General features: G+C 36.2%; 1 protein-coding gene and 2 long non-coding RNA genes across 3 annotated transcripts; 1 reads left to right on the top strand and 2 right to left on the bottom strand.

The window, feature by feature from the left end:
• Positions 1-30,143: 30,143 nt before the first annotated feature.
• Positions 30,144-45,046, bottom strand: LOC145687646 (uncharacterized). The gene is made up of 4 exons (XR_014131699.1): positions 44,938-45,046; positions 43,181-43,321; positions 34,889-34,996; positions 30,144-30,548 (listed from the first exon to the last, which is right to left on the bottom strand). It is a non-coding gene; the product is annotated as an uncharacterized LOC145687646 (long non-coding RNA).
• Positions 45,047-60,688: 15,642 nt separating this feature from the next.
• On the bottom strand, positions 60,689-264,137 carry LOC145687645 (uncharacterized). The gene is made up of 7 exons (XR_014131698.1): positions 263,936-264,137; positions 129,341-129,451; positions 105,516-105,650; positions 90,121-90,261; positions 88,031-88,163; positions 74,278-74,412; positions 60,689-60,824 (listed from the first exon to the last, which is right to left on the bottom strand). It is a non-coding gene; the product is annotated as an uncharacterized LOC145687645 (long non-coding RNA).
• Positions 232,795-250,455, top strand: LOC145687809 (uncharacterized). The gene is made up of 6 exons (XM_081761232.1): positions 232,795-232,914; positions 236,715-236,792; positions 239,312-239,614; positions 241,132-241,434; positions 243,037-243,098; positions 249,742-250,455. The coding sequence occupies exons 1-6, from the start codon at positions 232,795-232,797 to the stop codon at positions 249,755-249,757; spliced, it is 882 nt and encodes a 293-aa protein (XP_081617358.1). The 3' UTR covers positions 249,758-250,455.
• Positions 264,138-288,358: the final 24,221 nt, after the last annotated feature.

Raw genomic sequence — 288,358 nt, 5'->3', positions numbered from 1 at the left:
ATGATGGAAATATGAGCGGAAGGTGATCACGTATTCGGAAATCTCCAAGGAGTTATCTAAAGCGTCAAGGAGTAGTGTGTAACAGTGGTTGATAGTAATATTGATATCTAGGTGGTGAAGGGTGGAGTGGCAAATGATGCAAAGCAGGCGTCAGTGTTGGGCGCTATGGTTCATAACGTTTACGTATATATCAGAAATATGATAATTTGTTGATTTATTACGTATCTGGTACAAATAGTGGTATTTCATTAGTAGGTGACACGTTTTCTATAAACGTGTTTCCGTTTGTGTGTAAAAGCTTCTAATATGATAGAAGTTGTAAAAATGTATTTTCACTGCTAATAAGTGAAACGAAGACATGTTCTGGAAGCTTGTTCCTTTCTTGCCCTGGTATTCCAGGATGGCTACGACGATTCCCAGGAGTTCCCGGTGAAGATGAGGATCAATGTGGTGATAGTAAAATTCTGTGTGACGGTGCAAGTTGCAGACCTTAGCACTGATGCTCTAATCCCTTCCCTGAACTCAGTTGTACAGTACGGGACAGATCATATAAATTGATGGCGACTTCCAGCTTTGGTCACTTCAGACCGCATTATAGTAACATGGGATCTTTGCAAATTACCATCTATCGTGTTATTGGATATGCAATGCCCTTTATGTCAATCGTTACGATTTTGGAGGTTGTTCTCTGCTGGATGCAGGTGGAAAATCAGTAATGTCCAACTTTCCTTTTTCCCCTGTGGTCTTAAAATGCTAATGTATAGAAACGTGTGTGTATCAAAGTGAGAGCAATAAGAATAAAGAGAAAACAGTTATATATTCTGTTTAATTTGAGACGCCATCTGGAACTAACCTCGTCTATTCGAAACACAGCATTAATCTTGTTTCGGAAATTTGTAAACATCTCAACCTTTAAAACATTTTATACACAGACAGTAGGAGAACGCCATTGAGGTCACCACTTTAATGGACATTTTGAATGCCCAACATTTATCATCTAGAGTGAACACAACTCGCAAGAAATCACAATTTAGCGGAAGAAGTGGTGAGATTAGCTTGATATGGAGAATTCAGAAACTGTGATTCACAACTTATGTTCTATTAAGCCACGGAGAAAGATTCTCCAAAAAGCCAAAATATATGACAGCTGCGCTTAGAACACGTCACCAGAATGCAAATGAAACTACTCCAAATTAAAATGAGAGAGAAGTCTTCCAACAAAAAGACAAGTGGCGATTTGACTAAATGAGTTTTCACAAACTTTCTACAACACCTTGCACAAAGAAAAATAGTGTGCCACAAATTATAAATCGCTAAAGAATATGGGACCAGGTGAGATACTGACCTCAGAAAACAAAACTTAGAGGACAGAATTGACAATATCAAATAGAACAAACTCCTAAAGTAATTTGAGTATCAAAATTGCTCTAACAGGTAAGAACTCGTATTGATGTGTAGCTTACATAGGAGAATGTTCTGATAAAATCGATTACAATATTTAACAATTACAGTGTTAAATGTAGTACTATGGCCTCTATATCAAAGTGAGAGTAATACGAAAAGAGTGAAAATAATTATGCATTCAATTGATTTTGTGACGCCATCCACAAAAAATGGCACTCATTCGTAACTCAGCATTATTCTTGTTTCGGAAATTTGTTGAGAAAATATCTTACTCTTTAGAACAGCTCATACATCAGACGGTAGAAGATCGACATCAATACAACTGAAAGGAACGCTTTCAGCGTGTTTCTATAGCAGAAGAAGATACATGGGCAACTATACAATGAAGACGATTAGGAAGTTGGTGGTGTATTTGTATTAGTATTTAAAAAGAAAATCCGTTTAAAAAGGTAGTCGTGTGTGTTCTTTCTTACTATTGGGATTGAAAACATTTCAACGTGATTCGAATCCCACTGGGTGCTTTTATTTAAAAAATAAACTTTTCTGCTATTTTTGCTTTACAGTTTGTGATTTTAAGATTCATTTTCTATCAATTTCTTCAGGAGAAGTCATTCTTTCGAAATTCAATAACTGATTAGCACTTTTATCCGAGGAATTCCCGAACACCAAGGAAATGAATAATCTCAACTTTTTTTTCAGTATGTAGAGAATAAAATTTAGCAATCGAGTTGGATTACCTAGGCAATAATCAAACCGGTACTACATACAAAGAAATACCGGTTTTTACATTGATCACTATAGACGAGAAACGGTAACACATGTACGTGGAGATGATGTATTCTGCTATCAATTAAGCCTCCCAAGAGTACATTTTATCTACAATCCTTTACTCTGTACTAAAACCGAAAGCAGTAGAACTCCATTACAATTTTCGTTTTCAGTATTGCTCTACACAGAGCAAAAATGATAAAACCTACCATTAAGCGTTTTAGTTAGAAATCGATTAGGCGTCGTAAGAATAAGAAATATCTTCTCTCTTAACCCTATTTAAACCTAAAGTTTCAGGCATAAACCACTTTTGGGTTTAACGTTATAATTCGCCAAAGAATTAAAACCCGTAATATATAGTAAAAAGCGGTTTCTACTTAATATCATCATCTTCTTTTTCCTCTTTATAGTCCATTATTACAAACGGAAATAGGCAATGAAATAACCACATCATCTAATTTGACAGTTCTTTTCACTTACTTTATGTCACACCAGTAATATTGAGTTTGGTTCAACCACAATAAAGAGCACTTGTGTTGAAATAACGCGGTTAAGTGGTATAATCAGGCCAGGATCACTAACCTGTGTTAAAAATACAGTTACACTAAAAGCATAATATTATGTTGTGTAGAGAATGTGCGGTGATAGTGGATAGGAACGTCTCCAGTATAACTGCCCTCCTCTATCTGCAAGAATTAGGTGTTGTATACGCACTTATGTGCGCTACAGAAATACATTAATCAGGAGATTGACGAAAGTTATCGTTTTCTGAGAGCTGCTCATATTTTTGGAATATCATCATTATCATTACCTTCCTATTCGTAGTTCATTATTGGAAACTGAAATATGCGTTGTTCCTATTTCTGCGTTTATTCACCTAGTTCTTTATCACCGACGCGGTGTTATTTCCACACTACAAAATTGACTACGACGTCTAATTTGAAAGTGCTCATCGCATACTTTGTGTCACACTAATAATATCGGGCTTGTGTTAGCAACAAGGGCGGGCGCTTGGTGTTGAAATAACACGGTATGTTGGTAGTCAGCCTAGAACCACTAACCTGTGCTCTAAATGTAGTTATATTAACAGCATAATGTCTTGCTGTGTAGAGAATGTGGGTTGATAGTGGATAGGATTTTTTCTGGAACGATTTGAGAGGTTTAGAATCAAGTGCTAGAAAATAGTAACGTGTTAAAATGATATTACAATTTTTCTCTTCGAGTTGAATGAAAAGTACATTACGAATGCTCTCTCTGTTGTAGAAATCTAAAGAACAGTTACCTACCTTTGCCGTAACTGTGCTAATTTGGACAGCGTGCAAACGGAAGCACTGATTATCGCAATGAATAGAAATAGCCTCTACGTAGGTGGATGCTAGACGTATTTTGTCGTTTGTAAAGTTAAAATTTGTACACGAGTGCAGCAAAGTTCAGAATAGTGTACCAAAGACAATCCCTGTTTTTAGTATCACTGAACGAAAATGAGTAACTTTAAGAGAAGAGAAAGCGGTTTTAATGCAGGACATGAGGTACTGCAGTTCTATCATTAAGACATTCCACGGAAATCCAATGGTAGGTATCTGAGGAATTATAATATTATCACATTTGGTATATGATTTAGGAATGCAAAAATATATATATATGGATTATCATTGCATCTAATGTATGAGAAATAAGAGTGTCTAAAATTTTTCTGATATTCACGTATCAGAAGTGCATATGAGCAAATTCTGAAGTAAGCTGAACATTTTAAAACACTTCCAAATATTAAAAAACTGTTCAAATGCCAGGATACATTATTTTGTAAACTTTCTGGATGTTTTCCATTTCTCGCTTCAACATTACCTTAACTTGTGTTAATTTCAGTTTTAATATCGCTAGTGAAACAATATGAATACGTTAACGTTGGTTTCCTGCATCAAAGGTAGCAAAGAAAGGCTGTAAATGATGTTCTTATAATACCTACGTATTATATGTGTACCTATAAGATTGGAAAGCATGCAGAACATATTTCTCTATTTTGAAACGATGAACAAGTTTGTAAAACAATCATAATACATCAATAAGTCACACAATATATAATTACATGAGGTACATGATGTACATTACATGAGATAAAATAAAGAATCTAATCTTGTACTAACATTTTCCGTATAGTGTCAAGAGTTTATTTTTATAGATGTTATTTGTATCAAATATATTTTATGTTTGTAATCAAACATGGTATGTAATGTTTTATATTGTGTTATTCGGTCATTATTGTAGTCCAAACAGAAAATTTCTTTTAAATGAAATTTTCACGATGTAGCATATGATATCCTGCAGTCTAAACACGTATGGCTTATTCTTTCAAGATCCAATGAGCTACCAATCGTAGCATTTTAAGATATAATATGAACATTATACGAAATTTTCACTTGAGGCATGTGCCTGAGGAATTGAAATTATTTATAGTCTTCTTCAGTTTCTCTTTCAGTCTTCACTTATTGAATAAAACTGACTAAGGGATAAGCATTATCCAGACAATTTATAGTCATAGACTTCAAATTTGAGAAACATTGACTTTTCACTACATGAGTCTGAGCGAAAACCCATTGTTTCACACTCGCTAATTTCCAAGTTTATGCTAAATGAAATGGTGGCCTATGTAGTGCAGACATAGAAGGAGATTAGAAGCATAGTTTAGGTTTGATTTCCAACAGCTGGCTAACAACACTAATCGCCAAACAACGATATTCTTTTAGAATTAAATTACAACCTGACTATATTGGATAGGTAAAAGAGAATATGGAAAACTCTTCTGGTGACGAGTAAGCCATTTATCATTGAGGAGAACTTTAGTTCTAATCGTTATATTGTTTGGATGAGAAAGTTCGTTTTTGATACGTAGAGAAGAAAAAGATAAATGTCTTTTCTATTTCTATCAACATACCACGCTTATGCTTTATGCTTAGTATGATCTTTAGGCTAAAGGTGACAGATGATTTAAAAAAGTGAACCTCAGACCACGTACAACAAAGGCACAAGCACCAGCCACTAGACCAATGAGGTTGATGTAGAGGAAAAATTAAAGATATTTGAATACATAGTTTAAACTAATGTTTTGGAGAAGAACGTAATAGATACACGTGCACAACTTAGAAAGCTACGCCATGCTGAACTTCACAATAGCGATAGATTGCTAAATATCTAAAAACGAGTAAATCAAATCAACACTCTTCGTATGCGGAATACGAGACGATTTCCTAGCGCTCTAAGTCTCGTACAGCTCTTTAGATAGACAAAGAAGACGAATGGGTGATGTAAAGTGTTGCTTGAGGTTCATTGAGATAAGAAAGACCAGACTTCCGATTATTACGGTAACGTCGTTATGTCGTCACATGAGTCAAAATTTTCTGTTGAATATTACGAAGAGACATTATATAACAGCAGCCTTAAATAAATTGTCTTGGCACAAAACAAAATAAAATAAAACCGATTTGTTCATGAAACCAACTCTCTAATTCACTGCATGTTGTATTCTACTGTCGCTTGCTTCGTCCGGAGGTTATCTTTACCAGGAGTTAACGTAGACAGCTTACAGATTTCGGGGTATTTTTCTCAGTATATATGGATTACAGTTTTCAGATTCCATCTGAAATTGGAGATACATGTCTTATTTTCCTCAGCACTAAAAAGAGGGGATAATTAAAAAAAGAAATAATAATAATTTATAAACAGATGGTTGAAAAATGTATAAAAATTTTAGAAGGAGAGGGAACTCTTCAACGTTTCTTACAAAGATGTTTACTCACTTGGTATGAATGTTAGAAGTCAATTTAAAGCTTTCAATTGACTTTGCATATCTACACGTTTACCATAAGTACTCAATATATTGGCCTTTACCATCCTTACACATAGATAGCAAAAATAATTTCACTAATTTCGTTCACAGGCAGTGTTGAAAGTATAAGGCGTAGAATATAGAAACATATAGCATCGAAAGAAATTCTCATTATGTTTCGTTTCAGATATGGTAAGAGGTCTTATTTATCAGTTTTGGTACCAAGATTAGAAATGGCAGCGACAAGAGAGAAGCATGAATATTGAGTTCTTAAGTTTCATAAGAGATCAGCATTTTTTTTCGAAAGATAGTTCCGTACAAGATTTCTTGAAGGACGAATTAAAGAGACAATACGTACTTGGTATCCCAATTTACAACTGGGTGTCTCTGTTAGAAGAAATCCACGAGATACCAACCTGTTTCCGATTACCATAAATGTTGGGCAAAAACAAGAGAAAAGCTTAAGTGCGAAGCCCCAGCTAAACAACTGTAAAGGCATACGTAAAGTTTGGTATACCACAAAAAACAGTGTGGAAAGTGCTGAGAAAACCATTCTTTGAAGCTAATCTTGATGACCAGAAGACTTGGATCTGATGGACTGTGGGAAGAGTTGACCAGGATATGTTCCGACGTAAGTTGTGACTTGCATGTGAAAGTTTGTAGCTTGACAAAAGAAGGTTATATCGAGCACTTGTGACATTTGCATCTGAAAGTTACTGAGGTTTTCTTTTCAACTATATGTTATATAAAAAATTAAAATGATTTTTTTTTAGTTTAACGTTCCATGTATATGTATGCTGTATGCTTAGTATGATCTTCAACCTACAATTGACATATTATTAATGAAAACGAACCACAGATGACATGCAACAAAGGCACACACATCATCCACTAAACTAATGAGGAGGACATAGAGAAGAATAAAAATTAAAGACAGGAGAGAAGCATATATATTGAGTCCTTGAGTTTCATACAAAATCGGTAATCACTGTCGAAAGGCATTTCAGTTCACGATTTCATAAAGAAGGACAAAGTGAAAAGACAATACGTAATTGGTATCCCAATTTACAATTGGGTGTCTGTGTTAGAAGACATTCAAGTGACCCCAACCTGTTTCCGATTAAATGCTGGGCGAAAAGAAGAGAAAATCTTATCTGCGAAGCCCCAGCTAAACACGTGTAAAGGAAGACAGAAAGCCTGGTATACCACAGCGAAAAGGGTAAAAAGTTCTGTGGAAACTATAATTAGCAGCTAATTGTGAGCGACCAGAAGAATTGGATCCGAGCGTGTGTAGGTAGAGTTGACCAGATATGTTCCTATGTGAGTGGGTGGAGTTGGGACTGGCATGTGAAAATGAAATGAAATGAAATCTTTGAGTTTTACGTTCCACGGTTATGCCGGCTAGGCTAAATGAGAGGAGATGATGAGAAATGAATGAAATGGTGGAATGAAGAAAGTGGGAGTAAACGGGAGAACCTCGACAAATCCTACGCACACGGTATTTTTCCATTGCAAAATTCAGCTGGCACGAGCAGCGATCGCGCCAGGGACCCCAGGTGCCAGAGGTGAACGCTCTACCACTAAGCCACCGCGAAAATGATGGAAATATGAGTGGAAGGTGATCACGTATTCGGAAATCTCCAAGGAGCTATGTAAAGCATCAAGGAGTAGTGTGTAACAGTGGTTGATAGTAATATTGATACCTAGGTGGTAAAGGGTAGAGTGCCAAATGATGCAAAGCAGGCGTCAGTATTGGGCGCTATGGTTCATAACGTTTACGTATATATCAGAAATATGATAATTTGTCGATTTATTACGTATCTGGTACAAATAATGGTATTTCATTAGTAGGTGACACCTTTTCTATAAACGTGTTTCCGTTTGTGTGTAAAAGCTTCTAATATGATTGAAGTTGTAAAAATGTATTTTCAATGCTAATAAGTGAAACGAATTCATGTTCTGGAAGCTTGTTCCTTTCTTCCCCTGGTATTCCAGGATGGCTACGACGATTTCCCTGGAGTTCCCGGTGAAGATGAGGAGCAATGTGGTGATAGTAAGATTCTGTGTGACGATGCAAGTTGCAGACCTTGGCACTGATGCTCTAATCCCTTCCCTGAACTCAGTTGTACAGTAAAAGTTTGAATAGACTTTTGCCCCAAACGGGACAGAACATATAAATTGATGACGACTTCGAGCAGAGCGCATTATAGTAACATGGGATCTTTGCAAATTAGCATATATCGTGTTATTGGATATGCAATGCCCTTTATGTCAATGGTTACGATTTTAGAGGTTGTTCTCTGCTGGGTGCATATAGAAAATCAGTAATGTCCAGGTGTCGAGGAAAGTGTCTACCTGATCACCAGCAGTTCTTATTCTATGATATAGATGTTCATGAGCACCAGCTACTTGACGAATCATGATTGAGCAGTTTCATAAAAAATTTAATTTTTATTATTACTAGTAGTAGTAATAGTAGAAATAATAGTGGTAGTAGTAGTAGTAATAATAATAATAGTAATAGCACTGTGTATGTATGTACGTATGTACGCATACTCTACACCTTACTTCGAAATTGTCAGCGTTGTCTCGCAGGAAAGAATAATTAAAATGGACCTCAAAATAATTCTGCTGATTCTCGGCAAACACATAAAATCCATAAAAGTAGAATCGATATTACGTCCTACTACAGCTAAATTGGATACAATTGCAACAAGACTTAATAATAGAAACTGTGGCTATGATTTATGCTTGGCCTAAGAGTTTGCCTTCAGGTAACTTGAAGTGTGTAAAAATTACTAGTTATTTTACACAAGTGCCTGGTGCTAACATTATTTCTTAAAAAAAAATAAATTTTCCATTTTTTCTAGTGACAGTTTATTGCTGAAATGCGATGATGTAAGACGTCAAAACCTGCCGCAATATGAGATGAATACAGAGAATAGCTTCATCGAGACATTGCAACATTGGAGAAGTGCTGCAGTATAGACTGAAAGTATGGTTGTTGAACAATGCTGGCCTATCAGATATGCTCCAAGAGATGTCTACAGGCGTAAACGACCAAAAGTGCAGCAATAAAGACTGAAAGTACGCTTGTTGAATACTGGTGGCCTACCAGATAGACTCTAAGTGATGTCGACAACTGAAAAAGATAAAAGTGTAGGAGTATAGACTGAAAGTATACATGTTGAATATTGCTGGCCTATGAAATAGACACTAAGAGATGTCTGCAAGTCTAAAAAACCAAAAGTGCTGCAGTACAGAGGGAATGTATGTTTGTTGAACACTGCTGGCCCATCAGATAGGCTCTAAGAGATGTCTACAAGTGTAAAGGACTAAAAGTGATGCAGTATAAACGGAAAATATGCTCGTTGAATACTGCTGGCCTATCAGGTAGACATTAAGAAATGTCTAAAAGTGTAAACGATCAAACGTACTGCAGTATAAACAGAAAGTATAATGTTGAATATTGCTGGACTATCAGATAGACTCTAAGAGATGTCTACAAGTGTAAAAAGACCAAAAGTGCTGCAGTATAGAGGGAAAGTATGCTTCCTGAATACTGCAGGCCCATCAAACAGACTCTAAGAGATGTCTAAAAGTGTAAAGGACCAAAAGTGCTGCAGCATAGACTGAAAGTATGCTTGTTGAATATTGCTGGCCTATGAGGTAGACACTAAGTAATGTCTACAAGTGTAAACGATCAAACGTGCTGCAGTATAGACTGAAAGTAAGTTCGTTGAATACTACTGGCCAATCAGATAGACTCTAAGAGATGTCTACAAGTGTAAAGGACCAAAGGTGATGCGGTATAAACGGAAAGTATGTTTGTTGAATAGTGCTGGTCTATCAACTAGACTCTAAGAAATGTCTACAAGTGTAAACGATCAAAAGGGCATCAGTATAGACTGAAAGTATGTTCGTTGAAGACGACTGGCCTATCAGACAGACTTTAAGAGATGAGTACAAGTGTAAAAGACCAAAAGTGATGCAGTATAGACTTAATGCATGCTTGTTGAATACTGCTGGCCTATCAGGTAGACTCTAAGACATGACTGCAAGTGTATACGATTCAAAGTGCTGTAGTGTAGACTGAAATTATGCTTGTACAATACTGCTGGCCTATAAGATAGACACTAAGAAATGTCTACAAGTGTAAACGATGAAAAGTGTAGCAGTATAGACTGAAAGTATGCATGTTGAATACTGCTAGCCTACCAGATAGACACTAAGAAATGTCTACAAGTGTAAACGATCAAACGTGCTGCAGTATAGACTGAAGTATCATGTTAAATATTGCTGGAATATGAAATAGACTCTGAGATATGTCTGCAAGTGTAAAGAACCAAAAGTGCTGAAGTACAGAGGGAAAGTATGTTTGCTGAATACTGCTGGCCCATCAGATAGACTCTAAGACATGTCTGCAAGTGTATACGATTCAAAGTGCTGTAGTGTAGACTGAAATTATGCTTGTACAATACTGCTGGCCAATCAGATAGACTCTAAGAGATGTCTACAAGTGTAAAGGACCAAAGGTGATGCGGTATAAACGGAAAGTATGTTTGTTGAATAGTGCTGGTCTATCAACTAGACTCTAAGAAATGTCTACAAGTTGTAAACGATAAAAAGTGCTGCAGTATAGACTGAGAATGGGCTTGTTGATTACTGCTGGCCTATCAGGGAGACTCTAAGAGATGTCTACAAGTGTGATCGACCGAAAGTGCTGAGGATAGACTGAAAGTAAGTTTGTTGAATACTGCTGGCCTATCAGAGAGACTCTAAGAGATATCTACAAGCGTAAACCAAGCAAGTGCTGAAGTAGAAACAGTACAGACTGAAGTACAGAACTGTTGAATATTGCTGGCCTATGATGCAATCTCTAAGAGATGTCTACAGTGTAAACGACCAAAAGTGCTGCAGAATAGAGTGAAAGAATATGCTTGCTGAATACTGCTGGCCTATCAGAGACTGAAACAGATGTCTACAAGTGTAAAAGACCAAACGTGCTACAGAATAGAGTGAAACTATGCTTGCTGAATTCTGCTGGCCTATCAGATAGACTTTAAGAGATGTCTACAAGTGTAAAGGACAAAACGTGATGCCGTATTGACGGAAAGTGTGCTTGTTGAATACTGTTGGCCTATCAGGTAGACACTAGGATATGTCTGCAAGTGTATATGATTGAAAGTGCTGCAGTATAGACTGAAAGTATGCTTGTCTAATACTACTGGCATATCAGATAGACTTTAGGAGATATCTACAAGCGAAAACGATCCAAGTGCTGAAGTACAGACAGTACAGACTGAAGTACAGAACTGTTGAATATTGCTGGCCTATGATGTAATCTCTAAGAGATATCTACAGTGTAAACGACCAAAAGTTCTGAAGAATAGACTGAATGTATATGCTTGCTGAATACTGCTGGCCTATCAGAGACTGGAACAGATGTCTACAAGTGTAAACGATCAAAAGTGCTGAAGAATAGACTGAAGGTATATGCTTGTTGAATACTGCTGATCTATCAGATAGACTAAAAGTGATGTCTGCAAGTGTAAACGATCAAAAGGGCTGCAGTATAGACTGAAAGTATGAGGTTGAATACTGCTGGCCTATCAGATAGACTCTAAGAGATGTCTAGAGTGTAAACGACCAAAAGTGCTGCAGAATAGACTGAAAGTGTGCTTGTAGATTACTGCTGGCCTATCAGAGAAACACTAAGAGATGTCTGCAAGTGTAAACGACCAAAAGTGATGGAGATTAGACTAAAAGTATCCTTGTTTAATACTGCTGGCCCATCAGAGACATGGGTGCCCACAGAGGGGGGCAAAAGGGGGCAATTTCCTTTCCCTCTATTTTCGAAAGAGGTTAACATTTATAGGCTCTTCCAGTGACAATCGTTTGCTTTTAAAATCAACATTCAAATAAAGTGTAAGGAATAACAAAATTTAGATGAGCCCATCCAAAAAATTTTAACCTACAGTGTCTTCCTTTGATGTTTTATATTTTTCTTTTCAGTAATGATTATATTCAGCCTGATGAATGCAACGGAAAAGTATTTTGAATGATAGGATCCGTCAGTTGAGTTGAAAAGATAATTTAGCCTTTTGTTGTTTCTTTTGCCAACGTCAAGCTAAAATCTCTTAAAGTGATTGCGTGAGGGAGAGTGGAATATATGCAGGAAGCAAAATTTCAAAGTTAGACGCACTCGCCAATAAAAAAATGATGGTCGTCAGTATCTATCACGTATAAATTATTAGAGGGCCCCTCCCCCCTCCCAAGGCATTCTTTGATTTGACAAAGAAAGAGATTTACATCAGGGCATAAAATTTCAAAACCACACAAGTTGAATCAGTATAATCTATTTTGAATTGGACAATTCATATACATATTCAAAAATATCTTAACAATATCACGTTTGTGTAGCGCTCTTTCTCTATCTACACTTAAGTATCAGGGGTCGATTGAGTTCTCGGATCTAAGTCCTTAAGTGAAGGATTATTAATGGAAATTGTCAGCAAATAATCCAGTGTCGTACTTCAGTGAATTCCTGTAGGCAGTCTCAATTCTGTTGAGAGTGCCGAAGCCTCTCTCACATAAAGCCTACTCACAGGTAAAACTGCACAAAATGTGACAATCGGAAGGAGATTTGGGAAACTCGTAATCAAGTTTTTTCTGTAAATCTTTTTCAAGAAAACAAAGTTTATATTCTAGCCACTCTACTAAGACACTCTGAAGGCAGGAAAGGAGGTGCAAATTACAACCCTGCGAAGACTTCACTTTCCATGTCCGTTGCGAAGACTTCACATTCGGAGTTTTCTCTCACTCAGCTTCAATTATTTTCGTGGGAAACAGAAACTGTGCATTCCTGTGAGTTTAGGGAGAAACCATTTCTACTGAACATTGGTCGGCAGCTCTAAACTTCTGGCGACCGGAAATTTTGGCATATATATATGTACTTCCCCCCATGGAAAAAAATCATGGGAGCGCCCATGATCAGAGAGACCCTAAGAGATGTCTACAAGTGTAAAGGACAAAAAGTGATGCAGAATAGACTGAAAGTCTGATGTTGAATACTGCAGACCTATCAGATAGACTCTAAGAGATGTCTACAGTGTAAACGACCAACAGAGCTGCAGAATAGACTGAAAGTATGCTGGTTGAATACTGCTGGCCTATGAGAGAGACTCTAAGAGATGTATAGAAGTGTAAAAGACAAAAAGTGATGCCGTATTAACGGAAAGTGTGCTTGTTGAATACTGCTGGCCTATCAGGTAGACATTAGGATATGTCTCCAAGTGTATACGATTCAAAGTGCTGCAGTATAGACTGAAAGTATTCTTGTTGAATACTGGTGGCCTATCAGAGAGCCTCTAAGAGATGTCTTCAGTGTAAACGATCAAAAGTGCTGCAGAGAAGACTAAAAGTATGTTTGTTGAATACTGGTGGAATATCAGATATACTCTAAAAGATGCTGTAAGTGTAAAGGATCTAAATGCTGAAGTAAAGGCTGAAAGTATGGTGTTTGAATATTGCTGGCCTATCAGATAGACTCTAACAGATGTATAAAAGTCTGAACGACTGAAAGTTCTGCAATATAGACAAAAGGTGTGCATATTGAATACCGCTGGCCCATCAGAGAGACTCTAAGAGATGTACAGAAGTGTAAAGGACAAAAAGGGATGCTGTATTGACGGAAAGTGTGCTTGTTGAATACTGCTGGCCTATCAGGTAGACACTAATATATGTTTATAAGTGTATACGATTCAAAGTGCTGGAGTATAGACTGAAAGTATGCTTGTTGAATACTGCTGGCATATCAGATAGACTCTAAGAGATAGCTACAAGCGTAAACGACCCAAGTGCTGAAGAACAGACAGTACAGACTGAGGTACAGAACTGTTGAATATTGCTCACCTATGATGTAGTCTCTAAGAGATGTCTACAGTGTAAACGACCAAAAGTGCTGCAGAATAGACTGAAAGAATATGCTTGCTGAACACTGCTGCTCTATCAGAGACTGAAGCAGATGTCTACAAGTGTAAAGGACTAAAAGTGAAGCAGTATAAACTGAACGTATGCTTGTTGAATACTGCTGGTCTATCAGGTAGACTCTAATATCTGTCTGCAAGTGTATACGATTGAAAGTGCTGCAGTATAGACTGAAAGTATGCTTGTTGAATACTGCTGGCCTATCAGATAGACTCTGATAGATGTATACAAGTGTAAACGATCAAAAGTGCTGCAGTATAGGCTGAAAGTAAGTTCGTTGAATACTACTGGCCAATCAGATAGACTCTAAGAGATGTCTACAAGTGTAAAGGACCAAAGGTGATGCAGTATAGACTGAACGTATGCTTGTTGAATACTGGTGGTCTATCAGGTAGACTCTAAGATCTGTCTGCAAGTGTATACGATTGAAAGTGTTGCAGTATAGACTGAAAGTATGCTTGTTGAATACTGCTGGCCTATCAGATAGACTCTGATAGATGTATACAAGTGTAAACGATCAAAAGTGCTGCAGTATAAGCTGAAAGTGTGATGTTGATTACTGCTGGCCTATCAGATAGACCCTAAGATCTGTCTGCAAGTGTATACGATTGAAAGTGCTGCAGTATAGACTGAAAGTATGCTTGTTGAATACTGCTGGCCTATCAGGGAGACTCTAAGAGATGACTACAAGCGCGATCGACCGAAAGTGCTGAGTATAGACTGAAAGTATGTTTGTTGAATACTGCTGGCCTATCAGAGAGACTCTAAGAAATATCTACAAGCGTAAACCACCCAAGTGCTGAAGTAGAAACAGTACAGAACTTTTGAATATTGCTGGCCTATGATGTAATCTCTAAGAGATGTCTACAGTGTAAACGACCAAAAGTGCTGCAGAATAGACTGCAGGTATATGCTTTCTGAATACTGCTGGCCTGTCAGAGACTAAAACAGACGTCTACAAGTGTAAACGACCAAAAGTCCTACAAAATAGAGTGAAATTATGCTTGCTGAATTCTACTGACCTATCAGATAGACTTTAAGAGATGTCTACAAGTGTAAAGGCAAAAAGTGATGACGTATTGACGGAAAGTGTGCTCGTTGAATACTGCTGGCCTATCAGGTACACTTTAAGAGATGTTTACAAGTGTAAAGGACAAAAAGTAATGCCGTATTGACGGAAAGTGTGCTTGCTGAATACTGCTGGCCCATCAGGTAGACTCTAAGATCTGTCTGCAAGTGTATACGATTGAAAGTGCTGCAGTATAGACTGGAAGTATGCTTGTTGAATACTGCTGGCCTATCAGATAGACCCTAATAGATGTATATATAAGTGTGAACGATCAAAAGTGCTGCAGTATAGGCTGAAAGTGTGATGTTCATTACTGTTGGCCTATCAGATAGACTCTAAGATCTGTATGCAAGTGTATACGATTGAAAGTGCTGCAGTATAGACTGAAAGTATGCTTGTTGAATACTGCTGGCCTATCAGATAGACTCTAAGAGATGTCTACAAGTGTAAACTACAGAAATTCTGAAGTACAGACTGAAAGTTTGCCTGTTAAGTATCGCTGGCCTATCAGATAGACTCTAAGAGATGTCTACAAGTGTGATCGACCGAAAGTACTGAGTATAGACTGAAAGTATGTTTCTTGATTACTGCTGTCCTATCAGAGAGACTCTAAGAGATATCTACAAGCGTAAACCACCCAAGTGCTGAAGTACAGACAATACAGACTGAAGTGAAGAACTGTTGAATATTGCTCACCTATGATGTAATCTCTAAGAGATATCTACAGTGTAAACGACCAAAAGTGCTGCAAAATAGACTGAAGGTATATGCTTCCTGAATACTGTTGGCTTAACAGAGACTGAAACAGATGTCTACAAGTGTAAACGATCAAAGGTGCTGCAGAATAGACTGAAAGTATTCTTGTTGAATACTGGTGGCCTATCAGAGAGACTCTAAGAGATGTCTTCAGTGCAACCGATCAAAAGTGCTGCAGAGTAGACTAAAAGTATGTTTGTTGAATACTGCTGGAATATCAGATAGACTTTAAAAGATGCTATAAGTGTAAGGGATCTAAATGCTGAAGTAAAGGCTGAAAGTATGCTTGTTGAATATTGCTGGCCTATCAGATAGACTCTAACAGATGTATAAAAGTCTGAACGACTGAAAGTTCTGCAATATAGACTAAAGGTATGCATGTTGAATACCGCTGGCCCATCAGAGAGACTCTAAGAGATGTATAGAAGTGTAAGGGACAAAAAGTGATGCCGTATTGACGGAAAGAGTGCTTGTTGAATACTGCTGGTCTATCAGGTAGACACTAGGATATGTCTGCAAGTGTATACGATTCAAAGTGCTGGAGTATAGACTGAAAGTATGCTTGTTGAATACTGCTGGAGTATCAGATAGACTCTAAGAGATGTCTACAAGTGTGATCGACCGAAAGTACTGAGTATAGACTGAAAGTATGTTTGTTGATTACTGCTGTACTATCAGAGAGACTCTAAGAGATATCTACAAGCGTAAACCACCCAAGTGCTGAAGTACAGACAGTACAGACTGAAGTGAAGAACTATTGAATATTGTTCACCTATGATGTAGTCTCTAAGAGATGTCTACAGTGTAAACGACCAAAAGTGCTGAAGAATAGACTGAAAGAATATGCTTGCTGAACACTGCTGCCATATCAGAGACTGAAGCAGATGTCTACAAGTGTAAAGGACCGAAAGTGATGCAGTATAGACTGAACGTATGCTTGTTGAATACTGCTGGCCTACCAGGTAGACTCTAAGATCTGTCTGCAAGTGTATACGACTGAAAGTGCTGCAGTATAGACTGAAAGTATGCTTGTTGAATACTGCTGGCCTATCAGATAGACTCTGATAGATGTATACAAGTGTAAACGATCAAAAGTGCTGCAGTATAGGCTGAAAGTAAGTTCGTTGAATACTACTGGCCAATCAGATAGACTCTAAGAGATGTCTACAAGTGTAAAGGACCAAAGGTGATGCAGTATAGACTGAACGTATGCTTGTTGAATACTGGTGGTCTATCAGGTAGACTCTAAGATCTGTCTGCAAGTGTATACGATTGAAAGTGTTGCAGTATAGACTGAAAGTATGCTTGTTGAATACTGCTGGCCTATCAGATAGACTCTGATAGATGTATACAAGTGTAAACGATGAAAAGTGCTGCAGTATAAGCTGAAAGTGTGATGTTGATTACTGCTGGCCTATCAGATAGACCCTAAGATCTGTCTGCAAGTGTATACGATTGAAAGTGCTGCAGTATAGACTGAAAGTATGCTTGTTGAATACTGCTGGCCTATCAGGGAGACTCTAAGAGATGACTACAAGCGCGATCGACCGAAAGTGCTGAGTATAGACTGAAAGTATGTTTGTTGAATACTGCTGGCCTATCAGAGAGACTCTAAGAAATATCTACAAGCGTAAACCACCCAAGTGCTGAAGTAGAAACAGTACAGAACTTTTGAATATTGCTGGCCTATGATGTAATCTCTAAGAGATGTCTACAGTGTAAACGACCAAAAGTGCTGCAGAATAGACTGCAGGTATATGCTTTCTGAATACTGCTGGCCTGTCAGAGACTAAAACAGACGTCTACAAGTGTAAACGACCAAAAGTCCTACAAAATAGAGTGAAATTATGCTTGCTGAATTCTACTGACCTATCAGATAGACTTTAAGAGATGTCTACAAGTGTAAAGGCAAAAAGTGATGACGTATTGACGGAAAGTGTGCTCGTTGAATACTGCTGGCCTATCAGGTACACTTTAAGAGATGTTTACAAGTGTAAAGGACAAAAAGTAATGCCGTATTGACGGAAAGTGTGCTTGCTGAATACTGCTGGCCCATCAGGTAGACTCTAAGATCTGTCTGCAAGTGTATACGATTGAAAGTGCTGCAGTATAGACTGGAAGTATGCTTGTTGAATACTGCTGGCCTATCAGATAGACCCTAATAGATGTATATATAAGTGTGAACGATCAAAAGTGCTGCAGTATAGGCTGAAAGTGTGATGTTCATTACTGTTGGCCTATCAGATAGACTCTAAGATCTGTATGCAAGTGTATACGATTGAAAGTGCTGCAGTATAGACTGAAAGTATGCTTGTTGAATACTGCTGGCCTATCAGATAGACTCTAAGAGATGTCTACAAGTGTGAACTACACAAATTCTGAAGTACAGAAGGAAAGTTTGCCTGTTGAATATTGCTGGCCTATCAGATAGACTCTAATAGATGTATACAAGTTGTAACCGATCAAAAGTGCTGCAGTATAGATTGAAAGTGTGCTTGTTGATTACTGCTGGCCTATCAGGGAGACTCTAAGAGATGACTACAGGTGCGATCGACCGAAAGTGCTGAGTATAAACTGAAAGTATGTTTGTTGAATACTGCTGGCCTATCAGAGAGACTCTAAGAGATATCTACAAGCGTAAACCACCCAAGTGCTGAAGTAGAGACAGTACAGAACTGTTGAATATTGCTGGCCTATGATGTAATCTCTAAGAGATGTCTACAGTGTAAACGACCAAAAGAGCTGCAGAATAGACTGCAGGTATATGCTTTCTGAATACTGCTGGCCTGTGAGAGACTAAAACAGACGTCTACAAGTGTAAACGACCAAAAGTGCTACAGAATAGAGTGAAAGTATGCTTGCTGAATTCTACTGGCCTATCAGATAGACTTTAAGAGATGTCTACAAGTGTAAAGGACAAAAAGTAATGCCGTATTGACGGAAAGTGTGCTTGTTGAATACTGCTGGCCTATCAGGTAGACTTTAAGAGATGTCTACAAGTGTAAAGGACAAAAAGTAATGCCGTATTGACGGAAAGTGTGCTTGTTGAATACTGCTGGCCTATCAGGTAGACTCTAAGATCTGTCTGCAAGTGTATACGATTGAAAGTGCTGCAGTATAGACGGAAAGTATGCTTGTTGAATACTGCTGGCCTATCAGATAGTCTCTAATAGATGTATACAAGTGTGAACGATCAAAAGTGCTGCAGTATAGGCTGAAAGTGTGATGTTGATTACTGCTGGCCTATCAGATAGACTCTAAGATCTGTCTGCGAGTTTATACGATTGAAAGTGCTGCAGTATAGACTGAAAGTATGCTTGTTGAATACTGCTGGCCTATCAGATAGACTCTAAGAGATGTCTACAAGTGTAAACTACACAAATTCTGAAGTACAGACTGAAAGTTTGCCTGCTAAGTATTGCTGGCCTATCAGATAGACTCTAAGAGATGTCTACAAGTGTGATCGACCGAAAGTACTGAGTATAGACTGAAAGTATGTTTCTTGATTACTGCTGTCCTATCAGAGAGACTCTAAGAGATATCTACAAGCGTAATCCACCCAAGTGCTGAAGTACAGACAGTACAGAACTGTTGAATATTGCTCACATATGATGCAATCTCTAAGAGATGTCTACAGTGTAAACGACCAAAAGTGCTGCAGAATAGACTGAAGATATATGCTTCCTGAATACTGCTGGCCTATCAGAGACTGAAACAGATATCTACAAGTGTAAACGATCAAATGTGCTGCAGAATAGACTGAAAGTATTCTTGTGGAATACTGGTGGCCTATCAGAAAGACTCTGAGAGATGTCTTCAGTGTAACCGATCAAAAGTGCTGCAGAGTAGACTAAAAGTTTGTTTGTTGAATACTCCTGGAATATCAGATATACTCTAAAAGATGCTATAAGTGTAAAGGATCTAAATGCTGAAGTAAAGGCTGAAAGTATGCTTGTTGAATATTGCTGGCCTATCAGATAGACTCTAACAGATGTAAAAAAATCTGAACGACTGATAGTTCTGCAATATACTAAAGGTATGCATGTTGAATACCGCTGGCCCATCAGAGAGACTCTAAGAGGTGTATAGAAGTGTAAATGACAAAAAGTGATGCCGTATTGACGGGAAGTGTGGTTGTTGAATACTGCTGGCCTATCAGATAGACACTAGGATATGTCTGCAAGTGTATACGATTCAAAGTGCTGGAGTATAGTCTGAAAGTATACTTGTTGAATACGGCTGGCATATCAGATAGACTCTAAGAGATAGCTACAAGCGTAAACGACCCAAGTGCTGAAGTACAGACAGTACAGACTGAGGTACAGAACTGTTGAATATTGCTCACCTATGATGTAGTCTCTAAGAGATGTCTACAGTGTAAACGACCAAAAGTGCTGAAGAATAGACTGAAAGAAAATGCTTGCTGAATACTGCTGTCCTTTCAGAGACTGAAGCAGATGTCTACAAGTGTAAAGGACTGAAAGTGATGCAGTGTAGACTGAACGTATGCTTGTTGAATACTGCTGGCCTATCGGATAGACTCTGATAAATGTATACAAGTGTAAACGATCAAAAGTGCTGCAGTATAGGCTGAAGTGTGATGTTGATTACTGCTGGCCTATCAGATAGACTCTAAGATCTGTCTGCAAGTGTATACGATTGAGAGTGCTGCAGTATAGACTGAAAGTATGCTTGTTGAATACTGCTGGCCTATCGGATAGACTCTGATAAATGTATACAAGTGTAAACGATCAAAAGTGCTGCAGTATAGGCTGAAGTGTGATGTTGATTACTGCTGGCCTATCAGATAGACTCTAAGAAATATCTACAAGTGTATACGATTGAAAGTGCTCCAGTATAGACTGAAAGTATGCTTGTTGAATACTCCTGGCCTATCAGATAGACTCTAAGAGACGACTACAAGTGTAAACTACACAAATTCTGAAGTACAGACTGAAAGTTTGCCTGTTGAATATTGCTGGCCAATCAGATAGACTCTAATAGATGTATACAAGTTGTAAACGATCAAAAGTGCTGCAGTATAGACTGAAAGTGTGCTTGTTGATTACTGCTGGCCTATCAGGGAAACTCTAAGAGATGTCTACAAGTGCGATCGACCGAAAGTCCTGAGTATAGACTGAAAGTATGTTTGGTGAATACTGCTGGCCTATCAAAGAGACTCTAAGAGATATCTACAAGCGTAAACCACCCAAGTGCTGAAGTAGAGACAGTACATAACTTTTGAATATTGCTGGCCTATGATGTAATCTCTAAGAGATGTCTAAAGTGTAAACGACCGAAAGTGCTGCAGAATAGACTGCAAGTATATGCTTTCTGAATACTGCTGGTCTATCAGAGACTAAAACAGATGTTTACAAGTGTAAACGACCAAAAGTGCTACAGAATAGATTGAAAGTAGGCTTGCTGAATTCTACTTGCCTATCAGATAGACTTTAAGAGATGTCTACAAGTGTAAAGGACAAAAAGTAATGCCGTATTGACGGAAAGTGTGCTTGTTGAATACTGCTGGCCTATCAGGTAGACTCTAAGATCTGTCTGCAAGTGTATACGATTGAAAGTGCTGCAGTATAGACTGAAAGTATGCTTGTTGAATACTGTTGCCCTATCAGATAGACTCTAATAGATGTCTTCAGTGTAAACGATCAAAAGTGCTGCAGTATAGGCTGAAAGTGTAATGTTGATTACTGCTGGCCTCTCAGATAGACTCTAAGATCTGTCTGCAAGTGTATACGATTGAAAGTGCTGCAGTATAGACTGAAAATATGCTTGTTGAATACTGCTGGCCTATCAGATAGACTCTAAGAGATGTCTACAAGTGTAAACTACAGAAATTCTGAAGTACAGACTGAAAGTTTGCCTGTTAAGTATTGCTGGCCTATCAGATAGACTCTAAGAGATGTCTACAAGTGTGATCGACTGAAAGTACTGAGTATAGACTGAAAGTATGTTTCTTGATTACTGCTGTCCTATCAGAGAGACTCTAAGAGATATCTACAAGCGTAAACCACCCAAGTGCTGAAGTACAGACAGTACAGACTGAAGTAAAGAACTGTTGAATATTGCTCACCTATGATGTAATCTCTAAGAGATATCTACAGTGTAAACGACCAAAAGTGCTGCAGAATAGACTGAAGGTATATGCTTGTTGAATACTGCTGATCTATCAGAGACTGAAACGGATGTGTACAAGTGTAAACGATCAAAGGTGCTGCAGAATAGTCTGAAAGTATTCTTGTTGAATACTGGTGGCCTATCAGAGAGACTCTAAGAGATGTCTTCAGTGTAACCGATCAAAAGTGCTGCAGAGTAGACTAAAAGTTTGTTTGTTGAATACTGCTGGAATATCAGATATAGTCTAAAAATGCTATAGGTGTAAAGGATCTAAATGCTGAAGTAAAGGCTGAAAGTATGCTTGTTGAATATTGCTGGCCTATCAGATAGACTCTAACAGATGTATAAAAGTCTGAACGACTGAAAGTTCTGCAATATAGACTAAAGGTATGCATGTTGTATACCGCTGGCCCATCAGAGAGACTCTAAGACATGTATAGAAGTGTAAAGGACAAAAAGTGATGCCGTATTGACGGAAAGTGTGGTTGTTGAATACTGCTGGCCTATCAGGTAGACACTAGGATATGTCTGCAAGTGTATACGATTCAAAGTGCTGGAGTATAGACTGAAAGTATACTTGTTGAATACTGCTGGCATATCAGATAGACTCTAAGAGATGTCTACAAGTGTAAACTACACAAATTCTGAAATACAGACTGAAAGTTTGCCTGTTGAATATTGCTGGCCTATCAGATAGACTCTAATAGATGTATACAAGTTGTAAACGATCAAAAGTGCTGCAGTATAGATTGAAAGTTTGCTTGTTGATTACTGCTGGCCTATGAGGGAGACTCTAAGAGATGTCTACAAGTGCGATCGACCGAAAGTGCTGAGTATAGACTGAAAGTATGTTTGTTGAATACTGCTGGCCTATCTGAGAGACTCTAAGAGATATCTACAAGCGTAAACCACCCAAGTGCTGAAGGAGAGACAGTACAGAACTATTGAATATTGCTGGCCTATGATGTAATCTCTAAGCGATGTCTAAAGTGTAAACGACCAAACGTGCTGCATAATGGACTGCAGGTATATGCTTTCTGAATACTGCTGGTCTATCAGAGACTGCAACAGATGTCTACAAGTGTAAACGACCAAAAGTGCTACAGAATAGAGTGAAAGTATGCTTGCTGAATTCTACTGACCTATCAGATAGACTGTAAGAGATGTCTACAAGTGTAAAGGACAAAAAGTGGTGCCGTATTGACGGAAAGTGTGCTTGTTGAATACTGCTGGCCTATCAGGGAGACTCTAAGATCTGTCTGCAAGTGTATACGATTGAAAGTGCTGCAGTATAGACTGAAAGTATGCTTGTTGAATACTGCTGGCCTATCAGATAGACTCTAAGAGATATCTACAAGTGTAAACTACACAAATTCTGAAGTACAGACTGAAAGTTTGCCTGTTGAGTATTGCTGGCCTATCAGATAGACTCTAAGAGATGTCTACAAGTGTGATCGACCGAAAGTACTGAGTATAGACTGAAAGTATGTTTGTTGGATACGGGTGTCCTATCACAGAGACTCTAAGAGATATCTGCAAGCGTAAACCACCCAAGTGCTGAAGTCCAGACAGTACAGGCTGAAGTACAGAACTGTTGAATATTACTCACCTATGATGTAATCTCTAAGAGATGTCTACAGTGTAAACGACCAAAAGTGCTGCAGAATAGACTGAAGGTATATGCTTGTTGAATACTGCTGATCTATCAGATAGACTAAAAGTGATGTCTGCAAGTGTAAACGGTCAAAAGTGCTGCAGTATAGACTGAAAGTACGAGGTTGAATACTGGTGGCCTATCAAATAGACTCTAAGAGATGTCTACAGTGTAAACGACCAAAAGTGATGCAGAATAGACTGAAAGTATGCTTGTTGATTCTTGCTGGCCTATCAGAGAGACGCTAAGAGATGTCTACAAGTGTAAACGACCAAAAGTGATGGAGATTAGACTAAAAGTATCCTTTTTTAATACTGCTGGCCCATCAGAGACATGGGTGCCCACAGAGGGAGGCAAAAGGGGGCAATTTCCTTTCCCTCTATTTTCGAAAGAGGTTAACATTTATAGGGTCCTCCGGTGACAAACGTTTTCTTTTAAAATCAACATTCAAATAAAGTTTAAGGAGTAACAAAATTTAGATGAGACCATCGCCAAAATTTTAACCTACAGTGTCTTCCTTTGATGTTTTACATTTTTCTTTTCAGTAATGATTATATTCAGCCTAATGAATGCAACGGAAAAGTATTTTGAATGATAGGATCCGTCAGTTGAGTTGAAAAGATAATTTAGCCTTTTGTTGTTTCTTTTGCCAACGTCAAGTTAAAATCTCTTAAAGTGATTGCGTGAGGGAGAGTGGAATATATACAGGGAGCAAAATTTCAAAGTTAGACGCACTCGCCAATAAAAAAATGATGGTCGTCAGTATCTATCACGTATAAATTATTAGAGGGCCCCTCCTCCCTCCCAAGGCATTCTTTGATTTGACAAAGAAAGAGATTTACATCAGGGCATAAAATTTCAAAACCACACAAGTTGATTCAGTATAATCTATTTTGAATTGGACAATTCATATACATATCAAAAATATCTTAACAATATCACGTTTGTGTAGCGCTCTTTCTCTATCTACACTTAAGTATCAGGGGTCGATTGAGTTCTCGGATCTAAGTCCTTAAGTGAAGGATTATTAATGGAAATCGTCAGCAAATCATCCAGTGTCGTACTTCAGTGAATTCCTGTAGGCAGTCTCAATTCTGTTGAGAGTGCCGAAGCCTCTCTCACATAAAGCCTACTCACAGATAAAACTGCACAAAATGTGATAATCGGAAGGAGATTTGGGAAACTCGTAATCAAGTTTTTTCTGTAAATCTTTTTCAAGAAAACAAAGTCTATATTCTACCCACTCTACTAACACACTCTGAAGGCAGGAAAGGAGGTGCGAATTACAACCCTGTGAAGACTTCACTTTCTATGTCCGTTGCGAAGACTTCACATTCGGAGTTTTCTCTCACTCAGTGACAATTATTTTCGTGCGAAAAAGAAACTGTGCAGTCCTGTGAGTTTAGGGAGAAACCATTTCTCTCGAACACTGGTCGCCAGGTCTAAACCTCTGGCGACCGGAAATTTTGGCATATATATATATATATATATATATATATATATATATATATATATATATATATATATATATATATATTCCCCATCCCTTGGAAAAAATCCTGCGAGCGCCCATGATCAGAGAGACCCTAAGAGATATCTACAAGCGTAAACGACCCAAGTGCTGAAGTACAGACAGTACAGACTGAAGTACAGAACTGTTAAATATTCTTCACCTATGATGTAATCTCTAAGAGATGTCTACAGTGTAAACGACCAAAAGTGCTGCAGAATAGAGTGAAGGAATATGCTTGCTGAATACTGCTGGCCTATCAGAGACTGAAACAGATGTCTACAAGTGTAAACAACCAAAAAGCTACAGAATATAGTGAAAGTATGCTTGGTGAATTCTACTGGCCTATCAGATAGACTTTAAGAAATGTCTACAAGTGTAAAGGACAAAAAGTGATGCCGTATTGACGGAAAGTGTGCTTGTTGAATACTGCTGGCCTATCAGGTAGACACTAGGATATGTCTGCAAGTGTATATGATTGAAAGTGCTGCAGTATAGACTGAAAGTATGCTTGTCGAACACTGCTGGCATATCAGATAGATTTTAAGAGATATCTACAAGCGTAAACGACCCAAGTGCTGAAGTACTGACAGTACAGACTAAAGTACAGAACTGTTGAATATTGCTGGCCTATGATGTAATCTCTAAGAGATGTCTACAGTGTAAACGACCAAAAGTGCTGCAGAATAGACTGAAGGTATATGCCTGTTGAATACTGCTGATCTATCAGATAGACTAAAAGTAATGTCTGCAAGTGTAAACGATCAAAAGTGCTGCAGTATAGACTGAAAGTATGAGGTTGAATACTGCTGGCCTATCAAATAGACTCTAAGAGATGTCTACAGTGTAAACGACCAAAAATGCTGCAGAATAGACTGAAGGTATATGCTTGCTGAATACTGCTGGCCTATCAGAGACTGAAACAGATGTCTAAAAGTGTAAACGATCAAAAGTGCTGCAGAATAGACTGAAGGTATATGCTTGTTGAATACTGCTGATCTATCAGATAGACTAAAAGTGATGTCTGCAAGTGTAAACGATCAAAAGTGCTGCAGTATAGACTGGAAGTATGAGGTTGAATACTGGTGGCCTATCAAATAGACTCTAAGACATGTCTACAGTGTAAACGGCCAAAAGTGCTGCAGAATAGACTGAAGGTATATGCTTGTTGAATGCTACTGGCCTATCAGGAGACACTAAGAGATGTCTACAAGTTTAAACGACTAAAAGTGCTGCAGTATAGAGTGAAAGTATGCTTGTTGAATACTGCTGATCTATCAGATAGCCTATAAGAGATGTCTACAAACATAAATGATCAAAAGTGCTGCAGTACAGACTGAAAGTATGCTTGTTTAATATTGCTGGCTGATCAGATAGACTCTAAGAGATGTATAGAAGTGTTAACGACCACAAGTGCTGCAGTATATACCAAAAGGAAGCATGTTGAATACTGCTGGGAAATCAGAGAGACTATAACAGATGTCTACAGTGTAAACGATCAGAAGTGCTGCAGTATAGACTGAATGTATGCTTATTGAATAACGCTGGCCTCTCAGAGAGACTCTAAGGGATGTCTACAACTGTAAAGGACAAAAATTGATGCCGTATTGACTGAAAGTATGCTTATTGAATACTGCTGGCCTATCAGGTAGACTCTAAGATATATCTATAGAGGTCCAATCCCCCCTCCCAAGGCATTCTTTGATTTGACAAAGATAGATATTTACATCAGGGCATAAAATTTATGAACCCTGTTAACCGCTCTTTCTCTATCTACACTGAAGTATCAGGGGTCGATTGAGTTCTCGGATTTAAGTCCTTAAGTGAAGGATTATTAACTGAAATTGTCACCAAATAATCCAGTGTCGTACTTCAGTGAATTTCTGTAGGCAGTTTTAATTCTGTTGAGACTGCCGAAGCTTCTCTCACATCAAGCCTACTCACAGGTAAAACTGCACAAAATATGACAATCGGAAGGAGATTTGGGAAACTCGTAATCAAGTTTTTTCTGTAAATCTTTTTCAAGAAAACAAAGTTTATATTCTAGCCACTCTACTAAGATACTCTGAAGGCAGGAAAGGAGGAGGGAATTACAACCCTGTGAAGACTTCACTTTCTATGTCCGTTGCGAAGACTTCACATTCGGAGTTTTCTCTCACTCAGTTTCAATTATTTTCGTGCGAAACAGAAACTGTGCAGTCCTGTGAGTTTAGGGAGAAACCATTTCTCTCGAACACTGGTCGCCAGGTCTAAACCTCTGGCGACCGAAAATTTTGGCATATATATATGTATTCCCCCCCCCCCCTTGGAAAAGATCCTGCGGGCGCCCATGATCAGAGAGACCCTAAGAGATGTCTACAAGTGTAAAAGACCAAAAGTGATGCTGTATAGACGGAAAGTATGCTTGTTGAATATTGTTGGCCTATCAGATAGACTCTAAAAGGTTCTACAAGTGTAAACGACCGAAGGTCTGCAATATAGACTGAAAGTATGTTTGTTGAATACTGCTGGCCCATCAGAGAGACTCTAAGAGATGTCTACAATGTAAACGACGAAAAGTGCAGCAGAATAGACTGAACGTATGCTTGTTAAATAGTACTGCCCTATCAGAGAGACTTTAAGAGATGTCTACAAGTGTGAGCGACCAAAAACATAAGCTTTTTAAAGTGTATTTTTACAAAAATGAATATAAGTTTAATGTGCTTTGCTAATCTCAATTTCACAGAAAAAAATGTGTAAACATGTACAGTGTTGTTTAAGAAGCGTGTCAACCCATTTCTTTTCAATAAGTTATACATTCTTACCCAGAGTCGTAATTACGTCAAAGAGATAGGCATGTTCTTTGCCCAATCAAGATCTTTATTTGAAGCCGGAGAATTCAACTTCCTACCTGTGGTTTCTAGAACACGGACTTTCAAAAGAAGGTGGATAACCAAGATTTTTAGAAAAAGACTGTATCTTAAGTATAATGTGTAATAGACTGTCCAGCGAAAACGAGACGTTTCGGAATATTTCGGTTTTTAGCAATTAATGCAACAACTGTCTTTTAGTTTAAATCACATAATTCCATTTGAGAGAAAGAAATCAACTTCAAAATGTTGATACTGTGTTAGCTGTATGGTTTAAGCACGAGCTTCCTAATATATACACCATGAGTCAAAATCTCAAATTCCTTGCATTTTGTTATCAATGTATCATTTCGACTGGAACTTTAGTTTATCAAATATAATATCGATTAGTACACAAATTGGGTATTAACGATGCCTAAAAATAGACAGAATCTTGTAAGAATGCACAACATTTCTTTGTTCTTAGATTGAAATATTGAGGCATACTTTTTCTGATTTTTAGAACACAGCGTAAGATTTATGCTGTAATCGCAAAAATGGATGTTTTTGTTTGAAAATGTGCCTAACAATATTTCCTTCTATGTTTACCGACCAAAAAAAATCTCAACATCTAAGACCGATTGATCCTTTATTACGACAAGTGCATAGAAGTTCATTTTGAATTTGGTTCAATTTAGCTGCGAAATATTATTCTGTCACCAATTACAAATTAAATTCTTAACTTGTTTTTAAGCACTGCTGAATTTTGACGTTTCAACAGAGTTTTGTTACGTGATATTATCTTAAATCATCTAAAAAAAGAGAAGTACATTTGAGCGGCTCGGAAGAATATAATAATATCTCATATTTTCTAACTTTTGAGTTAACTGGGAAAAAGGTTGACCATTACCATGTAAATGTATGCAATGACACATACCAATCTTCCCCTGCCATCTGCAGGTACAGTTTCGAAGTTAAACTACCTACATACTCTTCTGTAGTCCGATCGCAGTCCATTCTATCCAACAACTGAATTTCAAGGAACTGCCATTTATAATTATTTTAGTCTGAGCTGCTTATACAATTCTATCATATTATTGAACTCTTAAATAAGTATTTTTTTATTAATAATATTAATATTTTCAAACTTCCTTTAAGAAAATCTAAATTGAATATTGCTAATCTGTTTTGGCTTAATATCGTTGCAAATCAAATTATACCTTATTATTATTATTATTTACAAATTATAACTTTATGACCTTAAAAGGAGTTGGTCGATAAGCCATAGGGATCTTCCTAGTGACCTGATAGCTATACATTGCTAAGAATAGTACTCTCAACAAATTAGAACATATACAGCAAACTATCAGTGAATTTCGTATAACAATAGAAAATGTTTGACTTGGACTGGAAGCTAACCGAAAATCTAAAGATATATATTTGTAGTAAGGTTTCAAACGTTAATACGAAATAGTAAACCTGGACTATTTCTGTTTGTCTATTGAGAAATATATATGCAATGTTTCCGAATGAAGCTCATATTAGTGTTACTTGTTCGTTTTTTGATTCCTTGAATTTGTCAGTATATTCCTTTATATCCTCCATCTCCTTTAATGATTATTAAGAAAGTCTTTATGAGTGTTCTACAGCATCAGATTTTGATGGAAAACTCCACGCTCTTTAGAAAATATAAAAAAACTCCATTTTTTGCTGACAACTTTCCAAAGATATATTAAATTACAACTGAAAATGAATATTTCAAGGTATTCTCCATCGTTTATATCAATGATTTTTATATCTATCCGTATATGTTATGCTTCATGGCCCTAAACTCAAGACAAAACGCTTTGTGCTAACTCTGTACGAAACGTTCTGCATACAAAGTAATTTCGACCAACCCCCTTTCCACAGCTTTGGTGCTTGTTTTTTAAATATTGCAGAATCCTTAACTATAATAATTGAAGGGGTGGATACCAAAAGAGCCTAAGTCAATTTTTGTCAATTTTGAGATATTTGTTCTCTTGTCAATTTTGAGATATTTGTTCTCTTAAGTTCTATTTCAGCATCTCCGTATATTAAATTGGATTTTATGCCAAAACTCCATAAATCAAGTTACTTGTAGGCAAAAGAAAACAGTGTTGTTTTCCAAAATGTACTTAGTCAGCAGTATTCTCTGAAGTTATTTTGTGACTCATGCCTAAAAACGCTTATATAACTCTTGCTATAGATGATAATTTCACAGTTATCTTATGAAAAGTAGACAATTACAGTTTTCTTTTGCACTTTTCTTTCACAGAAATAGAATGATGGAAACACACACAAAATAGTCTCCTGAAAAAATGACTTTTTTTTTTTTACTTAGGCTCTTTTTGAATTGAGCACTTCAATTGTTTTTGGTTCTATTTAGACAAGCAAGCTCAATACAAAATTCATAAATATCAAAATAATTTCTTCATTTACATACTGCGTTGAGATACCATGATTTGCTGTACACTCAAAGTGCACGAGGGTCCTTAGATCGATCTCACAGAAGATACGTCCCGTTGCACAATTCTCTATCCAATACATAAGCCATCAAGATTTTTTTTCTCCTTGGAGAATTCGCTTTGATAGACCTAACAAAAGAAGAAAATAATATACATATATAACTTGGTTAGATTAATTTTATATGCATCAGTAATATAAGATTTATACTACATTTGCTTTTACAATGTATTTGCTTATAGATGTGTACAATTTTAAGCATTCAGAGTACAAGGGAAACAAGTCCAATTACCGAACTTGTGAGAATTTGTATTTTCTTTTTAAGTTTAACGTCCCACGTTTATGCCTGTTAGGCTAAAGGAGACGGTGATAATGAGTGAAATAGTGAAGAAAGTGGGAGGAAACGGGAGAACCCCGAGAAAACCCACGAGGACGGTGTTTGTCCACCACAAAGTCCACACGGCGCGAGCTGGGATCGAACCAGGGACCCCAAGCACCGGTGGTGCACGCTCTACCATTGAGCCACCTCGCCCCCCGAGAATTTGTATAGTAGGTTACGCTTAGGTGTATGGAAAAGTGCACATTTATTTTTAACATTGTAAGAGTAATTTACAATATCTAGACATGAATGTTTTATGTTTGAAAGAAGCTGCGAATAGATATTTTAAAGATGAAATGTGTCCAAACTGACGCAAACTGGACTTGTTTCCCTTTTGCACTGAATGTGTTATTTGTTTCAATTGCTTTAGTTTACTGAAAAATTCTTTCACTTCGTATTACTTGTAAGGGTTTATTTAAAGACAGTTCGCGATTTGTACAGAAATACCTTACATATCGCGGTATTTCTGAAGTGGCAATAGGTTGGTGTACTCAAACTCTTTAAAATAACCACATACAAGTAGTAAAAAACACGTCTGCTTTTGTGCGCAGTATATAAATACTGTACTAGTGAAGTCGGTCATTGGCTTGTTACATGACGATATCAATTGCAACTGACAAATAAGAGCACAGTGGCTCAATGTTAGACCTCTTCCCTCTATTACGCGGGGTATCTGGTTCAATCCCAGGCTACGTGGGTTTATGGTGGAAAACAATCGTTTTTTTCTCGAAATCATTTCGTTTACTTTCACAATCTAATTTCAATAATTGCTTCCGTATGTCCAATGTCCGTATGTTTCGCTATGTCCGTATGTCTCTATGTTCCGCTGTCCGTATCACCTATGTCATTCATGTCCGTGTCCTACAAAACACGTTTATTATCCTAGATTATCACAACGAACAAGTTCGATTTTTAAACTTATTGTAAGTTTATTTCAAACAACACGGTTTACTTACAATGGAATAAAAAATGAAATGAAATCTTTCAGTTTAACGTCCCACGATTATTCTCTTTCGGCTAAGGGAGACGATGATTAAAGCAAGTGAACGATGATGGAACAATTGGTGGAATGCGAATCTCGGAGGAAATGGGAGTACCCCGAGAAAACCCACGGACACGATGATGTGTACCACAAACTCACTTCGCTAGAATCGAACCGTGGACCCCACACACCAGAGGTAAGCCCTCTATTACTGAAGACGGAAGGGCGTGATGTCACTCAGAGATAATTACACCATATTTGGTGAAGGAGTATGTAATGGGAATAGAAAAGAACGTTCGTTTCGCAGGCGTTCGAAATCATAAATTATAGGCTCTACAGTTCTGGAGGAGTATGGCTTGTCAATCAGATATTGAAGGGACGTAGCCTTTCCTCGCTGTTACTGCCAACGTAGAAGAAGTTAAATAAAATAGAATGAAAACAAAAAAGATGAGCTGAACAGAAAATGCACCAATATTTGCCCTCAGTCCCATCAGGTCAATGCTGGGATGCAAAATCTATCAGCTACCCTGCCCTTGCCGTTACCAATTGGGTGTGCATCACTAGTTTGCTTAATTAAACTATATTAAAAAAATAAAGAAAATGTATACAGAAATTAAATCATGGGGGTCGCCAGAAGTTTTCCAGGGAAGAGGTCGAAATGAAGTTGCTGTATTTCTTCACACTATAAGATGTTGTCAATACGCAAGTATTAAATGTTTGACCCCACCAATATTAATATATCTCATTTATACGGGTATTTGATATCTACAACGTGGCACCCACCAAAATTAAAATATATATACATATATACCAAATATATATATATATATATATATATCGGGGTTAGTGATTAAAATGGAAACTTCTCTGGACGGCCATGCTAAAAATAACCGTTTGAATACATACAAGACTGCTCATTAACATAACTATGTTAACGCAAAGGATAAAGGAAATATTTGAATTTGGTCTACTCACCACTAGAAAGCAGCAAAATGTATTGGACAGATACAGCTTCGTAAAAACTGCGTTCAAAACTCGAAATATAACTCACGCATGTTTCACAAACACTGTACTTTAATAGTGTGAATACAAAATGAACATGAGCGTTTCACTTCTGTTGCCTAGCGTACATGAGACAAAACATATTCACTGTTTACACACATGACATATTCGTATAGTTAGTTTCCAAATTGGTCTCAACAAGATTAGAAAACACCGTAGTTAACCTTAATAGACTGTACAGTGATATATATATATACATATACATACATATATATATATATAAATATATATATATATATATATATATATATATATATATATATATATATATATATATAGATAGATAGATAGATAGATAGATATAAATATAGATATAGATATAGATAGATATAGATATATTGACATAATGAAAAAGTTGTTAAGAGAGACATTAAAAATGTAACAGGCACACATAGTACCAGGAATTGTATTCAAAAAATAAATATGCTAAAGAAAGAACACACGTTCAGTCTGAAACAGGTGAGACTGCTTTCTAAAACATTTATTTTAATTCCTCTTTATAGAAATAAGGTGGGTAACGGCAAGGGAAGCTGATGATTTAGTATCCCGGCATTCGCCTGATGGGACTGAGGACGGACATTGGCGCATTTTCTGTTCAGCTCATCTTTTCTATTCTTATTCTACTTTATTTAACTTCATCTGCATTGGCCGCAACAGCGAACAAAGGCTCCGGCATCCCATCAATATCTGATTGAGAGGTCATACTTCTCCAGAACTGTATGGTCCATTATTTCTTATTCTGAACACCTTTGAAAGGAATGCTTCCACACGTTCTTTTCTATTCCTATTACCTACTCCTACACAAAGTTTGGTGCAATTATCTTTGAGTGACATCGTACCCTTCCCTTGTGAGCCACCGTGCCCCCATAATGAATTTGAATTAAGAAGTGTCGTACCCTCGTGTCCATTTCGTCGATACACAAGTCACAATCACAAAATGCAAGTGAATAACACAAAGAAGCCAAAAAAAATCTATTTAAGCCTCTCATTCCCGTTTTAATACGCAATACCCGAAACTTTGCCATATTTACAGTGTAAATTGTTAAGAGAATATCTATAAAAATCAAGGTTGTATGCTTTATAGTTTCGGCAATTTGGTGAGTGGCAAAAATTATTTAAAACACCATCCCCGTTTAGATGTACAATTCCCAAATCCTTGTCTATTTGAAAACTACGGTGTTACAATACACAAAACTTCAAGGTTTTACCCTAATGGTTTCAGAGATATGTAGATGAGTTGAAACATTGATTTAGTCAGTGGATTCACTCCTTTATACAGGGTGTTTCAAAACAACACCGGCAACTTTTGGGAGGTGATTCCTGACACCAAGATAAGACGAAAATATAGACGAACCTGGGTGCACAAATCCTTCCTTTCGGAGTTATAGGGTGCTGAAAACATGAAAAAATGAAGTTTAAAGGTCCATAGCTCCTAAACTATGGGACCTTCCATAGTCGGGTCAAGACTTCACTTAGGAACTAATATGTGCACTATCCAAAAATTCGTGTTTCAGAATCCTAAGGTACTCACGCAACAATATTTATGAAGGCAGTTTGGTTACGGGCATATAATTTGAAGTACTCCCAACTAGCTCTATAAAAATTGTTGCGGAAGTACCGCAGAATTCTGAAGCTTGGATACTTGGATAGGGAACATACCGACTCCTAAATAAAGTCTTGACCCGACTATGGTAGGTCCAATAGTTTTGGAGCTATGGACCTATAAACTTCATTTCTTCATGTTTTCGGCAGCCTGTAACTCCGAAAGGAAGCCTTTGTTCACCCAGGTTGGTCTAAACGTTTCGTCCTATTGTCCTATTTTGGTGTAAGGAATCATCTCCGAAACGTTGTGGATGTTGTTTCGAAACACCCTGTATATACAGTATATATATATATATATATATATATATATATATATATATATATATATATATATATATATATATATATATATATATATATATTAAAATAAAATTTTCTTCATGGACATTAGTATTTCAATATTATCATATCCCTATAATGTAATCAACAAAAACAGGTATACGTACATTATATATTCTTTTGTCGATAAGTTCGGAACGTGTAAACCAATCTTTATTCTGTTTCCTTTAACGTACAGAGAATGCAGTTTCCTTCAGAGTGGTATAAACTGGATTCTAATTTGAAAAAAAAAAAGTGAAAAATTTTGGTTAAAAAGGTGCAACATTTTGGGGAAAAGGGTAAATTTCAAATGTAAATATTCACACAAACAGTACTAAAACTATTTACATCATATATAAGAAGTCAAAATTCACTCTTATATTAAAACATCCACCTAAAATAGGTTCCGGAACACAATAAGTCACAATTTCAAATAAATGTTATAATAAACATGAGTTAATTTTTAAATGAAATTCCCAAGTTCAGAAGACTATTATAACAAATAATAGTTAAGATTTTTATGTTGTTTTTTTTTTTCAGTGAGGGTGCATCTCTGTTCACTAAATAAAATTGTAGGTAGAAAAGGACTTAACATTACAGATTAGTGATAGTCGTGATTAGTCAGGTTAATGTTAGCACTTTCCTTTTACTTTTTATTCAATAATTTTCACCTAACGGGATTGCACTGAAGAGACAGTAATTCTATGTCGCACATGTTTGGTGAATTAGAGGAATAAAACCTAGCACAAAAGCCACACACACATACACAAAAACTTTCGAAAAGTGCAAATAGGTAATGACATTGAGAAAAGACGCTAGCACTGAAAAAAACGTCCAAGAACGTGCAACCAAAACACACTTATGGTTGTTTATTTACTTTTTTTTTTTTAAAGAAAAGTTAATTTGGGGAATTTTAATGGTAATAATCTAATATAAATAACAGAAAGAGTTCGTTTGCGTATCTGTGTGTCTGTCTGTGTGTCTGTGTGCGGCATAGGGACCAGACGAGTAGACCGAGAGTTATCAAATTGTGGTCACGGGTACCTAGGTCCAGGCTCCAGACCAAGACGAAACTTTTTCTTTTTACAAAATTCGATCCAGGGGTCTCAGGGAAGACGTTTACTGGGACATGTAAAAGTAGTAGAACATGGCTGATATTAGTGTAAAATCCATAGTTTTCGCGGTCGCTGAGATCAATGGCTACACTCCCATTAGCGATGACTTCCAAATTCAGCTAACATTGTATGCGAGGCGAAGATCACCCACGAAGAGTGGTTACGAAGATATGTAAAAATAATCCAAAATGACCGATATTAGTGTAAAATACAAAATTTTCGCGGTCGCTGAGATGAATGGCGTTTACTTCCAAATACAACCCCCTCCTGTTTCAAATTTTTGAAAAGCGTTTTGTCTTGGCCTGCGACCTGGACCAAGGTACCATGACCAAAATTTTTTAACACTAGTCTGTTTCCCATGCCACACACTGACACACAAACTAACTCATTATTTTATTTATATTAGATTATTTGGTGAAAACTGCACCGGTCTTGAAGAAAACATAAATGTTGGTTTTCTTGTTTTTCTGCAAACGGGTGTGAGGTTTTCATAAAATTCTGTTTGTTCCATTCCTATTTTATTTAATATCTGTAATGAATTTTTCCAACTTCTCTAATTTCAAAATACATTATTCCAATATGTAAGCTCACACATTGTCCTTTCTAAGGACATGTTACATAACTAACAGAAGTTCATTCAAATCTTTTGCAAAATTATATAGAAATGTAAATACTCAAACTTGTTGGTATAAAGTCAACAGAACACCTAGTTGTCTGCAACCAACAACACTTCTTTCGGGATTTGAGTTCTATAAACAGCAAGTGCTCGATAATTATTTCTTAATGACTAATTGTGCAGAAAAGCAATAAGCTAGAGGAAAAAATTATGTGAACTAATTGTACTGTCATTGGGTTTACCCATCTGTGCAACATTTCAGAACTTTGGTTAGTATGGAAATATAAATTGCAAGATTTGCCTCTAACAAAAGTAAATAAATAAGGTATCCTACTAGAAACACTATAACAAAACAACATACTATTTCTACAAAATGTTACATTAAGGCACACTCACAGTGAATGTACATATTATACAATTGCATAATAATTCTGCTGCGTCCATTGTTTCCTTAATGTTCTTTTAAATAAAATGAAATCAGAGGAAGTTAATAAAGCCATAAGAATTTTGAAATCCAAAAAATCTTGCGAAGCCGATGGCATACCACCGTTCATTTTTAAAAGAAGTATCGATTTCTAAACATCCCCTGCATACTAACAGAAATGTATCATTAAAAGTATGAATGTTTCCGGACAGGTAGATAAGTGCTATAATTTGGATGCGGTCCCTAAAGCTTGAGATACAAGGAATATGTAGAATTTTCGGCCTATCACTATGTTTATCACACGTTACCAAGGTATTTAAACAAGTAAAACTCAAGAAAAATGTGCCATGTAAAACTCGTTCTATCAGCATACCAGCATGACTTCTTGAAGAATTCATCGACATCCACTAACTAAGCCATTATTGCAAATGATTCCATACAGGGGGTAAAATGGATGGGATTTATCCTGATTTCTCAAAAGTCTTTTATTTGGTACAACACGATGTATTCTTACAAAAAGTTACGTCTTTTAATTTCTGTATTAAAGCAAGAAAATTTTTTATGTCTATTTACACAGACAAAAGATATGTTTCTGAAGAAATCACACCCTTATCTGGTGTGTAGAGACGAAACTTTTTCGCAACAATTTTGATATTTGTAGCATTAATTATCACAATTTTAGCATTTATGTCGCATTTATTTTTTAATGTAGCACAAGTATTTTCTAAAAAAAAAAAAAAAAAAATGGAACTTGTAAACATTACCTATATTTTTGATAGTAAGGTGTATAACTAATACAAAAATGAGGCTATACCTTGATTAGGTGCATATTCCAGCTAATGTACTCACTGAAATATAAAAATTAATACAAAAAGTTAAATATTTCCTCTAACCTCATCCTTAGTTAAAGGATAACATGCAGCAAGACATTGCCAATTCTTTTTTTAAGTTTGTTCTTCTGTCAATAATAATCATATACTTGGAAAAGATTCTCTCGGCATCAACACTCGAGTCTGGCAACCATATTGAACGTAACGAGCTGACAGCAAAAGACGTGTAGTTAACTTTTAAACTCTTTAACAATGATACAATGTCAACTTCCTTATCTTCATTGTTGAGAGCTTCACTAACCTTACTTTTAAATTCATGGTAATCAACCAACAGATCATGAACATTTTCACCATAAAACACAGTCAACGATTTAAACAACAGTTCAGTTTTGTTGATGTCTACATCTTAATGAAGTAAAACTGTTTCTGCATCAAATAACTCGCAGAGCTTTTTTGTAAATGCAATGTTTTTTTTAAAGTTAAATAATATTGGAAATATGCTTTTTAGTTATCATTGGCAATAATTAACAAGAATTCCACTTTTTTTCGTTTTCAATCGCATTTATTGCAAGTAATGTCGAATTTCGTAAAAATTTGCGATAACGTGATTTCTTTCTCTGAAACGAAAAGTTTGAGGTATTCTGAAACACACACACATTTTCTAACGTTTTGCACATATCGCATTGACGAAATAGTTTCATCTCTACTGATGTGTCTCAAGGACCGAATCTTGGCCGCCCTCTTATTTATTTTAGTTATAAATGACCTATCGTGTTGCATTCACTTTTCTAATGTGATTGTATTCGCGAATGATCTTCCAAAATTAATTCGACTGAGGACTGTGTAGAAAATTCAAATGAACTTGTGAAGTATTAAGAACTGGTTTGACAGTAACAAGATTAACTTGAACATGGATAAATGCAAAACGCTCTCTTTTACCAGTAAAGAAAACAGTCTTATATATGACTCCTATATTACCAGAACTATTTAGGATTCACCTTATTTAAGATCGAGAAGTCCTATTTGATTCTAAATTACCTTCTACTTATCATATTAACAGGATCATCATTTATATAAAATTCCTGATTTTGTTCTGGGAAACGATGGTACATTAATGGAACTCTATTTCTATTTTGTGAGGTAGCAATTGGAATATGCGACTTTGTCACCAAAAGCACTGAAACACATTTATATGATTGAAAGAATGCAATAAAAATTCTTGAAACTGCTGCTACTAGTAGAAAAATTGGTCTTTATTCTAAATATGAATCATATTCAGAAATAAAATTAATACAAAATTGCAATATGTGCACTTTCAAACAGTAGAGAGAACATGTGAATCTTATAATGTGACACTGAGATAAATCCGTTCTCCGACAGCGGTATATTCTACAAATATATGGAATCCTTATGTTTACTATGGAAATCAGAACGGAGCATACGGTATCCATATGTTAGATACTTTTCCCGCTCAGATATTACACCATGCCGTTGCAGCATATATGACATCTAACAGTCTTCCGTATATTAGATACATATACATATGTTATAGACGTGAACTATATGTTACATACGTCCACCTGTATGTGAGATCCTGACCACCTATATACAGTTCTTTCGTTAATACGGAAAGTATGTTTATTCAGAACACTTGTACGGAAAGTATACTTGTAAAATATACTTTTTCAGTTATACGTTTGCTGTATATCAAGTCTAAAAATTACAGGATTTACACATGCAACCTACGTTTTTACGTACGCCACATGTTTTTTTTTATCAGTGTATAGAAATAGCTAGATGGTTAAATTGACTGTCCTGATCTTACTTCGAAGGTTTAATTACATGTCCCGTAAGGTGAAATCCGGGTAGGAAATAACAGTATATTTCACTGTAAGAAGACAAGAACAAACACACTCACTAAGTCTCTTATATGGAGAGTGAGTGCTTCCTACAATGCAGTTGAAAGGATATCTGCTATAAATGTTTCTGTAATGTACAAGGCAACAAAATATTTTATTTTATATGATATTTACATCTTATTATTCACCAATCACAATGGAAACTAAAACAATATATTTTTTTATATTTGCCAAACAAACAGACGCTTTAAATTTAAATATCCTTAGTGGCTGTAGGTTGTAAGGAAATTTTAGTTTATCCCGAAATTCACCACCGCTAACGCGCCTGCTCCCTATAAATAGACACTTGCGCTACTGAGCGGTCCCACTACCTTCTATCTCTTCGGAAAAAATGCATAAATTTCTCTCTTGTAGTGTCCAAGAAAGTTGCCTGCGTGTTTTGCACATTAAGATCGTTTTCACGGTAAGTCAATTTTGAGTCCTATTATCAATTTGTACTCCGTTATTTGTGCATGCACCAAGAAAAGGATAATCTAGAATACTGAAAGCATGATTCAAAGCAGAAAAAGTGGTGTGAAAGAATTTTATATAGCTGCTCCTATATTCTTAATCTGCACGATCTTTTCCCTATATTAGAATTAAGGTATTTTGTAAACATAAATTGATATCTATGACACATTTCAAAGAGAGGTAATATATAGTCAATAACTTTCAAGCGCGGGCTCATTTTCAATATGAACCCATATAATTACTGTGGATTCAAGGAACATTTAATTCATTCTTTCTAAAAAAAGAAAATAAATAAATAAGCTTCACTCACATATTCTCTCCGCTGTTTCCTTTGTTGAATCGAGTGCTCTTTAGTAACGAAAGTTTCTCTCCTATAACTATTGATTTGCTACATATATTCTATGCTTCTTATTCTCCCTTCATGGAGCTCCCCCAAGGCAAAGCGGTTAGAGTACACTGTTCTGCTAAGCGAAAAGGCCTTATCTCCATTTCACATACTTTCGAGAAAATAAGCAAAACGCGTTTTGGCTTAGGCTGTACGTACAAATGTGTTGTATTTCAGTAAAACTTTACTAAATATATTTTCCGGATCTAAATTTTGCGTGGTGATACAGTTAAATATTTTTTGCTAATAAATTGACACTTAAGGTCTTTTTTTTCTTATTTTCAGTTACAATTTTGAAAAAATGAAATGAAATGAAATCTTTGAGTTTTACGTCCCACGGTTATGCCGGTTAGGCTAAAGGAGACGGTGATTATGAGAAATGAATGAAATGGTGGAATGAATAAAATGGGAGGAAACTGGAGAACCCCGAGGTAACCCACGCACACGGTGTTTGTCCACTACAAAGTTCACTTGGCGGGAGCAGGGTTTGAACCCGGGACCCCATGCACCAGAGGTGAACGGTCTACCACTGAGCCACCGCGTAAAATTATTTTTAAAAAATGACTTGCTTCCTTTTTCCCCCTGTAGCTTTCAATTGAGGAGTTTGATGCAATAAGGGCCTAAGTCTGAAACATGTTGGAGAAAAACAATGTTGAAAATTAAGTAGTGTTTTCTTCTTACATAAAACAATGTAATATGCAGCATTTTATTCCGATATTGAATTGAAATGTTACCAGGAGGGTAAACAAGCATGGCAAAAGCCAGAAATGCGTTTGATGCGAAAAGGGCATAAACTCGCTTACGCCCTTATAACATCAAACTCCTCAAATGATAGGGGGAAAAGCAAATTAACACTTTTATTCTTAACAGATTCTGATCCTAAACTGCAAGAGTGATCAAAACGCCAAAAGAAAACTGTGCACTATATTGTTGTTGTAAACGATTTTTTACAGGGCTTATATTGTAGGTTTTGTTGCATGTATGTATTCAAACGTACAACACAGCGGTGAGTTTTACCCTGTTTATCCACTTATTCTTGATGGATTGCAACTACAAACAACAGAGATTATTTTTGCAAGCTCCGTATCCCAAATGTCATTAAAATCGAATACGTTTAAGATAGTTATCGTGGATTCGACAGACGGACGGACTGACAGACAGATAGACACTCAAATCCCGATCGAGTCGAATGATAAAAGCTTTACTAACGAGCAGTTCAATAATTTTGTTAAAAGATACAGTTATGAGTAATTGTATTTATAAAGGCACAATCCTGAAATTGGACCTGTTGTGTTGAGTTGAATAAATAAATAAATAAATGTATAAAATCTTTTGAAGGTGTTTTGGCTTTTAAGTTCTTGTCGAGAGAAATCTTGAAAAACTACATGTAAACATATTTTTCCCTGAAGTTGTACGAAAAACATCAGCTGCATTCGGAATAACCTTTCCTGCTCTGTTTTCAAATTGGTGTTTATCTCAGAGACCCTTATAATTTAAGGTAGATTTGCGAACAGTTCACAGCTACAATCTGATGACATACAAACTGAAATTAAAGATTTCACACGCGAAACTGAAAATTATGGAAAATTACCTGTTACTACTACTACTACTAGTAGTAGTAGTAGTATTTCTAATAATAATAATAATAATAATAATAATAATAATAATAATAATAATAATAATAATAATAATAGTTGCAATAATGTAAAAACACGAAATATGAAGATTTTGAATTGCTTTTTCCTTTTCCAGAAAAAACAGACAAAATAGTCTCCTGAGATATTGAAACTTTTATTTTTTAGTGACTTTTAACTTTAGCTATGGAAGTTTGCACAAAAAATTCTAAATCCCGGGAAGAGAGAAGCTGGAGAGAGCGACAACCAGGAGGGGTATGCAAGTAGCATAAGAAGATTAGTGTGCCCAAGGCATAGGAGTGGGCGATATTTACAGTTTGAATTGCTTATAGTGGAACAAAGATTTGTTACACTTAGGTTACCTTTCCTTACGTTTGTTAAGATTATCTTTACAGTAGATTAGACTAGGAAAGTTTTACTTCTTTTAAATTGGTTGCGTGTAGGTTAATGTAGTTTCGCGTAAGGTAGTTAGGTGTTGGTTGCTATCTTGTACGTTGCATTATAATTTAGGTAAACTTGGGTTAAATACCAGGTTTATACTGTTTTCCTACATGCAACACATACTAAGTCTGAAGCAAAATTGACATAAGAAATGTTAATTCGATACATTACCAAATATAGTTTTCTGTGGCGCCAAAAATAACAAAAATATCAGACTTTAGCTACACACATGAACCAAATCTGTAAAGTATGACTGAAAGTAATATCATTGGTGCAAAGTAGTTTATTCTAGATACTATTTTATCACTCGAAGTAATAACGTTGTTCCATAAAATTATCATACTTCTTCCAACAGCTCGTTACTCTGCACCGACCAATTGTGATTATTTTAATATCTACCATACCCTCCCATTAGCTTAAATCCTAATTTAACAAAAAAAAAAATTGTCACTGATTCCCTGTAATCTTACTGAAAAATGCCACAATACAGTTTTAGTAACAACCAACAGCTAATTAACTTGAGGAGAATAGTTCCTTTAAGTAAATAAACAATGAAACTTTCATATCTAAAGACAAATGATAATTACAACTTCTGGGAATGCTTACCTAGGTACATCTCGTTGATTAGCATATGCACAGGAGTCACCGGATACAATTTCTGAATTTTTGAAAACTAGGTTAAAATTCAATCCCGACGACTTCGAAATATAGGTTACATGTGAGCGTCATATTGATGTGGAAATTTACCTTAAAAAATTTAAAAAAAAATACAAATGAACTATTTATTCAAAACTAATTAAATATAATCATCAATATTGTTAGAAATTTGATATTTAAAATTTTACATACTGTAAACACTTACGGTGACATTTACTGACCCACTACCGTCAATTCTGACTGCCAACCGATTACCCTAAAATTTACTGTATTAGTGTTAAAGGTATGGTAATAGGGCATAAATACGGATTTTTTATGACCTATGACCATAAATTTTGCAGTAATACCGTACATTTTTAGAGTAATCTGTTGGCATTCAGAATTGAGGGTAATCGGTCAGCAAATATGACCGTAATTGTTTACAGTGTAGAGTTAATAAAGTGATAAAGAAAAATGTATTGTTGTGGTATCTAATTGTTTGTTAACACGTGTTTTGAGGGTCACCGTGGGTCAGTGGTAGAGCATTCACCTCTTGTGCTTGGGGTCCCTGGCTCGATCCCAGATCGCGCCAAGTGGGTTTTGTGGTGGACAAATACCGTGTTTGTGAGTTTTCTCTTGGCTCCACCTATTTCTCGCAGTTCCACCCGTTTCCTTCCACTTTCTTCATTCTACCATTTTCATTCACTTCTCATCATCGCCGTCTCCTTTAGCTTAGCCTGCATAACCGTGGAACGTAAAACTCAAAGATGTAAGTGAGTGTTTTCTTTCTTTAAAAATATGGAACAGGAGCAAAAATAGTATTTTAAGAGTTTAAATTATTATTTACTTTCAAAAGTCAAGCAAATGATATTTTCAAAATGTAATCTACATCCAGTTTAGGGTCACACCTCAGAATGAAACCATGTTTGTCATGGGTGTTTAACTAAAGGAAATTAAAACATCACCTTTCTCTTAAGGGCTCAAGTGAGAGAGTCCGTATGAATATATATCTCTCTTACAGCTACTACAAACACAAAATAAAATACGAGAACTTAATGATAGGTCTGCCTTTCTCTTACATTGGAAACCAACCTGTTTTCCATTTTGAAATTTTTGGGAATTTCGAAACTCAAATCAACACGCACCTCGGGTGTGGGAGATCCGGCTTTGGTTCCCAGAGGGAACTCATGTGGTTCGGATCGCACGTTAAAATGCAGGTCCACGACTCATACAGCCTCGCTGCTGAAAGGGACGCTAAACCCAAAATCCAATTCAATATAGATAACATTGGTTATACATAGCATTGAATGCTTCCATACTTTGTCATATCATTACAAGTTACAAATATAAACACAAAGTTACAAACATTTTTACGAAAAGCGAAATGTTTCCTTAATAGTAAATTTAGCTGCTTAAGTATTCCGTTTTTCATTCATTATATATTTCAGAAATGAAATATTTCAGTTTAACATCCCGCAGTTATGTTCTTTAGATTAATGGATATGTACACTAAGGCAAAAGAATGATAATGAAAGAATTGGTGGAATGGAAACGTGGGAGGAAACATGAGTTCTTCAAGAAAACTTGGAACATTTAAGGTGAAACTTCAAGGACTCATAAAAAAAGAAAGTTATTGTAAATTAAGTTGAGTTAGAGAAAATACTCCAAAAATATACTAATTTTTTGTACCAATTTGACATTGGTATTTAGTATTATGGCATAATTACCTGCTACATTTTTTTTCCAGGTTACGTAGTTGCATCATTATCCAACGAAGTTAGTTTTTTAGTTTCCCACACCAATATAATTTCTACAATGGATCGACACAATCAGTACGTCCGTAACCACGGAAACAGATACCATTAGAATCTAAAAATGCATAAATTTCAATTAAAAACTAATAAATTGTGTTTTAAAATATTAAAATACATTACTCTAGTCTTAAACTGCTAAAATAATTTACAAATAATTTGGTTTCAGACTGCGAAGAGCTTTCTAGTTATAATTAGCAGATTTCTCTGACGCGTCCAAACTAACTTGTTTCCATATTTGTAATTTCTGAAATCTTAATATGTTCCTAGAATACAATATCTTTATCATGGGTTTCCATGAATAAAAAACTCACGGCTCCTTATAAGCGCAAACAATACTTACTTACGGCATTGCCTTATCAATCAAAACACATTATTTGTGTTTGTTTGATTCAGGTAAATTTAAAAACCATTTCGAATAAAAATATCCGACATCTGATGATACGTAATTCTTTAAAATATTTACGAAAATTTTAATATGTCATAGAAAACGCGGCTATTTTGTGACGTAGCAAGAATCTAAGCCTTAGACCTGATTCATTATTTAAAAACAATAATGCGCATTCTAGCCAACGTGATTTCCCTAAATTATCCTAAGAAATAATCCAGTTTAGATACTGCAATAACACACTTGTATTTTTAAGAGCGCTAATCACTGCGGAAATAAAATACCCCTAATTTTACAGTAATTATGTGGTATATTCAAATAGACAAAAGATAATTGAAATATGGAACAAGAGCGCGCTAGACAATATTATTTTGCATGAGGTACCGTTATCACAAGTCACCTAGTAGCTTTCCGTTTACAGCCATTTGTAAAAGCGAAAATAAATGCCGATTTTCTAAATGGCTGGAAATCGAAAGCAGATACGTGAGTCATGATAACGACATCTCATGTAAAATAATATTGTGTAGCGAGCTCTTGTTCCGCTTTTTGATTATATTTTATCTATTTGAAGATATCACATACTGTAAAATTAGCGGTATTTTAATTTCGCCGTGATGGGGTGTCTTAAGATGTTGCGCTGTGTAATGGTTTACTTAAAATAAAGGACTCTTCAAACTTTTCCTAATCACAGAATATTTACCCATACTATTTATGTATAAAACGAAACTAAAAATTTCAATAACGGAATCAAACAATAAGCTAAAATATAACCACTTCTTCTACTCGAAACTATATATGTTTTTCTAAGCAACCAACTTCTAACATGCATGATTTTGTCGTTTTCAAGAACACTTTTCTCAAAACATGTCGCCACAGAATTTCTAATAACAACTTTGTACTTAGAACATTAAATAAATCTAAACGAAAAGAGTTAAGACAATTAAATTTCGATTACAAATTAACAGAAGTTCTTTTGAAAACGTTAAAATATTATTTCTATATTTTTTCACTCTTACCATGTGACTTTAATAGACAAAATTTGTTCCCAATGGCTTCCGTGAAAAAAAGAGAACTTAAAATTCTTTTTTAACACAAAGATCACTTTTATGTATTATTCTTGTTTCGGTCAACTATAAATACACAAACTTTCTGCTATACCCAGGTGTTAGGAAGAATAAAAATCTGCTAAGAAAGATGCGTCTTCTTTTATGTTACTAAAACATTACAAAATGGCGTTGCCCTAGCATTCCCCAAGAAGTTCACATTTCCGGAATAACACAAGTCACTTCACAACAAACTTTATTCATCATTGGATGACACAATTCCTTTCTTCTATTTCTTCGATTAACATAAATTGATTTCTGTTCTATAAACCTCACAAATTAAATACATTTTTTTATTAAAAGATGGCAGAAGTTCTTGCTTCTGCCTAAGAAGCTTCCATTGCGTCAGTCTTCTCAACGTAAGCGAATGACGTCACATGACGTGAAAAACCATGGCTACCGCATGACGTGGTAAAAACATGGCTACCACATTACGTGGCAAATAAGAACTATGCACTTTTTTAGTTTAAAAAGAAAACACTTTTCCAACAAATGTTACACCGAACAATAGTCGCATTATACACAAAAAATTCCCGTAAATCTACCTAAGAAATAATGATATTCTTATTCTAAGGCTGTTAATATTATACTCATATTTTAAACAGAAAATAAGTTTGCAACGGCCTTTGTTAAACCATGAATTTCCATACCTCTACAATGTAAACAATAATCGTTTTATGTTATTTACGCCTCGAAGGAAACTAAGCACTTGAATACTCAAACTAGAGAACCAGCTTAATAAAAGAAATTACCTTTATATTGTAACTATTTTTTTCCCTGAAGACTGAAGTTCTCACAGGCGTCTGTGCTTCACTTTCCAACAACACTGTTTTCTACACGTGTCGCAACAAAATTCCTGATAAAAATGTCTTCTCCACCATATGAATTCGTTGTATACAGCTTGAACTATTATAATGAATAATTTTTTTCTTAAAAAATAGAAAATCTTACTTTTAGAAGCGTTCAGATAACTGAGCGTTTTCCGCCGATCCACTCATTGAAACATTACGCAAGAGTGGAAGCGTCGAGAACGACGCTCTAAGAAGAGGGAGTCACTGCAGTAGATCGGCGACGCCTATCGTCGTCTGCATCTGTTTGTTTAGAGTTAATTATTTTTTTTTTTAATCTCAGCATTGAAAGTATGTATGTTTGAATGTACTTGAAAAATACAGTATAATTGATAGGCTTGAGATAGAACTGCGTAGCGAACACAACTATGGAAATTAATATTTATCTATGTAAGAAAATTGCCAATAATATGCTTACATGAATATCTGTATATCACTTCTTGGTAGTAACAGATTCAACTCGGAGGGAAAAGGGAGCAACAGAAAGGCGCCAAAGTCAAGGTCAACTTCAACTATCCAACGCAAAAGCCTTAGGAGGGCGCCACCTTCCCCAGATTTTACCACCGATTTGCATCTCTTCCTAGATTGTAGGCTTCTAAATATTTTCTATCTATTACCAAATAACGCTATAATAATCTATTCTAGGCAATGAAAAGTCGAGTAATTTCGTCAATTTCGATGTTAGTAGGGCTCCAAATTACTGGATCCCAACCTGGGTTACGCGACCCCCTGGGAGACACAAGCTACTGACAGAGATATACTACAATCCTAATGTATTATATAAAATGAATACATTATATAAAAAGTAAAATAAAAATATTTCTTAGAAACGTACATCATATCCAAAATGATTGTCGCATATCTATAACTATCTTCTTGTAAGAATATAATTTGATAATGATTTATCAGGGTACTTTTAATACTGATACTATGTGTATAATCGGGAAATGTATATTTGTGCTAAATTTCACAGGAAAAGAATGATAAATACAAAAATTAGAATGAGTAAAACAAAATGTTGCCTAATGGACAAGAAAGTTTTATTTTCGCTTTATTGTTCTTATTTACTGCTCTTTTGACATAAAATGTGCCACATACATATCTTTGCCGATTACTGTGCCATTTACGATTACACATACTAACATTATAAAAAATACCGGGCGAATTCGTTATCAAATGATATTCCTACAACAACATATTTATAGACATGCGGCAATAACTTTGGACATGAGTGTACTTCATTTAAAAATACAACATAGCGGATAAAACATTAGAAAAGGTGAAAAATAGTTGTTTTCAGGAAAACCACTTAAAACTATTTATCCATGGCTAAAAAGAAAAGCATGGGAAGTGCTCTCATATATAATCACTTGATTGCATGAGAATTGAAAGAAATAATTATCCTTTCCATTCCCGTCAGAGTTTTGAACGAAATCGTGGATCTCACGTTGGGGGCCCCGGTTATTCCCTCTAATTATTAGTCATGATTGATACATCGTTGGAAAGCTTATGGAGCACAAATTCCAATGAGATAACATTCTTGCAATTCGCGCCTTATTCGTAGAAAAAAAGAAGAAACAAAAATGTCGTAAAAATTAGAAAAGTAATAAAATTTGAGGGCCCCTGGCAAACCTTGCAGCCACCTATCGCTGACAACATTATGCTGATGTGTAGGCAACACACTTCTGACAATAATATAAAAATGGTGGCCATTTCTGCAGTACAAAGCGAGAGAAATATTCAGAACAAAACTCATAGCAAAAAAATGTACTTACCACTATTCGGTAATATGGAACCACCGAGAGCAGGATGGGACGCAGAGTGGGACTTTGCAGCCAGTAAAAAAGATCCAGGTATCTTTACGAACATTGTTACCCACACAAACTCGACAGCGTCTACGTCTGTCGAGTTTTGTTGCAATGTGTTCCAAGATGTTGCTGGACGGATTGTTTCTAAGTACATTGAGAAAAATCCGTTATCCGGACAGCGGACGCCACATACGTTTTTATTTCAGTGTACGGATCCACGGCCTGGCACAGATTTGCGGATTTCTCTTATCTTCCTACAAGAAGTTATTGTGTGTGTATGTGTGTCAAAAAAAGTAGAATTTTTGTATTTTACTTAAAAGTTAACCATAACAAATTCGTTTTATGTAGGAAATATTCTCAAGAAAGAAAAAAATGAAATGTTATGTGTAGAAGAAAAATCACTGAATTAGACAATGAATCCGCCCACCCTAGCATACTAACACGTTATATGCACACATTACGTACACAACAAGAATTATGCTTGTAGACGAATTAAGTGAAAAGATATCGTGTCTTTTATGGAACCATCCTGAAAATAATGTAATTTACTTTTTAAAAAATGGCCAAGTTTGCCCCTCCTTTCCACCCATAAAATTAACAAGTACCAGGTATTACCACGTAGTGGACTACTTCATTGCTTCGCATACAAATAAAAGTTGTATATACTCCGAAGTTGGAAATAGTCCCTCCAAAAATGCTGATGCAAAACAAAAACTAAAAAGTAAAAAAAAAAAAAAAAAAAAAAAGAACGAGCTTCACCCTCCCTCTCCATCTAGTACCCCCACACAAACACAAAATGCATATAACCGGAAAGCTTTATCTTTCAAACACAAATTGATATCAAAATTCCCTTCTTAGCTCAATTAAGTGCTGAGCTATTAAGTTTTAAATCCTTGACCCTGCAGTTGCGTCAATGGGTGTTTAAAGGCTATTTTTTTATATACAGTGGACTCTTTTTAATTCGAAGTCCAAGGGGATACGAAAAAACTTCGAATTATGCAACAACATTCATTTTCACATATATAACAACAAACAAACCAAAGTACTGTGCATGAAAAACATATTCGTATGGTGTAGACTATACTTTTAAAGCAGCTTATTATTTGCGTGATCGAATACCACAAACTAATAAACGATATTGACTTCACATAATTCAAACTACGCGTACAATGGAAAATATATTTACGTACAACACTACAACATACATTGAATAGCGCAAACAATTAAACACCAGTAACAATTTGAGTATTCTGTTCTCACTTTTAAGAAGTCGTAAACCTCATTTGCTTAAATTTAATTATTTTTGTATGGTCAATAAATCTTGAATTTCATGTATTGCGTGGAATACGATATTAATAACATTTGATCGACTTTATTAATAATTCATCTTAAATTTTCAACCAATTCTGAAACAAGATCAGATAGGCACACGTTCTCTATCTTTACTTCTTCCCCAACTCACCTTCATCTTTAACATTACATATATTTTCTATTTATATTTTGTATTACTCTTTCCTATGGCTGCATCTGGATTACTAAAAACACGTTAGAACTATATTTCTCTGTTTACATCTGTCCAAAGTTAAAAAAAAATCAACTGTATTTACTTCGAATTATTCAAACCTCAGGTTCAGAAGTTCGATTTATCCACGATTTTTTCCATTGTTTTCAATACAGTTTTCAAGGGGAATAGACTTCTGTTCGAATTATCCAATATGTCGAATTATCCAAGTTCGAATTAACGAGACTCCACTGTATGTGATCTTTCCTTGTTTTTTCCTTTTTAACCATGCATAGATTTTTATATAAAAAGTAGTCTTCTTGAAAACAATTGTTTTATACTTTTTAGAAGAACTTATTTTATTTTTTAATTTTTTTCTACATTGTTTTATTTTTAAGGAAAGTTTTTTTTAAATATTTGTTTAATTTTTCCTTTTCTACTTTCTACTACGATGTATTTTATTACTAAGTAAACCGTTTTTAAGAATATATTATTTTTTACTTTCTATTCGTAATTGAAAACATTTTCTAATTACATATTATTTTATTTATTTATATTTTATTTACATTTTATTTCTCAATACCTGAAAAGGCCATTCTTTTCACGAAAGGCTAGCTTTAAGAAAAGATGTTGGAATAATGAGAATAGGAGAAGGTCTGTCAATGGAGATAGTCATTTACAAACTTATTTCCATCAGTTGTTCTGGATTTGATATTTTCGTCTACTTTCGAGCATTTTCTGATTCATGCGTGGTTAGTGTTTTTATTTCTTTGAATATACACTATATAACGAAATAATACATTGCTAACACAGCAATATTGAGATTAATATATGGTGTTCTTTGGAAAACACGCTCCTAACCATAGAGATTCATCTTAGAATAGAGAACTGTTTTGTTAGTCACCTACTTTACAATTTTACCTGCATAAACACTTGGATCAGGGCTACCAATTGCTATTAGTGCCGAGAAAAGTTTCGTGTAAGTTGGGTTGCATCTGTCTAGGCGTTCTCATATTCAGATATGCATTATTATGTTTACATGTCACTCACTTCAACCCCTTTCCGCTAGGGGTGCTGGGGGTGTCTTATCCCAGCGGTATTTTTTCCAGATTGTAAATCATATGTGCACCAAATGAGGTTTAGAAGATAATTGTCAAATCTGTAGTTCCTAGAATCTGAAAAACGACTGACTCGTTTGAAATGGACTATGCGAGGTGTGATCAAAAAGTTAGGTGATTTATTTTATTACGAACAAAGTAATAAGTTTACATCAAATATGAATCAATCTCCTTGAAAGTACTCGTCTTGACTTCCGATACAGTTATTCCAACTTTGATTTCATGAATTCGAGCTCTTCTGGAAGTGTTCTTTCTTCAAGGATCTTCAACTGCGCAGTCATCACACTTTCAGTGTCGGGAGTGTGTCAAAAAGTCTTCCTTTTACCACCGTTTTGATTTTGGAAAAAGAGCCAAAAGTTGTGTGGTGCTATAACCAGAGAGTACGGCGAATGTGAACAGACGCACACATATATATATAAGGCGTTTTTTGTTCGAAAACCTTCATGTATTGATGTGTACTAACATATTTCATTGAATAGGTAAATTTATAACCTGAAACATGTAGAATTTAAGGAATATCTCTTCTGGAAATACCTGACTCTAGAGCTCAAACAGAGGTAATCCTTTTCTAATATATTTTTCAAGAAAATATCGGAGCATCTTTCCGAATGTATATATCATAAAACTTATGTAAATTTCAAACGTATCCTTTATTATGAAGACAGTGACGTAGAGAGCACCGACCTAAGTTAAGTGAAATGGAAGCAGCAGGTTTCTAACTTTTATTATCATTATTATTAATTTATCATACTAGCGAGGTATGAATTGAGTTTAATTTATATATTTGTAGCTACTAATGGAATCAAGATCTCTCTTTCCTCATTCAATTTCATTACTATTGAGTAGGAGCATTATATCCATCACAATATTAGTATCTGAAACTGGAAGTATTCTATTTTAAAGTCCAGTAAGGGTGTTATATATTGAAAGAAATCATATACAAACGAAACTTTAAAAAAAAAAAACAGGAAAACGAACCATTTACCCTACCGTTTAAAATTTTCGGATATTTTGCAAAAAAAAAAAAAAAATCTTAAAGTTTTACGCTTTACGGTTATGCTGGCTAGTCTAAAGGAGACGGTGAAGTTGAGAAATGAATGCAAAGGTGGAATGAAGAATGTGGGAGGAAATGGTAGAACACCGAGAAAACACAGGCACACGGTGCTTGTCCACCACAAAGCTCATTTGGCATGATCTTGGATTGAACCAATTTCCCTATGCACCAGAAGTGAACGCTGTACCACTGAGTCACCGCGACCCGGATATTTTGCAACATTACGTAAGGCTAACCGTGGTAATACAATATCTAGAGAACTAACAATAAATATGCACTAGGTCTGGTAACGACACCAGCTTTAACTTTTGGGAAAGTTGGCAGAGGGATAAATGCATTTTGGGTACAAGCTGTTTTTTTTTTTTTTTTTTTTTGTATACCGAAAATAGTACTTTTACATTACTTGACCTACTGTAAAATTCAACATGGATGGGGTAAGTCGGGTGCCGGACAATGCCACACGAGGGCACACACCTCCCTTGATCCCTCTAGTGCAGCCACTAACAAGATCGTTTAGTTATTTTTTAACACTGCCTCGATACACTTACATATATAGTAATCTATTATCTCCGCTGTCTGAAAGAAATTTTACGCTGAATATGTAGACTTGTGACTACTGCAGTTCACTGTGCATCATTTGACAGATACAATATCATCAGAGCAATACAGCGAACACCAATTCTACTTTACGTCATGACTTGTATTATTTGTATACCACAGAAGGTGTTCTTTTACAAATTCCAAGTGCTTCACAGCTGTGGGTATCGAAATACGTTTAAAAGGTGCCAACATAGATATAATATTATGGTATTATACGCTATACAGATGACCTGACGAGGGCGGATAATGACACAAAGTGCGTCATTTAAATTTTAAGGAATCAAAAATGAGTAATATAAAACAAGTTAGTTGTAATGGTGGGACATGGACTTTGGAGGGTAATGCGCAGGGTCACAATTAAGTGGGAAACTTGAATTTTTAATGTATTATTCTTCATATTCTGCATAATTCACAAATCATTATTGCATTACACTGCTACACCAATCATCTGGACTAAGCTGGACAATCCGGATAATCGAAGCAATCGTCTCTATTTCTATGAATAAAAGCAGAGCGGAATTCCGATAAATTTTCTTACTTCTACTTCTACAACATCTGTTAGCAATATCCAACTTTTTTTTTTCACAATTTGAATCCAATCTCAATTTCTTAAATACAAATGAAATCTTCCGATCTATCAGTGGTTCTAGTAATGTAAAGGAAATTACATTTTTAGCAGCGAATATGAACATTCAATAAGATTCCTTTTTCTTTCTTTCTTTTCTTTTAAAAATGTAATGTTTATTTTGTTTTCCATAAAGATAACCAGGAAAGGTTTGTCTCTTTTCGTGGAGGTGTGCGTTCAATTGGCCCTCACACCGTGAGTTGAATGCGAATGGAGGTAAGGCGAAGGCGAGTTGTTGGTGTGGATATATACAATATAATACCTGGTTGTGGCAGTTCAGTTACACCGTGAACTTGCGTAAGTACAGAGTGAACATGGGACAACCACAGAGCGTCATAAGTGGGGGTATGCTGTACGAGTTCAAAAAGGGGTCAAACGCAGCTGCAGCGGGACGGAAGATATGGAGGCCATTTGTGAGGACATTTCGACTACGCGGAGAGTGCAGTGGTGGTTCAACAAGTATATGGACGGTGAAGAAACACTCGAAGACCTACCATGTGCCGGAACAACAACACATGTACAAAATAAATATCTTCAGGTACCAATTGAAGCAAACAGTGGCCGAGTTTGTGAGACACTGAAACTACAATTCAGCGTGAGTGCAGAAACCATCCAGCAGCACCTCCATCAACTTCCAAACACTACAGGTTTGGTCGATGGACCTGAAGCACTACAGGTTGGGTCACCCACATGATTTGACTCCGGGCCAGAAAGCAACGGGAGCAAACACCTGTGCTTCTTTCCTATCTCGTCTGAGGAAGGAGCCATTTCTGGACAGGGTGTTGGCACGTGATGAGATGTGGGTCCTGTACAAAGCTCCACGGCGACATTATGACTTGTTAGCATCGCATGAACCGGTTCCAAAGCAGTCGAAACAAGCACTACACCAGAAGAAATTTCTCCTCTGTGTTTGGTGGACTGCATCGTGGATCGAGAACTGCTACCAGGTGGTCAGAACATCAATGAAACTATGTACTGTCAGCATTTGAACCGTGTTCAAAAAAACTCAAAACTCTGGAGGTAGCACTTTTGAATCGCAAAGAGGTCCTCCTGTTACAGGGTAACGCTAAGCTCCACGGGCTCACTCCTCCCTTGGATGACCCGAGAAACCATTCTATACCTTGGATAGTAGACCCTATTGCTTCAGTCATACTCTTCGGACATAGCAGCGTCTAATTGTCACCTGATCCATTCCCTGGACAATAACCGAGGACGCCATTTCAAATCCACAGTAGAGGTGACAAAAAATACACTTGATACTTTCTTCACTTCACGGCCCACCAAGTTCTACAGCGATGGAATCCATGGCCTTCGAAAACGTTGGCAGAAGGTCGTCGATGCTGATGGGGAGTATTTTTCATCTCCCAGGTAAGTCTTAGGTGACATATCAATGTTCAAAGGTGGGTGAAAAAGCGACAGAACTTTCTGGGTTATCTTTATAATATCGTTCCAAATAGCTGGGTTATATGATTCAAGTTCACTATATTTATGTTAATTCACTATTCTTAATGCATTATTATGTTTACTTAGGAACGCTACGCCCCTACTCGTGGTTATCACTTCTATTTATATTTCATGATTATTATGTATAAAACCAAATTTCTAATTTACTCTCTCTCAAAATTCCTGCAGCTGTCGATAATTTGGTCAGTATTATACATCGATGACAAATTTATTTTCCCCTTGAAAGCTGTCCTAAACAAGCAACATAGGAAACAGACAATAAACATTTATTTTATTTATCGACTATAACTTCAAATCACAATTAGAAGTTGGCATAACACAAGTTGATATTTAAAAGACCGGCTAACTCCGGACCCGAATAGTCCTAGATTTTGGAAAGTTATAAATTCTTAACTGAAAATACCTGTACACATCTTTAAAGAAAGAAAAATCAGCTAATAAATTATAAAAGGTCAAGATATGCATGTCGTTAGATGTATGCAAAACATAAAATCTTGAATTTTGACTACAGTGCGATAAAAACATAAATGGCGCCTCCAGAAAAGACTTTCGCGCCAACGCGGTAAATTTGAAAATGCTCTAGGGAATCTGAAGGAATCGGATTATCAGTGACCGACTTCTTGAATGTCAACCTATATAATGTCCCTATATGAGGATAGCAAAACATGATAATGTAACTTTTGGTAAATTCTGATTTTGAGAATGTCTTAATTTAAAAATACCCGTTTTAGCAGTATACTGTATATTTCGTTTTTATGAGTGAACTAAAAGAATTTTAATTTAATTCAAAACCTTTTAATTGGATTTATTGAAATAAATGTACCTATTTTGTTTTTTTACCCTCGTATAGATTTTTCGAATATGAAATTTGAAGGGCGAATTTCTGTACATCTGCATCTGAACAAGCGAGAAGAAGGTAATGCTTTTGCGTTTGATCCATGAACCTTAGCTTCCTGCTTTCTCCATCTAACAGAAATTCAGCTGATGTTAAGCTTAAGATTTTTCTAGGTAAAAACACATGACATGTAAGTTACCACTTATATTTCGGTTCACGTATACACTGTGTAAAATGTTCGAAATTATCTAAAAGTTATGAAATGCTGTTTTCAACTGAAAAGTAATATTTATTTTTAAGAAAATCAAACAAGAAAGTTTTTATTTTCGGTAGCAAACATAAATGGAAGAACGGGCACTGGATGATGCTGTTCCAAGTAGCGTTGTCACCCTCAACTCCTTCAAAGAACGCAGTAGACGCGATGTTGTAATGTTTCTATGCCAGAGTCAGTTGAAGGTCCAAATGTCACCAAATGAACATTTATGCATTTCAACAGCTTTTAAACGGAATTTGTTACTTTTTAACGAGCAATATAATTTCTCTTGTGTCTTTAGTTGAACACTAATCCTAACTGAAGTCTAGTGAAACCAGAAACGAACAACAAATGCGCCATCTTAAAATGAAATGAAATCTCATTACGTCCCACAGTTATGTCTTCTAGGCTAAAGGAGACGGTGATGATGAGAGATGAGTGAAATGGTGGAATGAAGAAAGTGGGAGGAAACGGGAGAACACAGAAAAACCACGAGCACGGTGTTTTTCCACCACAAAGTCCACACGACACGAACTGGGATCGACCCAGGCACCTCAAGCACCGGAGGTGAACGCTCTTCCACTGAGCCACCGCGCCCCCCGAGCTTATAATGAAAGTTTTTTTTTTTTTGCATGTATGTATTCAAACTTTCAACACAGCGGTGAGTTTTACCCCATCTAAGCACTTATTCTTGTTGGATTGCATCTACAAACAACAGAGATTATTTCTGCAAGCTGAAAGAAGACTATCCCAAATTTCATTAAAATGGAATACGTTTTAGGATAGTTATCGTGGAATCGACGGACAGACAGATAGACACTCAAGTAATTGTATTTTTAATGATGAGTAATTGTTAGTAATTGTATTTATAATCATTAGTAATTGTATTTATAAAGACACAACACTAACTGGAACCGCTGTATTGAGTTGAATAAATTGATAAATGTATAAAAGCTTTTGAAGATATTTTGGCTTTTAAGTTCTTATAGAGAGAAATCTTGAAAATCTGCATGAAAACATGTCTTTCCTTGAAGTTGAACGAAAAACATTAGCTGCATTCGGAATATTTATTTCTGCTCTGTTTTCAAATTGGTGTTTATCTCAGAGACCCTTATAATTTTTAAGATAGATTTGCGAACACTTCACAGCTACAATCTGATGACATACAAACTGAAATTAAAGATTTCACACGCGAAACTGAAAATTATGGAAAATTACCTGTTACTACTACTACTACTACTAGTAGTAGTAGTAGTATTTCTAATAATAATAATAATAATAATAATAATAATAATAATAATAATAGTTGCAATAATGTATAAACACGAGATATGAATATTTTTAATTGCTCTTTCCTTTTCCAGAAAAAAAAAACAAACAAAATAGTCTCCTGAGATATTGAAACTTTTATTCTTTAGTAACTTTTAACTTTAGCTATGTAATTTTCAACAAAAAATTCTAAATGCCGGGAAGAGAGAAGCTAGGAGAGCGACAGCCAGAAGGGGTATGCTAGTAGCATAAGAAGATTAGTGTGCCCAAGGCGCAGAAGTGGGTGATATTTGCAGTTTTTATTGCTTGTAGTGGAGCAGAGGTTTGCTACCTTTAGGTTACCTTTCTTTACGTTTGTTAATATTATCTTTACAGTAGATTAGACTAGGAAAGTTTTCCTTCTTTTAAATAAGTTACGTGTAGGTTAATGTAACCGTAAGGTAATTATGTTTTGGTTGCCATATTCTACGTTGTGTTATAGTTTAGGTAAACTTGGGTTAAATACCAGCTTTATAGTGTTTTTCTACATGCAACACATACTAAATCTGAAGCAAAAGACATAAGAAATGTTAATTCGAACCATAAAATTATTATACTTCTTTCAACAGCTCGTTAATGTGCATCAACAAATCGTGGTTATTTTAATATCAACCATCCCTCCTATAGCTTAAATCCTAATTTAACAAAAAAAAAAAAAATGTCACTGATTCCCTGTAATCTTACTGAAAAATGCCACAACACAGTTTTAGTAACAACCAACAGCTAATTAAGTCGAGGAGAATAGTTCCTTTATGTAAATAAACAATGAAAATTTCCCATCGAAAGACAAATAATAATTACAAGTTCTGAAAATGCTTACCTAGGTACATCTCGTTGATCAGCATATGCACAGGAATCACTGGATCCAATTGCTGAAATCTAGGTTAAAATTCCATCCCCACGACTTCGAAATGTAGGTTACATCTGAGCGCCATATTGATGTATAAAGTTTCCTTTAAAAATAAAGAAAATACAAATGAACAATTTATTCAAAACTAATTAAATGTAATCATCAATATTGCTAGAAATTTGAAATTTAAAATTTTGCACACTGTAAACACTTACGGTCACATTTACTGCCCATTACCGTCAATTCTGACTGCCAACCGATTACCCCAAAATTTACTGTATTAGTGTTAAAGTTATGCTAATAGGGCATAAATATAGCCTTTTCATGGCCTATGACCATAAATTTTATAGTAATACCGTACATTTTTAGAGTAATCTGTTGGCAGCCGAATTGACGGTAATCGGTCAGCTAATGTAACAGTAATTGTTTACAGTGCAGAGTTAATAAAGTGAAAAAGAAAAATGTATTGTTCTGGTCTTATCTAATTGTGTTGTGAACACGTGAGTGTTTTGACTACCACGGTGGGTCAGTGGTAGAGCCAATCACCTCTGTTGTTGGGGGTCCCTGGTTCGATCCCATCTCACGCCAAGTGGGTTTGTGGTGGAGAAACACCATGTTCGTTAGTTTTCTCAGGATTACACCCACTTCTCAGAGTTCCACCCGTTTCCTTCCACTTTCTTCCTTCCACCATTTTCACTCATTTCTCATCATCGCCGTCTCCTTTAGCTTAACCTGCATAGCGTGGGACGTAAAACTCAAAGATTTACGAGAGTGTTTTGTTTCTTTAAAAATATGGAACAAGAGCAAAAATAGTATTTATTTTCAAAAGGCAAGCAAATGATTTCGTCACCAGTAATCTACATCCAGTTAAGGGTCACACCTCAGAATGAACCCATGTTTGTCATGGGTATTTAACTAAAGGAAATTAAAACATCATCTTACTCTTAAGGGCTGAGGTGAGAGAGTCCGTGTGTATATCTATCTCTCTTAAAGTTACTACAAACACAAAATAAAATACGAAAACTTAATGATACATTGGTTAATGAACTTAATAAACTTAATGATACATTCCTTTTCCTTACATTCGAAACCAACCTGTTTTTCATTTTGAAATTTTTGTAAAATCGAAACTCATATCAACATCATATGCTTCCTAATTTTACAAGATTATACAATTTCCCTCAGCAGACAAATCAATTTCCAGTTTCCAATTTTCAGCAATTCGTTACCTTACACTAACAGGAAAAAATGTAAAGATAAAATGAATTCAATATGGATAACGAGTTCCCTCGCGGTTGAGCGGTTAGCGCACGCACATCTGGCGTGGGAGATCCGGCTTTGGTTCCCAGAGGGAACTCATGTGGTTCCGTTTCCACGTTAAGATGCAGGTCCATGACTCATATAGCCTCGCTGCTGAAAGGGACGCTAAACTCAGAATCCAATCCAATATAGATGACATTGGTTATACATAGCGTTGAATGTTTCCATACGTTGTCATATCATTACAAATTTCACACATTAAGACAAAGTTACAAACATTTTTACAAAATGCGAAATGTTTATTTAACAGTAAATTTAGCTGCTTAAGTATTTCATTTCATCATTCGTTTATTTATTTCAGTAATTAAATATTTCAGTTTAACATCCCGCAATTATGTTCTTAGACTAAGGGATACGTATACTTAAGACAAAAGAATGATAATGAAAGAATTGGTGGAATGAGGGCGTGGGAGAAAACAGGAGTATCTCAAGAAAACTTGGCACATTTAAGGTGAAACTTCAATGACTCATAAAACCAAGAAATTTATTGTAAATTAAGTTGACTTAGACAAAATGCTCCAAAGATATACTAGTTTTTTGTACCAATAAAAGTATTGACATTGGCAATTAGTATTATGGCATAATTACCTGCTACACTTTTCCAGGTTACGTAGTTGCATCATTATCCAACGAAGTTAGTGTGTTTAGTTTCCCAAACCAATATAATCTCTACAATGGATCGACACAATCATAACATCTCCAACCACGGAAACAGATGCCATTAGAATCTATAAATGCAGAAATTTCAGTTAAAGACTAATAAATTATGTTTTAAATTATTGAAATACATTACTCTAGTCTTAAACTGCTAAAAATAAATTACAAATAATTTGGTTTCGAACTGCGAAATGCTTTCTTTTTATAATTAGCAGATTTCTCTGAAGCATACAAACTAACTTGTTTGCAATTTTTGTAATTTCTAAAATCTTAATATATTCCCAGGATACAATATATTTGTCATAGGTTTACATGAAATCAAAAACTCACGTCTTCTTACAAGCGCAAACAATACTTACAGCATTACCTTATCAATCAAAATACATTATTTGTGTTTGTTTGACTCAGGTAAATTTAAAAACCATTTCGAATAAAAATATCCAACATATGATGATACGTAATTCTTTAGAATATTCACGATGATCTTAATATGTCATAGAAAACGCGGCTATTTTGTGACGTAGCTAAAACTAAGCTTTAGACCTGAATCATTATTTAAAAACAATAATGCACATTATAACCAACGTGATTCTCCTAAAAATATCCTAAGAAATAATTCAGTTATTATTTAGATACTGTACACTTGTATTCTTAAGAGCGCTAATCACTGTGAAATTAAAATACCGCTAATTTCACAGTAATTATGTGGTATATTCAAATAGATAAAAGATAATCGAAATGTGGAACAAGAGCGCACTAGATAATATTATTTTGCATGAGGCACCGTTATCGCATGTCACCTAGTAGCTTTCCGTTTACAGCCACTTGTGAAAGCGAAAGTAAATGCCAATTTTCTAAATCGCTGGAAATCGAAAGCAGATACGTGAGTCATGATAACGGAATCTCATGTAAAATAATATTGCGTGGCGAGCTCTTGGTCTGCTTTTCGATTATATTTTATCTATTTGAAGATATCATATACTGTAAAATTAGAGATATTTTAATTTCGCCCTGATGGGGTGTCTTAAAACGTAGCGCTGTGTAATAGCTTCCTTAAATTTAAGGACTCTTCAATCTTTTTTAAATCACAGAATATTTATCCACGATACTTACGTATAAAACAAAACAAAGAATTTCAATAGTGGAAATAAACAATAAGTTAAAATGTAACCAAATCTTCTCCTCAAATCTACTTTTTTCTAAGCAATGAACTTCTAATATGCATGATTTTGTCGTTTTCAATAACACTCTTTTCAAAACATGTCGCTACAGAATTTCTAACAACTTCGTACTTAGAACATTAAAGAAATCTAAACGAAAAGACAATTAAATTTCGATTACAAATTAAAAGAATGTTCTGTTGAAAACGTTAAAATATTATTGCTATATTGTTTCACTCTTACCATGTGACTTTAGTAGACGAAATTCGTTCCAATTGCTTCCGTGGAAAGAAAGAACTTAAAATTCCTTTTTAACACAAAGATCAATTTCATGTATCATAGATTCCAATTCTTTAGATCAGGTATAAATACACAAACCTTCTGCTACACTCAGGAGTTAGCAAGAATAAAATTCTGCTAAGAAATGTGTGTCTTCTTTTATGTTACTGAAACCTTACAATATGGCGTTGGCCAGTCCCCAAGAACGTTCACATTTCCAGATTAGCACAAGTTACTTCACAATTAAACCTATTCATCATTAGATTACATAATTGCTTTCCTCTATTTCTTCGATTAACATAAATTGATTTCTGTTCTATAAATCTTACAAAATTAAATGCAATTATTGACTAAGTCCTTGTTTCCGACTAAGAGGCGTCTATTGCTTCATTGCTCTCAACGTCAGCGAATGACGTCACATGACGTGGAAAAATATGGCTACCGCATGACGTGGTAAAACATGGCTACCACATGACTATGGCAAGAAAAATTATTACATATTTTTAGTTAAAAAAAAAAAAAACTTTTCCATCAAATGTTACAACGTACAGTATTCGCACTATACACAAAAAATTCCCATAAATCTACATAAGAGATAATGCTATTCTTATTCTTAGTCTATCATTATTATACTGATATTTTAAATAAGAAATGTGCTTGCAACGACTTTTGTAAAATAATGAACTTCCATGTCTCTTCAATGTAAAAAATAATTGTTTTATTTTGGAAGAAAACTCAGAACCATGCATACCCAAACAAGAAAATAAGTTTAATAAAAAAAATTACCTTTCTATGGTAACAAAACCATTTTTCCTGATGACTGAAGTTCTTATAAAAGATGGCGTCTATCCTTGATTTCCCAATAACACTCTTTTCTCTGTCACAACAAAATTTGGGATAAAGATGTCTTCTCCACCATATCAATTTATTGTATAAGACTTGAACTAATATAATGAGTAAAATGTTGATTAATCACTAAGAAATTTTACTTTTAAAAGTGTTCAGATGCCTGAGCGTGTTCTGCCCATCTGCTCGTTAAAAGATTGCGCAAGAGTGGAAGCGTCGAGACGGACGCTATGAGAAGAGGGAGCTACTGTAGTAGATCAGCGACGCCTATCGTCGTCTACATTCCTTTCTTTACAGTTAATTATTTTTTATCTCAGCATTGAAAGTGTGTATGTTCGAATATACTTGAAAAATACAATATAATTAATAGGTTTGAGATATAACTGCGTAGCAAACACAATTATCAAAATGAATATCCATCTATGTAAAAAAAAAAAAAAAATGCCAATAACAAACTTACAAGAACAGCCGTTGGTAGTAAAAGATTCAACTTGGAGGGAAAAGGGAGCGACAGAAAGGCGGGAAAAGTCAAGGTCAACTTCAACTATCCAATGCAGAAGCCTTAGGAGGGCGCCATCTTCCGCAGATTTTACCATCTATTTCCCAACCTGAGTTACGCGACCCAATGTGATACACAAGCTACTCACAGAAATAAACTTCACTCCTAATATATTATATAAAAAAGTAAATTTTTTTTTTCTTAGAAACGTACTTCATTTCAAAATAGAACAGAGCGGACAAAAAAGTAAAAAAAAAAGTGGAAAATAATTGTTTTTAAGAAAACCAATTTAAAAAAATATTTATGCATGGCTAAAAAGATAATCATGGGAAGTGAATCACTTGATTTACATGAGAATTGAAAGAAATAATTAACCTTTCTATGCATGTCAGGGACTTGAACGAAATCGTGGACTCTCACGTTGGGGGCCCTGGTTATTCCCCCTAATTATTACAGAGTGATGACTGATACATCGTTAAAAAGCTTATGGAGCACAAATTCCAAAGAGGTAATATTCCTGCAATTCGCGCCTTATTCGTAGGAAAAAAAGAAGAAACAAAAAATGAAATAGCAGAATTTGGGGAGCCCTGAGAACCTTTTGTAGTCATCTTCCGCTGACAAAATTAAGCTAATGTCTTGGCAACACACTTCTGATAATAATATAAAAATGGTAGCCATTTCTGCAGTACAAAGCGAGATAAAAATTCAGAACAAAACTCATAGTAAAAAAAAAAACTACTTACCACTATTGGGGACTGTGGAACCATCGATAGCAGGATAGGACGCAGGGTGGGACTTTGCAGCCAGTAAAAAAGATCCAGGTATTAAAAAAAGAAAAAAAAAACACAAATTCGACATCGTCTACGTCTGCCGAGTGTGGTTGCAATGCGTTCCAAGATGTCGCTGGACGGATTGTTTCTAAGTAAGTACACTGAAAAAAAATCCGTTATCCAGACAGCGGTAGATTTTATATACAATTATACGGTATCCTCATATTTACTACATAAATAATTAAGGAGCATACGTTATTCATATCTGCATATGTGCTACCCTTTCTCCCCCTTTGATGTTACATCATTCCGTTACAGGGTGTCTGACGTCTACCAGACTTCCTTAAATTACATAGGTATACGCATGTTACATACGTTAGCTATATGTTATCTACGTCCATTTGTATGTGAGACACTGACCACCTATATACAGTGCTTTTGTTCGTACGGAAAGTACGTGTATTCGTATCACTTAAACGGAAAGTATGTTTAAAATATACTTTTTCAGTTATACGTTTGTTGTGCATTAAATCCCAAAACTACTGGATTTACACATGTAACTTACGTTGTTACGCACGCCACATACGTTTTTCTTTCAGTGTACGGATCCGCGCCCTGGCACAAATTTGCGGATTTCTCTTTTCTTTCCAGAAGAAATTATTGTGAGTGTGTATGTGTGTGTGTGTGTCAAAGAAAGTACCGGTACTTTTTTTGTATTTTACTTAAAAGAAAACCATAACAAATTTGTTTTATGTAGGAAATATTCTCAAAAAGAGAAGGAGAAACGCAATGTTATGTGTAAAAGAAAACTCATTGAATTAGACAATGGATCCGCCCACCCCACCATACTAACACGTTATATGCACACATTACGTACAGCAACAAGAATTATGCTTGTATACGAATTAAGTGAAAATATATAGTGTTTTTTTATGAAATCGTCCTGAAAATAAATGTAATAAATATAACTTACTTAAAAAAACTGAGATTCAAAAAAAATTTCAAAGTCCTGTCCCCCATAAAATCAACAAGTACCGGATATTACCACGTACTGGACTGATTCATTGCTCCGCATACCAATAAAAGATGTATATAATCCCAAGTTGGGAATAGTCCCTCCAAAAATCCTGATGCAAAACAAAAAAAAACTAAAAAAAAAACACGAGCTTCACCTTCCCTCTCCATCTAGTACCCCACACGAACACAAAATGCATATAAACGGAAAGCTTTATCCCTCAGAAACAAACTGATATCAAAATTTCTTTCTTAGCTCAATTAGGGACTGAGCTATTAAGGTTTAAATCCTTGACCCTGCACTTGCGTCAATGCGCAGCTATTTTTTTTTTTTTGCGCTATTTTTTATTGTATATGAGAGCTTTCCTTACGTTTTTTTTCTCTTTTTAGATATGCTTAAATAGATTTTCTTAAAAAGTAGTTTTCTTTAAAACAGTTGTTTTATACTTTTTAGAAAAACTTATTTTATTTTTTAAAATTTTTCTACATTGTTTTATTTTTAATGAGTTTGTTTTTTTAAATGTTTTTTTTTTTAAATTCCTTTTCTACTTTCTACTATGATGTGTTTTATTACTAAGAAAACCGTTTTTAAGAATATATTATTTTCTACTTTCTATCCGTAATTGAATACATTTTCTAATTACATATTATTCTATTAATTTATATTTTATTTACATTTTATTTCTCAATACCTGAAATGGTCATTCATTCGCACGAGAGACTAGCTTTATGAAAAGATGTTGGAATAATGAGAATAGGAGAAGGTCTGTCAATGGAGGCAATGATTTACAAACTTATTTCCTGTAGTTGTTCTAGATGTGATATTTTCATCTACTTTCAAGCATTTTCTGATTCATGCGTGGTCAGTGCTTTTATTTCTTTGGACATACAGTGTATAATGAAATAATACATTACATACACAGCAATATTGAGATTAATATATGATGTTCATTGGATAACACTATCCGAACCAGAGAGATTCCTATCAGAATGGAGAACTGTTTCGTTAGTCACCTACTCTACAATTCTACCTGCATAAACACCTGGCTCAGTGCTACCTACTGCTGTCGGTACCGAGAAAAGTTTCCTGTAAGTTGGTTTGCATGTGTCCAGGCGTTTTCACAACGGCAAATGTTCTGGACACAATGGAATAGAATTAAAGCACTCAGGGAGAGTTACTTCGGCTAGTGACTGTACATAAATGACACTGAGCAAATCACTATTAAAATATTAAAAAATGTTAAAGCAAGATATATTAGGGCTTTAAAATAAAAATGAGTGGCCCCATTTAAAAATGCAATTTATTATTATTGATTTGTATAGAAGGAAATAACATTTTTAAATTGCATGTATAGAAGAAAATAAAATGTTTAAATTTGCAAGTATAGCATAGTGGGTTGCGTGCCACTCAGGAGAATTACACCCATAATGATAAATGACTCGTTACATGCCAGATGGCAGAGTTTTTGCTGAATTTCCTCTCCAAAGTGGAAAGGGATATTGAAGTGAAGAAAGGATACTTACAAGGTATAAGTTTTAAGCTTCATGGCTGCTTTTTGAAGTTTTGACCCAAACTGTATGGAACGAAGGATGGATTAATTTTTTTTTGCCTCTTGCCCGTGCTTTTTTATATTATTGAATTTTGTGACGTATGATGGTGAAAAATTTAAAAATTGTTTTTAGTAAGTATTTTTGTTTTTATTTTTTTTTAGGAAAGTCCATCACGTCACGAGATGTTTGTCTTGGAAAAAGCAACGGGCCGAGAAGCTTATGTAAAGTATTATATGACACTATTTATCTCAGCAAGCTCGAAAACTGGATTTCGCACTAACATAAGATATTCATTATTATGCTTACATGTCACTCTCTTCAACTTCTTTCCCTTAGGGGTGCTAGGGGTGTCTTATCCCAGCGGTATTTTTCCAGATTGTAAATTATATGTGCACCAAATGTGTTTTAGATCCTCTAGACAAAAATGTGCATATCTGATGGAATAGGAATTGACAGAGGCAATGATAAACGCGTTGTTTATACAGCTATATACGAATGTAAGTATGTGTGTCTCTGAACATAACACTGGAACGACTTGAAGAATCTCAACCAAACTGGTACACGTATGACTTACAATCTGAAAAAATGGAAGTAAGAGATTTATCTAACCCCTAAAACCGGGGTGCGAAGGATAAGATGTAAAAGTAAACGAGAAAGACCGATATTAGAGTTGAATCACTGTTTTCGTGCTTGCTGAAATAAATAGTGATACTACTGATGTTACTTAAGACGAAGTTCAGCCCCAATGGGGTAAATCACCCCTAGCACAACTTGGGATTGGAAGATAGTGTCATAGTGATATGTCGGTTAACACCAAGTCCAGTTCCCATCGGCGTAGATGTTGAGAAGGATTAAATAATAATATGTCCAATAATGAATAAGATTATTGTCAAATATGTAGTTCCTAGAGTCTGCAAAACGACTGACTCGTTTGAAATGGCGTTTGGACTATGCGAGGTGTGATCAAAAAGTAAGGTGATTTATTTTATTACGAACAAAGTAATAGGTTTACATCAAATACGAATCAATCTTTTTCTCCTTCAAAGTACTCCCCTTGACTTGTGATGCAGTTATTAAAACGTTGATTCCATGAATGGGAGCTCTTCTCAAAGTCTTCTTTCCTGTGGCGGATCCAGGACGGAATTCTGGGGGGGGGGGCAGTGGGCTGTAATACTGCTACTTAGAGCTACTTTTAAGAGCTCCAAATTCTGGGATGTGTTTTATTTATATATAAAATAAAAAAAGATTCCTCTTCCGGGGGGAGGGGCGATTGCACCGATCGCCCCATGGATCCGCAACTGCTTCTTTCTTCAAGGATGTTCAACTGCGCAGTCATCACACTTTCAGTGTCGGGAATGGTAAAAAAGTATTTCTTTTAGCACCGTTTTGATTGTGGGAAATAGCCAAAACTTGTGTGGTGTTATAACCGGAGAGTACGGCGAATGTGAATAGACACACATAGGGTCTATAAATAGGGTCTATATATAGGGTCTATAAATGGTGTTTTTGGTTCGATACCTGCATGAAATGATATGTACTAACATATTTCATTGAACTAGGCAAAATTATAACCTGAAATATGTAGAATTTAACGGAATATCTTTCGTGGAAATACCTGACCCTAGAGCTCAAACAGATGTACTCCTTTTTTAAATATCCTTTCCAAGAAAACATAGGAACATTTTCCAAAATGCATAGATCATAACACATATGAAGAATTCAAATGCCTGCTTTATTATGAACACAGTGACGTAGAGACCACCGACCTAAGTTAAGTAGAATAGAAACACGAGGTTTCTAGCTTTTAGCATCATTATTATTAATTTATCACACTAGCGAGGTATACATTGAGTTTAATTTATATATTTATACCTACTAATTGAATCAAGGGAAGAAACGGGAGAACCCCGAGAAAGCACAGGCACACGGTGTTTGTACACCACAAAGCTTATTTAGCGCGAGCTTGGATCGAACCAAGGACCCGATGCATCAGAATAGAACGCTCTACCACTGACCCACAGCGACCACTCGGATGTTTTGTAACATTACGTAGAACTAACCGTTCTAACACAATATCTAGAAAGCCAACAATAAATATGCACTAGATCTAGTAACGATACATGCTTTAACTTTGGGGGAGTTAGCACAGGGGTAAATGCATTTTGGGTACAAGCTGTTTTTTTTTTTTTTTTGACATTACTTGACCTACTGTAAAATTCAACATGTATGGGGAAAGTTGGGTCCCGGACAATGCCACCGGAGGGCTCACACCTCCCTTGACTCCCTCTAGCGCAGCCACTAACTAGATCGTTTAGTTATTTTTTAACACTGACTTGATACACTTACATATTTAATAATCTATTATCTCCGCTCTCTGAAAGAAATTTTACGCTGAATACGTAGACTTGTGATTACTGCAGTTCACTGTGCATCATTTGAAAAATACGATGTCATCAGAGCAAAACAGCAAACACGAATTCCACTTTACGTCATGACTTGTATTGTTTGTATACTATAGAAGGTGTTCTTTTAAAAATTCCAAGTGTTTCACAGCTGTGGGTATCGAAATACTTTTAAAAGGTGCCAACATAGATCTAATATTATAGTATTATACGCTATACAGAAGTCCTGACGAGGGTGGACCATGACACAAAGTGCGTCATTTAAATTTTAAGGAATCAAAAATGAGTCATTTAAAACAAGTTAGTTGTAATGGTGGAACATGGGCTTTGGAGGGTAATGCGCAGGGTCACAATTAAGTGGGAAACTTATTTTTAATGTATTGTTGTAAATATTCTGCATAATTCTCAAATCATTACTGCATTATACTGGTTCTAGGAATGTCAAGGGAATTGCATTTTTAGAAGCAAATATGAACATCCAATAAGATTCCTTTTTCTTTCTTTCTTTTCTTTTGAAAATATAGATGTTTATTTTATTTTCTATAAAGATAACCAGGAAAATTTTGCCCCTTTTCGTGGAGGTGTGCGTTCAATTGGTCCTCACACCGTGAGTTGAATGCGAACGAAGATAAGGCGAAGGTCAGTTGTTGGTGTGAACATATCCAAGATACTACCTGGTTGTGGCAGTTCAGTTACACCGTGAACTTGCGTAAGTACAGAGTGAACATGGGACTTCCACAGAGCGTCATAAGTTCGTGTATGCTGTACGAGTTCAAATCGGGGTCAAACGCAGCTGCAGCGGGGCGGAAGATATGCCAGGCCTATCGAGAGGGTGTCTTGACTACGCGGAGAGTGCAGTTGTATTTCAACAAGTTTATGGACGGTGAAGAAACACTCGAAGACCCACCACGTGGCCGAACAACAACACATGTACAAAATAAATATCTTCAGGCAGCAATTGAGGCAAGCAGTGGCCGGGTATGTGAGACACTGGAACTACAATTCAGTGTGAGTGCAGAAACCATTCAGCAGCACCTCCATCAACTTGAGAAGCACTACAGGTTTGGTCGATGGACCTGAAGCACTACAGGTTTGGTCGCCCACATGATTTGACTCCGGACCAGAAGGCAACGTGAGCAAACACTTGTGTTTCTTTGCTATCTCGTCTGAGGAAGGAGCCATTTTTGAACAGAGTGTTGGCATGTGATGAGATGTGGGTCCTGTACAAAGCTCCACGGCGCCATCATGACTTGTTAGCATCGCATGAACCGGTTCCAAAACAACCGAAACCAGTACTACACCAGAAGAAATTCATCCTCTGTGTTTGGTGGACTGGCCACGGCATCGCGCATCGAGAACTGTTACCAGGTGATCAAAGCATCAATGCAACTATGTACGGTCAGCAGTTGAACTATGTTCAAGAAAAACTAAAAAATCTGGAGGCACTACTTCTGAATCGCAAAGAGGTCCTCCTGTTACAGGATAACGCCAAGCCAAACGGGCTCACTCCTCATCTGGATTACCCGAGAAACCATTCTATACCTTGGATAGTAAACCCTATTGCATCAGCCATACTCTTCGGACATTGCACTGTCTGATTATCATTTGCTACATTCCTTGGATAATCACCTTCGAGGACGCCAGTTCAAATCCATAGTAGGGGTGGAAAATGCACTTGCTGATTTCTTCACTTCACGGCCCATCAAGTTCTACCGCGATGGAATCCATGGCCTTCCAGAACGTTGGGAGAAGGTCGTCGATGCTGATGGGGTGTATTTTTCATCTCCCAGGTAAGTCTTAGGTGACATATCAATGTTCAAAAGTGGTGGGTGAAAAAGCGACAGAACTTTCTTAATTATAACTAATTAAGAACTTTCTTAATTATAATATCGTTAAAGATAGCTGGGTTATATGATTCAAGTTCACCATATTTATGTTAATGCACTATTCTCAATGCATTATTATATTTACTTAGGAACGCTACGCCCCTAGTCGTAGTTATTACTGCTATTTATATTTCATGATTATTATGTATAATACCAAATTTCTAATTTACTCTCTCTCAAAATTCCTGAAGCTATCGATAATTTGGTCAGTATTATACATCGATGAGAAATTTATTTTTCCCTTGAAAGCTGTCCTAAAGAAGCAACAGAGGAAACAGACAATAAACATTTATTTTATTTATCGACTATAGCTTCAAATCACAATTAGAAGTTGGCATAACACAAGTTGACATTTAAAGGACCGGCTACCTCCGGACCCATGTAGTCCTAGATTTTGGAGGGTTATAAATTCTTAACAGAAAATACCTGTACACATCTTTAAAGAATGAAAAATAAGCTAATAAATGATAAAATGTCAAGATGTGCATGTTGGTAGGTATATGCAAGACACAAAATCTTAATTTTTGACTACAGTGCGATAAAAACATAAATGGCTCCTCCAGAAAAGACTTTCGCCCCAACGCGGTAAATTTGAAAATGCTCTATGAAATCCATGCCAGGAATCTGAAGGAATCGGATTATCGGTGACCGAGTTCTTGAATGTCAACCTGTACAATGTCCCAACATGAGGATAGCAAAACATGATAATGTCACTTTTGGTAAATTCTGATTTTGAGAATGTCTTAATTAAAAATACCCGTTTTAGCAGTGTACTGTATATTTCGTTTTTACGAGTGAACTAAAAGAATTTTAATTTAATTCAAAACCTTTTAATTTGATCTACTGAAAAAATGTACCTATTATGATTTTCTATCCTCGTATAGATTTTTCGAATATGAAATTTGAACGGCGAACTTCTACGCATCAGGACCGTAGCAAGCGAGAAAAAAATGCCTTTACGTTTGACCCATGAACCTTAGGTTCCTGCTTTTTCCATCTAACAGAAGCTCAGCTGATTTCAAAGTTAAGTATTTTCTAGGTAAAAACACATGACATTAAGTTGTTAGCACTTATATTTCGGTTCACGTATACACTGTGTAAAATGTTCGAAATTATCAAAAAGTTATGAAATGCTTTGTTTTGAACTGAAAAGTAATATTTATTTTTAAGGAAATGAAAGAAGAAAGTTTTTATTTTGGTTAGCAAACATAATTGGAAGAATGGGTACTGGATGCTGCTGTTCCAAGTACCGTTGTCACCCTCAACACCTTCAAAGAACGCAGTATACGCGATGTTGTAATGTTTCTATGCCAGAGTCAATTGAAAGTCCAAAGGTCACCAAATCAACATTCATGCATTTCAACAGCTTTTAAACTGAATTTGTTACTTTTTAATGAGCAATATTATTTCTTTTGTATCTTTAGTTGAACACTAATGCTAACTAAAGTCTAGTGAAACCAGAAACGAACAACAAATGCGTCATCTTAAAATGAAATGAAATCTCATTACGTCCCACAATTATGGCTTCTAGGCTAAAGCAGACGGTGATGATGAGAGATGAATGAAATGGTGGAATGAAGAAAGTGGAAGGAAACGGGGAAACCCAGAGAAAAGCCAAGAGTATGGTGTTTGTCCACCACAAAGTCCACACGGCGCGAGCTGGGATGGAACCAGGAATCCCAAGCACCGGAGATGGACGCTCTACCACTGAGCCACTGCCCCCTAAATGCGCTTTACAATCAAGCCGGATGCAAGCTTGCCGACTTCCAATGCAAGTTTACAGCAAACGGTTTGCGAGTTGACTGTGCTACTATGGCAGAAACGTGGTCAAAACCCCCTAAATCGAAGTTTCTGTTTGTAGACTTTTAAGATTCTAAGTTGTCAGTTTGGTATGATTACCGTTAGGAAATTACCATTTTTAGGCCCAGATACACATACCTGGATATCGAATCTATTTCAATTTAAGCGTTGAACTAGTCACTTCAGATGTTGCTCAGAATGCAAATAAAGTAGGTTTCAATCGCACTCAATTTCGGTCTATTTGTAGTCTTTCTTCCTTTTATTTTATTTTCAAATGTAATCAACGACTAAAAGTAAGTAAATTGTAATTATGTAAGTAAAGTGCAGTAAAATTTGATCGTTATTATATTACTGGAGCATTTAGAATATTCTATTTTTTATTCGCTTCAGGTTGAATCCTAAACATTAAGAAATACAGAAGTCAAAATCCCACGAGATCGCACTCTCAAACAAATTTTCCTGAGTTTCTAAATCATTCTTCATTTATCCAAAATTAAAAGTAGTTGGCCCCGGTTCCCTATTTTATTTTATCTATACTTTTCTATAGTGATACACTGTACATAAATTTGATTTTAGTCGCTCATTACGATTTGTTTTTGTTTTTAGTTGATTCACTAGAAATGAACAAAATGCTCAATAATATGTGACAATAAACTCATTTTATCATTAATCTGTCTAAAATTCAAAATGAGTGACCTGGAAAACTCTTCAATACGATTTCTTTTGAAATCGAATTATTCTTTTAAGACGGCCATATCACATCCGCCATCTTATATTTTCAAAAAATAATATGAAATTCCAAATTAGCGACCTCGAAAACCTCAAATAAAACGTTTTAATGAAATCAAATAATGTTTCGTAACAAAACTGGTGGGTAACGGTGCAGGAAACATCCAATTATGAGTGGTTGAACATTAGATTATGACATTTACGATACTGTAAAAGATACCGACACTAATGAGTCAAATTTTTCTACTATTCGTTACATTTAATATCCAACAATGAACAAGGTGAGTATACTTTAACACTAAATGTAACCTCAAAATATACATCAGAGGAAAAATTAAATTTTGCATAATTGTATTAGTCTTTACTCATTTGAGTTATTATATATGACGACATAAGTGGATGTCAGCGAGAGAAGGGTTGACGTATGACATTCATTTTCTACATATAGAATGTAACTTTTTTCCTGCTAAGTGCTTAAATGGTTATGGAATAGTATAGTGACGCTAGTCATATAGGTTTCAAGAAGTATTTTAAATTTTATTTTTTAAAATGCAATTTGATTAATAATCAACATTTTGGAATAGTTACCTGCTATTTCTTGCCAGGCTGAGTCGTTGCAACATTATTCAATGGACTCATTCTTCCAATTTACAACCCATACAATTTCCACAATGCAATTTACCATCAAGTGTCTCTCCCTACGAGAATGAATATTACTAAAACCTAGAAACGAAAACAAACGGTTAAGAACTAGCAATAAATGTAGCTTTAAACATATTAATATACATTTTATTTCTACTCTAGTTCTTTAGAGTTTTACAGTGCTCTTTTTACTCATTGCACGATTATTAATGACGTGGCACATATGGCTACTATATGATATGAAAATTACGCATTACTACTAAGTTGTCCTAAAATAAACTACAAATCATTTTGTTTCAGACAGCCAAAGGTTTTTCTCGTTTTATCTAACAGGTTTCTATGAAGTACCGAAACTAATTTCACTACAATTTATAGAAGTTTAACATAATCGCAATAAGTTCTTACGATAACTTATCTTTATCATGGATTTCTATAAATCCAACAACTTACGGTTTCTTATCACCACAAAGACTCGTTGTTAGCATATCAATTAACGAAAATCATCTTCGTATTAATTTAGTTTCGAACAGAAATGTGGAAGATCTTGTTGCTACGTCACAAGTATTGGTTCCGTAATTTTTAAAATATTCATGAAGTTATAGAAAACCACTTCGTCTCCTGATAACTATTTTTATTTACTAAGCAGTGAGGTTCTAATATGACACAGCAGTATCATTCCTCCCCCCCCAAAAAAAACTCTCTTTCCTAAACACGTCGCAATATACGAGTAATTTTTAATAACTTCTTACCTAGAACGTTAAACAAATATATACGAAAAGTGCTAGAAAACTAAATTTTGATGACGAATTAACAGAATGTAATGCTAAAATGTTAAAAATATTATTACTATATTGTTTCATTCTTACCATGTGATATTTTTACGACGAAATGTGTTTCCAATGGCTTTCACGAAAGAAATAATTAAAATTACTTCTTAACACAAAGATCAGTTTTCTGTATTCTTCTCCTATCAAATATAAGCATAAACTTTGTTTCACACGCAGAAATAAAAACGAATAAAAATCTGCTAAGGAAATATTTTTCTCTCTGTTTCTGAAACGTTACAAAATGGCGTTACACCGTCATTTCCCAAGAACATTCTCCTTCTCGGAATAGGACAAGTAGATTCACAATAACATCAATTCATCATTGGATTATATCATTGTTTCTCTATTTCATCGATTCACATAAATTGATTTATCTATTTATGAATCTCACTCATTGAAAGAAGTCCTTGCTTCTGCCTAAGAAGCTTCCATTGCTCGTTACACTGAAGGACACGAATGTCAAATGACGTGAAAAACATGGCTACCGAATGACGTGACGAATGAGCAATGTGCATAACTATTTAGTTTTAAAGAAATATTTCTTCTACTAGTTTTAATAAAATACATGATATCGTATTGTACATAAAAGAATTCCCATAAATATATTTAATAAATTTTATATTTGTTTGTTCTAATACTATCCTAAATATGGAGTACTGCAATTCTTATGTTTACAATGCCTTCCGTAAAACAAGGGATTTTCACAGCTCTACAACGCAATGGATCTTATTTACGTAGCTAAGAAAATTGAGCGCATGAACAACGAAATTAAACAATTTAAAATTCAAACGATTTTAGCTATCATGCTGAAACACTTTTCCTGACCGTTGAAGTACTTCTACAAATATGGCTTACTTTCTTCAGTTTGTAATGTCACTCTTTTCTACACGCGCCGTAACAAAATCTGTGACAAATTCTCTTCTGGTACATGAATTCAGTAAGAACATAATTACAGCTACACAATGTTTAAATTTTTGATTACAATAAATAAAATTTACTTCTAAAAATGTTAAAATACCTGAGAGCTCTGCACTGGTCATCCCACTATAGTTATTAAACTATACGTCACTGCGCAACCGTCAAGATGGACGCTGAACGAAGAGAGCGTGATGATGGCAGATAGAACGGCGACGATCACCATCATTTCCACCCGTTTTCTTTGTACTTAAACTTTCTTTTCTTTCTTAGCAGCAAAAGAACGTATATTCGAATTTATTTGAAAAGGACAGTAATAAATTCATATAAAAAGCAGTCGATGATCTTTTGTTACGAAAAGATTCAACTCGGGGAGGAACGGGTGTGTAACAGAAAGGCGCCAATATCAAGGTCAGCTTGAAGTGTCCAGAGCAGACGCTTTAAGAGGGAGCCACTTTCACTACGTTTCACCATTGGTTTACAACTGTTTCTGTGTAAATATTGTCAATCTACTGTTAGATGATTGTCTCCCCAATGTTTCTGCACAACCGTCTTATATTACCATGGACCGCGGTGGCTCAGTGATAGAGCGTTGACCTCTGGTGCTTGGGGTCCCGGGTTGGATCCGAGCCCCGCCAATTGAACTTTGTGGTAGACAAACACCGTGTGCGTGGGATTCCTTGAGGTTCTCCCGTTTCCTCCCACTTTCTTCACTCCACCAATTCATTCATTACTCATCATCACCGTCATAAGGGACGTAAAACTCAAAGATTTCATTTCATTTTTTTTTCATATTATATTACCAATGGACGAGTCTGGTTATTGCGTCACTTCCGATGTTAACAGAACTCTACGACTCGTTATTGTTATCATCGTCATAATTATTCTGCCATTATTGGTTGGTCACTTGCCGTAAATAAGAAGCTTCAATGCAGGGCGCAAAATTTCAAAGTTAGACGCACTCTCCAGTCCAATATAATGGTCGGCTGTATCTGTCAACGTACAAACTATCAGAGGGTCCTTCCAACGGCCTTTGGTTTGACAAAGAAAGAGATTACATCAGGGTACAAAATTTCAAAATCAGACAGTTAGATTCAGGATAATAAATTTTGAATTTGAAAATTCATATACATATTAAAAAAATATCTTATATCTTAAGATTGAGGGTGGGAAAGGAGGGGCCAATTACAACGTTGTGAAGACTTCACTTTCCATGTCCTTGTAAAGACTTCACATTTCGTGTTTATTCTCACTCAGTGATAATTGTTTTCGTGCGAAACAAAAACTGGGCAGCCCGATATATATATTTAGGCACAAGCCATTCCTACTGAACACTGGCCGCCAGCTCTAAATTTTTAGTCGCCAATGGCAACCTGGCAACCGGAAATTTTGCTCCCTGCTTCCATGAATCACGGTCTTTAGATAAGTCTTTTGTCTTCGCATACAATTTTTCTATTTCGATACCATCGATCAGATATGGATTCCTTTGTCTCTCCCTCTCTTTCCTAACACCACACCCTCTAGCACGTCCTTCATGATACAGTTCCATCTTGGCCAATGTTGCAACCAGTTTCTTTTCCTCTTTTCAACAATAATCTAATTCTTTTTTCTCCTCCATTATCCTTACACACCCTCCTTTGTTTTCCGTTCAACCCAGCTTAGTTTCTCAATTCTTCTCCATACTCACATTTCAAAGAATTCCAGTTTTTTCATCACTTTTGTGTAATGCCCATATTTCTGCTTCATATAGTAAACTACTCCACACAAATCATTTTATGAGTCTTATTCTCAACACTTTATTCAAGGAGTGAATTTGTGGTGGACGAACACCGTGCTTGTAGGTTTTCTCGGGGCTCTCCCGTTTCCTCCCACTTTCTTTATTCCACCGTTTCATTCATTTCTCACCATCACTGTCTCCTTTAGCCTAACCGGCATAACGGTGGGACATAAAACTAAAGATTTCAGTTTTTTTTACTTTATTCAAGGACTTAAAAAATTATGTTTTTTTCCTTCTAGAGGTTTTTTTCGCCATTCCTATTTTTGCTTTGATTTCACGTTCCACTTCATATCATCACTAATAATACTACCCAGGTACCAAAACTAGTCACCTCTTCTATTTTCTCCCCACCTATTTCTATATTTGACTCCGACCGCTTCGATCCAATCGCCATGGCTTTGTCTTTCTAACAATTTATTTTCATCTTATATTCTCCACACCCTGTCCTCAAGTTTTCTAACATATTGATTTTTCGATCAGATTCCGCTACAAGCTACATATGATCTGCAAACCGTATACACATAACCATCCTACTTCTACCGAAACATTGTCTTTATTGTGTGGGCTCTTCTTTACTATCTCTTCTAGTTTGATATTAAGTAACCTCCGCTAGAGTCAACATCCCTGTGAAGCTTCCCTTCCAATTGCACCTTCCTCTATCATTTTTCTCTCCTATACTAACAGTTTCCTCTTGGTTCAAATATAAGTTTCTTATGAGTCTTCGATCTTTCCATTCCAACCCAATGTTCTTTAGAATTCACAACAACAATTTCAGTTTATGCTGTAAAAAGCCTTTTTTAGGTCAATAAATACAACAAAGACCTACTTCCCTTTTTCTTCCCTAGGCTTAATACGCGGTGTAATATCCGGGGAACATGGCGGATGCAATAGTGTTTCCTATCCAAGGCGTAGAATGGTGTCCCGGGTCATCCGAGCCCTGTGGGACTTAGCGTTGTCCCGTTACAGGATAACCCATTTGCGATTGCACGATAGTTTTGAGTTCTGCTTGAACTCGGCAAAAATTTAAACATTTCTTCTAACCTCATCCTTAGTTAAAGGATAACATGCAACAAGACACTACCAATGCAACTTTTAAGTTTGTTCTCCTGTCAGTAACAATCATATACTTGGAAAAGAATCTCTCGGCATCAACACTCGAGACTGGCAACCATATTGAAAGTAACGAGCTGACAGCAAAAGACCTGTGGTTAACTTTAAAACTGTTTAACAATGATACAACGTCAACTTCCTTATGCTCACTGTTGAGAATTTCAATAACCTTACTTTTAAATTCATGGTAATCAACCAACAGATCATGAATATGTTCACCACAAAACACAATCAAAGATTTACACAGCAGCTCAATTTTCTTGATGTATACATCTTTATAAAGTAAAACAATTTCTGGATCAAATAACTCGCAGAGCATTTTCCAAAATGCAACGTTGTTTAAGTTAAATCATATTGGAAATGCGATTTTTAGTTATCATTAGCAATAATTAACACGATTTCCACTTTTTCGTTCTCATTCGCATTTATCGCAAGTAATACCGAATTTCGCAAAAAGTTGCGATAATATAAACGTGATTTCTGGTTCTGAAAAGAAAAGTATTTTTTAATGTTTCGCACATATCGCATTAACGAAAAAGTTCCGTCTCTACTGATGTGATTGTATTCGCGAATGATCTTCCAAAATTAATTCGACTGAGGACTGTGTAAAAACTTCAAATGGACTTATGAAGTATTAAGAACTGGTTTGACAGTAATACAGAACTTATATATGGCTTCTACATTGCCAGAACTATTTCGGACTCACCTTACTTAAGATCGAGAAGTCCTATTTGATTCTAAAGTACGTTTTGCTTATCATATTGACACGATCATTAATAATTTATATAAAAATCCTGATTTTGTTATGGGAAAAGATGTTACATTAATGAAACACTGTTTCTGTTTTGTGAGGTCGCAATTGGAATATGCGACTTTGTCTTTGTCACCAAAGGCACTGAAACACATTTATATGATTGAAAGAATACAATGAAAATTCTTGAAACTACTTACTAGTAGAAAAATTGGCCTGTGTTCTAAATATGAATCATATTCAGAAATAAAATTAATACAAAATTGCAATATGTGCACTTTCAAACAGTAGAGAGAACATGTGGATCTTATAATGTGACACTGAGATAAATCCGTTCTCCGGACAGCGATATATTCTACAAATATGTGAAATCCTTATGTCTACTAGGGAAATCAGTACGGAGCATACGTTATTCATATGCTAGATACATTTTCCGCTTAGATGTTACATCGTACCGTCGCAGCATATATGATATCTAACAGTCTTCCGTATATTAGATACATATGCGTATGTTATATACCTCATCTATATGTTATATATGTAAATCTGTATGTGAGATCCTGACCAGCTCTATACAGTTCTTTCGTTCCAACGGAAAGTACGTTTATTCGGAACACTTGTACGGAAAGGACATATAAAATATACTTTTCCAGTTATACGTTTGGTGTATATTAATTCCAAAAATTACAGGATTTACACATGTAACCTACGTTTTTCGTACGCCACATATGTTTTTTTTTTTTTTGGCTTTGTATACAAATTATAGATGGTAAAATTGACTGTCCTGACCTTACTTGAAGGTTCAATTACATGTCCCGTAAGGTGAAATCCGGGTAGGAAATAAGAGTATACTTCACTGCAAGAAGACATAAACAAAGTCTCTTAGTCCTAAGTCTCTTATATGGAGGGTGAGTGCTTCCTACAATGCATTTGAAAGAATATCTCGTATAAATGTTTCTGTAATGTACAAGGCAAAACATATTTTATTTTATATGATATTTACATCTTATTATTTACCAATCGTAATGGCAACTAGAAGAGTATATTTTTATTTTTCAAACGAACAGACACTTTAGTTTCAGATATCCGTCGTGCTGTAGTTTGTAAGGAAATTTTAGTTTATCTTGAAATTCACCATCACTAAGGCGCCTGCTCGTTATAAATAAACACATGCGCTGCTGACCGGTAACGCTACCTTTTAAATTTTCTCAATAAGAATATATAAATTTCTCTCTTGTAGTGACCAAGAAAGTTGCTTGTGTGTTTTGCAAATTAACTTCGTTTTCACATTAAGTCAATTTTCAATCCTATTATCTATTTGTACTCCATTATTTGTGCATGCTCCAAGAAAAGGATAATCTAGAATACTGAATACATGATTTAAAGCAATGAAAAGTGTTGTGAAAAAATTTTCTATAGCGGCTCCTATATTTTTAATCTGCACGATCTTTTCCCTATATTAGAATTAAGGTATTTTGTAAACTTAAATTGACATCTATGACACATATTTCAAAGAGAGGTAATATATAGTCAACAACTTTCAAGTGCGGCTTATTTTCAATATGAACCCATATAATTACATGGATTCAAGACACATTTTAATTCATTCTTTCTAAAATAAACAAGTAAATAAATTTCACTCACATATTCTCTCCGCTGTTTCCTATGTTGAATCGAGTGCTCTTTAGTAACGAAAGTTTTTCTCCTATAACTATTGATTTGCTACCTATATTCTATGCTTCTTATTCTCCTTCTTTCATGGAGCTCCCACGAGGTTAAGCGGTTAGAGTACATGCCTTTGTTGGGGGGGGGGGACCCGAGCCGATTTCCGGCTGGAGCTCCTGTAGTTTGAATTTCACGTTAAGCTGTAGTCCCAAGTCTCATATAGCCTCGTTGCTGAAGAGAACGCTAAACGAAAACTCAAATCAAATATCCTTGTTTCATAATATTAATTGGGTTTTGTACCTTTAGGTACAGGCCTAGGACCCAGTCACTTACAAATAATGCTGGTACCTTTATAAAAATTGATGTGAATGAAGGGTAATGATGAAAGATCGTGGATGAATCTCATAATCGATTGAAGGGGAGGATGAAGTGAATCCTCATTTTTCACTAACTTCAAGCAGTTACTGATTTTAGCTTCGTACATTGCAAGAAATGAGGTGTTGAAACAACACAAAATGACTACCACTTTAGCGTGTTACTTGGGTGTTAATTCATCACCAATCATATCGCCTTCCGAGCATATCGGAAATAACTCGTTGCTACCTGAGAAAATTTGCATTGGTATTTATCGTGTAATACGAGCAGAGCTTTGCGAAGTATATTTGGCACTTATGATAACTAACGAATAATGTTCTATGTTTCCTGTAATCGTTACAATAATATTGCTGTAAACATATGAATCGTCTGACAACAGTTACATAGGCAACAGTTCTGCCATCTTCTGTTCATACGTGCTAAGACACAAGAATAACGGATAAAGAAAACAGATGCAAGCATTTCTATCTATGTAACTGTTGTCAGATGATTCACCGGTTTGCAGCAATATTATTGTGACAGATTACAAATAGCATAGAATGTTATGAGTTACTTGCCATAATATGAAATATATTTCGCAAAGCTTTGCTCACACCAAACACCAAAAAACAATGCAAACACACACAGCCAGTAACGAGGAATTTGGTATGCTCTGAAGGCGATGTGCTTGGTGTTCGCATCACTCATAACTACATAATCGCATACAAACACCTTCACTGGACGAGAACTTGTAATAAACTCAACGAAACATCTCATCCTACCAAATATTGGCAACAGTTCAATCAACTCGTTCGCAAATTTCAAAGGACATCATACCCACTAGTTGTAAACCAGCAAGCACTCTCTTCTGATCAGGACAAGGCCAATATCTTTGCCGCACACTTCCAAAATATCTTTACTCCATTGCCTGGCTGTCATACTCCACAACGTTTACTTACAGAAATCGATCGGTTATCTGATCCTAAATTAACACATTTGCAACCACATCATAGTCACGCTCTGGAACTAAATAATGCACTCACAGTACCCATCCAACACCAAGACATCCAGTCAACTCTCCTTAAGAAACGAAATACAGCACCAGGCTTTGATGGGCTTACCTATACTCTTATTAAAAACGCTCCTCCTGTTGTCTTCACCAACCTAAGCTTTATTTATACATTTATACTCCGCACTGGTTTTTTCACCATCACTTGGAAGTACTCAAAAGTATTACTCTTTCCCAAAACTAATAAACCGCCCTCTGATGTTACCTCTTATCGACCTATACAACTGACGTCCACGTTCAGCAAAATATTTGAACGTATATTAGTGCTTCGTATCCACGATCACTTACAGACTAACGCTCTTCTTCCATTGCATCAAGCTGGAATTCGTCCCAATTTCAGCATTCTGGACCCCATGTTACATCTCAGCAACTCTATATACAATCAATTCAACCAGAGTCATCCTTCATGTCTGGTTACATTCGATCTTGAAAAGGCATTCGATAAAGTTTGGCACCAGGGTCTTATATACAAGCTATACACTTTCCAACTTTCTCTCTCTCTTACATACGAACTATACACTCCTTTCTCACAGCCCGACTTGCTTACGTATCGATGAATGATGCTCTGTCGTTTCCAATATTCCTGAATTCTGGCGTTCCTCAAGGACCTTCTCTCTCTCTCCTGTTGTATTTGTTATACGTGTTCGACTTACCAACCACTCCTGGGATACAGCTTTTCCAATTCGCTGACGATACTGCATTTCTCGCTGTCGGAAGGACAATTACTGGTATCCAACATCGCCTTCAACAGGCAATTGACGCTTTTATTGACTGGTGCAACGTTTGGCGTTTGGCAATCAATGCTACTAAAACGCAAGCTATCGTCTTCTTACCATCTGGACGTCCATCTCGAGTACATCGAAATCCTCATTTATTACGAGTTCATGTTGATAAATCACCAGTCACCATACATAACACTCTTAAGTATCTAGGCATTGTGTTCGATTCCAAATTTACTTGGACACCGCACCTTCTCACTGTCATCGAGAAAACCAAAAACAGACTTAACTTACTGAAACGACTAGTTGGTACCACGTGGGGTCTACATTCAAATCTCCTCCTAAACACTTACAAAGTTTTCATGCGCCCGGTCTTAACTTATGGTCACACAGCTTGGTTGCCGGCTCCACCTAAGTACTAGCGAAAGTTAGCAATACTCGAACGCTACGCTTTTCGTTTAGCATTTCGTATCCAGCTCCCCCACCCAACCCGTCTACTCTACGACCGTATTCATTTTCCACCGCTCTTATCTCATCTTGATGCTCTCCGGTTAAAATACATTAAGAAACGCATTGAAACTGCTCATCCAGTATTTCTGAACCTTATCCGCTTTGATAGAGACTTTGATATCCCTGCTGTTGATTATCCGACACCTTTACAACATCTGATGACCCTGTATCATTTGAACATCGGCCGCGAGAACGTTGATCCGGAAATTTTCGACATTTATCATCCTGGCACAGTTTCAGCGCTTATCTATCCATCTCATGCAGAGTAAACCACCCACCAACAGGGCTCCCTTTGTTTTCCTTAGTTCCTGAGTCGCCCCAGGAACAGAAGCTAACAGCATTCGTCTTACTAATAATACCCATGTGTTGTGAGGTCGTAGCACTTCACCTCATGACATCTACCACTCCTCTTGTCTTGACTGCCGTTTCTTTCTGTGATTGAACCGCATGTTTTATAGCTCCTGGTGAACCTGAATCACCGCAACTGTATTTTGGCATTTTCTCTTCATTTCAGGCAACGAAGTTAAAGAACGACTACGACTTATATGTCAGCCAGACGATCTTCCTTAGCATTCATGGCACATGAAAATTGCCCTCACTTAATTGATGCCCATCCCTCTGAGTAAACTGAATAAAATGTTAAATAAAGATGACTAAACAACACCTAGACCCTCTCATGATAAAACTGTTGCTCCTACACCATTCGACCTCTTCCCGAAGAAAGAGCGCAACCCTTTAAGCGCGTAAACGTAAAAAAATGCTTGGTGTTGAACACGAAACTAGCCATTTTAGAGAGACATGCTTTTCGCATTGAGTTCCGCACTTCTCTCCCCAGCCCAACCCGTGATTTATACATCATTCCCTAAACTCAGCTACCATCTCGAAACTCTTCGTTTAAAATTCATTACTCAATGCTACACACATCACCATCCTCTACTGTTTGAAACTATGCACCATCTTGCACTTCACTCCTCACCTGCACGTTACCACAATACTCTGCTTCATCTCCTCTTTACATTATATTGCTACACAGTCCCTCCAGACCATCTCGATCTACAGATCCTCCAAGACTACCGTTTGCATGTACATCTTCCTCATCTTATTCCCATCATATGCACAGTGATTTCCTTTCTCTAACAGGGTTCACCACGTATCCATTAGCCTAGAGCCACCCCTAGGCAGAAGATAACTATATGCGTCTTTCTAACATTGTGTTGTGGCGTCATGTGCACTTCACATCATCACTCATTTTCATCATGCCTTATGATTTGTTTCTTTGCTCTTTAACTTTTGTATTAGATTTCTCACAAACAATATCTTGACTATGTTTTCTACTGTATTTCTGCCTTATATACTATGTTGTATTTATGCTCACATCTGTATCTTGTTTATGTTCCAGTGTAACCTCAAGTATGTTTATGATCGCAAAGATCATAATGGCCTTTCCTCCAAATGATGATAAGAATAATAAAGATTAATAAATAAATAATACAGCCCAACAACCAATCCTTCAGTCCTCTAGTAATCCTCTCAAAACTCTTCCCTAAAAAAGAGTGTAGCCCTCTTAGAGGTTGCTAGCCTATGGCTAGTCTTTAAAAAAACTTGGTGTTGAGTTGACACACCAAGTAACACACTTAAGTGGTAGTCATTTTGTGTTGTTTCAACACCTCATTTTTTACTGTGTACAGAGGGAATGATTGTTAACCCTCTAACAAAATGTATGACGTATTACACCAACGTGGATTTTTTCTTTTACAAAAGTTATTGTGAAACTTGAGGAGTTTGATGCAATATGGGCGTAATTCTGAAACATGCAGTTGGAGAAAAACGATGTTGAAAATTTAAGTAGTGTTTTTTTTTCTTACATAAAACAATGTAATATGCAGCATTTTATTCCGATATTGAATTGAAGTGTTACCAGGAGGGTAAACAAGCATGGCAAAAGCCACAAATGCGTTTGATTCCAAAAGGGCGTAAACTCGCTTACGCCCTTATTACATCAAACTCCTCAATTGATAGGGGGAAAAGCAAATTAACACTTTTATTCTTAACAGATTCTAACAATAAACTACAAGAGTGATAAAAATGCCATAAAAAACTGTGCACTATGTTATTGTTGTAAGCGATTGTTTTTTTTTCAAAGCTTATACTGAAAAAATGAAAGAAAATCTTTAAGTTTTACGTCCCACGCTTATGCCGGTTAGGCTAAAGGAGACGGTGATGATGAGAGACGAGTGAAACGGTGGAATGAAGAAAGTGGGAGGAAACGGGAGAATCCCGAGAAAACCCACGAGCACGGTGCTTTTCCACCACAAAGTCCACACGACGCGAACTGGGATCGAGCCAGGCACCTCAAACACCGGATGTGAACGCTCTTCCACTGAGCCACTGCGCCCCCAGAAGCTTATAATGAAAGTTTTTTTGCATGTATGTTGCATGTATGTATTCAAACTTTCAACACAGCGGTGAGTTTTACCCCATCTAACCACTTATTCTTGATGGATTGCAACTACAAAGAACAGAGATTATTTCTGCAAGCTGAAAGAAGAAGTATCCCAAATTTCATTGAAATCGAATACGTTTTAGGATAGTTATCGTGGAATCGATGGACAGACGGACTGACAGACAGATAGACAGTCAAGTAATTGTATTTATAATGATGAGTAATTATGAGTAATTGTATTTATAATTATTAGTAAATGTATTTATAAAGACACAACACTAACTGGAACCGCTGTGTTGAGTTAAATAAATAGATAAATGTATAAAAGCTTTTGAAGATATTTTGGCTTTTAAGTTCTTATAGAGAGAAATCTTGAAAAACTGCATAAAAACATGTCTTTCCCTGAAGTTGTACGAAAAACATTAGCTGCATTTGGAATATTTATACCTGCTCTGTTTTCAAATTGGTGTTTATCTCAGAGACCCTTATAATTTTTAAGATAGATTTGCGAACAGTTCACAGCTACAATCTGATGACACACAAACTGAAATTAAAGATTTCACACGGGAAACTGAAAATTATGGAAAATCAGAAGTTACTACCACCACCACCACCACTACTACTACTACTACTACTACTACTACTACTACTACTACTACTACTACTACTACTACTACTACTAATAATAATAATAATAATAATAATAATAATAATAATAATAATAATAATAATAATAGTTGCAATAATGTATAAACACGAGATATGAATATTTTGAATTGCTCTTTCCTTTTCCAGAAAAAAACAGACAAAATAGTCTAGTGAGATATTGAAACTTTTATTCTTTAGTAACTTTTAACCTTAGCTATGTAAGTTTTCATAGTAAAAAATTCTAAATCCCGGGAAGAGAAAAGCTGGAGAGAGCGACAGCCGAAAGGGGTATGCAAGTAGCATAAGAAGGTTAGTGTGCCCAAGGCGCAGGAGTGGGCGATATTTGCAGTTTTTATTGTTTGTAGTGTAGCAGAGGTTTGCTACCTTAAGGTAACCTTTTCTTACGTTTTTTAAGATTATCTTTACAGTAGATTAGACTAGGAAAGTTCTACTTCTTTTAAATAAGTTACGTGTAGGTTAATGTAGTTTCATGTAAGGTAGTTATGTTTTGGTTGTCATATTCTACGTTGTGTTATAGTTTAGGTAAACTTGGGTTAAATACCAGATTTATACTCTTTTCTATTTGCAACACATACTAAATCTGAAGCAAAAGACATAAGAAATGTTAATTCGAACCATAAAATTATTATACTTCTTTCAACAGCTCGTTAATGTGCATCAACAAATTGTTGTTATTTTAATATCAACCATCCCTCCTATTATCTTAAATTCTAATTTAACAAAAAAAAATGTCACTGGTTTCCTTCAGTCTTACTAAAAAATGACACAATACAGTTTTAGTAACAACCAACAGCTAATTAACTAGAGGAGAATAGTTCCTTTAAATAAATAAACAATGGAACTTTCACATTGAAGGACAAATAATAATTACAAGTTCTGAGAATGCTTACTTAGGTACATCTCGTTGATCAGCATATGCACAGGAATCACTGGATCCAATTGCTGAAATCTAGGTTAAAATTCCATCACCACGACTTCGAAATGTAGGTTACATCTGAGCGCCATATTGGTGTGTAAAGTTTCCTTAAAAATAAAGAAAAATACAAATGAACAAATTATTCAAAACTAATTAAATATAATTATCAATATTTCTAGAAATTTGACATTTAAAATTTTGCACACTGTACTGTAAACTGTCGCGGTCACATTTACTGACGATTGCAGTCAATTCTGACTGCCAAACGATTACTCTAAAATTTACGGTATTAGTGAAATGAAATGAAATCTTTGAGTTTTACGTCCCACAGTTATGCCGGCTAGGCTAAAGGAGACGGCGATGATGAGTGATGAATGAAATGGTGGAATAAAGAAAGTGGGAGGAAACGAGAGAACCAGAGAACACCCATGCACACGGTGTTTTACGTTATTAGTGTTAAAGTTATGGTAATAGGGCATAAATACGAGAATGGCCTTTTCATAGCCTATGACCACAAATTTTACAGTAATACCGTAACTTTTAGAGTAACCTGTTGGCAGCCAGAATTGACGGTAATCAGTCAGCAAATGTGACAGTAATTGTTTATAGTGCAGAGCTAATAAAATGATAAAGAAAATGTATTGTTGTGGTATTATCTAATTTTTTGTGAACACGTGAGTGTTTTGAGGACCAAGGTGGATCAGTGGTAGAGCTATTCACCTCTGGTGCTTGGGGTCCCTGGTTCGATCGCAGCTCGCGTCAAGTGAGTTTTGCGGTGTACAAACACCATGTTCGTGAGTTTTCTCGGGGTTCAACCCATTTCTCAGAGTTCCACCTGTTTCCTTCCACTTTCTTCCTTCCACCATTTTTACTAATTTCTCATCATCGGCGTCTCCTTTAGATTAGCCTGCATAACGTGGGACGTAAAACTCAAAAATTTACGAGAGTATTTTGTTGCTTTAAAAATATGGAACAAGAGCAAAAATAATATTTATTTTCAAAAGTCAGGCAAATGATTTTGTCAAAATGTAACCTACATCCAGTTTAGGGTCACACCTCAGAATTAAACCATGTTTGTCATCGGTGTTTCACTAAAGGAAACTAAAACATCATCTTCCTCTTAAGGGCTGAAGTGAGAGAGTCCGTATGTAAATCTATCTCTCTTAAACTTACTACAAACACAAAATAAAATACCAAAACTTAATGATACATTAATTAATGAACTTAATAAACTTAATGATACATTCCTTTTCCTTACATTCAAAACCAACCTATTTTCCATTTTGATATTTTTGGAATTTTGAAACTCAGATCAACATCATATGCTTCATAACTTTACAAGATTATACAATTTCCCTTACCAGACAAAAGCAATTTCCAGTTTCCAATTTTCAGCAATTCATTACCTTATACTAACATGAAAAATGTAAAGATAAGATGAATTCAATATAGATAACTAGGTCCCTCGCGGTTAAGCGATTAGCGGACGCACCTCTGGTGTTGGAGATCCGGCTTTGGTTCCGGGAGGGAACTCATGTGGTTCGGATCTCACGTTAAGATGCAGGCCCACGACTCATACAGCCTCGCTGCTGAAAGGGACGCTAAACTCAGAATCCAATTCAATATAGATAACATTGGTTATGCTTCCATAGTTTGTCATATCATTACAAGTTACAAATATAAACACAAAGTTACAAACACTTTTACGAAAAGCGAAATGTTTCCTTACTAGTAAATTTAGCTGCTTAAGTATTTCATTTTTCATTCATTATATATTTCAGAAATGAATTATTGAAGTTTAACATCCCGCTATTATGCCCTTTAGACTAAAGGATACGTATTCTTAAGGTAAAATAATGATAATGAAAGAATTTGTGGAATGAGGACGTGGGAGGAAACATGAGTTCCTCAAGAAAACTTGGAACATTTAAGGTTAAACTTCAATGACTAAAAAAATTACAAATTTATTGTAAATTAAGTTGACTTAGACAAAATGCTCCAAAGATATACTATTTTTTGTACCAATAAAATTGACATTGGTATTTAGTATTATGGCATAATTACCTGCTACATTTTTTTTCAGGTTACAAAGTTGCACCATTATCCAACGAAGTTAGTTTTTTAGTTTCCCACACCAATAGAATTTCTAGAATGGATCGACACAATCAGTACGTCCGTAAGCACGGAAACAGATGCCATTAGAATCTATAAATGCATAAATTTCAGTTAAAAACTAATAAATTATGTTTTAAAAGACTAAAATATAATACTCTAGTTTTAAACTGCTAAAACAAATTACAAATAATTTGGTTTCAGACTGCGAAAGTCTTTCTCGTTATAAACAACAGATTTCTCTGAAGCGTACAAACTAACTTGTTTGCATTTTTTGTAATTTCTAAAATCTTAATATGTTCCTAGGTTGCAATATCTTTATCATAGGTTTACATGAAATCAGAAACTCACGGCTTCTTACAAGCACAAACAATACTTACTTACGGCATTACCTTATCAATCAAAATCCATTATTTGTATTTGATTCAGGTAAATTTAAAAAAGATTTCGAATAAAAATATCCTACATCTGATGATACGTAATTCTTTAAAATATTTACGAAAATCTTAATATACCATTAAAAAACCTATTTTGTGACGTAGCAAGAAACTAAGCCTTAGACCTGAATCATTACTTAAAAATAATAATGCACATTATGGACAACGTGATTCCTCTAAAATATCCTAAGAAATAATCCAGTTATTATTTAGATACTGTCGTAATACACTTGTATTCTTAGGAACGCTAATCACTACGAAATTAAAATACCGCTAAATTTACAGTAATTATGTGGTATATTCAAATAGATGAAATATAATCGAAATTTCGAACAAGAGCGCGCTAGGTAATATTATTCTGCATGAGGTACCGTTATCACAAGTCACCTAGTAGCTTTCCGTTTAAACCCATTTGTGAAAGCGAAAGTAAATGCCAATTTTCTAAATCGCTGGAAATCGAAAGCAGATACGTGAGTCATGATAACGGAATCTCATGTAAAATAATATTGCGTAGCACTGTAAAATTAGCGGTATTTTAATTTCGCCGTGGTGGGGCGTCTGAGGATGTTGCGCTGTGTAATGGTTTACTTAAAATAAAGGACTCTTCAATCTTTTCTTAATCACAGAATATTTACCCACACTATTTATGTATAAGACGAAACTAAAAATTTCAATAGCGGAATCAAACAATAATCTAAAATATAACCATTTCTTCTACTCGAAACTAACATATGTTTTTCTAAGCAACCAGCTTCTAACATGCATGATTTTGTCATTTTCAAGAAAACTTTTCTCAAAAATGTCGCTACAGAATTTCTAATAACAACTTCGTACTTAAAGCATTAAATAAATCTAAACGAAAAGAGCTAAGACAACTAAATTTTGATTAGAAATTAACAGAATGTTTTTTTTAAAAAACGTTAAAATATTATTGCTATATTGTTTCACTCTTACCATGTGACTTTAATAGACAAAAGTGGTTCCCAATGGCTTCCGTGAAAAAAAAAAGAACTTAAAATTCCTTTTTAACACAAAGATCACTTTTATGTATTATTCTTCTTTCGATCAAGTATAAATACACAAAACTTTCAGCTATACCCAGGTGTTAGAAAGAATAAAAATCTGCTAAGAAAGATGCGTCTTCTTTTATGTTACTGAAACATTACAAAATGGCGTTGCCCTAGCATTCCCCAAGAAGTTCACATTTCCGGAATAGCACAAGTGAATTCACAATAAAGTCTATTTCTCAATGCATGACATAATTTCTTTCCTCTATTTCTTCGATTAACATAAATTGATTTATCTTCTTTAAATCTTAAAAAATTCAATTCAATTATTCACTAAAAGGTGAGAGAAATCCTTGTTTCTGGCTAACAGGCGTCTATTGTTTCATTGCTCTCAACGTCAGCAAATGACGTCACATGACGTTGTAAAACATGGCTACCGCATGACGTGGTAAAACATGGCTACCACATGACGTGGCAAATAAGAACTATGCACTTTTTTAGTTAAAAAGAAAAAACAGTTTTCCAACAAATGTTACAAATGTTACAGTATTAGCATTATACAAAAAATTTCCATAAATCTACTTAAGGAATAATGGTATTCTTATTCTAAGGCTGTTATTATTATACTCATATTTTAAATAGAAAATAAGTTTACAACATCCTTTGTTAAACAATGAATTTCCATACCTCTACAATGTAAACAATAATCGTTTTATGTTATTTATGCTTCGAATGAAACTAAGCACTTCAATACTCAAACTAGAAAATCAGCTTAATAAAAGAAATTACCTTTCTATTGTAACTAAAACGTTTTTCCTGAAGACTGAAGTTTTCACAAAAAAATATGGCGTCTGTGCTTCACTTTCCAACAACGCTCTTTTCTACACGTGTCGCAACAAAATTCCTAATAAAAATGTCTTCTCCACCATATGAATTCATTGTATACAGCTTGAACTATTATAATGAATAAAATTTTCCTTAAAAAATAGGAATTTTTACTTTTAAAAGTGTTCAGATAACAGCGTTTTCCACTGATCCACTCATTTTAACATTACGCAAGAGTGGAAGCATCGAGAACGACGCTATAAGAAGAGGGAGTCACTGTAGCAGAGCAGCGACGCCTATCGTCGTCTGCATCCGTTTCTTTACAGTCAATTATTTTTTTTTATCTCAGCATTGAAATTATGTATGTTCGAATGTACTTGAAAAATACAGTATAATTGATAGGCTTGAGATAGAACTACGTAGCGAACACAACTATCGAAATTAATATTTATCTATTTAAGAAAATTGCCAATAATATGCTTACATGAATATCTGCTTATCACTTCTTGGTAGTAACAGATTCAACTCGGAGGGAAAAGGGAGCAACAGAAAGGCGCCAAAATCAAGGTCAACTTCAACTATCCAACGCGAAAGCCTTAGGAGGGCGCCACCTTCCCCAGATTTTACCACCGATTTGCATCTCTTCTAGATTGTAGGCTTCTAAATATTTAATATCTATTACCAAATAACGCTATAATAATCTATTTTAGGCAGTGAAAAGTCGAGTAATTTCGTCACTTTCGATGTTAGCAGGGCTCCAAATTAGTGGATCTCAACCTGGGTTACGCGACCCCCTGGGAGACACAAGGTACTGACAGAAATAAACTTCAATCCTAATATATTATATAAAAATGAATCTACTATATAAAAAAAAGTGAAAGAAAATTTTTTTCTAGAAACTGACATCATGTCCGAAATGATTGTCGCATATCTATAACTATCTTCTTGTAAGAATATAATTTGATAATCATTTTGCAGGGTACTTTTAATACTGATACTATGTGTATAATCGGGAAATGCATATTTGTGGTAAATTTCATAGGAAAATAATTATAAATACGAAAATAAAACATAGCGGACAAAAAAAGTAAAAAAAAAGTGCAAAATTATTTTTTCAAGAAATCACTTTAAAATATTTATGCATGGCTAAAAAGAAAAGCATGGAAAGTGCTCTCATATATAATCATTTGATTTGCATGAGAATCGAAAGAAATAATTAACCTTTCCATTCCCGTCAGAGATTTGAACGAAATGGTGGATCTCACATTGGGGGCCCCGGTTATTGCCCCTAATTATTAGTCATGCTTGATACATCGTTGGAAAGCTTACGGAACACAAATACCAATGAAATAACATTCTTGCAATTCGCGCCTTATTCGTAAAAAAAAAAAAAAAAAAAAAAAAAGAAGAAACAAAAATGTCGTAAAAATATGAAAAGTAATAGAATTTGAGGAGTTCTGGCAACCTTGCAGCCATCTAACGCTGACAAAATTATGCTAATGTGTAGGCAACACACTTCTGACAATAATATATAAATGGTGGCCATTTCTGCAGTAAAAATCGAGACGAAAATTCAGAACGAAACTCATAGCAAAAAAAAAATAAATAAATAAAAAATAATAAAATAAAATAAAATAAAATAAAATAAAATAAAAAATAAATAAATAAATAAAATAAAGTACTTACCACTATTTTGGACTGTGGAACCATCGATAGCAGGATGGGACGCAAAGTAGGACTTTGCAGCCAGTGAAAGAGATCCAGGTATCTTTACGAACATTGTTACCCACACAAACTCGACATCGTCTACGTCTGTCGAGTTTTGTTGCAATGTGTTCCAAGATGTCGCTATACGGATTGTCTCTAAGTACACTGAGAAAAATCCGTTATCCGGACAGCGGTATATTGTATGCACAAATACCTAGGTATACGGTATCCTTATATTTATTACAGAAATAAGTACGGAGCATACGCTATCCATATCTACATAGCTATGTACTGCCATTTCTCCCGCTTAGATGTTACATAAGGCCGTTGCAGGATGTCTGACGTTTACCAATCTTCCGTATATTACATACGTATACATATGTTTCATACGTCAGCTATATGTTACATACGCCCATCTGTATGTGAGATCCTGACCGCCTATATACAGTTCTTTCGTTCTTACGGAAAGTACGTTTATCCGGAACACTTATACGGAAAGTATGTTTAAAATATACTTTTTTCAGGTATACGTTTGTTGTAAGTTAAATCTCAAAACTACAGGATTTACATATGTAACTTACGTTGTTACGCACGCCACATACGTTTTTCTTTCAGTGTACGGATCCGCGCCCTGGCACAAATTTGCGGATTTCTCTTTTCTTCCCAGAAGAAATTATTGTGAGTGTGTATGTGTGTGTGTGTGTAGTGTGTGTATCAAAGAAAGTAAATATTTTGTATTTTACTTAAAAGAAAATCATAACAAATTCGTTTTATGTATTATGTACTATCCTCAAAAAAAGAAAGAAAAACGCAATGTTATGTGTAGAAGAAAAATTATTGAATTAGACAATGGATCCGCCTACCCCACCATAGTAATACGTTATATGCAAACATTACGTACAGCAACAAGAATTATGCTTCTAGACGAATTAAGTGAAGAGATATCGTGTCTTTTATGGAACAATCCTGAAAATAAATGTAATTTACTTTTTTAGAAAAAACTGAGATTCAAAAAATTGGCCAAGTTTGCCCCTTCCTTTCCACCCATAATATTAACAAGTACAGGGTATCAGCACGTACTGGACTACTTCATTGCTTCGCATACCAATAGAAGTTGTATATACTACCAAATTGGGAATAGTCTCTCCAAAAATCCTGATGCAAAACAAAAACAAAAAAAAGAACTTCCCTCCCCCTCCATCGTAGTACCTCCACGCAAACACAAAATGCATATAAACGGAAAGCTTTATCCTTGAGAAACAAATTGATATCAAATTCTCATCCCCCTTGCGATACGCATTTCAATGAAAGGGTAATAATAAACATCCATAAGATAATAAGCTATGAATGCGATAGCATTATCAGTAGTTTTGTATATTTTATTTTTCACTCCGTTCCACCTTCATGTGTAAATGGATGTTCAATTTGTACAGTCACCAGCAGAAGTAGCCCTCCCCCCCTCGAGTGTATAATCCTAAATGAAACGACTTAATTAGTTAACAGATTCTGTGTAAGGAAAAGTGACACTGTAGGCTAATAAACTGTCATTTTGGAGAACTTCGTTCGATTCCAGCAACGTGCATTTCTTTAAATGCATTAATTTCAATTTCAATGCATACTCAGTGTGACAAGCAGCACCTTCTCGTCTCCAGAAAGAAAAAGATGTTGCAATTAGGAGAATTGGAGAAGGTCTATCAATGGAGGCAATTATTTACAAATTTATTTTCTGTAGTTGTTCTAGATTTGATATTTTCGTGTACTTTCAAGCATTTTCTGATTCATGCGTGGTAAGTGCTTTTATTTCTTTGAATATACAGTATATAACGAAATAATACATTACGTACATAGCAATATTGAAAGTAATATAGAAAATATGTTGTTCATTGGATAACACGATCCGAACCAGAGAGATTCATCTTAGAATGAAGAACTGTTTCGTTCGCCACCTACTCTACAATTTTAACTGCATAAACACCTGACTCAGTGATACCTATCGTTGGCAGTGCCGAGAAAAGTTTCGTGTAAGTTGGGTTGCATATGTCCAGGCATTTTCACAACTGCAAATGTTCTGTACACAAAGTAATGGAATTAAAACACTCAGGGGGGAGATACTTCGTTTTGTGACTGTACATAAATGGCATTGAGAGTATCACTATTAATCTCAGCAAGTTCGAAAACTATGGATTTTGCACTAACATAAGATATTCATTATTATGTTTGCATGTCCCTCCTTCAACCCCTTTGCCTTAGGGGTGCTAGGTGTGTCTTACCCCTGCGTTATTTTTCCAGATTGTAATACATATGTGCACCAAATGTGGTTTAGATCCTCTAGACAAAAATGTGCATGTCTCATGGAATGGGAATTGACAGAGGCAACGACAAAGGGGTTGTCTATACAACTATATACGAATGTAAGTATGAATGTCTATGAACATAACTCTGGAACGCCTTGAAGAATCTCAACTAAACTGGTACACGTATGACTTACAACCTGAAAAAAATAGGAGTAAGAGATTTATCTCACCCCTAAAAACTGGGGTGTGAAGGATGAGGTGTAAAAATAAACGAAAATGACCGATATTAGAGTCGAATCACAGTTTTCGAGCTTGCTGAAATAAATAGTGATACTACTGATGTTACTTAAGATGAAGTTCAGCCCCAATAGGATAAAGCACCCTTAGCACCCCTTGGGATAGGAAGAGAATGTCATAGTGATAGGTCGTTTTTACACCAAGTCCAGTTCCCATCGGCGTAGATGTTGAGAAGGAGTAAATAATAAAATGTCCAAAAATGACTAAGATTATTGTCAAATCTATAGTTCCTAGAATCTGCAAAACGACTGACTCGTTTGAAGTGGCGTTTGGACTATGCGAGGTGTGATCAAAACGTAAGGTGATTTATTTTATTACGAACAAAGTAATAGGTTTACATCAAATATGAATCAATCTCCTTGAAAGTACTCCCCTTGACTTCCGACGCAGTTATTAGAACTTTGATTTCAAGAATGGAAGGTCTTCTGGAAGTGTTCTTTCTTCAAGGATCTTCAACTGCGCAGTCGTCACACTTTCAGTGTCGGGAGTGTGTCAAAAAGTCTTCCTTTTACCACCGTTTTGATTTTGGGGAATAGCCAAAAGTTGTGTGGTGCTATAACCGGAGAGTACGGCGAATGTCAACAGACACACACATATATAAATGGTGTTTTTGGTTCGAAAACCTGCATGTATTGATGTGTACTAACATATTTCATTGAATAGGTAAATTTATAACCTGAAACATGTAGAATTTAACGGAACATCTTTCGTGGAAATACCTTACGTTAGAGCTCAAGCAGAAGTACTCCTTTTTCTAAATATCCATTCTAAGAAAATATCGGAACATTTTTCAGAATGTATAGATCGTAACACATATGCAGAATTCAAACGCCTGCTTTATTATGAACACAGTGACGTAGAGATCCCCGACCTAAGTTAAGTGGAATAGAAGAAGGAGGTTTCTAACTCTTATTACCATTATTATCAATTGATCACGCTAGCGAGGTAAGAATTGAGTTTAATTTATATATTTATACCTACTAATTGAATCAAGATCTCTCCTTCCTCATTCAATTCGATTACTATTGAGTAGGAGCCTTATATACATCACAATAGTCGTATTTGAAACGGAAAACATTCTATTTTAAAGTCCAGTAAGGGTATTATATATTGAAAGAAATCATATACAAACCAAACTTAAAAAAAAACACACAGGAAAACGAACCTTTTACCCTACCGTTTAAAATTTTCGGATATTTTGCAAAAAAAAAAAAATGAAATCTTAAAGTTTTACGCTGCATGGTTATGCCGGCTAGGGTAGAGACGGTGATGATGAGAAATGAATGCAAAGGTTGAATGAAGAAAGTGGGAGGAAACGGGATAACCCCGAGGAAACACAGGCACATGGTGTTTGTCCACCACAAAGCTTATTTGGCGTGAGTTTGGATCGAACCAAGGACCCGATACACCAGAGGTGAACGCTCTACCACTGAGCCACCGCGACCCCCGGATATTATGTAACATTACGTAGGACTAACCGTGGTAAATATCTGGAAAACCAACAATAAATATGCACTAGGTCTAGTAACGACACCAGCTTTAACTTTTGGGGAAGTTGGCAGAGGGGTAGAAGCTGTTTTTTGTATACCGAAAATAGTACTCTTATATTACTTGACCTACTGTAAAATTCAACATGTTTGGGACAAGTCCGGTCCTGGACAATCCCACTCGAGGGCACACACCTCCCCTGGTTCCGTCTTGTGTCGCCACTGACTAGATACACCTACATATTTAATAATCTATTATCTCCGCTGTCTGAAAGAAATTTTACGCGAAATATGTAGACTTGTTGGGATTACTGTAGTTCACTGTGCATCATTTGAAAAATACAATGTCATCAGAGTAATATTCACAAAACAGCGAACACCAATTCCAATTTAGAACATGACTTGTATTGTTTGTATACTACAGAAGGTGTTCTTTTACAAATTCCAAGTGTTTCACAGCTGGGGGTATCGAAATACTTTTAAAAGGTGCCAACATAGATCTGATATTATGATATTATTCGCTATACAGAAATCCTGACGAGGGTGGATCATGACGCAAAGTGCGTCATTTAAATTTTAAGGAATCAAAAATGAGTCATTCAAAAAACAAGTACAGGTAGTTGTAATGGTGGAACATGGGCTTTGGAGGGTAATGCGCAGGGGCACAATTTAAGTGGGAAACTGTTATTTTTAATGTATTATTGTTCATATTCTGCATAATTTTCAAATCATTATTGCATTACACAGGTACTCCAATTATCTGGACTAATCCGGGCAATCCGGATAATTGAAGCAATCGTCTCTATTTCTATGAATAAAATCAGAGCTGAATTCCGACAAATTTTCTTACTTATACTTCTACCACATCTGTTAGCAATATCCAACATTATCTCATTTTCACACTTTGAATAAAATCACAATTTCTTAAATAGATATGAGTTCTTCCGATCTATCATTCGTTCTAGGAATGTCAAGCAAATTACATTTTTAGCAGCGAATATGAACATTCAATAAGATTCCTTTTTCGTAATTTCTTTTCTTTTGAAAATGTAGATGTTTATTTTATTTTCTACAAAGGTAACCAAGAAAGTTTTGTCTCTTTTCGTCAAGGTCTGTGTTCAATTCACCCTCAGTACGTGAGTTGAATGCGAGTGGAGATAAGGCGAAGGTCAGTTGTTGGTGTGGATATATAGAACATACTACCTGGCTGTGGCAGTTCAGTTACACCTTGAACTTGTATAAGGACAGAGTCAACATAGGACCTCCACAGAGCATCATAAGTGCGTGTATGCTGTACGAGTTCAAACAGGGGTCAAAAGCACCTGCAGCAGGGCCCAAGATATGCTAGTCCTTTGGTGAGGGTGTCTTGACTACGCGGAGAGTGCAGTGGTGGTTCAACAAGTTTAAGGACGGTAACGAAACACTCGAAGACGCACCACGTGCTGGAACATCAACACATGTACAACATAAAGTTCTTCAGGCACCAATTGAGGCAAACAGTGGCCGGACATGTGAGGAACTGGAACTACAATTCAGTGTGAGTGGAGAAACCATTTGGCAGCGCCTCCATCAACTTGGGAAGCACTACAGGTTTGGTCGATGTGTCCCACATGATTTGACTCCGGGCCAGAAGGCAACGCGAGCAGACACCTATGTTCCTTTGCTGTCTCGTCTAAGGATGAAGCTATTTCTGGACAGGGTGTTGACATGTGATGAGAAGGCGGTCCTGTACGAAGCTCCACGGCGGCATCAAGATTTGTTAGCATCCCATAAACCGGTTCCAAATCATCCGAAACCAGCACTGCACCAGAAGAAGATAATCCTGTGTGTTTGGTGGACTGGCCACGGCATCGTGCATCGAGAACTACTACCAGCTAGTCAGAACACCAACGCAACCGTTTACTGTCAGCAGTTAAACAGTGGTCAAGAAAAACTCAAAACTCTGGAGGTACCATTTCGCAAAGGAGTCCCCCTGTTACAGGATAACGCTAAGCCCCACGGGCTCACGCCTCCATTGGATGACCCGGGACACCATTCTATACCTTGGATAGGAAACACTATTGCATCAGCCATACTCTTCGCATATTGCACCGTCCGATTATTACCTGCTCCATTACCTGGACAATCACCTTCGAGGACGCCAGTTCAAATTCCTAGTAGAGGTGCAAAATACACTTGATACCTTCTTCCGCCAGGTTCACCAAGTTCTACCGCGATTGAATCCATGGATTTTCAGAACGTTGGCAGAAGGTCGTCGATGCTGATGGGGGCTATTTTTGATCTCCCAGGTAAGTCTTAGGTGACATATCGGTGTTCGAAGATGGTGAGTTAAAAAGCGACAAAACATCCTTGGTTATCTTTATAATATCGTTCCAGATAGCTGGGTTATATGATTCAAGTTCACCATATTTATGTTAATGCACTATTCTTAATGCATTATTATGTTTACTTAGGAACGCTACGCCCCTACTCGTGGTTATCACTTCTATTTATATTTCATGATTATTATGTATAAAACCAAATTTCTAATTTACTCTCTCTCAAAATTCCTGCAGCTGTCGATAATTTGGTCAGTATTATACATCGATGACAAATTTATTTTCCCCTTGAAAGCTGTCCTAAACAAGCAACAGAGGAAACAGACAATAAACATTTATTTTATTTATCGACTATAGCTTCAAATCACAATTAGAAGTTGGCATAACACAGGCTGACATTTAAAGGACAGTCTACCTGCGGACCCGAGGAGTCCTGGAGTTTGGAAGGTTATAAATTCTTAACAGAAAATGCCTGTACAGAACTTTAAAGAAATACAATTCAGCAAATAAATTATAAAATGTCAAGAAATGCATGTCGGTAGGTATATGCAAGACACAAAATCTGATTTTTGACTACAGTGTGATGAAAACGTAAATGGCACCTCCAGAAAAAGAGTTTCGCTCCAACGTGGTAAATTTGAACATGCGCTATGAAATGCATGCCGGGAATCTGAAGGAATCGGATTATTGGTGACCGAGTTCTTAAATGTCAACTTGTATAATGTCTCTATATGAGGATAGCAAAACATGATAATGTCACTTTTGGTAAATTCTGATTTATTTTTCTCCGATAGCTGGAAAACTTGATAGTTTTAATTAAAATTACCCTATTTAACAGTATACTGTATATTTTGTTTTTACGAGTGAATTTTAATTTAATTTTAATTTAATTGAAACGCTTTTAATTTCCACTACTGAAAAATGTATCTTTGATGTTTTTCTATCCTCATATAGATTTTTTCGAATATGAAATTTGAAGGGCGAACTTCCGTGCATCCGCACCATAACAAGCGAGAAGAAGGTAGATGCCTTTGCGTTTGACCCATGAACCTTAGCTTCCTGCTTTTTTCCATCTAACAGAAGTTCAGATGATTTCAAGGTTAAGAATGTCCTAGGTAAAAACACATGACATGTAAGTTAGCACTTATATTTCGGTTCACGTATACACTGTGTAAAATGTTCGAAATTATCTAAAAGTTATGAAATGCTATGTTTTCAACTGAAAAGTAATATTTATTTTTAAGAAAATAAAACAAGAAAGTTTTTATTTTCGGTAGCAAACATAAATGGAAGCACGGGTACTGGACGCTGCTGTTCCAAGTAGAGTTGTCACCCTCAACTCCTACAAAGAACACAGTAGACGCGATGTTGTAATGTTTCTTTGCCAGAGTCAATTGAAGGACCAAAGATCACCAAATGGAACGTTTATACATTTCAACATCTTTTAAACTGAATTTGTTACTTTCTACCGAGCATTATTATCCCCCTTGTGTCTCTAGTTGAACACTAATGTTAAGTCTGGTGAAACCAAAACGAACAACAAATGCGCCAAACAACAAATCTTATAGTGATTGTAATGTATTCTAACTTATCGTAAAATGGATATCTTAGTACAATCGGGAAACGACCATTAGGAAGACCTAGGTGTAGATGGGAGGACAATATTAAGATGGATCTCACAAAAACAGGAAAACAAAGTAGAAACTGGATCAAGTTGGTTAAGGATAGAAGTCGTGGAGAGCTTTTGTGAACGTGGCATTGAACCTCCGGGTTACATAGGCCATAGAGTTAGTTTTTCTTTTTTTTTAAGTTTTGGTATCGCAGTGATGATCATCTAGGCTCAAACATGCTGAAGTCAAATTCTCTGGCTTAGTCAGAGCTGGAGTACGCTGTATAGCTATTTACACAGAGGAACTCAGGTCTTTCTTCGAACATACATAAATTCATTTCCAATACTGATAGTGCAATAAAAATTTTCTGCTTTACTAACTTGTTTTAGAGCATGCTTTGTATATAACTTCAATGTTTTATCTCAAACTATGTATGTGATGGAGGCTTGTGGAAAAAAAAACTAAAATTTTGACACTCAGTTATTCACTAATTCATCATTACCTTTCCCCTACTTGCTGTAGACGTAGAAGCTTGAAATTTTGGGCAAAAAACATAAAATTTGTGACGTAAATAAAGGAGAAAAACTGGATATCTATGCCTCCAAGGAGGAACATTAGCGGGGAAGAACAAGATTTACTTTAATTATAGTTACGTTACTTGATTCAAAACCTCTAGGGCATTTCTTCTAAACACGGAAACTTGAAATTTCGTGGAAATGTAGGATTTGCAACACAAGTAAAGAGAAAAGTCCGAAAACCCGAAATTTCTCCCTCGAGGGAAGAAAATCAGGGGCAATGGTTATATTGTGGGCAGTGTACAGTTTGTCACAGATGCTTGTTTTCACAATTCGATTTTGTTGTTACTAACCACAACATTTTTACTCCAGATTTGTCAGACATCAACACCATGAATATAGACACATACCTGATGCAATACGCAAGGGTTTTCAGGCATTGCTATTTTTCTATTCCCATGGAAAACTATAAAGGTAACAGATTCCACAGGATCTCAGAAATGCCTTTTTGAATCAAGAGATAAAACATATTTCAACTGCATATAGTGTTGCCAATCCCAAACTTTTACTTAATTCAGTATGATGTGTTTATTTCGTAAAAAAAAAAAAAAAAAAAAAAAAAAAAAAAAAAAAAAAAAAAAGCGAAAACTAGTTTAGGGGCTGCTCAAAAATTTTGTGGCCCCTGATCCAAAAACTAATTATTGGTCAAGATCGCAATAGTTTTGATGCATTTTTGGATCATTTCTAAAATTCTTGTTTAAAAATTTAACGTCCCACGTTATGCACCGAGGTTAATGGAGACTCTAATGATGAAATGAATGATAATGGTGGAATGACGAAAGTGGAAGAAAACAGGAGAACCATGAGGAAACCCATGTACACGGTATTTGTCCATCACAAAGCTCACTTGGTGCAGTATGGGATAGAACCAGGTACCCCATGCACCAGTGAGGTCTGTACTCTACAACTGACTCACTGTGGCAGCAGGAATGATTACAACGTTGCGATTTTGTGAAAAGCGTGGAGCTTAAAATTATGGAAATACAGCGGCGGAAGTATAGTTTTACTAATGTGAAGGGGGATATTACAGATTGTAAAGAGCATAATCATGGGAGATTAAACAAGAAGCTGAATCCCGATCGATCCTTATAATTGGCTTTAAAAATATATAGTGACGCACGGTGGTTCCGGTTACCACACAAGATTTCGACCAGGAGGCGCGTGCTTGGCTTTTGGCTTTCTACGATTGGCCTTTCAAAGCATGCTTTCATACAGTCTGCCTTTTGTTGTACTTGCAAGCGATACTTCAGATCCTTCGTAGAGCGTCATAGCATCACTGGTCGTTCACTTGCTATTGATCTGCCGCAAGTGTAAAACGCTTGCATCAAGCTTGAAAGGAACACTGAATACAAGGTTGTTCCCATGTAACTCCGTTACTTGAATCCAGCTTGCGGCATGCTTGCACGCTATCTAATCAAGCTGGATGAGAGCTTGGCCGACTTGAAATGCAAGCTCAGAGCAAGCGGTTTGTGAGTTGTCTCTGCTATTAGGGCAGAAACGTGGCCAAAACCCCTACATCGAAGTTTCTGTTTGAAGACCTTTAAGATTCTAAGTTGTCAGTTTGGAATGAATACTGTTAGGAAATGACCATTTGTAGGCCCAGATACACATACTTGTATATCGAATCTATTTCAATTTAAGAGTTCAAACAGTCTATTCAGATGTTGCTCAGAACTCAAATAAAGTAGGTTTCAATCGTTCTCCATTTCGGTCTATTTGTAGTGTTTCTCCTCTTTTTTTCTTCTTTTCAAATGAAGTCAACGGCTAAAAGTAAGTAAATTTTAATTATGTAAGTAAAATGCAGTAAAATTGTATCATTATTATATTATTGGAGCATTTACAACATTGTCTTTTTTTTCGCTTCAGGTTGAATCGCAAACATTAAAATATGCAGAAGTCAAAATCCCGCGAGATCGCACTCTCAAACAATTTTTCTTAAATTTCTAAATCATTCTTCTTTTATCGAAAATTAAAAGTAGTTGGCCCCGGTTCCCTATTTTCTTTTATCTACACTTTTCTATAGTGATACATAAATTTGATTTTAGGCAATCATTAAGGTTTGTTTTTGTTTTTAGTTGATGCACGAGAAGTGAATAAAATGGTCAATAATGTGTGCCAATGAAATCATTTTATCATTATTTTTATCTGAAATTCAAAATGAGTGAACTGGAAAACTCCTCAATACTAATTTCTCTTGAAATAGATTTTATTTCTTTTAAGACGACCATATTACATCCGCCATCTTATATTTTCAAAAAGATAATATGAAATACGAAATCAGCGACCTAGGAAACCCCAAATATCACATTTTAATGAAATCAAATAATTTTTCGTTACAAAACTGGCGGGTAACGGTGCAGGAAACATCCAATTATGAGTGGTTGAACATAGATTATAACATTTACGATACTATAAAAGATACCGAAACTAATGAATACAATTTTTCTGAGTTTGATTACATTTAATATCCGACGACGAACAAGGTGAGTATACTTTAACACTAAATGTAACTTCAAAATATACATCAGAGGAAAAATCAAATTTTGCATAATTGTATTAGTCTTTACTCACTTGAGTTATTATATATGTTGAGATATGCGGATGTCAGCGAGAGAAGGGTTAACGCATGACATTCATTTTCTACATATAGAATGTAACTTGTTTCCTGTTAAGTGCTTAAATGGTTACGGAATAGTATAGTGATGCATGTCATACAGGCTTCAAGAAATATTTCAAATATTATTTTTTTAAATGTAATTTGATAAATAATCAACATTTTGGAATAGTTACCTGCTATTTCTTGACAGGCTGAGTCGTTGCAACATTATTCAATGGACTTATTCTATCAATTTACAACCCATACAATTTCCACAATGCAATTTACCATCAAGTGTCTCTCCCTACGAGAATGAATATTACTAAAACCTAGAAACGAAAACAAACGGTTAAGAACTATCAATAAATGTAGCTTTAAACATATTAATATACATTTTATTTCTACTCTAGTTCTTTAGAGTTTTACAGTGCTCTTTTTACTCATTGCACGATTATTAATGACGTGGCACATATGGCTACTATATGATATGAAAATTACGCATTACTACTAAGTTGCCCTAAAATAAACTACAAATCATTTTGTTTCAGACAGCCAAAGGTTTTTCTCGTTTTATCTAACAGGTTTCTATGAAGTACCGAAACTAATTTCACTACAATTTATAGAAGTTTAACATAATTGCAATAAGTTCTTACGATAACTTATCTTTATCATGGATTTCTATAAATCCAAAAACTTAAGGTTTCTTATCACCACAAAGACTCGTTGTTAGCATATCAATCAACGAAAATCATCTTCGTATTAATTTATTACTGAAAAAAACATGGCTGCCAAATGACGTGACAAATGAGCAATAAGCATACAATACAAACGATTTTAGCTATCACACTGAAACAGTTTTCCTGATCGTTGAAGTACTTTTACAAATATGGCGTGCGTTCTCATTTTGAAATGACACTCGTTTCTACAGGCGCCGTAACAAAATTTGTGACAACAAATTCTCTTCTGGTGCATGAATTCAATAAGAACATAATTACAGCTATACAAGGTGTAAACTTTTGATTATAATAAATAAAATTTACTTCTAAAAAGGGTGACCAAATCGTCAACTAAAAAAAAAAAAAAAAAGGACAACTTTTTTACTTTAGCATAGGTTGCTCCCCTAAATATATATTTCTGCTTCTCCGTTCTCTCTCTCTCTCTCTCTCTCTCTCTCTCTCTCTCTCTCTCTCTATATATATATATATATATATATATATATATATATATATATATATATATATATATATATATATATATATCACAAAAAGGGCAAATATACACTTTTTCGTTTTAAAACCCATTAAAAAGGTTGTGGAATTAATTAAATAACAGGTAACTAACAAAAAATGAAATTTTGAAAACATTACTAAAAATATATGAAACATTTATCAATATCTGCCAATCAATAAAACTTGTCAGTGGCAGAATTTAAACAAACTACTCTCAGCATCGGAAACTAACAGTAGTAATCGCCCCACTTGAGGCAAATTTTACCGCCCCTGGAGCGTGGCGCCCGCCGCCGCCAACTTTTGCGCCCCGGGCGCCCGGCGCCCATTTTTGGGTTACATGGCCCGGGGTCAATGACCTAGGGGGCGCCCACCGCCGCCAAAATTTTGCGCCCCGGGCGCCCAACGCCCATTTTTCGGGTTACGTGGCCTGGGGTCAATGACCTAGGGGTACATAGAACCACCCCCTTTTAGATCTTGGCAGGGGTACCTTGGCCCACCCCCTAAATTTTGGCAGGGGTACCTAGGACCACCCCCCTTAAATTTTGGAAATTGCCAAATTTAAAAATTTGGTGTGGTAGCCTAGGACCATAGTATGTACCTCTATCAGTATTGGGTGTCTATGTCGTTCCCTTTCATGGGTAAAAAATTGCCAAAAAGTCAAATTTCGGAGGTTTTTGACCTAATTTATCCCCTTTGATGAGGTGTTATTATCCTATATGGTTGTATGGGCATATACAGGGGTCCATTAACTTTCATAAGACATGGGTATATTATTGCACCCCTTGAAAAATTTGGGAGGGGTACCTTGGCCCACCCCTTAAATTTTGGAAATTGTCCAATTTAAACATTTGGTATTATAGTACAGGACCCTAATATGTATTATGATAAATTTGGGTGGTCCACCTCGTTCCCTTTTAGGTGTACAAAATTGCCAAAAATATAAACGTAAGCAATACGTTGTACCACGTGTTTGGTTTTGACCTAAGTTATCCCCTTGGATGATGTCCTATTACCTTATATGGTTATATGGTTATGTATAGGCCCCTTCTAAATTTTGGCAGAGGTACCATGGCCCACCCCCTAAATTTTTGCAGGGGTACATAGGACCACCCCCCTTAAATTTTGGAAATTGCCAAATCTAAAAATTTGGTATGGTATCCTAGGACCATAGTATGTACCTCTATCAGGATTGGGTGTCTATGTTGTTCCCTTTCATGGGTAAAAAATTGCCTAAAAGTCAAATTTCGGAGGCTTTTGACCTAATTTATCCCCTTTGATGAGGTGTTATTATCCTATATGGTTGTATGGGCATATACAGGGGTCCATTAACTTTCATAAGACATGGGTATATTATTGCACCCCTTGAAAAATTTGGGAGGGGTACCTTGGCCCACCCCTTAAATTTTGGAAATTGTCCAATTTAAACATTTGGTATTATAGTACAGGACCCTAATATGTATTATGATAAATTTGGGTGGTCCACCTCGTTCCCTTCTAGGGGTACCAAATTGCCAAAATATAAACGTAAGCAATACGTTGTACCACGTGTTTGTTCTTTTGGCCCAATTTATCCTCTTGGATGAGGTCCTATTACCTTATATGGTTATATGGTTATGTATAGGGGTGTATTACCTTTCATAAGACATAGGTACATTTGTGCACCCCTTTAAAAATTTGGGAGGGGTACTTTGGCCCACCTCTTAAATTTTGGAAATTGTCCAATTTAAACATTTGGTATTATAGTACAGGACCCTAATATGTATCAAGATAAATTTGGGTGGTCCACCTCGTTCCCTTCTAGGGGTACCAAATTGCCAAAATATAAACGTAAGCAATACGTTGTACCACGTGTTTGTTCTTTTGGCCCAATTTATCCTCTTGGATGAGGTCCTATTACCTTATATGGTTATGTATAGGGGTGTATTACCTTTCATAAGACATAGGTACGTTTGTGCACTCCTTTAAAAATTTGGGAGGGGTACCTTGGCTCACCCCTTAAATTTTGGAAATTGCCCAATTTAAACATTGGGTATTATAGTACCGGCCCTAACATGTATTATGATAAATTTGGGTGGTGCACCTCGTTCCCTTTTAGGGGTACAAAATTGCCAAAATATAAACGTAAGCAATACGTTGTACCACGTGTTTGGTCTTTTGACCTAAGTTATCCCCTTGGATGAGATCCTATTACCTTATATGGTTATATGGTTATGTATAGGGGTGTATTACCTTTCATAAGACATAGGTACGTTTGTGCACCCCTTTAAAAATTTGGGAGGGGTACCTTGGCCCACCTCTTTATTTTGGAAATTGCCCAATTTAAACATTTGGTATAATAGTAGAAGACCCTAATATATATATATATATATATATATTACTATAAATTTGGGTGGTCCATCTCGTTCCCTTTCATGGGTACGAAATTGCCAAATTTTAGTACAACCACATGTTTCGTTTTTCACCTAATTTATTCACTTGGATGAGGTCCTATTACCTAATATGATTATATGGTCATGTATAGGGGTCCATTTTCTATCATAAGGCATAGGTACATTGATGCACCCCGGGAGGGGTACCATAGCCAATCCCTTAAATTTTGGAAATTTTTCAATTTAAGCATTCGCTATCATAGTACATGACCTCAATATGTATCATGATAAATTTGGGTGGTCCACCTTGTTCCCTTACATGAATAAAAAAAATGCCAAAATATAAACATAAGCAATATGTTGTATCACGTGTTTGGTTTTTGGCCCAATTTATCCCGTTTGATGCGGTCTTATTACCGTATATGGTCATATGGTCATGTATATAGGTTCATTTCCTATCATAAGACATGAGTACATTGATGCACCCTTTAAAAATTTGGGAGGGGTATCTTGACTCATCCACTCAGTTTTAGAAATTGTTTAATATAAGCATTTGGTATCTTCGTACAGGTCTTCAATATGTACCACTATAAATTTGGATGGTCCACATCGTTCCCTTTCATGGGTAAAGAACTACCAAAAATCAAATTTCGGAGGTTATTGACCCTTTGATAAGTATTTAGCACGTTATATGGTTTATTACCTTTATATGTTTATGTTCTCTTTTAAATTTGGGAATTATAAAATAACATAATTTGGTAAACGTTTTGTAGGACCCATTGTAGATGTTGGTGTTCCTCTTATGGCCAAATATTCAAAATTTAAAGGTTATTGACCTGCTTTATTATTGAATAACTACAGGATTTATTACTTTTTCATAAGACACAGGTGTATTTGTGTACCAATCTTAAATTTCGGGAGGGGTACATTTCTTATTGTCATATCAATAATTGGTGATTGTTCTTAAAATTGGATAGTATCTCATTCATTGGGTAAATCATTATGATCACGTGATCAGTTATTGACCTATGATGGGATTAGGAGTCCAGGACATTGGTACATTTAAACTTTGTAGGATAATTTGAGAATGCGTCATTGGTATTGATTATTACAGCCAAATATAAACGTAAGCAATACGATGTACCACGTGATTGACCTTGATGAGGTAGTGTACAGGGATACATAGCTAACCTTATTGAATCTTATGACTCATAGTCTTAAGGGAATACATGCTACAACACTGGCAAAGTTATTGTTGATGCAATTTGATTGGTTGATCACTATCTTTCGTGCAATCTGATTGGCTGATCACTATCTTTCGTGCAATCTGATTGGTTGATGAGTTTCAAATCTTTGCTGCATTCAGTTTTGTTTTAACATTTAAAAAGTTTGAAACTTTGGTTTGACATTTTTTCGTTTGATATTTTTAGTTTAAAAATTTTTGTTTCGAAATTTTTTTGTTTGAAAATTTTGTTTCAAAATTTTGTTTGAAACTTTTCGTTTGAAATTTTTGTTTGAAAAGTTTTTGTTTGAAATTTTTGTTTCAAAATTTTTGTTTGTAAATTTTTGTTTCAATTTTTTTGTTTAAAAATTTTTCGTTTGAAATTTTTCGTTTCCAAAATTTTTTCTGTTTAAAAATTTTTGTTTGAACAGTTTTGTTTGGAAAATTTTGTTTCAAAATTTTGTTTCAAAGATTTTTGTTTGAAAATTTTTTGTTTGAAATTTTTGTTTGACATTTTAAAATTTTGTGCACTCATTAGTAAAGAACCGGAACTGTTTAGAGCAAAAACCTTTGACAACATTATGGTGCAATAGTACACGTCAGAACATGATGCAACGTCATCAGATTTTCATCATATATAAGTATCGTTCGAGTTAGTATTCATGATAACGTCATCATGGCTACTTGTCTGCAGTTTCTAAACACACGTGATGTGATGAAATCATTTACCAAGATTACTGATTTACAACAGAATGTACCTTATAGAATCTTAGCTAGCCAAATGATCCCTACAAAGTTTGGATTAAGAATCGTAGTGAAGCTTGAAAATGATAAGAATATAATTTTACCAGCAAGATATTTACCCATGGAAGCATCAAAACAAGAACTGCTGCGTTTCTTAAATACTGGATCTGTATTTTTATGTTATAATAGACTCTTGGGTCGAAGTCATCAATTTGAATTTAGTACACAGCAATTGTGATGAAATCATGAATTCAAACGTCAGCACATTAGACATAGTTGTATGAATTTGGTTGGTCAGCATGACGTCAGCAACTGTGATGAAATCATGAATTCAAATGTCAGCACATTCCTTTCCTATGACGTCAGTAATAACTATAAAATCAGCAAATACACTGTCATCCCACGAAATCATTTGAGCAAGTGCTTTTCAGGAGGGAAGATGTGTACTTCTAACGATAAAGAGTTCATCTTCGCAAGCTATTATCCAATAAATATATTTCAAACAAAACATGTGATGATTGGTATCAGTGCTAGAACATTTGAACCTGTGATTCGATTGGGCAAAGCAGAACAATTTGGTGTACAACTGACCTGTGAAGAATGGCAAATATTATGTTCACGAATCGACCAAATGAACGATTATTTTCATGATGAGCTAAATGTGACCATAGTCAAATCATTAGGCTCAAATCATGAAGTGGTGCTGCGTACAGTCCTCGAAGAGAAGATGGTGCTGTTACGTAAAAAGAGTACATTCCATGTCCCTCGCAACATGGTGTATCTAACGCAAACGGAGTGGAACAAATTCATCAGCGTATTTCAGTGTGTGAAACATGCAGTGGAAGTCTGCATCAAAACAAGTATATTCCTGAAAAAGTACTATTTTGAAAAATGTGTTATGCATATTGTACAACATGTATCTAGATATTGTGATGGTTGTCAACATCGTTCGTGGGTGCATACCTGTATTGATAAACAGTTTATTTGTGATCAAATGGACATTGAGTTTCCACCAATTGATATTGCAATAGACCTTAAAAGACTTCAATTGGAATTAAAATTATATGCTAAAGACAAACTAGTGCAAGAAGTTCAAAATACATTGTATCGATAATATCCAGATCATATATCTGGTATGGATGTATGTGGAGTGTAATAAAATGATCCATTTCAATGAATTATTTTTTTTTTCATTTCAAGTACAGCCCCATGTTCTGACGTGTACTATTGCACCATAATGTTGCCAGAGGTTTTTGTTCTAAACAGTTCCGGTTCTTTACTAATGAGTGCACAAAATTTTAAAATGTCAAACAAAAATTTCAAACAAAAAATTTTCAAACAAAAATCTTTGAAACAAAATTTTGAAACAAAATTTTCCAAACAAAACTGTTCAAACAAAAATTTTTAAACAGAAAAAATTTTGGAAACGAAAAATTTCAAACGAAAAATTTTTAAACAAAAAAATTGAAACAAAAATTTACAAACAAAAATTTTGAAACAAAAATTTCAAACAAAAACTTTTCAAACAAAAATTTCAAACGAAAAGTTTCAAACAAAATTTTGAAACAAAATTTTCAAACAAAAAAATTTCGAAACAAAAATTTTTAAACTAAAAATATCAAACGAAAAAATGTCAAACCAAAGTTTCAAACTTTTTAAATGTTAAAACAAAACTGAATGCAGCAAAGATTTGAAACTCATCAACCAATCAGATTGCACGAAAGATAGTGATCAGCCAATCAGATTGCACGAAAGATAGTGATCAACCAATCAAATTGCATCAACAATAACTTTGCCAGTGTTGTAGCATGTATTCCCTTAAGACTATGAGTCATAAGATTCAATAAGGTTAGCTATGTATCCCTGTACACTACCTCATCAAGGTCAATCACGTGGTACATCGTATTGCTTACGTTTATATTTGGCTGTAATAATCAATACCAATGACGCATTCTCAAATTATCCTACAAAGTTTAAATGTACCAATGTCCTGGACTCCTAATCCCATCATAGGTCAATAACTGATCACGTGATCATAATGATTTACCCAATGAATGAGATACTATCCAATTTTAAGAACAATCACCAATTATTGATATGACAATAAGAAATGTACCCCTCCCGAAATTTAAGATTGGTACACAAATACACCTGTGTCTTATGAAAAAGTAATAAATCCTGTAGTTATTCAATAATAAAGCAGGTCAATAACCTTTAAATTTTGAATATTTGGCCATAAGAGGAACACCAACATCTACAATGGGTCCTACAAAACGTTTACCAAATTATGTTATTTTATAATTCCCAAATTTAAAAGAGAACATAAACATATAAAGGTAATAAACCATATAACGTGCTAAATACTTATCAAAGGGTCAATAACCTCCGAAATTTGATTTTTGGTAGTTCTTTACCCATGAAAGGGAACGATGTGGACCATCCAAATTTATAGTGGTACATATTGAAGACCTGTACGAAGATACCAAATGCTTATATTAAACAATTTCTAAAACTGAGTGGATGAGTCAAGATACCCCTCCCAAATTTTTAAAGGGTGCATCAATGTACTCATGTCTTATGATAGGAAATGAACCTATATACATGACCATATGACCATATACGGTAATAAGACCGCATCAAACGGGATAAATTGGGCCAAAAACCAAACACGTGATACAACATATTGCTTATGTTTATATTTTGGCATTTTTTTTATTCATGTAAGGGAACAAGGTGGACCACCCAAATTTATCATGATACATATTGAGGTCATGTACTATGATAGCGAATGCTTAAATTGAAAAATTTCCAAAATTTAAGGGATTGGCTATGGTACCCCTCCCGGGGTGCATCAATGTACCTATGCCTTATGATAGAAAATGGACCCCTATACATGACCATATAATCATATTAGGTAATAGGACCTCATCCAAGTGAATAAATTAGGTGAAAAACGAAACATGTGGTTGTACTAAAATTTGGCAATTTCGTACCCATGAAAGGGAACGAGATGGACCACCCAAATTTATAGTAATATATATATATATATATATATTAGGGTCTTCTACTATTATACCAAATGTTTAAATTGGGCAATTTCCAAAATAAAGAGGTGGGCCAAGGTACCCCTCCCAAATTTTTAAAGGGGTGCACAAACGTACCTATGTCTTATGAAAGGTAATACACCCCTATACATAACCATATAACCATATAAGGTAATAGGATCTCATCCAAGGGGATAACTTAGGTCAAAAGACCAAACACGTGGTACAACGTATTGCTTACGTTTATATTTTGGCAATTTTGTACCCCTAAAAGGGAACGAGGTGGACCACCCAAATTTATCATAATACATGTTAGGGCCGGTACTATAATACCCAATGTTTAAATTGGGCAATTTCCAAAATTTAAGGGGTGGGCCAAGGTACCCCTCCCAAATTTTTAAAGGAGTGCACAAACGTACCTATGTCTTATGAAAGGTAATACACCCCTATACATAACCATATAAGGTAATAGGACCTCATCCAAGAGGATAAATTGGGCCAAAACCAAACACGTGGTACAACGTATTGCTTACGTTTATATTTTGGCAATTTTGTACCCCTAAAAGGGAACGAGGTGGACCACCCAAATTTATCATAATACAAGTTAGGGTCCAGTACTATAATACCACATATATAAAATGAGCAATTTCCAAAATTTAAGGGGTGGGCCAAAGTACCCCTCCCAAATTTTTAAAGGGGTGCACAAATGTACCTATGTCTTATGAAAGGTAATACACCCCTATACATAACCATATAACCATATAAGGTAATAGGACCTCATCCAAGAGGATAAATTGGGCCAAAAGAACAAACACGTGGTACAACGTATTGCTTACGTTTATATTTTGGCAATTTGGTACCCCTAGAAGGGAACGAGGTGGACCACCCAAATTTATCTTGATACATATTAGGGTCCTGTACTATAATACCAAATGTTTAAATTGGACAATTTCCAAAATTTAAGGGGTGGGCCAAAGTACCCCTCCCAAATTTTTAAAGGGGTGCACAAATGTACCTATGTCTTATGAAAGGTAATGGACCCCTATACATAACCATATAACCATATAAGGTAATAGGACCTCATCCAAGAGGATAAATTGGGCCAAAAGAACAAACACGTGGTACAACGTATTGCTTACGTTTATATTTTGGCAATTTGGTACCCCTAGAAGGGAACGAGGTGGACCACCCAAATTTATCTTGATACATATTAGGGTCCTGTACTATAATACCAAATGTTTAAATTGGACAATTTCCAAAATTTAAGGGGTGGGCCAAGGTACCCCTCCCAAATTTTTCAAGGGGTGCATTAATATACCCATGTCTTATGAAAGGGAATGGACCCCTGTATACGCCCATATAACCATATAGGGTAATAACACCTCATCCAAGGGGATAAATTAGGTCAAAAGCCTCCGAAATTTGACTTTTTGGCAATTTTTTACCCATGAAAGGGAACAACATAGACACCCAATACTGATAGAGGTACATACTATGGTCCTAGGATACCATACCAAATTTTTAGATTTGGCAATTTCCAAAATTTAAGGGGGGTGGTCCTATGTACCCCTGCAAAAATTTAGGGGGTGGGCCATGGTACCTCTGCCAAAATTTAGAAGGGGCCTATACATAACCATATAACCATATAAGGTAATAGGACATCATCCAAGGGGATAACTTAGGTCAAAACCAAACACGTGGTACAACGTATTGCTTACGTTTATATTTTTGGCAATTTTGTACACCTAAAAGGGAACGAGGTGGACCACCCAAATTTATCATAATACATATTAGGGTCCTGTACTATAATACCAAATGTTTAAATTGGACAATTTCCAAAATTTAAGGGGTGGGCCAAGGTACCCCTCCCAAATTTTTCAAGGGGTGCAATAATATACCCATGTCTTATGAAAGTTAATGGACCCCTGTATATGCCCATACAACCATATAGGATAATAACACCTCATCAAAGGGGATAAATTAGGTCAAAAGCCTCCGAAATTTGACTTTTAGGCAATTTTTTACCCATGAAAGGGAACAACATAGACACCCAATCCTGATAGAGGTACATACTATGGTCCTAGGATACCATACCAAATTTTTAGATTTGGCAATTTCCAAAATTTAAGGGGGGTGGTCCTATGTACCCCTGCAAAAATTTAGGGGGTGGGCCATGGTACCTCTGCCAAAATTTAGAAGGGGCCTATACATAACCATATAACCATATAAGGTAATAGGACATCATCCAAGGGGATAACTTAGGTCAAAACCAAACACGTGGTACAACGTATTGCTTACGTTTATATTTTTGGCAATTTTGTACACCTAAAAGGGAACGAGGTGGACCACCCAAATTTATCATAATACATATTAGGGTCCTGTACTATAATACCAAATGTTTAAATTGGACAATTTCCAAAATTTAAGGGGTGGGCCAAGGTACCCCTCCCAAATTTTTCAAGGGGTGCAATAATATACCCATGTCTTATGAAAGTTAATGGACCCCTGTATATGCCCATACAACCATATAGGATAATAACACCTCATCAAAGGGGATAAATTAGGTCAAAAACCCCCGAAATTTGACTTTTTGGCAATTTTTTACCCATGAAAGGGAACGACATAGACACCCAATACTGATAGAGGTACATACTATGGTCCTAGGCTACCACACCAAATTTTTAAATTTGGCAATTTCCAAAATTTAAGGGGGGTGGTCCTAGGTACCCCTGCCAAAATTTAGGGGGTGGGCCAAGGTACCCCTTCCAAGATCTAAAAGGGGGTGGTTCTATGTACCCCTAGGTCATTGACCCCAGGCCACGTAACCCGAAAAATGGGCGCCGGGCGCCTGGGGGCGCAAAAGTTCGGCAAAGTGACGCGATTACTACTCTAACTCCCTTTATTTGATTTTTCTTACTTTTAAACATTATTTTACTTACAACTAGTTTTCTTTTTACTTTCACTTTTATAGTTCTATACTATTGTTCCCCTTTCGTAAATGAGAGTATGTTACATTTCAGGCAAATCACGGAAACACTGTACTGTACTGATGACAGGCACAGCGCCTCAATCTTCCACCGCCCTAAACAGAGAGTAAAAACAGTTCGTTTTTCATTAGACTTCCAGTCCCTTGTACTGTCGTCTGCGGAGCGAGAGTCTTGTAGGGGGAGGTCTAGGAGGGAAAACAGTACAGCCACCACATCCAATATCGCAAACGCCGTAATGACGTTGCTCAGTAATTAGACATATTCTAATTAATCACATAGCTTAGAAAATAATAATATAAATTTGGAAATTTTAGATTGAAAGGTTTTTTTGTACCCAATGTATGTAAATACGGGACATTTTGGACGCCGGGAATGGTAGTGAAGAAACGAGACAATCTCGTTTTTACGGGACGGTTGGTCACCGTACTATAGGTTAACTTGTTTAATTAAGAGCTCTAAATGTTTTACATTTAACTTTTTAAAAATATGCCCACCAACCAACAGGAGGTAGAACGAATATTAAGGCTCCAATCTAAATATGGTATCCCAAAGCAAGTTCTTATTCAGCACTATGAGTATCCATTTTGAAAGAACTAAATTGAAACAATACAGTTTAAGTTGCAACTAAATCGTCATATTAGTTTCAAATCGGAAAACGGCTGCACAACCAGAAATTTTTATTGGCAGCTCCAAGATTTGGAGGAGGGTTCAATGCTAGAAGCCACTACGTCTAGGTAGTATTGAACGGGTATTATTCTGCAACAGAAAAGACGATAATCAATTGTAAAATATTTCAACCTATATTTTCGGAAAAGGTAATAGAACTAGATTGTTTTTATAAGAGAAAGAATACAGATGAAGTGTAAGATCATATATTCGTACTACATCAATCATTTCCTTGTTGAACAAATATAGTTTTATTGAGAAAGTGTACAAATGTATGTTGAGTTTGGAATTTTTGGGAGGGTCTGCATCCAGTGAACCCCCGTGAATACGCCCCTGCGCTAGACACATCTATTGGTGTCAGGCAGCACAAACAGTGACGTCTATTTATGTAACTTCTTACTATTAGGAATTAGCGTGACAAACAGGCTGATGTTTTATTTTTATTAATTAGAATTATCGAACTAAAACCTCTAATTCCATTCTTATTAAAAGTGCAGTTGCTGTCATGAATTTGGCCAATCTTATATCTCAATGTAAAATGCCATTTGTTTTCTGAAACCTATCCTAAACAAGTAACAAACGAGAAAATACAATAATAATTTCGTTTTATTTCATTTATCGCTTTTTTAAAATTACAATTACAAATAGTGATAACATAATATCTGTCGAATGTGAAAGTGTGAACTTCTGTGCATGAGAACCATAAAACCTAAAGAAAACAAGATGGATGCTCTTGCGTTTGACCTATGATCTTGAGTTTCCTGTTTTTCAGTCAACGGGAAGTTCAGCTGATTCAAGCCACTGTTGCCAACGAGATCAGAAAAGTCTTCCAGATTCGTGAACAAAACCGCCAGAATTCCGTTATTCGTGAGAAATTTGCATAACATTTTAAGTAATTATGCACTTAAGTAATTAGTTAAGTATAGTATAAGAACAGTTAAGTTAGTTCCATGTAGTTAAGTATAAGAACATGGTAACCAACCATTTTGAAATTGCTGCACGTTTTCAGCGCCCGATAGAGAGCAATGCATACTTCTTCGGTTAACCTTGTCCGTTTAATCCTTCATGTATAGTATTATGTGAATTTTGGAGTGGCCCCTAAATAGATTTTTTTTTTATGGAATTAGCGCAACATACCGACAAGGGAACATTTTCTGGTTTCACACGAAATGTGGAACGAGAATACGGTCAATCGATTTGTGTTAGTGAACACCAAATTCCATAGGCGGAAAAAAACCCTCGATCGCAACCGTTCAGTACTTATGGGGGAGAGTAGGGGCATTGCCAACACATCACGTTGTGGATAACGAGACGAAATATGGCGCGAGTTCGATGAAAATATGCATAGAAACACAGTTAAATATACTACAATATGATATTACATTCGACAATACTCTGACAAAGAGTTTCCCAACCTTTTTCTACTTGCGGCACACTACGGGTGTAACTTCAATTCTCGCGGTACACTCATAGATATTATTATTTGTAAATATAAAATACGGTGATATATATATATATATATATATTGTGATTACTGATCTCACAGAGAAGAAAGCTCGATCATTGATTTTCCTCTGTGGTAAATCATTATGCTTATTTTTCTTTCTAATTTAAAAATAAAAAAAAACAGTTGCAATGAAATATAGCATTCAGGTTATTAAAAATACACTTTCTTTTTCGAAAACTGTATCCAACCTTTCACAGAGAAGGAAGATTACTTAATAACGAAGAAACAAAAAAGTCTCTTGTACTTTTAAAACACAAATGTACGTAACTTGTATTCATGTTTGCTTTGTCGAAAGGATTGAATGATATTTTAAAATTTCAAGTTACGAAATAGTCTGCAACAATATAGGAGCAATCATGGTCATAACGATGATAACAAATAGTTTCTCTGAACATTAAAAATGTAGAGAAAAGTAACACAGTATATGAAACTTATAATTTATTAACATGGTTAATATACGTTACAATTTTTAAAGATTATATGAAGATTAGAATTGTTCAGTATTAGTAACGTAATGATTTCTAATTAATATCTAATTGAGGGTTACAATTGTTTAATAATAATGCACGAAGGATACAATTTTTTTAAAAATAAGTAAAAAATGTTGGTGCGCGATTCAAAATTAATGTGCAACTTGAGCTTGATGTTTATTTCACAATCTTCTTCAATTGTGGACGAATAGTTGATAAACACACCCTCATATCGTGTTCCAGAGTTAACAGTTGTGACCTGTTCTTGGACTTGATTGTGTTCATAAGCAGACCCGCAGCCAGCACAAAAATGTAGGGGGGCCCGACTGAAGTGAGGAGGGGCTACCCAACCACATTATAGTTCATTACCATATTATAGTTCCCCTAGACCCCCCCCCTGGATGAGGGCCTGCACTTAAGTAGGATGTAGAAAAGGGAATCAAAATGTTCACAGCCTTTGTAGAAATAGCTGGTTATTCTCTCCGGAGAGAAATCCAGAATGATGCTATGTCTTGCTGTGAGCACTGAAGCTTCAAACCTCGGTCATTCGTCACATCGACAGGTTGATAGTAATGTGAAATACAATATACATTTTTCCTGTCTTTTAATTTGTAGCTATAGATTTAATAATTTTGTTTCGATTTCCTTGCGGCACACCAGTGTGCCGCGGCACACCGGTTGGGAAACGCTGCTCTGACAAGTGAGGGCAGAGGCGTAGCACGTAGCGACAGAGGAGGAGGGCGGGTAGCGTGGAGTATGGCGTAGGGGAAATGTTCCATAGAAGATATGAACATATACGAGCCGGACTTGAGGGAAATAGCATGGTAATATACTATCATGTACATGGTCAAATACGTGGGTGGAGAGTAGAAAGTCAATGGGGCAACGGCCCCCACTTTCCTGAACTGATCTTTCAATGTATAGTGGTGTATTGAACTTTGCAATGCATTCACACAAGGGTGTATATTATTGCCTTACTTTTATGTCATCATAATCATATGCCTACACGTATACAACACTCTATACGCATCAGTCGTTGCAAAAGGACGGGTTTCGACTCTACAGACAATCCCCTCCATAGCTCTCTTTGTTCATTTCTGCTTCACTATGTCGTCTAAAGGCTCTCTATAGTTTGTAATTGACTTTTGACCATGTATTGTTACTGTACCATTCCCGCGACGTCTTGCTTCTCTCTTTTCGTCAATTATATGACAATTTTTACTTGCACTTACCTGCCCCCTCCTCTTTCGTTATGTGCTACGCCTCTGACCTTACTTGTCAGAGTATTGACGAATATAATGTCATATTGTGGTATATGTTGTGCTTCTACGCATCTTTTCATCAAACTTGCTCCATATTTAGTCTCATTATCCACAACGTGTTGTATTGCCACTGCGACTACTCCCCCCTATAAGTACGGAACGGTTGAGATCGAGGGTTTTTCCCACCTATGGATTTTCTTGTTCACTAACACAAATCGATTGAAAATAGTCTCGTTCCATATTTCGTGTGGCAGCAGAAAAAGTTCCCTTGTTAGTTATTTAATCTAGAATTGTTATGAATATTTTTAACAAGGAGGAGTTCAATACCATCCAGACGCAAAATGATTATTGAGTAAGAAGTATGGTTTCATTAAGAACAACTTTGGTAGTAATAGTAACAATAATACTGCATTATAATAGTATACAGAAGTCTTATTGGAAATATGAGTAAATTGAAAATATTATTATTATTATTATTATTATTATTATTATTACTATTATTATTATTATTATTATTATTATTATTATTATTATTATAGTAGTAGTAGTAGTAGTAGTAGTAGTAGTTGTTGTTGTTGTTGTTGTAACACAAATTTGAAAATTCAGTGCTGTATCTGAAATCACAGGAAGAGTCCAACAGAAAGCAGATATGACCAATAAACGGATAAAAGGGAGCCCTAAACTTTACAAAAGCGGGCGCAAGTCAAACAAGGTTGGGGACCAATATTCTCATAAGAAGCTATGAGTAAAACTATATTACTATTAATGCATAATCCGCGTTAAATCATCGCCTGAATCGACATCTTCAGCTTGTGAAGTGTTCTTATCATGCCAATGCTTCGTTATACAGAAATTGGAAACCAATACAACGGCACAAGTTTTCTAATCTTCTCAACCATGGGGACCACGTGGCTCAGTGGTAAAACGTTTATCTCTGGTGCGTAGGGTCCTTGGTTCGGTCCCTAGCCAAATAAGTTTGTGGTGGACAACATCGTTTCTGTGGGTCTTCTCGGGGTGCTTCCGTTTCCTCCCACATTTTCATTCCACCAATTCTTTCATGATCATTGTCTCCCTTAGCCTGAAGGGCATAATCATGGGACGTTAAATTTTGAGAGATTTTATTTTCTATGTATTGTAAGAGTAATGTTCACACTTCGTTTATTCGCTCCCGGGTTCGGTTCCCGGCGGGAGCTCATGTGGTTTGGATTCCACGTTAATCAGTATTTCCCGTCTCATATAGCCTCGCTGCTGATGGGGACGTTAAACTCCAAATCAACTCAACTCGTTTATTCGCAATTCGCAAGCATCTGGTAGCATACCCTGAACGAAAAAAAAAAATGCACAGAAGTATTTGAAATTGAAATATTACTTACTTTGAAAATGCATTCCAGATAGCTTCTTGAAATATTCGGATTTTCCGCCAACTCGCTGGCGAGCAACTTTTACCGCTACACGCCATGATAAATACCGTTAGATTAAGTGGGAAATCTCTAACGTTGGCAACACTGTTGAAGGCTAAGAATTTACAGCTGAGAGCGGATCACATATTAGTCATGCACAGTTATGATTTCGTAAGGTATTTTCCGGGAGGGATTTCAATATATGGGGATAGAAAGTACTAAAATGCTGGTAATTCACATTGAGCACTATCGGAGATTTATCCCGGAAGAGAATTTCGTAGCTTCTGGAGAGGGATGATTTAACCGGATCACTCCTTGAAATTATCACTGGTCATGTTGGCATTGGTGATTTCTTTTACTATATTGAATAACAAATATATTTACAACGTGAAATTATATGTAACTTATTAATGTAACATTAGCAAACAAAAATGGAACATATTTTTAAAATTGAACATAAATCAGAAATAGGAATTATTTTAATCAGTAAACTAAAACAGCAGCATGGGTTGTGAAGGCTGCTACTCCATGTACCGTCCTTAATTCCACTTCTTTCAAAACACTTGACACGATCCCCTTTTGCGATGTTTCTCCACCAGAGTCAATTGAAGATTTGAAGGTCAAAAGGAAGTTTCCAAATATTTTAACAGTTTTTAAAACTATGATTTCTAAACTACAATTATATGTTTTTTCTTAAGTCTTTAGTAGAGCACAAATAATGTAAACTGCTGTAGAGTTAATCCAGAAGCAATCAGCAAATGCGTTATCTTATAATGACTTCATTTATTCTCAACTTACTGAAAGCTATTCCTGTTTGTATTACACTATAGAAATTTAAAAAAAAAATGTACGTTCAAAAAGAAAAAGGTTACTACATCCATAGGTAACGTAGAATTTTCAAAAATTAATATTAATTTTCAAAAATTAATATTTAAAATTAATACTTGTAACGTCATGCGACATCTATTTTCCTACATTGCAAACAATTGTTCGATCAGTGTTTGCCAGCTGACGCGTTTTGTACGCTTACCGACCTTATAGTTGTCTTTCAGTGCAATGTATTGACACACAGATGCAACCAAGAGAGAAAGAAAGAGTAGGTACGTAGTAGCTACAAGAAAGTAGTAGTTGCTGTTGGAGCTTTAAAGGCGAAATTCCTCGGTTCGTAGGAGGTATTCCTGCAGGAATGTGGTTGAATAGCGTCAAAGGATGATACTGTGTTGCAGTTCGTAACTATCTAGCGCGTTATTGACAAAAGTATCTAATGTTAGTTGGGCAATGTCTTACTAAGGATGACTTCAAAGTTGTGCCTTGAATCTGGGAATAACCTATATATTTCCTGAAACGGTTTGTTGAGCAAGTTCCAAAAGAGGTTTCAATTCCTTGCCCTGAAGTGACCCCACCCCTTCAGGGCTGGAAATATATAGAACAACTTGTCATATATATCCGATATATCAAAGTACTCCGCATGACTAGTAGATTAAGAATATAATATGCACTCTCCAATTATATCCTATATCAAGGTAATAAGCCCAAAAATGATTATTTCACTATAAATATCCTATCTTAGTGAACCTCACTATCACGCCGTAAAGTGATTGTGAAACAGTGTGAGTTACGTGGCCCTCACACCTTAAAAACAAAGGTCAAGTCCTGGCAGTATCATCTTGCCAGGACCGTGACGTGTGAGTTACATGGCTCTCACACATAACCGCAAACAAAAGCCAACTCCAGCAAACAACATCCAGCCGGAGGCTTCTTCGCTCTCTTTAGCCGGGCCTTGTCGTGGCTAGAGGACTTCAACCCTGAAGGGTGACCAACCGGGTTTATATAGCTAGAAAGGAAGAACTGTTCGGATCGAGTGAATGAGCACAAATTACCACCACAACTAGTTTTCTGTAATTAGTAACTCAAAATCTATTGAACGTTTCTGTACCGTGTGACCTATCAAAGAACTCATCTAGATGAGAGTTGACAAATATATAATGAACGTACTGGTCTGACAATGCATATATATATATATATATATATATATATATATATATATATATATATATATATATATATATATATATATATGTGTGTGTGTGTGTGTGTGTGTGTGTGTGTGTGTGTGTGTGAAATCATGGAAAATATAGAAATTAAACTACGTATACCGAATGTGTCACATCTAGCCATACCAATGAATCACATTAGTTGTGATACCAAATGACTTACTGTTCACGGGATATGATTTTCTCAACTTTATAGGTCCACTAATATAGGATATTTATAGTGAAACAATAATTTTTCTTGGTTTTATTTACTAATATAGGATACAATTGAATAGTGCATGTCATATTCTTAATCTACTAGTCATGCAGATCACTTTCATATATAGGACATATAAATCAAGTTGTTCTATATATTTCCAACCCTGAAGAGGGTGAGGTCACTTCCGGGCAAGGAATTGAAACTTGTTTTGGAACTTGCGTGACAAACCCTTTCAAGAAATGTATAGGTTATTCCCAGATTCAAGGTTCAAGTTTGAAGTCACCCTGGTTAGTAAAAAAGGAAATGAAGCTTTAGTTTAACGTCCCACGCTTATGCTCTTTAGGCTCAAGGAGAAGAATGGTTAATGAAAGTTTATGATTATGAAATTATTTTTTGTGCTTCCCCACCGAGAATCGAATCCGGGACCACGTACACCAACGACTCAAGTGCTAGCCACTAGACCAGGAGGGATTGTCTTGGTACGGATTGTGGTAGTATCGAACATCAAAATAGAGTTTTGTTTACCTCTCGATATCTGCTGTGAAATACCAGCAGTACATATCCAGTAGCCAGGTCAAGGAAATACCCTGGGAAATATGCAACCGATCTATGAGGACACAAAATGCAATAGTCTAGAAGCGAGGTGTCTGTAATAGTCTGGAAGTGAGCAGACTGCTGATCGAAGGTTGCTGTCTCACGTCTTAGTATTAATCCTCGAGAAGTAATATTGTTAATCTTACCTTTTTGACGAGAATTTGGGGGATCTTCTACTATACACAATGATAATTCTGAAGAAGATATACTTGGATTGATAATGTCTTCTCCTGAAACCAACACACGCGTCATACGCAGGACACTACGTATTTGACGTGTAAGTAGGTGGCATATATTCGAAGAGAAAGAAATGTAATCATATTTGCGAAACTTACACACCTTATTATCCGAGAACTCTTTCCTTCGCCAGGAATTTTGCCAATATACTCTGTATTTTCCATAGCTCTTGCTATAAAGATCTTTCAAAACAGTGATTTTGTGTATCGATGGTGCAGTATTCACGAAGACGTATATTCAACGGTCACAAAAATGAGGTGTGGGATGTTTAAAATCCTTAATATACTGCTGTGAAATACCGTTAGCACAGGTTTTGCAGTAAATATGGGCACTATATTATACAATCACCCATATAAGTATATGGTATATGGACCCCTGAGTGCCATAATTCCAATAGATGAGTTCATCTATATTTTTTTCTTCTTTCAAACGCCTGGATAGCTATGCAACCCAACAGTTCTCTAAAATAAATACATTAGACAATCCTGAAAAAGGTTCTTGCTGTAGAGGGATTATTCATGAATCATTCCTTCATTCTCAGATGAGTTTCAATTGTTTTGAACATGTAGTGTACATGACACCAGTGCCCAAATTTTCGAAGAATGCATTCACTCTGCTGTGGATGAGGTACGTTACAAGCCTCACAAGTAGGGCCAGCTATATCAGAAAATGCTTTGCAGATGTTCGTACAATGATATTCATGGAGGCCAATTTAAGCACCTGCTGTAGTACCTTATTTTAGAGGTCAGAACTTCCTCTGTATTATCCGTATATAATAGTGGTAGTAGTATATATATTAGGGTAGGTCGACAAAATCGAAAGTGTGAGGATCGAATCCCAATAGCACGCACATTTGCAACTTAGATTACATGATGAATTGGTAAGATATGAAAAAATGGTTAATATATTCTAACGTTTTAATGAAGCCCCAGTTTGTAAAAAAATGAAGAAATGGGCATAACATTTATATTTTAAAAATATATTGAAACTTCAACAATCATTCCCCAATAGAGCTCAAAAGTATGTGCGTAGTGGATAAATTACCTACAAAACGTTTCAATTAAATCAGTTGCATAACTTTTACTGCCGCAATTCGTTCAAAGATTCGTCAGTAATCGTATTATGGAGGTAGAGAACGTATTAAGCTAAATAGCTCTGTACCTCAATAATTTCAAGCGAATGATCGGGAGAAAGAGCTGACAGACCTAGTTCTAGGACTTACTAAAGCAACTAACTGACCATACTGTAGAATGAAATTAAGGGCCGCGGTGGCTCAGTAGTGCCGGTGGGTGTAGCCGAGTGGTCTGAGGCGTTAGGCTGATGATTGTGAGGTGAAGCCCGTTGGGGGTTCGAGTCCCTCTGTAGTAGCAAGGGTGGGATTTTAACTGTCCTCGATGTTTCTGTGTTCGTGTCCCTATCGTGTCTAGTAGTCCTGAAAAGTGGTTGCAGTAGAAAATAAGTCAGGAAGTTAAAAAAAAAGTGGTAGAGCGTTCACCTCTGGTACATGGGGTCATAGGTTCAAACCTTACTCCTGCCAAGTGAACTTTGTGGTGGACAAACACCGTGTGCGTGGGTTTACTCGGGGTTCTCCCGTTTCCTCCCACTTTTTTCATTCCACCATTTCATTCATTACTCATCATCACCGTCTCCTTTAGCCTAACCGGCATATTGTGGGACGTAAAACTCAAAAATTTCATTTCATTTTTGTAGAATGAAATTGTATATATATATATATATATATATATATATATATATATATATATATATATAAACAGGAAATAAGAACGGTGGGAGGTAGAGAAGGGAGATCTGAAAAAGATAGTTTTCGGAAGGATCTCAAGCACAGTACCTCTCCATATTCCTTGGGACGCTTTTGGGGCTCTTGTTCTACACATCCACGAAAAGAATCAAGGTATTTCCTAACTAATATTGTAGCCTAATTCTACTCTGGTCACATTTTCCTAAACGTTCTAAGCCAAAAGTAACTTTTCTTGATCCATTCTCAATGCAAAGAAGAGCCCCTAGCGAAATTACTGTTTCTAAACCGACGCTATGTAATAACTAGATCTGTTATTTATGAACTCTTTACAAAAAATGGAAGACCAGAAAAGAGAGACTGCTAAAGTTCCGTGCTCCTCCTAGTGATCATATTTCCGAAACATAAGGTGGGGTCTTGCATCTCCAAATCTCATAAAACTTCCTTATTGTCAAATGCAATATACTTTCAATGTACACAAGGTATATTTTATGGCTAGTATCCACTAATATGGTTGTAGCTCGTAGTGGATTGATTTGTATTATCGAGTATCTAAAAGACACATAAAGGGGAAAAGTTGGATTTTCAAGTGAGGATATATTTATCACTGTACGTTTACTAGTACATTATGACATCGAAAGAGAACCGTTTTCTTTTGAAGGAAAGAAAATGATACACTTTCTTGTTGCAATAGTAGCGCACACAGTTAATAAATTATCACTTTAAATGTGTAGAGTTTTGTAATGCAATATTTCATTTGCATCAAATTTCTATGATTTTGTGTCGAACTGTTTTCTTTAAAATTTGATATACAGATAGATAGATAGATAGATATACAATGTTTTATGTATGTATTTTCATGTTTCATGTGGATATGCATCACTATAGTTTTTGGATCAAAAGTTCCAATATATTTCAATCAAAAATTTTCTTGTAGGCCTTATATCTGAAGAACTACATATAGTGTAGCCAAACCTAAACTGTCACTTAACTCAGCATGATGTGCATATTCCGTAGAAAATATGAAAACTCGATTTAGGGGCCGTTCAAAACTTTTGTGGCCCCTGATCCAGAAGATCCATTATATTTTTTCAACCAAAATACTCTTGTAGACTTTATATTTGAAGAACTACATGAAACTACGTATTAACAAAGCCTGCAGCTACTTGTCTTTCATTTGGGGGCGCGGTGGCTCAGTGGTAGAGCGTTCACCTCTGGTGCTTGGGGTCCCGGGTTCGATCCCAGCCCCCGCCAAGTGAACTTTGTGGTGGACAAACACCGTGCTCGTGGGTTTTCTCGGGGTTCTCCCGTTTCCTCCCGCTTTCTTCATTCCACCATTTCACTCATCTCTCATTATCACCGTCTCCTTTAGCCTAACCGGCATAACCGTGGGACATAAAACTCAAAGATTTCATTTCATTTTCATTTTGTCTTTCATTTTTCTGAAATAGGCACAACAAGACGTTCAATTGTCACTTATCTGTTCAAGGTTGGTAGTTAGAAACACAAGGAACCACCGAATCACGAAATATGAAAAAAATAGCTTCAAGGCGAGATTTAGAACACTTGCAAATATTAAAATATTTTGGGGGGCAAGGTGCCTCAGTGGTAGAACACTTACCTCTGGTGCGTGGGGTCTTTGGTTCAATTCCAGGCCAAGTAAGTTTCTGGTGGACAACATTGTGTCCGTGGGTTTTCTCGAGATACTCCCGTTTCCTCCCACTTTCCCATTCCACTAATTCTTTCATCGTCATTCACCTGCCCTAATCATCGTCTCGCTAAATCTAAAAGAGCATAATCGTGCTCATTAAACTGAAATATTTCATTAAAATATGTATTTATTTATTCATTGTATTTTGAAACTATTTATCACCCACTGCCGTTATTATTCTAGCACATGTTAACCTTATCTCCTCCGCGGTATACTCTCGGAGCTCCGGGAGGTAATACCCACAAAGAAAAATGCCTCAAAGAAACACTGCTCTTCACTGTCATTACGCAACTAAGCTAATGCAACATTATCGTCAGCGGTTCCCTGTAATCTTGCAGGGAAGTTTTCCAATTCAACCAACGATTAGCAATATCAACCGAAATAACGTTCGATTTGAGCTGAGTTTAGCGTCGCTTTCAACAGCGAAGCTCTATAAGACATGAGCCTACAGTTTAACGTGGATTCCGAGCCACATGAGCTTCTAAAATTAATTTGGATAAAAATTAAAAATACAAGTTTAACATTGAATGTATACACCATTGTTAATATATACTTCTCAAATACTTACTTATGTACTTCTTGTTGATCAGTGTAGAAAGAGGAAACTATGGATCCAATTGTTGTGATCTACAATGGTTAGTAACTCCTTGGCAACTTCTCGACCAAAGTACAACTATTCCTGAAAACACAGAAACTCAGATGAATAATTTAATTCAAAATAGATAAAGTTTTCAAATTTGTTAGAAAAGTGATACTTAAAACTCACAAAGTAATAAATTTACAGAGAACAAAATATTGTTGTGTAACACCTAATTATTCTGTAAGAATATATGCCTTTGTTTGATAAAGAATGAAAGGTGGACACAGAAGAAGAAAAATATTATAGAAGTTTAACTTTCTACTTTTTAACTGATTATTATTATTATTATTATTATTATTATTATTATTATTATTATTATTATTATTATTATTATTATTATTATTGTTGTTGTTGTTGTTGTTGTTGTTGTTATTATTATTATTATTAAACAAATTTATTTGTGAAACGGATTAGTTGGGTTGAGTTTGAGTTTAATATCCCTTTCAGCAGCCACCCTGTATGAGACGTGGACCTACAGATTAACGTGGAATACGATCCACATGAGCTCCAGCCGGGATTTGAACCGGGGTCTCCCACACCATTTGTGAAAATCTAATCTAAACAGAGTTCAGGTTAGATTTTGAAGATGAAAAGCTCAAGAATGTCACGTTGATTGATTAAAAAAGAGTGTCTTTCTTAATTAATTAACGATCAGACAGATTAATTATTAATGATTAGTTACCTTCTGAAAGCTGAAGCCAATTGTAAACTCTGAGGAAAGAAAGTGGAATATATATATACCCGTAGGTCTAACTAGCAAAGGGTCCAAATGGACGAGTCGAGTTGCGAGATAAGGCATAGTGAGCCTGAAAGAGGATCTGAAAATATGTAATGGCTCTAATTGATATATCACATGACTCATTTTCCATTTCAATAAATATCACAGATTTCAAAATTGCGGACTGCAAGATCGCGTCGGAGATTAGTGATCTACTCTGCCCATTCGTATTTCCCCAATATGTGAAACTATCACGGTTTGCATTGTCTATGTTTCACTACTTTCACGATTCAAAAGTTAATTTGACGTATTTGATAACATAGCATAGCCCTTCTTCCACCAACTTTGAGGTGGACAAACACAGTGTGCGTGGGTTTTCTCGGGGTTCTCTCGTTTCCTCCCACTTTCTTCATTCCACCCTTTCATTCATTACTCATCATCACCGTCTCCTTTAGCCTAACCGGCATAACCGCGGGACGTAAAACTCAAAGATTTCATTTCATTTTTACACCATCTTTGAATCCCTCTCGCTCCATTTCTTATGGCGCTCTGCCGCTACAATTTTCCACAAATATATATATATATATTCACATCCTCTATCAGGCGCACTGTCTCATCCCGCAACTCGATTTATCCATTTAGACCCTTTACTTGTAAGATACTCCAGACTCAAAATAAATGAGGAGCAGTTGAATTTAAAAAAAAAAAAAAAAAAAACAAATCTCTAAATAAATTTTTCTCAATCTAAAAGTGCACGCTTGTTCTCTACTTCTTATTTTAGGGATTTTGAAACAAAATCTTTCTCATTTTCTAGACTTCCAAACTGTGCTACGCATAGGTGTCTAAAGTCTTATAGAAAGACTTTCTCCGTCCGTCAGTCCATCCGTCTGTTAAAGATATCAGAGCAAACACGGTAAGAGATATCGAGATGTTTTTTTTTTTTTTTTTTTTTTTTTTTTTTTTTGCAATCGATTCAACCTCTCAAGGATAGGTTAGTTTCCACTCTCTCAGTTAACTCTACTCGAAACGGAAGTGGTTCAAATTATTGATTTCCTATTTCAACGTTTATCACAATAAAACGAAAACGGTAACAAATAGCGAAAAGTCTTTTTATTTGTTTTTTTTTCAAACGATTCATTGTCTCAAGCAAACATACCATGACTATCCCCAATACTCAATCAAAACCGGAAGTTGTTCGAATTTACTATTACTTCCGGTTTCAATACTGATTTCCACAGAGCGAAAACGGTGAGAGTTATCAAGAGGTTTTCTACAATCGATTCAGAGTCCCAATTCCCAGTTACCCTTTATTCAAACCGGAAGTGGTTCGAACTAGCCATTTCTAATAATTTCAACGTTTACCTCCAACAGAAACGGTAAGATATAGCGAGATGCGCTTATTTTTCCAAGGATTCCGTCTCTCTAGACATGGCTATCCTGAATATAGTTCAAACCGAAAGTGGTTGAAATGTACTATGATTTTCATAGAGCAAATAGAGTAAAAGATATCGAGATGCAGTTTTTTTGCAGATCATTCAGCGTTCCAATAATAGGTTCTATTTCCTTTGTTAACCATCTATCCAATCCGGAAGTGGTTCAAACGAATAATTTCCGGTTTCCTCTTTTATCACTATAGAAAAAACAGTAAGGTATACCGAGTAATGGTTTATCGATATGGATTCAGCGTCCGAGAAAAAAAATCATCTTTGATCCATCTTATAATTTATTGCAACGAGTAGTTATAGATATACTATTTCAAATTTGAGTATTGACTTTCCATAGTTCAGAAGTTTACCGTAGGTTCACACTGTGAAAGTAAACGCACTTCTCGGGGCCACGGTGGCTCAGCGATAGATTGTTCACCTCTGGTGCATGGGGTCCTTGGTTCGATTCCAGATCGCACCAAATGAACTTTATGATGGACAAATTTCGTGTGCGTGGGTTTCCTCGGAGTTCTCCCGTTTCCTCCCACTTTCTTCATTCCACCACTTCATTTGTTTCTCATCATCACCGTCTCCTTTAGCCTAGCCGGCATAACTGTGGGACGTAAAGCTGGAAGATTTCATTTTTAAAACGCACTTGTTTAAAAGAAATATACAAAACTTAGCATATGACAAAATTTGTTGTATCCGACAGATACCAGCTTGCTATTTTCAAGGATTTATTATCATATGCTTACAGCGAGAAAGGGACAATAATTACACATGACAGTAGTCAAACTGCAATACACAAAATTAGTTTGACTAATTTCTATATTCTGTTATAAGATTACAACATTATGTATTCTTTCAATGAAGCTATATGTTTATTTTTTTCAATAATAAACTAATTTATCTCTGATTGTTCAATTTTGTTCTTCATCATGCATCGATATCATTGGAACTAAATTGACTCAAGAAATCTACGAAATGTATACTCTGTGTTCGAGATTAATTTCAAATTATACATTTTTCCTACAGCATAAGGTAATACATTCATTTCTATTAGTAATTACTATCGTAATTTCCTGCTACATCTTGCCACACTGCGTGGCTGCATCATTATCAAACGAAATGTATTTTCTAATTTACAATATCAAGTCAATACGCCTTACCTGCGGATCTAGTGGCTAGCGCGTGGGGACCTTTTTCCACCGGGTCCCGGGTTCGATTCCTAGTGGGAGAGTATTGAACGCAATACGGTGGTTTTGAAATTCATCTTAGACTGTAGGTCCACGTTTCCTACATCCTCCGCGTTGAAAAGGGTGCCTAAACTCCAATGGAACAACTCAATTTCCACAATGCAATTACAAAAAAAAAAAAATGTTACGACAAGAACGAATCTCACTAAAATCTAGAATCTAGCGTTGGAAACTAGAAATGTTGTTCATAAAATATCTTATTCTAGTTCTTTAGTGATTCACAGTTGTCTTCCGATTGATTGCTGAATTTTTTATAACGTAGCATGTATAACTAGTACATGATGTTCAAATAACGCATTACGACTAAATTATCTTTAAATAAGCTACAAACAGATTAGCTTCAGATTGCGATAGGCTATCATATTATCAATAACAGATTTATCTACACTATCTTAATGCAGTTTTAGTAGTTTAGTAACAGCATAATATATTATTAGGATTGAACAGGGGCGGATCCAGGACCGACTTCTGGGGGGGCGGTGCGTTGTCATACTACTACTTTTTAATGGCTCCAAACTTTGGAATGGATTTTATTTATATATATAAAATAAAAAAGTTCTCTCTTCTGGGGGGCAATCGCCCCGAACGCCTCCCTCCCTGGATCCGCCCTTGGGATTGAATATATTTACAATGGCGTTCATGAAACAAAGGACGCAAGACTTGTTTTCAACCTAAAGAACATTTATTTACTACTCGCGTATGAATAGAAAATAAGCGCAAACTTTCTAGAACTCAGGTAGATAGAAATGTGTTAAAAGGAAACACAAGTATACATATTTCTTTTCATGTAATTAAACGTATTTTTTCAACCTGCTTTGTGATAAAAAAAATGGCGTATTGATATTAATTTCCAACACTGTTTGCGTCTCCTGAATGGAACTCAACTCACAAACATAACTATTCATCATTACATCACATTATTGTCCACATAGTTTGCGGATTCGGGTAAATTGAAACACAATTTTGAACAGAAGTTTACGAATTATTTTGTTACTGGATAGGGATCGTTGCACTATTGCTTAGAACAATAGAAATGCCACGTAATGATACAAATATGGTTGCCACATTATGTGGACAAAGTCATTAGCTCTACTTATTAAATGAAAAAATCTTTAAATGTGCCACAGACTTTTGCATTACAACTAACACTATTTCCGTAAACATTCCTAAGAATTGGTGAAATATTTTGTCATACAATACTATTACAAATATACTCCTGTTTTTACGTGGAAATATATTTATAATGGCTACTCTGAAACAAACAACTCTCGTACTTTTGCGACGCAAAAAGTATCTGTTTTATGTTATTTACATATCAAAGATAACTGAGCACATGAGAAACAAAATTACAGACTAAGACACAAACTCAACTACCTTCCGTTGTGACTCCGAAGCCATTCTCCCTAAAAAGTCGACCATTACAAAAGGACGCCATTTTGTCATTTTTCAACCACGCATTTTCCAGACTGCCACTGCAACACTTGTTATAACACTTTTTATCAAATATATTAATGGAATGTGTACAACCAACGCTGATAGCAAGTAAATCATAAATCAAAAACTGTTAAGAAAATTTACTCGTAAAACGTTTTAACATACCTCAACATTCCACAGGTACTTTTCTTCTCTTCGCGTTCAACACAAGACGCTTTCACCACATTGCACAAGAGAGCGAGCGTCTGGATGGACGCTGCAGAAAGAGAGAGTGAAACGATGGTTCGTAGAACAGTGACGCCAAGCGTCGTCTGCATCCGGTTTCTTTGCTCTTTGCAATTACTTCTTTTCTCAGGGAAATTATGCATGTTCGAGTGTAGCAAAACTAACAACATAATTAGTAAGTCGAGATACTTCTACATAGTAAACACAGCTACCGAAAATCAGCTAATAAAATGAGCAACGCTATACGAAAAACTCGTTAAGAAAAACTTCAGTTCGAAATAAAACTACCAGTAGGTTGCAGAATCAAGGTCAGCTTTAGGTATTCCCAGCACAAGCCTTAACAAGGTGTCCCCTTCCCTAGAATTTACCATTGACTTGCTTCATTACCTTGATTCAATTAAATCTTCCCTCTGGCTAGATGGTTAGTGCCCTCACTTTTGTGCTGCAGAGATGAGTTCAATTCCCGATGAGAGAATACACAAGGTTCGTCCACGTAACCTTGGCACATAGCATATAAGGGACGTTTATGATCATTAATATACGATCCAATTACAGTAGAGCCAGTTTAACCGAATTTGCTGGGACCGATGGTGCTTCGGTTAAATGAAAATTCAGTCAAACCGAAATATAACATTTTTGGTATACAGTACATTTTTGGCAACATACTTTCGAAACAGAACATTGGAGCAGAGAATTGCCAAACTAAATCACTTCGACTGAAACAATGAAGTTTAATTCAGCTTGTGAAAAAGATTGATACTTTCTTTTGGCATTTCTTTGGAAAAGGTTTTCCTTAGTGGTTCAGTTAACCCAGAAATTCGATCAATCGGGATTCGGTTAAACAATATTATACGGGCTGTTTCAAAACAACACCGACAACGTTTGGGACGTTATTCCAGACACCAATTTAAGACCAAAAGTATAGACCAACCTGGATGCACAAATGCTTCCTTTCGGAGTTATAGGCTGCCTAAAACATGAAAAAGTGAATTTTAAAGGTTCATAGCTCCAAAACTATGGAACCTAATGTAGGTGAGTCAAGGCCACTTAGCAAATAATATGTGCGCTATCGAAATATCCAAGTTTCAGAATCCTGAGGTACTCACGCAACAATATTTATAGAGGGAGTTTGACTATGGGCATATAATTTGAAGTACTCACCAACTATCTCTATAAAAATTGTTGCGGAAGTACCGCAGGGTTGTGAAACCTGGATATTTGGATAGGACACATACTAGTTCATAAGCGAAGTCTTGACCTGACTAGAGTAGGTCCCATAGTATTGAAGCTATGCACTTTTAAGTTCATTTTTTCACGTTTTCGGCAGCCTATAACTCCGAAAGGAAACATTTCTGCATCCAGATTGGTCTATACTTTTTGTCTTATCATGGTGTCAGGAATCACCTCCTAAACGTTGTCGGTGTTGTTTTGAAACGCCTTGTATATCATCGTCATGAACAACAATATTATCAATCCACTGCCAGATGAAGGTGTTTCCCATTCTTCTCCATAACCATCTATCCGGGGAAAGTGTTTTCTGAGATCTGCTTAGTATTCGTTAATTTCGTGACACCAACTTGTACAAGGATATTTCCTAGATCGTTTCTTGTCTGTTAGTGTCCAGTTAGGAATTACTTTGGCCTACTGACAATAATTTCTTCTGGCAAAATTTCCAGCCCATTTCAATGTTTCTGCTTCACATAATAATCACTTCTGCCATAGTTCTGATATGTGATGCTTTTGCTATCTTTGCAGTAGCTCCATGCATACATCCCTCAATGATCCTTAGCGTAGTTTGCTGAGGATGAATGTCTAATTTTGTCACTGTCTGACCTATATGGTAAAACAAATACATAGAAGACATTGATTGACAATGTTACTCTTAGTGGCCCCTGGTGACCTAGTCCCTAACGCTCTCGCCTTTGGTGCGAGAGGTCCCGGGATCGATTCCCGTTGGAGACACTCGGTCGAAAATGTGTAATAACATTTTAGGCCAGTCATCTTGAGTGTTTTTTCCTGCATTTTCCTCATTCACACCAGCCAAATGTCGGGGTGCGTCAATCCATTCTAAGTGATCAAGCATGTGCCGTTCGACCATCTCCAAAAAATCTAATTTTTTCATGATGTTTATCCTGTATCAGGGTAACGATGCAAAGACGTTATTACTAAGCGTGGACATATAATCAAGTATTAGCTTGAGCCAAAATCAATTGGGTACGCCTCACTTAACTTCACTTACTTTCACTTCACTTAAGGGTCACCACTACAGCGAAATTAAACTACCGCTAATTTTAGAGTTTTTCTGTGATATCTTCAAAACAAATAAAAATATTCGAAAAGCAGAAACGTAGTGAACTAGACAATACGATTTTCCATGTGATACCTTTACCACAATTCACCTATCTGCTTTTGGTATGCCGCTATTTACAGAACCAGCAAAAAATGCTAAATATATCGACAGTTCTAAATCGAAAGCAGATAGATGAGTTGTGATAACGGTATCACATACAAAATCATATTGTCTAGTTTACTACGTTTCTGCTTTTCGAATATATATATTTTTTGTTTTGAAGATATTACAGAAGAACTCTAAAATTAGCGGTAGTATAATTTCTCTGTAGTCAAGACCCTTAACAATTAACATTATATTTTGTTAAATATCATCAATTGTTGTAAAGATACGTAAATTCTGTGATTAATTTGGATTCCACATAAAATGTACTTCAGTTTGATATATATATGATTGCATGTTTGTGCATATTTAGGTAGAAACTTCTTTGAAATCCTTATAAATGCGTAAAATTCCAAGGAGTTGCTATTAATTTTTCCATGACTATGTACAGGGGATAGACAAAAAATCTAAAAACACTCCATACAGGACACGTAAGTTTGGCCTTATACTGTACAACACGTGTTGCGGTTGCCGATAGTTTTTTTTGTTGTTGTTGTTTTCAATGTATCATGTGGATCTTTTCATCTTCCGTCAGCAGTAACCAGTTTACCTGTGAGTGTCTTGGTGTGAAAGAGGTGCGGTAAAATGGGCAACCTGAAAGACTTCCAAAGAGATTTTATCATTGGTGCCCGTCTGGTTGGAGCTTCAGTGGCAACAGTGGCGAACATTGTGGAGGTATCGAAAGGCACTGTGTCCAATGTCACAAGGGCATACACACTTCATGGGCAAACGACGTATGCAAAGCACAACAGTGGTCGAAAGACAATCCTGTTACATAAGGACCGGAGGGCACTAAAACGGATTGTAGCAGCTAAAAAGAAGACCACTGCAATAAAAATTACGTCTGAACTCAATTCCGACAGTAGGGTGGGGTCACTTGGGGCTGTTTTTTCCTACTGCGCATGCGCAAAAAAGCCACGCCCCCTTCACGCTGATTGGCTGGTGCAGGTCACGTGACCCTTGGCACCGCCCCTTCACGCTAATTGGCTGGCGCCGGTCACGTGTCCCCGCCCAGTTGGCCACGCCCCTGGATCCGCCCACGTGTGGCCCCGCCCTGGCCATCCCACTCGGCCACGCCCACGTGGGGCAAATCGAACACCTTGAACCGTCTACCCACGGTCTTTCACGACATCCATTTTAGGAGTGTATTTGTTCCCTTTTATGACCTACTGCGCACCTATGCCAAACTCGGGATATGGGGGTTTTCGAACATGCCACATAACAGTGGAGACTACGAACACATAGCAGAGCAGATAATACATAAGACTACGTAACATAGCAGGAATGTATTCGTTCCAACCCATATTTTAACATAGCAGATCGATAACACATTCTCCAACCGCCTATTTTACATGGCTTATTATCACACCCTATTTTAACATTGCAGTGGAGACTACGAACACATAGTAGAGCAGAGAATACATTCTCCAACCGCCTATTTTACATAGCACATATAACATACCAGAGTTAATAAAAGAGCATGGCTTATTATCAACCCCTTATTTTACCATAGCATTGGAGAATACCGAACACGTAACATAGCAGAGATGTATTCGTTCCAACCCCTCTTTGAACATTTTACCATAGCAGAAATCACACAGAGAGTACAAATATAGCAGATCGATAACATTTTCCAACCGCATATTTAACATAGCAGAGCTAATAAAAGAGCGTGGTCTATTTTACCATAGCAGTGGAGACTACGAACACATAGCAGAGCAGGGGTGTATTAGTTTCCAACCCTGAACCGTCTAACGACCTCCTTTTATGCTACGATCACATAGTAGAGCAGAGAATACATTCTCCATCCTCTTATTTAACATAGCAGAGCTAATAAAAGAGCATGGCTTATTATCAATCCCTATTTTAACATTGCAGTGGAGACTACGAACACATAGCAGAGCAGATAATCCTTAAGGGGTGTACTCGTTCCCTTTTATGAGCACTTTTCTCAACTCATATTTTAACATATGAAAACAGCAGACAGATAACATATTTTAAACCACCTATTTAACATAGCACATATTACATAAGAATATGTAAGATAGCAGAGCTAATAAAAGAGTATGGCTTATTTTTCAACCCCTATTTTAACATAGAAAAAATATTTTAACAGCACTCATATGTAATAAAGGCGTGTACTCGTTCCTCTTATCAACCCCCTGTGAAACATACCATTCGTCAATTACTGCACGTCCCAAAAGTACTGACCATCATGGTAAAAGGTCAAACTCGTAAACGAAGCCACATATTGAAGAGGTGTTTCCACATTTAGTAATAGGTCATCAACTACTACATGTCCCAAAAGTATTGACCATCGAGGTCAAAGCCTTTTTAGCTTCTAAAGAAAAGCAACATATGGAGTAACAGGTCATTAATTACTACACGTCCTAAAGGTACTTACCATGGGGGTCAAAAATCAAACTCGTAAACGAAGCAACATATTGAGGTGTCGTTTCCACAATTAGTAACAAGCCATCAACTACTACATGCCACCAACTACTACCATCGAGGTCAAATATCAAATAACTCGTAAACGGAGCGATGGAGAATTTTTGTACCAAGCAGAAAAAGTGAAGGATTAATAAATTTGTATTAACAAGAAAAAATCAAAACAACGCCATTTTAACTAGCTCAGAATTTCTGTACCTTTCTGGTTATTCAAAATAAACGAAAAATTAATTTGGATGGAGTATTTATTTTTATACTAACGAAAAAGAAAGCAAAGATATGCCATTTTAACTAGCTGAGAATTTTATATAATCTTGTAGTATTTAAAGAAACAAATTGAACCTACACAATATTCTACCAACGAGAAATGTCATTGCAACTAGCTCAGAATTTATTGTGCTAACCTTAAAAAAGCGAAAAAGGTCTGTTTTAACTCTTCTTGTACTAATTAAATATATTTAAGTTGTCTATTCAATTTTGTGCCTTTAACTTGTCTAGATTTTCTAGACCATGTTCTAATATTTAAACAAACGAAGGGGTGAATTTGAGTGACCTATTCCATTTTGCACTAAATAACTGTGCATTTTAAACAATTTTGCACTGTTTAAATAAACAATCGGATAAATTTGTACTAACCAGAAAGGACCATTTAACTGGCTCAGAAGTTCAATACTATTTTGTACTATTTGAACAAACGAAGGTCTCTTGAGTGAGCTTTCCAATTTCATAGCAAGGAGAAAAAAGCGAAGAAGGGCCATTTTTTAACTAACTCGGAATTTTATATCATTTTGTAATACTAAAATTTGGATGGAGTATTTAGTTTTGTGCGAACCAGAAAAAAGTGAGGAATAAATAGAATTTGATTGGATTATTTCCTTATGTACCAACTGGAAAAAGTGAAGGGCCATTATAGCTTTTATATAATTCAAATAAACGAACGAATAAATTTTTACTTACCAGCAAAGGCGAGAAAGGTTCATTTTAACTAACTCAACATTTTATACCTTTTTGTGCTATTCAAATAATAGAGGGAACAAATTTCAGTGGTCTATTAATTTTTTTTGTACCAATCAGAAGGGCCATTTTATACCTTCTTGTACCATTAAAAACTGAGGATAACTTGAGTAGTCTATTTTATTTTTTGTACTCATTCGAAGAAAAGCAAAGAAGAACTATTTTATACATTTTTGCCATTTAAGGAAAGGGATAAATAAATATGGGTGTCCTATTTCCTTTTGTACCAACGAGAACCATTTATATCGGGCTTAGATTTTTATGCCTTTTTTGTAATATTTGTGCCAAAAAGAAAAAAGCTACACAAATAAACAAAGGAATAAATTTGTAATAACCACAAAAAGCGAAGAAAAACCATTTTAACTGGCTCAGCTTGATATACCATTTGGACTACTCAAACACATTTGAGTGACCTATTGAATTTCGTACCAACGAGAAATCTCATTTGTAATTAGCTCAGAACTTCCAGGTCATGTTTTGGTATTTAAACAAACGAAGGGATAAATTTGAGAAAAGCGAACATGTACCCAGAATTTTATATCATTTTGTAATACTCAAATAAACGAAGAAATATATTTGGATGGATTATTTAGTTTTGTACCAAGCAGAAAAAGGAGAGTATTAACACTTGGTACTAATCAAGTAAACAAAGGTATAAATTTGTACTGACCAGAAAAGCGAAGAAGGATCAGCATTCTATACTTTTTGGGCCATTTAAAAAAATAATAAATTTATTGGGGTGTCCTATTTCCTTTTGTACCAACGAGAAAGAAAGCCAAGAAGGACCATTTTTAACTGGCTTAGAATTTTATTCCTTTTTGTAATATTTGTACCAAACAAAAAAGCAAGGAAATACCATTTAACTAAATAATAAGTTTTGTGCTACACAAATAAAGGAATAGAAAGTGAAGAAAGACCATTTTACTAGACTAGCTCATCATGTTATATCTTTTTGTGCTACTCAAACAAAACGAACCTACACATTTGAGTGGTATACCCAATTTTGTACCAACGAGAAATGCCTTTTTAACTAGCTCAGAATTTCTTGACCCTGTTGTACTATTTAAAAAAGTGAAGTGATAAATTTGGGTGACCAATTCAATTTTTCACCAACGAAAAATGCAATTTTAACTAGCTCAGAATGTCTATACCTTTTTGTACTATTTAAGCAAACAAAGGAATAAATTTGTACTAACCAGACTCAAAATTTTATATTATTTTCTAATACTCAAATGGACGAAGGAATAAATTTGTGTGACCTATTCGTTTGACCAACCACGGAAAAAGTTAAGAAGGTCCATTCTTTAACTAGCTCAATATTTCAGTACCATTGTATCTAGCTCAAACAAACGAAAGAAGCAGAAAAAGTGAAGAAGAAATACATTTGAGCGGCTTATTTACTTTCGTATTAACTAGAAAAAATCAAAGAAACGCCATTTTTACTAGCTCAGAATTTCTGTACCTTTTTGGGTTATTGAAACAAATGAAAACGTGAATTTGGATGGAGTATTTATTTTTGTACTAACGAAAGGAAAGAAAGGAAAGATATGCGATTTTAAATAGCTAAGAATTTTATATCATGACGTAGTATTTAAACAAACTAAGGGATAAATTTGATTGACCTATTCTATTGTCTACCAACTACAACTGTCATTTTAACTAACTTAGAATTTATTGTGCTAACGTAAAAAAGGCGAAGAAGGTCGATTTTAACTTCTGAGAATTTTATGCCGTCTTGTGCTATTTAAATAAAAGGAAGGAATATTTTTAATAATCTATTCAATTTTGTGCCAATGAGAAATGCCATTTTAACTAGGTGAGTATTTTAAACCATTTTGTACTATTTAAATAAAAAAACGGTTAAATTTGTACTAACCAGGAAAAGCGAAGAATTCAGAATTTATGTATAACTTTTGTACTGCTCAAATAAACGAACGCATAAATTTGGGTGTCCTACTTTTATACCAACGAGAAAAAAATGAACGTCCATTTTAACTAGCTGAGTATTTTATACCATTTTGTACTATTTAAATAAACAAAGGAATAAATTTGTACTAACCAGAAAGGACCATTATAACTGGCTCAGAAGTTCAATACCATTTTGTACTATTGAAACAAACGAAGAGATAAATTTGGTTGGATATTCAATTTTGTAGCAAGAAGAAAAAAGCAAAGAAAGACCATTTTAACTAACTGAGAATTTTATATAATTTTCAAATACTCAAATTTGGATGGAAAAAGGAAAGAATTATTCAAGTAAACAAAGGAATAAATTTGTACTGACCAGAAAAGGCGAAGAAGGATCATTTTAACTAAATCAGCATTTTATACCTTTTTGTGCTATTCAAATAATCGAATGAATAAATTTGAGTGGCCTATTTTATTTTTGTACCAATCAAAAGAAAAACAGAGAAGGTTCATTTTAACGAGCTCAGCATTTTATACCGTTTTGTGCCATTTAAATTCCTAAGGTACTCACGGGACAATTTTTATAGAGGGGCGACTCTAAAGTCCAAAGTTCCCCGATCACTAACTACATATTTGAATGTAAGATTTGATCAGCCAGATCTGCCCTTGGTTACAGAGGAAAGTTGCGTCATAATTCAAATATAACTTAATTCTGTAGAACATATTTCATAGCAATTAGCGTACTAAAGAAAACTGATGAAGGACGAGGAATCATGACAATAATAGAAAAAAAGAAACAACATGCTTGGCCATTTTGAATCACAGCAGAATGAAAGCCAGAAGAAAAGACCATATCAAAGTAAGAATCAGCTCATCAAGGAGAAGAAAATTTCCAAAGATCCATGTTGAACACCGTCTATAAAGAGTGCTGTTTAAGCTGAGCTAAGATGTTTAAGCTTCTCAATATTAATGCACTTTAAATAAAATAAAAAGGAACGTTAATAATGCGTTACCTAACATTTGTATTGTAGATGTAGTGAGGGTCCTAAGGTACAGTGTATTGAACGCAAATTTGTTTTTTATATAACATCGGGCCCCTTACTAGTGTGGAAGGCAAGCGGCTATTGACATTATTTTTAGTGTAATTTCAAAGCACCTCATATAGTGCATTTTTTACGTGACGGGAAAGGGAATGCTACTTTGAAGTTACCCTTTCTCTGGGTGACACAAGAATATACAAAATAGTACTACAAAAATAGAACACTCAAATATATTCCTTCGTTTATTTTGCTTTTCTTCTGATTGCTACAAAATTTAGTTCTTCGTTTATTTGAGTAGTACAAAATGGTGTAAAATGCTGAGCTCGTTAAAACAGACTTTCTTTGATTTTCTTCTGATTGGTAAAAAATGAAATAGATTACCCAAACTTATTCCTTCGTTTATTTGAGTAGTACAAAATGGTACAAAAATGGACCTTCTTCGCTTTTTTTCGTGGTAGGTCATACGAATAGGTCATTTATTCCTTCGTTTATTTGATTAGTACGAAATGCTATTTCCTTCCTTTTTCTGCTTGCTAGAAAACCGAATAGGTCAAACAAATTTGAGTATTACAAAATGAAACTTCCTCGCTTTTTTTCTTGTCAGTACAAATGTATTCCTTTGTTTGTTTAAATAGTACAACATGGTCTAGAAATTCTGAGCTAGTTTAAAATGGCATTTCTCGTTGGTACAAAATTGAATAGACCACTCAAATTTATCCCTTCGTTTATTTAAGTAGTCCAGCATGGTCTAGAAATTTTGTGCTAGTTAAAAATGGCATTTCTTCGGTTTTTCTGGTTAGTACAAATTGATACCGTTTTTTATTTGTGTAGCACAAAAATTATTAGTTAGTTAAATGGTAGTGGTCTTTGCTTCTTCTGGTCAGTACAAGTTTATCCCTTCGTTTGTTTAAATATTACAAAAAAGTATAAAATTCTAAGCCAGTTAAAAATGGTCATTCTTCGCTTTTTTCTTGTTGCTACAAAAGGAAATAGGACATCCGTATTTAAATGGCACAAAAAGGTACAAAATGCTGAGCTTGTTAAAATGAACCGTCTTTGTTTTTCCGTAGTAAGGGGCCCTATGTCATATAACAAACAAATTTGCGCTCAATACACTGTACCTTAGGACCCTCACTATACTAACAATACAAGTGTTAGATAACTCATTCGTACCGTTCCTTTTTTATTTTATTTAAAGTGCATTAATATTGAGAAGCTTAAACATCTGCAGCACTCTTTATAGACGCTGTGAAGTCGTCGAAGCGGTCGGACGTGATTTTCTTTAGCTCCGTGGTGCATTCAAGCGTGGAATGGGTATCTCAATAACCCTCTGGAGATCCAGAATAGGTTTGTTCGCCAGTGCGGCAATAAAAAGGACAAAAATAAAAGTGCTACATGAAGCCACAAATTCAAACGTGCTGTATGCCTACGGTTTGGTAATCGCGACATTGCTAATCATTTCTGGAGTAGAACAAAATCCGGGACCAACTAATTCTCAAAAGAATGATGTAACAGAAATCAAAGAAATGATTAACTCTCTACGGGGCTCTAATGAACTCTTAGTGTCTGAAGTGCGACAATTACGGGAAACCATGACGACGTTAGTGAATCGTGTATGTGTACTGGAAAATGAACTCGTACTAGTGAAAAGTGAACTAAATAATCTTCAACAGCACAATTCATTACTACAGAGTAAACTGGATGATCTGGAAAATCGTAGTCGAAGGCAGAATTTAGTGTTCTATGGTGTTGAAGAGGAAGAAAGTGAAAATTGGAGCAACACTGAAAATAAAGTGCGTAATTTATTACGGGATCGTTTCCAGCTGGACTTATCAGACGAGGACATTCAGAGATGTCACCGTGCAGGCAGAAAACTTCCAGGCAGGTGTCGTCCAATAGTGTGCAAGTTCTTAAGTGATAAAAAAAAGGAATCAATTCTACAAAATAAGAAAAAGTTGCGTGGATCAAATATCTATGTAGAACAAGATTATTCGTATGCAGTGCGAGATGAGAGGAAAAGTCTTCGATATTTTATGACACAAGCTCGCAATCAAGGAAAACTTTCCTATATAAGTTATCGCTATTTATACATTGACGGGAGAAAATACACACTTTCAGAAATGTTAGAAAAAGAAGGAAGGCAACGTGTTGAAAGTGAAATACCAGATGTGACCGCACCCCCTACTGTTCTGCAAGAAACACCCAATCGTACTGATAATTCCCCCGAGGCACCTGTCATTCAACATGGAAAACAACAGAATTCCAGAACCCAACCCTCCTCCTGCTCTGCGTCAGTGAAGCGTAAACCGACCAGAAACCAGTGAGAATTGTGTTCTCAGGAACTGCAACATGTAAGTACAACAAAACAATTGATCACCTGTAGCAACCAAAATAGCGTTCCTCCACCAAAAGAAATTCCAGGAAATACTGAGTGTAATTCGAGATCCGGATTCCGTAAACATAACATGCATGAACCCTCCTCTCAGAAAGTTAAGTCTCTGAACCAAATATGTATGTTTTCGGTGTTTTATGAAAATACTTTTGGTTTGCGTTCCAAAGCTCAAGAATTTTATACAAATGTACTCTCAAATAATTATGATGTTATTATAATCACTGAAAGTTTCTTAACCGAAAATCATTTCGATACAGAGTTCTTTGATAATAGATACAAAGTCTTCCGCCAGGATAGAAATCTCGAACTGTTTAATCAATGTAAGGGAGGGGGAGTAATAATAGCAACACACTATAATCATAATATATATCTTGTTAATTCGTATGACTTGTATTTTGAATGTGTTCTTGTCAAACTTGTAATTCACGGTTTTAAATTATTCATATGTGCAGTGTACATTCCTCCTGAATCAAGTTTAGTAATATATGGACAATTCTATCAATTTATTGAGACTAATTGCCCAATAGGTAGCAACATTCTCTGCATAGGGGATTTCAATATTCCTGAAATAACAGGTTGTGCTTTTGATTTCTTATCATCAACAACAAATTGTAAAAAATTATATAACTTTATGTCCTTATATGATTTAGCGTCATTTAATAATATTCGTAACAGTAACGGCCGAACTTTAGATTTGGTATTATCAAATATTGATAAGGTTCTCGTTGAAAGAGACTGTCCTCTTGTTACTAAGGAAGACAGACACCATCCCGCAATAAGTGTCTCTATCCCATTAAACGTTACAAAGAAAGAAAACAGAGAAGCTAAAATATCTGGTTTCAACTTTAAGAAGGCTGATTTCAAAAAATTATACGTGGAACTGCACAAAATAAACTGGGGCTGTCTTTCGCAAACGAATGATATCAATAATGTGCTATCCAACTTTTACAACATGATTAATAATGTATTTAGTATGTGTATTCCCCGTAAGAAACATGTCAATGGAAATTATCCGAGCTGGTTCACTTATAGTATAATTAGAAAAATAAAATCCAAATCATATCATCATAAAAAATGGAAAAGTGGAACAACTGCAAGCCTATATCATTGTGAAAAATTTCATGAGTTACGTAAACAGATAAAGACCGACATATCAATTGCGTATAAAACATTCATTCTAGAATCTGAACTTTCTATTCATAATGATCCGGGCCAACTTTGGAGTTTTGTCAAAAGCAAAACCAAGCATATGTCATCAGCCTCCTTTACTTACAATGGGAAAGAACTAAATAAGGACAGTGAGATTGCTCAGGCCTTCGCGCATTACTTTCAATCTGTTTATAACAATGTCTCAGCAAAATATGACGTAGACAGTTTTATATCTAACAAGACGGAATGCATTAGCCTGTTGGACAACTTTCAACTTGGAGAAATACAACTGCGAGAAATTGAAGTGGCTATAAAGGCACTCAAACCAAAAGCGTCATGTGGACCGGATGGTATTCCTCCGTATGTTGTCAAAGGCTGTATTGATATATTCAAGCATCCGCTCCATACTATATTCAATATGTCCATAAGAACAGGCACTTTTCCGGACTTATGGAAAGAAAGTTTAGTGTGTCCAGTGCCAAAGTCTGGAAATAAAAGCGAAATACAAAACTTCAGACCTATAGCTATATTATCTCCTTTTGCCAAAATTCTTGAGAGTATTTTATATACACGAATTCTGAATCACGTAAAGCCAATTATATCTATACATCAACATGGTTTCTTACACAATAGGTCTACTGCAACAAACCTAGCAGTTGTAACAAATTTTATAGCAACGGAGTTAGACAAAGGCGGCCAGGTAGACGTTATTTATACCGATTTCAGTAAAGCATTCGATGTCGTGGATCATGATGTTCTAATGGCGAAATTAACAAACCTAAACTTTTCAAAGTCGGCAATAGAATATATTGTATCGTATTTATGTAACCGGAAACAATCCATTCTATACAAGGGGCATGTCACCGAAAAGTTTGTTACTCTGTCTGGGGTTCCTCAAGGATCTCATCTGGGTCCTCTGCTATTTCTCCTACTTATTAATGAAATTCCACTTTTTATTGAAAACTCTGAGATTCTCCTATTCGCTGATGATCTCAAATTATATTCTAGAATTAATTCAACTGAAGACTGCATACAACTACAACAAGACCTACAGCGAGTTCAAACATGGTGCGATGACAACAAATTAGTAATAAATGTATCCAAGTGTAAATCTCTGTCTTTTACGAGAAAAAGAAACCCCATCACTTTTGACTATACACTGAAAAACACTAAATTGTCTAATCCAAGTACTGTCAAAGATTTAGGCGTTATTTTTGATCATGAACTAAATTTCAATCAACACATAGATATGATAACAAACAGCGCATATAGAAACTTGGGTTTAATTTACAGAATAGGGCAAGATTTCTCCAGTGAGACAACGTTTACAACACTTTATTTTACATATGTTAGATCAAAATTAGAATATTGTTCTACAATATGGACCCCCAATAATAAAAAATGCTCTCAAGAAATAGAAAACATCCAAACTAAATTCTGAGCTAGTTAAAATGGCGTTTCTTTGATTTTTTTCTCGTTAATACTTAAGTAAATAAGCCGCTCAAATTTATTTCTTCTTCACTTTTTCTGCTTCTTTCGTTTGTTTGAGCTAGATACAATGGTACTGAAATATTGAGCTAGTTAGAGAATGGACCTTCTTCGCTTTTTTCGTGGTTGGTCAAACAAATTTATTCCTTCGTCCATTTGAGTATTACAAAATGATAAAATTTTGAGTCTGGTTAGTACAAATTTATTCCTTTGTTTGTTTGAATAGTACAACATGGTCAAGAAATTCTGAGCTAGTTAAAAAGGCATTTCTTCGCTTTTTTGGTTAGCACAAAAATTATTATTAGTTAGTTGGGTGGTATTTCCTTGCTTTTTTGTTTGATACAAATTTTACAAAAAGTTATAAAATTCTAAACCAGTTAAAAATGGTCCTTCTTGGCTTTTTTCTCGTTGGTACAAAAGGAAATAGGACACCCGTTTTTAAGTGGCTGATCCTTCTTCGCTTTTCTGGTCAGTACAAATTTATTCCTTTTTCTACTTGGCACAAAACCTAATACTCCATTCAAATTTATTTGTTCGTTTGTTTGAATATTACAAAATTCTGTGTTAGTTAAAATGGTCTTCTTGCTACAAAATTGAATAACCACTCAAATTTATCTCTTCGTTTGTTTAAATAGTACAACATGGTCTACAAATTCTGATCTAGTTAAAATGGTCTTTCTTCGCTTTTTGTGGTTAGCACAAAAATTATTAGTTAGTTAAATGGTATTTCCATGTTTTTTCTTTGGTACAAATATTACAAAAAGGTATAAAATTCTAAGCCAGTTAAAAATGGTCCTTCTTGGCTTTTTTCTCGTTGGTACAAAAGGAAATAGGACACCCACGATAAATTTATTATTTTCTTAAATGGCACGAAAAAGTATAGAATGCTGATCCTTCTTCGCTTTTCTGGTCAGTTCAAATTTATTCCTTTTTCTGCTTGGTACAAAACTAAATAATCCATCCAAATATATTTCTTCGTTTATCTGAGTATTACAAAATGATATAAAATTCTGAGTCCATGTTCGCTTTCTCAAATTTATACCCTCGTTTGTTTAAATAGTAAAACATGGCCTGGAAATGAGATTTCTCGTTGGTACAAAATTCAATAGGCCACTCAAATGTGTTTGAGTAGCTCAAATGGTGTATCAAGCTGAGCCAGTTAAAATGGTCTTTCTTCGCTTTTTTCGGTTATTACAAATTTATTCCTTTGTTTATTTGTGTAGTTTTTTTCTCGTTGGTACAAAAGGAAATAGGATACCCATATTTATTTATTCCTTTCTTTAAATTGCAAAAAACGTATAAAATGGTTCTTCTTTCCTTTTCTTCGAATGAGTACAAAAATAAAATAGACCACCCAAATTTATTCTCTCGATTATTTGAATAGCACCAAAAGGTGTGAAATGCTGAGTTATTTAAAATGAACCTTCCTCGCCTTTGCTGGTAAGTAAAAATTTATTCCTTCGTTTATTTGAATAATATAAAAGCTATAATTGCCCTTCACTTTTTCCAGATGCTACATAAGGAAATAATCCAATCAAATTTTATTTATTCCTCACTTTTTTTCTGGTTCGTACAAAACTAAAATCCCGATTGAAATTTGAGTATTAGAAAATGAAATGAAATTCTTAGTTAGTTAGAAAATAGTCCTTCTTCGCTTTTTCTTCTTGCTACAAAATTAGGAAGCTCACTCAAGAGACCTTCGTTTGTTTATTTAAATAATGCAAAATGGTTTAAAATACGCAGTTAGTTATAATGACATTTCTCGTTGGTACAACATTGAATAGGCCACTCAAATTCACCCCTTTGTTTGTTTAAATATTAGAACATGGTCTAGAAAATCTAGACAAGTTAAAAATGGCGTTTCTCATTGGCACACAATTGAATAGACGACTCAACAAAAAGACACATAAATTCTGAGCTAGTTGAATTGGCATTTCTCGTTGGTAGAAAATTGAGTAGGTTCCCTTTGTTTCTTTAAATACTACAAGATTATATAAAATTCTCAGCTAGTTAAAATGGCATATCTTTGCTTTCTTTTTCGTTAGTATAAAAATAAATACTCCATCCAAATTTTTCGTTTATTTTGAATAACCCAAAAAGGTACAGAAATTCTGAGCTAGTTAAAATGGCGTTGTTTCGATTTTTTCTCGTTAATACAAAAGTAAATATGCCACTCAAATTTATTCCTCCTTCACTTTTTCTGCTTGGTACATAATTTCTCCATCGCTCCGTTTACAACTTATTAGGGTATAAACACTTGACGTTTCACCCTGATATTCAGTACTCTTGGGACATGTTGTAGTTGATGGCCTGTTACAAAATGTAGAAATAGCACCTCAATATGTTATGATTCATTCGGATTTAAATTTTTGACTTTGGACTCGATGGTATATACTTTTGGGACATGGAGTACCGGAGTAATGATTGTGTGATTTCTGCTTGTTGTATAGGGAACTAATACACATATTCTCTGCTGTATTAAATAAGGGTTGTTATATGTGCTACATTAAATAGTGGTTAAAAAATAGGGTTGAAAAATATGTGTTTTAGTCTCTGTGTAATTTCTCCTATTTTAAAAAGTGGTCATAAAAGAGAACGAGTACACCCCTAAAAATGTGTCATAAAAACAGTTTACTACACCTGGTCAAATTTCTGGTATGTTAAATAGTGATTGAAAATGTACTCATAGTCTAATGCTTGTGTAATATCTACTATGTTATGTAAGGGTTGCGGTATGTCAGAGGTGTGTTTATAGTGTTTTTCTATGTTATATAGGAGTGTTGTTCGTAGTCTCTGAGTTCACAGTGTTACGTATGGCTTGATAAAAGGGAACGAATTGACCCCAAGTAGTCTTTGCTTGTTACATAGAAGTGATGCTAAAATATGCATTCGCAGTCTCTGTGAAAATAGCGGTGGAAAAACACCCCTGCTGCTGGTTCATAATCTGTGCTATGTTAAATAGTGGTTAAAAATAGCCCATGCTCTGTTATGTTCGTAGTCTTTGTGCAACATCTGATTGGATTATGTGCTCATAAAAGACAACGAATACACCCCCATTATTGTCAGTTATCTTAGTAGCTTTTGCTATGTTACATACTCTTATGTAATTTTTGCACTATTAAAATAGAGATGCAAAATATGCCATACTCTTATATGAGCTCTGCTATGTTAACATAGGGGCTGAAAAATAAGTCATGTTACATAGTTTTATGTAATTTCTGCTATGTTAAATAGACCATACTCTTTCATTAGCTCTGCTATGTTAAATAGGAGGTTGGAGAATATATAATCGATCTGCTTTGTTCATATGTTAAAATATGGGTTGAGAAAAGTGCTCGTAAAAAGGAACGAGTATACCCCTTAAAGATTATCTGCTCTTGTTTATACGGATTTTATTGTGAAATTATTTAAATGAAGGTGAATTTGAATGTGTTCGTAGTCTCCACTGCAATGTTAAAATAGGTGTTGATAATAAACCATGCTCTTTTATTATCTCTGCTATGTTAAATAGGAGGTTGGAGAATGTATTCTCTGCTCTACTACGTGTTCTTAGCATAAAAGGAGGTCGTTGGACGGTTCAGTGTTGGAAACGAATACATCCCTGCTCTGCTATGTGTTCGTAGTCTCCACTGCTATGGTAAAATAGGGGTTGATAATAAGCCATGCTCTTTTATTAACTCTTCTATGTAATATGTGCTATGTAAAATAAGCGGTTCGAGAATGTATTCTCTGCTCTACTATGTGTTCGTAGTCTCCACTGCAATGTTTAAATAGGGGGTGATAATAAGCCATGCTCTTTTATTAGCTCTGCTATGTTAAAAAGGCGGTTGGAGAATGTGTTATCGGTCTGCTATGTTCATAGCCTGTGTGTAATTTCTGCTATGTTAAAATATGGGTTGAGAAAAGGGCTCATAAAAGGGGACGAATACATCCCTGCTCTGCTATGTGTTCGTAGTCTCCACTGCTATGTGGCAAGTTCGAAAACCCCCATATCCCGAGTTTGACATAGGTGCGCAGTAGGTGATAAAAGGGAACGAGTCCACCCCCTAAACTGGAGGTCATTGGACGGTTCGGGGTGTTACGTAGTCTTACGTATTATCTGCTCTGCTATGTGTTCGTAGTCTCCACTGCAATGTTAAAATAGATATTGATAATAAGCCATGCTCTTTTATTAGCTCTGCTATGTTAAATAGGCGGTTGGAGAATGTGTTATCGATCTGATATGTTAAAATATGGGTTGGGACGAACACATCCCTGCTATGTTTCGTAGTCTTATGTATTCTCTGCTCTGCCATGTGTTGGTAGTCTTATGTAATTTCTGCTATGTTAAATAGGCGGTTGGAGAATGTGTTATCGATGGAACGAATACATCTCTGCTATGTTACGTGGTCTTATGTATTATCTGCTCTACTATGTGTTCGTAGTCTCCAGTGCTATGTGGCATGCTCGAAAACTCCCATATCCCAAGTTTGACATAGGTGCGCAGTAGGTCATAAAAGGGAACGAGTCCAACCCTAAAAAGTGCTCATAAAAGGGAACAAATACACTCCTAAAATGGAGGTCGTAAAAGACCGTGGGTGGACAGTTCAAGGTGTTCGATTAGCCACACGTGGGCGTGGCCGGGGGCGGGCCCAGGGGGCGGGGCCAGCGGGGGCGTGACCGCCGGCGGGGTCACGTGACCGGCGCCAACCAATCAGCATGAGGTTCGAGGTCACGTGACCTGGCCCAGCCAATCAGCGTGATGGGGGCGTGGCTTGTTTGCGCATGCGCAGTAGGAAAAAACAGCCCCAAGTAACCCCACCCTACTTCCGGCCTACAAAACCCGGTTTCATCCAAAACAGTGCGACAGGAACCTCATAAAATGAAACTTCATGGCAGGGCCGCTATCGCCAAACCCCTGGTCACAGCAGTAAATGCGAAGAGGCATATCCAGTGGTGCAAGAACCACAAGGCGTGGACTCATGAGCAGTGGAAACACGTAATGTGGTCCGATGAATCGACCCTCACCTTGTTTCCAACAACCGCTCGTATTTACGTATGGAGAACATCATCGCAGGCCTATGATACAGACTGTCTGCTCCCAACTGTAAAGCATGAGGGGTGGTTCTGTTACAGTATGGACAATAATATCCTGGTTTTCTTCAGGTCCCTTCATAGCTCTGTATGGAATGATGAATGCTAAGGCGTATGAGGCCATTTTGGGGGACCAGGTTCTACCCATGGCCCAAATATTGTTCCCTGATGGTGATGGCATCTACCAAGATTATTTTGCACCCTGGCCCGCTGCAAAAACAGTGAAATCATGGTTTGAGGAGCATGACCAGGAGCTATCACACCTCCCCTGGGTCCCACAATCACCAGATCTGAACATCATTGAGCCATTGTGGTCTGAGTTAGAAAGGCGTGTTCGGTCTCATTACCCTCCACCAGCATGCCTTAAGGAGCTGGAGCATGTTTTGGAGGAACAATGGTACAAAATTCCACACACCACGATTAAGGAGCTGTATACGTCATTCCACGTCGGATTCAAGCTGTTTTGGATGCAAAAGGAGGCCCCACACCATACTAGGTATGATTTTCGCACTTTTGTAAACGTTTTAAATTTTTGTCTAACTCCTGTATATACCAAGTGGTCCACTTGCACCATACAATACATAAGTAGATGACCATTCATACATATTTGGAAAAGCAGTTGCCTAATTACAGGTTGCAACGAAAGTAATCAAATATATGTATGATCACTAGATGGATCTTGTTTATTCCTTTTGTGTCTTTATTTTTGTACTGTGGCACACCGATTGGGGTGGTGCACCTGTCCGGTCCCTCCAAAATTCGTAACTCGCAGACACTTCTACGCTTTCTTAAGAAAACTATGGTTGCTCTAGGAGATAAATGGTTGATGTACTTTAAAAATTTGATCTGACACTATATCTGTACTCTTTCTTTTATTATTAAACTATTAAGTTTTTAAATTTAATTTTAGCTGATAATTTAGGTAGTAGCACCAAAAAATTACTCATAATTTTATCGAGTGGAGAATAACTCCAGTTCAATACTACATAGCCATAGTAACTACAAGTGTTGGACCTCCCAAACTTCGGACACTGTCCGCACATTTCTAGGTACGCACCTATGTCTACATAATGGTCATATATTGCACTAGTAGTGGTAATTAGTAGTAATGGATTTCATTTGTGACGAGATGGCTTGTGCTGTAGGTAGTTTTATTTGAAGAGTACACGGACATGTTTTTTTTTTTTTTTATCTATGGTGAAATGCGGCGAAATACGTCCGAAACTGGGAGGTTATATCAGGAACGATTCCCAATGCAATAATTACGATCAGTACATGTATTTAGACGTACAGAAATAAGACTTAGAAGACACAGCTCATACAGGCTGCAAGCAAGAAGAGACAGACTAGTACATGACAGCGAGAATAATGTAGAAAAATCGAATGGTTATTTTCAGGAACATCCGAAAAAGTATGTAATGGTATTTTTTCGCCATATTTGCTGCATTTCTTGGTATTCAAGGCGTCACACTTAAACTGTAATGAACTACTACGAGATGATGGTTTTATTCGAATAATCCATAGATGTCAAACTGTGTGTCGAGGCTGCCAGAGGCGTCACAACGCAATGTGGAGTTGTAGTGATTTGTAAAATTTTATTTCAAATGCCGTATAACAGCCAAATCGGTTGTGTACAAGTAACGTCATTTACTTCCTAGTTATAGCATGTAGGGCCACTTTCGGGCCCCTTATTTCGGAAATTTCTGTGAATGCTCCCAATGCCAAAATACGTGTCTCCTACTTAGATCTCCCGTAACACATATCCGGAACCCAGCGAAATCGGTTGTGTACATATAACGTCGTTCGCTTCCTAGTTATAGCATGTAGAGATACTTTGGGGCACCGTATTTCGGAAAATTTTGCGTATGGGCCCAAACGCCAAAATACGTGTCTCCCACTTTGGTCTCCCGTAACACATATCCGGACGCCAGCCAAATCGTTTTTTTTATAAGTAACGTCATTCGCTTCCTAGTTATAGTATGTAGGGCCACTTTGGGGCCCCGTATTTCGGAAATTTCTACGTATGGGCCCAAACACCAAAATACGTGTCTCCTACTTTGGTCTCCCGTAACACATATCCGGAATCCAGCGAAATCGGTTGTGTACATGTAAAGTTGTTCGCTTCCTAGTTATAGCATGTAGAGATACTTTGGGGCACCGTATTTCGGAAAATTCTGCGTATGGGCCCAAACGCCAAAATACGTGTCTCCTACTTTGGTCTCCCGTAACACATATCCGGACGCCAGCCAAATCGTTTTTTTTATAAGTAACGTCATTCGCTTCCTAGTTATAGCATGTAGGGCCACTTTGGGGCCCCGTATTTCAGAAAATTCTGCATATGGGCCCAAACGCCAAAATACGTGTCTCCCACTTTGGTCTCCCGTAACACATATCCGGAATCCAGCGAAATCGGTTGTGTACATGTAACGTTGTTCGCTTCCTAGTTATAGCATGTAGAGATACTTTGGGGCACCGTATTTCGGAAAATTCTGCATATGGGCCCAAACGCCAAAATACGTGTCTCCTACTTTGGTCTCCCGTAACACATATCCGGACGCCAGCCAAATCGTTTTTTTTTAAAGTAACGTCATTCGCTTCCTAGTTATAGCATGTAGGGCCACTTTGGGGCCCCGTATTTCGGAAATTTCTACGTATGGGCCCAAACGCCAAAATACGTGTCTCCTACTTTGGTCTCCCGTAACACATATCCGGACCCGAGCCAAATCGTTTTTTTATAAGTAACGTCATTCGCTTTCTAGTTATAGCATGTAGGGCCATTTTGGGGCCCCGTATTTCGGAAAATTCTGCGTATGGGCCCAAACGTCAAAATACGTGTCTCCTACTTTGGTCTTCCGTAACACATATCCGGACCCCAGCCAAATCGGTTGTTTACACTTGAGACCGTTTCCTCGTAAGTTCTACCGTCAGAATGATATGATAAAAACCACTCCAGGTGCAAACCTCATCCATGTTGAAAATTTGATTGAGATCGGTCGGGTGGTTCGAGAGTGATGAAGTCACAAAGTCAGTCACACTTGTTTTCATTTTTCACATATATATCTCCTGCTCCCCCTCCCCTACTTTGTGCCGTCAAAGTAAAATGACAAAATAGTTCAAGGTCCGAACCCCATTATGTTGAAAATGTGATTGAGATTGGTAGGGTGGTTCAAGAATTATTAAGTCAGAAACGTACTTACTTTTATTTTTATTTATATTAATTTTTATATACCTCTCCCTCCTCCCCCTCCCCTGTGTTGTTCCGTCAAAGTGAAATGATAAAATTCATCCCAGTTTTTAATTTCATCTATGTTGAAAATTTGATCGAGATCGGTTGGGTGGTTCAAAAGTTATTAAGTTTCATTTGTATTTTTCTATCTCTCTCTTCTTCCCCAACACAAGTTGTACCGTCAAAGTTGTAGCTAAAGACACTCCCAGGTCAGAACCACATCTACGTTATAAACTAGATTTAGATCGGACTTGAGGTTCAAGAGATTAAGAGTCACAAACATAGTCATTTTTAATTTTATATTATAGATAAACAGTAGTCGATCCACTACTGGATGAAGGTCTTTCCAATATTTTTTCCCTCAGCTTATTTTCAAATTAACATACAGTACATCTTAATTCTGTCACACCACCTCGTATTAAGACATTTTCTACACCAAACGTGACTCCTTATATCCTGAGCGCCGAAGGAAGGTCTGCTGGTTCACCCTTTTGGGCCAAAATGTCTTTGGGACGGTTGCACGATCAGGCCGTGTGTATCTGGATTGATACACATTGGTTTTCCTTCCGGGGCTTCGTGTATCATTTTTGATACACAGTGAAGACTTTTTTCTGGCCCCTTGTATGTGAACACATACACACCTAGGTTTGTATAGCGAGTTGTTTCCAACTACTACACCCCGTGAGAGTCTGCCCGCACTCTTGGGTTCAACCTATATGTTATATTTGTCAAAAATATAAGTGATGAAAATCATTGTATTTATACCTTTAGTTTTTTATATATGTATTATTCAGAAAACCAAATACAATAGTTTACTTTTAGTGTCAGTTCTAAAAATCTACAATTACTATTTTTATAGTATGTGATAAAATTACAATTTCCACTTTCTCAGATTGTGATGGATTCCATCGAATGCGATGGACTCGAATTCAAATCAGTTCGAGTTTCACTCTCTTCAAACATAAGCGTCAGCGGTAAAAGAACTTGATGAGTGTAAATATGAATATTGAAAATCTACTTTCTTTCATCATCATTTGTTCTGTTATTTTAACTTTCTCACATTGCCTTCATCTTAAATTGATAAACTTACACTTAACACAAAGATCTTGAGCACTTTAGGGTTCTTAGTGGCTAGAATTGAAACACTCCTTGCATAAAAACGGATTATTTTAACAGGTATCACAAACTGGTGATACTTGGGTCGCATACTTTCTCTTGCCTTGCGTTATCGATCCTTTTGTGTCATGTCTCTTATAACAAGAAACACATCTTCCTCTAACCTTTTTCGATGAGTTTCCTGCATCATATTTGTCAATCAGGTTATGCTGCCTTCTTGTGGAACGATGGGTATCATCGATTCAGTCAAACCTAACATGCTCTCCAGAACTGACTCATGAAATCCTTTAATCGATTGATATGTGTTTCTTGTGTTTTCATTGTAGTACAAACAGTATGCTTTAACGTGACTTGTTCCCCAAATAATTTCTAATACAGCCTTTCTATACCATTTTGTGCAGCGCCTCAAAGCTGTTCCGTAAGTTGCCATCTGAACCCTGACATCGATTGATGACTTCCGTTCGTTATAATCCACTACGGACTTTGGCTTCTGAATTTCTTTACCTCTAGAAGTTTTGGTCATGTGATCATTTGTGGAGTGTACTGTCGAACACATCAAAGCATCTCTATTGTGATTCTACTTCAACACTGTCACTCCATCTACAGTCTCTTTTCCAACTGTTTCTCCCTCTTTCGATTTCGCATCAAGGACTTGTTTTGGGATATGTTTTCTGTTTGACCTCAAAGTTCCAATCAAATGAGTTGCCCTTGCATCTCTAGTTTATTTAAATAGTTAATATGGCATATCTTTGCTTTCTTTCTTGTTACTCTATCCAAATTAATTTTTGCGTTACAGAAATTCTGCGCTAGTTAAAAAGGTCTTTTTTCGCTTTTTCTTTCGTTTATTTGAATAGTACAAAATGGTATAAAATACTCAGCAAGTTAAAATGGTTCTTCTTTGTTTGGTATAAAAAAGTAGAACACCCAAATTTGTTCTTTCGTTCATTGAGCTAGTATAAAGGTATCTTCTTCGATTTTTCTGGTTAGTACAAAAAACAGGTCACTCAAATTTATCTCATCGTTTGTTTAAATAGTACAAAAAGGTACAGAAATTCTCAGTTAGTTAAAATGGGCCTTCTTCGGTTTTTCTCTGGTCTCACTCATATTTACGCCTTCGTTTATTAGACTAGTTAAAATGATCTTTTTTTTTTTTTTTTGCTTTTTCCTTTTGCTTGTTGAAATAATACAAAATGATATAAAATGATCCTTTTTAGAGTTGACACAAATTATAAGTCCTTTGTTTATTTGAAAACTCCAAAATGGTACAATATTCTTTGTTTTTTCTCGGTGGTACAAAACTAAATATTCCATTGTTTATTTGAGTAGTAAAATTCTGAACCAGTTAAAAATGACATTTCAGCATTTGGTACAAAATTGAATAGGTCACCTAATTTATTCTTTCGTATATTCAGCTAGTTCATTTTTTTCTCGTTGGTATAAAAAGTAGAACATCGAAATTATGAACTTGTTAAAATGATCCTTCTTCGGGTTTTTCTGATTGATACAAAAATAGAACATTTCAGTATTTCAAAAGTTACATAATGGTCAATTTTCGTTTGTTTAAACAGTACATAATGGGCTAGTTAAAGTAGCTCTTCTTCTCTTTTCTAGTTGGTACAAAAGAAAGTAATCCACCTGATCTTCACTTCTTTTTTTTCTGATTGGTATTCCTTCGTTTATTGGAGTAGTACAAAATGGTATAAAAGTCTGAGAATGGCATATCTTTGCTTTTCTTCTGATTGGTACAAAAATAAAATAGACCACTGAAATTTGTTGCCTCTATTATTTGAATAGCACAAAAAGGTATAAAATGACCCTTCTTTGAATTTCTTGTGATTATTTGGGTAGTACAAAATTGTACAGAAATATTGAACCTTCTTCATTTTTTTTCTGGTTCATACAAATATAAATACTCCATCCAAATTTGAGTAAAATGGTCCATGTTCGCTTTCTTCGTTTTGCTTAAATAATTCTCAGCTAGTTAATATGGCATATCTTTGCTCTCTTTTGAATAGCCCAACAAGGTACAGAAATTCTGCGCTAGTTAAAATTGTGTTCTCAAATTTATTCCTTCTTCACTTTTTTTTCTGCTTTGTACAAAATTGAATAGATCACACAAATTTACTAAATGAGGAAACGTTATCTCAATATGTGGTTTCATTTACGAGATTGAACTTTGACCTCGATGGTCATTATTTTTGGAACTTGTAGTGGTTGATGACCAATTACCAAATTTGGAAAACACCACCTCAATACTTGGATCCGTTTTCGAGTTTTGACCTTTGACCTCGATGGTCATTATTTTGGAACTTGTACTAGTTGATGACCTCTTGCTAAATGTGGAAACAGCACCTGAGTATGTGGCTTCGTTTTCGAGATATTAGGTTTTAAGTATTTTAACCTTTGACCTCGATGGTCATTATTTTGGAACTTGTAGTACCTGATGACCTATTGATAAATGTGGAAACACGGTCTCAATATGTGGATCCATTTAAGAGTTATTTGGTTTTAAGTATGTTGACCTTTGACCTCGATCGTCATTATTTTGGAACTTGTAGTAGTTGATGACCAATTACTAAATGTGGAAACAGCACTTCAATATGTGGATCCATTTTCGAGTTATTAGGTTTTAAGTATGTTAACCTTTGATCTCGATGGCCACTATTTTGGAACTTGTAGTATATGATGACCAATTGCTAAATGTGGAAACAGCACCTCAATATGTGGATCCATTTTCGAGTTATTAGGTTTTAAGTATTTTGACCTTTGACCTCGATGGTCATTATTTTGGAACTTGCACTGGTTGATGACCAATTACTAAATGTGGAAACACCATCTCAATATGTGGCTCCATTTCTGAGTTATTAGGTTTTAAGTATTTTGACCTTTGACGTCGATGGTCACTATTTCGGAACTTGTAGTATTTGATGACCAATTACTAAATGTGGAAACAGCACTTCAATACGTTGCTTCGTTTTCGAGTTATTGGGTTTTAAGTATTTTGACCTTTGACCTCGATGACCACTAATTTTGGGACATGTAGCAGTTGATGACCAATTACTAAATATGGAAACTCTATCTCAATATGTGGATCCATTTTCGAGTTATTAGGTTTTAAGTATGTTGACCTTTGACCTCGATGACCACTATTTTGGAACTTGTAGTACCTGATGACCAATTGCTAAATGTGGAAACAGCACCTCAATATGTGGATCCATTTTCGAGTGATTAGGTTTTAAGTATGTTGACCTTTGACCTCGATGACCACTATTTTGGAACTTGTAGTAGTTGATGACCAATTGCTAAATGTGGAAACAGCACCTCAATATGTGGATCCATTTTCGAGTGATTAGGTTTTAAGTATGTTGACCTTTGACCTCGATGGCCACTATTTTGGAACTTGTAGTAGCTGATGACCAATTACTAAATGTGGAAACAGCACCTGAGTATGTGGCTCCGGTTTCGAGTTTTGACCTTTGACCTCGATGGTCATTATTTTAGAATTTTACTAAATGTGGAAACAGCACCTCGATATGTTGTTTTGTTTTTGAGTTTGACCTTTGTTCACGATGGTCAGTAGTTTGAGGACATGCTTATGTCATTTCTGCTATGTTAAAATGTTCAAATAGGGGTTGAAAATATGCTCATAAAAGGGAACGAGTTCACCCCCTAAAAAGTGTTCATAAAAGGGAACGAATCTTAATGTATTATCTGCTCTCCTATGTAATTTCAATTAGGAGTGGAAAAAATGGTCATCAAAGAGAATGAATGAATACACCCTCTAAAATGATTATCTGTAGACCGTGGGGTGTTCGATTGTAATCTTTGCTCGTTATGTTAAAATAAGGGTTGGAATGAGTTATGTATTCTTATGTCATTTCTGTTATGTTAAAATAGGGGTTGGAATGAGTTATCTGCTATGTTACGTATTCTTATGTCATTTCTGTTATGTTAAAATAGGGGTTGAAAAATGTGTTCATAAAAGGGAACGAGTACACCCTTGCTATGTTACGTAGTCTCTTCTATGTGTTCGTAGTCTCAGTGTAATTTCTGCTATGTTAAAATAAGGTTTGGAAAATATGCTCATAAAAGTGAACGAGTTTTACGTATTATGTGTTGGCTGGTGCTCGTAGTCTCTGTCTGATGTGCTATGTTCAAATAGGGGTTGGAAAACGAGAAAATGGAGGATGTTGTGTGTTACGTAGTCTCAGTGTAATTTCTGAAATAAACCATGTTCTTTTATTAGCTGTGCTATGTAATTTCTGCTATGTTAAAATAGGGGTTGAAAAAGGGAACGAGTTCACCCTTAAAATGTGCTCATAAAAGAGAACGAGTTCATCCCTGAAAGAGTGTTCATAAATGGGAACGAATCTGTTCATATTCTGCTATGTTGGAATAGGGGTTGGAAAATATGCTCATAAAAGGGAACGAGATCACCCCTTAAAATGGGCTCGTAAAAGAGAACAAATACACCCCCTAAAAAGTGCTCATAAAAGGGAATAAATTCACCCCTAAAATGAAGGTCATACAAGACCGTGGGCTCACGGTGTACGATGGTCAATTTCCCAGGGGGGCTCGTAAAAGGGAACGAGTTTACCCCTTAAAATGTGCTCGTAAAAGAGAACAAATACACCCCCTTAAAAGTGCTCGTAAAAGGGATTAAATTCACCCCTAAAATGGAGGTCGTAAAAGACCGTGGGCTCACGGTGTACGGTAGTCATTTTCTCAGGGGCTTGTGAATTGTCCTCTTATGAGCTAGTATGAGCCAGATCGATCATTTTTCTACTGCTGGACAGTGTGGCCGACGCTAATGTAGGATTTAAACAACGTTTTCTTCTCACTGCTTTAAGTCAGTCATTTGAATTATTGGGTTATATTCATGCTGATATTTTCAATCAGGAGAAATTTTTCCTGAATGGTGTACAATTGCGTATTAAACTAATTCCAGCTAAACCTACATTTTGTCTAATGGGTGACGCAGATGCTGATGGAAAAGTTGTAATTACAGATGCAACATTGCTTGTGAAAAAGGTTGATGTATCACCAGCAGTTAAAATAGCACAAAATAAAGTATTACAAAATCCTAAATTTAGAATAAAATATCCTATAACAAAAGTGCAGGTGAAGACAGAAACTCTGCCACAAGGAATTATGGATAGTACACTTCCAGATCTGTTTTCAGGCATAGTGCCTAAACGTATTATTATTGGTTTTGTTACTAATACTGCTTTCAATGGTACTTATCAAACAAATCCATTCAATTTTCAACATTTTAGTATGTCATTTTTTACATTGTATGTTGATGGAAATCCAATGCCCTTCAAACCTTTACAGCCAGATTTTGATAATAAGCTATATGTACAAGCATATTCTACGTTATTTACAGGTTCAGGTATTTATTATTCTAATCAAGGTAATAATATTTCACTCGCTGAATATCCTAATGGTTATACTCTACTGGTGTTTGATTTAACTCCTGATTCAAGCGCAAGTGCTGCATTTCATACTAGTCCGCAACGGCAAGGAAGTGTACGTTTAGAGGTTCATTTTAAAGAAGCACTGCCATCTCCTGTAACAACAATTATTTATGGTCAATTCTCTTCAGAATTAGAAATTGATTTCCAGAGAAAAATATATATTAATTAAAGAAAATGTTAAATACAATTGAGCTTTATGAAGCATTACAACAAAATTTGCCTGAAGATCATTTTATTGGTGTGTATGCTGCTGATGAGTTACCTTTGTTTATTCATACATTTCCAGCCGCCATAATTATAAATACTGATTCTAGTGATAAGCCTGGTGAACATTGGGTTGCTGTTTATATATCTAATATGTGTGTGGGAGAGTATTTCGATAGCTATGGTATACCTCCCTATATACAACATCATATAAGGTTTTTAAAACGAAACTGTCTGTATTATACATGGAATAATAGACGTATTCAAGGTGATTTATCTCATTTTTGTGGACATTACTGTTTCCTATATCTAGCATGTCGTGCATCTGGGTATTCGATGCAGGATTTTTTAAACAAATTCTCACTCACTACTATTGATGCTAATAATATTATGCTTTATTCATTTATGAGAGTATGATGATGTTATTTTTTTAAACTCCGCCATTGCCGGTCCCAAGCCCTGGATGAGAAAGGAGGAGGGTTGGGGGTGTTGCTACCCCCGTAAAAGAAAATAATGTTACATTAAAATAAGGGTTGGAAACGAGTACACTTCTATTCTCTGCTATGTTCAAATAGGGGTTGAAACGAGTTCACCCCCTAAAAGACCATGGGTTCAAATATGGGTTGGAAGGGTGGAACGAGTCTTATGTATCTGCTGTGTGTTCGTAAAAACGAGTTCACCCCTGCTATGTTTCGTAGTCTCTGTCTGATGCGCTATGTTGAAATAGGGGTTGGAAAACGAGTACACCCCTAAAATGGAGGATGTTATGTGTTACGTAGTCTCAGTGTAATTTCTGCTATGTTGGAAAATAAGCCATGCTCTGTTCTGTGTTCATAATCTCAGTGTAATTTCTGCTATGTTAAAATAAGGGTTGGAAAATATGCTCATAAAAGGGAACGAGTTTTACGTATTATCTGTTGGCTGGTGCTATGTTCAAATAGGGGTTGGAAAACGAGAAAATGGAGGATGTTGTGTGTTACGTAGTCTCAGTGTAATTTCTGAAATAAACCATGTTCTTTTATTAGCTGTGCTATGTAATTTCTGCTATGTTAAAATAGGGGTTGAAAAAGGGAACGAGTTCACCCCTTAAAATGTGCTCATAAAAGAGAACGAGTTCACCCCTGAAAGAGTGTTCATAAATGGGAACGAATCTGTTCATATTCTGCTATGTTCGAATAGGGGTTGGAAAATATGCTCATAAAAGGGAACGAGATCACCCCCTAAAATGGAGGTCGTAAAAGAGAACGAATACACCCCCTAAAAAGTGGTCATAAAAGGGAATAAATTCACCCCTAAAATGGAGGTCGTAAAAGACCGTGGGCTCACGGTTCAAGGTGTTCCATTTCCCAGGGGCTCCTGAGTTGGCCTCTTATGGCCTAGGTTGGCCTAGGTTGTTCCAGATCGATCCATTTTCTACTACTCACGGAAGCAAACTAGACCCCCACCTTATTTTTATATATTTTGTAAAGTAGACCACTAGAAACACGAATCTGAAGGAATTTTGACATTCCGAATTTCCGATCTCGAGATATTCGAACATAAAGTGACCACGGAAGCAAACTGGACCAAAACTAATTTTTATATATTTTGTAAACTAGACCACGAGGAACGCGAATCTGAAGGAATTTTGACATTCCGACTTCCCGAACTCGAGATACTAGAACTTATACAGTAGTTTTACATAGTATGTATAAAATTAACGAAGAAAGTTATGTCGCTTTTTGACCTATCACCTTAGAGCATCGATATGTCACCTAAGACCAGGGGTGTAGCCAGCAGGTTTCTGTAGGAGGGGCTCGTCGTTTTTGAAGGGGGGCGAGCTACAATCTAAAAAAATGTGTTGCAGCTAGTGTTTTTGAAGCCTGAAAAAAACTGGAAAATTTTGGTTTTCTTCCAGAAAACTAAAAACACTGTTTTTAGCTGCTGCTTCTTCTTCTTCTTCTTACTATTATTATTAATAACAAAATAATAATAATAATAATTTCATAAATTATATTACAGATAGTTTGTATTATGTTTAACCAAGAACTACTGCCCCCGACCAAACATTATACCTTTGTTCATAACTATTTCAATACACAGAACCGATCTATAAAGGTAAACAGGAAAGTTCTATCGCTTTCTCACCCACCACCATTCATATGTCACCTAACACGTATCTGGAAGATTAAGAATACATCGACAACCTTCTGCAAACGTTCTGGAAGGCCATTTATTCCATCGCGGTAGAGGTTGGTGTTCCGTGAAGCGAGGGAGGTATCAAGTGCATTTTGCACCTCTACTTGGGATTTGAGTTGGCATCCTTTAAAGGTGATTGTCCAAGGAAGGGAACAGATGATAATCGGACGGTGCAATGTCCAGTGAGTATGGCGTATACAATAGTGTTTCCTATCCAAGGCGTAAAATGGTGTCCCGGGTCATCCTAGCCACGAGGAGCTTAGCGTTGTCCTGTAACATAAGGACCCCTTTGGGATTCAGAAGTGCTGGCTTCAGTGTTTTGAGTTTCTCTTGAACACTGCTCAACTGCTGACAGTACACAGTTGATTGATGCGATGACCAGCTGGTAGCAGTTCCCGATGCACGATGCCGCGAGCAGTTCATAAACACAGAGGAGGACTTTTTTCTGGTGTAATGCTGGTTTCGGCTGTCTTGGAACCGTTCATGGGATGCTAACCAATTATAACGGCGCCGGGGAACTTCGTACAGGACTCATTTCTCATCACATGGCAACACCTTGTCCAGAAATGGCTCCTTCCTCAGACGAGACAGCAAAGAAACACAGGTGTCTGCTTGCGTTGCCTTTTGACCCGGAATCAAGTTATGTGGGACCCATCGACCCAACTTCTAGTGTTTTCTCAGTTGATGAAGGTGCTGTTGAATGGTTTCGCCACTCACACTGAATTGTCCCCATGCCGTAAGCGTCGGTGGACCACAAATGGGCAATTAGTGACATCTCGCCAAACATTGGCGGCGCCGCAGCGACGATTCCCGGTGGCCCCTCTACCGTTTTGAAAATTATACCACCAGCGGCAAAGACGCGACAAAGCGCCAACGAACCACAAACTTACTCCCCCAAACGTTAAATGTTAAATCGGCTATATGTGTGATTTAGTTACATTAAGGTGAGTCTAAAAAACACTAAAAAGTATCAAAAAATTACCCCGCAGGGGACTCAAATCACCAACCTTATGATTACTAGGCAAGTGTTCTTCCTACTTCGCTACGAAGGCGACGAAGGAAACGTCGCTTGTAAAGGGATAAATCGTTAAGATCTTTTTAATTGGGTCAATCAGAGTGCTCCTTTAACCGTGTATATTCGACGATAACTGTTTGGAATTAGATAAAATGTGTGTAATTTTGTAACAAAATCACGCGTGTCTATTTACTTTATTTCATAGTTCTCCCATACTCACTTTCTACGATGATCCCATGCTCACTTTCTACGACAGTTGCCATCTAAATTCATGCAATTATCGCACTTATCTCAAGATTTTTCACTTCATGATGTTGAGGCAGAGGTTATTCTTGACCCCCGGAGCTCACTTTAGGAACATTTCTCCAGGAAAAAATAATATATAATAATAACCGCATGCACATGACTGGCGATAGTTCGTGTTGGTTCCTTCACGATTCTCCGCAAAGAATCTAAGAAGTGCGGACCAAATCAAAGTTCTCGCTGGTCGCTGGTACGCGGTGGTAACTTCAACACCCCGACACGAGATATATGTTTCGACTCGACGAAACCCTGCCGCCAGTGAGGGCCAGTTACCGCAGACCTCCACAAAAAGCGACAGAACTTTCTTGGTTACTTTTATACATAAGACTGATTTTCTTTGAAATTGCACTTAATTTATTTAAGATTTTCTGACAAAAATGTTATTTATTATTCGTGACGAAAAAGACATAATTATTTTATTAACAGCTATATCTCACTTACTGTTTTACACGAAATAGCATTTAAAAAAGGGAATGAATTCCAAACTGAAAAACTGAATAAAAACGTTGCTTTTCACCAAATTTTCTATCTGATAAAAAGTTTTCTTAAAACACTAATTACAGCATATAAATAATATAATGTACTTACGATTTAGTACCATTGTTTTATGATAGAATTTATAGTACCTTGTCAAAACGTTTGTCTTCAAACTGTCAAATACAAATCGCCGTAAATTGTGTAATCTGCTGTCACAAAAAGTATACCATACTATTTTCGGATGGCTATAAGGAAGAAATACCATACTATTTTGTGATCGGTATGGTAAAATACTATTTTTCCATACTATTTTACCGTAAATTATTAATTATACGTAAACTTTGTTATTTTTAAATGACTGAAGCGAAGTAATCTCACGATGATGTTTTAACATCTGGCCATTAGGGGTGCTAGGAAATCATTTGGGGGATCTGGCCCCGATGGGCCCCCCCGTGGCTACATCCCTGCCTAAGACGTACCTGAAAGATCAAAAATAATACCCATCAGTATCAACGACCTTCTCCCAACGTTCGGGGTGGGCATGGATTCCTTCGCGGTAGAACTTGGTTTACCGTGAAGCGAAGAAGGTATCAAGTGTATTTTGCACTTTTACTACGGAGTTGAACTGGAGTTCTCTAAGGTGAGTGTGCAAGGAATGGAACGGGTGATATTCGGACGGTGCAATGTCCGGGGAGTATGGCGGTTGCAATAGTGTTTCCCATCCAAGGCGTAGGATGGTGTCCCGGGTCAATCTAGCCATGTGGGGCTTAGCGTTGTCCCGTAACGAGAGAACCCCTTAGCGATTGAGAAGTGCTGGCTCCAGGGTTTTGAGTTTTTCTTGAACACGGCTCAACTGCTGACAGTAAACAGTTGCATTAATGTTCTGCTCTGACTAGCCGGTAACAGTTCCCGATGCACGATGTCGCGAGCAGTCCACCAAACACTCAGCAGGACTTTCTGCTGCATTACTGGTTTCAGCTGTTTTGGAACCAGTTCATGGGATTTTAACCAATGGTGACGACGCCATGGAGCTTCTCATCACATGTCAACATCCTGTCCAGAAATGGCTCCTTTCTCAGAAGAGACAGCAAAGATACACAGGTGTCTGCTCGCGTAGCCTTCTGGCCTAGAGTTAATTCATGTGGGACCAATAGACTCAAATTGTACTGCTTCCCAAGTTGATGGAAGTGCTGCCGGATGGTTTCTCCACTCACATTGAATGTTAGCCCCAGTTTCTCACAGGTTCCTCCGCTGTTCGCCTCAATTGTTACCTGAAGATTTTCATTTTGTACATGTGTTGGTCTTTCGGCACGTGGTGCGTCTTTCGTGAGTGTTTTGTCACCGTCCTTAAACTTTCTAAATCACCCTTGCAGTGTCTGCGTAATCACGACACCCTCACGAAAGGCCTCAGATATCTTCCGCCCCGCTGCAGTGGCGTTTGACCCAAGTTTGAACTCGTACAGCATACACGCCCTTATGACGCTCTGTGGAGGTTCCATATTCACTCTGTCCTTACACAAGTTCACGTTGTAACTGAACTGCCACAAGCAGGTAGAGTGTTGGATATACCCACACCAACATCTGACCTTCGCCTTTTCTCCATTCGCATTCAACTCACGGTGTGAGGATCAATTGAACACAAACCTCCACAAAAAGCGACAGAACTTTCTTGGTTACCTTTATATATCTCACAGGACATAATATTTTTCGTATAGAGAATGTATCTATATTAAACTTAAAGTTTTAATATCTCGAGTTCCGGAAGTCGGAATGTCAAAAATCCTTCAGATTCGTGTTCCTTGTGATCTAGTTTACGAAATATATAAAAATCAGAGGTGTAGCGGTTAAGATTGTCAGAGTTGTAGCGGTTTACGTTGAATATGCCAAGACTTTATCCATTAAGTAGTCTTAGATTTTTCTTCAATCCCAAAATGCGGGTGGTTTTTCGTGATTAAGATACGTTTAAGCGAGGGACGAATATAGAACATGAAAATCGGGTGGTACCCGCAAAAATCGGGTAATATGACAACACTAAGCTAAATAGAAAATAAGGTATATCCCTATTTAAGATCACTACACCTGCAACTCATGAAATCCAACTTGAAATCTCATCCACTTAGACTGGGATCTTTTATATTATCATTACTCTTTCACCTTGTTTTTAAATAGTACTGCCACTCTTTCTTATGTTAACAAAAAAACACCACCTCCATTTCTTAAAAAAAAAAGAAAGAAAAAAATAGATCGCAATACACAATTTTATTGTTGATTTTTTGCCACTCCGATAAATGTGAATGTTGTGGTTTTGCATGTGTTGATTGGTTTCTTATCGCAAGTCCCAGACACCTGCAATAGTTCATACGTGAAGGGAACACCGATCATATTTTATTCTACTGTATATCATTTTACTTCCCAATAACGATAGCCGTGCCTCTTTGTGAGAAACTGCAACTTATTCTTTTTTTTATTATTCTGCCAATTGTAAAAGTATACTAAACAAGAATTTCCCTACACATTAAGACATTTTAAGAAAAAATATCTTCTTTCCCCTCTGCAAATTTTGAGCATTTTTTCCTCCATCTGGCAACTGTGAGTCGAAGATGGGAAAGATTCTTTGCTGTTTTCTCGTCATTACTTGACATTAGTGCTGTCGAATTTTTGTGACTTTTGCAGTTTTCGTTTTTTGAGAAAACCGGTTTTCTGAAAACCGAAAACCGCAAGTGCGGTTTTCAAAACCGAAACCGCAAAAACGGTTTTGAAAACCGAAACCGCAAAAGCGGTTTTCAAAACCGAAACCGCAAAAGCGGTTTTCAAAACCGACATTTCGGTTTTATGAAATTTCACTTTTTTCAAAAACCGGTTTTCGGTTTTTTCAACAACCGATTTCGACAGCACTACTTTCTACAACCAAGCCTCGCGAAGCTACCTTGAGCTGAGGGCATGGGCGACCATGTTGTGGTTTCCAAGGGGGGGCAAGTATAAGCGACGTTTCAAAAATAGTTCAAATTTTGCTGTAACTAATGTAAAAATTCTATTGCATTTTCGATATTCTGAAGTACAATTTCCTCTAGGAGGCGAGCGTCTCAGATTGACCCCCCTAATGAGCGCCCTTGGCTGAGAAGGCTATCCTTCCACACTCACCGGAACTGGCAGGTGCCTTGGAGACTGCCTTGAGAGAAGGGGCACCGTTCGAAACACCTATTCTCCTCTTACTTGGACATTAACAAGAGAAAACACTATTTTACTCTTTGTGATCAAAGACGTTTTGTATTTAACAAAATTTATAATAAATTGCTGAAGGAGGTAGATCTCGGTCCATTATTGACCCTAGCAAAATCATTACATGGTGATAGGCACCGGAGTTTTGTACGGGACGCTCTTTTTATAAACTTTTTAACAGGCAGAAGATCAGTAGACCTATCAGAATCTATTTTATCTAAGTTTTACTATCAAAATTCTAAGTTTTCTATCAATTTTTTTCTCTCTTAATTTACTTAAGTGCGATTTATCTAGATCCGGTAAACAGACATAAAGATCAGGAAAGAATAATACAAATATGACAGAGGGGTGCATCGAATTTATCCTTTAATATTAAACATTTAACAAAGTATGCGGGACACGTGCACGAGGATCCGGACAGTTTTTTTTATGCTATTCGACCATATGGTAGCAATGCAGACATGGTCAACGGCTAAGAAAAAGGAAATTCTACCAATATATTTACAAGACACAGCACTAGATGTTGTATTACAGCTTAAAAATCAAAATCAATTTGATACAATGACTTATGACAATCTAAAATCTAAGTTAGTAGCTTTATGTAGGCCAAAAGTTCCATCATATAAAGCAGAACAGGAATTGTTCCAGGTACAACAGGGAATGGACGAGCCAATAGACTCATACTTCCTACCTAAACTTCGAGCAATAAGTCAGTTATTACCGGAAGCGACTGAAGAACAAAAGATCCACCATTTATCTTTGGGGTTGCAGAGGAATTTCCTTAATAAGATAGCATTAGAAAGGTTTGTAACGGTAGAATCGCTACAGAATAAATTAAAGACACTGGAAACCGCTAATGACCTTTAAGTAAAAGAGAACACGCAGAACTATCACAAAAATTATATATGTTATACGGCCAAAGCAATATACCTAACCTGAAGAATACATCCTATGGCCTATCAACCGAGCCAAAGTCAATATATCCTGGACAACAATTATATCATCATACCTATCCTGTACAAATGCAACCTGATACACCACCAATGAACAGTTATATACCTGTATATCAACAACAAAGTAATCTTTCCTTGGCAATTCCCAACTCTCAAGAATTTCAAACCTCAAGTCAGGAACCTAAGAATATTCCTCACCAATAGCAACATTCTCCACAAAGTGACCTCTCCACCTTGGCCAATAAAATGGCAGAACTGTCGCTGGTGATACACCAGACGAATTACAAAAGCCATCCGAGGAATAGGTACCAGGGAAACAGAAGAAGAAACGAGGAGACTGACAAAAACTACGAAATTCCTGTAATAAACGAACAATCAGGACAACTGGCAGAAAGACGAGAAAACATTGCATTAGAGGACGAATATAACAGGTTGCATTTACCAATGAAAACTAAATTAGGCCTTCAGAATGCAATAACTGACACAGGAAGTACTCTTTCCCTCTGGCCAGCTCAGGCCGTTCCCCCTGGGGCAATTATAATTCCATTTCAGACAATAATAAAAGGAATTTCAGGCAATAACATTCATTTGAACCAAATGACATTAATAAAATTTAAACTAGGTCAAACAACATTCACCCATTACTTTAGAGTAATTGACAAGATTATGGCAATAATTACAGGAATCGACTTTCTCCAACGTTTACATTCCACCTTCGATTTAAACAAGAATACAATCTCATTTTTTAAACGACCGAGGAAACCGCAGTTATCAGTTCAAAGCACAGATAATACATTGTCAGCTTTAACGACTCAGATAGTATCGCAGACGGACCACAATTGCTTATAGGTGACTAAGCAAATAATTTTGCCTCCAAGATCGCATACATATGTACACCCAGCCACAAAAGTAATCCCCCCTAAGCGCTCTAATACCATTACTTGGGGTTCAGGTAATTTGCGGTTGTGAGAACGCCTAGACAGATGCAACCCAACTTACACGTAACTTTTCTCGTCACCGACAACAGTTGGTAGCAATGAGTCAAGTCTGTATGGAAGTAAAATTGTGAGTAGATGACGCACGAAACATTTCTCCATTCTGAGATCAATCTCTCTGGTTCAGAGTGTGTTGTCCAATGAATATCATATGTTAATCCCGCTATTGCTGTGTATGTAATGTATTTTGTCATTATATACTGTATAATCACAGAAATAAAATACTGATCACATATGAATCAGAAAATTCTTGAAAGTAGGTGAAAATGTCAAATCTAGAACAACTACTGGAAATAAGTTTGTAAATGATTGCCTCCATTGAGAGGCCTTCTAGAATTTTCCTCATTCCAACATCATCTTCTATCTAGAGGAGAGAAATTCTTGCTTATCACACTGAGCATGCATTGAAATTGAAATTGAAACAAGAAAACTTGAAAAAGCTTTAGCCCGGCCGGGACTCGTCAGGCTAACCACTCACCCACCGCGCCATTTAAACTTCGACCCAAACTAATACCTAATTAAAATCGTTTCATGCAAAAATATAAACAAGATACTCAAATATAACAAATACAAACCAAAAAATATAAATAAAAATATAAATAAGAAAATATAAGCAACTTGTGTGAGTGTCTTAAGGGCTTACTCGAGATTTCCTTGTTTAACTCAAAAACATGCTATATAGAAGTTCCTCAATCAGGAAAATATCACGAAACGTTCTTCACGTTGACGCTACGCCATTGGCAGAACCATAACTAGTAAGGGCAGGTGGCAACTGTCCCCCCCCAGGGAAGCTCCCCGCCGTTCGAGAGGGCCCATTTTGAGACAAAATTTTCTTACATCATATACGATAGGAACATGAAATTAGAAATGAAGCATCAAATAGGCTCGCTACATTACATAAACAAAAGAGCACACAAAAGGTAAATAGAACAAAAATAAGTCTTGGACCCATTTCAGTAAAAAATGTCTACTATTAGGAGCTCTAGAAATAATATTTATTCGTATGGCTTTGAGATTTATCAATATTGTCCCCTTAATAATTTTGTCATGTATGGAATGAGCCCAGGGATTAACTAACGGAACCGCAGACCTTGCCGTGCGGGAGAGCCCACAGGCTCCGGAAGGCCCATAATGAGTAAGAGAAAGTTGGAAAGAGGGGACGCAAGAATCAGAAGAACAACTTTTTGTAGGGGGCCCAAATAAGCTTATTACTGCTTGCCCCCCTCAGAAAAGATCTAAGTTACAGCGCTGGTCATCAGTTGCAGGGATGGTCCCGACTTACATTACATTTCGTCTTTTACATAACTTCTAATTTCCAAACAAGAAAAGACGGCAGAAGTTATTTTCACATTCTTTAAATTGCATCAACACGTGTAGAAATTGACAGTTCTATGTTTATGTTCAATAACTACTAGTTTATTCTCTTATGTTCATATGAGAAATTTGTAGCAAATTGAGGCCAAATGATCATGAGACTGATGATCATGAGGCGCAATCCACTAGGGGTTCGAATTCCTCTGAAGAACAAGGTCGGAATTTTAACTGTCCTCAGTATTTCTGTGTTCGTGTTACTGTAGTGTTTGGAATACGTCGAAAGGACATGAGGTGCCAGTGGCGAACAATACTCCGGTTGGGGCGATTTGTTTAAAAGAAATTGTGAAAACAGGAAACTCCCACTGCAACTACCTAGGTTCAAATCCCCTAAAATCTATCTCAGACAAGTTGATAGGAACTTCTATCCCCACCACCTACCTGCTAGCTGCCTACTGTTTGAGACGGGGGTTATGTTGCTGTTCTGTTTAGCAATACAAGCCCCCATTCGCTGCTATGTATATATTTTTAAAAAACAGTGTGTAAACAACGAATTGAAACTCTCATGTTATAGTGTACGTACTTTTGGTTCTTAACACATTAAACAGAGTAACCAAAACGGGTTAACAAGTAACTGTCGACTCAATTTAAGTATGATCATTAATTCAAAAAGCGGGGGGTGTGCAGAAGCGTTGGAATAGCGAACTATGTCTGCTACTCGAGTGCGCATTACAACTGATGGCAGGGTTGGACCTTGCACACAATTTATTGTGTCGGCACAATGATTTTATCAGGTTTCTTTTTTTTTTGTTAATACACCAACATATGCATGAAAAAATGAAAGGACATATTTAGTTAACGTCTCGCACGTATGCTATAGATTAAAGGAGACTATGATTATTGAAAATGAATGATAAGGAAGTATTGATGGAAGAGGAAAGTGGCAGCAAAGGGAGAACCCCGAGAAAACTCACTGACACGATGTCATTAGCCACGAATTTACATGACCAAGGACAGGACCGGAAGTAAGTAATTTACCACTGAGCCCCCATTCCTCCGTAACATATGGCAACAACATATGACAAGAAAACTTAAAAGTTTGTCGACTCCTTTTCCGGCACGTATCCAAGGAGGGTCTAGGGGGCGGGGTCCCCCTAAATTTTTACTGGCTTTCCTAAAATTTTCACGGTAGACTTGAAAATGAATAATAATATGTTGATGAACTATAATGTGATTGGATCGCCCCCGCCCCTAAATTCACCGGACCCACTTTACATTTTTGGACTGGCTACTGGCCTGCAGTTTTCCATGAAAACGGTTATCATACTGTATACACGAAAAGAAAAAAAGAATGTGAATCAATTACAAACAACCTAATAGGGATTCGAGTTAATGCAACTGAAAACAATGTTTAATACTATTTTCGTATTAGTTATTTTTGCTTGCCAAACTGACGTTTCCCCGTTTATCACGGAACTGGAATACATTCTGGAATCTTGCTTAACACACACACACTAAAAACACGTTACAAATAAATAAATATATTTTTGTATGTATTACACATACATCCACTAATATACTCCCTACTATATACAAGCACTACAGTATTTTCACACACTACAAAGTTCACACACGCTAAATTCATACAATCTTCACAGCGATATTTCACGTATTCGATCTCCAATCGAATATACAACTATTTTTGTTTCTTTCTTTACAGTGGGAACATATGTCAACTATTCCTCATAGCTCTCTCCCCCTTCTAACATCAAATAAAAGAATCAGCATAAATTTGGTTTATAAATAACTGTTGTTATACTTTTTTTAAATGGTCAAATCAATATTTATTAGTCCTATAAAATACATAAACAATGCTATATCCTTTTCTTAAAATAACCATATTAATTGAAGTTGTGAATGATGGGTGAGTTAAGAGTAGCTAAAAGGATCAACAAACTCTCACATTGACAGAAAGCGCGCGCGTAGTGGAGTGGAAAATTTAGATTTTAAACAATACTTAATGTCTCAAACGTTTCCTTCCCTGTCAGAGGTGGTATACCTGCTTTCCCCTCTTGCGGCGAGAAAGAGGAGGAGAGTAGGGGAGTTTTCTTGTTTTCCTATCAACTAGTTTGAGATAGGGTTTAGTAGCAATTATTATTTTTTGTGAATGGGAAGATAATGTTTATGTAATTGCTGTTCTAATTATGTCATTCCTTTATTATTATTATTATTATTATTATTATTATTATTATTATTATTATTATTATTATTACCACAGAAGGTAAGAAAAAGTAACATAGTCGAAGGTATACATAGGAAGAGAAAAGATATAGGGTATATCAGATGTTTCTTAGGTTTACACATGAACGCAATAATATTATTACGTTTATGGATTTACAGACAGAATTATCATTTTATGACAAGAAATGAAATATAAAGATTTGTTAGCTGATAACAGTAATGCATTTTGTTTCGCCCTTCTTCTAGGTAGAAAGGTAAGGTAACATCTTAAATAGGATCATTCCCGTGACTAGCGTTGTAAGTTCAATCACAATTTGCAATTTGTGCACAGCTACGAACGATTCTTTGGAACTCATTTTTGGCCCATACTACGGCAGTAAAGACGTGTTTAGCCCTTATGTATTCATCAATTCTTGTCCAAACACGTTACTTGCCAGACGATTACGAATGAAGTTGATACGGACAATGTAATTTTGTGTTGTTGATATTTCAGCTGTGAAGGAGGTCGTCTCAACTCTTAGACACAGAGAAATTGAATATTTTTCATGTTAGTGTATATCAGAAGTATCAGTTTTGTAGATTCAATAAATTTACTCGATTGCCACAGCCGGAATCGAACTCGCATCCCCAACATTACGAAACTAACGTTTAAGCCACTACTCTAAGACATCACTGTTCTTGGAGAAGAAAAAATGGAGCTGTAGTGAATTCAGAAATAACACACTTTTACGATTCCAGTGTAATAATGCTGAAACTTTTTTATTTCAGTCATGATAAAATAGTAAAGTGTTATGCAGAAAGAATAGTCCACAGAAGTCAACTTTAAATTGACAACTCATATGTACGGAGTCGCTGCCATATGCTCTCGCCTCTGGCCCTAATTTTTCACGGCACAGCATTGGACAGATACTTATATTGATTGGAATCTGATGTTTCAGGACACTGGATTTTTTTAAGTTACTTAATTTAACGAACCTTCTTCAGTACCCTGTTTCCTATTTTTACGCGTTTTACTCACTTTTACAGTTTTTCCACTAACTCTTTAAGAAGAGAGACAAAAGCACAGAAACATTGAGGAGAGTAAAAATGACAAACACTATTCGCACGTTCTTCCTTTGCCTGAAGTAAAAAAAAAATATGGAGAATATGCAATTTTTGGTCTTCCAAGTTCTATGTGTTGTCAAATCTGTAAAACCAAACCAAACAAAGAGCAATAATACTACACACAACGCTCAACATGTTAGCTATTGATGACATAACTATTGTATGATCCGAATAACTCCAGTATATCCACAAATCATTATTTGTCATATTTTACCGAAATACGTCATGGCTTTTCTGACAACCTGATACTTTAAATGTTGTTAATAAGTAAAGTTCATTGATCTCAGCACTTATTCACTTACTCTCATATGATTATTACAGCCTTTAGGGTAATTCCCGTAGATATTGAAAGGTGAAATGTAGTATCCAGGCTTGGTGTAGCATGCAAGTAAACAAATAAAAAGCAACAGGATGATATTTACCTCCGCCAAGTCCCCTAAAGTGGAGTGTGTTGATTATTCAACAAAAGGACGTGATATCCAATCAGAAAATTCATAAAATATAAAATATGTAGCCAGATCTCGACTTTGCAGTAATAATAATACTAATATAAATAATAATAATGCTAATAATAATAATAATAATAATCGTAATAATAATAATAACAAAATAAAGGAATAACAGAATTACAATATCAATTACGTAAACAATACCTTGCAATCAAGAAAAAATAATAAATGCCATACCGGGATTCAAACCCGGGTGACTGTAATGGCAGGTCTCTGCTCTCACACTTTGCCATCAATTCCTCAGACAAAGATAAGAAAATAAACTAGAAGTTATGTTAGATAATCATAACACATACTATTTCTACACGTGTCGATATAATTCAGAAAATGTGAAAATAATTTCTATCGTCTTTCCTTCTTTGGAAACTATAAGGTAAAGAAGAATTATAGGGATGGGCACGAGCGAGTTTTCACTCAAACTCGACTCGACTCAAAGCAGACATCTTTAAGCTCGACTCGAGAACTCAACTCGAAAAATGTTCCTCCAACTTGACTCGAATTTGACTCGAGTTTCGATTCAAGTAGAGTCAAAACGAAGAAAATAGAGCCAAATGGTGTTTGTAGTTTCAAGTACTTTCTTCAAGTATTCTACATAAACAATATAATTATTATCAATGATGCTACTACTACTACCACTACTACTTCTACTTATTATTATTATTATTATTACTACTACTTTTACTATGTATCCGCATAGTAGAACTGCAAGCTTATTTTAATGAAAAAAGTTATATGAAAATTTTAAAAAAATCCTTGGGCGATGTTTGAACGCAAGCCAAAAAGTATATTCATTACTAGAATGTTGTCCTAGAACACTCGGCCACGAGGGCCGACAGCAGTTTGTTTCAATTTCAACTATATGTAGGTCATAACTCTTGATGTCTTATCTGTATCGCCCAATAAGATCAGAAAATATTTGAAATTCTTGGAATCTCCCGCACACCAAGGTCTGTGTTGTCGTTAGTTACGCCTCTGGGCCGGTTTAATACACGTCAAATTAATTAAGGGAATCATATCGACAAATCTGACAATAATATACGAATATATATTATTTCTAGTGCCCCTAATAGTAGACATTTTTTTTACAAAAATGGGCCCACGACTCATTATTGTTTTATTTACTTTTAGTGTGCTGTTCTGTTTATGTAATGTAGTGAACCTATTTGATGCTTCGCTTATAATTTCATTTTCGTATCGTATATGGAGTAAGACAATTTTGTCTTAAAAAGGGAACCCCTTGAACGGCGGGGACCGAGCTTCCCTGGGGATGGGGGTCAGTGGCCCCCCTGCCCCCAAAAGTTACGGCCCGCTGTCGTGGCAATCATTTTTCTTAATCGGAAGGTTTTGTTTACGTAATTGATTTTGTTATTCTGTTATTTCATTTATTATTATTATTATTATTATTATTATTATTATTATTATTATTATTATTATTATTATTATTATTATTATTATTATTATTATTATTGCGAAGTCGAGACTTGGCTACATATTTTATATTTTATGAATTTTCTGATTGGATTTCAAGTTTTTTTTCTTTTTTTGTTGAATAATCAACACACTCCACTTTAGGGGATTTGGAGGAGGGAAATATTATCCTGTTGCTTTTCATTGGTTTACTTCCATGCTACACCAAGCCTGGATACTACATTTCATCTTTCAATATCTACGGGAAGTACCCTAAAGTTGTGATTATCATAAGAGAATAAGTGAATAAATGATGAAATCAATGAACTTTGCGTATTAACATTTTAAATATCAGGTTGTCAGAAAAGTCATGATGTATTTCGGTAAAATATGACAAATGATGGTTTGTGGATATACTGGAGTTATTCGGATCATGCAATAGTTTGTTATGAATAGCTAAGATGTTGAGCGTGTTGTATAGTAAAAAAATGAAAATGAAATGAAATTTTTGAGTTTTACGTCCCACGCTTATGCCGATTAGGCTAAGGGAGACGGTGATGATGAGAGATGAATGAAATGGTGGAATGAAGAAAGTGGGAGGAAACGGGAGAACCCCGAGAAAACCCACGCACACGGTGTTTGTCCACCACAAAGTTCACTTGACGGGAGCAGGGTTTGAACCCGAGCACCCAAGCACCAGATGTCAACGCTCTACCACTAAGCCACCGCGTCCCCTGTTGCTTATTGTAGTATTGCTCTTTGTTTGGTTTGGTTTTACAGTTTTGGTCAGAGATGGCGTAGATCAATGAAAACTTGACCCACCACCCACCGCGACCCACTCTGACCCATGATCAACCACCCATCTTGGCCCACTTTGACCCACTACTCACCATGACCCACTCCGATCCACTACCCACCATGAACCACTGACCCACCAAAACACATCGTCATCGACTCTGACACATGATCCACGTCCTCTTTTCTACCGACTAAAGAGCTTATACTTGTAATATAACCAGGTTGTCAAGTTCTAACTAATCGGAGTTTGAATTTCTACGGTCAATCCCTCAAGCACCGCTCTGGTAAAATAATGATGGATCTGACCTTTACGATATAAAATGGTAAAGTGTTTGTCATGGGCAAACTTACGATGAATTTCAATTAAATTATCATGGTCTAATTATTTCCATGTTGAGTTATCGATACTTCTCAGTGGAAAAGCGGATGAAATTTGAAACTCCCAAATCAAGGTACGTTGACCAACATACAGAAGCTTACACTACAAATTTTATGTTTATTTTTCTCACAACTTTATGGGTTGATTGCCCTGTGCTCTAAGCGCTCCATATAATAAAGAGCTTCTAGCAATTATTATAAAGCGCATGGTAAGCATATATGGATATATGATGCGAAGCACTGTATTCTTTGTTGAGTTGATTTGAGATGATTTTGAGTTTAACCTGTAACCTTGAGATAAAAACACAAAATTACGTCATCTGTATCAACCTTCGTAACTATCTGGCAAGTAACGTGTTTGGACAAGAATTGGTGAACACATAAGGGATAAACACGTCCTTATTGTTGTAATGTGGGCGAAAAATTAGTTTTAAGGAATTATTCGTAGCTGGGCAAAAAATTGCTAGTAGTAATCGAACTTACAATAGCAATCGCTAGTCACGAGAATGATCCTATTAAGATGTTACCTCATCTTTGTGCTTAGAAGAAGGCCGAAGCAAAATGCATTATTGTTATCACCTAACAAATCTTCATATTTCATAACTTGTCATAAAATGATAATTCTATCTGTAAATCCGTAAACGTAATAATATTATTGCGTTCATGTGTAAAGCTAAGAAACATCTGACATAGTCTATATCTTTTCTGTTCCTATGAATACCTTCGACTATGTTACTTTTTCTTTCCATTGTGGTAATAATAATAATAATAATAATAATAATAAAGGAATGACATAATTAGAACAGCAATTACATAAACATTATCTTCCCATTCACAAAAATTACTAATTACCACAACTGGGTTTGAACCTAGGTAGCTGCAGTGTGAGTTTCCTTCTTTTACAATTTTTTTAAAAACAAATCGCCCCAACCGGAGTATTGTTCGCCTCTGGCACCTCATGTCCTTTTGACGTATCCCAAACACTACAGGAACACGAACACAGAAATACTGAGGACAATTAAAATTCAGATCTTGCTCTTCAGAGGAACTCGAACCCCTAGTGGATAGCGCCTTATGATCAGAAGCCGAACGCCCGGGATCACTCGGCTAGTGCCACCGGTTCAATTTGCCACAAACTCCTCATATAAATATAAGAAAATAAACTAGTAGATATGGAACATAAACATATAACTGTCTATTTCTACACGTGTTGATACAATTTAAGGAATGTGAAAAAAAATGTGTCTTTTCTTCTTTGGAAATTAGAAGTTATGGTAAAGACGAAATGTAATGTAAATCGGAACCTCCCTGCAACTGATGACCAGCGCCGTAACTTAGAATCTTTTCTGGGGGGGGGGCCTTTGGCTTGGGAGACCCGGGTTCAATTCCCGGCGGGAGCTCATGTGGTTCGGATTCTTCGTTAATCAGTAGGTCGACGAGTCTTATAGCCTCGCTGTTGAACGGGACGTTAAACTTAAAATCAACTCAACTCTTTCCTGGTGGGGGCAATCATTAATAAGTTTATTTCGCCCCCTAGAAAAAGTTGATTTCTAATTATTGGGCCCCCACTCTCCAATTTTCTCTTAATCTTTATGGGCCCACTGGAGCCTGTGGGCCTTCACGAACGGCAAGGTCTACGGTTCCGTTAGTTACTCCTGGGCCCATTCCATACATGGCAAAATTATTAAGGGGACTATATTCATAAATCTCAAAGCCAAACGAATAAATATTACTGAAATGGGTCAACTACTCATTTTTGTTCTATTTACATTTTGTATGCTGTTTTGTTTAATTATGTAGCGGCCCTATTTGATGCTTCATTTCAAATTTCATGTTCTTATCCTATATGCAGTAAGAAAATTTTGTCTCAAAATGGGCCCCTTCGAACGGCGGGGAACTTCTCTGCCGATCACGTAGTCTCAACTTGACGAACATTTTGTGATACTTTCTTCACGTCCAAAACGGCCTGAAACAAGGAGATGCGTAGTCGCCATTATTATTTAACTTTGTGCTGGAATACGATATAAGGAAAATCAAAGATAGCAACCAGGGCCTACAGTTGAACGGTATTCACCTGGTGATGGCATATGCTGATGATGTAAATTTAATAGGGGATGGTAGGAGAACAGTAGAAATAAATGCAGAGATCTTATTAAATGCTGGCAGGGACATGGGTTTAGAAGTAAATGCAGAGAAAACTAAATACATGGAATTGCGTCGGGACTGTAATACGGCAAATTGTGGACGCGTTAAAATATTAAATAATACTTTTGATAAAGTGGATACTTTCAAATATTTAGTATCAATATTAACAGAGGAAAATCATATTCACGAAGAAATTAAATGTCGACTAAAAGCAGGGAATTCGTGTTACTATTCGGTTCAAAATCTCTTGTCGTCGCGAATTCTGTCTAAGAACTTGAAGCTTAAAATATATAAAACGATAATCATGCCTGTTGTTCTGTATGGTTGCGAAACATGGTCACTTACTCTGAGGGAAGAACATAAACTGAAAGTATTTGAGAACAGGATCCTGAGAAGAATATTCGGACCCAAGAGGAACGAGAATGGGGAATGGCGGAAACTTCATAACGAGGAACTACATAATTTATATGGTTTACCCAACATTGTTAGGGTCGTCAAGTGTAGGAGGCTTAGGTGGGCGGGTCATGTAGCTAGAATGGAAGAAAGTAGAAACGCTTTCAAAGTCTTGACTGGAAGACCCATAGGAAAACGACCATTAGGAAGACCTAGGCGCAGATGGGAGGATAATATTAAGATGGATCTCGCAGAGATAGGAATACAAATTAGAAACTGGATGCAATTAGCTAAGGATAGAAGTCAGTGGAGAGCTTTTGTGAACGCGGCATTGAACCTCCGGGTTCCATAGGCTATAGAGTTAGTTAGTTAGTTAGTTAGTTAGTTCTTCATTGAGCAATGTCTATATAACTTGTTTTTGAGTTAAACAAGGAAATCTCGAGTAAGTCATTAAGACACTCACACAAGTTGCTTATATTTTCTTATTTAAAATTTGTTTATATTTGTTTGTTTTTGTTATATTTGCGTATCTTGTTTATATTTTTTCATGAAACGAATTTTAACTAGTTTTTAGTTTTGGTGGAAGGTTAAGTGGCGTGGTAGGTGAGTGGTGGATTCGCTGACTGGCTGTTGCCGGGAGTAGACGTTGACAGTTAAGCTCCGGTAATAGTGATTTTTTTGCGAGCTTCGACTTTGTTTCGACATTACTATAACTGAACTGGTTTTTCAAGTTTTGGTAGTGTTTTGTAGTTCCAGTGTTAGTGTTGCCATGCAAGAACTTCGCAAGAATAGTGTAAAATTTGATTTTGACAAAACCACATGCACGATACGCTCTTGCCCGGCTGAATTGCATGCATGATTATGTGCACATTTTCCCATCATATTGTAGGATACCCAAGCTTTACAGCTCCATAACGAAGAGTATTGCATGTTTGTTCAATTCAAAAATAGTGATAGTTACGAAAATTTTATGTCTAAGGATCCAGGCAAATTATCTTTTAGGCATTTTGATCAATCTGTCAGTGATGTGTATATTATGGACGCACAAGTTAATCTCACGAGAGTTAAAATTATGGATTTACCATTCGATTTTCCTAATGAACAAGTGTCTCAGGTATTATGTAATTATGGTGAAATTAAAAGTGTTGAGTATGAAGTCTGGAAAACTATGTTCCCTACACGCCTTTATAATGGTAACAGGATTCTTTCGATGACGTTAAAAAACATATTCCTACTCGATTACATTTTGACACTATTAAAGACAATATCTCCTATCCAGGACAGTTACAAACTTGCCACGCTTGTGGATCACTCGATCACCTAATTTCCACGTGTAAACAGCGGCGACGTCCTGCCAGGTCCATGCAGCTGGAAAGGGACACCCCTGTAATGGCAGATCTGCGTCAAGTTACAAAAACTACACGTCATGTACCCGAACGACCTGTGCCCTTGACATCCTCTATTAGTGCTACAAATTCCGACCCTACGTCCCAACAAATGTCAATACGACTGTCTACTTCAGAAACTAATTTCCCCTAATTGACATCAATTGCCTCATCCGCTACCATATTAACAACTAAGCAACACTCAGTTCCCACTGATTTGGATGACGGGGTACCATGCTCCCCCGAGACCCCCCAGGTACACCACCCTCATCTCTCGCTTCATATGTGACAGCAGTGCTTTATGATTTAGCGACAGGTCTTCCTTCTGCTAAGCATGCCATGCATGCCAGGATATAGTGTTTTGTCCAGCTGCACCTCTGCCCGCTAACGTCTTTAGTGATGATACAAACTGTTTTTCGCCTATATTATCAGTAAAACACGTGAAAAACGTACACGGAATATACGAGAAAGTGTGAGTGACCTCCAAACCTCCTGACCTTGTCGAATAGCAACTGTGGTAAGACTTCACTGATTTCTCTGCTTCGTCTCGTCATCACGAGTTGTATGCTGTTCTGGTGTTTTGTTTCCTGCTTGTGTTACTTGTGTTACTTGCGTTATGTGGGAAAGCTATGTCAATTTGGATTTTTCCTGCTTGTGTATAGCAAAGATATTAACCTATTTTCGAGAAGTTCATGGTTTTGTTTATAATCTATTGCTTATTTTTGTGTGTGTTTGTGTGGTTAACAATATGTATGGTGTTTCGCAGATTTAGTCAGTGTGTGTATTGTTCTGCGGGCCAGGTACACTTGCAGCTATGTGTCCTGGATAGTTTTTCCGGCCTTGTAAGGTACACATTTATCTTGTAGGTACGCTTCTTGTGTTTTACCTAATGAACGCTGGGGTCAACTCCCGTTCGTATTTAACTTTAAACATTAATTCCATAAGCAGCATACCGAATAAACAGCTATTAGCGCACTTCATAGCGCTTCACGATGCTGATATTTATTGTTTGCAGGAGGTAAAGGATCCCGACCTATCCTTTGTCTAATTATACTGCCATTATCAATATTGCGCCCCCATCATTGGGCACTGCTTTACTTGTGAAACTAGGCCTCCACGCTATGCATATCCACATATCCTCGTCAGGGCGACCCATTCGACGTGTTATTGATGGTATATGTATTTAGGCTGTCTACGGCCACTCAGGGACAAATAAGCGGATGGCCCGCGAAAGTTTTTATCACGAAGAAGTTGTTGACAAGCTACCTATTACACGATATCCGATTTTGTTTCTTTGAGACATGAATTGTCACATGTTTCCTCAAGATACGAGCGGTGAATATCACCCATTTTCAGCTTTTCATAGTTTTATTACACATTTGGGCTTAAAAGACATTTGGCTTTATTTTTATAAGAATCATACTTTTACTTTCAAATCAGCCCAAGTGGACTCACGCTTGGATCGATGCTATCTCCCGGCAAGCCTCCTAATCAGAGTATTTGATATACAGCAAAATGCGGCTTGCTTTACAGACCATACAGGTATTAAGCTGGTATTACGCTTTCCAATGCAACTTCCCAAATTGTACGGTCGTAGTTATTGGAATTTAAACAACCAACTTTTAACCATCGACCACGTCCGGTGTTTATTTCATGCTAGTTGGATACAATGGCTACGAGCTCGTACGATCTATCCTAATATTAACATGTGGTAGTGTCGCTACGTTAAACCCCAAATTCGAACTTTCTTTCAAGGCATGGGGAAATTACATCGTCAAAACTATCGCGACATGCACGAATTCTTATACAGTATCTTATGCGAACTGTGGAACCAACCAATTAGCGCTTCTAATATGGCGGCGATCATGCGTGTTTAGCACCAATTGAAACAGGTGCAACATACCCAATCTCTGAGCGTTCACATCGATGACGGGACGGCAGATAGACTTGTTTCTGAACCTTCATTTTTGTATCATTGTGTTAAACGCCTCAATCGCCAACAACATCTGTTTATCTCTCATGTGTCCACCTCGGATGGGCAACAGCTCACTATTAAAGAAGCCTTGTAAGAGTATTTTCAGAAATATTACACACCATTGTACGCATTACCCGACGTTAATACAGTACCTCCCCCGTTCCTTACCAAGATCCCATCGTGCCTATCCGAACAAGACTGCACTTCTTTACTTGCGCCCATCACACTTTCCGAAATCGAGACAACCCTCTCCAAATTTAAACGGAGTACATGTCCGGGCAGCGATGGGATCGGGTACCGCTTTTACTCAAGCTTTTTTACATTAGTTGGTCTAATACTCTGTGAACTGTTTAATTTTCTGTTGCAAGGTGGTCTATCAACATACAGGCGTTATCATTCTACTACCCAAAGGTGGTAATCCGATAAGCGTGGCGGACTATCGCCCGATCACACTTCTAAACACAGATTACAAACATTTTACTAAGCTTTTAGCCACTCGTATTAAGCAAGTTATCCTTTAGTACATCTGCCCCGCTCAAATGGCTTTACACCCCTCTCACAATATTCATACCGCACTTGCGACCATTCGTGACTTCCTTGCTTATGCCCAATTTCAATCTCTTCCCGTAGGAGTTCTTGCATGCGATTTTCGAAAAGCCTTTGACACCCTAAACTACTCTTATTTGTTTGAAGTCTTACAACAGTATCACTTCCCTCCTCAGATACTTATCGTTCTGCACCAGCTTTATCACAATGCTACTTCCCAGTTTCAACTTAATGGCCATCTCCTTTCCCTTTTTGGGATTCATAAAGGTGTCAAGCAAGGTTGTGCTCTCTCGGGAATATTGTTTTGCCTTGCACTATATCCTCTCCTTCATCATTTCCAGCATTCCTCTACATCGGCTCTTCACAGGTTCCATCAATTGACAGCCATTTCGTATAAAGATGATATAACGTTCCTCTGTGCTACCACTGCTCAACTTGTCTCAGCGTTACCAAAAGTCGAAAACTTTTCATTAGCGAGTGGTTTGCAACTTAACCAACACAAAACAACTCTTTTGACTGTCAATAACTTTCAGACCTTGCTTCCCAGGGACGTTTTAACCTCTCTGATCTGCACGACAAAATCACTCATTTTAGGTGTCCGATTTCTAATCGTATGCCGCTCGTCTTACGACCATATTTGGCAGTCATTACTCCAGGTGCTGCGTATGAACTTAGCAATGTGCCGCTCAAGAACTTTCTCTCTCGCTCAACGCATTCACTATCTGAATATTTAAATTAGTTCCAAACTCTGGTTCCTAGCGCGTCTTTTTCCGCTGCCCGACAAATATGCGCGCCAAATGGAGTCATTATTTGGTTGGTTCATATGGAAAGGCTACATGTTCCGCGTGCAACGACGCGTTTTATATCTTCCGACTGCACGTGGCGGTTTAAATCTAATGAGTGTGCGTCACAAATGTCGAGTTCTTTACATGCTCACCGCTCTACATCATCTGGAACATGCCTCCTCCCACACCGCGCAATGGTTTTAATGCTGTGTATATCGCCTTTGGCCAGGAAATAATCCTGCCCATGTTCGTTTTCCTGAATCGTGTCCAATATACATTTTACAGGTCATCCTGGCCTGGTCGATGGTTCCAAGTGACAATCCTTCCAAGTCTCGGACTCCTAAATCTCTATATCACATTGTTGCAATTTGAATTGATAGAAGTCACCCACCCCTGTGTGATTTCAGAGAATCGCACCACAATTGGCCTGCTATTTGGCGTACCATTCAAGCGCCGTATCTTACATCCCCAATGAGAGAAATCTGGTATCGTTTAGTTAATAACTTGACTGTCACAAAAATCAGACTGTTACAGATTGGTAGGAGTACGTCCGACATATGTGGCTTCTGTCCGCAGGTGGACACTTTAGAACACCGATATACACAATGCACGGCTACGCGACCTGCGTAGCAAACTCTGTGTTCCTATCTTGGGCTGATTTGTCGTGGTTCAGGGAGATATTTCACTTTTGATCTCCTTTTATTTCCGGAATTTCAGTGGTTCCCGCCTACCAAACAACAAGCAGTTACCTGGCTCATCTGCTCTACTATTTCATTTATAGACCACTACCGACCCTTCTGTGACCGACATCTATATCTGGCATACTTGAACCGAGTTCGAAAAAAAAAAACAGTTTACTCACCTAGACGAGCAAAGATTGTTCGCTCAATTTCTCCAGGTGACTCTCAATGTTTATTCTTAAACTGTAATGTTGTTTTTATTGTATATTCTCCTTGCACAAAAATTTAGGTGTTCATATTAGTCTTTAGATTTAAGCCTATCCTTATAAATATGTATTTATATATGCCTCTGATGCAACTGCATCACAGAATGTATTCTATATTGCTATAAATAAATACAATTAAAAAGTGGATAGCACATTGAACTTCTGTTCGATAGACCCAGGTTCGAATCCCGGCGAAGCTGAAACTTTTTCAAGTGTTTCTGTTTCAATTTCAATTTCAATGCATACTCAGTGTGATAAGCAAGATCTCTTCCCTAGAAAGAAGATGTTGGAATGAGGAGAATTGGAAAAGGTCTCTCAATGGAGGCAATGATTTACAAAACTTATTTCTAGTAGTTGTTCTAGATTTGATATTTTCAGCTACTTTCAAGCATTTTCTGATTCATATATGATCAGTGTTTTTATTTCTTAGAATATGCAGTATATAATGAAAAAATACATTGCATATATAGCAATATTGAGATTAACATATGATGTTCATTGGACAACAAGCTCTGAACCAGAGAGATTGATCTTAGAATGGAGAACTGTTTCGTTAGTCACCTACTTTACAATATTACCCGCATGAACACTTGGATCAGGGCTACCAACTGCTGTCAGTGCAGAGAAAAGTTACGTGTGAGTTGGGTTGCATCTGTCTAGGCGTTCTCACAACTGCAAATTACCTGGAACCCAAGTAATGGAATTAGAGCGCTTAGGGGGGAATTACTTTTGGGGCTTGGTGTACAAGTAGCAGAAAAGAAAAAAAGTAGCTGACAGAGAATATCTATATGTATCACTGCTTCCTGGATTATGCGAGAAGTATAGGTTAAATGCCCTCGGTCAAAAGATAGAAACAAGCAAAATGATAATTTTAATTTCAAATCCAAATGGCAAAAGCGTATCTATAAAGAGGAACACGCCAGTGGCGGCTCTTGAGGAAGGGCACAAAATCTCTTTTAACGCCCTAGAAGAACCAGTTTTTTTTAAAAATGCATATCAATTTAAGACAAAAGAGGAAACGGAAGAAATGCTAAAATATACAAAACACTTTCCAATAAAGAGCTCTTTGACTTCAACCCCGACCTGCACAGAAAAGAACAACAAGCAGTTTAAGACCTGTTATTTAAATATAGAGACCTTTTTCATATGCCCCTGATGATATCGGATATTTTAGGGGATACGTTCATAAAATCAGAATTTCTAAGTCTGCCGTATTCCACGAAGACCAAACAGAGGGAAGACAAAATTAAGGAGAAAGAGGCACAAATCCAAGAAGAATTTAACAAAATTCCTAGTATTTACCAGGAAAAGAAGAGGAACCAACAAGAGAAGAAACGAAAAAAAAACAATAACAAAAGATGCATTGACATAAATCTGCACTTCTTTATTTCAATTATAAGCTGTACCTCATCCAACTTCGCTACATTGTATTTTCGTTCTTGTCGCAAAAATGCAAGATTAACATTCGTTCTCTTTCTTTTTTAGTTTCAAAAGTCATTAATCCTTACAAGGTCGAAATACAATGCTTTCTTGTTTCTAGCATCGTCTCTTTAATGCGAATAAATGAATGCTTAATACGTCATTTTTCTCCTTATATAGAATGTTCATAAAATCAGGCTCTTGACAACATTATACGGAGTGACTAGAAATTCACACTCTCTATTTTCCTTTTTTAAGAAAAGAAGTTACTAAATTCCAAAATCTGATACTTGTCTTTTCATTCGTTCTTATAATAATTAAGTTCTGCCTCGCCGTTCATAAGTCCCGTTACAAAACAAAACTTAACCAACTGGCTAAAAAATAGCTTCACCATTAGGAAAACTCAATTCACTGGCGCCTACTAATACTACGAAAGAGTCTCCGCCGATATATACTACCCATACCGGATGTGACCGATCCTTAATAAACTGATATATTTATTCATCACAGTGATGACACTTCTACCCACTTTTATGGAAATGATAAACTGTTTTTGATCCTGCTTAGTTGGGACGGAGCTAAAGTATTATTACCATTATATGTATATTTCACAACAAGTTTTTCATAGTGATCTTGGTGTATAATAGCGTTTCTAGTGTTTTCTTGTGTCCAAACAGTATCACAAGTGTGTCAGAGTTGTGGTGCAGTTACCTTTTGCTACTTACATTTGAGTATTTCTCAAAATAATCTTCCAAATTATATTCTTTTCAGTCTGAGGGGTACAAGGATCCCCACATCACGACAGACGCACGTGTCACCTCAACGAGTGCTATTGTTTATAAACAACCTAGCAGACAAGAAGGCGACACGAAAGACGCCGAGAAACGCCGAAAGAGGACCAGTGGCGAAGGGTGATACTTTTAAGAGGGTAAGCCCAATGTAGTAAAATAATAATAGTAATAATAATAAGCAAATTATCGATAGACATAAACAGTGGCGTATTTAAGGGGGCATTCTGTGCTTAAGACCCCCCGAAATTGTATTTAATATATTAAAGTAAATGAAATATCTTGCAAAATTTTCACATTTCCAGGTACCAAGTTAGCCAAGACTCCCCCGAAACAAAATCGTAAATACGCCACTGGACATAAATATTTTACTACAAAAACACAAGAAGACAAATTCACATGAATTTCACATAATTGTAGACCATCGACAGCACTTATTCAATCCGAGCTGATCTAATTCACCGTAATGCAATTAATTGTTTCAATTGGGCGTGATCGGGTGGGAACGATGGGCTATTGCATTATCTGTGCTTCATAAGAAATATATACGTTTCGTCTACTTGTACTAAAACAAACTGTAAAATTTCGTCTTTAATTATATTGTTCAAACCACAACAAGCGTTCAATCAAGTCATTTTGTATTTCACTTAATTCTCCTTTAAAACAGAATCAGACTTAAATATTTTTTCATACGCTGCTCTTTATGTCAACACTTCTGTTTGTTCTATTTTCAACACAGGTGTTGGTCTTCGTTCCTTAATAACACATTAATTTTCTAAAGACCACTGGCATAAAGGATTCTTTAATAGGATGTTCATGATCTCCACTTACTGGAATTTTCTCTCATTTATTTTTGCAAATATAAGGAAAAAAAGTCACTCGCAGTCTCTCTAAAACACACACTCTACTCAATTCTAATGAACCCAACAAGTCTAATTTAATACAGGCTTGCGTCAATGTAACGGAATAAAGGGGCATTAGTTTGCGATAATAGGCGTAGCAGCTTTAGAATTGCTCGTTCCAGCTTTTGCGTTGCGTTAGAGTCCGCAAAATTAAGCAAAGTTGGTACGGAATTGAGCCCTACGTTGTCTTGCTCTTTATTTGTTTAACATGTCGAATCGAAATCGAAGGTCTCGAGAGAAACGCTTTATGTAGAAACAAAAGTCGATAAGCGCTGAGGCCGGTCTCTTTCGCAGGTTATTACCAACACGTTCTCTCGCGGGATTTTCTGAGTAGCTTGGCAGCAGTTCTACTGCCGCCTGAGACACTGCTCGGTGAGCCTCCAAGCAGTGGTGCTAACTATGATTTCTTTATCGAAATATATTTTTTTTTGTTCAACTTATAAAACTATCATATATTTTGTGTAAGGAAAATAAATTAATTATAAATTATAATTTCTGAAAGTAAATGGGTAGGCCCGGCCTCAGAGCCTCTTACGACACTTCGCCACTGAAGAGGACGGATCTCACGGAAGGACCCGAAGAGGACAAATAAAAGGAGGACCACCAAGGGACCAGGCATCAGTCATCCAACTGATCGAATCACCTACACCACCCTGAGGTCGCACTGGACTAGGGTCCTTTCTACAACCAAGCCTCGCGAAACTACCTTGAGCTGAGGGCATGGGCACTCAAGTTGTGGTTTCCAGGGGGGGGGGCAAGTATAAGCGACGTTTCAAAAATAGTTAAAATTTTGCTGCAACTAATGTAAAAATTCTATTGCATTTTCGATATTCTGAAGTATATTTTCCTCTAGGGAGCGAGCGTCCCAGGTTACTCTCCCCCTGATGAGCGTCCCTGGCTAAGGGAGCTATCCTTCCAGACTCAGCGGAACCGGCAGGTGCCTTGGAGACTGCCTTGAGAGAAGGGGCACCGTTCAAAACACCTATTCTCCTCTTACCTGTACATAACAAGAGAAAACACTATTTTACTCTTTGTAATCAAAGACGTTTTGTATTTAACAAAATTTATAATAAATTGGTGAAGGGGATAAATCTCGGTCCATTATTCACTCTACCAAAATCATTACAATATATTCGTACATACAAAATTAGTAAATAAGAAGTATCCCTTTTATATTCGTATGTATATTTTGTTAAAATATTAATATAACGCATACATTACTCAAAGCCTTTTATCCAAAGAAAGCGTATTCCTATGTATCCTGATGAAGACAAATAATACTTAGTTTCTGTCTAAGCATCCGTAGTTTTGATATTAATATTATCCAGGAGCTAACACCTTCTTTCTCCCCCCCCCTTGTTTCGTATCGGACACTAATACTTCGAAAGTATCTCTTATCCTTTAGTTTTCTTTTCCCATCAACTTCAGTATGCTTATTTACATTGCAATAGGACGTAATATTGAGGTCTCAGATCTTCGGTTATAATAATAATAATAATAATAATAATAATAATAATAATAATAATAATAATAATAATAATAATAATAATAATAATATAGCAGACAAAATCCGTATGAGGACAGATTGTATTAAAATCTGTGAAATCACCCTTAACATTAGGAAAAGTTACAAAATAGTCTTGATTGGAGACCACCAAGACCAGCAGGACAAATCCCATGCTTACGTCTCTACAAGTAGCTAAATGTTAAACATAAGGTTTCCAGTCAAATTTCATGTAGAAAGTAGATTTACTGAAATCATGAGAGCCCCCCAAAAAATTAAGTTTTTAAGTTTTACGTTGCATAGTAATGACGGCTAATCTAAAGAAGACGTCGATGATGAGAATAAAAGAAATAACCGAATAAACAATGTGGGAGCAAACAGAACTCCGAGAAGACCTATACACACACGGCGTTTGTGCAGCACAATGCCCACTGTGCGGAATCTGTGATGGATGCACTGACACAAGCTCCAGAGCTAAGACTGAAACAACCATAAAGAAAGCGCTTAACTTTTTTCGAACAGGGTCAACCATTAAATTCACAAGACTACAGTAATAATAATAATAATAATAATAATAATAATAATAATAATAATAATAATAATAATAATAATAATAATAATGGTATTAAAATTTTTACAGTTGCCCTAATATTAGACAAAACTTACAGATAAGTCGGGATTTCGGGAGTGTGTCCGGATCTCCAGGATACACCTCTTCAACTACCAAAATTTTGAACGAAAAAGTTCTACTAAAGTTTCATGTAGAAAGTATTCTACTGTACGTTTTAAGAAAAATAACTGCAATAAAAATAACTGAGTATCACTGAACAGTAAGTCATATAATTAACTTTTAGGATATTCAGAAGTAATTGTAAAATCTTAGCTACAAAAATTCCTACACAGACCATAATAAATTCAATAAGCTACGAAATACAAAGTAACAAAATAGCGTATACTACGTTTCCTCTCCTCTCGATTGTCATCTCCAAAGCGAGAAGATAATTTGAATTAGCCTTGCCTCTCGAATGTAAAATGTTAATTCTCGTCTCAATTTTGTTTCTTTTGTTTTAGAAACGGGATAAGAAATTCTTCTTCTCGTGGGCAACACTAAACAAAAGCGAAATATCCTTGCCAAATGTAACGTTTGTGGTTGTAATGGTATGACCTGAGCGATAATAAACTCTTAATTTTTAATCTTCTACCAAATTATTATTATTATTAGGTCATTAGAGTTACTATTACTATTTCTGAAGATTTGATAGTTCCAGTATTGAAACATCCGAGTATTCAATATCTCAAATATCTGAAGATAATAATAATAACTGTGTCAATGCCGATCAATTGCCACCAAAATTTCTAAAGTAAAAGAAATACTGGTCCTACGTGGATCCAATCCGAGGACCTTCAGATTACTGCTCGAGCCCCTTGATCACTAAATCACGATTACTACGCAGTAATTGACACGAATTTAGTTTGTTCATGACTGTAATATACGTTCCGTATTTGATTCAAAATAAAGAAGTTTTGTGTTTTGTTTATAACAACTCTATAATGTTGATAATTTAGTGAATACAGTGGTATAATTCCCTCCGAATCCTCAATTACAAATTCCTGTGTTTTTGCCAATCAATTTGACTATTAACAAGCTACTGTTTTGAGTGAACAGAAAAGGCTCTTTAATTAGGCGAACCAGAATAAGTAACACTTTAGATGAGGGGTTAGCGTTGTAGTTTCCTAATCCCGCTTTCCAGGTTCAATTCTCTCCCTCGCCCTTTACACTTTTTAAAATGTTTCATTTACAAGGCTGAGCTCCAGTTGGATGCTGCTAAATGAAAGATAATCTCCAGTGGAGAAATTTAGTGATGATGTAATCCTGAAAATAAATTAAGAAAATGAATTTAGAAAAAGATTTAAAAGTAGGTTATATCAATGATTCTCTATTTGATATTAACCATTAATTTCGTGCATTTTTAAATTGTTGTTTATTGACACTATATTCTCCTTTTCTCTCGTTGTGTCTCAATGTGTACATTTTCTAATATTATACAAATCAGGAACCCTCAGTTATATTAGAAACCTAAGGGGAAATACAGTTAGCACGGATAAGTTCTCCAACTCGTTTGAGTGTTATCGAATTTTGCATTTTTAATATTTACAAATAAATTACTGCATACTAATATTTAGGATTTTCAAAAGTCATTTAACGAATAATGAAATCAGACAAGTTCTTCTTTCGAGGTAGTATTACGTATCAATCCGAATCCTAAGAGCTCTGGTCCTGTTAGATCCCCAAAATTTTCATTGGGAGCTAGGTTCTTACCCAAAATGATCTATCCATACTTTAATTAATTTGCAGGTAGGACTATTGTTAATAATTTCAAACCTCAGGGCAAGGTTTTGTGTTTACTTAAAAAGATAACCTACTAAATATACAGCAGAATCTATCCATATATTATTTGATACGCATATACGTATAATCAATTGAAATAAGTTGACTTGTTTATATAATCCCTCATTTGAGTTAATGAGAAGCTTATTTAAGTCCTCCTAGTGTTATCTTGTCATCGGCGCCTCTGGTGTCCATATATTTTTTCTGGTACTGTGCTGTGTACTGTGAGCGCAAGTATGCAAAGTCTCCCTTTCGTCATTTTGTCAGTCAGCGTTTCGCCTCACAACTGCACAAAACACTCTTTACGATTGGATCTTTTAAAAGGTGGAGACAACTTCATGCTGCTGTTCTAGCTGCTCTACCAGGCGTAATTAATCTTGGAGTGGGCGTTAGTTGGGTTGCCTAACTCACGGATTTTGTACCTCAAGAAATTATATAGCCCACTGTACACATCCATATTACCATATAGGGTAATAAGAGCTCACCAAAGAGAAGAAATTCGGTATATAAGTAATTTTATGCCATAAAGAGCGTTTTGCACTACCCTCGTTTATATGTATACCCACCTTCGCTAACGCGCCTGTTATCTACGGAAGCACTCTCCTGGTGCGCAACTACCTGACTTGGATAGATAAATTCGTACATTTTATCGGCCATCTAGCACAAGTTGTTAGTGTCTTTTGCACAACAGTTCTGATTGTGTACGTACACTGAAACCACAAAGTAAATCTGTACTAAGAAATATAAGTCCAGACCCCAAAAGTGATCGTTTAAGATACAAAAAGTTGATTCACTGAAAAAAGAAGTATATATGCAATGCATTTATGTATGGATGTGTACAATAAATTTGCACCCAAAAGACTGTATCGCACAAAACAACTCGCTTGTATAAATTAGAGTACTTGTCATGGATTGATACTTGTAAACATAAAATTCATGTTTCCTCCATTGTGTAGAAACACCCTACCGGTGGAAATTAATATGCTGGGCAGTTGTCTTTTAAATGCACTACTCATTTTAACCGTAGTATAGCACTTGTCATGGCTTGGCACTTGTAACCTTATACTTGTAAACATTAAATACTGGTTTCCTACATTGTTCAGGAATGCTCCGCAAGAAGAAATTAATATCTTAGACGCTCATCTTAAACGTACACTTGCTCAATGAAAGTGCCGAATTTACATTTTTGTGGCGTGATATTCTCAGTCTACACCTTTAATTCTACGTTATTCTTAAGTTAGAGGTGTGACTCCGTTATAAAAATCATTTTCTTAAATATGAATGTTTATTTGTCAATTTAATGGGCCTTATGCAGAGTCTTTCTGAAGCGTGATTAGTACCATACTAAAGAGTTCGACTAACATTTGTTTCCTGCAGTAGTCAGACCTTTAGTATGATACTAATCGTACGTCAAAACGACTCTGCATAAGGCGGAATAGGTTTTACACATAAATTTTAGAAAAATTGACTCCCAGATTGTCAATCTGCTCATCATTCTTTTAAATTGAAAGTAATATACATACTGGGCCTTATACAGAGTCGTTTTGACGTACGATTAGCGTCATACTAAAGACCTCATTATTGCAGAAAACATGTATTAGTCGAAATCTTTCATACAGCGTTAATCACTTGTCAGAATGACTCTGCATAAGGCCCACTGTATATGAACAAACACATGCAGTTTGATTTGCGAATGTTGTTTTACTTTCACTGCCTACTGCTCAGAGGAGAAATTCTGTAGCATCTTTAGGGAGAATTTCATTTCCCACTTAGTAACATTGGCGTTGAGCTGAGATCTGGTACTACTAGTAGCATTGTTGAAAGCTGTAACGGATTTTGTTTTTGAAGGTAATTGTGTCCTTACTGTCTTTTTTATTTTATGTTTAATGTCTTGTAATATTGAATTTTAGCATGTAATTCATAGTTTAGTGTTCACATAAAATGTGATGCAGGTGACAAAGTGAATAAGGCAGTTAAGGAAGTAATTTGTGTTTTTAATTTTTTAGATACATATATTTTAAATTGCGTAAGAGTTTTGATAATACGATATGAAATGATATATGTCTACGAAAGACAATATTAAATAACAGTGGAGCTCGTTCTCTTGTTTGGCTGTGGACTTTATTTCTATTTTGGATTAAATAAAGGATTGAATGAGTTTAACAATACGGTATTTAGCACAAAGGTTTCGGAAGAAAGTTGACTTGACTTAAGATACATTAATCTCTATCAGACGAGGACATAAATCGAATTGGTTAGTAAGTACAGTAATATATTTAATGTTTTAGGTACTAACCACTACGAAATTATTTAATATTTGAACCGCTTACTGCAGAAAGCAAACATATCCACCATTTTTACATTTCCTTTTTTGCGACAATAATAGTTTGTAATAGGTCAATGGATCGTTTATCACTGAAATGACACGTGTCCGCTCAATAATAATGCGCATCGTGACGCCTTCAATTTTCACGTTATAGTGAAAATATCGTAAAGATAGTTTTCAACATTTTTTTCTTTTGCCTCTCCTGCAAATATTACGAAACATGGACATGTTTGCTTTCTGCAGTAAGCGGTTCACTTCAGATTCCATACGCTATAAAATGAAATGTGTAACAAACAATACATAAGTGACAGTGAAGTTCTCTTTATTGTTCAAAATAAGAAATCCATTTCTATTTTGGATTGAATAAAGGATGTAATAAGCCAAGTATATAACTTAGCACAAAACTTAGGGGTTAGACGTAACTTGACCTATCCTCAAACGTAAAAAGAATTATAAAGTTCCTTCCATGCTTGATCCCAGGACTCAGGTTTCGTATTTCCTTAACGTGTGTTGACTATTAAAAGTGCAAATCAATAATACGCTATTCGAGATAGCGCTTACTGCATTTTCGTGCTTTCACCAGTATGCCTAAATTTTTGTTCATTAAAAACCACAACCTAAATCGTTAAAAGCATTTGAATAGTAGAGTTGATTTTGAATTTAACGATCCTTCCAACAGCGAGGCTATATGAGACGGGACCTACTGATTAATTTGAAATCCGAACCACTTGAGCTTCAGCTGGGAATCGAACGCGGGTCTCCCACGCCGTAGGCTCGTACGCTAACTGCCTAGCCACGAGGGAGCTCAAACATTTGAATAGATATTTTATTCCATCAAGGTTGTCATTCAGTTGCGTAGCCAAAATCATAAACGTAATTGCTATTGTAAACCTTACATATTAAGCAGGGCAGGTATATGGTATTAGAAGCCAATGAACTGACAATGCATTACTTTTGAAGGATGTGTCATATGATCAACCAGAGTCCTTCATGTGCTTTGCGACACAAGTTTAGTATTGTATTTCAGTACACAGGCATGGCCGAACTGTAGTTTTCTTTCTTAATTCAGGAAATTCCCGAATTACCTTACGATGTTCAGTAAACAGGAAAATTTTAGTGTACAGTAGAATTAGGGACCACACACATCAAGTTCGAGAAAATAATCATTTGGCTAAGCATCAGCTCACTTATATGTGTATGTATTCAAAATCAAACGTACGATTTTTTTTTTTTTTTGAATATCTCGATTTGGATTAAGTTTAGAGTTTTCACTCCGTTTTTTTTTTTTTTTTTTATATAAAAATTACGGAAATTTGGGGTAAGAAATGATTGTTTGGAGTCTTATGTGATGTTTAGGTGTGTAAGTTTGGCAGTGAAGTTATGTTTAATATGAGAAAAGATATGTAGAAGTGAATACTATTTGCAAGACGCGTAAGGTTTCGACGATTTAGTAGCATGGTAGTCGTATAGGATGGCGAATCGGTACGTTGAATGTGATATTTCTGCATTGAAATGAAATGAAATGAAATCTTTGAGTTTTACGTCCCACGGTTATGCCGGTTAGGCTAAATGAGACGGTGGTGATGAAAAATGAATGAAATGGTGGAATGAAGAAAGCGGGAGGAAACGGGAGAATCCCGAGAGAAAACCCACGCACACGGTGTTTGTCCACCACGAAATTCATTTAGCGCGAGCTGGGATTGAACCAGGGACCTCATGACCAGAGGTGAAAGCACTACCACTGAGCCACCGCGGCCCCCCACGGATTACTGAATTTAAGTGATAATAGAAGCTTCTATGAGAACATGTTCCAGTCACTGTTTCTAGTGTAACTAAAGTCTTACCAAGTAACCTAACCTAACCTAAACTATCCAAACCTAACCTAACCTAGCCTGACGTAACAATGTTTAATGTTTTAACTCTTTTTTTGTAGGTTTGAAATTGGAGGGGCAAATCGTATTGTATTGTATTGTATTGTATTGTATTTATTTTCATCCTTTTTCATACAAATTGTTCACAACGTGAACGTATGAGTTGGACACGTCATAAGAACACTGAATGTGTACATATGTATACATTTAGATCTACATGCAATATTAAAATAGTGTGAATTTATGTACAAAAAAGGTACAATTTTTCATTATTCTAATTTACATACATCGATATAAAACAACAAAACAGTTAATACAACCTTACATTATAGATATACAAAATATATATACTTTAAACATTATTTATTACAGGCGAGATATTCTTCTACAGAATAGAAACAGTACTCGAGTAGGTAGGACTTGACTGCTTTATTGAAACCAGATGTTTTGTTTTTTAAAGTGGAAGGAAGCTTGTTATAAATATTCACTGCCATAGGAAATGTACTATTCTTATGTACTTTTAAACGTGAGGACTCTACATGAAGATCAGACGCTTGTCTTGTATTATGCATATGAATATCTGAGTTCAACCGGAAGCTGCTTGTATCTGTCTGTATATCTTTTCTTACAAATTTTAGAAGTTCATATATATATAAACATGGAAGAGGTAAGATTTCAAGAAATTTAAATAGAGGTTTACAAGAAGTTCGAGGTTTACTTCCTGTCATAAACCTTAAAGCTCTCTTTTGTAAAACGAATATGGAATTTAGCAGTGCAGTAGATCCCCAGAATATAATACCATATTTCAATTTAGAATGAAAAAGTCCAAAATAAGTTGTGAGCAGAACATGCTGACTGACACTATTTCGTAAAAGCTTTAACATGTAACAGGTTTGAGCCAATTTACTAGATAATTTTTGAATGTGAATTTTCCAATCTAATGTATCTGACACCCAAAGACCAAGAAATTTTATATCCGAGACGTAATTCAACGTTTTGCCGTTAATTGTTACACAAGGGCGTTTTCTTATCTCGTTTTTTACTACGTGAAAGCACATGCACGAAGACTTTGTTGTGTTTAGTATTAGTTTATTTCTATCCATCCAGTCACTGACGGCAGACATGGTGGAATCTACTGCATTACATAACTCAACGTAAGTTTCTCCAGTTACTAAAATATTTGTATCGTCAGCATACAGAACAATTTTAGCAGAGTCTAAACATTGTGGCAAATCATTTATATATATTAAAAATAGAATAGGGCCTAAGATGGAACCTTGAGGAACTCCAAATTTTAACTCTTTTGTATCTGAATAACATTTGCTTACTCCCTGAGTTTGACAGTTAATTTCAACAGTTTGCCTTCTGTTGGAAATATACGATTTAAACCAGTCATAAGCATTTCCCCTAATACCATAATCTTGCAATTTTTTAAGTAAAATTTGATGATCAATTGTATCGAAAGCTTTGCTAAGATCAAGAAATATGCCGGTTGTATATTTCTTAGCGTTTATTGAATTTAAAGCAGAATAGAGAAAGGAGTAAAGAGCAGTTTCAGTAGACTTATTTGATCTAAAGCCATTTTGAGCAGGTGATATTAAGTTAAAATTATTTAGGAAGCTAACTAGTCTTATATACATAAGTTTTTCAAAAAGTTTAGAGAAGGTAGACAGACATGATATTGGTCTATAGTTGGATGTAAGATCTTTCTTGCCACTTTTATATAAGGGCTTAACAACTGCTAGCTTCAATGCCTCAGGAAAAACGCCACTACTAAAAGAGTTATTTACTATAAAGCATAAGATATCAGCAATTTCATAGGAGCATTGCTTTAGAATTTTATCAGGAACTTCATCATATCCTGAAGAACTCTTATTTTTCATTTTCAGTGTAGTATTTAAGATTTCCTGACTAGTTACTGGGTGCAAGAACAATGATTTTTCGAAAATATCGTTATGTCTACTAACGTATTGTTTGCTAGGTAGTTTATTGTTCACGTTATTAGTGATAAGCTTTTCCACTTCATTCGTGAAGTAATCGTTAAAAGCATTTGCAATTTCAGTCGGATTTTTAATAATTTTATTTTGACAAGAAACGCTAGTTATCTTAGAGGAGGGTTTTCGTTCCCCAGATTCTTTCCGAATAATTTGCCATGTAGCTTTCATTTTATTGGAAGCTTTCCCAATGTAAGTATCATTCTCTAACATTTTTGCCTGTTTTATGACCTTATGTAAAACTCGTCTGTACATTTTGTGGTATCGTTTAAACACGGGAGTACGGCACCGTCGGGATAGTTGATGTAAATAGCGCATTTTTTCTAGAGAAACCTTTATTCCAAAAGTCTTCCACTTCGAACTGACATTTACCGATTTATTTATCTTAAATTTTTGTTTAGGAAAAGCAATATTAAAATAATGAGTAAATATACATAAAAAGGAATTAAATTGGTCGTTAACATTACATTCAATATAAACATCCTCCCACAACTCAGTTTTCAACAAGTATCTGAAATATGCTACGTTAGTGGGTGTAAATGAACGCCGTTCAGACCATTCCACGCCCACGTTTGTATTCTTATTAATTATTTCTGTGTAAAAATAGAGAAGTTGAGCATTATGATCAGAATAGCCTAGGTTTAGTACATCAACATGAGATACGAAATCATCACGTGGAATTATAATTTGGTCAAGAGCAGAGATTCTTGTTTTGCCTATTCTGGTAGGAGTATTGACGATAGGTTTCAGATTAAATGATGTGCAGAGCGAAATGAGATCTTCTTTTTCTTTGCTATTATTTAGTAAAAAATCAATATTAATATCACCACAAATTACTAACGACTTTTTAGAGGACGAGAATTCCGATATAAGCCTTTCTAATTTATTCAAAAAGTCATTGACATTACTGTCTGGCGTGCGATAGAGACAGATAAGTATTAAATTATGATCGCAAAATTCAAGTGCTACAGATTCGAAAGTTTTCTCAACGTTCAATGTAAGGGTATTTCTTAGAATTTTGATACGAAAGTCCTCTTTGACGAATATGGCAATACCGCCATGGGATATATTTTTCCTACAATAGTACGCAGATAGTTTAAAACCTGTGAGTGAAATTGTTTCTATTTCTTCTTTATTCAGCCAGTGCTCCGATATACACAAGACATCAATTTTAATTAATTCATTTTCCAAAATAATTTTTAATTCGATTATTTTATTTCCTAATCCTTGGACGTTGTGGTGCAGGATTCGGAGACTGGTATTTTTTGACTCACTTACGTCTTCTACTTTTTGATTAGGAACATTACCGGTAGTTATATCTACTGCTTTTAGTAGGGGAGTATTACTTTGGCAACTTACATTATCTACAACATTTAGATCCGAGATACAAGAGGACATACCACAACACACATAACCTATATTACTTTTTTTGTCATAACAATTACAGGAAACTTCTCTATGTTTACTTTGAGGAAGTGAAGTACACGTCATAAATTTCGTTTTTCTGCAGAACTCGTAACCTATAAAAAAGCATTTGCTGCCTCAATAATCCAATCACAGACCCTTTTCTTTCCTTTTGCATTTAGATGTAAGCCGTGACTAGTGTAATCCTGTTTACGCAATGCACCTAAACTAACAAATTTAACATGGCTGTACTTTCTTAACTTAAGCCCACAAATTCGTTCCGACAGATAATTTTTTAATGCATATTACAACAAGAAAGAACTCAGTGAAATGAAGAATTCAGTGTGTAACTAATTCTGTTAAATTTTTCGCGAAGATTCAGTGGTAGAGCGCCCACCTCTGGTCTCCAGTTCGATCCCAGTTTCCACCAAGTGGGCTGTGTGATGGACAAATATTGTATGTCTGGGTTTTTCGGGATTTTAACGTTTCGTCACACTTTTGCTGTTCCAGAGGTTCCACCATTTCAGTTCATCTCTTCATCACCGTTTTCCTTAGCTTTGGTGCATAATTGTACGACGTTAAGTTTTAAAAAATTGAAATCTTAGTTAATATTAAAGATGAGGCTTCTAGCAAGTAAGTTTTTTGAACATTTCTTTACAGTACTTGTTTTCGGAACGTCGTAAACGTCAGCAATCCCAAATAGTATACGTTAACATAATCCATTTTCAATATCACATACTAGGAAGGTACTTGAGCTTGATCACTCCCATGCCTACAACACGGGTATCATTAATTAGCATTTGGTTGTAATTGCAACACATTGCTATGGATAGTGTCTATACAATCTCCGCAAAAAGAAACCAAGTACTAAACCGAATGATTTAGAAATAGCGTTTTAATCGTTCTCAAAACGAAGAGTCCTGAATTTATCAAATCTCCCTCCCTATAGGGAAATATACAATGGAAACGAAGTGTTCATTTTAACGTCCCACGTTTATTTCCTTGGGCTAAGAGAGACGATGATTAAAGCAAGTTAATGAGGGTGGAAGAATTCATGAAATGAGGAATTGGGAGGAAACGGGAGTACCCCGAGAAAATCCACTTGTTGTCCACTTCAATTTTACTTGACAGCGGATCGAACCAGGAACTGTACATATCATGGGTAAGCACTCTACCACTGAGCCACGTGCCCCCTCCCCCCACTGGTAATAGAATTTGGGACCATTCTTATCAAGTGTGACTATGCTTACCATTTAGTTATTGAGGGTAGTCACCCTACATAAGATATGTATTAATATGTCATTGCTCAATTTATTGGAGATAGGCAGGTGTTAAAATTTTGTTAAAGAAATCATCGGTTATATATTAAAGACAATTCGACGGTACTTTGCAGGTACGGTACCGTACTCGACGGTACGATCTTTAAAAAAAAAAAAAAAAAAAAAAACTTTACAGGAGAAGAAAAAGAATCGTTTGAAAAAGTTGGAGATTAGTTAAAAGTCACTGACATTCAACTAATCTCCAACTTTTTCAAACATTTTTTTTTAATGTAAAGTCGTGTTTTGTTTTTGAGATACGAGGTAGCTGCAAAGTACCGTCGAATTGTATATCTAAATTCATAAGTAGAAAATTTATTTGATTAGTTGATCAGGAATTAGTAATGGAACCGCCGTGGATTTGTGTTAGAGTGCTGACCTCTGGTGCGTGTGGTTTCTGGTTCGATTCCAGTTGCGCCAAGTGGGCTTTATGATCTGCAAATATCATATGCGTTTGTTTTCTCGGGATTCCTTTGTTTCTTTCCAGTTTCTTCATTCCACCATTACCACAGTCTTCCTTAGCCTCTGTGCATAATCGTGGCATATTCAACTAAAAAATAAACTAGTGGTACTCATGTTCGTGTAGTCCGAAATAGATTAAATAAACAGATGTCCTCGTGTGTTACGTTGACAATACTTTGCAACTCCTCTTTTTCTATTCCTTCGTGGCTAAGCGGTTAGCATACGCGCCTTTGGCGTGGTACACCAAAGTTCGATTTCCGACAGGAGCTCATGTGGTTCGGATTCCACGTCAATCAGTAGGTCCCGTGTCATATAGCCTCGCTGCTGAAAGGGACGTTAAACTAAAAGAATCAATCTTTTCCTTCTGCGATTGGTGTTTAAGTGAAAGTATTCTAAAGCAAAAGGGCCCTATATTTTAAATGTTATGTGTTTATGTCCAATGGTTCAGAAGGATGTAAAATACTTAAATTACCAAATTCCTCCACCGCTTGAGGCAGAAATTTCATCAGTCGTGCAAATGATTAATACACTGATCATTTTGTTACACAGTAGAAGATAACCTTCCGTGGCTTTCTGTTTAGTAGTTTTGAGTGGATGTAGTGACAAATGTAGTTAGGTTTACTTTTTTCATGGATAATATATTTTGATAGTTTTCTTTTATAAATGGAAATTTAGGACAAAAAAAAATCCAGCTTGCAGTCTCCAGAAAGGAAATCAGCATTCCAGATTTTGGGTACACTGACAATGATCTCCTGCTGCCTTTGGATTCCGTTTGGGAAGCATATTTTGATTTTAAATCAAGCGACGTCTTGAGAAGCACAGATTGAAAGAATACTCATATTTTCAGGTCAGTACATGCACTCCACATATTTCAACTGATAATTGTGTTTCTGCTTTTTCTTCTTGTAACCTTGGAAAATATTACTCTTGGGGCTTCTCCTGAGCTAAGCGAGCGAAATTTCTCAGAAAGAATTATTGTTCAGCAAATTAGGTGACTGTGTGCAACAAATTTTTATTGTTTCATATATTAATATACACAGTTGTGTAAAGTTATTAAAAGGTTAAGGTCATATAAAGTTTATATATTAAAAATTTGATTGAATATGAACTGAAACATGTTATATAAAATATATAAAATCGTTTTAAATATTTTCATTTAATGTGTATTTTCCTTACAAAGAGTTTTTTCTTCTTTTTTTCTGTATAATGTCTGAATATCAACATTTGGAAATGTTTCGAGTAGAGCACCCTCGTGAGTGGCAATATGCTTAGCGTACGCATCATTGGCGCGAGAGACTCGGGTTCCATTGCCGGTGGGAACTCGTATAGTTCAAATATCGCTTGAAGCTAGGTCCATGTCTCATGTAGCCTCGCTGCTGAACCCGGGCCGCTAGATTCTAATCAACCAAATGTTCCGAGCAAATATTATCAATTTTTTTTTCTTTCTTCAGAATGAGGATTGTACTTGAAAATCATTTTAACCAAAACTGTTCTGAAATATTTAAGAAAAGAAAATGTGCTTAGAGTTTCTTAGGATTTCGTTTTATAGGACGTTAGGAGGAAAGGGACGTTACTTAGGACTTAGGATTTCGAAATTCGTCAGTCTTTGGGCCTTTAAAGATGTAAAAGAAAATACTGAGAAACGAAACATTTTGCAATATATATTGGCGTTAGTATGTAGAAAGTTGTATTGGTCTAATTCATTAGTTTGTGCTGTTTGGAAACAAGAGATACTTTTCTTGTTTGAGGGTTGAGTTAACCAAACGAAGGATCACTTTTGTATTCCCTCACATTGCTCACAATCTGTTCCCAACGTCCAGGAAGTTGTTCGATTCCTTTACGGAAAAGAACTCGGTGCCTTGGATGCACTGAAGTCATCAATGGAATTTCGCAGCTGTCTTTCCTCGTTTTCGAAGGATGTGCCACGAACTGCATTCGACAGAGACCGGGAAAGATCGCTACATCTGAAGAGTACATCGGATGAAGGAGGAGTTGCTGAATGCAAACGGTTGTTAAGTATGCCACATGTAGTCTAGTATTGTTCATGAGGATGATGATGCCATGTCATTTATTCGGTTTTTTTTTTTTTTTTTTTTTTTTTAAGTACTGCTTGAACATATTGAATTGATCACAATATGCAATAAAAGTAATGGTACGATTACGGCGAAAGAGTTCACTATGGGTAATGCTTTCCCTGTTCTACCAGACTCACAACATTGTCTTCTTGGGGAGCAAAGTCTATTTAGGACATGGTGTTGTTTTTCTGTTTAGGCTGATTCATTCCTTTCTCTGCTTAAAGTTACGTACAAGCATCATTTCTCATCTCCGGTAACAAGACGTGAGATTTGTTGGCGACAGAGTTCAAATAGTGCATGAACAAAAGAACCACATATGACAACACGCTGGTTCTTGTTGTCTCCACTGAATGAATGAAGCACTAATCAGTTTATCAGTTGCCTGCTCACTCTCAATCTTCGTGGTCAATTCTCAGGTACTTTGACGAGAATCACGGTGGATCAAGTAGTCAAATGGTCCTCATCAAAATGAGGCTACCAGAATGTGGGACATTACTCACGTCAAGATTTCTACTTCGGATCCTATCGAACCATCTTCATTTTGCTCTTTTAGGAATAATATCCTCTCCCCCACACTGCACAGACTTGAACGAATGCTTCTACAGCACCAGAACCGTTGTTCGAGTCGTACAGGAGAAAATTCGGAGGTGACACTTCTATTCAACATGTGACACTCCATACTTCAGACCCATAAAAAAATTTAAAAAAAAAAAAAACTACCAAAATGACAAACAGTGTTTACAAGTTTACAATTTGGTATATTGTCACTGACGTTTAGCAGAAAACAAAACCTGAAAATGAGCAGCACCATTCAATGAATGAGCCCAATGCATTTGTTTCACTTTTAGTAAATTACTAGCAGAATGATTCCAAATTTGTATTAAGTTTCTCTCAACAATTAAAAAAGAAAGAATAAAATGTTTTATTGGAAGGGAATGTAAGGATTACTTTACTTCATATCACTATTACAAACCTGAAAAGTGTAGAAATATTTCTTAGTATATTTTCTTAAGTAATGACCTATGCGAAATTAGGTGCAGAGATTAAAATTGAATCCGAACCAGGTGTGCTACTGCAGATAGTCAAATCTGGAACTACGCACTGAGAAACCATTCACTTACGAAAAAAAGAAAAAAACAAACTCGCGAAATAATTTTATTCTAATTGTTTGGAATGAGGAAGTCTAATGGGCATTCAACAATAGGTTACGGACGTTTATGAGCATTTAGGTTTACTTTCATTTACAAATATGTCCAGAAAGTAAGTTCCGTTTGCAATTTATGACATAACTGCGTTGCAATCGCAAAAAGCGCATGTTTGCGAGCTTTTGGACCTATTTGGAAAGGAGAGATATCAGTGTTAGATTAAACAGAAATTCAGGAAATATGCTTAGTTATTCGATTTTTGAATCCATAGGATGTGCCACCAGCTGAAATCCACCACGAAAATGGTGGTGGTGAACAGATTATGAATGCCTCAATGATAGAAAAATGAGCGTGACAGTTTTAACGAAGCATAGATCAATGTGCATGGTGATGAACGCTTACAGACTTTGCCTGGGAATCATTTTCTCATCACTCAATTAGCAAGTTTCAACTTTATTTCTTTGCGCACTTGAAAACTTTCCTTGCTGGCCATATCTTTGGAGATGATACGATCAAATAAGCCGTTACTAGTACATTATCACAGGCGGCATCATTCTTTGATATGTGATTACAAAATATCACTCAACTGAGATAGCAAATATATTAATACATTTCCCAAAGTCTGTGCTTCAGTATACAACAAATTGTTTTGCTCTATTACACTTTATGTGCTTGTTTTATATTATTTATTTATTTATTTTTAGTTTGCAAAAGTAACTTACTATTTGAATGTTCCCTTTAATATTACTAAATAATATCTAAGGGAAACGTCTTCATTGATGACCCAACAAAACCATTCTTTTTCCTCAAATTTCTCTTACAATTTAAAGAAATAATAATCTCTGTTGGGTACATCGGTGCATGGTCTTTGTTAAAAAAAAAAAAAAAAAAAAAAAAAAAAAAAAAAAAAAAAAAAGCGGGCACTAGCGTAAGTTGGAGTTGTGAAGTTCGGTATATAAACTCTTACTTAAAACATTTTCAAAAATTATCTTAATGACGAAAGAGTAATTTTGCATTCAATTTTTGATTTAAACTATTTGCTGAGCAAAACAATACTTTTATTGTCAAAAATTACTAATGTTTATCAGTTTCGCCAACTATCCACTTTGGCTTCATCAGATGCTGTGAATCGTCTGATGATTCTGATTCTGACACGATGAACTTGATTCATAGTGCCTGATGAAGCCAAAGTAGATAGTTGGCGAAACTATTCACGTTAATAATTTTTTTTACAATTAACGTATTGTTTTGCTCAGTGAGTAAAAAATGAAATCCTTGAGTTTTACGTCCCACGATTATGCCGGCTATGCTAAAGGCGACGGTGATAATGAGAAATGAGTGAAATGGTGGAATAAAGAAAGTGGGAGGAAACGGGGAGAATCCCGAGGAAACCCACACACGGTTTTTGTCCACCACAAAGTTCACTTGGCGGGAGCAGGGTTTGAACCCAGGACCCCATGCACCAGCAATGAACGCTCTACCACTGAGCCACCACGGCCCTAGCTCAGTGAGTATCTTAAATCAAATTTACGTGTCCTAAAATCAGAGCTTGGACAATGGAAAACATTATTGTAAATTTTTGTATCGCTTTTCTATTCAAAATGCGTTCAATGTGAGGATTTGCTTAAGGTATAGAATTCGGTTTTTAACTCTTAATTTAAAATCAAGTAATATATGTTTCAGAGTTTCTAAAATTCTGCTTTTAAAAGATGGAAAAGGGGATAGTTTCTACAATATTAGAATTTCCTGTTTCGAGTTTATCAATCTTTACTTTTCCCGTACGAAGAACGTGCTCTTTCGCTAACAGAGAGTGAGTGAGTTAATGTTATAGATATAAATTTTCAGTGCCGACTGCAACGTACTCTTGGGGGGGAGGCACCGTGGGTCAGTGGTAGGGCGTTCACCTGTGGTGCATGGTGTCCCTTGTTGAATCCTAGCTCGAGCCAAGTGGGCTTTGTGGTGTACAAGCATCTTGTTCGTGGGTTTTCTTCTCCCATTTGCTCTCACTTTCTTGATTCCACCTTTGCATTCATTTCTCAGCATCACCGTCTCCTTTAGTCTAGCCGGCATAAGCGTTTGACGTAAAATTCAAAGATTTCATTTTTACAGCGTACTATCAAGACAATAGGGAATGAAAATACATAAATTACATATATATATATATATATATATATATATATAGTTTTGTTTCAGCTTTTAAAGTGTGTGGTAATTTGTTTTAACTTGTATCCGATAGCGTGTAGCTAACTTTTGCTTTGTATTTGGAAAGAGGCTTTATGAAAATAATAATAATTTTCATACTTCTACAATGTGTTCCTTTTCTAGTGAATATAAATTTTGGCGTAATATATCTCTAAGATATGCTATATTTGCAATCTGCTGACATCGAAACGGATGACTACTAAATTGTACTTATGTATGCCACAGGATGAATCAGACAGAATTAACAAGATATTGGTTCTTACCAATGAATCTTCCGTTGGTAAAGCCTAAATATTTTCCATACGTTTCGGAACGCCACGCTCGTTTAGTCTTCAATGGAAAGGTAACAAGGGTAAAAACAGATAGGAGATAAAAGATGTAAAAACAAGGAATACGTACCACTAAATAAATAAATGTAACGTAAAGAATGGATCCTGAAATGTCACGAGCAGAGCAAAGCGCAAAAGTAATGAACTAAATTTAAGGAAGCGCGATGTCTATGTCACGTCACTATTGTCAGATTCAAAATATGCATCAAAGGTAGATAACCAAATTTCATCAATGTTGCCAGTATCCAGATTTAAAGCAGGTTTATATTTATAAATAAAGAATGATCCTTTAATCTCTCATTGTTTCTTTGTTTTTGCTGAACCTATTACATTAACCTGTTTTATATTATGTGTATGTTGTTTTAAGTGAAGCACTAATCCCGACACGTCCTCTTGTTGTGCCTTTTTTGATTGTATAATATTTTCTTTAATTCGAGTGTTAATATTGCGTTTCGTTTGGCCTATATATAAGGAGTCAGATTCGCATTGAACGCGGTAAATGCCTAATTTATTTAGTGAATCAACAAAACAACTTTTCAATCCGGTGAAATGCTTTTGGAGACTTTTGGGGGGGAATATTATAAATATGCCACATTGACTTGACACCCAGTCTTCCGTTTCAGGCGCTGCTATCGGCTGAAGGAATTCCACTCTCTTTCGTTAAGACTCTCTCGCTTAGCAGCTGCTGAACCCTTATTGGCTCAACGCGTGGGTGTGTCGGGGTGTGAGCTTTAGTTTGCATTTTTGCCGCGGCTCAAGTAATTTTGGCAGCACAGTAGAAGCAGTATTATGTTTCTGAATAATCTTAATGAACATGATAATTTGATAGCAATTGATTTCTTTGTGTTAGGTTGATTTTAATGTAATTTCAGCTAAACAAGATGGGAGAAATTCCATAGAACATGAAGTAGAACTAGCTAAGGATTTGTTGTCTTTTCTGCAAAATTATGATACCATTGACATGTTTCACTTTTATAATCCTGGGGCAATAAAATATATTTATTATAGGGAGTTTAACCTTATGCTCTGTAGCTTACTAGACCATTTTTACATGTCGATAATTCTATTATAATTCCATCTTTTTCAGGTCATAATAAAGTTGTTTCATTTTATTTAATTTGTTTCCTCAAAAACAAATGTTATTAGTTATTTGCAAAATTTTCTTCTTTCTCAGAACGATTATCTACAACAGTAATTTCACTCACTGAATATAACAAAGTGTTAGTTAATAAATCTAATTATTATTATTATTATTCGTATATATTTTCTTTTATTTATGTTAGTATCTGCCTTTATATATATATATAAAGAGAGAGAGTTGATTTTTATGTTTATGCATGTAATTTTTCCGCATGCATTTTTTTATTTTTGATTACAAATACTATATGTTTGTTTTTTATTTTTATGTTCATTTACTACTGATATATTTAGCATGTTTCTTTTATTACTATTCTTTTATGTATAAACTGTTTATCTTATAATTGAATCAGTTCATGCAAAAAGGGTTTCAGTCACCAATATGGCTACATTGAGTTAACAACGGATTTTTGTTCCTATACGGTACCTCTATGTTTCTATGCATAATAGACTTCAGTTTCATGGATCAACATTTTATAAACAAGCGTCAACTTTGATTATTTTACGCAGAATGAGCTTGTTCTGCATTTTTTTTCTCTCAAAACTAAGTTTGTTTAACTGAAGCCCCTTTCGTATCATCTGATTCACTTATGGTGCAATGTATTTATTGTATCTTCAAGCTGTTGTTGCCAGTAAACTGTTTAAGAATTATTATTATTATTATTATTATTATTATTATTATTATTATTATTATTATTATTATACATTCTGTATGGAACACATTAAAAGTTGAAATAAAAGAAACAACAAGTGCACACAACTGTGAAATAAGATAATCTTCACGTCGGTTGCATTTCATAGAATCAGAAATCTTACAAATTGGCTCTGTGCAGTCCACTTTAGATTTCAATATTGATTTATTCTAGTCATACAAAACCTAAATACGTTATTAAAATAATAATAATAATAATAATAATAATAATAATAATAATAATAATAATAATAATAATAATAATAATAATAATAATAATAATAATAATAATAATAATAATAATAATTGGACACTAAGTGACAAATATTTCGTAACTAATGAGTAAGTGTTCTGTATTTTGTCGAGATTTCAAAACTAGGGAAATTCAGAATAATATTAATTATTTACAAGTTGACGAGAATTGACTAGTCAGCGAAGTGAAATTACGACAGCTATCCGAGGTTAGGTTCCATCCATTTGAAATCACCCAAATTTAGATTGAAAGGTTACTGACATTTTTTTTTCTTTTAAGTTTTGTTTAGAAAGTTCAAAACAAGCGTTCTTTCTTTTTTAAATTTTTATTTTATTTTATTTTTTTGAGCTTTTATTTTGTACACGCGCGTATGCTATTTCATACTTTACAAAGGTTTCCTGTAAATACTTTAGTTCCGTTAGTTTTGAAATATTGATTAAAAACGAAAGAGCATTTGGAATTGAATTAAATGTACATTTTTTTTTTTTTTTTTGCAAATATTTATTTTCTTTTTTTTTTTTTTTTTTTTTTTTGTTTAAAATATTTAATCAACTATTACCAGCAACTGAATAAATAGTTTCACATAAAACATAACAATATATTAATTTATCATATTTATATATGTTTTATAAAAAGATTCATTTCACATGGCTTTCGAGAAAAAATAACAATTATGGATCATCTCAATATTGTTTTTGGTATAGCTTTGGAATATTTTACGTTCAAAGCACATTTAAGTATGCTACACCACAAATCCTTCTAAAAAGTGTTGAAAGTTAAAGATTTGGAAACAGAAATTATAAACTTCAAAATTAAAACTTAAATAAAAAAAAATCGTTAATATTGTGTATATATATATGGGCTTCGTGTGTTCTCTCCTTTCCTCCCACATTCATTCTACCATTGCATCCATTTCTCATCATTACTGTCTCATTTAACCAAGCCGGCATAACCATGGGACGCAAAGATTTCATTTCACTTCTTAAAACAGTATGATATCTAAGTCTTTTTTTTTCTTTCTTTTATTGGTTTTCAAACGTTGCGATTTTTCGAAAACTTACTATGTTGAACCTGAAATATCTCAGAAAAATAACAGTTGAAAAATCTCAAATTTTCAGAAAACTATAGTTATTTGCGTAGTAGTAATGGCTAAAATTTTCTCACTGAGACTTGTCTACTTTCTGAGTTGTGGCTTTTATATGTGGCAAAATTACAAGAAGTGATGTGCTGTGGAAATATGATAAAAACTGCTGTAAATTAGAATAATAAATTAGTAACACTATCTAAGGATATATATATATATATATATATATATATATATATATATATATATATATATATATATATATATATATATATATATATATATATATATATATATATATATATATATATATATATATTAATTCCCTGAACCGACCGACCTATCTCGATCAAATTTGTAAGATGGATGAGGTTCGAGGCTGGGCTGGTTTTAGGCTATTCACTTTGTTGGTAGAACTGAGGACTGGGGCAGGGGGTATAAAAATAAATAAAACTTAATAACTCCTGAACCACTCGGCCGATCTTGATCAAATTTTCAACATAGATGAGGTTTAGGCCTGGGATCGTTTTCATGATTTAAATTTGGCGGAAAAAAGTGAAATGAAATCTTTGAGTTTTACGTCCCATGGTTATGCCGGTTAGGCTAAAGGAGACGGTGATGATGAGTGATGAATGAAATGGTGGAATGAAGAAAGTAGGAGGAAACGGAAGAACCCCGAGAAAACTCACGCACACGGTGTTTGTCCACCACAAAGTTAAATTTGGCGGAGTAACGTAGGGAAGGAGAAGGAGGGGAAGATATATAAAAATCAATCTATATAAGACTGAAAGTGACTATTTTTGTAACTTAATAACTCTTGAACTATCCGACTTATCTCAGTCAAATTTTCAAGATACATGAGGTTTGGATTTGGAAACATTTTTGTAATTTCACTTTAACGGTAGATCGTAGGGGAGGGGAGGGGACGTATAAATAAAAATTAATAAAACCTAATAACTTTTAAACCATCAAACCAATCTCGATCAAATTTTCAACATATATCAGGGTCGGGCCTTGGATGTTTTTTACTGTTTCATTTTGACGAGCCAACGTAGGAGAGGGGAAGGAGGAGATGTATGTAAAAAAAATAAATAAATAAATAAAAGTGACTGCCTTTGTGATTTCATCACTCTTGAACCACCCGAATGATCTCAATCAAATTTTCAACATACATGAGTTTAGGGGCAGGAATTACTTTAGGTTATTCACTTTGACGAAACAATGTAGGGGAGGGAGAGGGGAGAGAAATTTAAAAATGATGAAAAATGACCGATATTAGTGTTGAATCCATAGTTTTCGGGGATGATGAGAGAAACAGTGACACTTGGATCGAGAGTTATGGTCAACTGAAGAAGCCTGAGCTTCAATACAAAGGCAGCCGACTGAGAACCGTTGACTTTAAAGGAAGTTCCTTTGATTGTATTTTGCTTAAACAGGAAGCTAATTATGACCTCCTATTAATAAAGTAGTCTCGACTACTTAACCCTTGAAAATTATATCATCTATTTTGAGTTGATAGGGTAGAATCTTCATCATTCGATTAAAAATGCACCAATAAAGCTTTTTATTTCTTTTTTCTTTTTTTTCTTTTTTTTTTTTTCAAGCATGGATTGATTGAACAACACGTTACGTATGCTTTCACGCCTTTCTACGTTGAGACATAGGGTATGATGACGCCATAACTTGAAACGAAGGAATTTTCTGTTAGGCCTATCTTTGCAATTTTTGGCGGGCTTACTTTTGCACACACTTCAGTGCACCCCTTAGTATTTTTCAGATTTGTTTCAGATCTCTGCGTTAAAACAGGGGGAGGTCAAGGGGAGCAAAAGGGTAAAAAAAAAGGGATATTTGTAACAAAAAATCACTTTTTCGCGACTTTCCCGCTTCAGATACATGATGGAGACATGTAAATGATACCGTTTGAAAGGCTATTCTATTCTGAAGAGAATGAGATACAAACCATAATCACAGGATAAATAGGAGTGATGTTGTAGCTGCTTGATTGAAAGTCTATAATTTACCTAAATAAAAGCCATAATTTAAAAGGGTTAATAAATACCATAAGCTCAAGAACTATATCATTTATTTTTCTAAATATTTATTTCCCTCTAAACATTTAATAATTAGTTTGTTCCAGGAAAATATCATTACCAAAAAAAGGACACACACACACGCAATGAAACTGAACTAGATGTTTTAATATCTAACGTATATAGTTTAGTTGCAGCATGTACCATCAGTTTACTTGTGCTTCAGTTGTTCATAAACCCAATTTCGACACAAAAAAAAAAAAAAAAAAAAAGTCAAGCCTCGGGGATAAAATTTTAATAACTTGTTACTACGACAATAGCGATTATTTTGTGAAGATTTGGTATGTTCAAAAGTGTTTCTTTTAAAATATTTCAGGTTGAACATAGCCGATTTTCAGAAAATCGCAATGTTTGAAAACCCATAAGAAAATAATGAGATTCTTAGGTATCAAACTCTTTTAACAAGTGGTCTACCACAAAGTCTATACCTAGAAAATATAACGGTATTTCTTTCTTTAAAATTTTTAATTTCAAAAATGATAATTCACGTTTTTCAAATGTTAATTTTTTAAGCAACTTTTTAAGATTTTATAGTGTAATAGATTTAAATGTGTGTGACATAATACACCCTGTTTCAAAAAGAATATACGTATTACGAAGAATCATTTTGTCCAAACTATCGATCGCTGCGCCTCGGTTAAGTGTTGGAGAAACGAATACATAGTCTAGTTTATATTAATAGCCGCTATATGTCAGTTGTCTTCTGTTTTGCTTGGTAACCGTCATCATTTTGTGTTCTCGAGTTTGCGAAGTACAATTCCGTGATTACAGTGCAAATACGTTACAGGTTGAGGTACCAAATTGATCCTCCGAATGGGTGGAACATTCGCAGATGGTATCGACAGTTTGTAGATACAGGATGTGTATGTAAAGGAAAGAGTCTCGGCCGCCCTCGTGTTCCTGAAGGAAATGTTGCACGAATTCAAACTGCTTTCCAACGTAGTCCCTCAAAATCAACTCGTCGTGCCAGTCGGGAGTTACAAGTGCCGATAACAACAATTTGGTGTGTTTTGAGACGTCTGTTGGTTATGAAGCCGTACAAGTTACAGCTGTTACAAACTCTGCGTCCTAATGACAAACGCAAACGTGTGGCATTTTGTAACGAGATTCTGGATGCTATTGACAATGATAACACTTTTGCACAACGCATCGTGTTCAGTGATGAAGCGACTTTCCGTGTTAGTGGTCAGGTAAACAAACAAAATGTTCGAATTTGGGGCCTACAGAACCCACATGCAATCATTGAACCTGTACGAGATTCGCCCAAAGTCAATGTGTTTTGTGCGATATCCCGATCATCTGTTTACGGCACATTCTTCTTTAATGGAAACACGGTTAACAGTCAGCAGTATCTCGCTATGTACAAAACTGGTTGTTTCCGAGGCTGCACGAAGACAACTTCATTTTTCAACAAGACGGGGCACCTCACTGGAGTCGCCAAGTGCGTGAATATCTGAATGAAATTCTACCGAACCGTTGGATTGGTCGTCAAAGAGCTGGCGACTTAGCATGTCTCAGCTGGCCTCTACGGTCACCGGATTTGACTCCCTGTGACTTCTTCCCGTTCGGTTTCGTTAAAGACAACGTTTATGTACCACCACTCCCACAAAACCTGGAAGAGTTGAAGAACCGGATCCGTACTGCCATAACATCAGTGACACAGGACATGCTTGCCCAAGTATGGGAGGAATTTGAGTATCGTTGTGATATTGTTCGTGTTGCTGATGGGAGACATATTGAACATCTGTAATTTGAACTTTGAACTTGAGAGGTTCGTAAATATGTGTGTAAAATGTCATATTCTTATGTCTTAAAGTTTAATAAATATATGCATTCGAAATACGTATATTCTTTTTGAAACACCCTGTATGTAGAACATTTAATTCTCTTTCAAATTGCTCTTGATCAAAATCAATATCTTGAAAAATAACGGAACTACATCATTTACCACATACCTTTGTAAATTGCAAAATAGGCTTGCGCGCCAATACAAAATGGTCATTCAATTGAAAATTGGACACCTAAAAAATGAATGGCCGTTTGTTTTCAACAGTCTAAATTTAGTCCAACTTTATACATGAGAATTTAAAATAATAATAATAATAATAATAATAATAAATTTTTGTCAGCAATCTTTTAATCTGAAATTGGATGATTTCAAATGGAATGACCCGCTAGAGAATAGTGCAATTTTTAGAAACCTTCAGAAGAAGTCTCGTTACTGCGTACTCCCAGAAAATAAAGCACTGTGTATATTCTTGAATGTTTTAACAATCAGATCTAATTTAGTATACCATGATGTTTTATAAATTTATAGAAATAAATGTGCTCTTAATTATTGCAGATAATTTTATCCATTGTAACCTGTTAATGCTTGGCTTTTGCGTCTGATGTTTGTGATAAGTGCAACAGAAACTTTAGTATATTTGATAACTGAATCAGGATTCCTGTCTGATGGTGATTTTTCAAACAAATGAAATAAGGTGTTTATCATACCTAAAATTGGGAAAAAATTTAACGGTGAGTCTTGTTTTATTCTTAGAAGCTTTAATTTCAAATATGTCAATTTGCGGTTTCTAAGTAATTTTTTTTAAAGGTATTTGTGGCGTAGTAGGCTTAAATGGGCACTTGAAATAAAAGACTTTATACTTAGTTTTCTTTCAAATGCTTTTTCGTTTGTAATTAATAGCTTCAAAACTGACGGAGCTACAGCGTTTAACGAAAATCTTTGTAAAGTGCAAAATAGGTTTACGAATCTATACAAAATGGCTGCTCAAGCAAAGTATTATACATCAAGAGAATGAATCAATACTTGTTTCCAACTTTTAAAGTGTTGTACAACTTTGTGTAGAAAAATTAAAAAATAATAAGTTGTCCTAGCAACCATCATTGGTTTGTATAATATGGATTTACCTGCTATTTTGTTCTTTGTGCAGTCGAGATTCGACATCAAAATTAAAATATTTTAATTTTATGTCCTATGCATATGCCGGCTAGGCTAAAGAAAACTGTGATGATGAGAAATAAATGCAATGGAGGAAACGGGAGATAACGAGAGAACCCCTAGAAAACCCATGCACACGGTGTTTGTCCACCACAAAGTCCACTTGGAGCTACCTGGGATCGAACCATGGACCCCAGGTACCAGAGGTAAACGCCCTACCACTGAGCCACTGTGGTCCCTGGATACCAAAACAGTGCCTAGTAATATTGGGGTCTATAAAAACGCAAAGTACTTCCGTATGTAACATGTGGAATTATTACATCAGTAGTGATGAGTGAAGTATTGCAGTTTCTTTCTTGAAAAGTAATTGAACAACAGAACTTGATGGGCTTGCTAATGAACTGCTTAAAATATTTTTAGGTTGTCATATCTCCCTTTTATCGCAAAGTTTTAGACACTAGCATTAAAACTAGTGGTTTATCACTTTCAGTCTGTCAGGTTTTGGTAATGTTACTTCCTGAAATAAGTGACGTACACAATCAGAAGGCTCTACTGTGACTTAATGTGGAGTACAAAATTTTGTAAAAGTTACGGGTTGCATTAAAGGACTCAGTATCTTTCATAATTTACAAGGTTTAACAATAATTACTCCGCGAACTTAATCAGTTCTTTGTTCCATTTGACTCTGGGGTTTCTCCCCTTTAGTCAAAGACGAGGTACAGGCCTAGCACACATCTTCCTTTCTCCCAGATCTTCTTTCAGAATCTGCCGGATTTTCTCAAAGTTGATGTGGAACACATCATCTTGCAGACGGTCGTGTGATGGTCTGAGTGCAGTAGGTCGCTAACACGCTTCACATTATCCTTTCAATGATAGATTGATGGACGTGCACTTCTGAAATCATCAAAAACGACTGCATCTCCATCACGAAATCGGGTGTACCATTCAAACATACGATCACGAAATAGGGCATTCTCGCGATAAACAATTCTGATCATCTCGTAAGCTAGGGCACAACATTTCCGGTCACCATTATTCACTAGAAATTTAGAGCTGGCGACCCGTGTTCAGTAAGAATGGTTTCTACCTAAACTCACAGAGCTGTACAGTTTCTGCTTCGCACGAAAATAATTGTCACTGAGTGAGTGAAAGCACGGAATGTGTAGTCTTCACAACGAACATGGAAGGTGAAGTTTTCACAACGTTGTAATTCGCACAACTCAACATGTATATGAATATATATGAATTGTCCAATTCAAAATTGATTATCTTGAATCTAATGTCTGGTTTTGAAATTTTATGTCCTGGTGTAATCTCTTTCTTTGTGAAACCAAAGGCCTTGGAGGAAGGGGGGGGGGGACTCTCATAATTTGTACGTGACAGGTAGTGACGACCAACATTTTCGGATTGTCGAGTGCGCCTGACTTTCAAATTTTGCCGCCAGTCGTAAGCCTCTGTTGCTGATTTCCATAACTTTCAGCAAAACTTAATGTTCATTTGTTCAACGTGAGAGTCCATAACTATGGAAATCAGGATGTCTTCGATGACCGATGTTTAAAAAGACGCAGATACTCTCTTTACCAAAATTTTTTACATGTCCTATAAGACTGTGTTAATCTCATGTTATAGCATTCATTTCGAATGTTAAAGAATTGGAGCACCCCCCGAACAACGATATACCGTATTTGCGCGAATTTAAGCCGCACTTTTTTTGACTTAATTTTGTATTAAAAAATCATGGTGCGGCCTATAATCGAGATTTTCCTCTCAGATAATCAATTGTCAATTTCAAAATGACATGTACACGTATCTTCTGAGTTGAAAATAATACCATTACAAGTTACTGCAGTTATTCTTGTAAACCATCGAAGATTTAAGAAGGAATTAGCAGCAAAACATATCTTGTTCGCAAAAATTGCCACCTTCATTGGCTACTGGTAACATCTTACACTGGCACAAAAATCACTTGTTCAATTAATACTTTTGTTAACTGAATACTTATCTTTGTTATACAGTATATATAATATATACGGTATATTTACATACAGTACCTGTTCTTGAAGAAAAGAAAAGCAACTTTGTTTATCAAAACTGTGTCTGCTTGTTTGTATCCACCCAAATCACGTACAATCACTTCCCACCATCTCAGCATCACCAGCGTCTGATTCTTCACTTTCGCTAGACGATCCAGAATACTACTCAGAGTTACTATCACAAAGAAGGTCATCTTCAGTTCCATCAAGATTATTGGAAACTCCAGTTTTTATGAAATTTTTCATAACAAGTTCTTCCGATATTGACCGCCAAACAGACAAAATCCAGTGGCACACTTCTGGCATAAATGCACGTTGCAAACGTTCTCCTGGTGTCGAAGATGGTTTGTTCATAATGTAATTTCTATTGAATTGTGTTACACTAGCTTTGAATGAATGACTGATACACACATCCAAAACTGCAACACCAACTTTCTTGCAAATTTAGCAGTGCGGCCTATATTCGAGATTTACTTTTTCTATAATCTCATGTCAAAAGTTTAGGTGCGGCCTATATTCGCACGCGGCCTATACTTGCGCAAATACGGTATGTTACGTTTTAGTGATTTCGAGAAAAACTTGTAGCATTTCAAGAGTACAATAGGAAAAAATAAAACCAAGTGCAAGCATCGTGGTCAAGGGGCCACCGAAGTTTCAATATATATGTCCGACATGTTCCATAGGGCATAATTCCACTGACAACTGAAAATGGTCCAGGATGTCACATTCGTCGGGGTGTTTCAATTTTCTGTCATTAGTAGTTGGAAAATACCAGCATCAGTCTTCGAAATTCATTGTCAAACGTTGTACTTATTATGTAAATATAAATAAGTTGTCTCTAAGAATAGTGTTTCTAGATCAACAGAAATAATTCGACATGCTAGACCACGATTATCTTCTTCAAATACTGCATTTTTTATGGGTTTTGTTCAGATTTCAGGAAATTCTTCATTTCATTATACTATACGGCTCAGAGTCCTGTTTGAGTTGTATCTCGTGTTATTTCCCTTTTCTTTTCTAGCACGGTGCTCGGCAAATTGAGCCATTCTCTATCCTTGTTATTTTCCTACTGTTGATCTTTTTCTCCGTCTTTGCGTGAGGTATAAGAATCTGCCCTTAATATTTCTAAATTTACATCTTCATTTTATGAAACTCTACAACATCATACTGATAAAAAATTAAAGATTCTTTGGAGCAGTCGAAGAGGTAAATTTCTAGGACTCTTTGTTGGTAATGATGTTGATTGCGATAATCAAAATTGGAACATACTTTTTGATGATAGGTCGCTCTTCCTCACAACGCAATAGACTTTTTTTAACATAAAAGCCGGCTTTTTTAAAAACCCTGGATTGGTATACGTGTGAGCACGGCGCTCACATGTGGGGAAATTCGTTCATTTTTTATATATTACTAACAGCAGCATTATGAATTTATTTCTAGCGGTCTTTTGTACTTTCTGCAGTCAATTGACGTAGCCACTCTACTGGCGCAACCTGGTTGTTCAAGCATTGTTTAAAAAGAAAATGTAATGAATATGAGCGTGTCTCTCACACGTATACAAACGGCGATAATATTTTTTTTCTAGACAGTTTTTCTTGTTACATTTCTGTAATTTTACACTTTCGTGTGATATAAGTAATCAAAAGATGTCCTAGTACGGCTAGATGGAGTCAGTGAAGTATAATGTATCATTTTCAACGGGTTTAAGTACTAAGCTTAAACTAAGATTGCTATTTGTAATTGCGCGTTAGTGAGTAATTATTATGTTGTCTTTTATTTAGCGACAAAGCGTTTGTTAGCATTATTTATATATTTATTGTATTTAACAGCAAAACATATACAATTCTTGATACAGACAAAACCATTGGGTCAATATAACGCAAACAATATTTCCTATAACATTAAAACTACTTGTGTTTGTAACATCTAAAAATTACATATCTTTAAATATGAACCTGAGTATATTCAATGACAAAAACAATTATTTGTTTTTATTAAACAAAAACGTTGGAATACAGTACGTCATGTCGACTTTTTTTTTTCTTTTTGAGTGAAAATAAGCTTCTAGGTTAATATAACAATATTTGAAAAAATAAATGATCTTTTGAGATTCTAAGTATATGGTAGCACCATTTCTCATAATTAAAACGAAGTAATATTATTAAAATACGATTTTCTTACATTAATAATGGTTATTATATCTTTCTGTAAATACCATGGCTGGCAGTAGCTAACAACAATGCGAAAGTGGCGCTTACACTTATACCAACAGTGTGACATTAAAGACTTACACCAATCCAGAGTTAAAGAAATTTTCGCTTTCTTGGCTTTTTATATGTTCTTATTCAAGTATCACCTTTGTTTTCATGTAATGAAATGTACAATTAAGAAAGTTCATTAACAATATTGAATACTTGTGAATCCTATGTTCCGTTCAGGGTTATCTTGATTGGTTTTCAAACTGGTATTGCAATAGTTGACCAGGAAATGTAAGATATGCAACCCTACTGACTTAGCTGTCGTTTTGGTTGCCTAACATCTTACCAAGTGCCTGAAAGTTGTATGTGTGGTACTGGTTACTTAGAATAAAATAACAAAAAATTAAATGAAATCTTTGAGTTTAGCGTCCTACGATTATGCCCTTTAGGCTAAGGGAGACTATGATTGATGCAAGTGAATGATGATGGAATAATTGATGGACTGAGAAAGTGGGAGGAAACGGGAATACCCCGAGAAAACCCACGGACACAATGTTGTCCACCACAAACTTATTTGGCCGGGGTCGAACCAGGGACCTCACGCACCAGAGGTAAACGCTCTACCACTAAACCACCGTGCCTCCGAACAAAAGAATACCATAAATGCGTATTTTAGTTCTGGTGTCAGTTTCACACGGTAGTAAAAGTTCATTATTCACACATTTTTTTCTTTCTTTACTGTATATCGTGTATGTTTAAAGTAGAAAACATGAAGATAAGAATTTTAACTTCCTTGAATTTTAATGGTCCCAGTAAATGATCTCTCTCTCTCTCTCTCTCTCTCTCTCTCTCTCTCTCTGTCTCTTGCTATATAAATATTGGTAAAGAGATATTGAGAAGGAGTATATATATACGTATATGTTCTGCATATGTTTCTACATAAAATATTTCTTTAATTACTGTCTTCAAGGCTAACGTGTCAATGGCCATCCCCTATTTCAAAGCAGCAACTTCATTCACTGATGTTGTGGGTCCAGGTAAATGGCAACGTTGCATTTTAATTTAACATTGGGCACATAAAGAGTGTACAACCCAAACGGCTCGTCCGATTAAAAAAAAGAAAAAAAATCCTTCATTTTAGATCGAAAACATATTTAGAGATGGTTTTTCCTCTTACATGTTCTTGTAACTCTGATGATACATGGATGATATTCGATTGAATTGTTTGTATTACTAACATTTATGTTTCATTGTATTTTTATGCACTATATTTATTAAGCCTCGTATAGTTTTGTAACGACCATTGATGAATACATCTGAGTGATAATTTCCTCTTCATTGTAGTATTATGAATTTTAAAAGTTTTTCTGTCTTACAGGTGTTTGAAATACCTTCGCGAACTCTAATATTTATTGATATTGGAAGTCAAAGAGTGTCAAAAACTTGAGGAGGCAACGGCAAAACAGAAAGTGTATTTTTATTTGCAGTAGGAAGGAGATTAAAGAAGGTAACTGTCTTCGAATTTAGTAATTATAGTAATCATTCTAGCACTATTGCCCATGCTGACAGATATGAGCATACATTCTAATCATTCAAATCTTAGGACGATGAATCCACCTCTAAATACAGATTAAGGCAATTTAAATAAGGCTTGGGATAATATTTTTTTTCCTAAAAGAATATGAGAAAAAAGAAAAGAAAAATATATATTAAGAAAATAAAAACCAAAATCCATTCTTTTACCCGTTTTACAAATAAAATGAAATTTTCAAACTTGAAACACATTGTTAGGGCTTATTCTGATCAATCAGGATTTTGGCCGCTGCGGCCGTCTTTGTGGACGCAAGCAATTTAAATTTGGGTTACGCTCGTTTCTTGATATTCCACATTTCTCTTCCAAGTTTGGTCAAGAAACTAGATTTCGACATCTATAGGTTTACTTGTAAGACAAGAAAATTATGAAATACTGGTACACAACCTTCTTGGAAAATTGCGAGGCACAAGAGTGAAATATGTATCTTAAAATTCATTCACTGCTGCATTTCCATTTGAGTTATTTCTCTGAAAAATTAGATGCTGTAAGCAATGAACAGGGTGAGCGTTTTCACCAGAATATTTTGCAAATGGAAAAAACGTTATAAAGGGAAATGAGTAGAACCACTAGACCAGCAGAGTGACCATGGCCCCACACCACTAGAGTTGTAAATATGTGATATCTACCTTGTACCTTCAATTTCATACACTTAAGTTTTCCAAAGCTGCTGGTTAAATGATCCCAAAATTTCAAGTTAAATGTATAATGGGCGCAGTCTGTCCGATAGACGTTCGTTTAAATCTAAATAAACCATATTGCAATATTTTATTCTAGAATGCACTAAGCTTTCTAGTAGGGTTTTTTTTTTTTTTTTTTTTTAAATGGTGATAGGTAGAATTTTTTTCTGTCTACGTATGGAATGAAGAAACTTTTTTTTTTTTTCATATATAATCAACGTGACTTTCCAAATTTAAATGTTTATCAAAAAAGAGCCCTAAACGTTTCTACTTCATCAATAACAGGTAGTATTACGTTATTTACAGATAGGTTTGGGATATCGTCAAAGTCTGTTTTTGACATAATTCTTTTGGATCGAATGACAGTAACATAAGATTTATTTAGGTTGATTTCGAGTGTATTTTCTTTGGACCACATCTCGACGTTCTGCAGGTCCTAATTAAATCTTGTTAAGGATTCTTGAATATTTGATGGATTTATTGAGTCACAAAGTTGGACATCATCCAAGTATAGATGATATTTTGCAAGGCGTGTAAATTTTGAATGATCATGAGTTTATAATAAGTAAAAGAGAGGAGGACCAAGTGCTATACTTTGTGGTACTCCTTATTGTTAATATATCCATTTAGATATTTTTTGTCTATCATTACTGCATGTTTACAACTGAATAAATGTATAATCATTTTATTTCAATCATGGGCGTCAATCCCACCAGTGACGCCTGGGACGTGTCACCCCAATGTTTGTAAAACGATTTTCGTCACCCTCAATATTCCAAGTATCTTAGGTCAACTATCACCAAAAAGAGGCTCAACTATGTAGTAATTTGCTACGTTCACAAAACAATGATAGTCAAAGTAGGTATGAAAATAGCAGCACAAATGTGTGTTGTGAAATAGCAGCACAAATGTGTGTTGTGAAATAAGGCAGTAAATTTTTAAGGCAAAGATAGAGTAAACTGTAAAGTAAAAAACTGTTTTTGTTTAGATGTCGAGCAGTAAGGCGAGTTTAACAATAAAGAAAAAAACAAATTTTTTAACTAATTTTTTACCTATAGATTGAGCTTTATCTACATTAGTACTAAGGCCTAAAACCTATTTTCAAAACTTCATTGTTTCTAAGTATTCACTTGACACTATCATTACCATTTTTTGACATATACTTGGTATCATTTAACTAAAATTGCAAAACAAGGTTTAATTTTACTGTGTGAATAAACAAACAAACTGTAAAGTGTGTGTGTGTATGTTTAGTACCACATTTTCATCAAAAAGACAAAAACTAGACTATCAAAGGTAAAAATAAAACACTTTTTTAAATGTTTTTTCTTTGCTTTATAAGTCAAAAATGCTTTAAAATACAATATACGAAGACTATTTTTTAATTTTCCGGGGGAGGACCGTCGGACTCCCGTTTTCCTGGGGGCTATTCCATACACCTCAATCTCCGTTAGTCTGGTCCCCCAAAGTTTATGTGCTGCTAACGCCAATGATTTCAATTAATTATATGTATAAGCTATACAGATCAATAAGCAATATTATCTGTCTACCTATCTAGGTCTTTCTCTCGCTATACATATACAGATAGATATCGATAGTTAGATAGAGATATAGATAGATGTAGATAGACAGATAATTGGAAGATAGTAATCCCGAAGAGGCAATAGAAAATGTATCGCTTACCAGAAAGTAATAAAAATATAATCACATAGTAAAAGGTAGCTCACGAGTACTTTCGTTTTAGTGTTTTATCAGATAAGGAGGGAATAGAAAGTAGAGAGGAAAGAAAAAATGAAATGAAATCTTTAAGGTTAACGTCCCACGATTATGCCCTTTCAAACTAAGGGAAACGATGATTAAAGCAGGTGAATGATAATGGTAGAATTGGTGGAATGAAAAAGTGGGAGTAAACGGGAGTATCCCGAGAAAACCCGCGAGCGCGTTATTGTCCATCACAAACTTACTTGGCCGGAGAGGGAGAAAAGACAAGAACAATGACACTTATTAGCTTTTGTTCACTTTTCCCTTTCTGTTCCTTACTACTTTACTTTCCCCTCTCATGAAACGTTCCAGAGTTGGTTCTTTTAATGTACTTAAAAATAAAAATAAAAATATTCAAAAAAAAAAAAAAAAAATCGAAGTGTGTTCTTTCTGAATTTATTTGTAAGACAGCCCTTCAAGCGGATGACTAGGAAGTTAGGGAGTTGAGTTTTGTGTCTAGATTACTGGGAATAATTCTCAGTGCTGACATGTCCGAAACATCATTTTAACAATGAGCTCATGTGATATTTTACGATTAATCTAGTTTTACGAGAGTTATCACTTTGGTTTTGCTCTCAACTATTAACAGATATACTAAAACAGCTTTCTTGTCGATTGTTATTAATGTCGTTTGCTTATCGATTGATTTTCAATTAAAATTACATTTGCTAAATGCTGAATCCGGATGTTCCTTATTTATTGAGTCACATTTACTGTATAAGACGCATTTAAAATGTAAAATTTCACTGAGTAAATTATCCTTGCTTAATGAAACGTAAACAACTTTTGCGAAAGTTCTCTTTAAATATTGTTTTTTTCTAAAATGGACTCCTTGCTTTTATAATCCGAAATTTCACTTGACACTAATCTGGAACCTTAACCCACCTTACTAACCCTATGAAGCTTGATTGAAGCCAGTCTAATTTTTTGAGAAATTCCTAAACAGAATATAATAAAACTCCATAACATTTCACTCTCAATAGAAGATTCCAGTGTGATTATTGGCATGGAATTGTAATGTCACAATGTCACATGCAATAAATAAGGAAATACCTTTTATTAATCAGGTAACTAAGAAATGATTTTTTTTTTTTTTAATTTGCTTGTGTTAAATGAAGCAGATTTTCTGATTTGTTTTCCTTGCCATTGGATTCCCTGTTGCATAATGATATCTGATATATTATAGCTAATATGTTGAACGATTTCGGTTTAGATAGATCTTTGTCTATATCCTTTTGGAGTATTACGACCTCTGAACTAAGTGGAAATTTAGAAGATTAACTCTTTTCCATGCATCGTTAACACGTTCGCTGCGTTACGAGCCACCGGTGGCTCGTGTGATACTTCATTTCTGTACGGTGCTGTTCTGTGCATTGTATTATCTCTTCGCGTTTGTGGTATTTTCGTTTGTACAGATTTTTAACATTACTAGCATCGACGAACAAACCTTCAACGAGACACAAGGTGACTCGTATAGCACTAAGATCCAAACGCAGTTTTACACTACCGCTGCGAACGTGTTAAATAATTTAGTTTGTAATGTGGATTTGTTTTCAAATTTTTGAATAATTTCTGCAGGAAAGTCACGTTTTTTTTTTTTTTTTCTTAAGTACATTTACCTTGAAAGCTTCCTTCTTCTTTTGTAGATAAACTAGTTTCACTTTGTGTCTAAGAGTTTTATTTTTAGCGTTGTCATTCTGATGTGAATTACTTAGTAGAAGTGTTTTCAGTAAGTTTACTCAGTTCTTCCCAGATCGTGGTAAATGTTTTATATTCGACTTTTAGTGCTGCATAATTGAATTAGTTCTAAGTTTCTCGCAATGATTTTACAAGGCTTTCCGCATGAGTTGAACTCCAAATTAATTTTACGTATTTATCCCAAGCTTGTTACTTCGACTTTTCAAGTTTCTTTTTGTACTTATTCTTTGCACTGCTGTGATTTTTAATTTACTTAATTTTTGAACTTCTCTAGAAATCTAGGTTTTAAAGTTTATGTTGCACTACCATGACATAAGTAAATAGACACCCGGGAAATTAATCTGTGTCCATTGCTCCTTACCGGTGCACAGAATGAAACATTTCTTATGCTGGAGATGGTACTTGGAAACGTGTAAATCTTGAACCTTATGTGACAAAGTATCCAGTAAATCATCCCATCTTGTGACAAGTGGTACAAATTGGTAACAGAGTATCGCAAAAAAAAAAAAAAAAAAAAAAAAAAAAACTATTGTTTGTAGGTTTCTTGTCCCATTTGTACAATTGAAACATTCCCCGAATAATCCTGAATGGCACATTTTGGAATTTACTGAGTTACTAACTAACTCTGTTCCCTAGGGAACCCGCAGGTTCAATGCCACGTTCAGAAAAGCTCTCCGTTGATTTCTGTCGTTAGCCAACTGGATCCAGTTTCTACTTTGTATTCCTATTTCTGTGAGATTCATCTTAATAATGTCCTCCCATCTTGATTTTAGGTCTTCCTAATGGCCCTGTTCCGTTTGGGCTTCCAGCTAAAATCTTGAAAGCGTTCGTGCTTTCTTCCATTCTGGCTGCATGATCTGCCCACATAAGCCTCCTAGACTTGATGACCCTAACCAGGTTTGGTAAGCCATATAAATTATGCCGTCCCCCGTTATGAAGTTTCCGCTATTCCCCATTCCCGTTCCTCTTAGGCCCGAGTATTCGTCTCAAGATCTTGTTCTCAAATACTTTTAGTCTATGTTCCTCCCTCAGAGTAAGCGACCATGTTTCGCAACCATACAGCACAACTGGCTTGATTATCGTTTTATATATTTTAAGCTTCAAATTCCTCGACAGAATTCGCGACGACAAAAGATTTTGAATTGGTTTACTGAATTATTAGTGGAGTCAAACTCAACAGAACATGACTCACATATACTGAAATGCTCGTTTCTCAATTGTCCAAGATGTGGCACTAGTATACTGGCAAACTTTGTGCGGAGTATTGCTGTATATATGCAAGCATACTACAGTTGTCTTCGTTTTTCCCAATTTCACTTAAGTGTGCCACACGACGTTATTCTGAATAGTGCTTCAATTGTAGTTTTAGAAGATACTAGCATCAATTACCCGTTTCGCTGGGTTAAACTTCCGTTCCGTTATATGTTCCGTTAGTTAGTCACTGTTTACTATTGCTAAAGCGCTCTCTGATATCGGACATTCTCGATCATTGTTATATTTATTACCCCTCCTCCTGCACCATGCTGCGTGGCTAAATTTGGATTTAAACGGCATCGGAAGTGTCACTGTTCATCTCAGCGACCCCGAAAACTAGGGATTCGGCACTAATATAAGTCATTTTCGATGATTTTTATATATTTCCTCCTCCCCCATGTTTGGAGACACGGTATCGAAAGTGCCACTGTTCATCTCAGCGACCCGGAAAACTATGGATTCGACACTGATATGTCATTTTTAATTACGCCGACCGGGTTGGACAAAAAAAAAAAAAAAAAAAAATCTAAGGGGCCGCGGTGGCTCAGTGGTAGAGCGTTCAACTCTGATGCTAGTTGTCTAGGGTTGAAAACCTGCTCCCGCCAAGTGAACTTTGTGGTGTACAAATACCGTGTGCGTGGGTTTTCTCGAGGTTCTCCCGTTTCTTCCCACTTTCTTCATTCCACCATTTCACTCATCTCTCATCATCACCGTCTTCTTTAGCCTAACCAGCATAACCGTGGGACGTAAAACTCAAAAATTTCATTTTCATTTCATTTCAAAAAATCTAAAACGTTTGCAAAAGTGTGAAAATCATACCTAGTATGGTGTGGGACCTCCTTTTGCGTCCAAAACAGCTTGGATTTGACGTAGAATGGACGTATACAGTTCCTGAATCGTGGTGTGCGGAATTTTGTACCATTTTTCCTCCAAAACATTCTCCAGTTCCTTAAGGGATGCTGGTGGAGGGTAATGAGACCGAACACGCCTTTCTAACTCAGACCACAATGGCTCAATGATGTTCAGATCTGATAATTGTGGGACCCAGGGGAGGTGTGGTAGCTCCTGGTCATGCTCCTCAAACCATGATTTCACCGTTTTCGCAGCGTGACTGGGTGCCAAATCATCTTGGTACATGCCATCACCATCAGGGAGCAATATTTGGGCCATGGGTAGAATCTTGTCCCCCAAAACGGCCTCATACGCCTTAGCATTCATCATTCCATGCGGGGCTATGATGAGACCTGCAGAAAACCACGATATCACTGCCCATACTGTAACAGACCCACCCCCATGCTTTACAGTTGGGAGCAGACAGTCTGTATCATAGGCCTGCAACGGTGTTCTCCATACGCAAACACGGAGGGTTGTTGGAAACAAGGTGAAGGTCGATTCATCGGACCACATTACGTGTTTTCACTGCTCATGAGTCCACGCCTTCTGGTCCTTGCACCACTGGATACGCCTCTTCGCATTTACTGCTGTGACCAGGGGTTTGGCGATAGCGGCCCTGCCATGAATTTTCATTTTATGAAGTTCCCATCACACTGTTCTCGATGAAACCGGGTTCTGTAGGCCGGAATTGAGTTCAGACATAATTTTCATTGCAGTGGTCTTCCTTTTAGCTGCTACAATTCGTTTTAATGCCCTACGGTCCCTATCTGACAGGATTGTCTTTCGACCACTGTTGTGCTTTGCAGACGTCGTTTGCCCATGAATTGTGTATGCCCTCGTGACATTGGACACAGTGCCTTTCGATACTCCCACAGTGTTCGCCACTGTTGCACTGAAGCTCCAACCAGACGGTCACCAATGATCATGCCTCTTTGGAAGTCTGTCAGGTCGCCCATTTTACCGCACCATTTTCACACCACGACACTCACAGCTGAACTGGTTACTGCTGACGGAAGAGGAAGGTCCACATGACACATTGAAAACAAAAAAATGATCGGCAACCACAACACGTGTTGTACAGTGAAGGGCCAAACTTACGCCTCCTGTATGAACTATTTTTAGATCTTATGTCTTTCCCCTGTATATCCCCCTCCCTAATGATGCAGGGTACGGCATCTGAAATGTCACTGTTTATCTCAGTGACCCCGAAAACAATAGATTCAATACTAATATCGGTCATTTTCGATCATTTTTAAATGTCTTCTCATTCCCGTTTCCCTAAGATGCACCGCTAAAGTGATATGAGAGAAACCGCCCCACTCCCGAATCTCATCTATGTTGAAAATTTGATTGAGATCAGTCGGGTGGTTCAAGTGATTAAGAGTCAAAAACATAGTCACTTTCAAGTTTATAACATAGAAAAGAATTTTCGGTCCATCCGATTTTCAGCCTACGCATATCTTTCCGTCCTGTCTGATCTCGTCTATAATCTTATTAATAGTTGTTTTAATATATGATAGCATTAACGATGTGCTGACTTCTATCACATTCTCAATTAGAAATTATGTAAACTCTGGTATTTTTCTCCAGCTCCTTACATCATGCATGTTTAAGTGCCATCATGCTACTTGTTGCATTGCATGCTTACTGCACCACGTAGTCATGTTTATCTCCCATTAGCATTAGTTCAGTGTTCCTAAGACATTATTTTACCCTGTTGGTGTCTATTTTCATATCTCAAAGTAGTGTACTCGTAAAGTTTAAATACAGTGAAGAGTAAGTATCATTTTTAAAATTACTGAAATTAATAATTTTTCTTAGGGTAAAGAGAAAGAAATATGAAGCGTAAGCAGATCAAAGACAAGCTTAATATGAAAGCTAAAGACGGCGACGATAGTGACAGTGATAGTAGTACTAAGTATGTCAATAGTCAAGTAGACTTCTATGAAGCTACAAAGGTAAGTTTAGTTATTAATTTATTTATAGAAGTAGTCACGGGCGTTAATCATACCGGGGACGTGTCCCCCCAAACATTTGTAAAACGGGTTTTGCCCTCCCCAATATTTCAAGTATCTTAGGTCAACTATAACCCAAAAGAGGATTAACCATGTAACAATTTGCTACGTTCACAAAACAATGTGAGACAAAGTGGATATGAAAAAAAAGTAACACAAAATTTGATCCCGATTCTAAAAATAAGCAGTAAGTTTTTGGGCCTAATAAGGTGAAGATGAAGTGAACTGTAAAGGAAGAAACCGTTTTTGTATAGATAGGGGCAGCAAAGTGAGTTTTAATTTAACTATTAAAAAAAAACTGTTTTTTTTTTTTTTTTTTTTTAACTATACATTGTTGAAACACATTTACATTAATAGTATACTTATAGGCGTAAAACTTCTTTTGAAAGCTTTATTGTTTCTGAATATTCACTTCACACTACATTTTATCATTATTTTATTTTTGACATACACTTGAAGTTATTTGACTAAAATTGTAAAACAAGGTTGAAATTTTACTGTTCGAATAAACAAATAAACTGCAAAGTTTTTTTTTTTTTTTTTTTTTTTTTCAATATCACATTTCCTACAGAAAACTAGACTATGAAAGGTAAAAATAAAACACAAAATTTTAATTTTTTGTTTGATTTTTTAAGTCAAAAATGCTTTAAAATGCAATGGACGAAGATTATTTCTTTTTATTTATCGGGGAAGGACCCCGGACCCCCACTTTTCTGGAGATATTCCATACACCTCAGTCACTCCGATAGTCTGTCCCTCCCAAAGTTTATGTGCTGCTGATGCCAATGTAAGTGGTAACATGTTGAATAATTGAAATAAAAAATGCTCTGGTTAAATCATAAATTTTCCTCAGAGACAATAAATATCTTATTGGGTTGATGTTATTAAAATGTCTAGTGCGAAACCACCCTCTGTAATCTAACCAGCGGATAGACCGAGGTCACGACTACGATATCATAAACTGCGTACATATTCAGAAAATATGCTAGTTTGTCCAGGAGGTAAAACTGGCCTTGCATATAGCTTGATTAGAAAAACTCTGTTGAACAATAGTGCAGTTTATAACAAACTCCAAGTTCCAATTGAGATTGAACCGAAGCCATATGTTGCACTGTCCACAGTTTTACCTCCTGTGTAGATCGCCATCGGAGTAGCTACTTGTATATTCTAAAAATGAATTAGTATCAGATGTATGCAGGATGGCTGTTATTTACATTTCTTGATAGCCGGTGGCGGGTTCTTTCACTCCTTACTAATCCTCAAGCTCTCCAGTTCGTATTGTTAGAATCCTGTCTTCTCGATATTATAATTAGTCCCAAGACACTGGGATCCACCTCGTTGTTTAGAAGGAACAAAATCACAACTTTACTCTACTGTTTATGGTGAGAGGTGAGGTATAAACTGTTAAAACATCTCCCGTGCGTAAGCTTTACAGTATCTCAAGTAATCATGAACCACGCTTGTGCAGATCTATAGCTCATAACCATAATTACCTCCACAAGTGTTAACGTGATTCGACTATTTCTGGTCAACTCATACACATTTTTAATGTATTGTTTTGTGCACATTGCTCATGGACTACTAGATTTACTGTCGTTCATTACACTTGCCACACATCGTTAAAAATATATTTCTATTCACGTATAGTAATTTGGTTCATAGAGTGTGATCCAGCATTCGTTTTTTTTAGTAGGTTTGTCTCCCTCTAGTAACAGGAAAAGCGCTACAACGCGCTGTTCCAATGACTCAATCGCTGGTCGGAGTGTCAATACTGTTTTGTAACCTTAGATAGGAAGATATTAGTTACTAATTGAATAATGATTATAGGATATTGTTTATTGTTATCCTCGGTAGATGGACTATGAGTGTATCAGATGCATCTTGATTTTATTAACAAGTTACATAGAGAAAAGGTTACAAATAATAATTATAGAAATTATAATTTTTTTCTATATTACTCCTGTCATGGAGGAAGACCTCCATGCACGAACTTCTTATGTATTGATTCTTAGCATAATGAACGAAGTACTTACAGGAAGGTTGGATTGTACAGGCTGAGGTCAATTACTGACAAGGATCCAAAGGTCGACTCACGACGCTCCTTCTGACTGATCCAATGACTGACCAAATAACTCCCCTTGTTAGCATTTCTTTAGTTTATATATTCTGTTTTTGGCTTCTCACTTGTATGCAGTTAATTATTTTGTTTTTGTGTTTTTACATTTTCACTTCCTTGAGAGTGCGTTTACCGAACCTCAGATTGTTGGTTTCTTTTATTTTTAATCTTAAAAGTTTTTAATATGCATTGAAGAATTGAAATTACATTACATTTCCTCTTCTGGGAAAAAAAAGAAAATGAACCAAGTGCTTTTTAAACATTGAAGAATTGAAATTACATTACAATACACTAGCCCTCGTTATTCCCTGTGGCTAGACAAGGGTATGCTGTATGCGACTAGCTACCAGTCATCCTATTTCCACACGTGATGAGAAGCATGAGCATCTCCCTATTATCATCGTGTAATTAAAAGATGTCTTTATTTCTTTGTTTGCTCTCTCTCTCTCTCTCTCGTTATATATATATATATGTATATATATATTGTCAACCCTCCTTGTTGTGCCTTTAATAGCATGTACGTAGCTTAAAATGACAGGAAGGTTGTTTTCCTAACATTTTTTATAATGTTAGGGAAATTTTATTATTAATTTTAAAAGTAAATACAAGACGAGTAAGGTTTAGATTTATTGTATTTTTAATTATAAAACGTGACGTGATAGTGTATTGTGTTATGTTTAGGATATTTAAACATTTTTAGATTACAGCTTAATGAGTTTGATTATATTTTATATTTGATGATGTAAAACAAATAGCAAACACATACCTTTTGGTTAGTTGTTGATGTAGTTTTTAATGAAGTTTAAGGTGCAGCAGAGTAAATTTCAAAAATGTTGTTAAAATGTTTTACTGAAGAATGGCTATAGTAATTGTATTATGAATTACTTGATCATAGCTTTTGAGTGATTTAAAGTAAAACTTGTTGAAATATTAAATAATAAAAGATTGAATTGTGAGTTTTTTTGTTGATTTATTGACTGAGACCTCTCGCTGTTAAATTGTTGTTTAATTGCTGAACGCCGTTTAATTTTAGAATGATTATGCTTTTAATTTTTAAGAGTATTTATGTTAATTTAGTTATTTTTTAGACTGCTACCTTGCTTTACATTTTTTTACGTGTTTGCTATCTCATTGCCGAAATTGACATTTCTGCAATGATCATCAAATAGACAAAATTTTTAGATGTTTATTTTCGTAATCTGGCAATTTTGTTACATCATAAAATTTTATGTTGATGTTAACAATTGACAAACATAAACATTACAATTTATTTTTTTAGCATTTTTGACAGCATTATTATTATTATTATTATTATTATTATTATTATTATTATTATTATTATTATTATTATTATTATTATTATTATTATTATTATTATTTGTAATTATAACATTGCACATTAATACATGTGTACTTACATTTGACACAACCAAAACATAGACAACATAATTTTGTAATTTATTTTTTAAATTTAATTTTGCAATTACTTAACTTTGAGTTTTTGTTTTTTAGTTTTTGCACATTTATTTTATTTTTATTTGATTTAATTTTTAAAATTTTGAAAATAAAATTTATTTAATTCCAATCCCTCAACAATATATATATATAAATGTATTTTAATTAACAGATCAGCGACTACAAGCTGAAGAAAGGTCTCCAAGTAGGGTTATTTGGACCCTCTCGGCTATCACGACCCTGGTTGGAGGTAAGTAATGAAACTTGTTTACTTTTCTGTCAGGTTAATTTGCCAGTAGCTACTTTTAGGACAGTGATATTTTAACGTTTGAAGGTTAATACATATGTAAACGTTCCATGTAGGAAGTTGGATGAACCTACATATTCCCATCAGCATATAGCATGAGAAGAATGAGTACAACAAATCGTTTCATACATGTTTTACCTCGAAACAGAATATTACAAATCATTACAGGTACACTTTCAATCATGCATAAAACCCGGAAGGCATCTACAGTTGTTGGTGGTAATATCCCAAGGAATGCACTAGATGGCAGAATCATGACGCCACAGTCACAGCGTGTGTACAGAATCTTCTCGTGCGATGAGGGTGGAATGTACTCGAGCATTCACCATATTCGCCAAACTTATCATCTTGCGATTTCTACCTCATACCAGAACTGAACACGTGAAGACATTGCCACAGTAGTGAGCCGTGGAATCAGAAAATTCATTCATGGTAAGGCTACGGGTATTCGCCGTCTTCCATATCATTGTCAGTGTGTGGTGGTGATTTCGAAGGTTTCTAGATTTGTTTCTGGGCTTGTAATTGCAGTTGTAATAGTTTGTAATGCTGTAATTCAGAGTAAAATAGATATGAAACGATTGATTCGTTGTACACATTTTTCTCGTGCATATCCTTATGGAGGTGTTCAACCAACTCCCTGCATGTAACGTTTACATATGTACTAACCTTCAATTTGCACATTTCAGAATTTCTATATATACAGGGTAGAAGAAAACAAGACCGAAAAACGTTGGGAGGTGATTCTACAGCTAAAAACAAGGAAACAAGTTCAAATAGACCAGGGACGGATCCAGGACGGACTTCTGGGGGGGGGGGGGTTGTAATACTGCTACTTAGAGCTACTTTTAAGAGCTCCAAACTCTGATATAGGTTTTATTTATATACAGTGGCGGATCCAGGATATGATCAAGGGAGGGGCTAAACCATAGTTTGCCGTTTTATCCAGTGTAAAGCAGGATTGAAGCCCAATTTATCCAGTGTAAACCTGAGCGTCAAAGGGGGGGCTATAGCTCCTATAGCCCTCCCCTTGGATCCGCCACTGTTTATATATATAAAATAAGAAAGTTTCCTCTTCTGGGGGGGGAGTGATCGCCCACCCTGGATCCGCCACTAAAATAGACATAGGTCCAATGTAGCGGCGTTTTCAAGCAGCCGCTGTACGACATTTCGCCGGCCTCCTTCTTCTAAGTGCAATATCTGCCGAACAAATAGAGATATTGACGTCCGGTCAAAAGAATGTAAAAAAAAAAAAAATAAAAATAAAAAAAAAAAAAATAAAATAAAATAAAAAAAAAAAATAATGTCCCATCAAAATGGTGGCGCTGGAAGTAACATTTTCGGGAGTGATGCCGTCCTTCTTGCGTTACCGTCACAACAAACCACCTCGTTCGTGGTGTATTCTGTCGTATGCATTGCTTCCATACACTGCAGTGAGGAATCCCCATTTTCACGTTCCAATCGATCATTCAGTATATACGCTAAACATAACCAGGTCATTTTACGTTTGTACGTACTATTCATTTTTACGTCCTCTACTGCATCTCATTTGGTGAATCCCCTTCCTTTCGGGAGTCCCGTGTGTAATTCGCTTCTCCTTTCTGTTTACGTCATCACTTTGGTTGGGTATGACGTTCTTTACATTCTTTTGGCCCAATGTCAATATCACTCTTTGTTTCGCAGATGATATAGCAGTTAGAAGAAGGATGCCAGCGAAACGTCGCATGGCGGCTGCTCGCAAACGCCGCCGCGTTGTACCTATGCTTACTTGAACTTCTTTCCTTGTTTTCAGCTGTAGAATCACCTTCCGAAGTTTTCCGGTATTGTTCCCTTCCGCCCTGTATATATACACACCACTAAGTTTTAATTATATTTATTATGACGTTCTCTATTGTTACACATACCTTAATGACAATAAAATTCATTATTATTATTATTAATCTTTACGAGATAAGAGTTTTGCAATCTCTTCTTGAAAAGGACTAGTAAAAGTGATGTTTTGCCTGGAAAATTGTCTCTTTTTTTCGGGAAAACCCTGTCTCGTCACGAAAATTCGTCTTCTGGAAAGCCTATTTCCACTTCAATAGCAATAATTAATATTACAACAGAGGAATTAGTATTAATAATCAAACATTTTTATTCTGCACTCTTCGGCGCTACAGAATGTGGACAGAAGCTGCCTTTACTGTAAGGATTAAGCGTGCAGAATGGTTCATGCACCCTCCAACTGCAAATCTAAATTCCTGTCTTATGGTTTCTATGTGACTCATAGATCATGTTATAGCATAAGGACGTAAAAACTTACAGAAACTATTAAAGTCAACTAAAAAAAAAAAAAAAAAAAAAATCTACTTCAAACATTTTAAAGTAAATACCCTTGCATCTAACACCGAATAAATTTGAATTAAAAAATGTAAAAATCCGTTTTCTTTATGCTTTTATTTTCTTTTATTTCCTTTCTCCAGATTTATGAAACAACTACAGCTTGTGTCCAAAGGGTCTCCGATTCTCAGTCGACAGAATTCCCTGCCTTGTTATCAACGAGAGTTGAGATTGTAGAACCCTCCTGTTTAGAACTGAGGCCAGGATCTCCAACAGATTTCAAACCACCAACTAAAAGACTTAAAGTGGACAGTGACTCGAGTACGAAAGAAGACCAAGAAGATGAAAGTTTAAGGCCCGCTCAATTACATGATGTTTCTGAAGACGAAACCGAAAGGGTTCCGGAATTGGATGACATGAATGCTGAAAGGCAGGATCAATGTAGCGTACGTACCACTATTTTTATTGGGTGTATTAAATGTTTATTTGCCACAACGAATACAGAAAATTAATAATTATGCCTTTGTTGATTAACGAAGTTTTACATAAATACAAATAAAAGGTGACCAAAGCAATCACTTACTACTCCTAATCTATGTTGCATTTCGGTTATATTTCATAGCCTTCATCAAACACGTTATTACATACGTACCAAAATATTGTTTAATAATATTTAGTATCTTTAATAATATAATAGAGTACCAATAAGTTTATCATAAAGTTTGTGGTTTCTCTTATAATAGAGAATCTACCATATGATGCTTTTTTAAACTGCACGATTAATCCAAAATAAACACAGTATTTCAAATCTATTTTCAAGTGTGTTTTCATGTTGAATACGCCTACAGTTAAGAAACAAGTGGAAACAGACCCTAGATTTTTAGGAGCTTCTGTGTTTTTGATACTAATTAAAATATTATAGAGTCATCTTAAATAGTCTGGTGGGTAGCGTCTGCCTTTAATGCAAGAGGTTCCGTGTATGATTCGTAGTGGAAGAGCATTGAAGACACTACAGTGGTTCAGATTTCTCTTTAAACTGTGGAGCTCGTCTTGTATAACCTTCGTGTTGAAATACGAGTAAATAGACACCAATCAATCAAACATCTTATATTAAACTTATAATTCTCTATAACTATATTTTCAAATGACCTTACTATGATGTCAAATGAAAACAGAGTGGCCAGTGTCTAGTTATTTGTGATTTTCTTAAATAGAACTGGCATACTTGAACTAGTTTCGAACTGTATCATCTAAAGTCATGTTAGGTCGTTAAAAAATGTCTCGCTACGTCTTCAGATTCTTATAAGCAATATAATTATTTTTACATTTTGGCCAAAATGATTCAGGAAAAAAAAATTCAACTTCCATTCGCCAAGGATTTAGACAAATTTCAAAACAATATTTACATCGAGGTAAAATAACTTGTCCAACTGATAATAAATCTTATATCTCTTGTTAAATTTGACAAAAATCCTTTAATATTGCATTTTTTCTATACTTTTAAGTAACCCAAAGCTCATTGTCGAATAAACAAAAATTCTTCACTATACTCAACTTTGTACGAAGCTAATATATTATATTCATTAAATAAAAATAATGGATGATAAAACCAAACATTTCTTATTATGAATCTTGTTAAAGTTTCGGTCATATGCCATTGTGCTCAGCAGACACATTACTATGGATATAACGGGGTTTTTATCGGTCGCAAAAGTCACATAAAAGTCACAAAATCAGAAAACTGTCATGAAATTTAAAAAAAAAAAAAAAAAAAATACGATATTTAGTTTTTTCTGTCACGATTTTTATATCTGTACAAATATAGTAGGGAAAATTTTTTTGTATAAGACTTTAAAGATTTTAAAGTAAATACCCTTGCATCTAACACCGAATAAATTTGAATTAAAAAATGTAAAAATCCGTTTTCTTTATGCTTTTATTTTCTTTTATTTCCTTTCTCCAGATCTATGAAACAACTACAGCTTGTGTCCAAAGGGTCTCCAATTCTCAGTCGACAGAATTCCCTGCCTTGTTATCAACGAGAGTTGAGATAGTAGAACCCTCCTGTTTAGAACTGAGGCCAGGATCTCCAACAGATTTCAAACCACCAACTAAAAGACTTAAAGTGGACAGTGACTCGAGTACGAAAGAAGACCAAGAAGATGAAAGTTTAAGGCCCGCTCAATTGCATGATGTTTCTGAAGACGAAACCGAAAGGGTTCCGGAATTGGATGATATGAATGCTGAAAGGCAGGATCAATGTAGCGTACGTACCACTATTTTTATTGGGTGTATTAAATGTTTATTTGCCACAACGAATACAGAATATTAATAATTATGCCTTTGTTGATTAACGAAGTTTTACATAAATACAAATAAAAGGTGACCAAAGCAATCACTTACTACTCTTAATCTATGTTGCATTTCGGTTATATTTCATAGCCTTCATCAAAAACGTTATTACATATGTACCAAAATTAGTATCTTTAATAATATAATAGAGTACCAATAAGTTTATCATAAAGTTTGTGGTTTCTCTTATAATAGAGAATCTACCATATGATGCTTTTTTAAACTGCACGATTAATCCAAAATAAACACAGTATTTCAAATCTATTTTCAAGTGTGTTTTCATGTTGAATATGCCTACAGTTAAGAAACAAGTGGAAACAGACCCTAGATTTTTAGGAGCTTCTGTGTTTTTGATACTAATTAAAATATTATAGAGTCATCTTAAATAGTCTGATGGGTAGCGTCTGCCTTTAATGCAAGAGGTTACGTGCACGATTCCTAGTGGAAGAGCATCGAAGACTCTACAGTGGTTCAGATTTCTCTTTAAACTGTGGAGCTCGTCTTGTATAACCTTCGTGTTGAAATACGAGTAAATAGACATCAATCAATCAAATTCTTACATTAAAGTTATAATTCTCTATAACTATATTTTCAATTGACCTTACAATGATGTGAAATGAAAACAGAATGGCCAATGTCTAGTTACTTGTGATTTTCTTAAATGGAACTGGAATACTTGAACTAGTTTCAAACTTTATCATCTAATGTCATGTTAGGTCGTTAAAGAATGTCTCGCTACGCCTTCAGATTCTTGTAACATTATAATTATTTTTACATTTTGGCCAAAATGATTCAGGTGATAAAATTTCAACTTCCATCCACCCAAAGTTTCGGTTATATGCCATTGCGTTCAGGAGACAAGTTACTGTGGATATAAAAGGGTGTTTATCGGTCGCGAAAGTCACGTAAAAGTCACAAAATCAGAAAACGGTCATGAAATTCAAGAAAAAGTCACGAAATTTAGCTTTTCTGTCGTAATTTTTATATCTGTACAAATATAAGTAGGGAAAATTTTGTTGTATAAGACGTAAAAATTCACCGCCAAAAATGTACATGGTCGGCTTGAGAAGCTACCAAATCGCAGGCAAAGCACGCTTCTATTGCATCCATGAAAATTTGGCCTAAGTCGCACCCAAATTCGCTCTTGGGATTGTCCTTCAGCTGTCATCATTGAACAGTGGTGATGCTAAGCGCATCGCATCGTCAAAACCACCTACGACTTTGTAGAGATAAGATAAAGACAAGTGATAAACAATATAGGTAGTGTTAATAGTTTTTGAGTTTTACGAAATTTTACGGTTTGGTAAAGATAAGGTCACAAAAAGTAAGGAAATTTCATTTTGAAATTTTAGTAGATACCCTTATAGCAATATGGTCTCTAGTGTCTCTAATAATGACGTATTAGTTTGAAAAGTGGTATAAATAGAGTAGAACTATTGAAGAATCTGTATGTGAATGCATGAATACCAAAACGAATAGAAAGTTTGTATCTCTATTTTTTTTTTTTTTTTTTCAGAGTTCAGAGTCAGAGTTACCTGAGAATCCAGGAAAGAGTTCAGGCAAAGATAATAAAAAAAGGTAAAGTATGATCTAGTTTATATATATTCATTAAAAATTTTAGTGCTTTTTAGGTCCAATAAAATAGTTTATTCGGTTTAAAAATAATCAGAAAACAGTCCAAAAGGAATATAAAAAAAGCAAAACTGATTTTGTGTGGGATAGAATCACGGGTAAACACCTGAACCGTTTGAAAGGAATTTTTGAATGTGATTATCACCTATCTCGAACTGGATATTCGTCATGTCACTTTGATTAAAAAAAAAAAAAAAAAATACTATAAGAGGGAAAGAGAGTTCAAAATTTATGCGAAGAATAAAGCATCTCATGAGCGTTTCAAGTTAGGAAAATGAAATTTGGTATGCAAGTTCATTGCAACAAACGAACGCGTGTTCAAGCGTTTGCAAAAGTTCCGATTTTAAATAGGGGAAGGGATACAATTACGGTTGCCAACTCTGGAAAATAAAATTACCGGCACACCCTCAAAATTTCCTTTGATATAGGTCTAAGTGTGAAGTACCTCTGCTCGGACCCATCCATGGATAGAAAATGTACTGTCGTGAACAAAAGTGCATTAGTACATGTATGCTGCACATCGTTAGTACATTTACTAATAAGCATTGTAGTAAATAGGAGAAACTGAAGTTGGTATTTATCATTTTATTGTATTTACCAGTAACTGCCACTTCTTTAAAACTATCAAAATAGATGAACAAAAGTATATTAATCTTTACGTGACAATTTTATTTATTTATTTATTTATTTATTTATTTATTTATTTGGAAAACGAAATTTATTCTTTAAACTTATATTTCAACTACAGGAAATTGCTTTAAGAAATTCTAAGGAAAATGAAGTTGAAAATTTAAGGAAAGTTGTCATATGCAGCAGTTAGAGACATGGAACTAAACAATGAAACAAACATTATACTAACGAAATACCTAAGAATTATTTGCCAACAATTGATGGACAATTTAAATTTATTGCTAAATTTATGCCGCACAATTATGAAAAATTATACATTTCTGTGTATATTGTAGAAAATAACATTTCACAATAAAATCTAATTGTTTTCAAATTTCTTATGTTAAATAAATGAAGAAAACTGCCATAGATTAATATATATCGCTTAATATATAATACAACTGAAATTTGTATTTGTAAAGGCACTGTGGAAGAATTTCAATGTTTGATGTTTTATTCTGGATTACAGATTTCAAAATACCGGTCATAAAGGGGCTTGTAAGAAGTTTGCACCGGTCACCGGCTTTAATCCAAAATAACAGCAATATTTCCGGCCAGGCCGGGGAAATACCGGCCAGTTGGCAACTCTAGAGACAATACTTTTTCCACCACATCGAAAGATACGCTGCCCATTGTTTATGATCGCATCAGGGGGAAATGGCTGAAAAGTTTGAAATTAATTTCAAACATAGTACCACCTCAAGCTAGGTTTATATCATGTTACCTTGAGTAACCCCCCCTATACTTACGGGATAGGAGGATTCAAAATTTATGCCAAAAATTTGTTTCCTGTCCTATTTGTTTTTGTCATTAGTTTTATTGAAATGCTTATCCTAAGGATAGGGAGGGGTTTCAAATATAGGGCGAGTCAAAATTATGTGAACACTGTTTGAGAGAAAGCATTTAGTCAGAGCCTTCGTTATACAGAGTCTCATCCTGCCCACCAGCACGATTAATGCACATAAACCAACGTTCAGGAGTACAATTTAGTGCCCGAACACACATTTTGCGGAGGTGTTGGATATCACACCTTTTATTCTGTCCTTGAGTTCTTCTATGTGTCTCGCTTTTGTACTCTCCATGTGTTCCTTTATCATACCCCATAACCAGAAGTCATAGTGCGTGAGATCCGGAGATTGGGGAGGCCATGCCAACCGTCTGCCACGACCGATTCAACGAGTTTGGAACATTTGATCAAGATAAGAGCAAACATCACGAGTAAAATGAGATGGTGCACCATCATGTTGTAAATAATATTCTCGTCTAAGCTGCAGGGGCATGTTAACAATGGAAAACTTTTGCAGCATTTGTAAGTAGTCATCTATAGTCACCGTTGGGGATGGAAAGAAAAATGGGCCAATTACACCAGCAGCGGTCACGGCACACAACACATTTACATTTACCCAGAAAATTGTGTTATGACGATTAACATGACCGCTAGTATGAAAGATAGCTTCATAACTGAAAATCATTTGACTAACAATGCCCGGCTGCATCCATGACCTTTCAGCTAGAATCTCACAGCAATATAATCGTACCTATTTCTGCCGAGCAGTCAAAGCTTGAATTCGGTTCACTGTCCCCTGTGGAAAACCTGTTTCCAGTTGGACTCCATAGTCCAGATGGTCTCCTGTACTGCAGCAATATTTAATTCATTTCTGCCAGTTCTAGGTCGTCCCGCATTTCTGCAATAATTGACTGCTACTGATCCAGTTGCTACAAACTTCTGGTAAATGCGATAAATTGTTAAACGAGTTGGTGGATGTCGATCTGGAAATCGTTCTGCAAACCTTTGATGCACTTCCGTTGCCGACTGCACAACTTTCATTAAGCTTTCCACCACTCTTCTGTGCTCTAATGTGAGTGTATTAGCCATGGGTCAGCCTGTAATAAAAAACAAAACAAACTATTGTTCTCATAATTTTGGCTCACTCTGTAGTCTCTATAAATCTACTCGGCCCGTGCCAATAATGAATATTGCAGCTAGTTTACTATAAGGCAGACTCTTATTCTAATATCTAAGGTTTTTAGACTGCGACCACGAAATTACAAGATGTCACATAAGTTCTCCAGTCTCTGTATAGAGAAAACAGTAGTTCAGTGGTGGGAGGCTCAGTCGTACCGGATGGGGCCGCGGTGGCTCAGTGATAGAGCGTGTTGTCTCTGGTTCGATCCCAGCTCGTGCCAAGTGAACTTTGTGGTGGGCAAACATCGTGTGCGTGGGTTTCCTCGGGGTTCTCCCGCTTTCTTCATTCCACCATTTCATTCATTTCTCACCATTACTGTTTCCTTTAGCCTAGCCAGCATAACCGTGGGACGAAAAACTGAAAGATTTTAGTCGTAGCGGAAAGTATGTTCCTTATTTACGTGTACAATCTTTATTTTCTACATTGTAGTGTACACATAGATACTTCCTATCTATCTGTGGCACTCAACCCTCCAATTATCCTAGTATTGAACTAGGCTCTACGAAGAATCTGCCTTTCAGCTTTACAATAAATTAGAGTATCTTTTATCGGAAGTATATAAATTGGCGTGTGTAAGTGAATATCTGAGTAATTAATTTTAGTATAATTAGTCATTTCTCATATGCGTGGTGTCCCCTAATCATAATCCACGATCTGTTCCTTAATATTAGCTCCCCAATAACCAGTTTTCAAGTAGTCTTGCAATAGACCAGAGGAAAGAAAGTGTATACTCTAGTATTGTTCTATTAGCTTAGTGGCCGCGAGGTGAAGGGACTAGAACGAACAAAACACTCACGCAAGAAATATTGAGCTAGACCAACAGTATCTATTTCTAGAAAAAATGGAGGAATTAAAGAAAATAATTTAAAATGACCACTTTCTTGAAATTAGCTCTATCGTTTCAGTTCATGCAAGTGTTATCACTAGACAGTCAGTAATTTTGCAGTAAACATTGTCGTCAATAAAATGAACGAATTACCAACTAATTGAGCCATAGGCATAACATGAGTTCCAAATAGCACTGAACTGCTAATACACCATGACATGAAAGGCGGACATCTATTATCTGTAATTCGTGCCCACACTATAATTTCCACCTCCTCATATTAGATAAGGACAAGAACCGTGTTCTCTCCGTATCAGCACGTGTACGTTGTATGACTGAAGATTGAAGTTTGTCTTATCCGAGAAAGAACAGAACACCACTTCTTATATCTTTAGTCGATACTTTTCAACCCAATGTCCACTAGAGTGATAATGATGCGGGTTTAAATAAGCACACGCTAACAATTTATCGATGGCTGAGGCAACCGTCGCTTACCCCGTGTCTCGTCATAAAAGAACTTATGTTTATCCCTGCTGTGATGAGCTGCTAATACTAAAATGAATCGTTGCAGGTTAGTGGCTTTGTTTTGGGCTCCGTCTCACAGGTTCTACATATTTAAAGAATGTGTAGAGTTGGGAAGTAACATTGTTAGATACAACAATTGCCTCAGCTACTTTCCTTTTTGCCTGTCTGCTTCCATTCTGCCCATTGCTCTCCCCGATAGACGTTCCTCTAAATCAGTCTGTAGGGTATTAACCAAATTCACATTCCACTGCAATAATTCACATCCATTCTGAGGTTGTTAGTTGCACACTGCTGGTGTTCGCTTGATTTTGCATCCTACCACGCTTTGTGACTCACGTCTGCAGATGTCATACCTGAGTCTACAGTGCCTAACTCGCGTTTAAATGAGTAAGCCGCGATGCCTCAGTGGTAGAGCGTTCACTTCTGATGTATGGGGTCCCTGGTTCGATCCCAACTCGCGCCAAGTGAACTTTGTGGTGGACAAACACCGTGTGCGTGGGTTTCCTCGGGGTTCTCCCGTTTCCTCCCACTTTCTTCATTCCACTATTTCAATCATTTCTCACCGTCTCCTTTAGCTTAGTCGGCATAATCGTGGGACGTAAAACTAAAAGATTTTTTGAGTTTAAATGAAGTTACTCTATGCCTTTGGGAATCAGAAAATAATAATAATAATAAAGGGTACTTTTTCAGTTTCGAACTTAACCTTCCAAATCGTTTTTTCCAATATGTCTCCGTTGCCGACTAAATATTTTGTCATTCATTTTCATGATAAAAATGTTTTCTTTTGTGGAAATCGTAATATACAAGGATGACTGTAATTCAAGCGCTGGTTTTCATCTCACTGTAGTAGAGAAACAATTGCCGGGTAAATCGTACTTATTTCGATATGAAACTCTATACTATCCTTCAGAGGAGGAAAGTGGCTCAGTGGTAGAGTGTTCACCTCTTGTGCGTGGAGTACCTGGTTCGACCACCAACCAAGTAAGTTTGTGGTGGACAACCTCGTGTTAGTGTGTTTTCTCGGGGTACTCCCGTTTCCTTCCACATTATCATTTCACCAATTCTTGCATCATCATTCACTTGCGTTAATCATCCGTTTCCCTCAGCCTAAGGGTACAAATGTGGGAGGTTAAACTGAAAGATTTTATTTCATTTTTTAATCTATTCTTCACTCAAGAAATTTTCCAAGGAAGAAACAAAAGAAGGGTAAGGAAAAATTGGGAAGTTAGAAACTGTTATGTTGTAAGTCAGTGCAAATTGGTACACAGATATAATATCAGTTTCAAATAATACCTTTTCATTGCTGCTATAAAACATATATGAAAATTGTAAATAGAACTGCTAAGCACAAATTAATGTTTAGTAATTTTTTTTTTTTTTTTTATTGTACGCCTAAAATCCATTATCAAATCATAATACTCGCAACTTCACAGAACACTGTCGTAGCCACATTTTTCATTTTGATTTTCTATGTACAGCATAGTCCATAATATTATGTATGATATTTTAAAGATTGTGGTAAAGAAACTAGCAACACAGCTTGAATATAAAAATGAACATAAACACATTACTCTTATACCGTTCTTTACAAGAATTTTAATCTTTGTTCTCCGTGGCATGGTTCACCATTGCATAATCCCAATCGATACATGCCTGGAGACGGAGAGCATCGTAGTCACAAGCTGCCTGTGACTCTGGTATCCTGTGGAACTCTTCTGTGGTAGCTTCCCGTAGTGTGGCCAAATTGGTATGTGATGTTGATACACTTTGTCCTTTAAAACATCCCATAATAATGTGTTCTTCCAAACCTGGATTTTCTTTCAGTATTCCCGGCCATTTTTTCTGCAAACTCCAAACGCCTATCCTGATCATCATCGTTAATATAATTTATCAAACGAGGATGATATTGCTTTAATTTCAGATCCTTCATTATTCTCTGCAGTGTTGTGCGTGAAATGTTCAACTCTCTGGACATACTCTTTTGATATTTCGGCTTCCGAGGGGACGAGTTAAAGGTTTCCAACATACGATCTTTGTTATCGTCGGTATGCATACTCCGGGGCTACCCGCTCACTTCGCGCGCAGAACACTACGAGTAGCGTCAAATTTATTGTTTATTTTTGTGATTGTTAACACAGGGACTATTTCCCCCAAACTCGTCTGCCACCCTCCTTCTCACAGCGTTATTGTTTATTGCACAATACAAAAGCACATGCTGTTCCAGAGACAACCCTTCCACCATCCTATCTAGCATACACTAGCGGTTCTAAGTCCAGTGGTCGTTATCCCAACTCTCGGGCTACACAGTGTTGCTATATCGAAACTTTCTGTCCAGAATTGCAAATATTACAGTTAGTCAAACATCACATACATAATTAGGGGTCACCCTGTAAAATTGTAATTGGATTAACTTGATACAGACTGTGACTTATTGACGAGCTTTCGTTACGGAACAATAAATTTTCTTATTGTTTATGCAATAGACTAAGTCTTTAAACACCAAAACATAATGCTAATTATTAATATATATATCTATGTAGAATTATTGTGATGTAGATTCATTAATTGCATATGTTTTCTTATTTATTTGTTTATTTTTCAGGTGTTACATAATTTAGGCAATGGTCAGGACGAACATTTACTAGTAATTATTCTTCAGATATCATCAGTGAAATACGTTTGTTGTGTTAGTTCAGTTACTCAAACAAAAACCTATTATAACCAGTGAAATTCAGTAGAATTGTTTTCAAGTTTTTGGTGCTGGCTCTCATTGCGTGTTAAGTTTATTATCTTTAGCATTTGGATTAATCACCTGCTTTGCATCTGATAATGAAGCAATCAAAAACAAAGGATTCTTCTTTGCATAGTGATAATTTTACAGGCAGCAGGTGGACTTCTTGTTGTTGTGGTAGTGAAATATACAGACAATATTCTAAACGGTTTTGCTACATCATTAGCTATTGTTATTTTGTGCGTTGTCTCAATTTTCATGTTTAACTTGCAGATATCATTTTCGTATGCTTTAGGTGCATTATTAGTTATTTGCAGCATTTTTATGTACGGCCATAAACCGCCGGAAAGTCAAACTGTACAGACAAGTCAAGTATATAACGTAGCACATTGTCTGCTGCTAGCTTGAGTGTTGCATTGAAACACTTCCTGTTGCCTTCAACTCACTCGTATCTGTTTTGTTCTAGTGAACTCTAAAGTTCAGAGTGGTAGAGGTAAGATTTATTGAAATATCGCTAAAGTTCTGTTATATTTATGAACTCTATAATTCTCAAGACATAGGAATCATGTCGGTTGTAGCGTAGAATAAAGCCCGCAGTAGCCAGAGTCTCAAATTATTAGAGTTACAAAACTTTGAGCTGCTGGCAGTTAGTTTTTCTACAGTAGCGAAATGTAGTTTTCCATTCTATGGGGGGAATACGTCAGATGTAGTGATTTTAGTTTATTCTATCATTCGATATGTTTATGATCTAAAATGCATATTTCTACCTCAAAATTAATTAGTTACTAACTTATTGTTCATATATATTATCACCAACATATAGCTATTCTTATTATCATTATTATTCGATGAATCTTGTGGTTTTGTTAATGCTAATAAAATTATCACTAAATGATGTAGCTGTATCTTCTCCTTGAACTTTTTGTAGGAATTGGAGGGATCGGCTAATTGTCTGAGGCTGACCTTCATTACAGCTACTTGTCTCTTTCCGATTTTAATAATTGTTACAAAGCAATCATTTAATCGCATGACATAACATGCGTGATTGTTATTCCTAGAGCCTTATCAAGTTGAAAATAAATTCGCCCTCAGGCAGAGAGTCGTTTCGTTCTCTGCTTGCTACCTGTTTGTTAAGGCTACATACATTCATTCATTTATATATAAATTAATAAATCAAACCAAAATATGACCATTGCAAGTTCTGTAATTTTCTACGTAGTCCATGTCTTTCGAACTTGCTACGAATAAATCAGGCAGGTAATACTGCTGGAAGTACATTATACTTGCCCCGTCCATTATGGTCAAAAACGTCCAGTGATCTCGTCTTTAACACTAAATTGGTATTTCTTTAATTGCATTCCACAGTCAGTTTTTTTCTACTGTTGGAAGGAGCAAATATGCTCAGTACTAAGCCCTAGTCGCGTTTTTCTTAAGGTAGCTACAAAAATGTTTGTGTCTACTGGTACAGATAACACTTTGAACAATAACTTTGAAAACTGTTAGAAACAACGATTTTTGCTATTATACCTTTCCCTCTTTATCTAAAGAAAAATACACCATGCACTAATGTGAGGTTGGAAAGAAGCAGTAGGTGTGTCCAGTCCAAGATTTGTATCCAGTTTTAAGTGAGGAAACGTTAAAGCTTTACAGAATTAGATATAACATTAATGTAATACATATTGAGTTCCTTAACTCTCTTGTCTCAATTAAGTCATCCACCAATGTAGCACAGCTAATACCGAGTCCTTCACATTGCTCGTTCTAGTGAGGGAGACAAGAATGTTATGCTAATATTTACATATAAATATAAATCTTATTAAGGATCAGTTTTTAAGCAGAAATTGGTTTGTGTTCTTGGGTTTTTTCGTGTTTTTTAATTAGCCTTCTTAAAATCAATTTGCACACTGTAATGCAACAACAACCTTAGGAAACACAAAGAAGAAAATGTTTCATGACTTTAATTGAGCCCTGATAAAATAGGATAGTACTGTCAACAAAGTGTGACTTAACCTTACTTAACGTATCACTCAATACCGTCATTGCCTTTGGTAGGAGACTGGTAATTTCTGATCAGTTACTGATGTTCATTAGCTGGCGGGGCTTAACGGAATAAATGAAAATGTGAGTGTAATATGTACTTCATTCTAGATCCAATTGTTGTCTTGGTCCAAAAACCCACATTGCGCTAGTAATTAAAATTAAAATTTGTTCTAAGATTTATCGACAGAGTTCCCCATCACTTAATTGAAGTAGATCTCCAATTATTTATCAAGAACTAGTTCTCCTTTGAAAAGAGAAACGTGTCTTGGATATTTATAGTCCACCTGTGTCTATTTTTTTCTTAGAACCCAAAAACCTCACTCGTATTGATTCAGTCTTTCAGATTTGACTGTTTTGCAAAAACATTAATCTTTACTGGATCCTCTCTCTCTTCGAAACATGTAAACATAACCAAGTATAGTGTGAAATAGAATCGATTTCACATTCACACTTCACAACCTTTTATTTTACTATATTAAACTTCTGGGGAAAAGCATTCCAAACCTATACCAGGCCAGTTACGACTCCTGGAAGAGTCTGCAGAAGATGATGACAAGCAGTAATTATGCTTTCTTAAACTTTTCAAATATGAGTTCAAAACCCACAACACCCGCATGGAATGCATTGAATACCTTCTTCCGCCAAGAACTCTTGCACTAACTGTGCACAATGATAGCGGACAATACCACGTACCAGAACTGTAGTTTTTTACTTCCAGAAAGAAGCCCAATCCTTTTATATCAAAATCCACCCCAGCAGTCAGAGTGCATTGTAGGATACAGAGAGGCGGTCGGCCAAGGTTCGTGATTCATTCAGACATTAGGATGCCATAGTCTCGATATCAGACCATTTCTTAAATGTTGAAACGATCATTACAGGTTCCAGTCTTCTTCAACACGTACGGATATCGAAATTCGTTATGCAGACTGAATTGCAAATCAGCATCGGACAGTACCACGCCCCATTTTTCTGGCGTCCCTTCCAATAGTCTCTACATCACTTGTAATGCTCCTGTTTATGATAGGAAAATAGAGAAACAAATAGCGATTGACTTATTGGACACAGAAATTCCCCATTGAGACGCCGTTAAACCCTTTCCCACCGAATGGACGTACCAATGCCAGCATACCAGGTATTAATCCTGTACGGTCTCAACTGCATTCACGTCTTTATGCTGATGGACCACTAGTGTTCAATATTGATTCGCGTGCGTTTGTATCGTGGGCACCCTTTGTTTGGTCGTCTCGTGTAGTTGCTTTCTTCTTTAACTGTTACAATTTCCTGGGGATTCTTGTAGGGACACCATTTAAACTTGGAACAATCCAGCTTTCAAATATCCACATCTAGTTTCTCATACAATGTTCAAACGACAAGTCAAGTACATAAGGTAGCACATTGTCTGCTGCTAGCTTGAGTGTTGCATTGAAACACTTACTTTTGGTTTCAACTGACCCGTATCTGTTCGGTTGTAGTGAACTGAAAAGTTAATAGTGGTAGAGGTAGAATTTATTGAAATGTCGCTAAAGTTCTATTCTATTTATTAACTCTGTAACTCTCTAGACATAGGAATCATGTCCGTCGTAGCGTAGAATAAAGCCCGCAGTAGGGAAAGTCTCAAATTATTAGAGTTGCAAAACTTTGGGCAGCTGGCATTTTTTTTTTTTTTTTTTTTTTTTTTTTTTTTTTTTTTTTTACAGCAGCGAAATGTAGTTTTCCATTTTATGGGGGGAATACGTCAGATGTAGTGATTTTAGTTTATTCTATCTTTCGATATGCTTATGATCTGAAATGCATATTTTTACCTCGAAATTAATTAGTTACTAACTTATTGTTCATATATATTATTATTAACATATAGCTATTCTTATTCACGGTTTATTATTATCATTATTATTCGATGAATCTTGTGGTTTTGCTAATGCTAATAAAATTATCATGAAATGATGTACCTGTATCTTGTCCTTGCATTTTTTGTAGGGATTGGAGGAATCGCCTAATTTTCTGAGGCTGACCTTCATTACAGCTACTTGTCTCTTTCTGATTTTAATAATTATTAGAAAGCAATCGTTTAATCGCGTGACATAACATGCGTGATTGTTATTCCCAGAGCCTTATCACGTTGAAAATAAATTTGCCCGCAGTCAGAGCGTCGTTTCATTGTCTGCTAGCTACGTGTTAGCTAAGGCTACATATATTCATTAATTTATATATAAATTAATAAATAAACAAAAATCATCTCTATTGTAAGTTCTGTGTGTAGCGCATGTCTCTCTAACTCGCTACGAATAACTCATGCAGGAAGTATTGCTGGAAGTACATCATACCTGACCCATAAATTATGGTCGAAACAAGGTGGTGATCTCATCTTTAAGTCTGAAGTGGTATTTCATTTGTTGCATTCTACAATCAACTTTTCTCATTTTTTTTCTCAATTGTGGCTCAATTATTGTGCTTAGTATTGCAAGTTCAATAATTAAGGTATAGTCACTTTTCCTTTGAATGTTATGGCAATTTAGGAAACTACTGGTTCAGCTAATAATTTCAACAATAATTTTGAACATGTATGTACATAATTTCAAAACTGATTGTTATCTTGGCCCAAGAACTCACATTGCCCTAGTTATTAAAATTTTGATTTGTTCTAAGACGTAGCGACAGAGTTCTCCATCACTTAATTCAGGTAATACTCCTTCAAGCCATAGTTTGCTACCTTGGCTATTTTAAAAAAAGTTCTAGAGAAAAGGGAATGCATTCTCAGAACTAAAACTTATACTGCAAGTAGCTATATAAGTATTCAGCACAGAAATAACATATCATTAGTGAGTTTCGCGTTCTTCATAAAACTAATGGTCTTCAAAATTAACGATTGATACATTTTTCCGATCTTTTTCTATAGTAAAGAGTTTGATTGACTCTTGCATGATTGAACAATTAAAATAATATATACCTGAAGTTCGTTTCATGCTGAATACACTAGTTTTTTTTTTTTTTTTTTTTTTTTAATATTCTGATGTTTTTAAAACTAGTTTGGCAACTAAACTTTTCGGAAACCTCTTTTTTTTTTTTTTTTTTTTTTTTTTAATTGAAATTTGCTCAACCGGCATTTTAAAAATGGCTGCCAGAAAAAAAAAATTGTCATATATTATTTTCAAACAGTGTGTTGTGACTTTCTACCTATATGGAACACATGATTTAAAAAATCAGATAAACAAAAATGTTAAGCAAAAATTTTGTAAAAAAAAAAAAAAAAAAAAAAAAAAAAAAAAAAAAAAAAAATGGATTTGAAATTGATTCACCCAAATGCGTGATATTTAAATTGATGACTTTCTTGAGCTAACTTAGATACGTATATTATTATCTTTTTTACGTTGTCTATAATTACAAACATGTATAAAATGTTTTCGAATATACAGTACTTTCTGGAGCATATGTAGTGTGCCAACTTTCTATTTCCTACACCAAAGTCATACCTGAAAGTTGTCAGATAAACCATCTTATAAATACTGATTGTGTATATACAAACCAATTACATGTTACACTACATCGTTTACCGACAAAATACTGGTAGACCACTTATGCCTTAAAAAGAACGAAATATAGTCAACCAAGTTATTTTGATCTTTTAAGTATATTATTCAATTATGAATCTTAGAAGTAAAATAAACAAATAAATAAACAAAGAAAGAAATATTAGACATGTAACCAATTTCGTTGTAGATAATCACGGTGATTTGTTTGTTTTTAAAATATGCTGTTTTTTCTATGTACTTCTTCATTTTAATGTTTTAGTTACAATTTTCGTCATGCTTGGGATTTGTATATTGAATTTCCAAAATGTAAAAGTTATTCTTCCTTTAGAGAACTTTTGTACTTTTATTTACTTTTAGAATATTGTGTATTTGGATTGTAAATTCCATTATACTTATGATTTGTGTATTAGACTTTCTAAAAGTTCTATGGCATTCGTTCTGACCTAGACAGTTTTGGTGCTTTCGTTAACTGTGTAAGTGTTGTTACAATATTGCATGATAAATTGAAATTTATATGAAATTTAAATAGCAGTGATTTTTCTAAGAGTTGCAAATAAATTGTTTGATAGAATTGGTATGTAACTATGGTCCTATAATATACAAATAACAGTATACATATTAATATATATTTATTTTTTGTATTTTTATTCAAAAAGACTTCCTGTAACTTACTCATAAACAAAAACTCTCTTCTAATATTATTCTTTGTTTTTATTGTAAGAAATATTTCACTATTTTGAAGATCAAAAGTTATTTCCAAACCCAAATATTTCGTAACATTAGGAAAAGACAGGATTTGCAAATTGTTTGGTAATTAGAATAACTTGAATATTGTTTATAAGTAAATCTTTTGAGCGTTTGGAAGTTTTGATGATTTCAAACATATCAAGAACATGTTTTCATAAAATTATTTATGTTTATAAATCAGGACATGCTGAAAATATTTACAACTCAAACTTTATTCTACTATGTTAATTTTAGAATAAAAAAAGAAACCTTACAATGCACATGGTTGTATTCAGTTATTTTTCTAACCTATGTATTTTTTCAAGATCAAAGTGAAGGTAATTGTGAATGAACAAGTAGCACTTACACATTTTTTCATATATTAAGTTTAAATTTATCTATCAAGAAGAACGATTTGTAGTTTTCAACACATTAAAATTAACCTGTAATAATTGTTCTAGGTTATGGATAATATATGTGTAAGAAAATAATATTCTGTTATTTTTATTCGTTTTCCAATTTCTTAAACACAACTGTTGTATACTCGCCTGAGTTCTTATTGTACCTAGTTTATTTAAACTTTTATCGTCCTTCATTTGTTTTTAAAGAAAGGAATAAATCACAAGCATACTATATATTGCACGTGATCAACAGGATTCGTTCAATCTTGACGAAATTTTGCATGAAAATATAAGAATACCCGCAGGCAAGTTTTGAGTTGCAGGTTGCACCCGTGAGATTTTTGGGAGACCATAACTTTTCATTGAAATAACGTAATCGAACTTTACTAGTGCATACCGCTATTAATACTAAAAAGAACGTCAAAAAATTCCCAAATTGAATATAATTTAGTCTATTAAGAAAGTTACCTGTTTTTATCGCAACCAACTCTGATCGCCTCTAGTACCTTTTTTCTTTCTACCTAAATTTGAAATAATTTCCAATAACATTGGTAAAGGGAAATATAGCTGATGTTGACAATTTTAAGTGCTTTAAATCATTATATTTGGCTTGGGGTATCACAGGACTAGTGCTCTCTCCTATTTTATCAGCATTTGATAATACACGTACCGAATATTTAGGTGAATAGTCGTTAAAACAATATACTTGCCAAACAAAACGTGTTAACAGATAATAACTAGTGCTTGTAGGTGTTAATGAAAATTATTTGTTTTAATGAGACTTTAAAAATATCTAAAAACATGTTAATGGAACAGCAAATATATAAATACTTAAATTAATTTCTATTGTAATTTAAATTATTTCATTAAATGTCAAATGTTGTTTATAAAGAATCCAATATGATATAATCATGTAAATTTGTGCAATATAATTATGTACTAATATTTCATTAACAAAAATGTATATATATATATATATATAACACGCATAAGCTGTAACCTAATTCATCCTTACTGAAAATCTAAACCAAGGCTAATATTTAATTACGTTGATTTTGTCGCCCATTCTACTGGACATTTGTCTCTGTCCAAAATTAGTTCTGCTAATCTTTAAAAGCAATGTTAGGTACAGTTCCATCACACCATTGATATAATACCTAGGTATAAAGAACTATAGATGCCCTGACGCGAGATCTTTGGTGGTATCGATCTCGCATACATCGAAAAAGTAAGGCTCCATAGTAATTTTCTGTTATATTGTTGATTGTCTGTGCTTCTAGAAAAGACTTGCGACTAATGAATCAGCGTTCTTTGGAATTTCATAAGATCTCAAAGGTAAGTCATCTTCTTCCTTCTTTTACCCTGTAGCAGTCATGCGTGGCTACGTAATAACATTGGGTGAATAGGCGTATGCATTTTATTTACACTGTGAAAAGGCACGTAAAGGCGAGGCTACTACTCAGAGAATTGTCAAACTATTATTAAGTTTGCTTATTTATTAAACCATATGTTTACGAGTTGGAAATTTTGTCAATATCATGTAACGTACAAGCATTCTGTGACACCTCGGCAAAGCAACTGTTTGGTTGTGAAGGGAGTAGGCCCACTTTGACTACGTTAAAAATTGCTAATGATAGCAATTCCTGCATAAAATAATCCTCACTCACTGTTAAAAGGAACAATAGGCCTATCTCTCTCATACAAATCGCACGCTATTTATCGATCTTCTGTACAACAAAAAAGTATATTTGTAAGTGGGCTCACGTTCGCTTTAGCAGACAGTTCTACCAGATTGAAAATTTATATTTCGTATACGGTTGAATTGAGTTGATTTTAGTTTAACGTCCCGTTCAGCAGCGAGGCTATATAAGACGTAGACATGCTGATTAACGTGGAAACCGAACCACATGAGTTTCTGCCGGGAATCGAACCCGAGTCTCTCACGCCAAAGGCGCATACGCTAACCGCTTAGCCACGACGGAGCTCATTTCGTATATAGTATATAATTATTTCTGTTTTGGTGGAATGTGTTAGTTAAAAATTACAAGGGCTACGATTTACCTTTAAAAATAATAATTTCCAATCTAGTGTCATAAAACGTTGTTGTTGTTGTTGTTGAGTTGAGATTAACATCCCTTTTTGAGCAGCGAGGCTATATGAGACGTGGACCTACTAATTAACGTGGAATCCGAACCACATGAGCTCCCGCCGGGAATCGAACCCGGGTCTCCAACGCCAAAGGCGCGTATGCTAACCGCTGAGCCACGGAGTATCTCTTAGTGTCATAAAGCATAGAACTGATAACGTAAAGGGTTGTACCATTTGATATTGTTCAAAATCTACAGTAGTTTATTGTGAAGTTTATTGTGGGTTATTGTAAAGTTACGTACTTCTCACATACAGCGTTGCCTATGGTTTCGTATTACAAATTAGAGTTTCCAACTGGTGATCCCCACCATTATTTATACGCTGACTGAAACTTGCGGAGTACGCCATCTTGGGAGAGGATATCTCGAATCGAACGCTACAATCGAGAACACGCTCGAATCAACACTGCGGCATAGGGAAGGACATCTCTAATTCTTTATATTATTTTAATGCATCACTCATACTATTTTAAGTAATTTAACATGTAGTGCAGTTATGGGTTATTCAAGGTATGAGAAGTCAAATTACTTTTACACGCGAGAAGTCAGTCAAAATGCATTGTTTTGTGTCGGGGAAGGAATTGGATGGAATATATCAATTGATAGAACTTATCGAACTGAACATACGTGAGCGTAAAAGCTCATACGTAGTTTCTGACAAAATGGAGAAAAACTAATTTCTTTACCAACTTAGAAATTGATACTATACACTCGAAGAAACAGATATTTTCTATCACAAAATGCGTTTGACAAAATCTTTCAACAATTCATGTAAACTATTTTGAATCTGCGAAATGATAGAAATTGGAATGATCGTTAATAATAATAAAGTTATAATAGAATTTCAATGAAAATTAAGAAAACAATAAAATTTGATGAATAAAATTACCCTTATAACGCCATGTTTAAGAACTGTATGTTACCGTCAAGCTGGATTCCGCGCGAACTCCAGTAAAGTAACTGTTAAAATACATCTTCATATCGATGAAAATATTTTTAATTTGGTTTCGTTCATTACTATATAAATGCACCAGTACATACCTCATACTCATGGACAACATTTGTAGATTAAAGCAGGAGAAATTGTTCCTGGAATTTGTCACGCAATCCATCTTGCTTCTGCACATTTGCAAGTGATCGAAAGTGTGAAAATATGACCAACGTTATAAGGAACAAGTACTTAATGCTCAATGAACAAATGAAATAAATCTGTAATTCAGTCCGAAAAGAAAACAAATTCTATCATTCACACACAAATTACTAATATTTAATTGTAGAGCAACTTTAGGACATAGAAATCAATTTTTTTCTGCAAAATTTTAATTAAGGTTGATTTCTTTGGTACAATTAATTTTGAATTGATTTTAATGAAAGCAAGTTTTAACAAACGAATGCTTAATATCATAATCCACTCCATTATGAAATATTTGAATTTTACGTCAGACGGTTATGCCGGTTAGGATAAAGGAGACGGTGACTATGAGAAATGAATGAAATGGTGGAATGAAGAAAGTGGGAAGAAAATGGAGAACCCCGAGGAAACTTACGCACAAGGTGTTTGTCCACCACAAGGCTCACTTGGCGGAGGTTGGGATCGAACCCGGGACCCCAAGCACCAAAGGCGAATGCTCTACCACATTTTTTTTAATTGTATTTATTTAGAGCAATATAGAATACACTCTGTGCTACAGTTGCGTGAGAGACATATAGACATATTTATATGGATAGGCTTAAATCTAAAGACTAATATGAACACCTAAAATATATGTGCAAGGAGAATATACAAAATCAAACAACATTGCAGCATTTCTGCTCGACATCGAGAGTCACCTGGAGAAATCGAGCGAACAATCTTTGCTCGTCTAGGTGAGTAAACTGTTTTTTCCGAACTCGGTTCAAGTATGCCAGATATAGATGTCGGGCACAGAAGGGTCAGTAGTGGTCTATAAATAAAATAGTAGAGCAGATGAGCCTGGTAACTGCTCGTTGTTTGGTAGGCGGGAACCACAGAAATTCCGGAAATAAAAGGAGATCAAAAGTGAAATATCTCCCTGAACCACGACAATCAGCCCAAGAAAAGAACACAGAGTTTGCCACGCAGGTCGCGTAGCCGTGCATTGTGTATATCGGTGTTCTAAAGTGTCCACCTGCGGACAAAAGTCACATATGTCGGACGCACTCCTACCAATCTGTAACAGTCTGGTTTTTGTGACAGTCAGGTTATTTACTAAACGATACCAGGCTTCTCTCATTGGGGATGTAAGATACGGCGCTTAAATGGTACGCCAAATAGCAGGCCAATTGTGGTGCGATTCTCTGACTTCACATAGGGGGGTGACATTTATCAATTCAGATTGCAACAGTGTGATATAGAGAGATTTAGGAGTCCAAGCCTGGGAAGGATTGTCACTCGGAACCATCGACCAGGCCAGGATGACCTGTAAGATGTATGTTAGACACGATTCAGGAAAACGAACGTGGGCAGGATTGTTCCCTGGCCAAAGGCGATCTACCCAGCATTGGAACCATTGCGCAGTGTGAGAGGAGGCATGTCCCAAATGATGTAGGGTGGTGATCATGTAAAGAGCTCGACATTTGTGACGCACACTGATGAGATTTAAACCGCCACGCGCAGTCGGAAGATATAAAACGCGTCGTTGCACGCGGAACATGTAGCCTTTCCATATGAACCAACCAAATAATGACTCAATTTGGCGCGCATATTTATCGGGCAGTGGAAAAAGACGCGCTAGGAACCAGAGTTTGGAACTAATGTAAATATTCAGATAGTGAATGCGTTGAGCTAGAGTGAAAGTTCGTGAGCGGCACAATGATAAATTCATACGCAGCACCTGGAGTAATGGCTGCCAAATATGGTCGTAAGACGAGCGGCATACGGCTTGAAATCGGACGCCTAAAATGAGGGATTCTGTCGTGCAGGTCAGAGAGGTTAAGACGTCCCTGGGAAGCAAGGTCTGAAAGTTATTGACCGTCAGAAGAATTGTTTTGTGTAGGTTAAGTTGCAAACCGCTCGCTAGGGAAAAGTCTTCGATTTTTCGTAACGCTGAGACAAGTTGAGCAGTGGTAGCACAGAGGAACGTTAGATCATCCATATACGAAATGGCTGTCAATTGCTTGAAGCTGTGAAGAGCCGATGTAGAGGGGTGCCGGAAATGATGAAGGAGAGGATCTAGTGCAAGGCAGAACAATATTCCCGAGAGAGCGCAACCTTGCCTGACACCTTTATGAACCCCAAAAGGGGAAAGATGGCTGTTAAGTTGTAACTGGGAAGTAGCATTGTGATAAAGCTGGTGCAGAACGGTAAGTATCTGAGGAGGGAAGTGATACTGTTGTAAGACTTCAAACAAATAAGAGTGGTTTAGGGTGTAAAAGGCTTTCCGAAAATCGCATGCCAGAACTCCTACGGGAAGGGATTGAAATTGGGCATAAGCAAGGAAGTCGCGAATGGTCGCAAGTGAGGTATGAATATTGTGGGTGGGGTCTAAAGCCGTTTGAGCGGGGCAGATGTACGGAAGGATAACTTGCTTAATACGATTGGCTAAAAGCTTAGTAAAAAGTTTGTAATCTGTGTTTAGAAGTGTGATCGGGCGATAGTCCGCCACGCTTGTCGGATTGCCGCCTTTGGGTAGTAGAATGATAACGCCTGCACGTTGATAGACCGGTCCACCTTGCAACAGAAAATTAAATAATTCACAGAGTATTGGACCGACTAGTGGAATAAAAACTGGAGTAAAAGCGGTACCCGATCCCGTCTCTGCCCGGAGATGTACTCCGTTTAACTTGGGAGAGGGTTGTCTCGATTTCGGAAAGAGTGATGGGCGCAAGTAAGGAAGTGCAGTCTTGTTCGGATAGGCACGATGGGATCTTGGTAAGGAAAGGGGGAGATACTGTGTTAACGTCGGGTATTGCGTACAATGACGTGTAATATTCCTGAAAATGCTCGTACAAGGCCTCTTTGATAGTGAGCTGTTGCCCATAGGAGGTGGACACATGAGAGATAAACTGATGTTGTTGGCAATTTAGGCGTTTAACATAATGATACAAAGACGAAGGTTCAGAAACAAGTCTATCTGCCGTCCCGTCGTCAATGTGAACGCTTAGCGATTGGGTATGTTGCATCTGTTTCAATTGGTGCTTAACACGCATGATCGCCGCCATATTGGAAACGCTACTTGGTTGGTTCCACAGTTCGCATAGGACACTGTATAAGAATTCGTGCATCTCGTGATAGTTTTGGCGATGTAATTTCCCCATGCCTTGAAAGAAAGTTCGAATTTGGGGTTTAATGTAGCGACACCACCACATGTTAATATTAGGATAGATCTTACGAGCTCGTAGCCATCGTGTCCAACTAGCATGAAATAAACACCGGACGTGGTCGATGGTTAAAAGTTGATTGTTTAATTTCCAATAACCACGACCGTACAATTTGGGAAGTTGCGTCGGAAAGCGTAAGACCAGCTTAATACCTATATGGTCTGTAAAGCAAGCCGCATATTGCTGTATATCAAATACTCTGCTTAGGAGTCTTGCTGGGAGATAGCAGCGGTCCAAGCGTAAGCCCACTTGGGCTGATTTGAAAGTAAAAGTATGATTCTTATGAAAATGAAGCCAAATGTGTTTTAAGCCCAAATGTGTAATAAAACGATGAAAAGCTGGAGATGGGTGATATTCACCGCTCGTATCTTGAGGAAACATGTGACAATTCATGTCTCAAAGAAACAAAATCGGATATCGTGTAATAGGTAGCAGGTCAACAACTTCTTCGTGATAAAAACGTTCGCGGGCCATACGCTGATTTGTCCCTGAGGGGCCGTAGACAGCCAAAATACATATACCATCAATAACACATCGAATGGCCCGCCCTGACGAGGATAGGTGGATATGCATAGCGTGGAGGCCTAGTTTCACAAGTAAAGCAGTGCCCAATGATGGGGGAACAATATTGATAATGGCAGTATAATTAGACACAAAGGATAGGTCGGGATCCTTGACCTCCTGCAAACAATAAATGTCAGCATCGTGAAGCGCTATGAAGTGCGCTAGTAGCTATTTATTCGATATGCTGCTTATAGAATTAATGTTTAAAGTTGAATACGAACGGGAGTTGACCCCAGCGTTCATTAGGTAAAACACAAGAAGCGTACCCACAAAACAAATGTGTACTTTACAAGGCCGTAAAAATCTCCAGGACACATACCTGTAAGTGTACCTCGCCCGCAGAACAGCACACGCACTGAGTAACTCTGCGAAACACCATACATAGTGTTGACCACACACATATACACACGCAAAAAATCACTTGATTGTAAACACAAAACCAAGAACTTCTCGAAAATAGGTTAATATCTTTGCTATATACAAGCAGGAAAAATCCAAATTGACAAAGCTTTCCCACTTAACGCAAGTAACACAAGCAAGAAGCAAAACACCAGAACAGCATACAACTCGTGATGACGAGACGAAACAAGGAATCCAGTGAAGTCTTACCACAGTTGCTATTCCACAAGGTCAGGCGTTTGGAGGTCATTCACACTTTCTCGTATATTCGGTTTACGTTTTTTCACGTGTTTTACTGATAATATAAACGAAAAAGAGGTTGTATCATCATTAAACACGTCAGTGGGCAAAGGCAGAGCTGGACGAAGCACTATATCCTGGGTCGTGCCATGCTTAGCAGAAGGAAGACCTGTCGCTGGATCATGAAGTACTACTGTCGCATATGAAGCGAGAGATGAGGGTGGTGTGCCTGGAGGGGCCTCGGGGGGGGGGGGGCATGGTACCCCATCATCCAAATCAGTGGGAACTGAAGGTTGCTTAGCTGGTACTATGGTAGCGGATGAGTCATTTGATGGCAATTGGGGGAAATCAGTTTCTGAAGTAGACAGCAGTGTTGACACTTGTTGGGACGTAGCGTCGGAATTTGTAGCACTAACAGAGGATGTCAAGGGCACACTTCGTTCGGGTACATGACGTGTAGTTTTTGTAACATGACGTAGATCTGTCATTACAGGGGTGTCCCCTTCCAGCCGCGTGTACCGGGCAGGACGTCGCCGCTGTTTACACGTGGAAATCAGGTGATCGAGTGATCCACAAGCGTGGCAAGTTTGTAACTGTCCTGGATAGGAGACATTGCCTTTAATAGTGTCAAAATGTAATCGAGTAGGGATATGCTTTTTTAACGTCATCGAAAAAATCCTGTTACCATTATAAAGGCGTGTAGGAAACATAGTTTTCCAGACTTCATACTCCACGCTTTTAATTTCACCATAATTACATAATACTTGAGACACTTGTTCATTAGGAAAATCGAATGGCAAGTCCATAATTTTAACTCTCGTGAGATTAACTTGTGCGTCCATAATATACACATCGCTGAGAGATTGATCAAAATGGGTAAAAGATAATTTGTCTGGAGCCTTAGACATAAACTTTTCGTAACTATCACTATTATTGAATTGAACAAACATGCAATATTCTTCGTTATGGAGCTGTAAAGCTTGGATATCCTCAAATATGTTGGGAAAATGTGCACATAATCATGCATGTAATTAAGCCGGGCAAGGGCGTATCGTGCGTGCGGTTTTGTCAAAACCAAATTTTACACTATTCTTGCGAAGTTCTTGCATGGTACCACTAACACTGGAGCCACAAAACACTACCAAAACTTGCAAACCCTGTTCAGTTATAGTAATGTCGAAAGAAAGGCGAAGCTCGCAAATACAATCACTATTCCCGGAGCTTAACTGTCAACGTCTACTCCCGGCAACAGCCAGTCAGCGAATCCACTGAGCCACCGCGGCCCCCTACACCCCATGATTTCAATTGATTATTAATGACATATTACATATTAACCCACTCGGAGCATGAAACTTGAAACAAACTCCTTTGAAGTCAAATAGCTACAAGAATAGCACTTGAATATTTTATAAAAGTAACCAAAAAAGTTCTGTCGCTTTTTGTAGAGATCTGGGTTCAATTGGCTTTTACACCGTGAGCTGAATGCGAATGAAGCTATGGCGAAGGTCAGTTGTAGCTGTGGGTATATCCAACATACTATTTGGTTGTGGCAGTTCAGTTACACCGTGAACTTGTATGAGGACAGAGTGAATATGGTACCTCCACAAAGCGTGGTGTGTATGCTGTACAAGTTCAAACTGGAGTCAAGTTCAAACTGCAGTGGGGAGGAAGATATACCAGACCTTCGGTTAGCCTGTTGTGACCACGTTGACAGTGCAGCGGTGGTTTAACAAGTTTAAGGACGGTGACGAAACACTCGAAGACACACCACGTGCCGGAAGACCAACACATGTACAAAATTGAGATCTTCAGGCAGCAATTGAGGCGAACAGTGACCAGATATGTGAGGAACTGTTACTACAATTTAGTGTGAATAGAGAAACCATTCGGCAGCACCTCCATCAACTTGGGAAGCACTACAAGTTCGGTCGATGGGACCACGTGATTTGACTCCGGGCCGGAAGGCAACGCAAGCAGACACCTGTGGTTCTTTGTTGTCTCGTCTGAGGGAGAAGATTTTTCTGGACATGGTGTTGAAATGTGAGAAGTGGGTCCTGTACGTAGCTCCACGGCGCCATCATCATTGATTAGCAAACATTGACCCAGTTCCAAAACAGCCGAAACCAGCACTGCAAGAGAAGAAGGTCCTCCTGTGGTGGTGGACTGCTCGCGGCATCGTACATCGGGAACCGGTTCCAGCTGATCACAGCATTAATGCAACTGTGTACTATCAACAGTTGAGCCGTGTTCAAGAAAAAATCAAAACTGTAACCGTCCTGGATTCGGGTCGCTGTTCGGGTGAACATTTATTTGTAACCACTTCGTGTAATCTGCTCGCTGTTCGTGGTTCGTGGTCCTACCAATAAGTATTCTCCTGAGACTGGAACTTACCTGGACAGGACGATGAAGGACTTCTCAAAGAAGAGTTACAAACTGTTCCCAAATCGTTCGTCGGTCTCAATAATGAGATGAGCATTAGGCGCCGAGAGGTTCGGGTGTCTCGTCTCGAAAACCTCACGGACGATCACACGGTCATCCAAACCATAACGCACAAAAACATCACTCATACAAACAACGAAAACACACTGGATTAAATAACACTATACTTATTTATTAGAACACTATCATATATATAAAAAAATAGCGAAGAGGAATGAACACAACACTAAACACTGAATATGTATAATAATTTTCGTCACGGAAATCACACTTTGTCCTTTAAAGACAATAGAGCCCTTTATATATATACGAGATTATAATTTAGATTTCACGATAAATGCTTCTCTCACAACATTGACGCGCTGGGGAAAAGTTGTCTGGATCGTCCCACGGTGAATCCAGTTGCTGCGCCAACAACCCTGCAGCGTAAAGATGAGTCTTCAGCAAATTAAACAAGAAATCCTCCAAAGTAGAATGCTGATGTTGGAGGGCGCGTATATAACTTTTTAGCGCACTAGGTTTGTGAACCTGGGACTTCACTAGTTGGGGCTAGCCGTAAGAAAACGTCCTTCGCCGGCTAATAGCTTGTGACCCTTAACACACAATGGTACTTGGTTCCCAACGCAACGTGCGTGGTGGCTACGTACAGTATCGGAGTCAAACTCCCTGAGCACCAAAGCTCAAGGTACGGGTTGCAATGGTCAACTAAAAGTGTTGGCAGTTCATTCCAAAAATCACTCAGTTAACTCACCTGTATGCACATACAAACAGAATACGGAAAAGAATTTATGCTAATTTTAGTCAACTGCCTATAATGCACTAGACACGGCGATAACTCTGGCGTGTGAAAGTACAGATAACGAGCTACGAAACAACGCAGTTGGTGCCACTTTGGTCACTGGAACATCTGGTCAGCCCGTATTTCTCTAATCTATTGCAATATTTCCATAAGCGATTAAGGAAAACACTTAATTCAGTTCCAAATAACTATAGAATATATACTGTGCATATAATAAGTCAGGGAGAAACACTGAAATGGTTCGTCACTAACTGAAATGTTCTCACTAAAAGCAATGTTTTAAATATATATATGAGAAAACGATGAGAGACTTCTTTGTCCAATTGTGTGGGAAAGAAGCAATTTCCACCAAAGAAAGAACTTATATGCGTCGCAGAATAAAGTATAAATCGAAAATAATAATCACAGTCTTTACGAAATATACAGAGTGTCCAAAAAAATCCTTCTGTAACCTGGTAGCGGTTATATATGGCATCTTAAACGTGGAACGACCTGTTAAGTGCACACGTAGACAGGTTGAGAACCCTTGGCCGTATAACGAAATATGAATAAAATTAGGTTTTTCACCAAAAATTTAAAATCAGTTAGTTGACAACACTGTGATATGGTGTGAGACTTACGTGCATAAACGATGAATGTTTTTTTCACCTGAAAAAGGGCTATTTAAAATAGTTAAATAACTTGTCTACTCACTACAACATGATGAGGTTCCTGCATGAGCAATGTCCAATCCAAGTATTCCATGAAGTAATAAGATCCTCTTGAACAATTGGTGCAGTTGGGTTTCCTTATCTTCCGTTTCTTCACATGTTGAAATCATACTGTCTTCCTGTGTTGAGTATCCTCCATGGTTCTCCAACGATGAGTTGATGAGGGGAGAAGGGGAGTTTTTTAACACTGGTGTGAGAAACGAAATATGGTTTAAACACCTGTATGATAATTTTTTAAAAAAAAAGATCACAGAAAGCGTTTATAGTGCTATTTAAATGCTTACCTTTTTTTAGCACTAATAAATTATTTTCGTAAAATGTTTTAAGTGTTCCGTTTCGATCACTTTATTTGATATAATATGAAGTAAATATATACACTCAATAACTATTCATGAACATATCGGCTTGAAAAATCATCAAACATCTCAATAAAAATTAGTAAATATACTGATATCTGTATTTAAAATATCAAAATGTAAATAGACAAATAGCAAACATATTAAAGGTACTAAAATATTAAAATTATTGTCAAAGTTTCGATATCACTATAATATATTTGAAAAATATGAAAATCATTGAAAAAGTAAAATGAATGGAAATATAAACACATGATAAACTGACAATATGTAAACAAAATAAGATTTTCGCCTGTATGTCCTTTTTTTAACTGTGCCTCGTGTTGTTTGGCAGAAAAGAACGAAAAATCGTTTTCAAAAATAAAAATAATAAACTTAAATGTCAAAAATGACGTTCATAGTGATTCCAAGAAACAAGCATGATTCTGCATATCAAAGAAAAGATCGTGATTTCGTTGACATGTATGAAGAAAATTCGGCACGCCGTAAGGTCAAAAAAAGCCATCTGCTCGTCATGTGAAAATCGAGACTAATCCGATAATGCTCAATACAACAAATGGTTTCATTCTGAAACAAAGTTATTGTTAGCTTAGCCCTAGAATAATGGTTATTGTTCAGTTCCAAAAACGTAAACATTATAGGGTTACCAGAATAGGTGGCTACTATCTGCAAAAGAACTTATTAATAAAGCGTTGAAAACTATACAGTGTTGATCCAATTTCTCAAAGGTCTAAGGAAGTTGACTCACTAGTCCAAACAGTCCTGAAAATAAACGGTCATTACGTCATGAATTGACCAAAACCATAGGTGGGGGAAAATGTGTAATACTACACGTACTTACACACAAAATATGCCATCAACACCTGCGAGGCAAAACTAGAAACGTAAAAAGGCCTGCAATCATAGACACTTAGAAAAATGTTTCTATACATAACTGAAATATCAACACTTTAATATTCAGTGAAATACATATACGTTCCCTGGAACATAACGTGTCTTCCACCTAGAAAAGATGTGTAAACACACAAAATACAAATGCTTTCGTAGCATCGTAAAGATATTTCTCTATAAGACAAAATGCATGAGACTTGTTAAAAGAAAAACATGGGATACAAACAAGAATGTAGTCAACGACATTACAACTTTCTGGTCGGCCTGAAACATCCAGATTAAATTCCCTACAAAACAGTTATGTCGTACCACGACAGTTCAACTTTCTTAGGAATCTTCGCTACAAAATATTTAAACTGGTATTATTAACACATTAAAATTCAGTCATCGAGCATATAAAACAATTGTCAGAAAATAATTTTCCTAAATCATTATGGCTTCATGCTGTTGGAAAGAAAAAAGTTTATTTTTGGGATCTATATTGATATCTCAGAGACAGCTGAAACCTCATAAATAATGGGCCATGTCGATTTTTGAAGAAAATCATCCGTCATTAGTAGTATGGCTGAAACCTAAAGATTTGTATTTTAAAATCTTTGGCCATGCTGATTTCTAAAATCCTCCATACTGTTTGTTATGGCTGAAACCTAAAGGTTCGTTATCCAAAACCTTTAGCCATATTGATTTAAAAAATCCTCCATAACAATAACAATTTTACTAAAAATTCCAAATAGTTTTGGGACATACTGGAACTAAAATACAATTTTCTGAAAATTAATATATAAACTAAACATTATAACACATTAGCATACAAATCCACATAATAGAATTACGGTTCATAAACATTAAAATATTCATCGAAATGTTACTAGACACTAAAATATACTCAAAACATTTAACCTAAGAATACACATGCTTAGTTAGGGGCACCATAAAGGAAGAAGAGAAATGAAAACTATATTTCGCGATTGATGGCGAAAATACAGTTAGCTATGGAATATCCAATGGATTAGCCACATCTATTTTTGCAAGAGATCTGCAATTCCAGGAAATATTACCTCCCTAAAAAATATATATTTATCCCCATAAAATATCCTACCCGAAGAAGTTTCCCTACGGTCGTTCAGTGGTCTAGAGAAGACGAAAAGAATGTTAATTAGAAATTACAAGAAAATATAGAAGTTAAACATATTTTCGCATACATATTAATATGGGAGAAAAACGACCGTTCACCATCATAGTATCTGTTCACATAGTTCGTTCTTGAATAAAAAGATTACTGCTTTCGTTCGGAGAATATACTATTGACACGACATTCCTGCACATACTAGTAACCAACAAGGAAATGCCTGTTTCAATCGTTTAAGGCTTAGCCTACTTTCCGTTCTAAACTTTTCTCTTCGAACAAAATATATCATTTCACATCCTGGAAATTCAAATAACTTTGGTAAATGACGTAAATGAGGTTCAACAAAATTACAGTAAGCACTTCAAAATGAAAACGAAAATCTTAGATTAGCACTACAAAAGAAATTTAACATTGATTATAGGGTAAAAATTCATGTTCTACTCATGTGACTACGCACTAAGTTTCAATCACAGATGTAAAAATGTACATATAATTAACAACCAAAAGTTTTCTTATCCTGGGCATCTCGATACTTTTCTTTTTTAAAAAAAGAATTCTAAAAAGAAAGTCAAACATTAATTGTGAGTCATACGTATGATAACATGTTTAAGAATTTGGAAAGTGGGAAGGGATTCTAAAAGAATTTTTTTAAATCTTAAAAAACAATGGAAATATATTATAAGGCCAAAACATCTTCCCACTAGTTGAGGTACGGAAATCGCGCCAAGATTTCAAACCGTTTTCAGATAAATACGGTTCCTCTACGTATGTGATTACATACTAAGTTATAATTATAAACATACAACTATATATATAAGTAACAACTAAAACTTTTCTGATCCTGCGCATCTGGATACATTCTTCTTTTTTTCCTAAAAGAAAATCAAACATTAATTGTAAATAACATGTAATAACATATTTAAGAATTTCGAAAGTGGGAAGGAATCCTATAAGAACTTTTACAATTTTTAAAACACAATAAAAATATATATTATAACGCCAAAACATCTTTCCACTGGCTGAGGGTACGGATCTGCGCTACTAGTTCAAATTGCTTTGAAAATGCAATTCCCCTACGTCTGTAACGTAATTACTAAAATCCTAAATTCAAACATCAAAAAAATAAAAAAATAAAATAATGACATTAAACTGAAAGTAAATTGTTAATAAGGTTTGCAACATTGGTATTCAATTGTGAAGTGCGACACGGAGTAAAGACCAAAAGAGGAAAAGAATCAGCTGTGTGTCGTTCGTCATTCATAATCATAAACACAAGTAGTTCTAGAGTCTGGCGACTGCCTTATGAAACAAGAAAAGGAAAGAAAAACGTGTGATCTGCTCTTTGCTGAACAGTTAAAAGCTGGAAGCAAAAAGGAGTTTTAAAAGAAATGTGTAGTTCTTCTTTACGTATCCAGGTGTTCTGATCAAAAACTAAAAGCAAAAAAGAAGAAAAATGAATGAATGTTTATCACCTAGCAGTTGAAAGAAACAATAAAAGAAATACGTTGCTTTCCTGGCAGAATAATTTGTATCAATATACAAAGTTTTGCTCACCTCCTTTTTTTCTGTGATTACTGTTTCTGTCTTGGTAACTGCAGTCTGTTCGTCTATTTCTACGACGGTTACCTCTCCGTAAAAATCTGTGCTTAATGTTGTCACACAAGTTGCGGTTCCTGTCTCGTTTGTGATAACTCAAATTACATGACCGTGATTTACGACTCCTTTTGTATTTGTTATTGCCTTTTCGTGTGCTGTCTTGGTTCTGATTCCCTTTAACTTTTGTATTGCTTACAATCTGATCTTCGTGTTTTTGCCTATTGCTATAACTTCGTTTGCGCCTTTTCTCTCTGTGCTTTGTGGTAGTTGTTTTCGAGCGCTTATGACCTCTGTCGTCTACAATCATATGTTCGCAATTGTCACTACTACTACTATTAGGGATGTTATTAGATTCTGAATAAATAAAATCATTGTCAGATTTGTTACGAGGTTGGTTGAGAATACCTGTCTCTGGTTCAGGTTCCGATTCCGATGTTTTGTTTACACTAGGAATGTAAGTCACTAGCTGAAGCTCAAATTCCGGTGTTTCGTATCCAGTAGGAACATCTGACTGTAACTGAGGTTCACATTCCGATGTTTTGTTTTCAGCATTTTCCGTTTCCTGACTATTTACGAAACACGCACCGTAAAGCGTCTATCTTCTGACGTAATTCGCTCTTTACCTCAGTAAAATTCTCATCTACTTTTCGTTCTAATCTAGCAAAATTCTCTTCGTTTTTATCTACTTTTTGTTCTAATCTAGCCAGGTTTTCTTTATTCTCAGCACGGGACTCTCTACTTTCTGTCTCTAATCTGTCAATATTCCCTTTAAAAAGTAAACTTATCTTAGTAATCATATCTACTTCCTGATGTGCCATCTTGGACAAAATAAACTTGAAACGTACGATTATAATAAAATGAACTATCACAAAAACATATGACTAAAATCACCTGAAAAAGAATTTTTTTCAGATTACTGGTTCTCAGCTGGAAAAGAAATGATGTATTAAAATATTGATCTTACAAGTATATTCGAGCACCAACGGTCTCGATTCGGGTCGGTAGTTCGGGCGTCATTTATTTGTAACCAGATTGAATTCGGGTCGCTGTTCGGGCTTCCATTTATTTGTAACCGTCCTGGATTCGTGTCGCTGTTCGGGTAAACATTTATTTGTAACCACTTCGTGTAATCTGCTCGCTGTTCGTTGTTCGTGGTCCTACCAATAAGTATTCTCCTGAGACTGGAACTTACCTGGACAGGACGATGAAGGACTTCTCCAAGAAGAGTTACAAACTGTTTCCAAATCGCTAGTCGGTCTCAATGATGAGATGAGCATTAGGCGCCGAGAGGTTCGGGTGTCTCGTCTCGAAAACCTCACGGACGATCAGACGGTCATCCAGTCCATAACGCACAGAAACATCACTCATACAAACAACGAAAACACACTGGATTAAATGACACTATACTTATTTATTAGAACACTATCATATATATAAAAAAAATAGCGAAGAGGAATGAACACAACACTAAACACTGAATATGTATAATAATTTTCGTCACGGAAATCACACTTTGTCCTTTAAAGACAATAGAGCCCTTTATATATATACGAGATTATAATTTAGATTTCACGATAAATGCTTCTCTCACACCATTGACGCACTTGGGGGATTAGCACTGGGGAAAAGTTGTCTGGATCGTCCCACGATGAATCCAGTTGCTGCGCCAACAACCCTGCAGCGTAAAGATGAGTCTTCAGCAAATTAAACAAGAAATCCTCCAAAGTAGAATGCTGATGTTGGAGGGCGCGTATATAACTTTTTAGCGCACTAGGTTTGTGAACCTGGGACTTCACTAGTTGGGGCTAGCCGTAAGAAAACGTCCTTCGCCGGCTAATAGCTTGTGCCCCTTAACACACAATGGTATTTGGTTCCCAACGCAACGTGCGTGGTGGCTACGTACAGTATCGGAGTCAAACTCCATGAGCACCAAAGCTCAAGGTACGGGTTGCAATGGTCAACTAAAAGTGTTGGCAGTTCATTCCAAAAATCACTCAGTTAACTCACCTGTATGCACATACAAACAGAATACGGAAAAGAATTTATGTTAATTTTAGTCAACTGCCTATAATGCACTAGACACGGCGATAACTCTGGCGTGAGAAAGTACAGATAACAAGCTACGAAACAACGCAGTTGGTTCCACTTTGGTCACTGGAACATCTGGTCAGCCCGTATTTCTCTAATATATTGCAATATTTCCATAAGCGATTAAGGAAAACACTTAATTCAGTTCCAAATAACTATAGAATATATACTGTGCATATAATAAGTCAGGGAGAAACACTGAAATGGTTCGTCACTAACTGAAATGTTCTCACTAAAAGCAATGTTTTAAATATATACATGAGAAAACGATGAAAGACTTCTTTATCCAATTGTGTGGGAAAGAAGCAATTCCCACCAAAGAAGGAACTTATATGCGTCGCAAAATAAAGTATAAATCGAAAATAATAACCACAGTCTTTACGAAATATACAGAGTGTCCACGAAAAATCCTTCTGTAACCTGGTAGCGGTTACCCGGCAGCGAACTCTATAGCCAGCACTTCTAAATCGCAAAGATGTCCTCCGGTTACAGGGCAACGCTAAGCCCCACGTGGCTAGGATGAACCGGGACACCATTCTACGCCTTGGATGGGAAACACTATTGCATTCTCTATAGTGCCGGACATTGCGCCGTCCGGTTATCACCTGTTCCATTCCTTGGACAATCACCTAAGAGGACGCTAGTTCAAATCCTTATTAGAGGTGCAAAATGCACTTGATAACTTCTTCGCTTCACAGCCCACCAAGTTCTACTGCGATGGTCTTCCAGAACGTTGGCAGAAGGTCGTCGTTGCTGGTGGGGACTATTTTTGATCTTCCAGATACGTCTTAGGTGAGATATCGATGTTCGAAAGTGGTGTGTGAAAAAGCAACAGAACTTTCTTGGTTACCTTTATAAAGAAGTTAATTTATAAACAATTTTGAATAAACCTTCTCAATAAACCTGTTTTACATTCGACAAATTTGGTTGTGTAATACTCTCTATGAATATTCTGTATTCAAAATGAGAACGTTTCAATTATCAAAGTTTTATGATGTTAAAAATTACCAAATTCGAATTTGTTAGGGATAATTCATATATTTTAAATTCGAAATAATTCAGAAATTTAAATTTCAATTACAATCTAGAAACAAGACATCATAATTGTAACATAATAATAGGAGTATGACCTGCTGCCAATAATTGGTATTATTAACAAATAAGAAAAGTAAAACACTTTCCCAAAGATAATTATATATTATTTAAGCTTACCTTCCTAGTAGTGACACTTTCTGGTATTTCGACTCAGAATATATCCAGTGATCCAGACAGAATCCAGACAGGCCATAGTGAGAGCATTACATTCCAGAATTACCGCTTGCTCTCTCTTCTCAAAAGAATAATACTAAATAAGGTATTAGGTCATTAGGATTCGGAATTAGCTTTTTGGGCAGTCGCTATCTAAGGCCATTTAGCTCGTCACGTATATGAGAGATAACGTCCCTCAGCGAGCATAGTATCCGATGAAAGGAAGGAAGAAAGGATTGGGGAAAGCAGGAAGCAACCTGGGACCATTTTGTTAGATACCATCCCGGCATTTGCCTGGTGTCCGTGAGAGAAACGCAGGATAAACCTCACTCAAGATGGCTGGCCTGAAGAAGCTGTTACACTTTTTCTACCGAATACTCCCACCGGGGATCGAACCCGAGACCGCTCGCACCAAAGGCGAGCGCGTTATCGACTACGCTAAGGAATTTTAAAGAAAATCGCATGTAACTTTCAAACGTAATGATTTAGAACACTGTATTTTAAACATATAATAGCTAGATATACAAGGAAAGGATTAGTACAAGTTCATTAGTAAACATTCAGTGTGACCATAGTTATAGAAATATAAACTTTGGTACAAAGTAATCCCATAGGTGGGGTTACTTTGCACACCATACATAAAAGTATGTTCAACATACGAACATAACGTTTCTGTGCAACCTTTTCCCTTCAATATTTATACATTTTACTTTCTACACAAAACTGCGTGCAGTCTACAAATATTGATATTAGAATGAGGGTACCTGTATCGATACATAGTATGGATTACCAATATTTGTCAAGAAAATTATGTATTTTCTGGTATCGGCACGGGAACAACATTCTAATAGTTTAGCATATGTCCCACAAACATGCCAACTCAGGAACAGAAAAAAAATCCCGTAAATTGATTTGCCTTTTTTATTCCTTATGTCCTTGAATATCATCCCAACCGAGTGGAAGATTGGCGGCGTTTGGGATTTTGAGGCTGAAGCCCATCCAAATTGCATGATTTCTGTTTTAAAAATCTAATGTTAGACATTCCTATGCACATAGGCTTCAATCCCCCCCCCAAAAAATCTAGTTATTTCTAAAATAACGAAGCCTTTGTGATTGAAGCCCTTCTCAAACTATTTTCTGGATTCACCACTGTTCATAATTTATTTTCCAACAAAAAAAATCAATTCGGCACCTACCTAAATAGGAAATTTACCTAAATTTAGAATGCAGGAGGTTCCAGTAGTAATAATTTCCTATCTAAGCGGTATTTTGGACCAGTGCAAAATAACCCCGAATAGAGGCTGAAACCATCTTCTCCCAGTTTTACTTTTTTATGACTTTAAAACTTTTCACATTTCAGTTTCAACTATTGCATCAAAGTCCCATTATACACAGTAGTATTCTACGAAACTGACTTAACTTTCACGGAAATTATTGTAGGTGACATCTTTCAAATTTTGGTGACCTTTACAGTGACTGCTTTGCATATCTCTACAACCACAAACCCCCCAGGTAATTAGAATTGATGTTAACCCCCAACATTATAGCCTAAATACAGTTAGATATTCTATCTTAAGGTGGCAGTTGAAACTTCCTCTTTACTGTTCATGGTTTTACCGCCAGAAAACTGTAAAACTCTTTTCATATTTTGTGCAAAGTAACCCCTGATGTGCAAAGTAATCCCGTCTTACGGCATCTTATGATTTTGTAGGTAGCAAGTGACAAATGTTGGGTGTTAAGAGGTATTTACGTGAGAAGAATTAGATTTTGTTTTCTACTCTTACATTTTATATATGCAACTAGATTTCGATACCTCGATAGTATAATAATAGTGATGATATGAAGTGCGAATGTGAAATAAAAGCAAGGATAGGAGTGGCGAAAGAAGCCTTTAGAAGGAAGAAAAGTGTTTCGTGGGACCTTGAATGAAGAGTAGAGAAAAGACTCATAAAATTCTTCGTATAGAGTATTATAGTGTATGGGGCAGAAACATGGATATTACGCAAAAATGGTAGAAAAAAATGACTGACAGTTCTTGAAATGTGGGTGTGGAGAAGAATGGAGATAATTAGTTGGGTCGAGCTGCAAATGAATTAAAAGATGTTAGAAATGATGGGCGAGAGAAGAACAATTTTAGATATAATTAAGAAGAAGATGAGGATATACTGGTTGGGACGTTGGATAAGAAGGAACTGTATCATAAGAGACGGGCTAGAGCAGTAGTTCTCAAAGTGAGGTCCGCGGACCCCTAGAGGTCTACGTGATCTAACCAGGGGGTCCACGACGCCTAAATATTGAAATGTGTTGTAATAAAATGCAACTCACGGCTGTTATGCAAGAAGTTATTTTTTCAGTTACTAAAAAGAAAGCAATTAGAAATTATACTACATTTGAAAATTTTCCTTTACTAAATTTCTGCCCTGTGAATATGAAGAGTTGTCTGAAAGGCATTGCCACAATTTGATGCCTTTCCCTGCCAGTTACTTATGTGAGCAGACCTTTTCTGCTCTTTGCAGTATTAAAACCTTAAAGCGAAGTCGTCTAATCGGATCTAAGATGTGGAATCGGACCTAAGATTGATGGTCACATAATTTATTCCGGATTTCAATGCAATTATGGAAGAATTTTATTCCTCACATTAGTGACCCCATATTTGGGAACATTGTTTATCAAGTGGATTTCCTTTTTAAAAAAGAATGATTTTCAGTCTTGAAAGTTACTGCATTTTCAATTGAAATTCAGTTCACTGCGAAACAATCATGCATTTTTAGAATAAATTACTTATTGCATTATTTTTCTTGATCTTTTCTTGATCTTGCCAGTGGTAATTCTAATCAGGATATTTTTCAATACCGTGGGAAATTTCAGATAGCATTACAAGGGGCTCCGCACATCACTTTCCGAATGAACAGGGAGTCCGCGTTTTCGGAAAGATTGAGAACCACTGGGCTAGAGGGTATGGTGGCAAGAGAGAGAAAGAAAGGAAGAAGAAGGCTACAATGAATGGGCGATATCAAAACAGAAAAATTGTACGTGAATACGAAGAGGTTTGCAGAAGACCATGAAGCATGGAAACTTCTCAGTTGCAGCAAGCGATATGTCAATAACGATAGAATAGTTATGATGATGATGATGATGATGCATAGTACTGTGTGAAACAAAACGAGAGTCTTTAGGAAGTATGTTGAAGTTATTCCGTTCACAACCAATATCACTTAAATTGTTTTAAGTTTTCTTCCAGAAAATCTAGTCTTACTTGTCATGGAAAAATCTATTTGAAATATTCATATATACGAGGGTCACTACGAAAGTTTTCAGATGTGAAATAACTTACATACTAAAATCAACACTTACATTTTCTCAAAGTATTCACCATTACACTATACACACTTTTGCATCCTTAAAAAACACTTTTGGAAGCACTATTGCCAGTCTTTTTCTTCAAGTGTTGAAAGTTCACTCTCGTAAGTTACTACAGCTTCTTCAGGGTTGCAAAATCTCTTCCCACGCATGCTATCTTTGATCCTGGGAAACAGAATAAAATCACACGGGGACAGGTTAGGGTTATACGGCGGATGAGTCATAAGTTTGACCTCCGTCGATTCTGAAAACTGAATTGTGATGTTGGCCGTGTGTGTGTGGACCCGTTGTCATGATGAAGCAGGATCCCACGCAATCCAGTTCTAGGAGTCGTTCCCGAAACTTCTGGAACACTTTCGTTAGGCAAACAGTGGTGTACCACTGAGCAGTAACAGTCCTTTGTTCTTCAAGTGGAACAGTTGCAACATGGCTAGATTTGGAGAAGAATGTTGCGACCATCTTTTTCCCAACATTTCGAGGTCGCTTCACTTTTGTGGGTGGATTTTCGTATGGAAAGATCCAAACTGTAGACTGGAGTTTATTTTCAGGGTCAAATTGATAGGTCCAAGTCTCATCGCCAGTAACAATGTCAGAGACGCGTCGAGAATTGCCTCCATGAAATCTTGCAAGCATTTCTTCACACCATTTCACATGCATGCGCTTCTGTTGTTCAGTCGCAGTGTGAGGCAACCAACGAGATGAAACCTTCGTGAGCCGAAAATGATCATGAAGAATTTTGGTTACTGCTGGCGTTCCAATGTTCACTGTAGATTCAATGTCCTTGGAATTTGAGGATTTTCTCGAATCATTTGTTCCACAGCCTCAATGTTTTCATCTGACACAGGTGTTGCCGGACGACCAGCTCTCTTTTCATCTTTAAGCGATGTCCGGCCTCTTCTGAATTCACCACCAAATTATAGCACGGGAAGGAGCAAGGTCCCCAAATGCCCCCTGCAAACGGTCAAGGCTTTGTGTCTCGTTCAAACCACTTTTGAAATCGTAAAGGATCATTGCCCGAAAATGTTCCCTTTCGAGCTCCATTCTAGACAGCCGAATACTGCTCACATAAACAAACAAGTGAAGGCAATACGACCACGCCGATAAGCGAGGCGAGTTGAAACTTGCTTCGCTTCTTTGCTCTGGATGCCACTACCGAGCGCAATTGTTGCAATTCAAATACTGTGCCACAACAATGCGTATCTCAAAACTTTCGTAGTGGCCTTCGTATAATAGGAGTATTTATAGATATCCAGCATTAGATCTCCAAGATACAGATATAAAAGCTAGCACCCTTGATTTGTTTAATGCCTCCATGAAACTTCGGAAGTTCTCCTGAGGAAAAAAGCCTGAATTCCTCGCTGGATGCTAAAAAAAAAAATCTTAATTTGTAAGCTGACAATATAATGTAGAATAATACATAAATTTGTGTAAGTTCTTTTTTTTTGTCATATGATAACATTGAAATTATTGGGGTCCCCACGGACCCCAGGTTGACAAAATACACTTCCGCTACTAAAACTTCATATAATTTGTCAATAATATTGCGCAGAATAAAAAAAATGTTAAGAATGAGCTATAAATTTCATAAAGAGAGAGGCCTTGGATCCGTACGGACCCAAGGTTGGCGTTGTAACGTTAATTAACTCAACCATTGGTAGTCTCCTCATACTCGTCGAGACTAGTGCTGTTGAATTTTTGTGACATTTGCGGTTTTCGGTTTTTGAGAAAACCGATTTTCTGAAAACCGAAAACCGCAAATGCGGTTTTCAAAACCGAAACCGCAAATGCGGTTTTCAAAACCGAAACCGCAAATGCGGTTTTCAAAACCGAAACCGCAAATGCGGTTTTCAAAACCGAAACCGCAAAAGCGGTTTTCAAAACCGAAACCGCAGATGCGGTTTTCAAAACCGAAACCGCAAGAGCGGTTTTCAAAACCGAAACCGCAAAAGCGGTTTTCAAAACCGAAACCGCAAAAGCGGTTTTCAAAACCGAAACCGCAAATGCGGTTTTCAAAACTGAAACCACAAAAGCTCTTTTCGAAAGCGAAAGCCGCCCGAGATCGTGTTTGCGGTTTTATAAGGATTGTCCTTTTCAAAGCAGAAACAATGTTTGCTGTTTTTAATTACACCTTTTAACAATTGTGAAAGCATCTATCGATCGAGACAAATGTATTGATGTATATGTGTGTTTTAACTTTTTTTATTTGCTCCAAGACTATTATGGTAATATGTGCAGCACAGTGCGAAAGGGATAGTTCGATGGTTGTACAAGTCACAGCTAAATTAGCTTTTTCCTTAGCTTTTTTTTTTTTTTTTTTTAGTTATTTCTTTGACGACACTTTCAGTGTACTTTTCGGCTGCAGGGAAGCAAACTGGACCCCACCTGATTATCATATATGTTGTAAATTAGACCACCAGGAACACGAATCTGAAGGAATTTTGACATTTCGAATGTCAGAACTCGAGATATTCGAACATAAATTGACGATGGAAGCAAATTGGACCCCACCTGATTTTTATATATTTTGTAAAGTAGACCACAAGGAACACGTATCTGAAGGAATTTTGACATTCCAAATTTCGGAACTCGAGATATTCGAACATCAAGTGAAAACGGAAGCAAACTAGACCCCAACTGATTTTTATATATTTTGTAAACTAAACCACGAGAAACACGAATCTGAAGGAATTTTGACATTCCGAATTTCGGAACTCGAGATATTCGAACATAAAGTAACCAGGAAGCAAAAAGGACACTATTTGATTTTTATATATTTTGTAAACTGGACCAAAATTAGCAATTATCTGAACGAATTTTGACATTCCGATTTCCCGATCTCGAAATACTAGAACTTATACAGTAGTTTTATGTAATATGTATAAAAGTAACGAAGAAAGTTCTGTCGCTTTTTGACCTATCACTTAGAGCATCGATATGTCACCTAAGACGTACCTGGAAGATCAAAAATAGTACCCATCAGCAGGGACGTACGGAAGGGGGGGACACGGGGGTCCGGACCCCCCCCCCGAAATTTCGACTTTTTAAAAATTTAGCCTAATTTTAGGGGCAATTTTAGCAATTTTAATATAAAATAGCTTCATATTTAGTTTGAACCCCCCCCCCCGAAATAAATTCCTGGGTACGCTACTGCCCATCAGTATCAATGATCTTCTGCCAACGTTCGGGATGGGCATAGATTCCTTCGCGGTAAAACTTGGTTTGCCGTGAAGCGAAGAAGGTATCAAGTGCATTTAGCACCTCTACTACGGAGTTGAACTGGAGTCCTCTAAAGTGAGTGTCCAAGGAAAGGAACAGGTGATAACCGGATGGTATAATGTCCGGACAGTATGGCGAATGCAATAATGTTTCCCATCCAAGGTGTAGGATGGTGTCCCGGCTCATTCTAGCTATGTGGGGCATAGCGTTGTCCCGTAATGGGGAACCCCTTAGCGATTGAGAAGTGTTGGCTCCAGGGTTTTGAGTTTTTCTTGAACACGGCTCAACTGCTGACAGTAGACAGTTGTATTGATGTTCTTCTCTGACCACCCGGTAGCAGTTCCCGATGCACGATGTCGTGAGCAGTCCACCAAACACACAGGAGGAATTTCTGCTGCATTACTGATTTCAGCTGTTTTGGAACCGGTTCATGGAATTTTAACCAATGATGACGGCGCCGTGGAGCTTCGTACAGGACCCAGTTCTTATCACATGTCAACATCCTGTCCAGAAATGGCTCCTTCCTCAGACGAGACAGCAAAGAATCACAAGTGTCTGCACGCGTAGCTTTCTGGCCCGGAAACAAATCATCTGGGACACATAGACCCAACTTGTAGTGCTTCCCAAATTAATGGAGGTGCTGCTGGCGAATGGTTTCTCGACTAACATTGAATGTTAGCACCAGTTCCTCACATGTCTGTTCGGTTCAATTGCTACCTGAAGATCCTCATTTTGTACATGTGTTGGTCTTCCGGCACGTGTGGTGCGTCTTTCGTGTGTGTTTCGTCACCGTTCTTAAACTTGCTAAACCACCTTTGCACTGTCTGCGTAATCACGACACCCTCACCAAAGGCCTGAGGTATCTTCCGCCCCGCTACAGTGGCGTTTGATCCAAGTTGGAACTCGTACAGCATACACGCCCCTATGACGCTCTGTGGAGGTTCCATATTCACTCCGTCCTTAAATACATTTACGTTGTAACTGAACTGCCACAACCAGGTAGAATGTCGGATATACCCACACCAACAACTGACCTTCGCCTTATCTCCATTCGCATTCAACTCACGGTATGAGGGTCAATTTTACACAGAACTCCACAAAAAGCGACAGAACTTTCTTGGTTACCTTTATATATCTCACAGGACATAATATGTTTCGTATAGAGAATATTGTGTTTTTTTTTCATATAGCGTCTATATTAAACTTTAAGTTTTAATATCTCGAGTTCCTGAGGTCGGAATGTCAAAACGCCTTCAGATTCGTGTTCCTCGTGATCTAGTTTACAAAATATATAAAAATCAGGGGAGGTCCAATTTGCTTCTCTGCATCCTACTTTTCAAACGAAACAGTTTTCCAGAGTATACATTTTGCTTCAAACTGAGTTCTGCCCTGGTTAAGAAACGTAAATTCGCTTCTATAAGAGTCTTTAAAGTTACACTTGAAATTGTCGTTCGGCATTCTTGTAGCTTGTGAAAGCATTAATAATTCAAGTATGTTTGTTACAACATCTACAAACGAATATTCATTCGTATAGAACCTCCAATACATTACATAGAAAACACATGAACTATACAAAGAAAACCATTGTACATTAGAGCAGATCTCTTATTAGCAAATGATTCTGCACACGCGCACTCCTCAGACAGCCCAGAGCCTGAGCCTGAGCGCGAGTCCAAATTTAACTCAATCGCGATTGAGATTGTCAAAGGTGTAGTGGTTTACGTTGAATATACCATACCAACACTTTATCAACTAAGTCCTCTTAGATTTTTCTCCAATCCCAAAAAGCGGGTGGTTTTTCGTGATTAAGATATGTTTAAGCGGGGGGCGAATATATAACCTGAAAATCGGGTGGTAACCGCTAAAATAGGGTAATAAGCCAACACTAAGCTCAATAGAAATAAGGTATATCCCTATTTAAAATCACTACACATGCAACTCATGAAATTCAATTTGAAATATCATCCACTTAGACTGACATCTTTTGTATTATTATTACTCTTTCCACATATTTTTAAAAATAGTACTGCCACTCTTTCTTTTGTTAACAAAAAGGCACCACCTCCCTTTCTTAATATAAAGAAAGAGAAAAGAAAGAAAGAAAATCTCTATCGCAATACACAATTTTATTGTTGATTTGTTGCCACTACGATAAATGTGAATGTTGTGGTTTTGCATGTGTCGACTGGCTTCTTATCGCAAGTCCCAGACACCTGCAATAGTTTATACTAGACGGAAACACCGATCATATTGTATTCTGTATCTTTTTACTTCCCAATAACGATAGCGTGCCTCTTTGAGAAATTGCAACTTTTTTTTTTATTCTGCCAATTGTAAAAGTATAGAATTTCCCTACACTTTAGGACATTTTAAGAAAAAATACCTTCTTTTCCTTCTGCAAATTTTGATCATTTTTTCCCTACGCCGCCGAGGGAAATTTCCCTCCATTTGGCAACTGTGAGCCGGTGTAGGGAAAGATTCTTTGCTGTTTTCTCGTCGTTACTTGATATTAGTGCTGTAGATTTTTTGTGACATTTGCGGTTTTCAAAACCGAAACCGCAAAAGCGGTTTTCAAAACCGAAACCGCAAATGCGGTTTTCAAAACCGAAACCGCAAAAGCGGTTTTCGAAACCGAAACCGCAAAAGCGGTTTTCAAAACCGAAACCGCAAAAGCGGTTTTCGAAACCGAAACCGCAAAAGCGGTTTTCAAAACCGAAACCGCAAAAGCGGTTTTCAAAACCGAAACCGCAAATGCGGTTTTCAAAACCGACATTTCGGTTTTATGAAATTTCACTTTTTTCAAAAACCGGTTTTCGGTTTTTTCAAAAACCGATTTCGACAGCACTAGTCGAGACTTGCAAGCAGTAGCGTCATTTCAGATTTTGCTTGGGGGGGGGGGAAAGACCCCATGACAAAAGGTAAAATTTAGCTTTTTTTTTACTGATTTTCTACTATTCTATTTATAAAATCTATATAAACCTCAAACTCAGGGGGGGCAATTGCCCCTCCCTGCCCCCCCTAAATGACGCCTCTGCTTGCGAGAAAAGATTTTAAGTAGCTAACAGTTTTTGTGCAAACTCAAGGGAATAGTTAGAGTACGTTTGTTTAATCTTAGCACACTTCCCGTGGTGCATTTGGTTGGATTTTAAAGATTTTCTGCTTGAACTCACGTGAACGTTTTAATCCAATGGATATCTTATTGGCCTTGTCGCGTAGGTGACGTTAGTTGTCAGCCAGCCTATCAAATGAGGTCATTGCTATTTGGTGGGTATTTGAAGTGCTTAGTTGCCACGTGCGAACAAATGTGTTACAGTGACACTTGAGTGGTGTGGTGTTTTACTGTTTCCTAGTATATTGTAACTCACACGGAAGGTCCCACAAGTTGTCGCTAAAATATGATTGCTACATAGCACATCTGATAGAGCATCATAAGAAATGAAAATGGACAAAATTTAAGGTGCTATGAACCAGGAGGATAGGAGCTACGGGGCTTCAAAATTTGAATATCCAAAAAATTATATCATTGAATTATGTTCGTTTAAAGTAAATATCTTCAAAACCGTTAAAGCAATGAAAACAAAAGTTGTACAATGTAATGAGAACAAAATACCCTATCGAAAACCATAAACAGTGTTGCCATAAGTGAAGCAGTGTTGTTAACTCAGCATAAAAATATTTTGTTTGAAATAGCACCATATACAAATGTGCGCAGATTTAAAATGCACTATTATTACTAAACGTAACGGTGGGACACCAAATCTGTTTGTTGTTTGAAGTATCTACGTGCACTACGAGCCTAGAAAAATTCCTAGGACGAGTGGTCTTGATAGTAGCAATCCAAACAAATTACACTCGTAGATGTCAAAGAGTAGACTTTAGCGAAAATTGTTTCCTATAAAAGTTGTTTCTTTCTCAATAATACTTCCAAAGAAATTGAAATTGATACCACTTTCTATTTGAAATTTTGAAGTTGACACCCCGTGGAAATATTTCCGCTACGCCACTGGATATCAAAGTATCACCGTTTGATTCTCCACATACAATTTGATCATTTACTTTTTGTTTGATGTGTTTACGTGCACTACGAGCCGAGAAAAATGCCTAGGACGGGTGGTCTGATACACCCTATATATATATATATATATATATATATATATATATATATATATATATGGTGATCAGAAAAATGGAAACACCTGTAGTTGGCAACACGTCAGATGTATGGGTTGGCAGTGGTGTCGTGGCGCCCGCAGCGCCGGACCGATGGTGGTGGTGTGTTAGGTCGGTCTTCATACTATGTCAGGCGCGGTGGAACAGCAGTGTCCAGTGGCTGCTGCAGACGGAGGTAGTGTCAAATGGGAGACCTCTCAGAGTTTCAAAGAGGGCAAATTGTTGGTGCGCGGTTATGTGGAGTGAGTGTGACGACAGTGGCTACTATGTTAGGTGTGTCGCGTGGGACAGTATCGAAGGTGATGACGGCCTACACAACATACGGGAAAACCACATCGGGGAAGCGGAACAGTGGGCGGAAGAAAATCATGAGTGACAGGTCACGCCGGGTATTAAAGCGCATTGTCACGCAGAACCGTCGTGCCACTGCGGAGCAAGTGACGGAGGAACTCAATCAGCACATCCCCCACCCTGTTTCGACAATCACAGTCCGCCGCGAATTACATGACATGAACTTACGGGGTCGTTTTGCACGGGCCAAACCGCTCATCAGGGACCATAACGCTTTCGCACGCCGCAAATGGTGCCGCGACCATGCCACTTGGACCATTGAGAACTGGAAACGTGTGATATGGTCGGATGAGGCATCCTTCACCCTATTCCCAACCACGGGCCTTGTTTATGTGTGGACAACGCCCAAAGAAGCTTATGATCTGCAGTGTCTCCGCCCAACTGTGAAACATGGCGGCGGCTCGGGCCATATCATGTGGCCGCCATATCATGGTTTTCATTGGGTCCTGTGGTCACACTTAGCGGACGAATCACTGCCAACGATTATGTCGCAATTTTAGGAGACCACTTGCATCTTATGGTCCGGATGTTGTTCCCGGACAATGACGCCATCTTCCAGGATGATAATGCACCCATTCACACAGCTGGCGTTGTTGCAGCGTGGTTTGAGGAACATCGGGATGAAGTTCAACACCTCCCCTGGCCCGCCCAATCCCCAGATCTCAACATAATTGAACATCTGTGGTCCGTCTTGGAAACACGACTCCGGCGACGATTTCCACCTACATCCTCTCTCACAGAACTGGCCGATGACCTGCATGAGGAGTGGTGTAAAATTCCACTTGCTACCATTCACGACCTCTATGCCTCCATCCCACGTCGCATCAAGGCTGTTCTGAAGGCGAAAGGTGGCCCGACACCATATTAATCTGGTAAGTTGCGATTTCGTTCAGGTGTTTCCATTTTTCTGATCATCATCTGTATATGGTGGATCTGCAGAAAAATTGGTGTCCGATTTTTTTTTTAAAAAAAGAACACAAATATAGTGTCCTCGATATAGAGTACAAATATGCTCGTCAGTATAATTTATTGAAGCGAGCATGGACAAGTTTCTATCGTTCTTGTCAACCAGCATTTTTTAAACTTTGTTTCTCTCTAATTTCGTTAAAGTCATTGATTCATGAAATTTCGCGTGCAACATACACCAACCGTAGGAAATAATCATGTTGTTCGCGTTAAATAATTAGATGTTTCAAATATAAACATGAAACGTCTAAACATCTCTTATTTAATATCTTAAGACAATCCAAATAATCTCAGGTTCTTTCTGTATTCATAGATTCAATTGAAAATAAAATGAAATGTATAGTTTACTATCCTACGTCTACTCCAAGGCTAAGGGAAATGAATGTGGTGATAATGGAATGAACGCAGTGGGAGGAAACAGAAGAATCCTGAGAAACCCTACGCACACGATGTTCGTTCACTACAAAGTTCACTTGCCACGAGCTGGGATTGTACCAGGGACCCCGCTCACAGAAATAACCTCTCTATCACTGAAGCACCGCGGTACTCAGAAACAGATTAAATACTCGTATGTAGATATTAGTACACATTCTATCTAACTACACATGCCTCAGAATCGTACCTATTTTCGGTACTAATATATATATATATATATATATATATATATATATATATATATATACCTAGGTATATACATAGAGGAAAGCTAGGTATTATGAAGAGTGTTAGTGCCTCTGTATATCCAAATAGACAGGAAATGTGTTCTTTTTTTTTCATTTGAATT

This window comes from Thermobia domestica, chromosome 6 (genome assembly GCF_964235325.1).
Source record: "Thermobia domestica chromosome 6, izTheDome1.hap1.1, whole genome shotgun sequence".
NCBI lineage: Eukaryota > Metazoa > Arthropoda > Insecta > Zygentoma > Lepismatidae > Thermobia > Thermobia domestica.
Note: the sequence above shows the minus strand (reverse complement) of the source record. Positions and strands in the feature narration are given on the sequence as shown.

What these genes read in the sequence shown, in the direction of transcription:
- LOC145687809 (XM_081761232.1), top strand. Translation starts at nt 232,795, where the DNA reads ATGAAGCGTAAGCAGATCAAAGACAAGCTTAATATGAAAGCTAAAGAC. An exon ending in ACTTCTATGAAGCTACAAAG is followed by an intron (nt 232,915 to 236,714) that starts GTAAGTTTAGTT and finishes TTTAATTAACAG; the next exon opens with ATCAGCGACTACAAGCTGAA. An exon ending in TATCACGACCCTGGTTGGAG is followed by an intron (nt 236,793 to 239,311) that starts GTAAGTAATGAA and finishes TCCTTTCTCCAG; the next exon opens with ATTTATGAAACAACTACAGC.